At 49.5% G+C, this 250,771-nt stretch overlaps 8 protein-coding genes, 2 long non-coding RNA genes, 2 other non-coding genes and 1 pseudogene across 37 annotated transcripts in view; 5 read left to right on the plus strand and 8 right to left on the minus strand.

The window, feature by feature from the left end:
- Positions 1-2,590: 2,590 nt before the first annotated feature.
- Positions 2,591-4,108, plus strand: LOC148002284 (uncharacterized). Its single transcript, XR_015634741.1, has 3 exons — positions 2,591-2,724; positions 2,911-3,497; positions 3,843-4,108. It is a non-coding gene; the product is annotated as an uncharacterized LOC148002284 (long non-coding RNA).
- Positions 4,109-7,755: 3,647 nt separating this feature from the next.
- On the minus strand, positions 7,756-13,795 carry Upk3bl1 (uroplakin 3B like 1). 2 transcript variants are annotated; one of them, XM_087579066.1, is made up of 6 exons: positions 13,599-13,795; positions 11,365-11,517; positions 10,961-11,192; positions 10,226-10,302; positions 9,860-9,980; positions 7,756-8,004 (listed from the first exon to the last, which is right to left on the minus strand). In XM_087579066.1, the coding sequence occupies exons 1-6, from the start codon at positions 13,678-13,680 to the stop codon at positions 7,905-7,907; spliced, it is 765 nt and encodes a 254-aa protein (XP_087435192.1). In that variant the 5' UTR covers positions 13,681-13,795; the 3' UTR covers positions 7,756-7,904.
- Positions 13,796-27,160: 13,365 nt separating this feature from the next.
- LOC120095913 (uncharacterized) lies at positions 27,161-31,057 on the plus strand. Its single transcript, XR_015634742.1, has 2 exons — positions 27,161-27,342; positions 30,026-31,057. It is a non-coding gene; the product is annotated as an uncharacterized LOC120095913 (long non-coding RNA).
- Positions 27,812-35,337, minus strand: Upk3b (uroplakin 3B). The gene is given in 6 exon segments (NM_001398810.1): positions 27,812-29,387; positions 30,306-30,435; positions 32,073-32,152; positions 33,665-33,890; positions 34,860-35,009; positions 35,165-35,337. Coding segments are annotated over 6 exon segments (828 nt in total). The 5' UTR covers positions 35,247-35,337; the 3' UTR covers positions 27,812-29,227.
- A 5,708-nt stretch (positions 35,338-41,045) lies between these two features.
- Dtx2 (deltex E3 ubiquitin ligase 2) lies at positions 41,046-80,457 on the minus strand. 4 transcript variants are annotated; one of them, NM_001107157.2, is given in 11 exon segments: positions 41,046-41,631; positions 42,733-42,822; positions 43,401-43,562; positions 45,130-45,288; positions 45,791-45,864; positions 47,694-47,831; positions 53,092-53,195; positions 61,966-62,602; positions 64,072-64,413; positions 78,793-78,948; positions 80,314-80,457. In NM_001107157.2, coding segments are annotated over 9 exon segments (1,860 nt in total). In that variant the 5' UTR covers positions 64,340-64,413; positions 78,793-78,948; positions 80,314-80,457; the 3' UTR covers positions 41,046-41,403.
- Positions 42,118-42,223, minus strand: LOC120096097 (U6 spliceosomal RNA). The gene has a single exon (XR_015634991.1). It is a non-coding gene; the product is annotated as a U6 spliceosomal RNA (small nuclear RNA).
- Positions 80,458-88,093: 7,636 nt separating the features above from the next.
- On the minus strand, positions 88,094-95,069 carry Zp3 (zona pellucida glycoprotein 3). The gene is given in 8 exon segments (NM_053762.1): positions 88,094-88,321; positions 89,018-89,154; positions 89,283-89,374; positions 90,451-90,568; positions 92,340-92,523; positions 92,605-92,708; positions 94,220-94,338; positions 94,732-95,069. Coding segments are annotated over 8 exon segments (1,275 nt in total). The 5' UTR covers positions 95,041-95,069; the 3' UTR covers positions 88,094-88,109.
- A 5,902-nt stretch (positions 95,070-100,971) lies between these two features.
- Ssc4d (scavenger receptor cysteine rich family member with 4 domains) lies at positions 100,972-123,473 on the plus strand. 19 transcript variants are annotated; one of them, NM_001431722.1, is given in 11 exon segments: positions 100,972-101,255; positions 105,951-106,230; positions 108,056-108,091; positions 108,246-108,551; positions 110,101-110,178; positions 110,711-111,025; positions 113,015-113,092; positions 113,999-114,073; positions 114,188-114,499; positions 115,525-115,602; positions 116,375-117,370. In NM_001431722.1, coding segments are annotated over 10 exon segments (1,761 nt in total). In that variant the 5' UTR covers positions 100,972-101,255; positions 105,951-106,064; the 3' UTR covers positions 116,692-117,370.
- On the plus strand, positions 121,099-121,204 carry LOC120096095 (U6 spliceosomal RNA). The gene has a single exon (XR_015634989.1). It is a non-coding gene; the product is annotated as a U6 spliceosomal RNA (small nuclear RNA).
- Positions 123,474-143,704: 20,231 nt separating the features above from the next.
- On the plus strand, positions 143,705-171,993 carry Ywhag (tyrosine 3-monooxygenase/tryptophan 5-monooxygenase activation protein, gamma). Of its 2 annotated transcripts, NM_019376.3 has the most exon segments (3): positions 143,705-143,981; positions 168,733-169,397; positions 171,260-171,993. In NM_019376.3, coding segments are annotated over 2 exon segments (744 nt in total). In that variant the 5' UTR covers positions 143,705-143,894; the 3' UTR covers positions 169,390-169,397; positions 171,260-171,993.
- A 14,429-nt stretch (positions 171,994-186,422) lies between these two features.
- Positions 186,423-187,377, minus strand: LOC148002285 (small ribosomal subunit protein uS17 pseudogene; annotated as a pseudogene).
- Positions 187,378-192,525: 5,148 nt separating this feature from the next.
- Positions 192,526-194,186, minus strand: Hspb1 (heat shock protein family B (small) member 1). The gene is given in 3 exon segments (NM_031970.4): positions 192,526-192,841; positions 192,953-193,016; positions 193,677-194,186. Coding segments are annotated over 3 exon segments (621 nt in total). The 5' UTR covers positions 194,053-194,186; the 3' UTR covers positions 192,526-192,660.
- A 13,379-nt stretch (positions 194,187-207,565) lies between these two features.
- Srrm3 (serine/arginine repetitive matrix 3) overlaps positions 207,566-250,771 on the minus strand; it is a 69,972-nt gene continuing 26,766 nt past the window's right edge. The window contains exons 2-16 of one of the 3 annotated variants that reach the window (XR_015634136.1): positions 246,713-246,969; positions 242,342-242,443; positions 230,398-230,526; positions 230,238-230,318; positions 229,803-229,832; positions 227,917-227,979; positions 227,767-227,802; positions 226,569-226,619; positions 225,806-225,910; positions 225,094-225,271; positions 214,893-214,912; positions 213,560-213,906; positions 213,036-213,260; positions 212,794-212,931; positions 207,566-209,243 (exon numbers count right to left, since the gene is read on the minus strand). Coding sequence is in view for 2 of the 3 variants with exons in the window: in NM_001277394.2 (NP_001264323.2) it covers positions 209,015-209,243; positions 212,794-212,931; positions 213,036-213,260; positions 213,560-213,906; positions 225,094-225,271; positions 225,806-225,910; positions 226,569-226,619; positions 227,767-227,802; positions 227,917-227,979; positions 229,803-229,832; positions 230,238-230,318; positions 230,398-230,526; positions 242,342-242,443; positions 246,713-246,945 (1,947 nt within the window). In the remaining variant the exon portion in view is untranslated. 3 annotated transcript variants of the gene reach the window in all.

A 250,771-nucleotide genomic window follows, 5' to 3' on the forward strand; every position in this document is an offset into this window, starting at 1 on the left:
AAAAAAAAAAAAAAAGGAAAATGGCAGACTCTCTGCACATCCGAGTGGCCCACTTTCGGAGCGGGATGGCCAGTGAATGACACATTTAATAAGATCATTATTTTACAGGTTAAAGATTGGGTCGTCCACGGACATCCTGACCAGGTTTCTTATATTATCACTTGAGAGAGTCTCGCCTTAACCCCCCCCCCCCGGGCGGAACCCTTCGTGGACCCGAATTGGCCTCCCCTCAACCCCCAGCCTGTCCCCTCGGCCCCGCCCGGTCCGCCGGCCACGTCTTCCTCTCTCTACCTTTGTGAAATCAGAGCCTTCTAAGAAACCTGTCCTCCCGGCAGACCCAAACTCCCCTCTCATAGATCTTCTCTCTGACAGGCCCGGCTGAAACGGAGGAGGCAGAGCCGCCGGCCAGATCAGTTGCCGGGCCACAGTCTGATAAGGGTTTCTCCCCTGTCGCAGGGAGATTGCGCAATAAGCGCGAGGTGATGCCAGATTCAACCTCCCAGGCTTTCCCACTTAGACAGGGAACCGGTGGCCAGACCCAATACTGGCCGTTTTCAGCAGCTGACATTTACAATTGGAAACAACACAACCCTTCTTTCTCCAAAGATCCGGTGGCATTCACCATCCTAATAGAATCTGTTTTACTTACCCACCAGCCTACTTGGGATGACTGCCAACAGCTCTTATAGGCCCTCTTAACCTCAGAAGAAAAACAAAGAGTGTTCCTAGAGGCCAGAAAGCATGTTCTGGGAGATGATGGGCGTCCCACCCAGCTGCCTGAGGACCAAACTGGGATTTTAATACAGCTGAAGGTAAGGGACACCTACGCCTTTATCGCCAGTTGCTTCTAGCGGGTCTCCGAGGGGCTATACGACGCCCTACTAATTTGGCTCAGGTAAAACAGGTATTACAGGAAGCAGGGGAAACTCCCTCCGCCTTTCTAGAGAGACTTAAGGAGGCCTACCGTATGTACACTCCCTATGACCCAGATGACCCAGGACAAATGACGAGTGTCTCTATGTCCTTCATCTGGCAGGCTGCTCCAGATATCAGGACTAAGTTACAGAGGTTAGAAAATTTGCAGGGCTATACATTACAGGATTTACTTAAAGAAGCTGAAAAGATTTTTAATAAGAGAGAGAATTGAGTCGAATCTTGGCCGCCGTAGTTCAGGGCCAAGAAAGGAAGGGAGATAGGGGGGAGCTCGAAAGGGGCTGAAGCTGGATAAAGATCAATGTGCCTATTACAAAGAGAAAGGGCACTGGGCCAGAGAGTGCCCCAAGAAGCCTGGCGGACCCCGAAAGCCTCGACCACGAACCTCCCTCTTGGCTCTAGATAAAGATTAGGGAGGTCAGGGCCAGGAGCCCCCCCCCCCCCCGCGAGCCCAGGGTAACGCTTAAAGTTGGGGGGCAGCCGGTTACTTTCCTGGTAGACACAGGAGCCCAGCATTCAGTCCTCACTCAAGCTTCAGGACAACTCAGCGACCAGACGGCCTGGGTACAAGGAGCTACTGGTGAGAAACAATACCGATGGACTACGGACCGCCGGGTTCAGCTGGCTACTGGTAAGGTGACCCATTCCTTCTTACATGTTCCGGACTGCCCGTACCCTCTGCTGGGCCGTGACCTGCTCACCAAACTAAAAGCACAAATTCATTTTGAGGAAAGAGGGGCCCGAATAACTGGCCCCCACGGAACTCCCCTTCAAGTTCTATGAATATAGACTATATGAACTGGGACAGGACAAGCCACAATCCCTAGAAATAGACACTTGGGTCACGAATTTTCCACTGGCTTGGGCAGAGACTGGTGGGTTGGGGTTGGCGCTCCAACAGCCCCCCTTAATTATACAGTTAAAGACCACTACAACTCCAGTCTCCATAAAACAATACCCCCTGTCACATAAAGCTTATCAAGGTATAAGGCTTCACATTACGAGGCTTCTAGATCAAGGCATCCTAGTCCCCTGCCGGTCGCCTTGGAATACGCCTCTTCTGCCTGTTAAGAAACCCGACACTGGAGATTATAGGCCAATACAAGACTTGAGAAAGGTCAACAAGAGGATAGAAGATATTCATCCGACTGTTCCAAACCCTTACAATTTGCTCAGTAACTGTTCATCGATGAGAAACAGGGGTATGCTAAAGGGGTCCTAACACAAAGGTTGGGACCCTGGAAACGCCCTGTGGCCTACCTGTCTAAGAAATTGGACCCTGTGGCCTCCGGCTGGCCACCGTGCCTAAGGATGGTGGCTGCTATTGTTGTCCTGATCAAGGATGCTGGAAAATTGACTTTGGGACAGCCACTCACCATCCTAGCACCCCATGCAGTGGAGGCCTTGGTAAAGCAGCCCCCAGACCGCTGGCTCTCTAATTCTCGCACCAAGCCTTGTTACTGGATGCAGAACGGGTTCAGTTTGGGCCCGTAGTCGCCCTCAATCCTGCCACCTTGCTTCCTCTACCAGAGGAGGCAAAACAGCATGACTGCCTACAAATCCTCGCAGAAGTACATGGAACCAGGCCGGACCTATCGGACCAGCCTCTTCAGAATGCTGACCACACATGGTACACGGATGACAACAGCTTCTTGGCAGAGGGAGAGTGAAAGGCTGGAGCTGCGGTCACTACGGAGGACAAAGTGATTTGGGCGAAAGCCCTGCCTGCTGGTACCTCCGCACAACGGGCTGAACTCATCGCCTTGACTCAGGCGCTCAAGATGACAAAAGGTAAGAGGCTAAATATATATACAGACAGCCGTTATGCCTTTGCCACGGCACACATCCACGGGGAGATCTACCGGAGGCGGGGGCTGCTCACATCTAAAGATAAAGATATTAAAAATAAGGCTAAAATTCTGGCCCTCTTAGAAGCCCTATTCTTGCCCAAAAGACTGAGTATTATACATTGTCCAGGACACCAAAAAGGGCACAACCCAGAGGCACGAAGAAACCGGCTGGCCGATGCCACGGCGCGAGAAGCGGCCATGAGCAAACAAATCTTGCCCTTAAATAGCCCAGACCAACCCACGCCCCCACCAGTGGGACAAACCAGTTGGGTTTACGCCCATGAGGACATAGAGCTCCTAAAAAAAAAAATGGGGGCCATCTACCACCCTCAACTAAAACAGTGGGTCTACAAAGGACTTTTGAATTGATCTCCTTTTTACATAAGAAGATAAAAACCTTACTAGATCGAGAAGAGATAAATCTGTGTTTTTTTTTAATTGGGACAAAGCGATACAAAAGGTGACTGAGAGTTACAAAGCGTGTGCTCAGGTTAACCTGGGAAGGACCATGATTGGACAAGGAGTTCGTCCTAGGGGACACCGTCCCGACATCCATTGGGAAATTGATTTTACTGAAATTAAACCAGGTATATATGGATACAAGTATCTCCTAGTGTTTATAGACACCTTCTCAGGATGGGTCGAAGCCTTCCCCACAAAACACGAGACTACAAAAATGGTCACCAAGAAGCTCCTCGAGGAAATCTTTCCCAGGTATGACATGCCTCAAGCGTTGGGGTCGGACAACGGGCCCGCTTTCGTCTCCCAAGTAAGTCAGTTGGTGGCCAAATTGCTGGGGATTGATTGGAAATTACATTGTGCCTATAGACCCCAGAGTTCAGGTCAGGTAGAACACATGAATAGAACAATTAAGGAGACTTTATCCAAACTTACGCTTGCAACTGGCTCAAAGGATTGGGTGGCCCTCCTTCCCCTAGTTCTATATCGGGCCCGGAATACCCCGGGCCCCCATGGTCTAACTCCTTTTGAAATAATATATGGAACACCACCCCCATTTGTCCATTTCTTTGATTCAAACATTGCTGATTTTGCTGACAGCCCTTCTCTGAGGGCCCATTTACAGGCCCTACAGATTGTGCAGAGAGACGTCTGGAGACCTTTGGCCACTGCTTACCAGGACAAGCTTGAGCATCCGGTGGTGCCACACCCGTTCCAGATTGGAGACACCGTGTGGGTGCACAGACACCAGACCAAGAATCTCGAGCCACGGTGAAAAGGACCCTACACCGTCCTCCTGACTACCCCGACCGCCCTAAAGGTAGACGGAGTCTCGGCTTAGATCCACACACCACACGTCAAGGCAGTCCGGTCTGAGGAATTGACTAATCACAACACTACACCCCAGACATGGAGAGTTCAGCGCATTCCAAACCCCTTAAAGTTAAAACTCCTACGTGGCTCCTCCTAGCCCTTTTGTGGCCTAGAGTCAGTGGGGGAATAAGCCCCCACCAGACAGAAATTTCTTGACCAAGTCGAGTGAAAGATTTCACTCAAAGTTAGCAAAAAAATGGGGGAATGAAAGACCCCAGCTTAGCAGCAGTAACGCCATTTTGCAAGGCTGTACTTAAGATGACTGGTTCAGGGAAAGGTTAGAACACTGAGTACACAGCGGCTGCCAAGCAAGATATGTTTGGTTGAAGGCCTGGCAACAGGACGACTTCGGTTGAGCACCTGACAATGAAAAAAAGCCCCAGGAGAGGTCCCACACCCTGGTGGGGGGCCGAGTCAGTCGTTATGTTCCAAGAAGGTAGCTAAGAAACTTGCCCCCGGGCTGAACCCTTGGGGGGCCGAGTCAGCCGTTATGTTTCAGGAAGGTAGCTAGGAAACTTGCCCCCGGGCTAAACCCTTGCCATATTAGAATCCACCAATTATATCCCTGTAACCATGCATCTGCTTCTGTATGCTTGCTTCTGCTCCCCAAAATCCTATAAAAGCCCATCCTTGGTTCTGTGGGGCGCGCCAGTCCCCCGAGTGACTGAAGCGCCCGCAGGTGCCTGTGCCTGTGTATCCCGACAATAAACCAAATCCTCTTGCTGATTGCATCCTGTGGTGTCTCAGTCTGGTCTTTGGAGTTGGAGGGTCTCCATCCCGAGGGAAAGTTCTCCCTGAGAGCTTTTCACTCTTTGTAGCTGTGGTTTGTCCTAGAACTCACTATGTTGACCAGATTGGCCTTGAACTCGAGATCTACCCGCCTCTGCCTCCCACATGCTGGGTGGGATTAAAAGCACACCTGTCATACTGATGGCTGGGCGTGGCAGCACATCCAGCTCTATCTTGTTAGTTTTAATTGCACATCTGTATGTTCTGGGTATGTGTTCATGAGTACAGATACCTGTAGAGGCCAGAAGAGAGCATCAGGTAACCTGGAGGCACAGATGTTTAGGAGGATGCTGGAAACTAAACCCCTGTCCTCTTCAAGAGCAGCGAGTGCTCTTAACTGCTGAGCCATCTCTTCACTGACACCCACTCATGCAAACCGCCAGAAACAGATGGCGGTATTTCCCTGGAGGTGAGGCAGGGGAAGGGGTACCTTCTTGTCTGCATGTGCTGTTCTTGCAGAGGACCTACACTCAGTTCCCAGAACACACGCTTGGCAGCTCACACTGCTCATAACACCAGCTACAGGGGATCTGATGCCTTCTTCCAGTCTTCAAAGGCACCTGCACACATAGTACACACACACACACACACACACACACACACACACACACACACATATACACATACACACATACACACACACCACACACACATACACACACATACACACACATGCACACACATACACACACATACATACACATACATACACATACACACACACCGCACACACCACATACCCACACCACACACATACACACACATGCACACACATGCACACACACATATACACACATGCACACACATACACACACATACAGACACATACACACACATGGACACACACATACACACACATATACACACATACAGACACATAGGCACACATGCACACATGCACACACACACATGCACACACACATGCACACACATGCACACACACACATACACACATATACACACATACAGACACATAGACACACATGCACACACATACACACACATTCACACACACATACATACACATACACACACACTGCACACACCACACACACATACACACATATACACACATGCACACACATACACACATATACACACATACACACACATACATACACATGCACACACACACACACACACACACACACACACACACACACACTGAAATAAATGCAAAGATAATGAAAGGCTGAAGTGGCTCTCCGGCTCCCATATCAATGTGCACACACTCGCTGGCTAGTGAACCTGGGGGTCTGCCTGCGTTAGCCTTCCAAGCTCTAGGGTTACAATCCTGTCCACCATGCCCAGCCTCCTTTGCAAATTCTGGGGATCAAACTCAGGTCCTCGTGCTTGCATGGCAAGCACTTTATCGACTGAGCCATCTCTCCATCTTCACCCATGCTGTTTTGCTAGGACAGTGGCCAAGAAGGACAGGTATACGCGCCTCTCCTGCATCCATGATCTTCTCTATCTTGCTCCTCATGTTCTGCCTTACTGTGGCTAGGAAGGCCATTGTTTGATACACAGGAATATGGCATGGGTGACTCGGCGGGCTTCAAACCCTGAGTCTTAACATCGTATTTTCTTTTTTTTTTTTCCTTTTCTTTTTTTCGGAGCTGGGGACTGAACCCAGGGCCTTGCGCTTGCTAGGCAAGCGCTCTACCACTGAGCTAAATCCCCAACCCCAACATCGTATTTTCAAAGCATCCCCAGAGGAACTGGGACAAGGGAACAGGAAGACTTTGCAAGGGGACAGGTATTCAGGCATGCATATGCATTGGCAGCACTCAGGACATCGAGACAGGAAGATTATGAGTTCCAGGCCAGCCTAGGCTATACAATAAGATCCTGTCTCAAGAGAAATGCACATGCGGGGCACATGCCTGTCATCCCAGCACCTCAGGAGGCAGGTGCAGAAGAGTGAAATCAAGTTCAAGACCAGCCTAGGCAACAAAGAGACCCTGTCTGGGGTTGGGGATTTGGCTCAGTGGTAGAGCGCTTGCTTAGGAAGCACAAGATCCTGGGTTTGGTCCCCAGCCCCCCGGGGGGGGAGGGGAAGAGACCCTGACTATCAGGACTCGGTTGGGATCTGCAAGCATCAGGACCCGATTTTGATGCCCAGTTCTTGGTTTTAAAAGCCAGGTGTAGCAGCCTGTGTTTGCAAACCCGGGTCTAGAGAGACAGGGATCCTGGGGCTCAGTAGTCTGGGAGCTGAGAGAGACTGGTAAACTCGGGGCTCACTGATAGAGCCTGTCTCAATCAATAAGATGGGGCTGGAGAGATGGCTCAACAGTTAAGAGAACTCGCCATTCTTGGAGAGGACCCAAGCTCAGTTCCCAGCACCCACGTGGTAGCTCACAACCATTCGTAACTCCAGTTCCAGGGAATCTGATTCCCTTTTCTGACTTCCCCAGGCACCGGGCATACTACATGCAAGAAAAAACACTTATACATAGAAAAACTAAATTAAAAGGGAAAACAAGGGTTGGAGAGATGGCTCAGTGCTCTTTACAAGCACCGACTCCTCTTTCAGAGGTCCTGAGTTCAATTCCCGGCATCCACGTGGTGGCTCACAACCATCAGTAATGAGATCCGATGCCCTCTTCTGGTGTCTGAAAACAGCTACAGTGTATTCATATACATAAAATAAATAAAATTATTAGAAAAAACAAGGTGGAGAGAGATACGTTTCTACAGGCACACACACACACGTACATATACACGTGCATGCTCGCGCGCGCGAACACACACACACACACACACACACACACACAGACAAAGAGAGACAGAGACAGAGAGAGAGACAGAGAAGAATGTTAGAGGTGAGGGAGATGAACCCAGGTATATGTGAGATAAAGCGCAAAGGTATTTCGGACATTTATTTCTGATAAAGATTGCCTATTCCAAGATTTGAACTGAAAACCCTTCCCTTGGGTTCCAGGTGGACTCCAGCTCAGGCTCAGCCACTCGGCCCCCGGAGAAAGCCCTCAGAAACTCTCAGGAGCTGCGCTCGGCTGGGAGGCTGCCCACATGATGCGTGTGATATCGTCGCATGCGCACTTGCTCCTCTGGGCTGGACACGGAAGTGCTCGAGCAACTTCAGAAGGTTCGGGAGAGAAAAGGGGAGAGACAGGTCAGTGAAGGAGCCTAACTCTGGGTCTGCTTTTGTGCGGGTTCCAGGGATGTGGGGAATTTAGAGGAATAACTGAGCTCTCTTTCATGAGTCCAATATGGCCAGTTCAGTTCCCATATCCCTTGTGCAATGGTTTGAAGCTCTAGAAAACCACTGCGGAGGTTAGATAAGATCCTTTAAAGTTATTACTGTTGTTGTATGGCTATCACTACTACTGTTGTTGTTGTTGTCGTTGGTTTGGGGACATGTGTGTCAAGGAGCACATGTGGCCCAGTGAAATGGCTCGGTGGATGAAGGTTCTTGCTACCAAGCCTGAAGACTTGAGTTCGATTCCTGGGTCCCACATAGTCAAAGAAAAGAACCAACTCCAAAACGTTGTCCTCTGACTTCCACATGTGTGCTGTGGTGCGTGCATGCTCCCACACAAATCAAGCGTAACACAAAAATAAGTAAACTTTACAAATGAGCTCTTTCTTCTGTCCTTTCGTAAAATTTTCTGTTTTCTTTTTTTTTTCGGAGCTGGGGACCGAACCCAGGGCCTTGCGCTTCCTAGGCAAGCGCTCTACCACTGAGCTAAATCCCCAACCCATAAAATTTTCTGTTTTGTTTTATTTTTTTGTATAGCCTGGGCTAGCCTGCAACTTGTTTTGTAGACCACACTGGCCTTGAACTTCATAAGAAGCCTCCTGACTCTGCCTCTCAAGTGCTGGGATTAAGGGCCTATGACATCATGTCTGGCTTTCCCTGTCCCTTTGTAAGTAACTGTACTGAAAAGAATGAAGGTATTCTCTTTTTTTAAAGACAAGGTCTCATTTAGCCCAGGTGGGCCTTAACTCCTTTTGTGACTGGGGATGACCACCATGCACATCTGGTTTTTTTTTGTTTTGTTTTGTTTTTTTTCTTTTTTCTTTTTTTCGGAGCTGGGGACCGAACCCAGGGCCTTGCGCTTGCTAGGCAAGCGCTCTACCACTGAGCCAAATCCCCAACCCCATGCACATCTGTTTTAAGCAGCACTGGGGTGCCTTCCTGCATACAAGGGCAAGCCCCCTACCAACTGAGTCACCCTAGCCCAGGAATGAAGGGACACTTATGCCCCTCCCTGGGCTTGCAGACTTTAAAACAATGGGTCCTAAGAAATTCCCTGGGAATCTCATGCAAGGGAAGAAAATGGTGGGAGCCTCATGCTAGCCGGAGGGAGACTAGCAGGAGACCGGGACTGGTGATCAGTCATGGCTGAGACCACACCTTAACCAGGATTGCTCAGCAGTGGTTCAATCCTTACCCTCTCCTTAAACCTCAACCTTATGTCACGGCCTCGTCAGATCCTAAAGATAGGCTTAGAGAGCCATTGGGTCTCTCTGTTCCTCTTTCCCATGCGGTCACACTGAAGATATCTTCTTTCCCGGCCTTCGACTGGCTTTTATTTCTTGTATTCTATTATTCTGAACAGATTTAAGTGTAGTTCATGCTCCTAACCACTGAGCCATCTTTCCAGCCTCTCCTTCTCTTCATTACCAGTCTGTTTAATTGGCTCGTCCAGGATGGGTGGTTGAGCCTAGTTTGTTAGGGCTTCCAGCTCCCGGGCTTTGGCCTGAAGAGCTCATGTTGGGAGTGTTTTCGAACTACCTGCTTGCAGTTCTAGTTATGGCCAGCAGGAGGCGAGCGGCAACCGCTGGGAAACCAGGCCTTTGATGGGCACAAGGAAGAAGGGCTTTAGTCAACCCCGCCCAGCCTTCAGGGGAGCCGACATCATTCAAATGGCAGCAAGCGACGAAGACTACTGCTGGGTGTCCGGGGAGCAGCAGCCCAGTCTACTCACCAAGCAGATATGACCAACATGAGGAAGACTGCAAGCAGGATGGCCAGTAGGATTGACGAGAAGGCAATGATGACCACAGTACCCTTGCTCTGGGACCCTGGAGCTCCTCGGAATGTCTGGGCTGCACAGGCAAGCAGGAAAGAAGTTATTTAACCCAAAACGGGGCCTTGGGGCAGTTTTCAGACCAACCGTCCTGTGCTCAAGCTGGGGACATGTTAGAATGATGGAGGGGCAACTAGGGCAGAGAACAGGGTAGGGCTGTGCTTTCTGATAGGGGGAGATCTACTTTCCCCAGCCCCATGATGTCCCCAGGTCCCTTAGTAGCCCCCCACCCCCCCTACTACTTTTTGAGCTCTTGTGTCCTACCTTGCTGCAGGTAGATGTCCTTGGACCACAGCGTCTCAGCCACAGGTCCTTTGGCATTCATCGCCAGGAATTTCACTCTGAGCAAGAGATAACATTGGTGTTGGGGGCTCCCCATGGTCCTGAAACCATGTGCGACTCACTTACAGTAGCCTTCACTTTCATTGAGCGTGTGTGTGTGTGTGTGTGTGTGTGTGTGTGTGTGTGTGTTAGAGCACTCAATGCAAGCATCTAGTGAGGGAAGACAGGGGACTGAGGCTAGTCTCCACCTATGAGTGCCTGGTCTGGAGTAGGGACAATCCTTTTGCATGGTCAGGACCTCCCAGGGCATATGGGCATTGAGCTGAGGGATTGCTACTTTAAAAAGCTGTCAGGAGGCTGGAGAGCTGCTCATCAGTTAACAGGACATATTGCATGCACGCTAGGTAGCTCAACGTACTCTGGTTCCTAGGGACCAGACACGTGTGCTTCTAGGAACCATCATACAAACAAAACCACACACAGACTCACAAACACACACAGAATTAAAGATAAAATAAATCTATTTTATTTGGAGAAAGGAAGAGAACTCAGGAGGGAGGAAGGGAGGGAGGGAAAGAGGGGGAGAGGAAGGGAGGGAGGGAAAAGACTAGGGAACTCAGCCATACCACTTGACCTCAGTGAATCACCCAGTAGCTGCCCTGGTCTCTTGTTTGTGCCAGGCAGGGTGTCTTCTGATCCCTGAACTTTGCTGCTCACCTGTAGGGCCCTGGCCCTGGCAAAGGCGAATTACAGCCCTGGGATCTCACGGAGCAATTGTTGTCATTCCCCACACGGAGGACTGGAAGCCGGCTGTCGTTCTGGCTGCCCTTGTAGTGCACCCGACTGGCCCTCAGTGTGAGGTAGTAGCCATTGTCGTCAAAGTGAGCAGGGGCGTGCCTGTCTTCCACCTTCCGTGGGGCAGTAAAGTTCTGGGCAGCTGGGGGTGGCACTGAGGGTCAGCGAGCACGTGAGCAGCCGCTGTTCCTTCCTGGTAGGCTTGACGGCCTTTCCCAGTCACATCCCCCCCCACAGTGCCTCCCTCCCAGCTGCCCCTGCCTGCCAGACCTCTTAGAGTGCAGCCCTGCTTGTCCACTTCCCGGTGAGAAAGCAAATACACTTACTGTCACTGCGAGCCACCACCAGCCAGATGGGGTCTGCGTCAGAGAGGTTGACATTCTTGAATTGGTTCAGGGGTTGCTCCAGCGTGAAGGTAGATTGTGTGAGTCTCCCCTCCAGGGTGGCACTGGGGAGCTGGGGGACATAGTTAATGCTCTCTGGGGAGGGCGGGAAAAGAGGGCAGAGGGAAGCTGAGTAATACAGTCCAGCTTCAACCCAGGGAGGACGAGTCTGTCTCCAAAGCCCCAGGTCAATGGGGGAATGAAGGAATCATGTTTTCTACCACACTTAATTAATTACTTATTCTGTCTGTCTCTGTCTCTGTGTCTGTGTCTGTCTGCCTGCCTGCCTACACCCCTGCCGGTGTGTGTGTGTGTGTGTGTGTGTGTGTGTGTGCGCGCGCGTGCACGTGCGCGCGTGTGCGTGTGCGTGTGTGCACATACCTATGTATGCCGCAGGTCAAAGGACAATTCTGGACCTTGGGAGATCCACCAACCTCTGCCTCCCAAGCACTGGGATCAAAGGTGTGCGCCACCATGCCCGGCTCCACCATTACCTGACACATGCAGTTAATCATGTCAACTCTTCACTACTACTGTGAGTTCGAGGCCAGCCTGGTCTACATAGTGATTTCCAGAACAGCCAGGGCTATGTATAAAGACCCTGTCTGAAAAACAAAAATTCCTATAGAATTAGTCATCTCCAAAGGTCCAGACTAGATTCTTTCCAAAGCATCTAGCATGGGGCAGGGGTGCCGATTAGATTTCTCCTGCCTCCCGACCCTTTGGAACACCTCTGTCTGCAAAAATATTCATTATGACTCATAATGTAGCAAAATTACAGTTATGAAGTAGCAACAAAAATAATTTTAGGGTTGGGGTAATCAGGATATGAAGAACAGTGTAGAAGGGTTAAAGCATTAGGAAGGCTGAGAACCACTGTCTAACTCTTTGCTGTCTGAGCCAGCAAGATGGGAAAAGGCATTTGCTGCCAAGCCTGGTGACCCGAGTTCAGGGTCCAGGTTCTATCAACTGACTCTCAACAGTTGTCCTCTGACCTCCACGTGAGCATCATAGCATGCATTCACCACACAAACACACACACTGTACACATACACACACCACACACTTTACACATACACACACTACACACACGCTACACACTGTACACATACACATAGTACACCCACTACACACTGTACACATACACACTGTACACACATACTACACACTACACACACACTACACACTATACACTGTACACACACTACATACACACTACACACTGTACACACACATTACACACTGTACACACACATTACACACTACACACACACTACACACCACACACTGTACACACACACTACCCACTGCACACACACACTACACACTGTACACACACATTACACAGTACATACCACACACTGTACACACACACTACACACTACACACACACTACACACCACACACTGTACACACACACTACACACTGCACACACACACTACACACTGTACACACACATTACACACTACACACACACTACACACTGTACACACACTACACACTGTACACACACATTACACACTACACACACTACACACTATACACTGTACACACACTACATACACACTACACACTGTACACACACATTACACACTGTACACACACATTACACACTACACACACACTACATACCACACACTGTACACACACACTACCCACTGCACACACACACTACACACTGTACACACACATTACACAGTACATACCACACACTGTACACACACACTACACACTACACACACACTACACACTGTACACACATACTACACACTGTACACACACACTACACACTGTACACATGTACACACTACACACTATACACACACACACATACGTGTGTGTGTGTCCTACCTCAGAAAACTATAGGTAGCTAATATTTTCCTAATCGAGGGAAGAGGAATGGAGATACAGAGAGGAGAGGTTAGTTAGGAGCCATTGGTAAAATGTAGGTGTGAGAACCCAAAGAGGAGAGGAGCCATGTTCTTGCTCTTCAGTTTGGGGACTGAGGGGCAGACACCCATCTGTCACCACGTAAGTTAGGCCGACTGCCTGAGGCATCCGGGAACCCAGTCTTCAACCAGGGGAGAGGATCAGGAGGCACCCAAGATTCAAAGGAAGTATTCCATCCTGAAGAGGACTGAGTACGTGGGGTACCCCCCACCCCAGCCTCACTCACCCAGACCTGTTCCGGGCTGGACACAAGTCACCAGCACCAACAGGGGCAGCAGCAGCATAGACTGTTTCCTGTGGGGCCCCATGGCTGTGCTGAGCTTCCAGCTATCCTTCCTTCAGGTCTCCTGTGCAGCCGCTCGCCGGGCCGGGCTCCTGAGGCTGCTACCAGAGGCTGCTACTGAGAGGTGCCCCCTCCTCCCTAAAACTGGTTGGACAGGTTCAGGGGCTAAGGCTATAGGCTCTAGGGGACTCAGCATCACTAGGGATGGGTCCGAAAAGAACAGGCCTATGAGGGAAACAAGCCAGGACACCTGCCCCCCACTCTAAGGGCCCGGGCTGGGAGGGGCTGGGTATGGAGCAGGCTGCTCTGGGTGTGGGCTGCCCCATAGAGATCCTGCCTTGCCTGCCCTGGGTCCTGGTCACTAGAGCACCCTATAGTCACCTTGTGAGGGAGGGAGTCCCTTCACCTTCTAGACAAGGCACACAGAAGGTAGGTGTCCCTCCAACCACTCAGGCTGGAGGGCAAAGCCCTGTTCCAGCAACTGCTGTCCCTGGGACCGACATTCTACACACACACACACATACACCACACATACACACACACACCACACATACACACACAGACACTACACACACACAGACACTACACACACACTCAACACACACATACACACACATACACACATATACACACACACACACAGACACCACACACACAATACACACACATACACATACACACACACATACACCACACACACACATACACACACACATACACACACACACCACACAGACACACCCACACACACACCCACACAGACACCACACACATACACACTCACACAGACACCACACACACACATACACACACACATACACATACACACACACAGACACCACACACACACAGACACACACATACACATACACACACACAGACACCACACACACACACACACCACATACACACACATACACACATACACACACACACCACACATACACACACACCACACATACACACACACATACACACCCACACAGACACCACACACACACTTAACATACACATACACACATACACACACATACACACACATGCACCCTCTCCTCTCTCTTCAGATAGAGTCTCTAAGCTGCCCTCAAACTCAGCATATAGTCAAGGATGACCCTGAACTCTTGGTGCTCTTTCCTGATTGCTGGGGTTACAGGAGATCTCTGTCATAGCCAGCAAATCAAATCAAAATGATGAATAGACTGATGGTGGGTTAATGGGCTAATAGATGGATAGACAGAGGATAAGTAGAAGGATAGATGGATAGATGGATAGATGGATGGATGGATGGATGGATAGATAGAAACACAGATCAATCGATCGATAGATAGATACACACACACATACATACATACATACATACATACATACATACATAGACAGACAGATGTAGACAGACAGACATAGACAGACAGACAGATGACATGGGCTTAGATGTAGCTCAATGACAGAATTCTTTCCTGGCATGTATATGGCTCTGAGTTCCTTCCCCAACATCACAAATGTATGTGATATACATATATTCATATACACATTCTCATATCATATATACATACGCAATCTATCTCTTCCTCTTCCTCTCCCCCTCCCTCTCCCTTCCCCCTCCTCTTCCCCTCCCTCCCTCTCCCCCCTCTCCCCCCTCTCCCTCTCTCTCCTCTCCCCTTCCCTTCCCCCTCCCCCTCTCTCCCCCTTTCCTCCTCTCTCTCAGAAGTTGAAGGCAGTCATCAGAACTAGGCGCCAGATATAGTTAGTGCTTCACACATATAATTCCAGCAGGGGGATGAGGAGGAGTTCATAGTGGCTTCCTAGCCAGCCTGGGCTACAGTACACCCTGTCTAACAAACAAAGCTGGGCTGTAGTGCACACCTTTGATCCCAGAACTTAGGAGGCAGAGGCAGGCGGATCTCTGTGAGTTCAAGGCCAGCTTGGTCTACACAGAGAGTTCCAGGACAGCTAGGGCTATGCAGAGAAACCCTGTCTGGGGGCGGAGAGGGGTGGGGCAAAAAACAAAAAGTAATCAAAACAACTACAAACAACATACACACTCTCATATCATATACACACACACAATTTATCTCTTTCTCTTCCTCTCCCTCTCCTAAAACAAGGAGGGGAGTGCACTCCTTGTAAAAGTCTGTTCCTGTTCATTCGTCTCAAGTCCCTAGAACTGGGTGAGGTCAGCCTCTGGCCTAATCGTATCACACAGATGAGAAGACATCTGCAGCAGTAACTCACCCTCACTGTGGGTCAACCGTGGCTCTAGGAAGCAGCCCTGCTCTCCCAACTCTTGCGAACTGCTGCTTGCTTCCCTTCCATGATTGGTTTATTTCCTGCTCCCCTCTCCCACTTCTGCCCACTGCCCAGCATCCACTGTAGCCGGCTCAGCAGATACCTTGAATCAGCTACCTAGGAGCAAAACAAGTGACGCCAGAACTGAAAACGTAAAGCGACACTTTTTTTCCTTATGCCTGTGTCTATTGACTATTTATCTTTGTGTGTGCACATGTGTCATGTGTGGGGGGAGGGTCGTGTGTATGTTAAGGCTCTAGTGTGGAGTCAGAGGACGACTTTACAAGGCCCCGCCTGACTCCCACCCTTTTTTTTTTTTTTTTTTGGTTCTTTTTTTCGGAGCTGGGGACCGAACCCCAGGCCTTGCGCTTCCTAGGCAAGCGCTCTGCCACTGAGATAAGTCCCCAACCCCAGACCATGAACTTCTGATTGATTCTCCAGTTTCCCCCTCCCATTTTAGCCTAGAAGCGCTGGGATTACAGATATGTGCTGCTGTATCTGGCCTTTATTTTTTTATTTTTTTTTAAGATTTATTTTATACATGTGAGTACCCTGTAGCTGTCTTCAGACACACCAGAAGAGGGCATCAGATCTCATAATAGATGGTTGTGAGCCACCATGTGGGTGCTGGGAATTGAACTCAGGACCTCTGGAAGAGCAGTCGGTGCTCTTAACTGCTGAGCCATCTCTCCACTGTATCTGGCCTTTAAAATTGTTTTTACTTATTGCTATTTACTTATTGCTACTTATTACTTATTTACTTATTGTGTGTGTGTGTGTGTGTGTGTGTGTGTGTCTGCGTCTGTATTTGTGCTTGTGTCTGTGTATGTGTCTCTGTGTGTTTGTGGCTGTGTGTCTGTGTGTGCCTATATGTGTGTCTGTGTATGTGTCTCTCTGTGTGTGTCTCTGTGTGTTAGTCTGTGTCTGTGTGTCTGTGTGTGCCTGTGTGTCTGTGTATGTGTCTGTATCTGTGTGTGTGTGTGCGTCTGTGTGTGTGCTTGTGTCTGTGTATGTGTCTCTCTGTGTGTGTCTCTGTGTGTTTGTCTGTGTCTATGTGTCTGTGTGTGCCTGTATGTCTGTGCATGTGCCCGTGTGCGTCTGTGTCTGTGTATGTGTCTGTATCTGTGTGTATGGTGTGCGTGTGTGTGTGTGTGTGTGCAGGCTCGCACACACTGTTCACATGCACACACCCACAGTACGTAGAGAGGCCAGAGGGTGACACTCTAAAGTCTGTTCTCTCCTGCCAGGCATGGTGGAGCACCTCAGCTCCTAGCAGTGGGAAGGCATAGGAAGGTTGTTCACATCATGATGAACCAGGAAGCAGAAAGGGTTCGGGATAGATAACCTTCGATGACCTATTTCTGCAGCTAGACCCCACCTCCACTATAACCCAAAACATTGCCACCAGCTGGGGACCAAGTGCTCCAGGCATGAGTCTGTGGGGGACATTTCAGATTTAGGCTACAACATCATAGCCAACTCTGTCCTTTAAACTGAGGGCAAAGGTCAGAGGGCAAAGGTCAGGCTTCTTTAGCTCCCAGGTTTCTCCCCAGTGCTGACTCTAAGATCTGGCAAATGGATTTGTCCAATAACTGATAATGTGGAAACTTCTCTGCTCCCTGTGTTTGGTTCTGACCTGGCACTGCCCTTTTATTTTACAACATCAGGCGGGTGACCGGACTAACATGGTACCTTCCCTTCTCGCTCCCAGAAATGCCAAGCACTAGTGAGAACCAGCGTGAGGGAGGGGAGTGGGTCCTGGATCTCCAAAGGGGCCACACCAAGCCCTCAGGAAAAGCCCCCTTTTGACCTTTCTTACTGTGTACCTTTGGGGGTGACTCATAAGGTAGGTGTGGTTCCCCACTTGCTGCCTCCTCACACAAGTTAAATAGTTATTCTCCCAAAGACTCGCCCAACTCTGGATCGTCAAACAGAGATGCGTTCCATGACAACCGTCACACCCACGGTCTGAGGAGGTGCACAGCGAAACCGTGTGCCTCCAAGGGTTGACTGGGCTTGCCTCACACCCTCCAAACAGAGAGAGCTAAGGGCTCTGTTTGGGCCCAGAAAGAAAAATAACTGAGTATTTAGGGCCCCTTATTCCAAGCGCTTGTGAAGTGGGAAACGCTCCAGAGTTCCTTGACCTCACTCAGGTCTTGAGTCTTTCTACTACAAGATGGTTCAAAGGCTACCACTTGTACTGAGTGTCTCTTCTGATGAGCAGCTCCCCACCTTCGAAGTCCGGGAGAGCTTCCTGCAAAACTAGAAAACCGAAAGCTAGAAAATACTTTCTCATCAGGCTCGGCAGTGAAACACTTGCCTAGAATCCCCAGGGAGGGGCTGGGGGCGTGTGGCTCAGTGGTAGAGCCCCTGCCTAGAATCCCCCAGTGAGGGGCTGGGGGTGTGACTCAGTGGTAGAGCCCCTGCCTAGAATCCCCCAGTAAGGGGCAGGGGGGTGGCTCAGTGGTAGAGCCCCTGCCTAGAATCCCCCAGTGAGGGGCTGGGGGCGTGGCTCAGTGGTAGAGCCCCTGCCTAGAATCCCCCAGTGAGGGGTATGGGAGTGCCTTTGGGCTCCATCTCCAGCATGCCAAATATAATCAAAAGCTATAAAACAACAACAAAACAAACAAAAAACAAGGCATGATGGTACAGATCTGAAATCTCATCTCTTCCAGGTTGAAACCATCTTGAACTACACAGGAAATTCCACTTTAGCCTGGGATTTTTACCTCCAAAATACAAAGAGGGGCTCAGCAGTTAAGAGCACTTATTGAGCTTATACAGGATCCAGGTTCAATTCCTAGCACCCACGTGATGGTTCACAACTGTCTGTAATTCCAGAGGATCCAATGCTCTCTTATGACTTTGCAGGCACCAGGCATGATGTGACACACAGAAACACCCAGGAAAACATTCATACAAATAAAAAAATAAATCTTTAAAAAATTAAGGTGGTGACAGCACATGCTCTTAATCCCAGCACTCTTGGAGGCAGAGGCAGACAGATCTCTGAATTCGAGGCTAGCCTGGTCTACAGAGCAAGTTGCAGGACAGCCAGAGCTACACAGAGAAACCCTGTCTTGAAAAACCAAAACCAAAACAAAACAACAACACCAAGAAAACTAAAACAGGACCCTGTTTTGTCATCTCATACCTTTACCTAAATCACAAGAGTCTGAGGCAGGAGAACTGACTCTAGTTCGAAATCAGCCTGGGCTATTGAGCTACAGAGGGCTGGAAGTAGGGCCAGGTTAGACCCTTCAAAGCATGCCCCTGGAAGCTGCTTCCTCTGGTGAAGTCCCACCTTCTACACATCCCACAACTTCTCAAATAGAGTCACCCAGACCGAGTGAGAAACATTTCATTTTGAAACCATTAACATGCTCTGTGATTCAAAGTTTCTCTGACGTCCTGGGGCCCGCTGTACTGAAATTTGAGTGGCTCCAAACCTAGGTGTCAGAGAATAGAGGGTGGAGCCTAAATCTGATCGGTCACCCAGGAGCACCCTACGAGCAGTCAGGTGGAGTGTACCCTGGGAAATACTGTTTCCTAAGGAGCAGTGCAACCCACCTTCTTAGCTTATGTCTTCCTAAGAGAGCCAGTATGATTAATGGGACATTCCTCTCTGTCCCTCATTGGAGGGATGCCAGGTAGAAGAATAGGCTATGCTCCAGCTCCTCATTGGGGATTCCAGGCAGGGTCTCTACCAATGAGCCACGCCCCCAGCCCCTCACTGGAGGATTCTAGGCAGGAGCTGTACCACTGAGCCACATCCCCAGCCCCTCATTGGGAGATTCTAGGCAGGTGCTCTACCACTGAGCCACGCCCCCAGCCCGTCACTGGGGGATTCTAGGCAGGGTTTCTCCCACTGAGCCATGCCCGGAGCCTCACTGGGGATTCCAAGCAAGAGTTCTGCTTCTGAGCACATCCTAGCACTTCACTTGCAGATTCTAGCCCAGTGTTCTCCCTTGAGCTATGCCCTCACCCCAAAAGGTGATAGATTAGAACAAACTACATTGTGACATCATTCAGCTTCCACTGTAGCCTAGGCTAGCCTCAACACCCCAAGTGCTGAGATTACAAACACGAGCCTTCAAGCCCAGCTTTCCTTCCTGCTTTTGATTAACCTTTTCTTTTTTTTTTTTTTTTTTTTTTGGTTCTTTTTTTCGGAGCTGGGGACCGAACCCAGGGCCTTGCGCTTCCTAGGTAAGTGCTCTACCACTGAGCTAAATCCCCAGCCCTGATTAACCTTTTCTTATTAATCTTCTTTAACCTAAGCAGTCCCAGGACACATGGAAGATTTCGAATTGCCCAAAAACTTGGGGTAGCTTTAGGCCAGTCCATGCCTTTTCCCAGGCTATCTCTCCTACCTGCTTTACTGGTGATTTTTTTTTCAAGATTTTTGTTTACTTTTTACCGTTTTGCCATTTACCTGGCACTGGACTTTTTAAGCCAGTTCTAGCCATGACTAGTGGAGAGCGGGCGCCTCAGGAAAAGGTGTCAGAGATGACTGGAGGAACAGCCCCCTCCCCGTTACTCCCAAGGGTTCCTCAGCTGCTCTGGTCCCGTGGCTTAGGAATGGAGACAGAGGGTGGGTTCCAGGCACAGGGGCTGAGGGGGCCGACCCAAGCCCAGCGGCTCTGTGAAACACGTTGAGGAACTTGGATTATTTTTATTGAGGAGCAGAGGGAGAGAGGGCTGGAGAGGGAAAGGGAGAGGCCGGCATGATTAATGGGACATTCCTCTCTGTCCCTCATTGGAGGGACGCCAGGCAGAAGAATAGTTGTCAGGGCAACACATTCTTTTCTTTCTCCTGGGCCCTCTGTCCTGTGTCACTCAGGAGGAGTGGCGTTTTGGGAGGCCAAGAGTGCAGTATGAGATGCCAAAGGGTGACAGACAGCCGGACATCTAGGTTGAATGTCACCTCTCAGAGGGGAAACTGAGGCCAGGAGAGATGGGCAGAGTTTCCTGGTGGGGCTTACACAGAAAATGAGGCACAGAGAGGCGGGTGTGGGTTCCTGTCTTGCTTCCAAGACAGGACTCAGGGACCTCTAGGCTGGGACAAGCAAGGAGGGATGGAAGGGAGGTACAGGGTCAGGGATGGGGTTCAGTAACTCTGGCTTTTCTAGCTATCTTTGTCTGACCTCTGACCTCTGACCTCTAAACCCTCCACAGCACATATTCATGTGTCCTTTCCTTTCCTTTCCTTTCTTTTCTTTTCTTTTCTTCCTTTCTTTCTTTCTTCTTTCCTTCCTTTCTTTTTTACTTTTTGTTAAAATAGGCTGACCTAAAATTAGAAATAATCTTTCTCTTTAATCTTGCTGATGTCAGAATGTAGTAAAAATTTAGACATGTCTTAAAAAATATTTTTAAATTATTATCTTATTGTATGAGAATGGGTGTTTTACCTGAATGTATATATGTGCCCCATGTGTGTGCCTGTCGACTAGGGAGGTCAGAAGAAGGCATTGGATCCCCTGGAACTAGAGTTAGAGATGGTTGTGAGCCACCATGTGAGTGCTAGGAGTCAAATCAGGGTCTTTTGGAGTGGACCCTGATCCGCTAAGATATCCACTAAGATATCTCTCTCCAGAACCCAAGACAACTTTTTTTTTTTAAGATTTATTCATTTGGGGTTGGGGATTTAGCTCAGTGGTAGAGCACTTGCCTAGCAAGCACAAGGCCCTGGGTTGGGTCCCCAGCTCTGAAAAAAAGAAAAAAGAAGGGGCTGGGGATTTAGCTCAGTGGTAGAGCGCTTACCTAGGAAGCACAAGGCCCTGGGTTCGGTCCCCAGCTCCGAAAAAAAAGAACCAAAAAAAAAAAAAAAAAAAAAAAAGAAAGAAAAAAGAAAAAAAAAGATGTATTCATTTATTATATATAAGTACACTGCAGCTGTCTTCAGACACACCAGAAGAGGGCATCAGATCTCTTTACAGATGGTTGTGAGCCACCATGTGGTTGCTGGGAATTGAACTCAGGACCTCTGGAAGAGCAGTCAGTGCTCTTAACCACTGAACCATCTCTCCAGCCCGCAAGACAACTTTTATTACACTAATTTATCATGTGTGTGCTGCAGGATCGGGGCTGTGCACATGCCCTAGCGTGTGTGTGAAGGTCAGAGGACAACTTTTAGGTGCTGGTTCTCTCCCTCCCCATGTGGGTTCTGGGGACTGAATATGTGTCCCTGGACTCAGCAGCAGGGACCTTTACCTGCAGAGGAGAGAGGGAGGGAGTTGCCTAAGGTCGGTTCCCACCCTGTGTTCTAACAGCTATGCTCCCCTGACTGATGACTCAGGGTGCAGTCACCGTCCCCCCACCCCCCAATCCTGGATGTTTTTCCTTTTTCATAAAGAACTTGTGTTTGACTGATGAGCCATGAAGTTATGGGCCAATGGGTGTCATGGCATTTCCTTATATAGAGTCCCCAGGGATCGTTTAGTAAAACATTCTTTTTTTTTTTTTTTTTTTTGGTTCTTTTTTTCAGAGCTGGGGACCGAACCCAGGGCCTTGTGCTAGGAGGCAAGCACTCTACCACTGAGCTAAATCCCCAACCTCTTAGTAAAACATTCTTGGTACTAGGAGCATAGCTCAGTAGTAAAGCCCCTGCCTAGAATCCCCCAGGGAGGGGCTGGGGGCGTGGCTCAGTGGTAGAGCCTCTGCCTAGAATCCCCCAATGAGGGGCTAGGGGCGTGGTTCAGTGGTAGAGCCCCTGCCTAGAATCCCCCAGTGAGGGGCTGGGGGCGTGGCTCAGTGGTACAGCCCCTGCCTAGAATCCCCCAGGGAGGGGCTGGAGTGTGACTCAGTGGTTAGAGCCTCTGCCTAGACTCCCCCCAGTAAAGAACTAGGGAGTGGCTCAATGGTAGAGCATTTGCCTAGCATGTAGGGGAGCCTGAACATAGCCCCCAGCAGCACAATGCAGTAATAACAAATACATAAAATTCTTCCTACTGGGTGTGGTGGCTAATACTTGTAATCCTAACACCTGGGAGGCAGGGGCAGGAACATCACAAGTTGGCTGCCAGCCTGGGTTACATCACAGGACCCTGGCTGAAGAAGAGAACCAGAGCAGCTGATCCACACCTTTAATCCCAGCATTCAAGAGGCAAGGGCATTCAGGGATCTCTGAGTTCAAGGCTAGCCTGGTCTACATAGTGAGTTCCTGGCCAGCCAGGGCTACATTGTCCTGCTATGTCCAAACAAAGTCAAAAACCTCTTTACAACCTGCTTGTTGCAAGAGACTCTTCCCAAGGTCGGTCACCATAGTGCTGGAGATTGTCTAGTGCGCCTGTTGTGTGGAACCCTGGGGCAAAATGTCCCATCAGGGTTTGATGGAGCCCAGTACAGCAGCCACTGTTCTGGGCAGGACCACTGGATTCTGTGACACCTCAGCCAGCATAGCCTAGGGCAGGAGGTCACAGGTGGCTTCGGACAATGGCCTCTAGATGACCTGAGGCAGGAATCTGTCTTCATGAAACATTAGGAATTTGCCAACACCCTGTGCCACTGGCTGGCTATGAAAACAACATTCTCACGGCTGACGGAGTGGGTAGTACTGTGGATTTCCATCTTCTCCAGCCTCTCGCACAGACACACACTTTCCTCTGGTATTTCCTTCATTCCTCCCATGTAATCCCACTGTGGTACCAAAGTCCTCACAGGGCTGGGACAGCAGTGAGCCCATGGCAGTGAGCACCTGTGAGCAGCATCTGGGCTGTCTATCGAGGCCAGCTGCTTACATTTGTATTTTATTTTCAATTATTTATTTATTTATTTATTTTTATTTTTATTTATTTTTTTTTGGTTCTTTTTTTCGGAGCTGGGGACCAAACCCAGGGCCTTGCACTTCCTAGGCAAGCGCTCTACCACTGAGCTAAATCCCCAACCCCGCAGTCAGTGCTCTTAATCACTGAGCCATCTCTCCAGCCCCTTAGTCAGGGTCTCTATTCCTGCACAAACATCATGACCAAGAAGCAAGTTGGGGAGGGAAGGGTTTATTCAGCTTACACTTCCATATTGCTGTTCATCACCAAAGGCAATCAGGGCAGGAACTCAAGCAGGTCAGGAACCTGGAGGCAAGAGCTGATGCAGGGGCCGTGGAGGGGTGCTGCTTACTGGCTTGCTCCGCATGGCTTGCTCAGCCTGCTTTCTTATAGATGCAGGACTAGTATAGGAATGGCACCACCCACCATGCACTGGGCCCTCCCACTGATCACTAATTGAGAAAATGCCCAACAGCTGGATCTCATGGAGGCATTTCCTCAACTGAGGATCCTTCCTCTCAGATGACTCTAGCTTGTGTCAAGTTGACACACAAAACCAGCCAATACACAGGGTCTCAATGGTTTGCTTAGGCTGCCCTGAAACTTACTATACAGACCAGGATCTCAAGCTCAGAGATCCTCTGCCCCTGCCCCTGCCCCTGCCTCTGCCTCTGCCTCCTGAGTGCTGGGTTCAGAGGTGTGGGCAATAACACTTGGTTCATTTTTTTATACTTTTACTTGTGTGTGTATGTATGCATGTGTGCATGTGTGCATATACTTGTGTTTGTGGTTACCTGAAGCTACCATAAAAGGCCTGGATCCCCTGGAGCTGGGGTTCCAGGCAGTTGTGAGCTGCTGATGCAGATGCTGGGAAGCAAACTCGGGTCCTCTTGGAAGAGCTGCAAATGCTCTAACTGCTGAGCCATCCCTCCAGCGTCCCCGCCTTTCAAATCCTATTATTCTGCAGGAAAGGGTACCGAGATGGCGTGTGTACATGGGGAGGTGTGCGTACCCGTGGAGGTCGGATGCCAGCTCTCTGAGCGAGCTTGTTCTCTCCTTTCAGCTTTACCTGGGTTCCTACAATCAAACTCGGGGTTGGTAGTGGCAAGCGACTTTACAGCCTGGGACGTCCCATCTACATTTCCCGGCCAGCCATTTTGCAAGTAGCATGCTGTGCTGATATACCATGCTGTGCTGATATACCACGCTGTGCTTTGGGAACTTTGGTTGATTTTAAGGCTCTCCATATGCTTGCCCCTTTTCTCTGAAAGAACTAGGGAGAAGGGAAGAGGCATAGCAAGCTAGCACATGGTTAATTTTCTGCCTGACATCTTGACACTTGAGTCTTGAGACTCTAGGGCAATGGAGGCAGGCGAGGGTTAATTATCTGTGAGGAAAAGCTATTGGTTTACTTTATAGGCTGGCATAGTTTTTTTTTTTTAAGATTTATTTATTCATTTATTATATATAAGTACACTGTAGCTGTCTTCAGACACACCAGAAGAGGGCATCAGGTCTCCTTACAGATGGTTGTGAGCCACCATGTGGTTGCTGGGAATTGAACTCAGGACCTCTGGAAGAGCAGTCGGGTGCTCTTAACCGCTGAGCCATCTCTCCAGCCCAAGCTGGCATAGTTTTAAAGCAAAATTTAAATTTATTTATCTTGTGTGTGCGTTTTTGGACATGTGTGTGTACATGTGTGTGTGCATGCGTGTGCGTGTGGGTGTGTGTGTGCATGTGCGAGTGCAAGCTTGAGTCAGTGAGTGGAGGTCAGAGATTCTCTCCTCCTACCACATAGGTCCTGGTGACCAAACTCAGTGTGACAGGCTTTGGAAACAAGCACCTTTGTCCCGGGAGCCTTCTCGCCAGCCATCCAGTTGGGCTCTTGGTTGATGCTGGAACAGTTCAAGGGTCAAGGGATGTAAATTTCCCCTCAGTTGTTGGTAACACCTTCATGAAACTTGAACAACTGAAAATGAGTCTCTGGACTGGGGAGACAGCTCAGCTCGGTGATCAAAAGCACTGACTGGGGTTGGGGATTTAGCTCAGTGGTAGAGCGCTTGCCTAGGAAGCGCAAGGCCCTGGGTTCGGTCCCCAGCTCTGGGGGAAAAAAAAAAGAACCAAAAAAAAAAAAAAAAAAAAAAAAAAAAAAAAAGCACTGACTGCTCTTGCAGAAGACGCTGGATCAACTCCCAGTATTCACACAGTGGCTCACAACTGTCTGTAAAACCCAGTTTTAAATCCCTCTTCTCACCTCTCTGGGCAACAGGGACAAACTCAGTGAACACACGTACCTGCAGGCAAAACACTCACACACAGAAAACAAACAAATCTTAATCTTTTTTAAAGAAGTCTGTGATTGTGGGCTGGAGACATGGCTCAGCGGTTAAGAGCACTGACTGCTCTTCCAGAGGTCCTGAGTTCAATTCCCAGCAACCACATGGTGGCTCACAACCGTCTGTAATGAGATCTGATGCCTTCTTCTGGTGTGTCTGAAGACATCGACAGTGTACTTATATATAATAAATAAATAAATGGGTTTTTTGTTTTTTGTTTTTTGGTTCTTGTTTTCGGAGCTGGGGACCGAACCCAGGGCCTTGCGCTTCCTAGGCAAGCGCTCTACCACTGAGCTAAATCCCCACCCCATGTTTTTTTTAAAAAAAGAAGGCTGTGTTGTTTTTCTATAGGGTTGGGGAGGAAATGCCCTCAGGAATATGTCCTGAATATGTGTCACTCTACAAGTTAAGGAGGGAGCATGGAGAGTTTAAGACATAGTGGGCTAACATATCAAGATCCCCCCCAATTCACTCACGTACTCGCACATGCGCATGAACACGCACAGGGCACAAACACGCACACACACACACACACACACACACACACACACACACACTCACAGAAGTCTCCCCTTCAGAACTCCTTTTCCTGGAAATCTGCTAGAACTCTCCCTGGCATGGTACACCCATTTTTGGTGCATAAAGATCTCCATTCTCATTTCTGCGTGTATGTGTTTAGCCTCAAATTGTGTTGGTGAGAATGATCTTCACTCCTGATATTCCAGCTTCCCTATCCATCTCCAGAGTGCTGGCCTCAAACTCACAGTAATTCTCCAGTCTTAGGGCCCCAACTGACACCCCCCCACTGCCTCCTCCTCGTCCCCTCCACTCCCACCCTAAACCCCATCCCCTCCACCCCACTCTGTAAGGGCCACCAAGCCTGCCTTTTCCCATTTTCTTTATAGAGTCACTACTTTGCAGAGATCGCAAAGGCACATTCTCGCCCCCGTGTGGCGGCAGCGGGAAGCACCACAGACTGAGAAAGTACCTACAGCAAGCAAGCCACAGAGCACCAAGATCACAAAGCCTGGGGATCCTTTTGCAAGTCTAGCTGATCCCGAGTCCTGAGAGGATTTATTTATATACCTTAAATATTAAAATCTGATGCTTATCTTGTATTTGCAGGTGAGAGAGTTCGGAGGACGCGGGAAGGGAGTGAGGGGGAGCCCAAGTGCCTTATTTTTGTGGAGGTCAGGGTCAGAGGACAACTTGCCAGAGCCGGTTCTCTCCTGCCTCGTGGGAGCAACTCACGTCAGCTGACTTGATGGCATCTCACCGGCCCTTCATTCTTCATCTTTTAACTCGGTAAATACCAGCATCCAGCGTAACAAGGACAGGTGCTGGGACAAGTTGGGGGCGGGGAGGGTGAAGTTATCGCCCTCCCAATCCCAAGGGCGTTTAGCCCTCTCCTGACCCACAGGGCCCTGGGCTTGCATCTAGCCCCATTGCAAAAGTTGTTCCACACACGTTTCTCAGGCCACTGGAGCATTTGGCTGGGTGCAGCTTCTGTCTATACCTCCAGGGGTCACCTGAATTCTGGGGCTTCCGTAGGATGGGGAGTGAGGACTCAGAGGCAAAGGCTGGTTGACTTGATAAAGATCTGCCGCTGAGACCTGTGCCAGGAGGGAGAGTCACTGTGGCTGCTTGATCCTGAAATGTGAGCAGGTTTCTCTGTTATTCCAAAAGCACAGATTGGCGGCAATCAAGGGACCCATAAGAGGCAGCACCAGGGCACCACCACATGTCCCTGTCGTAGAGCCAGCCTAAGCAACACTCCTGCCATAATAACATTTATTAACTTCCTAAGAGCTTGATCAAACAAGCCCCATGGGACATGGGGTAGGGTGGCTAAACAGTGTGGTCAGGAAAGTCAATGATTAGTCACAAGGGTCGCCATTAAAGAGAACATGGTAGCCCCGCGGGCTCGCCCTGGATGAGCTGGAACACATTCTTCCCTGACCCCTGAAAAGACAGGAGTGCAGATGGAGCAGTAAACTGGAGTGAACTGCTCAGGGCCCTGCTGCCACGTAGCTACATCTTGCGGACGCCCCCGTGTGGTGATGGCAGGAAGCACTGGCTTTGTCCTGGAGATCTTTTCCTTTGAAAAAGTCGCGAGGAGCCCGCTGTGGTAATTGGGAGAGTGTGACCCTGAGGACAGTTTGAGGACATGGCATCTCCCCAACAGTAATAGATCCCACATCTGGACAGGTGTCAGTCTGAGATTCAAAGCAAGGTGGAGAGTCCTCCAAAGTCACGAGCAGCTTTGCGACCCCAGGCCGTGTCGTCTGACACTGTATGTGGTACAGAAGGGCAGGTGCGCAATAAATGATGCTGAGTCAGCAGAGAAGTGCTCGAAGCATCTCTCTGTGCACAGGGACTGGGGTAGGTAGCCGAGCTGTCATTAGTAACCATTCACACTCTCTAACCAGCACACTGGTGAGACCCAGCCTCAGAAAGTGAGGAGACCATAGTGGGTTTTTTTTTTTCCGGAGCTGAGGACCGAACCCAGGGCCTTGCGATTGCTAGGCAAGCGCTCTACCACTGAGCTAAATCCCCAACCCCTGCATAGTGGTATTTCTGCAGCAGCACCCCATCCCTGGTTGTTGGGTAGGATGGAGCCTCATACCCTCGTGATGGCCCAGCCCAACCTACTAACTGCCCAACAAGGCTGCCTCCCAGGGTTGTGTGTTTCTGTTTTGTTTTGTTTTGTTCGAGACCTGCTCCTGCTCCATAGCCCAGACTAGCCTGGAGCACATGACCCTCCTACCTCAGCCTCCTAAGGGTGGGGATCACGGCCTCGTGTTACCCATCTCCTCCTGGGTTCTCTGAAGTCTGGCTAAGGTGAGGGTGAACCACATCCTTGAGCCTTACGTGAAGGGGGTTATCAAGGATCAAACTGGGGGTTGGGGATTTAGCTCAGTGGTAGAGCGCTTGCCTAGGAAGCGCAAGGCCCTGGGTTCGGTCCCCAGCTCCGAAAAAAAGAACAAAAAAAAAAAAAAAAAGGATCAAACTGATCCTGATCTTGTAAATGCACTTACATACAGAGGCGAGTGACAGACAGAACCAGACGCAGAAGATAAAACAGCCAGGCAGATAGGAGGGGCTGTGGAGATGCAAGGGCCCCACCCTGCCCCACAGGAGGGGCACCTGCTCTGTGCCCCTCACACCAGCCCAAGATCCAGAGACCAAGCTATGGGCTGAGACTGGGAAGGGGGTCCAGGCCAGGCTCGCAGCCCACCGGCAGTGTGGCAGCCTCGCTGGGGGGGATATGGTGAGTCATGTAACGTTTTCCCATGAAGGAGCCAATCCGCAGCTGCTCAGGGGCTTCCTCAGGCCACCACAGGCTGGAGCTGCACTCGAGAGAAGAAGGAGGAGGGACACGTTACGTCCCTAACCAAAGGACGCCACCGTATAGCTGTGCCCCTTCCCCAGAATACTCACCCCTCAGCCTGTCCCCTCACCTGCCCTCCTTTTTATTCTGTTGATGAAGTATGTAGTTTATAGGTGTATAGGGACACATGTGTGTGTGCACGCATGTAAGTGTGTGCATGTGTACACATGTATGTGCCTGTGTGGAGAACAGGGTTGAGTTGGGTGTCTTCCTCTATCACTATACCTTACCTCTAAGGAAAAAATTATCTGGTGGGGGGTATGCACATGCCACTGTGTGTGTGTGGAGGACATAGGACAACTGGCAGAAGTCAGTTCTTTCCTTCCAGCGATCAAACTCATGTCATAAGGTTTGGTGGCCAGGGGCTCTACCCACTGAGCCATCCTGACAACACCATCTTACCTTTTTGAGACAGAATCTTTAATTGAAACCTTTATTGATTGGCTGGCAACAGATTCTAGGGATCCCCCCGGCCTTCCCCATGAGTGAGGTTACAGACATTCCCAACCACATCTGGATATTATGTGAGTGGTGGGGATTCAAACCCCGGTCCTTGGATGTGCAGGGAGCACTTTACTTACTAAACTGTCTCTCTAGTCTCTCCAGTCTCCCTTCCCTCCGTTTAGGGGCCAGCTGGAGAGGCACCTCGTCCAGGTGTACCCGGATAACCTGCCCTAGTGACAGCTACCAAGGGGCTCATGGAGAAAAGACAAAGCCCAGAGGAAGAACCCGGGCCCTGCCTTCAGACGAGCTACCTGGACTTTCCCTCCATGCTGCCGGGAAGGGCATCAGCCAGCTCAGAACTGCAGTACTCGGGGACAGGGAAGGGTCACCTGACAGGTGGAAGAGGAGCCTGCATGGTGTCGCCGTCACTTACAAACGCGTAGTGGAGGCTGCCAGGAAAGCCAGGAGCAAGAGGCCGGCCAGGACCGGAAGGATAGAAGTTATGACGATCATACAGCCGCTCCGCCGACCAGGCCATGTGTCAATGGCGTTGGGGTTCTTCCCTGCACACATAGGAACCATTCAGAGGCTGCCTATCCACCCCAAGGCTGGCTGCCCCTCCCCATTCAAACTCAACACACTGCAAGGCTTGGCTGCCCCATGGCCCCACAGAGCCTCCATTTCCGTCAGCCTGGATCAACCATTGCTCCAACCTCTTCTACACTGGACTCACCTTCTAGACCATTCCATCCCCTCCAGTTCCCTACCACAGGCCCACATACACCAGGCAGATCTCAGGATTCACCTTGTCACATCTTCTTCCCTACAGCCTGGAATTGAAGGCTTTCAGATGACAGATATCTGTCACCCTACCCTAGCTTTGGTAGCTTGACTCTGAAGCAAGTGCCACCCCCAACATGGCCTCTAGGTGGAGGATAATGCTTGGGCCCTTCTCCCTGCACACAGTAGAGGGGACCTGGGGCTGAATGAGGCTGAGGCTGGCCACCCAAGCACGGGTTCATAGTCGTCAACATGGAAGTGTTTGGGCACACCTGTAACCTGTTCCTCGGGAGGATGAGGAAGGGAATCTCAAGGCCATCCAGGGCTACAGAGGAGATTCAACGTCAGCTTAGTCAACTTAGACCCTATCTCAATATATAAAATAAAAAGAGACCCGTGATTGTACTTCTGTATAGAGCCCCTGCCTAGAATCCCCCAGTGAGGGGCTGGGGGCGTGGCTCAGTGGTAGAGCCCCTGCCTAGAATCCCCCAGTGAGGGGCTGGGGGCGTGGCTCAGTGGTAGAGCCCCTGCCTAGAATCCCCCAGTGAGGGGCTGGGGGCGTGGCTCAGTGGTAGAGCCCCTGCCTAGAATCCCCCAGTGAGGGGCTGGGGGCGTGGCTCAGTGGTAGAGCAGCTGCCTAGAATCCCCCAGTGAGGGGCTGGGGGCGTGGCTCAGTGGTAGAGCCCCTGCCTAGAATCCCCCAGTGAGGGGCTGGGGGCGTGGCTCAGTGGTAGAGCCCCTGCCTAGAATCCCCCAGTGAGGGGCTGGGGGCGTGGCTCAGTGGTAGAGCCCCTGCCTAAAATCCCCCAGTGAGGGGCTGGGGGCGTGGCTCAGTGGTAGAGCCCCTGCCTAGAATCCCCCAGTGAGGGGCTGGGGGTGTGGCTCAGTGGTAGAGCCCCTGCCTAGAATCCCCCAGTGAGGGGCTGGGAGCGTGGCTCAGTGGTAGAGTCCCTGCCTAGAATCCCCAGTGAGGGGCTGGGGGCGTGGCTCAGTGGTAGAGCCCCTGCCTAGAATCCCCCAGTGAGGGGCTGGGGGTGTGGCTCAGTGGTAGAGCCCCTGCCTAGAATCCCCCAGTGAGGGGCTGGGGGTGTGGCTCAGTGGTAGAGCCCCTGCCTAGAATCCCCCAGTGAGGGGCTGGGGGCGTGGCTCAGTGGTAGAGCCCCTGCCTAGAATCCCCAGTGAGGGGCTGGGGGGCGTGGCTCAGTGGTAGAACCCCTGCCTAGAATCCCCCCCCCCCCCCGTGAGGGGTAGGGCCATGGATTAGTGTAGTACAGCACTTCCCTGGTGTGCATAAAATTCAATGTCCAGTACTAGGGGAAAAAAGTTTGGTGCCATTATGATGTAGCTGACCCAGGTCCCACCCTTCAGCAAGTTTCAGGTACGAGTTGAGTTAGCCTTAGATCCCTCACCCCAACTCTACCTTGGTGGAGAAAAATGGGATTAGACCACTTCGTTTCAGCCTTGGGTGGGCCACCAGCATCCATTACAAGGAACTTCACACTGAAGAGACAAGAAAGCAATGGGGACAAGAGTAATACTCGGATGTCTCAAGTAGACATGGCGGCACAGGCCTGATATCCTAGATACTTCATAGGCTAAGGGAAGAGAACCATAAGTTCAATGGCCGCCTGATGACTTTGTGAGACCTCATCTCAAAAGAAAAGGAAAAGAAAAAATGTTGAGGATTCAGCTTGGTGGTAGAGCCCCTCCTAGAATTCCCCAGTGAGGGGCTGGGGGCGTGGCTCAGTGGTAGAGCTCCTGCCTAGAATCCCCCAGTGAGGGGCTGGGGGCGTGGCTCAGTGGTAGAGCCCCTGCCCAGAATGCATAAACTCTTGGGCTCGATACCCGTACAACAAAATAGAAGTTTAGGTCTCTGAAATTTGTGGGGCCAACCATTTTGAGAAGAAGTTAGGCTTCAAATTAAGAGTCCTGTCAAAAACATGTGGGTGGAGTTAAGGGTGTGGTCAGGGTCTGTTGGAAGCCCCTGAGGGCCTGGAGAGAGGGAAGGAAGACTTGGCACTATGCTATTTTTCAGGGGTGGGAGCTCTGGGAAGAGAGCAGACTGGGTCCAATGGATCCATGGAGGGAAGCCAGCACTAGTGGCTGATGGGAAGTGGGCGGGACGGAACGGCTGTGAGGAAGATGCTATTGCCGGCATGAGTAAAGGAGCTGGGAGAGATTTCACTCTGGAGTCTGGGCTCCCATTATGGCATCTCTTTGAGGGGACCTGGGCACTCGTGATGGACACTAAAGAGAACCTTAGTTTCTTCATCTGTACTATGGGTTGGGAATTCTGTCAGATCCACTTGAGACCAGTAACTGTGATCTCATCTGGAAACACACATTCACCTCTTAGATCACATCTGAAAAGGATTCTCTGGGGTTTGTTGTTGTTTGTTTGGTTTGGTTTTTGTGTTTTTTGAGATAACCTATACTCCTGGGTTTCCTGCCGTTTCACCTCTTGAATGCTGGGATTACAGGTCTACACCACTACTCTTGGTTTGTACGGTGCTGGATGGAACCCAGGACTTCATTCCTTTTTTTTTTTTTTTTTTTTTCGGAGCTGGGGACTGAACCCAGGGCCTTGCGCTTGCTAGGCAAGCGCTCTACCACTGAGCTAAATCCCCAACCCCAACCCAGGACTTCATACATGTTAACTAAACACCTACCAACAGAGCTATGGCCCCAGCCAGCTGATCTTTTGTTTTAAGGTCTGAAGCAGTAGCTCGTCTCAAACTCATTATGTACCTGCACCTGGCCTTGAACTCACGATCCTCCTACCTCTGTCTCCAGAGTGCTGAGATCACATAGGTGTGTCATTATGATCAACTTATTGAAGGGTCTTTTTGATGCCTCACTAAGCAAAAAAATCAAACCACAGCTAACAAAGGGGTGGAGCTGTGTCTGGCTGTCATTCAGAAGAAGGGGGCAGGGTCTGAATCTTAGACCAAGAAGTCCCACCTCCCTCCCTGAAGACACCCAATCCCAGGGCAGGGGCTCCTGACAACCCACCTGTAAGGGCCCTGGCTGGGGAGGGGAGCGTTGCAATAGGGTCGCTGGTAACAGCCGAAGTCATTGCCCACCCGAAGCACCTGAACACCTCCACTGCCACCGGTCAGGTCCTCACATGGCAGCTGATCCAGGGACAGGGGTAATGTCATATAGTGGCCGTCAGTCAGCAGCTGTGGGAAGGTCGGGATCTTAGCAGCGGTCTGTGGGTTCTGAAAGTCCCTGGAGGCTGGAGGAAAAAGGGACAGACAGAGGCAAAAGCAGGGGCTGTGGCTGTGGCTGTGTTAAGTATAGAATAAGATGAATGGTGTGATGACTCCGTGGTTAAAGGCGCTTGCGGCCAAATCTGATGACCTGAGTTTGATCCCCAGGACCCACATGGTGGAAGGCGAGAACAGACTCCCTCGAGCTGTCCTTCTGAATTATGACTGGACTGTTACATACAATAAACAAACAAATGCAAAACACTTATTTTAAAGGAGCAGAGAGCAGCGAACTGCTTCTGTCCCAGGATGCGATCTGCAGAGGCCTTGGCCTGATTTCTCCAGGCGACATAATGGGATAGCGTAGGGTATTTGTTTCTCAACCTGTGGGTCGCGACTCCCTTTAGGGATTCCAACAACCCAGGGTCGTATATGAGCTATTTACGTTACGATTCATAGTGGTGGCAAAATTACAGTTATGAAGTAGCCATGAAATAATGTTGTGATTGGGATCACCACACCGTGAGGAACTGTATTAAAGGGTGTCAGCATTAGGAAGTTTGAGAACCACTGTCTTAAAGGGACCAGTGTCTCAAAAGGGCAAGCTGTGATTTAACAGTTTGGTAGAGTACTTGCCTAGCAATATATAAACCCTGGCCTCTATCCCAGTATCACATGAACTGGCATGGTTGTACATATCCACCATCCCAGCAATTGGAAGGTAGAGGCAGCAAGCCAGAAGTTTAATGCTTCCTGGGCTACAGGAGACCCTGCCTCAAAAAAGGGGGAGGAGGAGGAGGAAGAAGAGGAGGGAGAAGGCGATCCGTGTTGATCCCAGAGGACTGACTTTGCCCACCTTGTGGACATCCCTGGCCAATCTACAGCTCTGACCCCCACATCCAGAGACAAAGTCAATACTGCCATCCACCAAGAGCCTTGGGTATCTCCTCTCAGCCTGTGCCCTCACCCCAAGACCCCAAGTTCTCACCACGCACCATTGCTGAAAGCCACCACTAGCCAGATGGTGTCATTACTTGAGGCGTGCTCATCAAAGACGCACTGAGGCTGCTCCAGAGAGAACGTAGTGGCTGTGACCTTCCCTCCCAGGTCCCTGGCAGTTATCTGCGGCGTGTAGGGAATCAGGTCTATGGGGGACAAAGGTGAGACTCGAGATAAGCCTGGCAGTTCTGTGGGCTCCCTCTCCCCTCCTCCACTCTCCCAGTCCAGGAGGTGGAATGGGTTCCCAGAACCCCGGGGCCTCAGGTTTGGAAGGGCGTCCAATTGCAAGAGTTCCACTCACCTAGACTCAGGCTTTGGGGAAGCCACATAAGTACCGGGAGAAGCAGGGGCCAAGGGTGAGGCCGCATCCGGGTGAACTCCATGTCTGCCACAGCACTGACCAGGCTTAGGGGCTGGTCTGTCTCACCCCACCTCCAACACCTCTGGCCTACAGTTGATGGTCACTTGGACTGCCAGGAGAGCAGGAAAGACCTGAAACTATGAGTTCAGCCCTCCCCGCTCCCAGCCCATCACAGGGAGGGGCTAAGTGGACTCCTGTTCAGGGGTTCCACTCCAGAACTAAATGAAGGGAGAGGAGCCATTTATGGTTGGCCCCCAGCCACCTCCACCCCAAAGTTGATGTCAAAATTGTGGTACCACCTTACTCCCTGGCCCTGGGAGGGAGACTCCCCTCCTCTATCTGGGCCCAGAACCACATGCCTAAAATTCCTGAACTCTGGGTGCCAGGAGCCACCCTCTGGCACCATCCTCATCCAGGAAGTGAGGAGAGGGGAGGGCCTATAGGGTAGGCTAGCCCTGACCTGATCCAGCCCTGAAACAGCTCCCAGACACTGCTCTCCGAGTAACCTGTGCCCGGTGGAGACACATCTTCCCCTGCTCTGAATGTCCGTTTCCCTCTCCAGTGGGAGAATTAGCCCTCTGAAAAGACTAAACAGCCTTTAGTAACTGACAAACATTTTGTTTATGCAAACCATTTGAGATTTATTCTAAGTCGTTTTAAGTTTGTTTGTTTTTGAGACAGGTTCTCATGTAGTCCAGGCTGGCCTCAAACTCACTATGTAACAGAAGACGACTTTTGAACTTTTTTTTCTTTTTCTTCTTTTTAGTTTGTCCAGACAAGGTTTCTCTGTGTAGCCCTGGCTGTCCTGAGACTCACTCTGTAGACCAGGCTGACCTTGAATTTAAATATCTGCCTGCCTCTGCTTTCGAAATGTTGGGATTAAAGGTGTGTGCCTCCACCGACTGGCAGTCTTTGAACTCTTTTTTTTTTTTTTTTCCCCGGAGCTGGGGACCGAACCCAGGGCCTTGCCCTTGCTAGGCAAGCACTCTATCACTGAGCTAAATCCCCAACCCCAGTCTTTGAACTCTTGATGCCCCTCCCTTCATCTCCCAAGTACTAGGATCATAGATGGACACTGCCAGCTTCTGCAAGTAACCTGGCGACTGAGTCATACCCAGCCATTTTATATATATATATATTGCTATAAAACACACAGGCCAGTGACTCTGTGTGTGCATTCTTTTCAGACAGGTCTTGCTAGGAATCTCTGACTGGCTTGGAACTCTTGCTATGTAGTCCAGGCTGGCCTTGAACTCATGATCTTCTTGTCTTATTCTCCCAAATTCTGGGATTCGGGTGTGCCCTACTACAGCAGCATGAATGTGTCTTTTTTGTTTGTTTTTGAAGACCTGGGTTGGTACACAGTGCCTTGCAACCATGCTGACGTAGTCACTTTTCTATTGCTATGATGAAGCTTTAACTTGGGTTTACAATTTGGAGGGGTGGAGTCCATGATGGTGGAGCAAAGGCATAGCAGCAGAAATACATGAAATCTCACATACTGACCCTCAAGTAGGATATAGAGAGAAAACGCTGGAAATGACTTTTAAAACCTCAAAACCTACCCCCCTAGCGGTCCCTAGACACACTTCCTCCTAACCCTTCCCAAACAGTTCTACCAAATAGGGAGCAAGTATTCAAACATATGAGCCTATGGGGGCCATTCTTGTTCGAAAAAACCACACACATCCCCAACCCCTCACTGGGGATTCTAGGCAGGGGCTCTACCACTGAGCCACGCCCCCAGCCCCTCACTGGGGGATTCTAGGCAGGGGCTCTACCACTGAGCCATGCCCCCAGCCCCTCACTGGGGGATTCTAGGCAGGGGCTCTACCACTGAGCCACGCCCCCAGCCCCTCACTGGGGGATTCTAGGCAAACACTACTGCTGAGTTACCCCTGAGCTGTTCATTAGGGCATTCTATGCAAGTTCTCTACACCCCTACGTCAGAGGTTTTGAGTATTTTTGTAAGATTCGCATTAGGAATGGCTCAATGAGAGAACAATTGCCTGGCATTCATGTGGCCCTGGGTGTAGTCCCCTAACTACAAAAATAAATAAATTAAATTCAAAAGAAAGAAAGGATATTTATAAAGTTGTATGGCCATCAGTACCAATGCCAAATCCCTTTCACTGTCCCAAATTGGAAGACTGGGGGTTGGGGATTTAGCTCAGTGGTAGAGCGCTTGCCTAGCAAGCGCAAGGCCCTGGGTTCGGTCCCCAGCTCCGGAAAAAAAATTGGAAGACTGCTCTAAACAACTAATCCTTGGTCCTCCCCACTCCTCCACCAAGTCCAAATCTACCTCTGTCTCTCTATACTTTGACTATAGTAGACGTCTTAGAGCAGTGGGTTTTACTGTGTGTTGAAGTACTAAAGACTGAATGCAGGACTTAGAGCACACCAGGCAAACATTCCACACAGATCCAGTCTGGCTGTTTTCTATTTTTTTTTCTTTTTTTTCGGAGCTGGGGACCGAACCCAGGGCCTTGCGCTTGCTAGGCAAGCGCTCTACTACTGAGCTAAATCCCCAACCCTGTCTGTTTTCTATTTTTATTGTTTAGTGTTGGGGACCAATCCACTTTTAAATTTGAAGCAGGGTTTCTTTAAGCTGCCCAGGCTGGGCCATAAACTCACTCTGCTCCCCAAGCAGGACCTCAAACTTGCAACCCTCCTGCCTCAGAGCTGGCGGACCTGCACAACCAGGCCTGGCTCGTGCTTGGATTATTCTCATGTATCGTTCATTCCATGTATTGGTGCGTGGGAGGAAGGTGCTCTACCATTGGGTAGAGCATTGGTGTATGCGTGGGGCTGACAGGTCAGCTTGCAGCCATTGCTTTCTCTCTCTTCACAATGAAGGACGTGGAGATGGAACTAGGGTCGTCAGGTCCACGATACTCAGTATCTTTTTTTTCTTTTGAGACAGTTTCTGTGTGTAACAGTCCTAGCTGTCCTAGAACTTGCTTTGTAGACCAGGCTGGCTTCGAACTCCCAGAGATCTGCCTGTCTCTGCCTCAAGAGTGCTGGGTTAAAGGTCTGTGCCACCACGCCCCAGTTGCTCAGTATCTTAATAAGGGTTTTTATTGCTGTGAGAAAACACCATGACCAAAGGCAGCTCCGGGAGGAAAGGGTTATTTCAGCTTACAACTCTCGCGTCACACTCCTCACTGAGAGGTCAGGGCAGACATTCAAGGCAGGAAGTGAAGCAGAAGCTGTGAAGGAACTTTGTACCTGATGGCTGTAGCCTGATTTCTTATACAGCAGCAGACAGGGACAGCACTGCCCACAATGGGCTAGGTCTTCTCACACCAATCAGGAGTCAAAACAATGCTGCTTGACCACAGATCCATCAGGTGCCGTTTCCTCAATCTGAGGTTCCCTCTTGCCAAATGTATCTAGCTTTTGTCAAATTAACAAAGCAAAACTACCACAACCAAAAAACTAACCAGGACACTCAGGCTGGCCTGGGACTGGGACCCAGGACCCTCCCGCCTTGACCTCTGAATAGACAAACGGCCTGGCTTTTTCATTCAGCATCTTGCAGAGCTGAGACACGAGTGGCTCATTTTTTTAAGAATGAATGTGCTATCACGTGCAGATGCCAGACTTGGTTTTTTTTTTTTTTTTTTTATGGGCTGTTTCTACTTTTTGACGATTAGGTCCATTGCTACACACATTTGCATACAACTTCTGTGCAGGCATGTTCTCGTAAAACAAGCCTCTGTAGGTCCCTGGGAATAAAACTCAGCAGTCATGAGAGTTTTTGAGGAACTGATTCCAGTGTGGCAATGTTTTACATGCCCGGCAGCAATGGGTAAATGCCCAAATTACCCACCCAGTCCCTAAGCAGTTGTTTTTTTGCCACGTTGGGTTTATATTTGGTTTCTTGCTTGCTTTTGTGCTCTCTCGTTCTATCTCCTTGAACTGGCAGAGGCTTTCCTTCCCACCTTGTCCTCCGGATGGCTAAGGACACCTGGCTCCGGTGCCTGGCATGTTTCCCTTAGTTTTGAATTGCATGATACTGTTTCAGGTGCTTGACGGTCATTTGCCTCACTTCAGACATGTTCTTACGTCTACTGCATTTTAGATGGGGAACAGAAACCCTCATGAGAATTTGCTGCTTTTCCACTGAGCCATGCCTCCAGTCCCAGTGCCGGTGTGTGTCTTTGTGTATGTGTTGCCCTTGGAGATCAGAGGCACCGGATGTCCTGGAGCTGGAGTTACAGCAGTTGTGAGTCCTCCAATGTGGGTGCTGGGAACTGGACCCACGTTGTTTGCAAGAACAGTAAGCACACTGAACTACCAAGCCACGTCACCAGACTGTGTCAAAAAAAAAAAAAATTCCAGCTGCGGCACACATCTTTAGTCTTAGCACTAGGGAGGCAGAGGCACATAGATCCCTGTGAGTTTAAGGCCAGCCTGGTCTACAGAGTAAGTTTCAGGACAGCCAGGGCTATACAGAGAAAGCCTGTCTCAAAATACACATTCTTTTTATGGATGTATGTGTTCACATGCCTGAGGAGGGCGCTGGTGTCCTGGGTTGGTTGCAGGCGGTTCTGCCTTGTGTGACAGGAGTGCTGCGGGTCAAGCTTGGGCCCACCCTCTGGAGGGACAGCACGAGCTCTGAGCAGCTGAGCCTCTCTGGCTCCCCTGCCTGTTTCTGATGTCTTCTGCGCTCTAACAGTTCCTGACACCACTTCCTTCCTATCAGGTGTGTGACTCGTGGTGTCCTCTCCCTGAATCTCGCTGTCCTTCCATGGTGAAGCACTAATACTCCGTCAGAGACCAGGGGGTGATGGGATTTGGGGATGCACCCCAACTGCTGTCCTGAGGCAGTGTAAGCTTGGGGTCTGGGGTGCAGCTGAGTTAGGGGCTCTGCCGAGGAAACTGATGACCTTCTTCCCAGAGCTAACTTACCCGAGTCTTGGGCTCACAATATTTTAGGGCCACCTAAAAACATCCTTTTAAATCAGAAGAGGAAGAGGTGGGAAAGATACTGTGAGAGCCAGAGGCTGGAGTGCTACGAAATGCCGTCTTCTGCACATGACACGGTCACTGCACTAAGTCCCAGTGAGGTCTAGTGACAATCCACCATGGATAGGGAGGGGGATAGGGAGGGGAATGGAAACCACACCTCCCCCTGAGGAGCTTCGGAAAGTTAGTGATTGCTGAGGCGAAGGAGCCACGTTCCCCAGTGGTACGCCCAGGGCTGAGCTACCCTTTTCCACGTTTCTCTAATGACACTCCGTAGCTCACAAACATGGGACACCAACATAGGATGGGGCTTGTTAGGGAGAGGGGGTTTAGTAGAAGGGGGCAGGGTGATGGGAGAGGATTAATAGGAAGGGAAAATAACCAAAATAAGGGGAAAAATAAGAACCTGTCATGTGTGGTGATCTATACATTGTAATCCCAGGACTGCAGAGGCTGAGGCAGGAGGATCATATGGATTAAACAGTGAGAACCAGTCTCACAAGCCAGGGCCTTAGAGGAAGGCCTCAGAAGGTCCCTGCCAGTCACCTCCAAGCACCCTGATCACTGGGAAACACCGAGGCAGCACCCTCCCTGTGTGAAGAACACTTTGTAAGAGTAAGGGGTGGCTGCTGTGACAGGGCCACCGTGCTGGGGACCACATGGCAAGAATGTGTGTGTGTCACAGGAGTCTCGCCATGGAGCTCGGCAGCCTTTGTCCTCACTTTCTAGATGTGAGTTGAATAAGCATCAATGAAGATGGCTCCTGCTCCACCATAAGCCACTCAGTGTTATACACACATCACCACAGACAGACAGACACACATACAACACAAACTTCCCCACAGATGCGTGTTGGCTATAGAGTCTTTATTGCAAATAAAATCTGAGGTACGAGAAGCTGACCAGAAGCTGGGAGTGTGGTAGTCCCTGCTGATCCCTTCCAGGTCACCAGGCCGGGCCCACCTGTGCACTGAGGTAGCTCCAGTCCAAGCTCCCACAAGTACAAACTGAGGGCGCCCCTTTTCCAGGCAGACCCCAGCTCAGACAGGATGGTGGCAAAGAGACAAGAAGAAGCCCAAACTTTAGGGAGGTGCAACCCCAGTGGGCTACACAAACCCAACAAACACTCTTGCCTCTCAACAAAGGCGCACCTTCCTGCCCAGCCGCCAGGGGCTTTGGAGTGGTCCACAGAGGCAGGCCTGAAGCTGTCACTGCTGCTCCAGGCAGTCTTCGGTCACTCCCTGGGCAGCAAGCTCAGCCAGCACGTTCTGCAGGTAGTTGGGGTCTGGATAGCCGTGGCCTGTCACGTTTCGGTCCATCTCAGTCTTGTGGTGGATCTCGTTCCACACTACGGTGTCCGTCTCACCTGTGGTGCTGGAAGTCCCCACAGTAAAGATGAGCCGTCTCTTCCAGGCCACCTTCAGGAGCTCCAGGACCTGCCGGAAAGAGGAAAGGACATCGTTTTGACAGCCACTGGGGCTCTGCTCTGCCACACTGCGCTTGGCTCATGAGGTAGGCCCACGCAGGCCCAGGTACTGAGCCCCATGTGGGGACTGGAGCCCTTCCCACCAGCCTTGGGCCAGCCCAGCCCTCTCCGCCATGGTTTCACCCTGAGCTGGCCTTCCCTCCAGATCTGACTGGACAAGTGGCCGCCTCTCCTGCCCTGAGGTCCTCCACATAGAGCTTGAAGCAAAGAGTGGACCTCAGTGGTGGAATACTTATTTAAGAACGGCACTGTGAGCTACACAAACCTGATGAACCCAGCTTGGTGCCCAGAGCCAAGTAATGGTGAGGGAAAGGACTGCAGGGCTGTCTGACAATTTCCGCATGAGAGCCATGCGTAGCCCTTACTGCCCTGTTCCCAAATAAAAGAAACCAACCAAGTCCAGCTCATCGCACCGTAGTCGGAAGAGTTTATTTTTTTAAAATATGGAAGCTTCGCTAATTTGCATGTCCTCCTTGAGCAGGAGCCACACTAATCCTCTCTGTTCTGTTCCAATTTTAGTGTATGTGCTGCCAAGTGAGCGCTGTGCTTTTGTTTTTGAGGGGAATTGGGGTCTTGCTATATAGCTGAGGATGGCTCTGAAATCTTGATGCTTCTGTCTTTAGCCCTGAGCCCTGGGACTGTAGAGGTGTGCCACTGTGCTCGGTTCATGGGCATCTGTGTACACCGGGCAAGCACTGCACACCCAGCAGGCAGGAGAGCTGCCCTTGCTGTGGCCTCAGAATGCCTGGCCTGGGGCAGGCCTGGAGCTCCTCACCCTTGTGGTTTGGGCCCTGCCCTTCCCAGGCCTATACCAGGCTCCTAGTCAGCCCGTCTATGGCCCTGGAAACCTCCCTCTTCTTTGACTCTGAGTCCTCGCTGAGGTCCCAGGCTGGCAGTTGTCCCTGCTGTTTCCTGTGGCCACCCAGCATGGAGCCTGGCTCTCCTCTCTGCAGTTACTGTTCAGGTCAAGTCTCCCCACACGAGGTGGGTCCCTGGTGAGGGGCAACAGGCACGGGGGGGTGGGGCACGGTGGCGAGGCATGGGGACTTACCTTGCGGCCCTGAGGGCTATCTGGCAGGTAGCACTGCCGGGGAAAGCCTCGGGCAGTGAATGGTTTCCCAGGGCTGGGGTGCTCCGGTCCCTGTGAGAGGAATGTGACAACGTGATGGCAGAACTGTGGCCGGCCACAGCCTAGCCTTCCAAGCTGGGTCCACTCCTGTGCCATGCCTCACAGCCAGTCGACATGGCCTCCCAGCCATTCAGCCTACTGCCATGGCACTGGCAACTTCCTCTTCCCTAAAGGCTCTCAACTCTACCAGGGGCAGGGTGGGCACTCCTGCTCTGCTTCGCTTTCTTCATGACCCCCTGGATTGGGTTTTTGACACGGAGCCTTGAACTGAGTCCCTTAGGATTAAGAGTGGGGCCTGCCCCACTCTTCAGTCTTCCTGCCCTATACCCCACCACCTACACAGCACACCTGTGGGCCCCCAATTCTCCAGCCCTAACACAGTGTTCCTCGTGTTTTATGCTTGGTCTCCAGCTCAGACCACATGAGCTCAGCCGACTCCTCCTATGGGAGCTTTTGTTCACTCGGAGAAGGGCTGACACCCAGCATTCCTCCAGGCAAGCCGTCCTGACCCGGTACTGGGTGCAGATGGTGAAAGCGTGCTAGGCGGGGAGAGGACGCTCAGGAAAGGTGCTTCTGGCCAGGCCCCTCACCTGGATGCCATGAGGGATGTTGTAAACAATGAGTATAGTCCCACAGTCTTCGTGGCCTGGCAGGGACATGTGGAACCTGAACACCTCCATCTTCCCCCACGGCTGCGTTCCAGTCTTCTCCCCATAGATGGTTTTGCAGGACGGACACTGCAGACTCCCATCCTAGAGAAGCGGGTGAGACAGAATGAGCCAAGCCCCAGTCCACAGAACAGCCACGTCCAGATGGCAGGAGGGAGAGGTCAGCAGGGGGGACTCCGGCACTGTAGAAGGCCGCACTGTACAAAGTCCTGATCTCCTAAGACGTCAGGAGACCTGCACATGGCAGGAAAATGAGGGTCAAGTCCCCACTTAGTCACTTTCCCAGACCTCCCTGCACATGGCTGTCACGAAGTGGACAAGGAAGTGGGCCTCGATGACTACTGTGTGACTGACTTGGTTCCCTTGAGTCCACATGCCCAGGCTGACTAACAGGCCTGAGGAGGGCTCTCCCGGTAAGGGGCATGCAGCCTGCAGTGAGGAGTGCACTCTAGACAGACGCCGTTTGTTTGTTTGAGCTATTTTTTTTCCCCCCCCGGAGCTGGGGACCGAACCCAGGGCCTTGCGCTTCCTAGGTAAGCGCTCTACCACTGAGCTAAATCCCCAGCCCCAAGCTATTTCTTTATATTAATATGTGTGTGCATGTGCATGTCAGGTCAGCAGACAACTTTATGGCTGTCCCTCCATCTGTACTACATGGACTCGAGGTTAGACTTGTTCTGGAAGCTCCTTTACATGTTTGCCCTGTTCGTTTGTTTGTGGTCTGAGGCAGCAGCCCAGGCTGGCCTTGCACCCGTACCTGAGTGCTGAAAAAAGCAGGTGTGCATGCGTGCAGCCCTGAGCCTTTTCATCTGTGCATGGATTACACCTCGGGACTCTATACAAGATGTGTGCAAACGACATATATGGAGTGGTGTGTGCAGGAGATAGAAAAATAACACTCAGAGGAGCTAGGATCCCTCCCACAGGCGAGCTGGAGAAGTCATGTACTTAGCCCTGTCAGACATTCCTAAAGCTTGGGGTGGGGCTCAGGGACCCAGATGCACCCTCAGAAACATCTTTTTCTTTTCTTTTTTTTTTTTTGGTTCTTTTTTTCGGAGCTGGGGACCGAACCCAGGGCCTTGCGCTTCCTAGGTAAGCGCTCTACCACTGAGCTAAATCCCCAGCCCCGAAACATCTTTTTCTAATCTTGTGTGTGGAACCTAGGGCAGGGGCTCTCTGCTCCTCACTGAGCCACACCCCCAGCCCCTCACTGGGGGATTCTAGGCAGGGGCTCTACCACTGAGCCACGCCCCCAGCCCCTCACTGGGGGATTCTAGGCAGGGGCTCTACCACTGAGCCACGCCCCCAGCCCCTCACTGGGGGATTCTAGGCAGGGGTTCTGAGTCACGACCTTGGCCTAGGTAGGCCCTTATTGGTCTAATTAGGAGTGATTCCAAGTCTTATCACCCCATGGCTTAGCAGCTGCCCTTCAGCCTGCTGCTGTACTAGCACCAAAGATATCTTGGCTACTTCTCTGTTTTGTTTTCTTGAGACAGAGTCTCTCTATATAGCTTGGGCTGACCTAGAACTCAATGCTCCTACTGCCTCAACTTCCAAAACACACAGGTACATGACAGCATATTGAGGCAGTAGGTTTAAAAAGGGCCATGGGGACAGGCCCCTGCCGCCCTACCCAGACCGACTGTGGTACCTTGTTCCCGTTGCAATACATGGCCAGCAGGCACAGCAGGTGGAAGGCATGGCTGCACTTGGTGAGGCGGCCCACGACCATGGGCCCAAGGGCCTTGCTGTCAGTCACGTCACTGTACCCAGAGGCCACAGACAGTTTCTCCATACAGATGATGCAGTCCTGCAGGGAGGGATCACAACACACTCTTGCCACGAGCACCCACTGTATGGGTCACAGTGATCCAGTGTAAGGGATCAGGTCTTAGCCCTGTGAGCAGAGGATGCTAGGCCATCAAGTCAACCCAGAGACTATTCTAGAACATAGGACTACACAGGTATCTCTTACTTATGTTCTTGAAAGGCTGACCAAAAACCATAGGCCACGAGGCCAAAATAACAACCCAATGGTTCTTACTAGAGACAAGAGCCAGAGAGGAGAGAGTGTCCCTTAGACAAGGCCACCTTGTTCTTTCACAAAGCTGGCCTGAGTAGTCAGACAGTCATGCCTACCCGACAGGCCTGAGGGGAAAGCACACTGCTCAGGACACCTCAGCTTGGCCATGAGGTGAGAATGAGCTCTAGACACTGCGTCTGAGTGATGTCTACCGAACCATGAGAGGCTGGACCCAGTGTCAGCCCCTTGAAGGCCTTGAGGGCTGAGTTCCTCCTCCTAGGACACATACCTCTTCGGGGGCCACTTTCAGCTCCTCCGTGTACTTTCTGATCACCTGCTCCGGCTCGGGCTTAGGCGCCCCTTCTGGAAGAGAACGGGATGTGAGTGCTGTCCCAGACATGCAAGAAGTGCAGAGCAATGGTGGGGAGGAAGGAAGGAGGCAGGCAGGCAGAAGTTCCGGCTGCGAGGAGGAAAGGTTAGCAGGGCTGAGACAAGAGAGTTAGCTTGAAAGACAGGGCAGGCACCGGACACCTGACCCTGGCTACCCGCATGTACCCCTGAGCAATGTCCCCCAGGAAGCCACCCCAGAAGTGTCAAAGACACTTTTAATATGAGAGCAAAGCACCCCAGGAGATCATGGAGGTGCTGCCTGTCCAACTGTCAATACTCTTCTCAGAAATTTCAGTGAGAGTGGTAGTTTCCAGTCTGGCGGACATGGAGAGGGGCAACATGAGCATCTGTGTGCACTGAGAATGCTGTCACACCTCACTCCTACCTTGGGACTGGAGGACCCGGGTCACGAGCCCACAGGGTTCAGGAACCCAGTGATCCTGGAAGTGGCTGGGGCTTACGGGAGCCCTGAGCTGGGGACCAGAACTCTCCAAGGAGCAAAAGAGTTGGGACAGAGGAGGCAGCAGGGTCTCAGAGTCTCAGTCAAGCTGGAGGAGCAGAAAAGGGACCAGAGAGAACAGTGTAGGAATGAAGTAGTCACCCCACTAGGGCTCCACTGTCACCGGAGGTCACAGTTCGGCTCCTGTTTGGAGGTCAACTTGACGCCTTCAGCCATGGCTGCAGATTTGTAACCTGAGAGCCGGACCACAGGACCCTTCCAGCACAGAGAAGCAGGTGACAGCCACATACCAAGGTGGTTTAGTGTAGAAGCTGGAATCAGGGGCCGTAGGGCTTGATCTAGTTTAGATCCGACCACCTCAGAGACCCTGTCACTCATAGGAGGCGCGGGCCATTAGTTAGCTCCTGGGGAGTGTAGAAACCATAGGGGGTACTACATATACCTCATGTGTCTTATACTCACCAAAGATACACACACAACACAGACACACATGCACACCCCTACCCCTCACAATCCCTGCAGACACACTCTGGCCACTGGTAAAGAAACCAGACCAAAAGGTCAACGGCACTGTAGTTACCACAGAGGGGATCAGGGAGCCTTTAGATCAGCCCAGTCAGTCAGGCCTGGTGGTGCAACGCCTTGAAGTAGCCTTGGGTAACCAGCAATAGTTTGTCTCAAAAACGGGTCAGTGGCTACAGAAGTCTCGGGAACCCTCTTCAGCACTGGCTCCTGACTCCCTGTTTGGAGCTAAGCGCCCCCTTGCCCACAGCTTTTCAGAGCTGAAAGGAGCTTCTGTTACCAGCATTTCCCAAAGTGGGCAGGCCAGCCACTTCAACCCCATGAGAGGCACCTACACCCAAGGAGGCCAAGTGTCTGTATTCTTCCCAAACTGGCTACACTAAGAAGCTGCCAGCCTGTCCAGCCCACAAATCTGCGTCTACAGAAGCAGAATACTAGTGTGTGCAGACAACTAGGACTTTTAGCTTAGCTGGTAGACTGCGTGCCCAGCATGCATAGAGCCCTCCCCGGGTTCCACACTCAATGCTACATGAACTGGATGTGGTGGGAGATGCTACCAAGATGACCAAAGTTCAAGGTGGGCGAGACCCCCTGAAGAGTCACAATCGGCAACAAACACTGCAAAGTCCCATGTCCTCGGTGACAAGCCCATCATCCAACAATGCCAACTGCGAAATGTCAGCAGCCACCTGTGCTGGCAGACAGGGCAGGGAGAAGAGGTGCAGGAGAAAAGGGCCACGGTGGGCAAAGAACAGAGTCCAGGCAGCAAGATTTGGAGGAAGCTGAGCAGGGCTAGAGAGTGTGTGTGAACCGGAACTACCTTTTACGGACATTTTCCTCAGCCTCTTAACTGAGCTGTGACTTTTAGAGGTCGGACGGGAGGCGGGAGGGCCGGTGGGCCGGGGTGCACGGCTAAGACACACAGGGAGTCCAATGGCTGACAGCACACTCGTCATGCCTGCACGGGTGCGAGATCAGACATGCAGAGGGACAAACGTTAGGAGGCATTTCACACTTGGTGCTCCTGACCCTGGCCATCAAGACCAAAATCTCCCCAGGAGAGGGGATCTGATCGCTGGAAGGGTACCAGTGCCTCCCCAGACCTGCAATGCAGTACTCCAGGGCAGACACCAGAGAACCTGGACTCCAAGCTCCCCAGGAGTCTGCATAAGCAACTGTGCCCACGGTAGTATGTGGGGATGGAGTAGGGGACAAGGATGGTGGCTTTACGAGAGCAAGGGCAAACAGCCCAGGGGACTCCTGAGTGATGTCTCTCATGCCAGGCGCAGGGAAGGAAAAGACAGGAATGTGGGAGGGTGCAGCCAAGCTGTGGCAACAGGGGGCAGTCCCCAGCAGCGCTGGCTCCAAGAGACTGGGGCCTTCTCTTGACTCTTTGCTAGAGCCACTTGGCCTGGTTGCCCTGCAGTGAGACGCTGTCCACCACCTGCCCACAGCCCTTCTGGACAGTGTGTAACCATGGCTAACACTAAATGTCAACCTGACGGGCTCTAGAACAGCAGGAGACATGCCTCGGAGCACATCCATGAGTCTGCAGATCAACTGAGGCAAAGCCCCTCTGACTGTGGGCAACTCTGTCCCTGGGCTGCTGTCTGGACTGACAGGGTGGCGGTGGGGGTGGGGGTGGGGAAAGCCAGGCCACCAGTACTCATCTCTGTCTAGGATGTGACGTGACCAGCTGCCTTCCCCACCACGTCCTCAAACCAAGACAAAATAATCCTGATTCTTCCTTCCTCTCGCCTCCTAGCTCTTTTTGTCTGGTATTCTGTCACAGGAAGAGGTAAAGTAACCATCTATAGCTTCAGGGACACTGCTGAGGTGGCACCGCTCCCCCAATGAAGCCACTCCCAGCTGTGGCCTCTTTCATCTACTGAAAAAAAAAAAAACCACAGTAGGCATTGATGTTGACACTGGACAGGCTCCTGTCTCCACAGGACTATCCCATTGGGACCCATACTTCCCCAGATGGACACTCCCCTGAGGATGTCCCTTCCTGACACTTCCCAGGAAAGAATGTGCTCTTGCAGGAGGTCCTTGTCCCTCCCACACTGTACACCCCCACACCCTCCACACACACACACACACACACACACACACACACACACACACACACACACACACACACACACACACACAAGTTCTCTCAGATTTCCATCTGATCCCAAAGGCCCTCCTTCCAGGAATGGATGCCCTGGCTTCTTAGCCACCTTGAGGGCCTCCAGAGCTGGCACAGCTCTCCCACGCCCCACTCCTTTCGAGGACAGGTTGAACTGGAGAGCACAGCCCGCAGCAGAGGTGCGGTGGAAGAGCTGAGGGGCAGCCAGGGCCACCACCCTCAACTAGGTAATGAGTAGGCTGTGCTGGGGACAGAAGCAGAAGCCAGCCGCCACCTGGGCAGCACAGCAGAGGCAGGCTGGGACTGTGTGGTGGCTTCTCACTAGGAGGCATCAAAATGCATGCAGGAGAAGCTTACTGGGAGGGGCCATCACAGTGGGTCACCCATGGGACCCCACTCTGAGAATGCTCCTAGGGTCAAATGAAGTTACCACAGGAAATGGGGGTTTGTGGCAAAAGGACAAGGAAGTGCAAATGGCAGAAAAATGAAAGGGACAAGCAATGAACTGGCTTTCCTCTGGAGAACCCTGACATTTACTCTTTACCTCCCGACTGTGTACAACACGACCAGATGCCTCACGTATTCACTGCTGTACACCCACCATGAAGAGCTGTACCCCGTGGGACCATAAGTTCAAATCAAAGCGCTCCATTCTTAAGTCTCAGGCCAGGCGTTTAGTCACATGGCAAGGAAACCAATACGCAATGACGCAAGTGTGCTCTCAGCCAGCAGGCATCACTGCACACACTGTGGGTGAGACCCAACGTCACCTCCACCCAGCTTCTTCACTGTGCACCATCTTCTTTCCATCTATCTATCTGACATCCCTCAGGCCTGTTTTAGCTGGTAAATTTCCTCAGCATGGGCCCCACGAGATAAAGACGTCACTGACCTACTATATCTGCCCAGCATTCCGGGCAGTTTATCTACCTGTGCAGGAGGCGTGGTAGGTATCTGCAGAGGAGCACAGGGGTCCCTGCACCACCACCATCAGCCCCCAGGAACCAAGTCTCATGATTCCGGCCCCTCTGACAGTGTCCAGTCCTACCACTCCAGTCACACAAAACCCACACAGGAATAAGGAAAGCGCTTTGGCGAGGGGCTGTGGCTCAGCTGGTGAGAGGTGCTTGCCTAGTGTGCACGACGCTGAGTTCCCTCCTCAGTGCTTCACAAGCTGGACCCGATGGTGCACCCCTCTAATTCCAGACTCAAGAGACAGAGGCAGGAAGACCGGGAGTTCATACTCATCCTTAGCTACAGTGAGGCTGAGTACACTAGCCTGGGCTATGTGAGACTGTTTCAAAAACAAGAAGTTCCCACTTCAAAGTTATGTAATGACGAAACAGGAACACCCAGGACCACACCCCTCATCACAGCCGACGTTGCAGGGTGACCCTTTCCCACCTCACACCACCTCTCCAGATGCCACGTTGAAAGGGTCTTCTTCCCAGATGGCTGAAACTAAACTTCCTCCTGCACTCCGCTGAGACAGACTTTACCTAGGTGTGAGGCGAGGCCAGGCTGCATGTGACTTCCCTGGCCACAGCTTGCCATGTCTAACTACCTACCCAGGGCACCTATAGGAACCTTCCTGTGAACAGGAACTCCGTTGTCTAACCCCCTGGTCAGCTGTAAAGGACCAAGAGCCATTGTGCCGTTCCAGTTCATCTAAAACGATGTTTCCTTGCCAAGCATGGTGGTGTATTCCCCTAACCCTAGCACTCAGGAGGCAGAAGCAGGCAGATCTCTGTGAGTTCAGGGCTAGCCAAGGTTACATAGTGAGACCCTGACTCAAAAATAAATAATTGGGGTTGGGGATTTAGCTCAGCAGAAGAGCGCTTGCCTAGGAAGCGCAAGGCCCTGGGTTCGGTCCCCAGCTCCGAAAAAAAGAACCAAAAAAAAAAATTATTTAAAAATATTTCTTTTTACCTAAGTATCTCTTTGTGTCTGTGTTTGGGTATGTATGTGCACACGAGTGCCACTGCCTACAGAGTGGGTGTGTTCCTGAGCTGCCAGTGTGTATTATATGCATAGGACCAAAAACAAACCAAAAACCAAACCCCCAACTCGTTTAAGCGCATGAGCGTTTTGCCCGCACAGATGTCTATTTCCATGTGTGTGCCTGGTCCCTGCAGGGGTCAGAGAGAACACGTGAACTGCAGTTCCAGGTTGTTAGCCTGTCACGTGGGTGCTGGGAACCGAGGCCCGGACCTCGACAGTAGCATCAAGTGCTCGGAACTGCTGAGTCATCTCTCTAGCCTGTCTTCCTTTCCATACACCCCAAAAGTGGCAAATGACCTCAGTGGTTCCCCAAAAAGAAGGTCTGATAAAATAGCAGCACGGATGGTTACAGAGTTCTTCAGTGTCTCCCACAAAGCCAAGGGCACCCACACTTCCTCTGAAAACAGCTCTCCTCTGGGCTCCACCTGCCTGTGGCCTGGCCATCACCCCGTCAATGTTCTTGACATAACTCAGGATGTCGATGCATCACAAAGTACCTAAGGAGGGCTGGAGAGATGGCTCAGCAGTTAAGAGCACTGACTGCTCTTCCAGAGGTCCTGAGTTCAATTCCCAGCAACCACATGGTAGCTCACAGCCATCTATAAAGGGATCTAAGGCCTTCTTCTAACATGTAAGTGTACGTGTAGACAGAGCACTCCTACATCTAAAAAATTAAATAACTAAATAGTACAAAATACTAAGAATTGCACTGTGTCTTAGTCCACAGTGGGTATTAAAAAAAAGAAAGAAAGAAATGGACTTCAAACCAGACAGAATTCAAGAGGCTGAGGCAAGATGATCAAGCCTTGGGTTATATACTATGCTAACAGTCAGGAGGTTGAGGTATTGGGCTAAAGCGTTTAGTGCCTAATGGAGTCATGGAGTCTCAAACAAGACAGGCACAGTGCTATGATAGTAACTCTGTCACTTGAGAAGTGCAGGTAAGGAGGATCAGGAGTTGAAGGCCTTCTGTTACAAGGCTGGGCACATAGGCCTTTAATCCTAGTGCCTAGAAGGCAGAGGCAGGCAATCTCTTGAGTTCGAGGCCAGCCTGGTCTACAGAGTGAGTTCCAAGATAGCTAGGGCCATGCAGAGAAACCCTGTCTTGAAACAGAGATGCAGAAGACGGAAGGACAAGGCACTTCATCAAAGCCCGATGGCTGGAGTCTGATCCCTGGGACATGACAGGAGAAAACTGCCCCACAGGCTGTTCTCTGACCTCATACATGAAATTCCTGAAAACCGCACAGCCTGCCCACCGCTCCTACATATAAGTAAATGTAATTTTTAAAGCTTTTAAGGCCTGGGAAGATAGCTAGGCCACATGAAAAAAGCGAGGCCCAGTGGTGCTCATCGTCGTCCAGGCGCTGGGGAGGCGGGGACAATCAGATTCCTGGAGCTGGCTGGCTGGGTAGTCAGCCAGCGTAGCAGAAGCTATGAGTCCCCAGCCAATGAGAGACTATTTTAAAACACAAGCTGATTGGCTGCTGAAGCCTAAGGTAGTCCTCAGGACCCACCTGCATGCATACTCACAAACACAAACCCTAAAACGAAATGCCAAGACCTGGGGGCTGGAGAGACAGCTCAACAGTTAGAAACACTGGCTGCTCTGACAGGTCTGGTTCCCAGCACTCAAACCCGGAATCACACAACTGCGTTTCTAGTTCCAGGAAATCTGATGCCCTCTTCTGGCCTTTTCAGGAACCAGCACTCATATGGTACACATACACCATTCTGCTGCATACATATACATAATAAACAAATCATAAAACACACACATAAGACCTAACTGGGGCCAAAAAAAAAAGTCTCATGAGGGTCCTGTAAGGAAATGTTCTAACTGTAGTTGAACTGGATGTAAACACTAGAAAGGTCTCCACCAGGCCTGACATGCCCCAGGGCTAGAGAAGCTCCTAGACTTGCTCCCTGGAGGGTAGGGGAGGTATACCAATCACCCCAAAGAAGCACTGATCCCCAAGAAGTCACTTTGGATTTCCCTGAGGACTCAAAGGGTGACGGGGCCTTCACTCCACCACTCCCTCCCCAGTAAGCCGGGTGGGTCACCATCTGTTAGGACACTTACCTGCAAGCGCCTGCTGGACCCTGCTGGGCTTTGGCATCTGCACGGGCACAGTGGTGGGGGCGCTCCCTGGGCTGCTGGAGGAGGGACCGCTGGGGAAGGAGGCACTTGAGGAGAGAAGAGAGCAAACTCAGTGAATGATGCCACAGAGCACTCAGGCCAATGAGTAGCTCAACCCTTTATTGGTGCACTTCCTGTCACAGAACTAGCCACTCTGAGTTTAATTCCCAGAACCCAGAGTGGAAGCAGAGAACCAATTCCTGAAAACTGCTGATCTGCATGTGGGCTGTGGCACGTGACTCACTACACACTAAATAAATAAATAAATACACACAAAAGAAATTTAAGGAAGGCTCTTGGCTGGGTATCATGGCCCAGCACTCAAGGGGCCAGTCCAGTCTACATCTCAAAAGACACAGAAACAGAAATGAGACAGGAAAGCTCTTGGGTACCTACACAGACAGCGTTCAGCAGGCCACAGTGCCAATAAGGCAGGGTCAGTATCGTACACTGTGCTCCAACACAGTTTCTGTGCAACTCCTAGCAAAATAAAATGATGGACTTGGTAATTTTAGTGAGTGCTTATCTTGTGTGTAAGGCAAACTCTGGGTTCTATCAGCTCTGCAACAAAGAATAAAAACCTGAAAAGATTTTAGTATTAACTCTATGCTGTGTATGTATGTGGGTATGTACATTCATATGCGTGTAAGCGTGTGCGAGTGTATGCATGCGTGCGAGTATGTGCGTGTGTGTGCGTGCATGTTTCGATCTTGCACAGAGGGAACCTGAAGTCACAGGCAGCTCTGTATCCTCAGGGCTTCCAGGCCAGCCAGCCTAGCCAATCAGTGAGCTCCAGGTTCAATGAGAGACCCCATCTCATTGAAAAACAAGCCAAACAAACAAACAAATGACAAAAATGAACCAACCAAGCAAACAAACAAACAAGAGGCAGAGGCAGGTGGGTCTCTGTGAGTAGGAGGCCAGCCTGGTCTCTGAGCAAGTTCCAGGCCTCCAGGCCAGCTAAAGTCACCCAGTTCAACAGCAGCCTGGGCTACACAGGTGTGTGTGTGTGTGTGTGTGTGTGTGTGTGTGGTGTTGGGGTGTGGGGGTGTAGGGCCTGCCTGGGCAGCTTACTGAGACCTTGTTTCAAAGTAAAGAAAACCTGGGGTGCTGGTGAGATGGCTCAGTGGGGAAAAGGCACTTGCTGATGAGTTCAAACTCTGGAACTGATCTGGTAGAAGAGAGAACTCACCCCTGAAGGTTGTCCTCTGACCTCCATGTGCACGTGAATTAGCAGAAACAAGTACATGTGTACATATGCATGCACACGCACACAAAATACATACATGTTAAGAGGAGACACGTTTGTAGCTCAGTGGTAGAGCCTTGCCCAACACGAGTGAGGCCCTGGGTTCAATCCCTAATACTCCAAAATAAATGGATGCGTGAACACATCATAAGAGAACACCATTCGCAAGACACTCTGGTTGGGGCAGAGCTCTACTTCTAGAACAGTTGGCTAAAGGCCTGGATTCCTTCCTACCAGCTCCCCCTTCCCACACAGAGATGCTCCTCAGAGCCGGAACACGGAAGGCACTCAGGCACAGAGGGTAGGCACTATCTGGCTCCTGTACAGCTATGGGCATACCAGCCCCTGCCTCCCAGGTCTGCCCCATAGACAGCCACAGATCACAGGAGTGGAGGGTGGACGCTGCAGGCAGCTGGTGACCTCATCCAGCTGGGAAGCCACACGCCCAATTGGAGCTGCGCTGAGGGAGGGCCTCCTGCGGGGTCTGGAACAGAGCAGTGCTCCAGGGCTGACCTCGGTGATAACACAGGTTTTATTTGCCAGGCAGTGATGGTACAGCCTTTAAACCCTCCTGCACTGAGGAGGCAGAGGCAGGTGAATCTCTGAGTTTGAGGTCTACAAAGTTCCATGACAGCCAAAGTTACACAGTAAAACCCTGTCTGGAAAAAATAACAACAAAAAAGGGGTTTTAAATTTCTTGAATGTTCTCTGCAAATAAGCCTCATGTGGTGGGGCTTCCTGCCCCCTCTATTTTCAGCCCCAGAGGAAGGTGAGGCTGACGGCATTGTGGGTGAACTGATGAAGCCAGAGCTGGGCTGAGGTATTGATGCTACCCCAGCTTGCAAGCTCCACCCCTCCCTAAGTCTGTTTCTACCTCTTCCCTTCTTTTTTCCTTTAGCTATGGCAACATGCAGCTGAGGCTGGCCTAGAACTCACTGAGTAGCTGAAGATACGATGACCCTCAACTCCGGCCTCCAAACTCTGGAGTGTTAGAATTACAGCTGTACACTACCACACCATTTACACAGTTCTAACGATTAAACCAAGGACGCTCTAGGCTCTGCTAATTTAGCTATAGCCCCAGCCTACGGGCCCCTCTTTAGATAGTCACATATATATTCCAGCTGTCCTTGAACTTAGCACGTACCGCAGGCTGTGCCAGCTAAGTGCCAGGATTACAGATGCACGCCAGCACAGCAGCTGCTTCCTGTGCCTCTCCCCCGACCCCTCTCAAGAGGGCCATCTGTGGTGTGAGCCACTCAGATGCTCTGTACCTAAGCGAGGGCACTCAGCCCAGCACGATGGCACACACTGCAAACCCAGCATTCTGGGCAGCACTGCAGAGGCAGGCGGATGGCCCAAGTTTGAGACAAGACATACATAGTAAATTCCAAGCCAGGGAGGGTCAACAAACATAACAACCATGCCCTTCACCCACTTCACCTCTCCAGGGAGCAATGAACTTGAGCCCAGAATCAACACTGCCAGAAAAAACAGAGTTTGGCTCTATGGCTTCCCAGCATGAGAATGCTGTCTAGAGAGAAAGCCCAGGGCCCCACATAAATGGGATCCCTGGCTACTTCCCCATTCCCAAGCCTTCCCTCACCAGAAAGACACATGAATGGGGAGAGAAAGCCGGACTCTACACCAAATGTAGCTGAGAATAAGAGACAAGGACTTTGAGTCTGTGTGTGTGATATGCACATGTGTGCATGTGTGTTTTTGTATGTATGCAGGGGCATGTGGACATCATGTCCAACATCCCACTCAATTGTTCTTCCTCCTTATTCACTGAGGAAGAATTTCTCAATCAAACCCGGAGTTCACCAATATGGCTGTTTGCCAGCCACCTCCGGTGGCTCTGAGGATGGAATTCCAGAAGAGCCACGCCCTTTGTGTCTGTGTTTCCAGGGGCTCTGAACCCCCATCTTTGCACTGAATAGCCAAGAGCTGTAATCACAGAGCCTCCTCCCCATCCTGACTTTCAGTTTTCCACACAGACAGAACCTGACAGTCCCAGGCACTAGGGGCTCAAGTCAAAGGAAATCCAAGGTCGTCCATTCCCCACCCTGGACTTGGGCTACACTCAGCTCCAATCTGGACAGACTAACAACGACAGTCTGAGGTGACACTACAAAATGGCGGGCCAGGTCCCACTCCAGAGCTGCCACTCCTGTACAGGGCGATGACTACAAAGCCCAAAAATCTCCAGACCTCTCATGTCTTCTGGGTGAGGAAATAAGACAAAGCAGGCCCCCAGAGCCCTCACTGTGGGAAGATCCACAGCAGCATTAGAGGAAAAGGAAAATTCTGGGGTCAGCAAGATGCCTTAGCAAGGGAAAGAGCCTTGCCGCAGGCCCGATGACCAGAGTTGGATCCCTGGGAGCCGTAGGAGGAGAGACCTGATTTCCACAAGTTGTCCTCTGACCTCCACACTTGTGCCATGGCACGATGTATACTTGTGAGTGTGTGTGTATGTGGACACACACACAAATGTAATGAAAAGTATTTTAAAACAGCTGAGGCATGGTAGTGCATGCCCTTCACCCTGGTCCTCAAGGAGGCAGAGGCAGGTGAACTCTGTAAATCTGAGGCCAACCTGGATTACATGGTGACAGCCAGAGCTATGCAGTGAAATCCTGTCTCAAAAAAATAAGTTAATGAATTAAATACAATTTAATAAAAAGAAAAATCCTGAACATACAACACCCGACTCTCACACAGGACAGTGGCTGACACTAGGACCCACGGCAAGAATAGAAACAAGGCAGAGAGAGCATCAGTTCTAATCACACAGGCATGGCAGCCAGACTCGCAGCGCAGAGGCAGTGGGGAAGGGGGCCCTTCAGAGCAGAGGCGAGGAGAACACAGCAGATGCTGCTGGGTGTGGTGGCTCCCGCCTGTACTCCCGACAGTCTGGAGACTGAAGAGGACTGTGAGTTCAAGCCAACTCCTGAGTTACAGACAAGGCAGCTGACTACACTGCAAAATTGTGTCTCAAAAAAAAAAAAAAAAAAAAAGTGGGGAGGGGAACTGGGGAAGGTGGGGGCAGGGTGAGAAGGCTCGGTTGATAAAGGGACACTGCCAAGCCTGAGGACCGGGCCTGATCCTTGGTACCCACATGTTGGAAGTGAGGAAGCAACTTCATGAGCAACCCTCTTATCTACACTTGGAGCGTGGTGAGCGAGTGCATACTGGTGCACACACAAAATACATCAGCAAAATTAATATAGAAACTATGGTCAGGGGCTGGGGAGACAGTTAAGAGCATTGGCTGCTCTTCCAGAGGACCCAGATTTAACTTCCAATTCCCACAAGGTGACTCACAACCTTCTATAACCCCAGTCCCAGGGGATCTAACACCTTCTTCTGGCGACACACACACACACACACACACCCCGTATCATATACACATATTTTTAAAAATTTTTACAAACAAGGTGAGTGGTCCTCTGACTTTTATGTGCATATAAACCATGTCCACAGCACACATACACTCTCTCGTCTTACATGAGTTGATAATCATGTGTTAAACCACATTCATGGCTATCCTCAGCTAGAGGAAGCCTCTGGAGCACAGGCTAGACACACCTGGCTAATGTTTCAAAACTGCCAGCCCTCGTCACTGCCCTTCACCAAAATGGTAGGCAAGTTGTCCCGCCCGGCTTTACAGAGGCGGGTGGCGCATGACACATTTTGGAAAGTTTTCCAGCGCCCTCATTAGAGCACGTGTTTTGCTGCTTAAAGGGATAAGACTTTAGCTAGGAGGAAATGTCGCCTTACCCAGAAGCTCAGTTACAAATGACACAGCTTTGTCTGGAGTGCACGTTCCCAGGGGGCACAGCCAGTTTCACCTAGACTGAGCACAGGGGGAAGGGAAACCACAGGAGCTTTACAAAACGAAAACCTAAAGAAAGGGTGTGAGTTTCCACAAAAGCCTGGGGTCACTTTTAATGGGGCTCAGCAGCAGGCGAGTAGGTCCAGGCTCCCGAGAGCTGTGCTCTATTTCAGACTGGCCCTGCCTGACTGCTGCTGCCTCCCCCCAGACAGCTCTACAAACTCTCACCTAGTACAGCCGACCCTCCCCTCCCCTCCCCTCCCCTCCCCTCCCCTCCCGTGGCTGTAAGGCCTGTTACCACAGCCCCTGGGGAGACCGAGGGGCCAAATGTTTGCATTTCTCCCGGTGCCAGCTGGGGGAAGAGACCAGAGGGTTAGCTAAGCCTCATGCCTCTACAACCCATCAGAGCAGAGAGCTTGAGGAAGGCCACAGAATAAATTAGACATGGGAGGCTGGCGACATGCCACCAATCCTGATGGCCTGAGTGCAATTCCCAGGACCTACATGGTGGAAGGGGAGAAACTGACTCCAACAAGCTGTCCTCTGACCTCCACACACACCAACCCACCCACACCTATGAAACACACATGTAATGTTTCAATCTGAAAAGATATGGGTAAACGTTTGCTAGTTCAGACTGGATAGGTTCGAGCAAGTGAAAGGATGCCCCTCCCAGCTCCTGAAAGGCCTGAGGAAACACGGATGCAAGCAAGGCACTTATGCCAGGAGGCAGCCAGCTTGCTCTGAAGCTGTCCAACCAACACAGCAGGCTGGCCCAGTTCCCCTTGTCTCCTGCCACCCAGCAAGTAACAACAGGTAGCAGCTACCCAGCAGCAAGGTGGCCCAGTGACCTCCATCGTCTGCCTGGCCTGCCAGGGAGTCTAAGCAGGGTCTGTAGGCCTGATGTGGGGAGGAGAGGCCCCAACCTACAGAAGCCCAAGCTGAGGAGAAAAGATCCAAGACCAAGGCTGACTCATCCCAAGCCGCCAGGTAGAGGCTCTGTGGACACCTCGCCTCTGTGAAGGGCTCACAATTATAACCCTGGTCCTCATGAGCTGAAGGATTGAAAATGAGAGGTAGCCTGAGCTACAGTAAACTCTAGGCCAGGCTAGAGAGAGAGTGAACTATTACCTGGGAGAGGAAGAGCGAATAAAGGAGCAGGGAGGGGTTGGGGAGGAAAAGAGCAGAAGGGAAAAGGAGACAGGAAAAGAGTGGGACAGAAAAATTGACCTCGACTTACAGCAATTCAACAAAGCTGAAGCTGCTTCAGTGTCCTTGGCTGAGCACAGAACCCCATCCCCTCAAGGACCGACCACACGCTAGGCCTAAGAGCAAGAGAGGGGGACATCCCAGGAGCCCTGCAGGCTCATGTCCATGAAAAGCCTGCCCAGGGCCGGTGATGCCTGTTTGGACTCCCAATTCCCAGTGGAGATAGGCCCACATGTCCCAGAGTACACACACATGCCCCACCTCAGGAGAAAGACAGGGAGGATGGTAATCCAGGCCCCAACTCCCCCTCGTCCAGCAGACACCTCCTCACACTCCGCACACTCAAACCAGCTTCAGTGCCTGTGTCCCACCCAACTACCTGCTTTTCCTTTTAGGGAGCCGGCAGACACCTAGGCACCACGCTAGGCAGACAGTATCCCACTGAGCCACACCCGAGATTCTCACTGGGGGATTCTACCACTGAGCCGCGCCCCAAGCATGGAAGATTCTAGATAAGTCATTCTAGTGCTCTGCCGACCTGCAGGTCCTGATCTGCAGACTCTAGTCAGACATCTCTGATGTCCATCTCTGCCGAGGTATCAAACCCCTGGGCAGCTCGCCCTTGTTCAGGTGGGGTTTAAAAAATACTGTTAGCTTTTCTAAGATGCCTGTGTGTGCCGGGCACTTTTATCTTTTTATTTTATAATTTTTTAAAAAATTGTTTTAGTGGCGATGCTGAGGATGGTAGTGTTAACACTCCAACGGGAGGAGGAAAAAAGAGAATGGAGAAGTCCAGGTCAGCCCGAAATATAGAGAGACTTCTTTCTAAAAACAAAATGAAATTAAAACAAATAAACATAAAATACCAGAGCTGGTGAGATGGTTCAGTGGGTAAAGAAGACTGCAGTCAAGCCTGATGACGAGTTCAATCCCAGACCCATACACAGTAGGAGAGAACGGACCCACTCCGTGCACTGTGGCACTTGCAGCAGTGCGCGCACGCGCGCACACACACACTCTCTCTCTCTCTCTCTGTCTCTCTCTCTCTCTCTCTCTCTCTCTCTCTCTCTGTCTCTCTCTCTCTCTCTGTCTCTCTCTCTCTCTGTCTCTCTCTCTCACGGCGATAAAATTATTTTTAAAAATTACTATCTAAAACCAGGCATGGTGGCACACACCTTTAATCCCAGCACTCAGGAGGCAGAGGTAGGCAGAACTCTTAGTTTGAAGAGAGTTCCAGGACAGCCATAGCTACACAGAGAAACCTTGTCTTTAAAAAATAACAAACGAAAAAATCATGATCTGGTTTGGGGGCTGGAGAGATGGCTCAACAGTGAAGCACTGGCTGCTCTTCCAGAGGATCCAGGTTCAATTCCCAGCATCACATGGTGACTCACAGTCATCTGTAATTCCAGTTCCAGGGGATGCGACATCCTCCCCCCGCACCAGGTATGCATGTGCACAGACACAGTACAGGCAAACCACCACACACTTAAAAACAAAACAAACTATTAAACCAAACCACAACAGCAAATTCCACCTGGCTGTGCACGAGGGCATAACCTGTAACCTCAATACCTGTTAGACCGAAGCTAAAAGACTGAAGGCCAGACCAGCCTCAGCCGCTCAGCAAGCAGAGCTGGGGCCCAGTGCAATGCAGTCCCGGGGGCCAAGTGCAGGCTCCTCCATCTCTAGCACCATGAGCCAACAGAACTAAAAGCAAACTGCTTGGTTTGGATGGGCCTCAGACACCATCACCTTTCTCGGGCGCTAGATCCCAGGCCATCCACCTTCCCCACTCACCCCAAAACAAACTGTGGGCTCAGGGTTCAGGGTTAGAGCTGCTGTTTCCACCCCCATATCTGCACTGCCGGGCACAAGGCAGAAGTCAGTGAGTTATTCCCAGTATCCTCAGGGCACAGAGCCCCTCAGATAGTATGGAAGCCTGGGAGAAGTTGGCTGCACCCTAGGACCCTGAGAATGGACTGCTGGGACGTGGGCAATGGCCTATACTCCCAGCACTGAGGCTGAGGCGGGAAGCTTGACGAAGGTTCAAGGGCAACATACTGAGTTCTGGGTCAGCCTGGACTACAGAATATGTCTGTTTTTAAAAAACAAAAACAGAGTTGGGGCTGTGCTTGGTTGGTAAAATGCTTTCCTGGCAGGCCCGAAGCCCTGGGCTTGATCCTCTAGTACTTGAGAGTTAGAGACAAGAGGATCAGAAGTTCAAGATCGTCCTCAGCTATTCAGGAAATCTGAGGCCACCTTGAGCTACATGAGACCCTATCATCAAAAATACATAAAAATTAAAAAGATTTAAACACTGCCGATCACAGGACGACCAGGACTCAACAATCAAAGTGCCACGGCCTGGTAGCTCCATGGGACGTCAAAGTGGGAAACCAAGGAGGCTCGGCACATAGGTGGCACTTGCAAAAGAGAACACACAAGGGGCACGCAGACGTGGAGGTGCAAGGCTGAGGGAGAGGCTTTCCACAAAAACAAAGTTCCCACCGGGAGGTACCTGGTTCCACTGGAGGTGGACGGTCCTGAGGGCAGGAGCTGTGGCCCCAGGTGGGAGAGGCTGGAGTGCAACAGGGACTGGTTGCCTGGAACAGGAGGTGTGGCACCCCAGGGGCTGGTGGTGTTCAACCTTGGCGCAGATCTGGCCCCAGACAGTGAAGATTTATTGTATGGGGCAAAGGCCTGGTGGGCCCCAGAGACAGTGGCGGTCCGGTGGGGTGCTTGGGGGGCAGGATAGGCAGGCAGGTTGGTCATGGAGTGGCGGTAGCGACCTGACACAGGGCCAGTTCCGCTACCATGGAGGCACTGTTGGCAAAAGCAGATGAGTCCCATTTGACGTGGGACAGCGATGTCTGAAGTCACTGGGTAAACTGGCCCCACTTGCCGTCGCACACTCCGGCAGAAGCTGGAAGTCTTGTTGGTTTGGGTTAGGGTGGCATAGTTGACAGTGTAGTTGTACCCCAGTGGGGCCAAGTCCACAACCTGGATGCCCCGGGCCACTTGCTGTTCCAGATAGTCACAGATTCTAGCTTCGTAGGCTATCCAAGATCCGTCATCACCCAGCCACTCCCAGACGATGCCCTGGCCTGGGGCAGAATTCTGTGAGAACAGGTGTCTGCGCACGGACCTCATGGTGCCTGTAGAGAAGGATCAGGACCCATAAATGAGAATCCTCCTGCTGCTCCACACGCTGACGCATGCTGACATGGCCACACCCACTTTTCTGTTGAGTATGTGCCCGTGTGACACCATGGCATGTCCATGGTGTCACTGTCTGTGTGCTTCTGTGTTTTGTATGGATGTCTGTACTTGTAGGTGTGTTTGCCTGTATGTCTAAGTATCTATGTCTGCATGTGTGTCTGCCCACACCATGTCTGTGCACCTGTGTTTGTGTATGTACATCTGTGTATGAATGTCTATATGCGTGTGTGCCTGTGTCTATGTGTTATCCATCTGTGATGTGTTTGTCAGTGGTGTGTCCATGGTATGTATATGTCATGCTTGAGTATGTATACTTGTGTCTGTGTATGTGTCTGTACAGGCTTGTACTTGTACATACATGTGTGTATGTGTCTGTGGTATGTGTGGCATGTCTGGGGTGTACTTGTGTCTATGTGTGCGTCTGTGTCTGCTTATGTCTGTGTTGCTGAAGTTGGACCCCGGGGACCTCACATGTTCTAGGTATGGGTTCTACTACTGAGCTACATCCCCTGTCTCAGGTCTTTCCCTGCAATAATTCAGCACCATCACTGTTGGGAGACGAAGACGATCAAATGGCTATTTGACTCAGGACTAGCAGATCCTATTTCATCCAGATTCCACTGTAGGGTATAGAGGCTCACAAGGCAAAGGGTGCCAAAAGGTCCAAATCACAAAGCAAGAGCCCACCCTCTATAGCAAAAGACGTTAGCAGCTTTCTTGTCAAACATGGCTGACACTTGATAAGGCTTTCTTTTTCCCTGCTTTTGAGACAATTTATTTTCAAAGTCTTACAAATACTCCATCCTTGGCCCAAATACTGGAATTATAAGCAAGCAGAAGACTCTTGAAACTACCACGGTATACTAACGCATACCAGCCAGTCTGCTGGAGGATGGAGCCAAGAGAGCCTCCACATGTACTCCCAACACATCTGTCACCACTACAAGGTCCATTCCTCCCAGGTAATGACTGGTTTCTTTTAAGACAAGATTTCGTGCATCCCAGCCATACCTAGAACTCACTATGCAGTCGTCAAGGAGAGCCTTGAACTCCTGACCCTTCAGTCCCCACCTCCACAATGCTACAATTACAGGTACGTAGTCAACGAGGGTTATGCAGTACTGGGGCTAGAACCCACGGCTTCCTGCACAAGAGGTAAGCACTCTCAACTGAGCTACATGCCCAGCACTGGTTGCTATTATTAATTAACGCACCCAATCAGATGTGATCATGTAAAGAATAGGGATGGAAGGTGTGTCAGTCACATCCATAACCTAAAACCTAGCTTAATACCAGCCCAAAGCCAGGCACTGTAAGGTATAGAGACTGTAAGGTAAGGCAAAGGGCACCAAAGGACCAAGTCGGAAAGCAAGGGCTCACGCTCTATGAGGCAGAAGGGTCTTACCAGTGTCCTGGCGGAACTGAGTCCAGCTGGGGAGGTCGATGATGTAAGGGGCCAGTGAAGGATCAGCTTGGCCTAAGGGGATGCTGTGGGCCAGGCTCCCCAGTCCAAAATGCTGGCCCCTCTGCCGGATAAACTGCTGCTCAATAAAGGAGCAGACAGTGGCACTGTAGGGGTGCCAAATGCCAAGACCATCCTGCCATTCCCACACAGCCACCACCACATGGCTAGGGTACACCTGCGGCAGAGACGAGCTTGGGGCCATGGCCATCTTCCGCTTTCTCTGAAGACTTCACACCACTCTGGGCTGCAGGTTCAGGTTCATTGCCCAGCACCTCTGGGGACCTAGAAAAAGACACAGCATTTACTCATAGACATTAGGGACCTGTCAAACAGGTAAAGAAAACCAACTTTTATGTTTTCCTTTTGAGACGGGGTTTCTCTATGTAGTCTTGGCTGTCCTGAAATCCTTCTGTAGACCAGGCTGGTTTCCAACTCAGAGATCCACCTGCCTCTGCCTCCCAAGTGCTGAGGTTAAAGGAGTGTACCACCATTGCCTGGCTGCCTGAAAACCAGCTTTCCTCTACCACCTTCAGGGTACCTTGGATCAACTCTTGATCTCCATGTCTTGCTCTAGCAGACAGGATAATTAAAAGTCATTCTTGGAGTGGGTGAGCCAGCCCTGAGGGCGTGAGAGCTGACCCCGCCCCTCACCAGCTACGGCATGTGGGAGAGCAGCCTCGCCTGGGCCCTGGGCGGCACAGTAGAGCTGGTCCTGGTGACTTGGGTGAGAGTGAGCTGGCCCAAGGCCAGGAAAGTGGGAGAGCTGGCCCTGCTCCTTGCTGGCTTCGCCATTGGGTGAGCTAGCCAGGGCAGTGCTGGAGAGTTCACCCTGGTAGTGTGGGTGTGGGAGAGTTGGCAGCCTGACCAACTCAGCTACTACCCAGGCCCAGCTCCAGGGCTCTGAGTTGGCCCACTCCAACCTCCACCGCTTCTGTGAACTGCGGGAGCACGTGAGGAGGGTGGTCCCGCAGATCCAAGCTGCAGAGTATCTGTGGAGTTCCAGTGAAGACCCAGTATTGGTACTGTAGCAGAAGCCAGAAGACTCTAACCAAGGACTCACTGCAATGAACATTTTTAAGTAAAGATATCTGAACAAAAGGGTATACTGTGGGACACACCGTGACACACTACAGCTTCCACAATGGGATAATTTTTGTTTATTTTTTTATTCTTATTTTCTATGTTATGTTGGTGGGGAGGTTGCAAGGGCCCAAGGTTAGGTACAAAAGAACGGGGAGATAAGTGAGATGGGGTGCACTATGTGAAATTCACAAAGAATCAGTGAATTCTGATGTGTGCACAAAAGACCCACACAGGCCGCGTAACCCAGCTCCTCTCTGCCGAGCCCTGTCCCTGCACTCAGTGTATTTTTTAGTCACTCCAAGTCTTTGTGGACCAGGCCATGATGTTACATCTGTGTTGTAAGAGTACAGTGTACCAGGCCTTATTTGTCATATAGTAACCCTGCTGTACCACCATCCTCGAAGATGCTCTGTAGCTCAGAACAAGGGCTCCAGGACACCCTGAGGCAGTAGCTTAGGTAGGACTAACACAGGTTCCTAGGCTGGGGAGATGGACAGTTTGCTATAGGAATTAAGGACCCAAGTCCAGACCCACAGACAGAGCCCACAGAAAAGCTGGGCTTGTGTGATGCCTGCATCTGGGACCCCAGTGCTATAAAGCAAACAGGAGAATCTCAAAAGCTCGTTGGCCACCCAGCCTAGCCAAGATGGCAGGCTTCAGGTTCAGTAGAGCCCCTGCCTCATAGCAGTAAGGTAGACAGTGATAAAGGACATCGAGACTTCTGCATGCACAAGCAAGCACACACACACGCACCTGTGCACACACACACCACACAAAAACAGAACAGCTAAGGACTATCACTGACCACAAGAAACCCTAGATAAAAAACTGGAGAGAGAGCTCAGTGGTTAAGAGTAACTGCTCTTTCAGAGGTTCTGAGTTCAAATCCCAGCACCCAACATAGTGGCTCACAACCATCTGTAATGAGATCTGATGCCTTTTTCTGGTGTCTGAAGACAGCTACAGTGTATTCACATATAATAAATAAATAAATAAATCTTCGAAAAAAAACAAAAAAAACAAAAACCTAATGTGCTGCTAGGTGGTGGTAGCAGTGGAACACGCCTTTAATCCAGCACTCAGAGGCAGATCTCTGTAAGTTCAAGGCCAGCCTGGTCTCTTATCATAGCCAGGACTGTTACACAGAGAACCCTGTCTTGAAAAAACAAAAAACAAATAAACAAAACTCTGAAGTATCCCTCAGCTGTCTCCACAGCCCTCCCTGTGCCAGGAGCTCAGAAGCTGTCTCCCCTTTCACTCCATCTTCTTTTGAGAACTTACATTCTTCCTGTTCAACTTGTGTGACTCAGGGGGCGTGGATGAGTGGTGCACCGCCCGCCGAGAATCCCCCAGTGTCACATGAGCTCATGATCCTGCACACCCTCCCTGTGCCAAGCAGAAGTCTACTGAGCAGGAACACACACAGACACAATACTGTCCCAAGTCTTCCTACCCCACCACAGACCCCAGCCCAATACTCCATTCACAGTGGCAGGCCAGGCACCAGCGGGCATTCCACACACGCTAGCTAGCCTAGAACACAGCTGGAGACACTGACGTCATAGCGTGCCAACAGCTGTGCCATGAGAGACTGCTAGGGCACAGGCCTGTACCAGCTCTTAGACCCTGAGCTGACGAGTCTCCTGATTCCCACAGCCAGCTCCCAGAGCTCCCATCAAATTCCGTCCTCATTTCCCAGGTTCTCAGTCATATGGCAGCACACTCTGGAGCGTCCCAGACCCTGCTATCCCTCAAAGCTGAAAAAGGGCCAAGGAATGGTCCTAGAACGGACAAAACCAAGAAGCACAGGCTCCACTGTCCCTAGAAGCCCTTACTCTCTCGGCTTGCCTGGTTTCATTGAGAAAATGGAGATGTCAACTATGTGAGATTTTCTTCATGAGAACTAAGCCAGACAGTATAGATCACCCACCCAGCTGGGTGTGGCAACACATGCCTATAAACACCAGCACTACAGAGAAGGAGGCACAAAGAGTTTGAGTTTGAGGCTGGTCTGGACCACACGGGGACTGTCACAAACAAACAAACAACTGTTAAGGGCTGCTGAGGTGGCTCAATGAGAGAAGTGTTTGCAACACAAGCAGGGGGACCTGAATTCAGACCCCCAGAGCTTATGCTAAAATGTTATGTCTATGACCCCCAGCCTGGAAGGGTGCACACAGGTAGGCTTAGCTCTGCTACCCAGCTTGTCTGGCGGAAATGAAACACAGGTGAGCTCCTCAGTCAGCGAGAGACACTGTCCCAAAAGATAAATTTGGGAAAAGGGCTAAGGAAGACATCTTGACATCAAGTTCTGGTCTCCATATGCACCCTTCCAGGAGAGAGTAACACACACACACACACACACACACACACACACACACACACACACACACACACACACACTTACTTTAAAGTTGGGTATAGTAAACACACCTGTGATCTTAGGACCTCAAAGGCAGGGACAGAAGGATCAAAAGTTCAAAGCCAGCCTGAGTTACAGGAGAGAATGCCTCTAAAACCCAAACTACAACAAATTAGCCTACAGAGTATGCACCCAGCACTGGCCCGAGGCAGATTTCAACCCCAGGCTTTGGCCTTCCTGCTGTCTACTTCTGTCCAGGTGCAGAGGGAAGGGAGGCCACAGTATGCAAACACAGTAGTGGATCTGGCCCGTGAGGACTCTGAGCAACTCTGGGTGCCAGGCTGGCCACCAAGCCTTCAAGGCCTCCAACAAAGGCCCAGACACTGCCTGAGGATAAGACCTGGGGTGCCCTGGGCAAGGCTGGTTCCCCTCAGAATCTACAATTTAAAGTGCCTATAACCTAGGCATAGACCAGATGTTGACATCAGAGCCTGTGACTCCAAAATGTCACTAATGGCTTAGGTAGCCAGGTCCTACAGTTTACAGGTATGTTCCAACATGTGTGTCCATCCTCAGATAAACCAACTTCCAGAGCTCTGCACAACACCAGGGGTATGGTCAGAGATGCTGGTTCCAGTCTTCAGTGAAAGTGAGGCCACAGCAGACCCTGGGTCCACCACCACTACCCTCTGCAGTTGGCCAGTGCCCTCTCATAACAATCTCTCCACCTCTGGGACCTCATGCCCAGCCATAGCTAACTCTACAAGTTCCAGAACATTCTAAGTCTTTGATTCTATTGGTGCCTCACTAAGCACGCATGCAGATCCTTCCAGAATGCCACTAAGTCTTCCTCCTGAACCTTCTGGCCCACATCATCACAAGGGAGGTGACAACACTCCCCTGTCCCCTTTAACACAGAGGCCACAATCATCCCAGCAAGCCTGCATGTCCTCAAGTCAGTCTCCTTGAGGGAACAGCTACTACCAACCCCCATATGGGGCTATAGAACTTCAAATGTCCCACAACACAGAGGGTCTGAAACCCTAGGACAAATGAGATGGCTGAATGGGTAGATACCTGCCACTAAGCCTGGCTACTTGAGTTAGATCCCCCAGGACCCACACAACAGAAGAGAACTGACTCCCGCAAGCTGTCTTCTGACCTCCACCCACAAGCTATAACACACACATGCACATGCAAAGAATGCAATAAAAATATAGGGGGAGAGCCACAAATGCCAGGGGCCTGGGCTTTTTGAGTTGGTGCCTAGACAGGCCCACCAGCTTGCCGCTGGAACCCTACAATCATGCATGGTAGCCCCGAGTCCATGCCCACTCTCTTACCACAGCCCCGGCCGCACTTCAAAAACGTAATTTGTTTCAGCACCTAATGGTGGGGCTATTTAGGGTATTCTTAATTATGGAAATTACACTAATTAGATGTGGGGGAAAGCCTCAATCTGGAGGCAATATAAACATACTATACAATATGGGAAGTTCTTTTAGTACTGGGGATGGCACCCAAGACTGCTACTGAACTAAATACCACCACCCCTAATAATGGGATTTTCTGAGATGGGGGTCTGGCTCCAAATTGACCTTGAAGTCCAGGCAATTCTCTTGCTTCAGCCTCTAAGTGATGTTGGTAGGTAGGTAGGTAGGTAGGTATGTACATACGCACGTAGGTAGTAGGCATGAGCCACTACACTCAGCTCTTTTAAATTTTTTATTATTTATGCTTTTAATTATGTGCATCGGTGAGTCCAGGTTCCTGCAGAGCCATCAGATGCCCCTGGAGCTGGAATTACAGGCAACTGTAGGCTGGGCTAGGAACCGGATTCTCTGGAAAAGCAGCAGGCACTCTTTAACATCTAAGCCACGTCTTCAGCCCCTGGTTTTATAAGACGGAGTCTCACTTGTAGTCCAGGTTGGCCTGGAATTCTAGAAAACCCTCCTGCTTCCGACTCCTACAGAGCTGGGATTATAGGCCTGGCCACCACTGGTCCTACACACTTGACTCTCTAAGCTGTTTTCTTTTTTTTTTTTTTTCCCGGAGCTGGGGACCGAACCCAGGGCATTGTGCTTGCTAGGCAAGTGCTCTACCACTGAGCTAAATCCCCAACCCCTCTAAGCTGTTTTCTAAGTCGTCTGAGTTAGGTGCTTTCCAAGGAACATGGGTCTGAAACTCCACCCCCAAGCAGCTGACAGTTACCAGACCTGTAAGCAGAGGCCCGAAGAGACTTTTCAGAGGCCAAGAAAGCCTACAGTTAGATCCCAAGTACAAATCTAAGAAGTTGTTTTACTTTATTAGAAAATCCAATTTAAGGGGTTGGGGATTTAGCTCAGTGGTAGAGCGCTTGCTTAGGAAGCACAAGGCCCTGGGTTCGGTCCCCAGCTCCGAAAAAAAGAACCAAAAAAAAAAAAAAAAAAAAAAAAAAAAAAAAAAAAAAAAAAAAAAAGAAAGAAAGAAAAGAAAATCCAATTTAAAACAAACAAATGAAAAAAAAAAATAGGGGCTGTTGAGGTGACCGGAGTTCAGTCCCTGGGACCTGCATGATAGAAAGAACAGACGCTGTCGGTGTCCTCTGACCTCCACATCTATGCACGCCACACCATGGAGCACATGGAGAGTACAAACACCATATGTAAGAATGGGATTCTTTTTTAAATTAGGGATGTGAAATCACAGTGTACAGCACTGCCTCACATGCACACCGCCTGGTTTTCAAACCTCAGCACCAGACCAAACAAAACAAAAACCACGAAATTAAAAATTGGTGCTGGGGTTGGGGATTTAGCTCAGTGGTAGAGCGCTTGCCTAGGAAGCACAAGGCCCTGGGTTCGGTCCCCAGCTCCGAAAAAAAGAACCAAAAAAAAAAAAAAAAAAAAAAAAAATTGGTGCTGAGGGGGCTGGAGAGAGGTTAAGAGCACTGGCTGCTACCTCAGAGGACCCAAGTTCAATTCTGAGGACCCACATGGCTACTCGCAACATCTCTAACTGCAGTTCCAGGGGATCCAGTGCCCTTCTCTGGCCTCTCTGGGCATTGAGCATGCACACAGTGCACATACACGCTTGTAGGCAAAATACCCACAGACTGAACGATTGTTTTAAACTGATCCTGAGGGTGGAACCCAGACACTCACGCTAAGCATACAATCTGCCAGCAAACCACACCTAACCTCAGCTCCTAGTTTCTCACGTTTTCTTAAGTAAGAAAGTACTTTCTTCCTTTAAAATAAATATAAGGGGCTGGAGAAGATGGCTCGGTGCTTAAGAGCACCACTGGCTGTTTTCCTGATTAGATGTCCAGCATCTACATGGAAGCTCACAACTGTCTGTGGCTCTAGTTCCAGGGGACTGACACCTTCACACAGACAAACATGCAGGCAAAGCACATACAAGTAAAGTTATTCATAAATTAAAATATAAGTAAATATAAAATAAAATAATCTGAGGCTGAAGAATTTCCTAGCTGGGGGAGACCATTTGCTCTCAAGCCTGAGGACTTATGTCTGACTCTCCGGTACACATGTAATATAACAGCGTGTGTGTGTGTGTGTGTGTGTGTGTGTGTGTGTGTGTGTGTGTGTGTGTGTGTAACCCCAGCACTGGGGGCAGTCAGGCAGTAGAGCAGAGCGGTCCTGGGAGCCAGAAGGCGGACCTGCCGAGCTGAAGACGTGAGTTCTAGCTGAGTCAATGACCCTGCCCCAAGGCAATAAATAAGGGAGAAAGCAATAGAGGAAGACAGCCAATGTCCTGGTCTAGCTTCCACACACACACACACAGGCACACACACACAGGCACACGTACCTCGATCACATGCATGCGACACCACACAGATTAAATAATCTTTCGCCAGACGGTGGTGGCGCACACCTTTGATCCCAGGACTCAGGAGACGGGCAGGTGGATCTCTGAATTCGAGACCATCCTGGTCTAGAAAGAGTTCCAGGACAGCTGGGGCTACACAGAAAAATCCTGTCTTAGAAAACAAAAATGTTTTTTGGTTTTTTTTTTTTTAAATCTCTTTAACATGCAAAACCCTGCTAGAGGTGACAGCACTTACCTAAAATGTCAAACACATTTAAAAGGTCAAACTCACCACCAACCACGCCAGTGCCCGGCTGTTGCTCAGCAGCGTTGCTGTACACAGCTGCTCCGATCCCTGTGGGGTTTCACTAAGGGGTGGGGGTTGGGGGAGCTTGATCAACTCATCAGAGCAACTCCCTGCTAACACCCCCTTCCCATCCCTCAACTCCAAGAAAAACAAACCACCCAGGTGCCGCCTGGGGATTACAACAGTCCTGTGACAGCAGACGTGTAATCTTCCCTCTGCTTTACTGTTCTGCAGGGATGGGGGGTCAGGCACGGTGACCTGACATCTACAACTTACTGTGACTTTGAAGTTCTAATCTTCCTGCCTCTGCCCCAAGGGACTGGGATGCCAGGCATGCTCAAGAGCTGAAAGTGTACCTTAGTGGTAGAGCATTTGCCTACCATACACAAGGCCCTGGGTTCTATAATTAGCATAGAACAAAAGAGAGCAAAGAAAAGAAAAAAACCAGCAGCAAGCTGCTCAAAACTACATGGGCCCCAACTAAGCAAGCAGGATCTGTGAGTTAGAGGCCAGCCTGAGGTGCTAAGGCCCTGGAAATGCCCTAAGGTAACATGGCTCTCGGGACTGCCCAGGATAAGGAGAAGAAAACAGCAAACCTGTCAACACCAAAAGCAAATATTTTAGAGTGTTCTAGTTACAAATCTGCTGCTGTGAGGCAAAAATAATATGTAAACTATCAGGAGTGACTGTATTCCAGTCAGACTGTAAGAACAGCTGGAATGGCTACCTAGAATCCCCCAGAGAAGGGCTGGGAGTCGTGGCTCAATGAATGGTACAACACTTACCTAGAATCATCCAATTAGAGCTTAGGGGCATGACCCAGGAGTAGAGCACCTCCCTAGAATCCCCCAGTGAGGGGTTGGGCTCATGGCTCAGAGGTATAGCCCCTGCCTAGAAACACACTATGAGGGGGCTGGGAGCTTAGCTCAGCTGTAAGCAATTGCCTAGAATTCCCAAGGAAGCGGCTGGGAATGAGATTCAGTGGTAGAACATTTTATTTGCCTAGGATCATCCAATTAGAAGTTGAGGGTATGCCCAATATTGTACTTGCCTCCTCACCCCTCAAGGGGTGTGGCAGAATACCGCCTTGGAATCTTCTAGTAAGAGGCACAGTGGGGGGCTAGAGAGATGGCTCAGTGGTTAAGAGCACTGACTGCTCTTCCAGAGTTCCTGAGTTCAAATCCCAGCAACCACATGGTGGCTCACAACCATCTGTAATGAGATCTGATGCCCTTTTCTGGTATATCTGAAGACAGTGTACTTATATATAATAAATAAATCTTAAAAAAAATAAGTCTTTAAAAGAGGCACAGTGGTAGAAGACTTGCCAAGCACATAAGAGGTGCTGGGTTCAATCCCCAATGCCTATAAAAACAACAAACTTTTCTATGGGGGAAAAAATCCACAGGTGTGGAACTAGGCATTGGTGGTTCAGGGCTATAAGTTACTCCAGCCCCTGGAAGGCGCAGGTAAAACACAGCAACTTAAAGGATAGCCTGAGCTACAGAGAAAGACTGCCTTAAACTCCCTCAAAAAGGTAGAAATAAGGGGCTGGAAAAATGGCTCAGTGGTTAAGAGCACCAACTGCTCTTCCAAAGGTCCTGAGTTCAAATCCCAGCAACCACATGGTGGCTCGAAACCATCTGTAATGGGACAAGATGCCCTCTTCTGGTGTTTCTGAAGACAGCTGCAGTGTACTTACATATAATAAATAAAGGGGTTGGAGATTTAGCTCAGTGGTAGAGCGCTTGCCTAGCAACCGCAAGGCCCTGGGTTCGGTCCCCAGCTCCGAAAAAAAAAAAAATAAATCTTTTTTTAAAAAGTAGAAATATGAATTACAAACGTAGAGAAAGACTAAAATCAACAATGTATTCCAGTTTTTCTAGCACTTGGAGGTAGGAACATGAGGATCAAGAGACCAAGATTGGGCAGGGCACAGCTGGAGACAAGAGACAATCGCGGGCTGGAGATGGCTCAGTGGTTAAGAGGACTGATTCCTCATTCAGAGGTCCTGAGTTCAAATCCCAGCAACCACATGGTGGCTCACAACCATCTGTAATGAGCTCTGATGCCCTCTTCTGGTGTGTCTGAAGACAGCTGCAGTGTACTCATATAATAAATAAATACATCTTTTAAAAAAAAATAAGAGAGGGGCTGGGGATTTAGCTGGGGCTGGGGATTTAGCTCAGTGGTAGAGCGCTTACCTAGGAAGTGCAAGGCCCTGGGTTCGGTCCCCAGCTCCGGAAAAAAAAAAAAAAAAAAAAAACCAAAAAAAAAAAAAAATAATAAGAGAGAGAGACAATCGCTTTTCCGTTTGTTTTCTTCAGACAAGGTCTCTATGTAGCCCTGGCGGTCCTGGAACTCGCTCTGTAGACCAGGCTGGCCTCAAACTTGTAGAGATCCACCTGTGTCTGCCTCTGAAGTGCTGGGATTAAAGGCATGCGCCACTAAAGTTGGGACACCAAGGTGACTCCGTGGGCAGAAGTGCCTTCGTGCAAACCTAACAGCCTGAGTTCGAGCCTCAGGACCCACATAAAGAGAGTAGAGAACCGGCTCTGTGAAGCCCAACAAAAAAAAAAAAAAAAAAACAACCATAATGGGTGACAAACGACTCGGCAGATAAAGGTGCTTGTCACCTGAGCTCAATCTCTAGGATCCATAGGCTGAAGGAGAGTCAACTCTTACAAGCTGCCCTCTGACCTCCACTGGTGTGCACCCACAAACAAACAAACACACACACACCACACATACACACAAAGTAAATAAGTAAAATATAAATTAAAATTAAAAATTTTAGGGGTTGGGGATTTAGCTCAGTGGTAGAGCGCTTGCCTAGCAAGCGCAAGGCCCTGGATTCGGTCCCCAGCTTCAAAAAAAAAAAAAAAAAAATTTTAACTAAATAATTAAGAACACACAAATACCACACACACACACACACACACACACACACACACACACACACACACACACACACACACAGACAGAGTCTGAAAGCATGCTGGCTTCCCTTCCAGTTCTCCTTTGCTCCAGGGATTTCCCAGGCTCCACTCTGCTTCAGGCCACCTTGAGAAAACCAAAGATCATGCTCCCTCTGAACCTCTGAACCTTCTGCCCACCCCACCCCCGCCACCCCCACAGCTGCCTCGAGCCTACACAATCAACAGCAGCCACATCCAGCACATCTGTTTGGCTCATCCATCTCCCATATTCATAAGCACATGCTCCCAGCTGGCCTCACCAACTCCTCTCTCCTAGATTTACCTCAAATCCAGGTGCACCATGAAGCCTTTCAAATGTCTGCTCTGATCTGAGTTTGTCCCTCCCTCCCCTCCCCACAATCTGCAGAATGAACCTCACATTCTATAAGGGCAACGCTCACAGCCATCATGATACTGTGGCACACACGTCAAATTCCAGCACTCTGGAGGCAGGGGCAGGAGTGTCAAAGTTTGATACTCTATGTAGCCTTATAACTACGTAGAGAATCCCAGGCCACTCTAGGCAGGACAGGGTCATAAACCACCGAAAAGGATTTGACTGAAGATCTGTGTTCCCTCTCCCTCCACCCCAAAGACTCTCCTCACCCACCCTGAACTGTGTGGATGGATGTAGATGCAGGAGTAGGTGTGGGGTATGTGCGGAAGCCAAGGGTTCACACTAGGCGTCTTCCACAAGTACTCTCCACCTTGTTATCACAGTACAGACGGACTTTGCGTCTGCGGGCCACAAGACGGGCCCTGGGAGTTACCGGATTTTGTGAGCCGGCTGATGTGGGTGCTGATAACTGAACTTCGGTCCTTAAAGAGAGCAGCAAGTGCTTTTCTTTCACCACTGAGCCAACTCTCCAGTCCTGGCCTCCTTACTTCTCGAGATAGGATCTCAACATCACCAGGACAACTGGCTGGCAAGCCCCTGGGGTTGACCTTCGCAGCACTGGGATTCCAAGCATGAACCGGCACACTGACAGGGGTTCTGCTGACCCAAACTCACGTGCTCAGCTCCTGTGCAAGTACTTTACCCACGGAGCCAACTCCTCAGCCTCCACCTATATTTTCAACTACGATTTATTTATTTTGGGGCTGAGAGATGGCTCAGTGGTTAAGAACACTGACTGCTCTTCCAGAGGTCCTGAGCTCAATTCCCAGCAACCACATGGTGGCTCGCAACCATCTGTGATGAGATCTGATACCCTCTTCTGGTGTGTCAGAAGATAGTGACAGTGTGCTTATATATATACAAAATAGATATATAAATTTTTTTAAAAAAAGATTACTTCTGGTGCTAAGAATAGAACCCAGATCCTTGACTGTGCTAAGCAAGGCTCTCTAACTGACCCATGCCCACACCCCTCCCTGGCAGACCATAGGCAATGTTCTACCACTAAGTTACAACTGAGCCCCAAGGCCCAATTTAAACACCACACTCTGATGTGCCCGATGGAGAGAAAAGACGTCCTTCGTTCCTACAGCTTTCTATCTATCCTTCACAGAATTCTGCTAAAATCCTCCTAGTGCCCAGAGCTTTGGTGTAGATCTGTGGTGTTGAGGAACTTATAAGCTAAGTGGTGGTGCAGGCCTTTAATCCCAGCACTCAGGATGCAGGGGCAGGCAGATCTCTGAACTTGAGGCCAGCCTGGTCTACAGAGTGCCAGGACAGCCAGGGCTACACAGAAACCCTCTGTCAAAAATAGAAATACAAATAATACAAATACTATTACTATTACTACTAATAATAATAGTAGTAGTAGTAATAATAGTAATAGTAATAATTTTTAAATCTGAAAGACACTCATTTTGCTTTGGTTTGTTTTTTAACGTTATTTACCTTTGAGACAAGGTCTCATGTACTCCATCCAAGCTGGCCTAAGTACCTAAGGATGACTTTGCATGCTAGGGCCACAGAAGTGAAACAATGCACCTATGCAGAGCTGGGGGATGGAACCTAGGGTTTGAGCAAGGTAGACAAGCACTCTACCAACTAAGCTACATTCCCAGCCCTAAAACAACTGAGTTAGCACTCATTTAAGGAGACAATTCACAGCACAAGGTCAGCGTTAGTCTGCTCACGAGTGAAGCCCCCAAAGCTGATGACCTCTTTAAAACACATACAGACATATATACAAACACACATGTATAAACAGATCGATTTGCTATTGTATATTTTAGGCCATACTCAGAAGGGTGACAACACAGACAGGAAGAGGGCACTGAATTCCCTGGAGCTGTAGTTACAGATGGCTGTGGGCAGCCTCACATGGGTTCTTGGAACGGAATTAGGGTCAGCTGCAAGACCAGGAAGTGTCCTTAACCACTGTACCATCTCTCTACCCCTAGGGTAGTGTGCATAGAACCACAAGCACATTGGAGACCAGGTTCCAGTGTATGCACATCTTTGGGTGACAATTCAAGGCCTTCAGAACCGGCTACATCTGCCTAGTGCCCACAATCCCAGCCTCTCCACTCCTCAGTCACTCTAGTTCTGGCTGGTACAGCTCCACTAACAGCAGCCTGGCCCAGCCCTGGCCAGCAGCTTCCTGACTATGCAAATGCTGACACTCCTTCCCGCTTTCTCCCTCTGACACTACAATTACAGTTCCATGCATGGCCTTACTTTACAGTGAGCCTTGGCCATAGTCACTTTCACAAGTCATCCTGACCCTGCCTACCTCCTCCTGGAGGAGAGGGGCTCACCTCATAATTCACCTCAGCTCTCTCTACACGTATCGAAACTCCATGTCACTAACTGGTGCATCTGTCTTTCCACTTGAGGAGCTGCCAGAGAGACAGCGATCTCATCTGGCACCCAGCAGAGGTTTGTGCAAACAGAGAAATGAACATTTCTGGTTCATATGCAGTGATAGTGACCTGTTTCTCTGGCCCCTAAAGCATGGGTCTGTTGGTCGTTTTTTTTTTTTTTTTGGTTTTGAGATATCTCCCTGAGTAGCCCAGGCTGGGTTAGAATTCACTACGTATCCAAGGATGGCCCCACACTCATGATCCTCTTGCCTCAGTTTATTGAATGCTGGGATTGCAACTTATACCACCATGCAAGGGTGAACTGGCTACATACCCCAGGCTTACCTCAAACCTTCAGTTCTACCTAAGCCTCCCGAGTGTGGGATGACAAGCATCCATCACCTTGCTAGGCATTATTTTCTTTTTAATTTATTATTTTTGTGTGAATGTGGGCTTGTGTTTGAAATGGAGGAGTGTAGAAGGGATGGTTTTCGGGAATCCAGTCTCTCTTTCCACCGTGGAAGCCAAGGATAGAAGCCAGGTGGTCAGATTTGTGCAGTAGGGATAGCGTTATTTCTTTAAAAAAAAAAAAAAAAAAAAAAAAAAAAAAAAAGGCAGGACCAGTCAGATGGCTTGGCGGGTAAAAGTACTTACTGCCAATTATGATTACTTGACTTAGATCTCCAGAACTTACCTGCTAGGGAGACGTGACTCCTGCAAACTGCCCTGTCACCTCCACACGTGCACCAGGGCCCGCACAATAATAAAAAATAAACGTTTTGAAGTGCTGGGGCTTGAACCCAGGTCTTGTATGCTGGCTAAGCACTTTACCGAAGCTGTTTCCAGCCCATAAGGCATGTCTAAGGAAGGATGTATCCTCTAAGACTGGTTAGACAGAAGCAGCGCTGGCAAGGAGCCAAATGAATTTATTTGCAACAGCTGGCAATCAACAATCAACTCCCAGGCCTCGCTTCACTCCTGGAACCCCAGAATCCCACCGTCCATGCGGCCTGCTTCGTTATGTATGTGTCTGTAGAAAAGCAATGTGCGTGTGTGCACAGATGCACTAGGGGTTCCTGGAGGCTAGGGGATAGCCTGGGCTACAGTTCTGCAGGTGCCATCAACCTAGGCTGGTTGACTGCCTAGCACACCGCAGGGATTCACCTGTCTCCTCCCTAGCAGAAAAGCGCAAGCACAAACCACCATGCCAGGCTTTCTACGTTGGTTCTGGAAAGCGAATCTGGACCCTCCTGCTTGCCAGACAAGCACTGTATGGACTGAGCCATCTCCCTTCCATGCCCACACCCACCTCCTTTGAAACCAGCTTTCAAAAGCAGCAAGGTTGATTTCCCCATGGCTCTCACCTCCTCTTCACTGAAGGGCTGGCACCAAACTGTCCCTTCTTGATGGAGATCGTCAGAAGCAATAACTTGTCTGGGCTCCCATCTTGATATGAACAGCAAACAAGAACCGGGAAAATCCGAGGGCTTGCTGACTCAGCCACACCAATTCCGAGGTACCTTTGCCAAAAAGATGATTAAGTCCTCAATGAAGAAACGGCAAGAGAAAACGAGCGCACAGATGTTGGGTCCCGTGTGCTGTGGCAGGCGACTGGAAACCACCAGGCTTATTGTACAACAGCCTGGGCAGGGAGCACAAAGTAGGGACAGTTTTTCTCAGTCCCCTCAACTAAGCCCTTTCCCAGAAAAGCCCATATGAGGACCTCAGAAGGAAGTCCCACGGGCGGTCCATGAAGTAAATCAACCCAGAGAGGGTAAAAATTTGACCAAAGTCACACTGTAAATAAGCAAAGAGACTAGATACCCAAGCAGCTGACGTCAACCCTCACTTTCTTGGCTACTGGGAGGGAAGTCTACATCACAGAACTCTTACTTTTTCTTTTTTTGGTGGGTTGTTTTTTTTTTTTTTCTTTTTCTTTTTTTCGGAGCTGGGGACCGAACCCAGGGCCTTGTGCTAAGTGTTTTGTTTTTTGGTTTTTTTTTTTTTTTTTTTTTGAGCAGGGTCCACAGTATATAGCTTAGGGCTAGATTGGAACTCCTGAGTCTCATGCTTCTGCCTCACAAGTACTGAAATTACAGGCATAAATCACCATACCTGGCTAACACTTTTTGGGAGTGTGGGTGTGTGTGTGTAATATAGTATCTTGTTATGCAGCACAGGCAAGCTTTAAACTACCCTCAAGCCCTGGTCTCCCAAATGCTGGGATTACAAGCATGCAACACATCGCTCGGCTCTCTAGAACTTTAAAGGGGCCAAGATGGTATGGAGTTCCTTAAATGTCTTGCCTGTGTACACATTCGTATTTACGCCACTGTGGAGGCAAAGCTAATATGGACAACCCTGCGGCTGTCTGAGGGAAAGGATGAAAAGCGGAGCTTCAAAACAGAGACACCCCAAAGTGCCCCGGGGACCCAGTTTGACAGAGACCGAGAATGGAAAGGCAAACGCCCCCAAAGTCCAACTCTCAGCCAGTGGTGGATCACTATCGCCTGGATGACTAAAACTGTCCCCTCAGGGAACCAGGGTAGCAATAGCCTCACGGCTCTTCCAGGTCCTGTAGGACTCAAACTGCCAGAGATGCGACCCCCGTCTCTGCAAATATAAGGCTCTCACCACACCCAGCCGGTCCCCAACGCTCAGAGCGTCCCAACTGCGACTTCCCGCCTCCAGGACCCTGGTACCCGGTGCCCAGGGCTCCCAACGCCCCCAGGACTCACCCAACCCGCCGGCACGGCCCTCCCTCCCTCGCACGACCGCCCCCTTCCGGTCTCAGCTTGGCTCAATAGCCCCCTCTCCTCAACCCACCCACCCACCTTCAGGACCCTAGCCTGGGCGCCAGCAGGTGGCTCGCCCGTCCCGCTCACCGAGTCTGAGGGAAGCAGAAGGAACAGGTTGAGAGGAGCGCCGACCTCCGGGCTCAGCTCCGGCTCGGCCTGGGAAGAACCCCCGAGTATATCTCCGACTCCGAGCAGGAGGCAGCCGGAGTGAAACTCGGCGTCGCAGCCTCCAAGCGCCGCGTTGCGCATGTCCCCCTCGCGCGGTGCCTTCTGGGAAATGTAGTTCTGGTGAAGCTGAGTGGGCTGAACCAAAGCGCACCAGCTGTTGTAAAGGTACCCAGCCTTCCTTCTCTTTCTCCTACTGATTTACTCCTTCATTAATTACTGATGCATTTGATTTTTAATAATTTTTATATCTCTTTTTATTATTATGTGTGTATATTCTGGAGGTGGGTGTACTTATAGAGGTCAAGGAACAACTTTAGGAGCCCCTTCTCCGCGTCCACCTTCACGTGGGTTCCACGGATCGAACTCAAGGTGTCAGGCTTGTCAGCAAATGCCTTTACTCTCTAAGCCATATTGCCAACCCCTGATTTTTCTTTTTGTGGTGTTGAGGATCAAAGTTAATGCAAGCACTTTAGACGACCAAAGTTATTGCAAGCACTTCAGACAAGTGTTCTAGTACTAATGAATCCCCAGCTGTAAGATTCACCTTTTGGGGGTGGAGGGGGTTCAGGATCTCATATACCCCCTCTGAATTTGCTATGTAGCCAAGGCTAGCCTTAAACTCCTGAATCTCCTGCCTCTGTTTCCTAACTGCTGAGCTTACAAGCACAGTCTTTTTTTTTTTTTTTTTTTTTTTCCGGAGCTGGGGACCGAACCCAGGGCCTTGCGCTTGCTAGGCAAGCGCTCTACCACTGAGCTAAATCCCCAACCCCTACAAGCACAGTCTTAAGAAACGTACATTTAAATTTAAAAATAAGAAAGTAATCTATTAAAAATGTTAAGCCTTGTCTTATGGTGGCATGGCTCAGTGGTAGAGCACTTAATCTGGCAAGTAGGTAGGAGACCCTGGATTTGCAAAAGAAGTCCTTAAAATTCACGTGACAGAGCCTGTTCCATTCCCCAGAATCTGCTCCCAGCTCACCCAGCAAAAAGGAGAGCACAGCCAGAGAAGTCAAGGAGACCTGGCCTCAGCGCCGGCACTGTGGAGCGCGCAGGCGGAGGGCGGGGGAGGGGGCTGGGGGAGTTGCTACTGTTTTGCTTGGAAAGGCAGAATTGTGTTGCTTCCTGCCTCTGCTAATTGGTCTCCATCTGACGCTCCAGAGGGACAGTCTGATAAGACAGAGCTGCTTTGCTCATTACTTCTGATGAATGGATGGCACCTGGCATTTCCTGGTGCAGACGGCAGCCACCCAGGACCCACATATAACCTATACAGCCAGAAAGAGCTTAATGACAGCCCCAAGGAAAACATGTCTGTCCCCAAAAGCTCTGCATAAGAAGTCCCTCCTAGTGGGGCTAGGGGGGTCGTTTGTTTGGGAGACAGGGTGTCAAATAGCCTCAGCCTGGCTTCAGAGATGACCTGCTACTACTAATCCTCCAGTCTCTACCTTCTGAGCAGTGGGATTGCAGGTGTGGACCGTTGGACCCAGCTTCATGGGTGCACAGGGGTGGGGACCCAGGGCTTCCTGCCTACAGGCAAGCTCTGTACTAACTCAATCATATCCCCAGCCCTCTAAGGAACTCCTGTCTGCTCATTTCCATCTCACAGATAAGGACTCCTGTTTTTTGTTGTTGTTGTTGTTGTTCGTTTGTTTGTTTTTTTCTTTTTTTTCGGAGCTCGGGACCGAACCCAGGGCCTTGCGCTCGCTAGGCAAGCGCTCTACCGCTGAGCTAAATCCCCAACCCCAGGACTCCTGTTTTTTATTCTTATTTTGTGTGCAGGGATAGGTCACGCCACAGCATGCATATAGACGACTGAGAACGTGCCCTTCAGTTCTCTCCTCCCCCACTAGTCCAGGGGTCGAACTGGAGGCATGAGACTCGGTGATACGAGCCATTTTGATGATCTTGTGTTCATACTTAATTCATCTCCAGAGTTTAAGTGTAACCAATCTTTCTTTCGTTCTTTTTTTTTTTTTTTTTTTTTTTTTGAGACAACTGTTCCCTATGTAGCCAGGCTGGCCTTGACCTCATGACGAGATGTAACCCAGTTTGTTTCGCCCCCCTCTAGCCTCATATTTTGAATTGTGTGCATTAGCACATAATTAAAACTGTGTTTTTGCTAAATCTGCCTTAAGTCAACTGAATTCACTTCCCAGCCAAATATCCTAGAAAAATGGAGAAAACACCCCCATCCCGTCTTTAAATTCTTTTCGGTAAGAATGCAATTGCTTTCTGCCCTATGGATTGACTTCTTTTTTTGGTTCTTTTTTTTTTTTTTTCTCGGAGCTGGGGACCGAACCCAGGGCCTTGCGCTTCCTAGGCAAGCGCTCTACCACTGAGCTAAATCCCCAACCCCAAGTATGGACTTCTTACAGACAATCACAATTATGTTTCTTTTTTTTTTTTTTTTTTTTTTTTTTGGTTCTTTTTTTTCGGAGCTGGGGACTGAACCCAGGGCCTTGCGCTTCCTAGCAAGTGCTCTACCACTGAGCTAAATCCCCAACCCCCACAATTATGTTTCTTTATGATGGGTCTATATGGCATTATTGGTTGGCTTACAAGTTAACATCTCTAAAGGTTGTAGAGAAAACACCACATGTCTCACATTGCCCAAAGAGTGTGACTTGTAACAACCTTAAAAGCTAATAAACTTTCCAGTACAGGCAGAGGCAGGTGGATCTCTGACTTCGAGGCCAGCCTAGTCTACAGAGTGAGTTCCTGGACAGCCAGGGTTACACAATGAGACTCTGTCTGGGGCTGAGGGATAGTTAAAGAATTCTAGAGGCTGAAGAGAGACAGCTCAGTGGTTAACAGTGCTTGCTACTGTGTAGAGGACTTGAGTTCAGTTTCCAGTACCCACATGACAGCGCACAACCATCTGTATGTACCTCCAGTTCCAAGGCCACCTTTCTGTGGCCTCCTCAGGCTCTGGGAGAACATGGTGCACAAATGCACATGCGGGCAAGACGCTTGCACACATAAAATAAGCCCTTTTAAAGGTGTTAAATTGTCTCAGTAAACAATACGGTGAGGTATATCTTTCTGAGGAGTATAAGTTACAAGAGGGATGGAGTAGAAACATGAAATTATATGTCAATTAAAAAAATAAAGTTATGGACGCTTCAATGCCCCAGCATAGGGGAATGCTAGCCTGTAGGTGGGTGGGGGAGCTCCCTCATAGAAGCAGGGGGAGGGGGGATGGGATGGGGGTTTGCAGAGGGGAAATGGAGAAGGGGATGACATTTGAAAGGTAATTAAATAACCAATATATAGAAAGAAAGAAAGAAAGAAAGAAAGAAAGAAAGAAAGAAAGGAAGAAAGACAGACAGACAGACAGGAAGGAAGGAGGCAAGCAAGCAGTGTAGCGGTGGTGTTGCCTTTAGTCCCAGCATTTAAGAAGCAGAGACAGGTGGATCTCCAAGTTCCAAGCCAGCCTGGTCTACAGAGTGAGTTCCAGGACGATCAGGGCTAAAACAAGACAAAACCAGAAAACCAGGCCTGCCCCCCCCCGTGTGTGTGTGTGTGTGTGTGTGTGTGTGTGTGTGTGTGTACGCGCGCGTGCGCGTGCGTGTGCGCGTGCGTGTGCGTAGGTGAGAGGACACCTTGCCCAAATCCACCTTTTGGGAACCAGGGATTGAACTCGGTCCCTCAAGCACTGAGCCATCACACTAACCCAGGGTACACATCATTTCACCTCTGAGTAATGACAGGCTAATCCCCACCTTGCCACCTTTGATGTGTGTCTTAGGAACACATCGTTCCGCTCCTAAGTGAGCATAATCTACCTTCCTCATCAGTTAAGGGAAATTGTACAGCCAGAACAGAGACTCTGCCCTCTCCCGTATATCCACACTGCTCCGTTTTGGTTTTGGTTTTCCAGGACAAGGTTTCTCTGTGTAGCCCTGGCCGTCCAGAACTCACTCTGTAGACCAGGCTGGCCTTGAACTCAGAGATCCACCTGCTTTTGCTACTCGAGTGCCAGGATTAAAAGCGTGCACCACCACTGCCTGGCCACTGCTCTTTTTTTTTTTTTAAAGTCTTTATTTTATTTTTATGTATGTGAGCACACTGTTGCTCTCTTCAGACACACCAGAAGAGGGCATCAGATCCCATTACAGATGGTTGGGAGCCACCATGTGGTTGCTGGGATTTGAACTCAGGACCTCTGGAAGAGCAGTCAGTGCTCTTAACCACTGAGACACCTCTCCAGTCACACTGCTCTTTTCAATTGCCTAACTATCACTGGTGGAGGCTGCCTCTCCCGGGGATGGGAGAGCTTTTCAGCTGAAGCTCAGCAGACCCACCTGCACTCAAATCCTTGTCGAACTTCCTCTGTACCCCAGACACAGCTACTTCCTCTCTGTTATGAGGAAATGAAAGAGTTGAATGAAAGACACGTTCTCAGACGGTTACAACACTCAGAAACTTGAAGACAAGGAACAAATGAAGTTTCATTAAAGAAATGGTCCCCAGCATGTCCCCGGGAATCACATAGAACAGTGCCTACTGGGGCCTGGAGAGAGGGCTCAGCTGTTAAGAGCACATCCTGTTCTTCTGGAAGACCCAAGTTTGGTTCACAGCATTTGCATGGGGCAGCTCAGGTCCATCCGGGACTCCAGCTTCAGGAAATGCAATGCCCAGTTCTGGCCTTAGGCTGCTCTTTCAGAGGACCTGGGTGTGCTTTACAGCATCCGTATGGTGGTTCACGACCCGCCCTCTTCTGGCACTGCAAACACACATGATGGCCCACAGGCATACAAAGCAGGCAACATACACATACAATCTTTTTTTTTTTAAGGCTTTTTTTTTTTTTATTTTTTTTATTCATTTATTATATATAAGTACACTGTAGCTGTCTTCAGATACACCAGAAGAGGGCATCAGATCTCTTTACAGATGGTTGTGAGCCACCATGTGGTTGCTGGGAATTGAACTCATGACCTCTGGAAGAGCAGTCGGGTGCTCTTAACCGCTGAGCCATCTCTCCAGCCCAATCTTTTTTTTTTTTAAGATTTATTTATTTTATGTATGTGAGTACACTGTCGCTGTCTTCAGACACAGCCAAAGAGGGCATCAGATCCCATTACAGATGGTTGTGAGCCACCATGCAGTTGCTGGGAATTGAACTCAGGACCTCTGGAAGAGCAGTCAGTGCTCTTAACCGCTGGGCCATCTCTCCAGCCCTACATATAAAATCTTAAAATATTTTGAAAAATCTTTTTCTGTGTATTTTTATATGGAGGTCACATATAGAGGTCAGACATAGACTAACTGACTTGGGGCAGGCAATTTCCCTCTACCATTTGGGTCCTTGGGACCTAACTCAAGTTTTCATCCTTCACAGCAAACACCTCCAAAATTTACTGCCTCCAAAAAATACGTTTGTTTCTTCAAGACAGGGTTTCTCTGGGTAATCCTGGCTGCCCTGGAACTCACTCTGTAGACCAGGCTGGCCTCAGACTCAGAGATCTGCCGGCAAGTATCTTTTCCAGCTGAGCCATCTCCCTAGCCTGATCTAATCTTTGACACCCCCACAGCCTTTGCTACAAGTCACATTTCTGGACAACACTGGAGTACCAAGGCCTTCCCCTCCACAGTAGACCAAGAATCAATCTTGCTCTATATATAGTCACCTGGAGTCATGTGGTGACACAGGTTTATAATACTAGCACTTAGGAGATGGAGGTGGGGAGTTGGGGAACTCAGGAGTTTAAGGCTAGGCTTGGTTTAGTGAGACCTGCATCTCAAAAAGTTGGAGAAATCCGTTTTGTGCATGCTTTTCTTTTTTTTTTTTCCCCCCTCCGGAGCTGGGGACCGAACCCAGGGCCTTGCGCTTGCTAGGCAAGCGCTCTACCACTGAGCTAAATCCCCAACCCCCGTTTTGTGCATGCTAAGCAAGCATTCTGCTCCTAACTTCAGCTCCAGCCCAAGCCCAGTCATGCACCTGCCTTGAGTGTGACCCTGCCCCCAGCTGCTATATACCAGCATCTTCTGGTTCCCATAGGTCTACACCTAACGACTGTGCCTAGCAGGCAAATGTTCATTTGTCCCCTTAAAGCCCCAAGTGTCACATCCAGTTGTTAGAAAGGCTGAGCCTAGTATGGTGCATGCTGGGAGCTCTAGCTCTTGGGAGAAAGAAGCAAATGCACCAGGAAACAAGGTTGTCCTCAGTGATGAGTCTAGCTGGGATACAGGAGATGCTGTCTCAAAGGAAAGGATTGGGAGTGTAGCTCAGTGGTGGGACACTTGCTTAGCATGTGCCGAGGCCCTGGATTCTACCCAGTCTTACAAAAAGAAAGGCTGTGTGTGCCTGGCGGCGGCAGCACCAATCTTAAATCCCAGCCATCATAAGGCAGAGGCACGCGTATCCGAGTTTGAGTCCCGGCTGCTGGTCTACAACAGAGGGAGTGCTGGAATGGCAAAAGTTACGCAGAGAAACCCTGACTTAAATAGCTACGCCAAGTGGTAGTTGGCCCACTAAGTGGAGTTTCAAACCCCACGGGAGGGAAGTAATTCTTCCACTGGTCTTAGGAATAAAAACAAGAGATGCTGAGGTAGCTTTTAATGAAACCAAAGGAAATCCCAGCCACCCTTCCTGAGGCCTCCAACTACCAGCGACTCCTCAGGACCCACAACCATAAACCTCCAGAAATTCTACCCCATACACCTTGGTGACCACCCAGAACTACAATAGACAGCCTAATTAGAATATTTTTTCAGCTTTGAGCTTGTTATGTAGAGTTTTTAAGTATTTATGTGTACGTATCTGTACACATAGGTGTTCACGGAGCCAGAGGACGGCATCAAGTCACCTGGAGCTGGAGGTACACATGGATCCCAGCATACATTGTGACCCAATGGATGTGAGTGCTAGGATCTGAAATCGGGTCCTAACCTCTGAGCCTCTCTCCAGCACCTATACACTTATGCCTATCAGTGCTTTGCTTCCACAGAAAGCAAAATGCCCATGGAGGTCAGGAGAACCAATCAGATCCGCTGGAATGGAAGTTATAGATGGCTGAGAGGTATGCTATGTGGGTGCTGGGACCTGAGCCCGTAGTCTTCTACAAGAATAGTGTCTTATTCACTGAGCCATCTATGTAGCCTCAGATTTGTTGTATCTGTCTGTCTATCCATCGATCTAAAACAGGGTCATGCATAGCCTAGAAAAGCCTCCAACTGCTCAAAGTCCAAAAATGACCCTGAACTCCTGGATCCTCCAGTCTCTACCTCCCCAAGGGTTAAGATCAAAGGCATGAGTCACTGCTCCTGGCTTTAGATAGGTAACTTTCCATCTGCTGACCTGAAGGAAGGGAACAAGAGGTCCCCTTTCCTTCCCTACCCCACTAGAGTCAGATTCGTGGGCAGTGTAACAGGATTCCTTGATACCCTAAGGAGTCAGTCTGAGAGCCTACCTGGCTCTTTCAACAACTCCCATCTCCGTATTGATCTCTTGGAGTCACATCACACAGCTACTCCTGGACAGCTATGTTGCCCAAAGCAGGAACTACAAGTCTACATAAGTACACAAACCAGCTTAGCCTCTCACCATCTAGATGGCGGCTCGCCAGAGGTCCAGCTGTGTTTACTGCATTACGCGGTTAGCACACGTGTGCAATGTGACGTCTAGTCACCCTGCCCCCGATACAACCAACAATCCCAAGGCGCCCCACCTCAGACATAGGCGTTAAACCACACTCAGAACTGAGCTTCTTTTATTGAGGAAGGGATACAAGGTAGGAAGAGGTGTGACACTTCCTGGTGACACCAAGGACAATAGCAGCCAGGGTCAGGAATGCCACTGTGGCCAAGCCTAAGCCGAGAGCCACAGAGGTTTGAGCAGAAGAGGTCCAGCCCTCCACAGCCTGGTCATTTGCTTTTCCAAGGAATATCAGGGGCCCTACAGTGACATCAGCTTCATCCGTCACTGTGAAAAACCAGAATATGGGGAAGGTTTTTGTTTTGTGCTTAGTGCTGGAGAATCAAACCAAGGTCCTCAGGAATGCTAGACAAGAGCTCTACTTGATGAACCATACTTCCAAGCCCCTCACTAGGGGATTCTAGGCAGGTGCTCTACCACTGAGCCACGCCCCAGCCCCTCACTGGGGAATTCTAGGCAGGTGCTCTACCACTGAGCCACGCCCCCAGCCCCTCACTGGGGGATTCTAGGCAGGGGGCTCTAACACAAAGCCTTTCTCCCAGCCTTTCATGTTTGGTTTCATGGGTTTCCCTATGTAGCCCAGGCTATCCTTGAACTGTCTTTCTCTTGTCTTAACCTCCCCAGGACTGGGGTGACAGATGTAAGCCATCTCTCTCAACTTGTGTCAAATTCCCAAGGGTTCAAAGTTGGCAGAGCACTGCCTCCGTGGATTTGGATAAGGGATCACCAATCATCCACACGTGCTCTCCTACCCCATAATGTCTTGAGAGACTCTAAAAGTTGACAGAACTACCCCACAAGCCACTGGGAAGAAACACTCAGCACCCTCCCTCCCACTTGAGATTCACTATTTATCAGACCCAGAAGACATTCCCTAAGTCAACCATCTCAATGGAGGAAAAGGAAGTGACAGCAGATGTCTTAAAGAGGAAGAGGAATAAATGTCCCATGCCTGCGACATACCGTGCCTGCGGTTTCGAGAAACTAGCGTGGACCACTGGGCTGGTTCATGGGTCTCGAACTCTGAAGAGCTTGAATTACTACAGTTGCCATTGCTGCAGCAATCACAGATGTCAGCATCGCCCTCTACTGGCGACCAACTGAGTAACAAGACAAAAGGCTTAATTAAGCTCAGATAGGGGCAATGTTTGCCATTGTGTTATTGAAGAGAGGTCGATGTGAATAGCCTTCTGGGTGCCTACACACACTGAGAGCCTGGTCTCCTCACCTCTGGGAAGTCTTGTTGAAGGAACAGGCTTTGTTGAGCTTATCGGGGATCTGGTTAGCTGGAGCGACTTTGAGATGGCAGGTGATGTAAACCTGAAAGAGTTGTGAGTTTGAAGAGGGGTCAATGACTTTTTGAATATCGCAGGACGCCAGATGTAATGGCACAGGCATTCAAGGAGGCAGGGCAGGCAGATCCGAGTTTAAGGCCAGCCTGGACTACAGTGCAAGGCCAGACATAGTCGTGAAGTGAGATCTTGTCCAAAAAAAAAAAAAAAAAAAAAGAGCCAGGCAGTCCCAGCAAAGGTAAGAGGTAGGCGGATCTGAGTTCAAGGCCAGCCAGGACAGTCTACACAAGCGCTACTATAGAGCTCTAGGCACAGCTTAGCGTTCACCCTTTTGAGACATCACTCACAGCCAAAGCACAGCAGCGGGTCCTGGGACCAAATTCGTCTTCCATAGGAGTTCTTAGCTGTTGAGCCATCCTCTCAAGCTTGGGACTGAACTTGTTGTTTTAGGGGTTCTAGGTGGAGGGAGACAGGGTCTCACTACATTGCCTTGGCTGGCCTTGAACTCGAGATCCACCAGCCTCTACCTCTGGAGTGCTGACATTAACAGTTTGTGTTACCCTGCATGTGTGCCAGCTATTAAGCTTTTTATTATTACTAATGATAATATTACCGTGTGTTTTGCCTGCATGTATGTCCGTGAGCTACAATGCATGCCTGGTGCTTAAGGAAGCCAAAGAGCATCGGATCCCTTAGAACTGGAATTACAGATGGTCGAACCACCATGGGGGCTCCCGTCCTCTGAAAGAGCAGCTGATACTCCTAACCACTAAGCAATCTCTCCAGCCCCTATTTTAACCAGTTCTCAAGTTTAAGCAGCACAAACCCTTACCTGCCAGGGCCTCTCTGAACCCATAACTTCATCTACCTTTGTTACTTTATTTCCACCACGGTCAGCTGTTAGCTTAAAGGAAGCAAGTGGGGGTTGGGGATTTAGCTCAGTGGTAGAGTGCTTGCCTAGCAAGCGCCAAGGCCCTGGGTTCGGTCCCCAGCTCCGAAAAAAAAGAAAAAAGAAAAAAAAAAAAAGGAAGCAAGTGTGGAGCAGCAGAACATTAAGGCAGACTAAGGGAGGTTCAGGCTTAGGCTTGGCTGTGGGAAAATTACCGTATTTCTGGAGCTGTTGGCGAAATGGAATACGTCCACTGTGAACTGCAGAGTCTCTGGCCGGGGTCTAGGGACTTGAAATGCTGAAAAGCTCTCAGATAGACCGTCCACAAGGCATCTTGGAAGGGAAGAAGAGAAGGATAGAATAAAACAGCTAAGGTGATCTCATTACCAAAGGGGACGGGAAGCCAGGTGTCTTAGTTTGCTCTCTGTTGCTGTGATTTAAAAATTGACCAGTAGGGCTGGAGAGATGCCTTTCGGGGGGGGATTGGGGGGGCTAAGAGCACTGGCTGTTCTTCCAGAGGTCCTGAGTTCGACTCCCAGCAAACCACATGGTGGCTCACAACCATCTGTAGTGAAGTCTTGGGCCCTCTGTCTTGCAGGTGTACATGCAGAAACTCATACATTAAATACAAAAATTGGGGCTGGAGAGATGGCTCAGTGGTTAAGAATACCCGACTGTTCTTCCAGAGGTCATGAGTTCAAATCCCAGCAACCACATGGTGGCTCACAACCATCTGTAAAGAGATCTGATGCCCTCTTCTGGTGTATCTGAAGACAGCTACAGTGTACTTATATATAATAAAATAAATCTTTAAATACAAAAATTGGGGGTTGGGGATTTAGCTCAGTGGTAGAGCGCTTGCCTAGGAAACGTAAGGCCCTGAGTTCGGTCCCCAGCTCCAAAAAAAAAGAACTAAAAAAAAAAAAAATTGACCAATATGCAGCTGGCTGGTGATGGTGTGAGTCTTTAATCCCAGCACTTTGGAGTCAGAGGCAGGCAGATCTCTAAGCTCGAGGCCAGCCTGATCTATAGAAAGTCCCAGACGGCCAAGGCAACACAGAAATCCTATCTTGAAAAAAACCATAACTGACCAATAGCAACTTGCGGGGAAGCATTTGTTTGGCTTACAGGTTTATCACTGGTGGAAACCAAGGTAGGAACTCAAGGTACCTAGAGAGCAGGAACTGAAGTGCAGACCAGAAGGAAAGTAACTTAAGGCTTGCTCAAGTCAACATTTTTGGGGAATTGAACTCCGGACCTTTGCAAGAACAGTCAGTGCTCTTAACCACTGGGCCATCTCTACAGCCCTCAAGTTAACATTTTTTTAAATTATTTTATTCTTTGTGCATTGATGTTTTGCCTGCATATGTGTTGGATTCCCTGGAACTGGAGTTACAGACAGTTGTGAGCTGTCTGGGGTTTGAGTGAGTGCAGGGGATTGAACCTGGGTCCTCCAGAAGAGCAGCCAGTGCTCTTTAACTGCTGCGCCAGCCTCTCAGTTACATTCCCCACCCCACCCCCCCACCCCCGAGCTGGGGACCGAACCCAGGGCCTTGCGCTTCCTAGGTAAGCACTCTACCACTGAGCCAAATCCCCAACCCCTACATTTTTCTTTTTTTTTTTTTTTCCGGGGCTGGGGATCGAACCCAGGACCTTGCGCTTCCTAGGCAAGCGCTCTACCACTGAGCCAAATCCCCAACCCCCCTACATTTCTTATATAGCCCAGGCCCACCTGCTCCAGTAGGCTGGATCCTCCTACCTCAATTAGTAACCTAGAAAATGCCCACAGTTACTTCAGTTGAGGCTCCCACTTTCCAAGTGTGCCAAGTTTTTAACAGCTTAACAGTCACACCAGACAGAGTAGCTCACACTTTGTGATCCTAACACTCAAAGGGCTGAGTGAGACAAGGACTTTTGACATCAAAGTTGAAGGAATTTTGTGAAAAGAAATCTACTTGAGAGCAAAAGATGAAGAGTGAATCTGACCAAAATGCTCACATATGAAAATGTTATAACACCAAATTCATCTGTTAACATATGCTAATAAGATACTTAAAGCCAAAGGACAATAAAATGACTCCCCAGAAAGCAGTCCGGGCCTCACCCATGGGAGTCCACGATGAAGTGATGGGGGGAGGAGTTCTGGCCTGGCAACGGTGAAGGCGTGGCCACGCAGTGGTCCACAAACAACTGCAGAGGCAGGTGGCTTCCGGTCTGGACTTCCGCCTGGAGGTGGGCTACCTCTCCCAGGTGGAAGGTGGGAGATGATTTCTCAGTATTCCAGTCCTCTGAAGGGGCACAGAGAGGGGCTAGAGACAGCCCAGAGGCATCTGCATTCCCCTACCAACTCCTCCAGCCCTCTGACTCACCCTCCATCAGACGAAGAGAGAAAGCCAGTTTCTCCTCCGAGGACACAGTAGCGCTGAAGGGAACCCAGGTGGGTTGGATAGGGTGGCTGCTCACATTGCCCTGCCTGTGAAAAAAAGACAGCAGGTGCTTCCATAGAACCCCATCCTGGAGCACATGGATGTGGGCTTTGGGACATTATAATATCCCTACCCAATTACAGAGACCTCAGAGATGGATAAACTCAGTAGCCCGGCCAAGGTCCCCAAAGGCTGGGCCGGTTCCTTTACCCCCTGAATGCCTACATCTGACAGCAACCAAACATTTCAACCGTGGGGACAGACACTGAAGCATGGAAAGACAGGGCTGAAGGTAGAAACTCCATTAAGTAAGCTGAAATCCAATCTCTTATCTACTTAGGCCCTGGTAAAAGGCAAACGGAAGACAGAAGTTGCAGGGCTGTTAACACCCATCACTCTGGAGGCCGGGGCAAGACTGGGAGTGCCCCATTCTGACTCCCATTTCAAAAAGGACATGCTGGAGACATAGTTGATAAAGTGCTTGCCTAGCATACACTCCACCCCCAGCACATCATAGACCATGTGTAGGTAATACACGCCTGTAGTCCCAGCACTCAGAAGGTCCAAGCAGGAGAATCACAAGTTCAAAGCTACCCTGGTCTACAAAGCAAATGCCACGCTAACCAAGTATAAAGTATAGTGAAACCCTGTCCCCTAACCCCCAACAAAACCAAAAGCCCTCCCCCTGCATAATTGTGGAACAGGTCTTTCATCCCAGCACTCCAGAAAGGCGGAGGCAGGGGCATCACTGTGACTATGATAACAGCTCTGTCTACATAGTTAAGACACCCTCAAAAACAAACATTCATGGGGTTGGGGATTTAGCTCAGTGGTAGAGCACTTGCCTAGCAAGCGCAAGGCCCTGGGTTCGGTCCCCAACTCCAAAAAAAAAGAAAAAAAAAAAAAAAACCCCAAACATTCAAAGGACAACCAGACACAATGAAGTATCCAGTCCAGATCCCCAAGAGGATGTCTAAGATGGGTATGACAACTGACCCATACCTGTAATCCCAGAGCTGGAGAGGCTGAGACATAAGATTAGGGCAGAGTCATGGCCAGACTGTCCCAGCCAGGCATATTCAACACTGTGACAAGAGATTGTCATCTATAGAATTCACCTAGAAAGCTGTTTTAGCCAGGCAGGGGTGGTGAAGTCCTTTAATCCCAGCACTGAGAGGTTAAGGTATATCATCAAGTTCAAGGTCAGCTAGGCTACACAATTCCAGGTCATCCTGTGACAACACAGAACAGAGCCAAATCTGCTAGCCTATACAGGCTCTAACCCAGCATTTAGGAGGTGGAGGCAGAAGGATCCAAGTTCGAGCCTGGGCTTCATAGAATCCTGTGCCAACTTCATTTCTCTCCTCCTCCAAAAGGCAATCAGTCCCTTGATACAGACCTGGCCTCAGATTTTCCTCCAGCAGCTGTCTAACCATTCACACATGGGACAATAATCAGCACAGCTGCAGAAAAGCACCCTTGTCAGAGCAAACTTCCTCCTTGCAGGCAGCCATATTCCAAATCCAGGAACCCAGCAGCTCATCCATTCCACACTGACCTGGGGTATCGGCACTCAATGGGGACCTCCACCCGGTTAGTCCTTAGGATAGACAGGCCATTCACAGGGCGAGGGTCGTGGAGCAGAAAGGTGCTGTACACCAGGGCGTCTTCTGTCACCTGAAACGAAGGTATAGTGTTAACCAGGTCCAAACCACATGCCCTGTGGATGCTTGCCTAGCCCATGGGAGGGTACAGGGAATCCAGCCTAGGAAGGCAGGCAAGACCCAGGTCAACCTGCCCTCTGCTGGCCAGTAAAATCAGAGCACTGGGTTAGAGAGAGCATATCAAGTGATTAGGGGCACTTGAGTTCAATTCCAGCCCCCATATAGTGGCTCACAACTGTCCCTAACCCCAGTTCCAGGGGATACAACCACCCCCAGCGCCATCTTCCTTCAATAACCACTCTCTAGTCACAGTGAAAGGAGACAATCCCATCCCTTAACAGCTCCATCACCAGATCACCCCCCAGCATCCATTGCCCTAAGCAAGCCCAAGGATGCCACGCCTCACCTGCACCCCGCTGCTGCATTCATGCAACTGGGCGTTGAGCCTGACTACGTCAGTATCCACTGCTACGAGCGGCTGACAGCCTTCTGAGCCAAGGGTGAGGTCCCCGGGCTGCACGAGCTTCCCTGTGCCAAAAAGGTCTCTACGGACAGTCACCACTAGCTCAGCTTCCTTACACTCCACCTCCACAGGTGATGAGGACCCCGCTGGGGTGGGGGTTCCACCCGGTAAAAGCCATTGAGTCTGGGGATAGCACAGTTCTGGGCCTCCGCACAGCAGGAGACACAGGAAGAGTAGACAGCTGGGCCCCATGGTGCTCCCTGGGATGCAGCCGGGCGCAGAGTAAGGGGCTGACTCTACCCGGTGTTGGTGTTCTTATATTACTGAATAGATCGCCCTCCCACCTGAAATCCCTCTACTTCTCTCAATCTTGGGTGGAGCCCATCAGCGGCACATTAGACCTGTGGCCTCAAACCTCATCTGGATCAACGATCAGAATCTGGGTTTTAGTTGTAAAGATACCCCACGTGATTCCTATTCTAGGTTTTTATTTGTTCGGTTGGTTAGGGGTTTTGCTGTTGTTTAGGGATTTTTGGTTTTGTTTTGGGTTTTTGTCTTCGGTTTTTGTTTCGTTTGTTGTTTTTGTTTTTCAAGGCAGCGTTTCTCTGTGTAGCCATGGCTGTCCTGGAACTTGCTCCATCCTTAGACCAAGCTGCTCTCAAATTCAGAGATCTGCCTACCTCTGCCTCCAGAGATTAAAGATCTATGCTGATTAAAGGTCTATGTCACCACACCGGGCTCCTATTTAAGTTTTATTTCTTTTCCCTGCGGAAAACTTGGGGCTTCCTGAAAACTAGCCAAGTGCTCTACCACTGAGCCACGCCCCCAGCCCCTCGGGGATTCTAGGCAGCCACGCCCCCAGCCCCTCATTGGGAGATTCTAGGCAAGCGCTCTAAGCTTTAACCCCAGCCTTCTTTCCTTTTCTTTTCTTTTTCTATTTTAAGATAGTTTTATTAAATTGCTCTTCCTGGCCTCAAACTCACTCTGTGACTTGGCAAACCAGGACTTCACAGTCTTCTGGCCTCAGTCAGTGACAAAAGGCCTGGGCCACCGAGGCTGGACTTTGCACATTAAAACCTGGTCGGCCATAGTTTCTCTCTTTCTCCCCATTCTCACTGTGTGTTCAGAGCTGTGCTGCTGGAAGAAGGAAGCTCACAGCTCCATCCGCTAAGAGTCATCACCAGCCTGAGGGGACCCTGGAGAGATACTTTGGAAGACACAGGGACTTTCTTAGAAACAGCTGGGGGATTCTTGCCAAGTGAAGACTTAAAGAGGCATTAATTAGGTGTCAAGAGAAAATATATGCCTGGAACTTCTTCAACAGCTTGTCCCTAGGGGTAAACTCTTCAGTTATGATCAACCCCTGCCTGTCAAAAGCAAGTCAAGTTCATTTATTTGTCTATTTTATTTATTCATATTTTTTGTACTTTGTATTTCAAGACAGGGTTTCTCTGTGTATTTCTCGAACTCACTGTGTGGACCAGGCTGGCCTTGAACTCATAGAGATCTACCTGCCCCTGCCTCAGGGTGCTGGGATTAAAGGTGTTTGTGGCTGCAGCCCCCCTTCCTCACTTATTTATCATAATTTTATCTTACTTTATTCTTAATGGGGGAATAACACAAAGCCCCACAACCACCAATCCTGCAGTCCTGTTTCTCAAATCTGGGGAACCTGCAGGGGTTGGCATATTTGCAGTGCAATGGAGGAGACACTTTCCTGAAAAAAAGAAAGGAAGAAAGAAAGGAAGGGGGGGAACCCACACACATTCCTGATCATGGTATTTCTTCTACCAGGGAAATATCGATTTTTGCTTTTTCAGACAGGAGCTTGCTACATAGCCTAGGCTAACCTACAACTATTTTTTTTAAGATTTATTCATTTATTATATATAAGTACACTGTAGCTGTCTTCAGATACACCAGAAGAGGGCATCGGATCTCTCTCTTTTTTTTTTTTTTTTTTTTTTTGGTTCTTTTTTTTTTTTTTTTCCCGGAGCTGGGGGCGTCGGATCTCTTTACAGATGGTTGTGAACCACCAACCTACAACTATTGTAGGCTGACCTTAAATAAATAACAATTTCCCTAGCTTAGCTTTCCTAGTACCAGGATTGCAAGGTGTAAGTCACCACACCCCCATTTTATGTTAACTGATTAAAAAAAAAAAACATTTGTGTGTATTGAGGGAGTACACACATGCCACAACATGCATGTGGCGGTTGGAGGACAACTTTTGGAAGTCAGCTGTCTCTCCATCCTGTGGGTCCCAGGGATCTAACTCATCTATTTGGGTATAAGGCACATGCGTGCATTTATGTGCTGAGCCATTTTTCCAGCTTCAATGTTTCTTTTTTTTTTTTTACTTTGGATAGATTAACCATGCTCCCGGACTATGGTTTTTCGTTTTGTTTATTTTACTTTTTAGAGCAGTCGTCTTATGATGTTGCTCGGTCTAGCCTTGAACTCTGGGCTAGAGTAAATTTTCTGTCTCAGCCTCCATATTTTTTGTCACCTCTTATCTTAGGCAACAACATTTTCCCCCAGTGGCTATATTCATGTAACTTTTTTAGGGGGACAACAGGGTCTTACTATGTATCCTTGGCTGGCCTAACGAATCAGAATCCTCCCACTGCTGGCTGTGAAGGTACACACAGTAGGGAGGCAGGTGGATTTCTGTGAGTTCCAGGCTGTCCAGCGTTACATGGTGAGCCTCTATCTCAAACAAACAAACAAACAAACAAACAAATGAGGGGCTGGAGAGATGGCTCAGTGGTTAGAGCACCGACTGCTCTTCCAGAGGTCCTGAGTTCAATTCCCAGCAACCACTCGGTGGCTCACAACCATCTATAATGGATTTGATGGCCTCTTCTGGTGTGTCTGACGGCCTGCCGTAAACAAACAACATAAAACTCCCAACAACTCAGGAGGCAGAGGCAGGTGGATCTCTCTGAGTTTGAGGCCGATTCCAGGCCAGCCAGAGTTACTTAGCGAGATCCTGGCTCAAACAAACTGCAGAATCCTCCTGCCTCTGCCGCTGAGTGCTAGGACTATAGGCGGGCCACCCTCCTCCCCACCCAGCTTTGATTTCTTATTTTATTTTTGAGACACTGAAAATAAAACTCAGGACCTTGTGCGGGCTTTGGTTTTAGTTCGTCTTGGCACAAATACCAAAGGACAAACTATTCACCCGAGTACCTCCGAGGGGCGATGCTCCCTACGTTCGTTTTATGGGAAGTGGACACGGAGCTCTGCTTAGGCAGAGGCAACTGTGTGAGCCAAGATGGAGGACACTCAGGTGAGCCTGCAGAAATGCTAAGTGCCTGGAGCCCGGGTCCTGGGAGAGGAGCCTACGAGGCTGGTGAGGTGGGCCAGGCAGGACCCTGAGGATGCCAGGCTAAGATTAGCCTTGGCCTGTGAGAGCATTGACATGCTCAAACAAGTACATGATGGGGTCAGCACTGGTTGGGAGGAGGGAATCCACGGCTATTAGATGTAGGTGTCTGCAGCACCTCTCCTGGCAGGAATTACAGACGGGCTAACGGTTCCTAGGAGTCGGGGCCTGGTCTTGGGACCCCGGCCTTGGGACCCCGGCCTTGGCAGGCTTGTTATCTGCCATTCTGTTTGCTAGTTGTGCTGGGAACAGAATGAGGAGGGCTGGAGATGGACTACCAGGGTTAACCTGTGCTTCGAACTCACATCCCCATTTCTCCCTAAACTGGGGTAACCTAACAGGACTGCAGGGGAAGCCAGAGATTTGTAAGGCAGGAAGGGGCGCGGGTGTGTGTGTGTGACACACTCCTAAAGTCACAGTACTTGGGAGACTGACGCAGGAGGATCACGTTTGAAGCCAGCCTGGGTTATATAGTAAGAGGGAGCCGTTGAGATGACTCAGCAGACAAAAGCGCCTACCTCACAGTCTGAGGAGCTTCCTTCAATCCCTGGAATCCACACGAAGAGGGAGACAGACTGGAGAGGTGGCTCAGTGATTAAGAGCACGTCTTGCATTTCCAGAGGACCTGAATTGAGTTCCCGGCACCCATTTGGGGTAGCTTACAAACCACCTGTAAGTCCAGCTACAGGGGATTTGACCTCTCAGGGCCTCCTCAAACATTTATTTGCACATGGCATACACTAATACACACACACACACACACACACACACACACACACACACACACACAAATACACAAATGACCCTTTAAAAATAGCCGTGTAGTGGTGGCAGCAGTGGGTAGCATGCATCTCTAATCCCAGCACTTGGAGGTAGAGGCAGGTGGATCTCTGAGTTTGAGGCCAGCCTGGTTTACAGAGTGAGTTCCAGGACAGCCAGGACTGCACAGAGAAAGGGACAGGAGAGATGGTCAACATTTAGAAGGTTTGATGATCCTAGATGGCCTCGGTCTGGTTCCCAGCACCCACATGGCAGCTCACAACCATCTCTAACTCCAGTCCCAGCAGGTACAAGATGCACATAAACTTATGCAGGCACACATACATATGCATAAATAAAATATATAGGGAGGGTTAGAGAGATGGCTCAGTGGTTAGAGAGATTGTTACTATTGCAGAGGACCCAGGTTCTAGTCCCAGGGCCTACAGGGCCGCTCACAACTGACTGCAGCCCCAGTCTCTAGAGATCCAACCCTTCTCTTGTCCCCAAAGACACTAGGCATGAATGTGATCAGAGACCTATATGCAAGCAAAACGCTCACAAAGGGGAAAGTTTTAATTCTTCTTTTTATGAGGTATGATCCATGCTGTGATCCTTCTTTTTTTTTTAAAGATTTATTCATTTATTATATATAAGTACACTGTAGCTGTCTTCAGATACACCAGAAGAGGGCATCAGATCTCTTTACAGATGGTTGTGAGCCACCATGTGGTTGCTGGGAATTGAACTCAGGACCTCTGGAAGAGCAGTCAGTGCTCTTTTTTTTTTTTTTTTTTTTTTTTTTTTTTTGGTTCTTTTTTTTCAGAGCTGGGGACCGAACCCAGGGCCTTGTGCTTCCTAGGTAAGCGCTCTACCACTGAGCTAAATCCCCAGCCCCCACTGAGCTAAATCCCCAGCCCCGCAGTCAGTGCTCTTTTTTTTTTTTTTTTTTTTTTTTTTTTTTGCAGAGCTGGGAACCGAAACCAGGGCCTTGCGCTTCCTAGGCAAGCGCTCTACCACTGAGCTAAATCCCCAACCCCTGCAGTCAGTGCTCCTAACCGCTGAGCCATCTCTCCAGCCCGGAAAGTTTTAATTCTTCTAACCAGATTATTTTGTTCTTCTTCTTTTTTTTTTTTTTTTTGGAGCTGGGGACCGAACCCAGGGCCTTGCGCTTCCTAGGTAAGTGCTCTACCACTGAGCTAAATCCCCAGCCCCCACTGAGCTAAATCCCCAGCCCCGCAGTCAGTGCTCTTTTTTTTTTTTTTTTTTTTTTTTTTTTTTTGCAGAGCTGGGAACCGAAACCAGGGCCTTGCGCTTCCTAGGCAAGCGCTATACCACTGAGCTAAATCCCCAACCCCTGCAGTCAGTGCTCTTAACCGCTGAGCCATCTCTCCAGCCCGGAAAGTTTTAATTCTTCTAACCAGATTATTTTGTTCTTCTTTTTTTTTTTTTTTTTTTTGGAGCTGGGGACCGAACCCAGGGCCTTGCGCTTCCTAGGTAAGTGCTCTACCACTGAGCTAAATCCCCAGCCCCTATTTTGTTCTTCTTGGTGTTGGTGTTTTGGATTTGTTTGTTTGGGGGGCTTTTTGGTTTTTGTTTTTTGAGACAGAGTATCTGCATAGCAGAGACTGGCTGTCCTGGAATTTGCTAACTCACAAAGATCCACCTGCTTTTCAAGTCCTGGGATTAAAGGAGTGTGCCCCGCGGCCTGGTTTCTCTGTCTCATGTGGAGTCTGAGGATTGAACTAAATGGGCCAGGCATATGAAGCCAAGTCTTCACCCTCTGAGCCATCCCGCTTGCTCTGAATCCCTTTTCCCCACCCCACCTTCATTTCTTTATGGCGCGAGAGGGTCTCACTAGGTAGCTGAGGATAAACTTGATCTCACAACGTAACCTAGGCTGACTCTCCGTCACCCATGTCTGATGTTCGGCTGTCCCACAGAGGGGTAGGGAGCCATTCAGGCTTTTCTGCAACCTGAGCCCGGAGGGGAGCTGGCAGAGGAAGGCGGGGCCACCAGGCCTCTTAGCTCCTCCCCTTCCTCGGTGCCCTTCCTCCGGGCTGCTCACAGCACTACAGATCACCTCCACTCTCCCTTAGCCTCTCTCTGCGCCAAAGGTCAGGTGCGGACAGGCTGGGGCCACCAGCAGCTCCATGGCCAAGGCTATTGCCTCTTCTCTCCTTCCAGCTACGGAAAGAAAAGACGAAAAGTCTGTGTTGATCTGCATTTGGGGGGCCCTTCCCCCTCCGAAAGTTCCAGTGGTTGAAACTTGGATTATCTGGAGACGAAGGGACAGAAAGACCCCAGAACATCCCCACAGGTATGAATCCTTCAATATTGTGTGTGTGTGTGTGTGTGTGTGTGTGTGTGTTCTCTGTGTGTAATAACAGTTTCCTTTGAAGACCTCCAGAGTCCTTTCTTTAAAAACAAACAAACATTTATTTATGTGTGTGCAGGCATGCACATGTGACAGTCACAGGGCAACTTGCAAGAGTGTTCTCTCCTCGCAACATGTGGGTCCCGGGAATTGAACTTGGGTCATCAGACTTGGCAGCAATCACCTTTACCTGCTGAGCCAACTCACTGTCTACTTCCTGAGACCCTTCTGTTTCATTCTATGGCTTCATAGCCACAAATTCATTCAGCCAATCAACAAACATTTCCTGAACGCTCTATGCCATGTTCCGCTATTGAATGAGATCCGACTCTTGAAGGGCAGATGGGGCATTCATAGCAATAGCTAGCACATTGGAGTGGGCCAGACACCGGGGCAACAAGTAGAAGGGGAAGAATGAGACCACTTTGCAAATAAGAACAGAGGGGTTTCACGCTGGTCATCGCCTGCCCCACCAGGGCTAGAAGGAATTCTGGGAACACTCAAGGGCCCTGGATCAGTAGTTAAGATCGAACACCTGCTCTTGCAGAGGACCAGGGTCCGGTTCCTAGCGCTCACATGGCCATTCAGGTCTATAACTGTAGTCCTAAGGGATCCAATGAGCTCTTATGGCCTTCCTAGACACCGGGTATGTTTGTGGTGCCTATACAAAACACCCATAGCATAAGAAAATATTTAAAACCACCCTGCAAGGCAGATGTGGCAGGGGCAAGTGCCTAAACTCCTAGCATTCAGAGGTGTAAACAGGAGGTTTGAACTGAGTTCAAGGTCATCTTTGGCTACATAGGAGTTTGAAAAAGTCTCTCAAAAACAAAAAGACCATGGCCGTTTAGGACAGGGATGAAGCAACCTCTGATGCTGATCCCTGAGAACAGGACAGCACCGAGGTATCAGGTATCGGAGTCAGTTTGAAGCTGAAGGCTGTGGGACTGAGGCCTTATTCCCTGAGCAGGCCATGAAGAGTCAGTCAGGCTGTCACAGTGTCAGACGTCCCTGCAGGAGTGGCTTTCTCTCTGGCTTCTAGGCTGCAGAAGCAGGGAATACCTGGAGAGGTGCGGCTGAGGACTTCTGGCAGGGGCCTTGGAATATAGCCACCCCTCCGGAAGGGAACTGGCTGGGGGAGGGGCTCCCTTAGAAGTGGGTGGCCTGGGAGCTATGGGAAGGCCCAGGAAACTATGTATCCCCACCAGAAAGATTGCCTGGTAGCTGCCATCCTTCTTACAATTCTCGGTTCCCGTGTCCCAGCTGTCCCCAGTCAGGGCAGGAGGAACACAAAAGGTGATTATTCTGCTGCGGGCTATCCTGGGCTTCCATGAATGGCGCGTTGAAAACCCCATGTCCTCATCCAGATCTGTTTTCACCTCTCTGTCCGAATGCACTGTCTGTATGCCAGAGTGAGTCAAAAGCCAGGGAGAGATTCTCCAGGGAGGGGCACGATGGCCCTGGGCACCTCAGACTCCAAGGATCCCACACAGGACCATTTTTCCTCTACCGATTCCTTCCATGCCAGCCCCCTGAGGTGACTGGGAGGCAGGTGTGTGTGGAAGCCGGGTCCTGCTCACTTAGCCCCCCAGTTTTCTTCCGCACCTGTGCTGATGCTTCCGTCCCAACTCTCATTATCTGGAGTCCCGAGAGCCCAATCGGCTTCCGAAACTGCCTCCATCTGTCCCTCCCAAAAGCTCAACAGCCAGCTTCACACTCCTGCTGAAGGCTGCAAGGAGAGGGCCACACTGTGGGACCGTCTGGGGCGCTGAGAGCACAAACTATGTGAACTTTCACTGAGATTCGCAGGTAGAAATATTTTTTTCATTTATTTATTTAGTTATTTAGTTATTTAGTTAGTTGTTTAGTTAGCTAGTTAGTTATTCATTTATGTTCAGACAGGCCCTGGCTGGTCCAGAACTCTGTGTTAGTCTGGTTCACCAACTCACGTAAGTCTGCCTGGCTCTGGGATTTGTTTATTTACTCATTTAATCGGGTGGAGAGCTAAACCTGGGTCTCAGTCTTTCTTTGTAGCCCAAGCTGGCCTGGTACTCAGTAGGTAGCTAAGTTTTGCCTCAAACTTGTGACAGTCCTCCTACTACAGAAGTAAATCACCATAACCAGATTTCTCCCTCTCCCTCTCCCTCTCCCTCTCCCTCTCTTTCTCCCTCTCCCTCTCCCCCTCCTTCCCCTCCCCCTCTCCTCTTCCTCCTCCTCCTCTCTCTCTCTCTCTCTCCTGTCTGTCTCAGTCTCTGTCTCTCTCTCTCTCTTTTTTTTTAAAGATTTATTTATTTATTATGAGTACACTGTAGCTGTCTTCAGACACACCAGAAGAGGGCATCAGATCTCATTACAGATGGTTGTGAGCCACCACGTGGTTGCTGGGATTTGAACTCAGGACCTCTGGAAGAGCAGTCAGTGCTCTTAACCGCTGAGCCATCTCTCCAGCCCTCTCTCTCTCTTTTTGTCTGACTTTTGAGACAGGGTCTCATGTAGCCCAATCTTGCAATGTAGCTGAGGATGGCCTTGAACTCTTTTTAAAAACATTTGTTTATTTAATCTTTGGCAGTGTTTTGGCTACCTGTGTGTATTTGTACAGTGTGCGTGCCTGGTACCTGTGGTGGTCAGAAGAACAAATCAGCTCCTCTGGAATCAGAATCAGGGGTGGTTGTGAGCCACCACGTGGGTGCTAGGAACGAACCTGCGTCCTCCGGAAGTGCAGGAAGTGGTCTTAACTGTTGAGCCATCCCTGGCTCCAGCCTGTGCGTGTGTGTGCGCGTGCGTGCGTGAGTGCACACATATAAAGTACATGGAAGGCCAGAGGTTGATGTCAGATGTCTTCCATAATCATTCTCTGTGCCTTATTTTTTGAGACAGGCAGGCAGATCTCTGTGAGTTCGAGCACAGCCTGGTTGACATCGCCAGTTCCAGGACAAGGCAGAGCTGTATAGTAAAACTGTATTTAAAACAAAATAAACAGGGCTGGAGGGATGGCTCAATGGTAAGAGCACTGACTGCTCCTCCAGAGGTCCTGAGTTCAAATCCCAGCAACCACATGGTGGCTCACAACCATCTGTAATGGGATCTGATGTTCTCTTCTGGTGTGTCTGAAGACAGCTACAGTGTACTCATATACATTAAATAAATATACATTAAATAAATAAATCTTTAAAAAAAATAAAAACAAAAACCTCCAAAAAAGTTGAGAGGTAGCTGGAGAGATGGCTCAGTGGTTAAGAGCACTGACTGCTCTTCCAGAGGTCCTGAGTTCAAATCCCAGCAACCACATGATAGCTCAAAACCATCTGAAATGAGGAACTGATGCCCTCTACTGGTGTGTCTGAAGACAGCGACAGTGTGCTCACACACATAAAATAAATAAATCTAAAAAAAAAAGTAGAGAGGTAAGTAATTAACTAAGTTATTAGGGTACTTGCCCATCTTGCAGGAGGCCCTGGGTAAAATGGGGCATAGAGCTATGTAATCTGGGCACTCAGAGGGTGGAGGCAAACGGATCACAAGATCACACTTGGCTTCATAACAAACTGGAGGCTAACCTGGGCTACACGAACCAATCTAAACAACAAAAAGAAGCAACCATGATGCTGGGTAGAGCATTTGCTTAGCATGTGTGAATCCCTTGGTCTAAGCTCCTCCACCATACCCAGGCCCACACAGACATCCTGACACCCCCATGCCCACAGACGCCCAGACATACATACAGACCCAACCCACACATACAGACAGTAGCAATGAAAATAAAATCCACTGGGCAGTGGTGGCACATGCCTTTGATCCCAGCACTCAGAGGCAGAGGCAGGCAGATCTCTGAGTTCAAGATTAGCCTGGTTTTCATGATGAATCTCAGGACAGCCAGGGCTGCACAGAGAAACGCTGTCTTGAAAAACCAAATGACAACAAGATAATAATAAAATTAATAAGTAAATAAAGAAAATCTAAATGTATACCCCTTAAAAAATTAACTGGGTTTTGGGGTTGGGGATTTAGCTCAGTGGTAGAGCGCTTGCCTAGCAAGCACAAGGCCCTGGGTTCGGTCCCCAGCTCCGAAAAAAAAAAAAAGAAAAAGAAAAAAAATTAACTGGGTTTTTTAAGTACCATCCCTGGTGCCAACTATACCTGTGGGCATTAGTAATAAGTAAATAAATAAAATTAATATGTAACTTAATAAATAAGTAAATTAATAAAATCTAAATATATACCTACAACCCCTTAAAATTAACTGGGTTTTTTAAGGACCACCCCTGGTACCAACTATACCTGTGGGCATGAAGGCCTGGAGGATGAACTCTGAGCCCCTGGCCCTGCTGTGGTTGGAACCCGCACCCTGCCAAGCCCATCTGGCATCCTTTGTCTTCTTTGCACGCCTGCAGCCAAATGCGGCCCCTTAGGAAGTTCTCTCTCTTCTCCCTTCCCCTTTTGTGGTATTGGGAATGGACCCAGAGCCCATGTGAGTTCAGCACGGACTCTACCACTGAGCAATAACCCCGGCTCTCCCGCAGGGGATTCTGGGTAGGTTCTCTACGGCGGAGCCAATCCTCCAGATTCTCAGTAGCCGATTCTAGGCGAGCGTTCTCCCGAGCCACGTCCCAGCCCAGATCCATCTTTCTCATCTCCTAGCTCTCGCACCTGTGGCTATGTCCTTCCCCCTGCAGCTGGCCCGTGCGTCTGGAAGTAAGCACGGAGGATCCTGAGCTGCAGATGTTCCAGCTGTGACTTCTCCTCCGATACCTGATGGGACCGCCTGAAAGGCCATCCCTTGGCTGGACACCCAAGGAAGCAGACATGCAAAGTGGCCCCCAGCCCGATGAATGGAGCAGTGGATGGAAGCCTGGGGATGGGGGTGCTGCCCCCTTGCCCCTCTCCCCAGCACTGTCCTTCCTTCTTCTGTTCCCACTGGGTAAGTGTCCCCAGACCTTCCCTGACACTTCTTTCTAGCTCTTGTTTCTTTCTAGCTCTTGTTTCCCACACTGTCCAACTTCGATGGGAGTCCAGGCATATTTGTAATCCCAGGACTTGGAAAGTGGAAGTAGAAGGGTCATCCTCAGCTACGTATCGGGTCCCAGGCTAGCCTGGGCTACATGAGACCCTGTCTCAAAACAACAAAAATGAGCCAGGCAGTGGTGGTGTAAGCCTTTAATCCCAGCACTCAGGAAACAGCGAGATTTCTTTGAGTTTGAGGCCAGCCTGGTTTACAGTCAGGGATACACAGAGAATCCCTGTTTCGAAACAAACAAAAAAGCCAACAATAAACAAAACCAGGATTGGCAGGATGGCTCGGCAGTAAGGGTGCTGCTTGTCACCCAGCCTGAGGACCTGAATTAGATCCCTGGAATCCATACGGTAGGAAGAAAGAGCAGCTCCTGAACATTGTCCATGGCCTCGACATGTGCCATAGGCCATGCACACGCCAACATTCATGTCCATCATTCATACACATGACACATGAATGTACACACACACATACACACACACACACACACACACACACACACACACACACACACACACACGGTAGGAGCAGTGGGATAAAAGTTCAAGGTCATTCTCATCTACACAGTAAGTTCCAGGTTAGCCTGGGCTATGAGACTCTATCTTAAGAAATCATTAAAAAGGGACTGGAGAATACGGCTCACTGGCTAAGAGCACTGGGCTGGCCCTCTTCCAGAGGACCCCAAGTCAATTCCCAGCACCCTCACAAGTGGCTCATTCGTTAATTTCAGTTCCAGGGGATCTGGTTCCCTCTTCTGGCCTCTGCCAGTACTGCATGTGGGGTACAGACCCGTGGGCAAAACACCCACACATTAAAATAAAAACACTTTAAAAACAATAGTACAAAAATGGCCAGTGAGGTAGCTAAAACCACCTATGTTCCATTAATGACAGTGATCCTTTGGCCTCCACATATAAATGCAATTTAAAAGTTTTAATTCGGGGGTTGGGGATTTAGCTCAGTGGTAGAGCGCTTGCCTAGGAAGCGCAAGGCCCTGGGTTCGGTCCCCAGCTCCGAAAAATAGAACCAAAAAAAAAAAAAAAAAAAAAAGTTTTAATTCGTTGGCTGGAGAGATGGCTCAGTGATTAAGAGCACTGACTGCTCTTCCAGATATCCTGAGTTCAATTCCCAGCAACCACATGGTGGGATCCGATGGCCTCTTGTGGTGTGTCTGAAGACAGCTACAGTATATACACACACACACACACACACACACACACACACACACATATATATATTAAATCTTTTAAAAAATTTAATTTTTCAGTGGTGGCACATGCCTTGTAATCTCAGCACTCACTAAACTGAGGTAGGTGGAGTTCTTGAGTTTGAAACTAACCTGGTCTACAGAACAAGTTCTAGGACAGCCAGGGCTAAACAGGTAAACCCTGTCTGGAAAGAAAAAAAAAAAAAAGAAAGAAAAAGAAAAAAAGAGAAGGGGAAAGAAAAGGAAAAGAAATTAATGAATTCTTAAAAAGAAAAAAGATATCAAAACTCTGCCTTGTAGAGAGAAGAGCCTCAGGGGATTTTGCTATCCAGTAAACAAATGGGTCCAGGCAGATTTGTAGAGAACCATGGAGCACTGGGATAGGGAGGTTGATGGAGCGGTCCCAGAAAAAGGAGGTGTGGGAGTTCCGGTGGTGAAACCCCTGGGGAAGGGGAAGCTTGTGAAAAGACCAGTCCTCCAGGGCTGAGCAGAGACTCACCTCCTTCCCTGTCTGGTCTGTTTCAGCGAGTGCCCTCCAGCCCACTCCTCTGCCCTTTCCAGGTAGGTTCTGCCACTTCCCCCTCATCTGTTCATAGATATTCCCAAGCTGGCATAGTCCAGCCATACCAGTTTGGGAGAAGGCTCCCGTGGCATCCTTTGGCATCCCGTGGGTTCCCGATTCCTCACTGCACCCGTTTGTCTCCGTTTTTTACAGAGCTGAGGCTGGTAGGGGGTCCAAGCCGCTGCCGAGGGCGCCTGGAGGTCATGCACAGCGGTTCCTGGGGCAGCGTTTGCGACGATGACTGGGACGTTGTGGATGCCAACGTGGTGTGTCGTCAGCTGGGCTGTGGCCTGGCATTGCCGGTGCCGCGGCCCCTCACCTTTGGCCAGGGCAGAGGGCCCATTTTCCTGGATAATGTGGAATGCCGCGGGCAGGAAGCGTCTCTGAGCGAGTGTGGCAGCAGGGGCTGGGGTGTCCACAACTGCTTTCACTATGAAGATGTGGCGGTCCTGTGTGATGGTGAGGGAAAGAAAGGGGGCAAGAAACAAGCAGGGTTCCATGTGGGGCTTGATTGAACCACAGATGCCTAGGGATTGAACCTGTGGCCTTATGTATGCTAGCCAATCATTTTACCACTGAGCCACATGCCCAACCTGCTACTGGCTGATTCTAGGCAAGTGATCTATCTGTGTTCTCCTCCTTTCATCCATCCATCTATCCATCTATCTATCTATCTATCTATCTATCTATCTATCTATCTATCTATCTATCTATCCATCCATCCATCCATCCATGCGAGATGAAGTCGATTCTCCTCCCTCCACCTGCTAAATGCTCAGTCATGTACATCACACTAGGCTTAGCCGCCCCCCCCCTTTCCGAACCAGACCACTGGGGTCACCCTGATCATAAGCTTAGAGCTGCATAGAAACTCAGTCACCTTGAGAACCATTTTCTAGCCGACAAGGCTTATAAAAACCCAAGCTGTAGGGGTTGGGGATTTAGCTCAGCGGTAGAGCGCTTGCCTAGCGAGCGCAAGGCCCTGGGTTCGGTCCCCAGCTCCGGAAAAAAAAGAAAAAACAAAACAAAAAACCCAAGCTGTAACGGGATCCTAGACTTTCCGTTTCTGCAGTCTGAGGTAGGGCCTAGGAATTTAATGATTTTAGGAAGTTCCCCGGGGTTGTCAACTGCATTTGGACTTGGGCTTAAGGGACTGGAGCCGGGGCTGGGGATTTAGCTCAGTGGTAGAGCGCTTACCTAGGAAGCGCAAGGCCCTGGGTTCGGTCCCCAGCTCCGGAAAAAAAAAAAAAAAAAAAAACCAAAAAAAAAAAAAAAAAAAAAAAAAAGGGACTGGAGCCATGGCTCAGTAGTTAAGAGCACTTGCTGCTTTTGCGATCTAGCACCCTCTTCTGGACGTCATAGGCACTACAGGTACGTGGGGCCCAGACATACAAAAAGGCAAAACCACCATATCCATAAAATAAAAATAAAGGGGCTGCCGAGGTGACTCAGTGGTTAAGAGTAGTGGTAGTACTTGAAGAGGGCCTGGGTTCAAATCCCAGCATCCACATGGTAGCTCACAGCCATCCAGAACGCTTCTGATCTCTGCAGACACTAGGCATGTACACGGTGTACAAACATACACACCAAGCAGTCCGATTCATAAAATAAATCTAAAAAAATATTAAATTGAGAAGCAGTGAAGAACACCTAGCATGGGCCTCTGTCTCCATGCGCACACGCACAGGTCCTTGGACCTACACATACGCATGCGCACATCCACATACCACACATGCACCACACTCAAGTACTTTTGAGCATGCACATGCTCAAAAAATAGAGAATGTGGGCCTTAGGCATGGCGACACACCCCTGAAATAACAGCATTCCAACGATAAGACGACAGGTTCAAATTTATTCTTACCTTCGTAACAAGTTGGGGGCCAAATCCATACATATGCAGAATTCGGGGCTTTGGTCTTGAAAGCAGGTATCGTAGGGATTCTGCGTACGAGGACAGAGAACAGAAAGATCCCTGTATCTTGCTTCTACCCTGCTTTCTCTGCAGAATTCTTGCATACACAGCCCCCAGCAAGGAAGGTGTTGACCAGTATAGCGCCCCCTACAGCCCTCCAAAATGGGAGAGGTAAGTGATATGGCAGTCGGGCCCTTGGTGTAGGCTAGAGGAGCTGAGGGAAGTGGGGGTTGAGGGCTTCAAGGTCATACCCGCAATGTACAACAAGGACCCTCTTTTGAGGGACATGGAGAGGGAGGAAGCTTAGAGGAGGCAGGTCCCATGTGTCAGGAGTGGGGGAGGGCTTCATGGAAGAAGAGGCGTGGCAGCTACATCTTACGAAGTGAGGTTTTCTCTGGGCAGCTGTACATGACAAACAGGCACATTTTACAAAGCAAGGACAAGAAAGGGAAGGCTAGTTTTTAGGTCAGGATGACATAATCTACTCTGGTTATCCTGAGACCCACAATCCAACTTTCTGGACTGTCAGAAGGCTCGGCCAAGGGGGTGGGCTGGCTAGCTTATCCCTGCTGTGGGGTTTTGGTCATGCAGCTGAGGTTGCTGTCCCAGGGAAGGCCCGGTACATTAATGAAGTAGATGAAAACGCCTCCTCATGGCCCTGTAAAATGCTACTTGCCCTACCCTCTCCATCCACCATCACCAGGTGAGGGCAGCGTGCGCCTGGCGGGCGGTGCCAGCCCGTGTCAAGGCCGAGTGGAGATTCTGCACGGTGGCCTCTGGGGCACTGTATGCGACGATGACTGGGGGCTGCCGGATGCTGCTGTTGTGTGCCGCCAGCTGGGCTGTGGGGCCGCCTTGGCTGCCACCACTAACGCCTTTTTCGGCTACGGTACCGGGCATATCCTGCTGGACAACGTTCACTGCGAAGGCGGGGAGCCCCGCCTGGCAGCCTGCCAGAGCCTAGGCTGGGGCGTGCACAACTGCGGACACCACGAGGATGCTGGGGTGCTCTGTGCAGGTGCCAGGGGTAGCGGAGGCGGGGCCAGGCTAGAGAGGCGGGGCCTTTTGAAGGAGTTAAAGTGGGGAGGAGAACTGGAAGAAACAAAGGGCTGCGTGGGGACTGGGGTTTGGCTAACTATACTTTCCAAATTACCTGTACTCTCAGGCCTGCTCTGGGGAAGCAATTCAGATAACTCGTTCTCACATTCTCTGTAACTCTGTAGAATTATCACAGCATTCCTCTGTTACTAGGAATGGCTCCAGAATTGTCTAGAAATTTCCAGATATTCCTCACGACCGATTTCAGAATAAAGCAATATTTTAGAACTGTTCCCTCAAAGATTAACCCTGGCCAGCTGTCTGTAATCCTGATGATCTAATAATAGACTGCCCCACCCCCATCTGGACCCTCTCCAACTTGGGAGGTGTTTTCAGCAAATTAGGGGTAAACATTGGAGCAGAGCATGTAGCTTACCTGATAGGGCATTTACCTAGCATGCATGAGGCCCTGGGTCTAATGTCCAGCCTCACACAGTCTAGGCATACTGGTACATACTTATAGCTCTAGTACTCCCTGGGCTACATAAAACCCTGTGGTATCTGTGTCTCTATCTCCGCTCTTAGGGGACAATGGCAAGCTCGTCTCTGTGAGTTCAAGGCCAGACAGGACTACTTAGTAAAACAGAATAGAGGTGATTTTTGTCTTGTTGAGGCAGGGTCTTGCTGTAGCCCAGGCTAGCCTCCCTAGTTGCAGGTATCACCAGTACTAGCCATCATACCCAGCCCAACAGATGGGTTATTGTTGCTCTTATATCTTGGGGAATTGAACCCAGAACTTTGTACATGTAAACTCTACCACTGTGCTAAATACACTCTTAGCCCAGCGAATAGGACTCATTGGGACCATTACACCATTTCTCAGGTAGACTCTGCTCTTTAGATGGAAAGTGTTTGTAGGAAACCAAAAGCCATCATTCCCAGCTTACAGATTGGAAAGTCGAGGTCCTGAGAGGTTCCAGGAGCCCTAGCAGAATCACAAGTGATCTTGTTCAATGAAGTTCATGCCCCCAGCCCTTTTTTTTTTTTTTTTTTTTTTTTTTCCGGAGCTGGGGACTGAACCCAGGGCCTTGCGCTTGCTAGGCAAGCGCTCTACCGCTGAGCTAAATCCCCAACCCCTCCCAGCCCTTTTCTAACCTCATTTTATTGATGTAGTGGGATAAAGATTCTTCAGTCTTTTATTTTAGTCTAGCCTTGAACTCGGTACTTAAAGGACGACCCTACATTTCTTTTTTTTTTTTTAAGATTTATTCATTTATTGTATTTAAGTACACTGTAGCTGTCTTCAGACACACCAGAAGAGGGCACCGGATTTCTTTACAGATGGTTGTGAGCCACCATGTGGTTGCTGGGAATTGAACTCATGACCTCTGGAAGAGCAGTCGGGTGCTCTTAACCGCTGAGCCATCTCTCCAGCCCACAACCCTACATTTCTGAGCCTCCTGCCTTCATCTCTCCGGTGCTGGGATTGCAGACATGTACAGCCACACCCATTTTATGCACCCAGGGCTTCGTGCATACTAGGCAGCCCATGCTACCAGCTGAGCTACATCCCAGGCCACAAAGTTGGTGGAGTCTTTCTGCTTTAAATCCCTCAGAAATGAGCATGGGGTCCTTCATAGGCAAAGCTCTGCTTCTTTCTCTCTCTCTCTTTTTTTTTTTTTCCGGAGCTAGGGACCGAACCCAGGACCTTACGCTTGCTAGGCAAGCGCTCTACCACTGAGCTAAATCCCCAACCCCGCTCTGTCTCTTTCTATTTTGTACACACTAGACTTCTAAGAACGTTGGACACAAATGAAAACATGCATGTGTATCTGTGTACCTCACATAAATGACTACGGTCAAGCTGGGCAGGGCTCACTGTATTCTAGCCCTTGGTGTACAATTTGTTCTCTCTTGGGAGACACTCTTAGCCCTGTGACTGACCCTTCTGTTCTCTCTCCTGCTCTAGTTCTGAGCCCTCCAACTTCCACAGCACTGCCTCCCTCTGTCACCAAAGAAGACTGGGCATGGCACACTGAGCCAGCAGGTAAAGAGCCCACTCTCCCAGCTCGAAGGGCTGGGACAAGTCAGGTAAAGTAGGAACGAGGGAAGCTCTTCTGGAGACACAGGAAAGGGACTTTTAAGCGAAGGCTTTGGTGCAGATGGGAGAGATGGGGTGAGATGAGCAGATGGGAGCACGGATGACACCCAGAGCTCTGAAGAATTAAGGGTGGATAAGAGTTTTCTTTTTCTGTAGCCCTGGCACTCCCTTAGTAGACCAGGCTGGGCTCCAAGTCACAGAGATCCACCAGCTTTGCCTCTTGAGTGCTGGGATTAAAGGTGTGTGTCACCACTGCCCAGCAAGAGACGTCTTTAAAATGCTTGAGTCAAATTGGGGGTTGCTGCACAGGTCGGGGATTGAGAGCCCATGTGCAGGAATTCAAATCAGGAATCAGGGTTAGAGGGAAGTTTGGAATTAGGACTACAGGTATCACTGCGTGATTAACATTACGGTAATTTAAGACCCAGGAGTTGAGGGGTGTAATTCACAGGGTTGACTGCTTGCTTATCAAGAACAAGCCCAAGGATTCCGTCTGAAGCACTACATAAACCAGGCATGACGGGTCACACCAAGATGAGGCAGGAGACTGGAGTTCAAAGCCAATTGAAGCTACACAGCCAGACCTTGCCCCAAAAACCCAAAAGATTTAAATCCCAGCACTTGGGAGGCAGATCTCTTATGTGAGATCAGCCACCTATATAGTCAGTTCTAACCCAGCCAAGGCTACATACTGAGAGCCTGTCTTGAAAAGAAAAAAGAAAATGGGGAGGAAAATCCTAAAAGATCTTTAATACTGGACAGACAGCACGGTGACTCTGGGACTGAGGCTAAGTGAGGTGTGGGTGGGGTTAAGTGGCCTTGCCCGCTTCAAAGGCTCCCTTGTCTCCACAGCTACAGGAGTTGGTGCCCTGCCTTCCAGGGATACCATACGGTTCACCACGGCAGCCTGGGCCTCAGGGAAGAAAAGTAAGTGGACCTGCCTGGGTCCCGTGCGGGGTGGGAGCGGGTGGGATGCGGGCTGCAATAAGGAGCCCGCTGCCCCAGGGCATCCACCCTAGCACTGGCCTGTGCGCCCCGCAGGCGGTAGGCTGAGGCTAGTAGGCGGCCCCAGCCCTTGTCGCGGTCGCGTGGAGGTGCTGTACGCCGGAGGTTGGGGCACCGTGTGCGACGATGACTGGGACTTCGCGGACGCGCGCGTGGCCTGTCGCGAGGCGGGTTGTGGGCCTGCGCTAGGCGCCACGGGCCTTGGTCATTTTGGCTATGGCCGAGGCCCTGTGCTGCTGGACAACGTAGGCTGCACCGGTACCGAAGCCCGCCTCAGCGACTGCTTCCATCTGGGCTGGGGCCAGCACAATTGCGGCCACCACGAAGACGCTGGAGCTTTGTGCGCAGGTGAAGCTGTGGAGTCGGATAAGGAGTGGGCGGGGCCCGACGAATAGGAAATATGGGCGGGGCACTCTGAAAGAAAAGCAGAGCAGCGCAAGCAGAGCAAGCAGGGCTGAGGGCCCATAAGAGAGGCAGTGCACATGCGCGCACCAACAATATGGGTGAGACTGAATCATGAGATGGGAGGGGGTATCCTGTGGGGGCGGAACAAGAAGTGGTTGAGCCGGGCAGTGCGTGGGCCTTCACGGCACCATGGGCGGGGCCTCTTGCAGCAGTAAGTGGGGGTGGGCCCGAGTCTGAAAAGGCATGGGTGGGGTCGTGAGCAGGAGCTCCCTGCTGTGTGAGCGGAAGCTGGCCCAAGCCTGGGAAGAGGAAAGTGAAGCTGTGCGCAGGTTTTGTGGGCGGGATGGTCTGAGGTTTTTTTGTGGGTGGAGCCTCTTAGCGGGCGCTGCGGTAAGGGCTAGACAGGGTCTGATCTGGAATAGAGGAATAGGCGTGGCACTCTCTGCTGCACTGCAGCGGAAGTATTGCGCATAGCGGGGGTAGCCGGATGCTGGGGCACTCTCAGCGGCTGAGCCGTAGGGGCGTAACCGGAAGGGCGAGTTCTCTGCAGGGTGAGAATAGGGCGCGGCCAAGGGAGGACTCGGGCGGTGCTTTCTAGTTTATAACGGCTGTGTCGTTTATTCTCTCCCTGCTGAGTCAAGGTTCCTACTAACTACTAGTGATTGGTAGGAAGCAGGAGGGGCGGACTGTTCTCCCAGAGCTAGCCTTTTCAGAGATAGCAATGAAAAGAGGCATTTACAGAGTCTGGCAGGACATTGTCAATCCCTTCTGTTCTCGCTTGCTGTAGAAGGTGGAATCTCCACCTTTACTTGATGCCCAGGTGGCCCTTCAGTCTCTTACCTTAGGGGACAGTTCTTTGAGGTTCTTTTCTTTCTGTAAAACCTGGGAAAGTTAGGAGAGATGATCTGGCTCTAGATAGCATGTTCCCCACCGTGACAGCCATCTTTTTTCTGCCCCTACTGAGCCAGGCCCAGAGGAGCTGGGACTCCAGGTCCAGCAGGATGGTTCTGAGACCACCCGAATGCCCAGTCCTCGGCCCAGAGATGGTAGGTGTCTACTGCCATTGAAAGTGAGGTTGGGGTTGGGGATTTAGCTCAGTGGTAGAGCGCTTGCCTAGCAAGCACAAGGCCCTGGGTTCGGTCCCCAGCTCCGAAAAAAAAAAAAAAGAAAAAAGAAAGTGAGGTTGGAAATTTAGGGATAAAAACACTACAGCAATCTAGAGTTTTCTCCACTTGGGACCAAACTGAAGAGATGAGACTCCTATCTTGAAGCAGACAGTGTGAGAGAATGCACAAAGGCATGTTAGTCCATGGCTTTCACCCCAGCATTCTGGAGACTTGAGTCAGAAGAACAGTAACTTCAAGGTCAGCCTGAACCACATACATAACGACTCTACCCCAGGGAAAACACAAACAACAAATTAGCCTAAGGGAATGCAGGCATGGAGGTGGGGACAGTAAACTTTGGGGGACAGGATGAGACATGGTGTGGCTAAGGGCCTGAGGCTATCTGTTGGGGGTCTCACTGAATAGCTCTGGCTGACCATTGCTTATGAGAACAGGCTGACCTGGAACTCAGAGAGAGTCACTTGCCTCAGCCTCCCTCGTGTTGGGATCAAAGGTGTGTGTCACCTTGTCCAGCATTATTTGTGTCTGTGTACTGGTGTATATACACGACTGTATTCATACATATGTGAACACAAAACAGTATGAACAAACATGAAGGTCAGAGGACAACCCCAAGAATTTGTCTTGGTGACAAAACTGGATCCCATGAGCATATGGGCTCTTCTGACCCAGGGCCTTATCTCCAACACAGGGCACCTCCGTCTGGCTAGTGGAACCCACCGATGTGAAGGGCGTGTAGAACTCTTCCTGGGACAGCAGTGGGGCACTGTTTGTGATGACGCCTGGGACCTACGGGCAGCCATTGTCCTGTGCCGTCAGCTGGGATGTGGCCAGGCTCTGGCAGCCCTAGGCGAGGCCCACTTTGGCCCAGGCCGAGGCCCAATCCTCTTGGACAATGTCAAATGCCGAGGAGACGAGAGCACCTTGCTACTTTGCTCTCACATCCGCTGGGATGTCCACAACTGTGACCACAGCGAGGATGCCAGTGTCCTCTGCCAGCCATTGTGACCCAGACAGCTCTGCACTCCGTATCATGTCAAAGGAGCCTATGGGAAACTGCCTCTGCTTTTCCAGGATGCTTTCCTATGATAGCTCCAGGTCCTGGTGCCCTTTCTCCCCATGCATGGGGGAGAAATGAAGTACCTGCCTGCATCCTCTTTACTATGTGGCCTGAGACTGTTGTCAGCTGCTGAAGGCCCAGTACAGTGAACACAGCAATGTTTTGCCTCAGTCAGAACAGAAAATGTGGGAGAATGACTCACTTCTCTTTGGGGGAACTCTTATTATATAGTACCCCTGATCTTTCCTCTCTCCACCCATAGCCATGAGGCTCTCTGTAAAGGCCTTCAAACCTTCCAGTGACCTATCTTGGTCTCCCCCTAAAAGTGGGGAGACAGGAGGGGTTGGGGGTGCTCTTTTTTATAGACTGGCAGGGGACTGCAGAAGATCCCAGGTCATCACCTTCCCTGCTGGGTGAGGACCTGGACTCAGATGGTGCTCAGCTGAACAAGGGGGCTGCAGGGGCCAAAGCAGGGACAAAAGGAGCCCTTCCTGCAGCAACTCTGATTACCACTCCCCCCCCACCACCACCACAGAGCCTCCACTTTGCAGTAGCAAAGAAGCCTGGAGGCCCATAGCCACTGTTCATAGGTGCCAAGTCAATAAAGCACTATCCCCCATCTTTTAACTGAGGTCATTGTTTGAGAACCTGTCCCGAGGCAGCTGGAAAGACTCCAGGAAGGACTTTCTGGAGAAAACTGGTGTAGAGATGAAAGGCTGTGGTCCAAGAGCATCATCCAGTTCTCCACGGGCCCATCACAGCCTGCAAATGCTGACTCACCAGGGCAAGCCTCAGCTCCTTCTGGTCATCTTCTCCATTCTGTCACACACACAAATCTAGACCCAGGGAAAGACAGGAAGTAGGGCAGGCTGGTGCACGTCTGTGATGCCTGCGTTAGGGGTGCTGAGGAAGGGTGTGCTGAGGGAGTTCCAGGCCAGCCAGAGCTGCAGAGTGAGAGCAGCTGACTGAACAGGCCCAGAAAATAAAATGACAAAACAAAACAAAATCTCCTCTGGTAAAAATACGCCTGTGATATTACCTCTTTAAAGGAGTCACAGGAAGGAGGATCGGGAGTTCAAGGGCATCCTCAACTACATAACCACTCAAGGCAAGCTTGGACAACAAGATACCTGGGGGCAGGGCTGGAGGAGACCCTGCCTGAATTGGTGGTGGCAAAACTCTGTAATTCCAGCACTTGCATGCCTAAGCAGGTGGATTGGGAGTTTAAGGCAGCCTGAGCTACTAGAAAGGCCATGCCACCTTCTCCCCTTCCCCTGCCTATGAATTTCTACATTCGTTTTGTTTTCTAGTTTTTCAAGACAGGTTTTTGCCGTGTAGCCCTGGCTTTCCTGGAACTTGGTTTATAGACCATGCTAACCTCGAATTCAGAGACCTGCCTGCCTCTGTTTCCTGAGGGCTGGGGTTAAAGGTGTGTGCCACTACGCCTGGCATAAGTTTTCATGTGTGAGTCATTATGTCCTTATTCATCCCTGCCCTCTTTGTGCCTCGGCTATTCTCCGATGCTTCCTTTAGACGCCATTCCTGCTTGCTTGGGTGAGTTTGCTTGCTGTTTTGCTTTTGCAGGATTGGGGATTAAGCCTAGGACCTAATTCATCGAAGGCAGATAAGAGTACTCTCTCATTGAGCCATAAGCCACAACTCCACCAGTTCTGGTTTCTTGTTTTGTTCCACAAACATTTATTAGTGAGTGTGTGTGTGTGTGTGTGTGTGTGTGTGTGTGTGCGCGCACGCGTGCGCGAGCGCGCTTCTTGAAAAGCAAATGAGGAAGAGGAAGATGATACGGGATGTCCAGCTCCATGGCTCTCAGATTCCCTCGGAGCTGGGTCTCTCCTCAAACCCTAAAGGCCAGCAAACTCCAGAAGTCATTCCGTCTCTGCCCTCTGTAGTACCAGAGTCGCAGGCATTCCTGGTCACTCTGGTTTTACACCTCGGTGCTGGAATCCCCAATCAGATCCTCAACTTTGCACAAAATAAGAGGCTGCAGAAGATGGTTCAGTGGCATCACTGCAGCCTCTTATTTTATTGGTAGACTTTTACTTTTTTGTATAAATTTTCATACATGGCTGTATGTTGCCCACATGCATACCCTGTATTCACCAAGATCACAAAGGGTTGGTTGTGAACCACACCATGTGGGTGCTGGGAATTGAGCTCAGGTGCCCTGCAAGAGCAAGTGCTCTTAATTGCTGAGCCATCTCTCCAGGCCCCTCTTATTAAAAAAAATAATAATAATACATGCATATTTGAGTATGTGTGTGGTACATGTCATAGGAGTTCTTCCACCGCGCGGGTACCAGAGATTCTTTTTTTTTTTTTTTTTTTTTTTTTTGCCAAGCTGTGACTTTATTAACTGACCAGATTATAAAAATACCACGTGCAATACCTTAGTTCATCCGTCTATTAAGCCTGTTTATCGTACCAGAGATTCTTGATAGAAAGTGTTTTTACCTGCTGAGCCATCACGCCAGCCTTGGGGCCCTCATCTTCATCTATACCATCGTGGAGACACAGTGTCCTTGTCTCTATGTTCCTGAGTATGACTTAAAGTTCTGATGAGGTTTTCAAAGTGCAGCAAGCTAGCCTTATGTATTTGTTGTTGCACCTGCCTGACAACCCGAGCGGGAGCCAAACATTGAGGATTGAGGGATTAGAAAAAAAAAAAAAAAAAAGACGAAAAAAAATGAAGCAGCCGGGATTGACTTCCTGTAAGGTCACACTCCAAACTTCCAGGGTCTTCCCATTCAGGCACTACCCCGGGAAGTGTTCTTATCTACTGTGCAAACGGAGGAAACAAAAGATCAGTGGAAGGTCCAGGGTTTTGTTGGGCCATCAAAAAACAGCAGGGGCCAGGTGTTGGGATTCCCACTAGACCCCATAAGCCTCGTTGGCTAGGACAAGGACAGGACTGGGTAGGACGTGACGTAGGTGTACCTTTCCGGGGGGGATGGGGGTGTCCATCAAGTCGCGCCTTCCTGCTGAGTCACTGCAGGAGCTCAAAAGAGAGTCCGCTCTGGGTGTTACCCGAAGCCACGCCTCTATCTTATTGAAGGATTTTGATTGGGTAGGTTGGAAACTGGTTCGGCCAGTCGCAGCAAACTGCAGGTTGCTGGTTGGGTGGGGCAGGAGGGTGGGGCCGCCCTCTTCGAGACGCTTCCTTTCCTCCCGGGAGGGTCAGTTTATGAAGAGTTCTAGGTTTGGTCTGACACAGGAATCCAGTTCCCGGTGTAGCCCATATAAGGGAATGAAGGTCAAGCGTTCCCAAGAGATTGGAGTTTAGGCGACATTTTCAGTCCCTGAAGACATTTGCTGATTACAAAGAGCATTTACCCAACAACAACCTCTGGGCCAACAAGGCTTCTTTTCTCTTCCCCACCCGACCCCCACTCCCCTTCTATAAATGCTTTAGTCAAGGTCTCATGTAGTCCAGCGTGGCTTCTAATTTGCCACATTGCCAAAGATGACCTTGATCTTTTGATCTTTATTTCTTCCTCTGCCCACCTCCCCAATACTGGGGTTACAAGTGCTCGTTTATGCAATTCTGAGGAACCCAGAGCTTCACTTAAGCTAAACAAACACTCCTCCAATGGAGCTATATCCTAAACCCCTCTACTGATATTTTCACGAAAGACAAGTAGGTTGGTTGGTTTTCGTTTATCGAGACAGTTTTTCTGTATGGCCCTGGCTGCCTTGGAGCTCAGTCTGTAGACCCGCAGTCCTCAAACTAAAGTTCTGCTTGTGGAGATTAAAGGTACACGATGCAGACGCTGCCACCCCCCACACCCCCAGCTTTCACAGGACATTTAGCCCACAAAGGACTGTTAAAATTATAAGACTGGTTCACAATAAAACCAGAATAGGAATAGGGCGAGGTGGCACGGTCGTGTAAAAAAACAACTAAAATAAATAAAACCTAGATCAAAGGGGCTGGGGTGTACTCAGTTGGTAAAGTGCTTGCCAAACATTCAGAAAGTCCTAGGTTCAGTCCCCAACTCAGAGAAAGGGTTCCACAGGCATAGGATATCAAGTTGTAATGACCTGAGTCCAAGCCTCAGAGAACTAATCTTCATAAACTGTCTTTATGAACATGCGAAATGTGTGTGTATTCACGCGTACATGTATGTATGTGTATTCACACACACACACTAAATTAAAATGCCATAAAAAATTTAAAAACCAGCAACAACAAAAAAAATATATTTTAAAAAAATGAAACAAAAATCTCTTGAGTGTGGTGACTGTCACGTGCCTGAAATCCCAGGAGTGGAGACAGATGGTCACCCTCAATTATACAGCTAATCCAAGGCCAGCCTATGCTACATAAGACACAGCCTCAAGTGCTCGCTTCGGCAGCCCATGTACTAAAATTGGAACGATATTGAGGAGATTAGATGGCCCCTGCACAAGGTTGACACACAAATTCGTGAAGCGTTCCATGTTTTTAGGACTGAAGGAGCTGAAGGGGTTTACAACCCCATAAGAACAACAATACCGGGGTTGGGGATTTAGCTCAGTGGTAGAGCTCCGGAAAAAAAAAAAAAAGAACAATACCAACCAACCAGAGCTCCCATAGACTAAACCACCATCCAAAGACTATACATGGACTGACCCATGGCTCCATCTGTAACAGAGGGTGGCCTTGTTGGGCACTAATGGGAGGAGAAGCCCTTGGTCCTGCCAAGGCTGAACCTCCCCCCACCCCCAGTATAGGGGAATGTCAGGGTGGGGAAGCGGGAAGGGGTGGGTGGGGGAACACTCATAGAAGGGTGGGGGATGGGATAGGAGGTTATGAAGGGGAACCGGGGAAAGGGGATAACATTCGAAATGTAAATAAGGGGCTGGGGATTTAGCTCAGTGGTAGAGCGCTTACCTAGGAATCGCAAGGCCCTGGGTTCGGTCCCCAGCTCCGAAAAAAAAAACCAAAAAAAAAAAAAAAAAAAGTAAACGAAATGTAAATAAATGTCCAATAAAACAAAAACAAATAAACAAGAAAAGACAGTCTCAAAAACAAACCAAAATTAAAGAATTGGAAAAGGTTCCACCCACCCCTGGCAAGCATGAGCAGTAAACAGAGGGGTTTTGTGGTCGTGGTTTTGTTTTGAGATAAGACGATGTAGTCTGTGCTACCCTGAAATTTGTTGTGTAGTCAGAAACCAACGCAAGCTTCTAGACTCTCTTGCCTCCGAGACAGGATCTCACACTGCAGTCCAGGCTGACCTGGACCACAAGCAGTTTTCCTGCGTTAGCCTCCCAGTGGCTGGTCTTACAGATGTGAGCGACCTCGGGTTGGTTGGACTGAGGATTTTAACACAGCCTGCCATATCGCAGCAAATTATATGTGTAGCGTCACCCTGAGGAGGGTCTGTCGTCTTAAGATTGGCCCCGCCAGCCCACTGCAAGTTGGTCGTAATTCAATCTTGGCAGATGGAGAAACATGCTCAGAGCTAGGACTGACCTGCCCCACTGTGAGCTACAGAGCGGCAGGGATTTGAGTCTTGCGCTGTCTGTAATTGGCTTCTTTCTGGTTTGCTGTGTAGGGGAGGCTTCAGACTTGATGAGAAGCTGCAGACACCGAGGCACCTGCTCCCTGCCACATAGTCAATTTTCCGTCTTGGGATCTCTGCATGAGTTGGAAAAGTCCGTTTCTCTGCCAAGCAGGCGGCTCAGGGGAACCCTTTCTATTTGATAAATATCTTCTTCCATCCACGTGGCCACCTTGGAAAGTGAACGTTGCCTCTACCTTTAAAAAAAAAAAATAACTGATTTAATTTCATGTGCATTGGTGTGAAGGGGTCAGATCCTTGGGAACTAGAGTGTTACAGTTATCGGCTGCCACATGGGTACTGGGAATTGAACCCAGGTTCTCTGAAAGAACAGATGGTGCTCTCAACCGCCAAACCATCTCCCCAGCCCCATCTCTACTCGTTAGGTGAGGAAACTGAACATCAAAAGTAGAGCTTTGACTGGGTGGTGGGGGTGCATACCTTTAATCCCAACACAGGGGAGGCAAAACCCGCTGGATCTTGAATTCGAGGCCAGCCTTGTCAGAGTGAGTTCTGGGACAGCCAGTGCTACACAGAGACACCATGTCTCAAAAAAAAAAAAAAAAATAGTGTTTTAGGCCAGTGATGAAGCTCACATGTAAAGGTAATTGCTTGAAACAGCCTGACAATCTGACAACGTGTGGTGTGTGTGTGTGTGTGTGTGTGTGTGTGTGTGTGTGTGTGTGTGTGTAATGTATACCTATGGATACAAGCATGCCTGGGCCAGCATACACAGGTGGAGTCGGCAGAGAGGACAGTTTGTGGGAGTCAGTACTCCCTAGCATGTGAATCCTAGGGAATCGAACTGAGATCCTTCAGGCTTGGCCTCAGGCACCTTTCCTTGTTGAGCCACCTTGCCGGCCCAGTGGTTAGGGATTTTAGAAGTTAAGCATCCGTGAGAGCTGCCTGCACAAACTGCTTGGCTCTTCCCCTCTTCATTCATTCTCATCCATAATGCTGCACATGTAATGCAAGCTGACCACAATGTCCTGATCCCCCTCTGCCATCTCCTGAGGAGACATCTACAGGCATGCCCCACTGCTCCTGGCAAAATCTTTACTATTCCAGCACTTGGGAAGCAGAGGCCAGAGAAGCTCTGTGAGCTCCAGGATCGCTAGAGCTGCACAGTGAGACCCTGTCTTGAAATAAAACCCAAAGCAAAGCCAAAATTCTTTGTCTATCTTTTTTAAAAAATATATTTATTTTATTTTATTTATATGTGTGCATGCGTGTGTGTGTGTGTGTGTGTGTGTGTGTGTGTGTGTGTATCATGTGTATGCAGGAACCCTTGCAGGTCAGAAGATGTGTCATATCTCCTGGAACTGGAGTTACAGATGCTTGTGAACTACCTACCAGAGGTGCTGGGACTCCAAACCATGTCCTCTGCAAGAGCAGTCATCACTCTTAAAATCATCTCTGTAGCCCTGCCCACCCATACTTTTTTTAAAGAATTTGTCTTAATTTACTTATTTTTATTTTATGTGCATTGGTGTTTTGCCTGCATGTCTGTGTGAGCGTCAGTTCTGGAGTTAAAGAGATCTTGAACCCCCAGGTATGTGCTAGGAATTGAACCCAGGGCCTCTGGAAGAGCAGTCAGTGCTCTTAACCACTGAGCCATCTCTCCAGCCTTTGGCCTTTAGAGGAGTCTCATGTGTCCTTGAATTTTCTATGTAGATGAGGATGACCTTGAACTGATAATTCTCCTGCTTCTGCTGCCTGGTACTTCAGTTGCAGGTTTGAGGTTTGTACCACCACGCCCTGCTCCAGGCTAGACTTTTCTTGCAGATCATACAGAGAGAAGAGACAGTCCAATTGCCTAGTCTGGTAACTTCTGTGTTCTCCCAGCAGCCATCCATCTTGCCCTGATTGGGTCCAGCCCAGCAGCTTCCAGGATGACACTGGCATCTGACCAGCTTGCTCAGCACCTTCTCTCCCTCTCCCTGTCTCTGTCTCCAGCAATCTGTCTTCCTGCTTGCTCTTCTGTCAGTGTTCTCTCTCTCCCTCTCCCTATCCCTCTCCCTCTCCCTTCCCAAACCTGGCTCCCTGCACCCCCTCCAAAGTGTCATATATCACAGGCTGGCCTTAAACTCATGATGAGACCAAGGTTGACTTTGAACTCCTGATCCTCCTACTCAAAAAGAAAAAAAAAAAATCACACAACTACAGTCAGGGCCAAACTGATCAAGTCCCCTACTTCTTTTTTTTTTTTTTAAAGATTTATTTATCTATTTATTTATTATAAGTACACTGTAGTTGTCTTCAGACACACCAGAAGAGAAAGCATCAGGGTTGGGGATTTAGCTCAGTGGTAGAGCGCTTGCCTAGCAAGCGCAAGGCCCTGGGTTCAGTCCTCAGCTCAAAAAAAAAAAAAAAAAAAAAAAAAAAAAAAGAAGTAGAACTAGAAAGAGAAATTATGTGGGTCTCAAGGCCACTCCACTGTGCGGCTTCTTCCAAAGCAGTCAGAGAAAGCCTCTTCCTTGAGGTTCACTTGGAGTTCAAGTCTTGTACCTCTTCTCTGTCCCTTTGCTCAGAAAACTTAGTTGTAGACGTCATCCCTCTCCGACCCGAGTTGGTTTATTTCCTTTCCTGTGTTCTTTTCTTTCTTTCTTTTTTCTTTTATCTATTATATATAAGGACACTGTCTTCAGACACACCAGAAGAGGACATCAGATCTCATCACAGATGGTTGTGAGCCACCATGTGGTTGCTGGGAATTGAACTCAGGACCTCTGGAAGAGCAGTCAGTGCTCTTAACCTCTGAGCCATCTCTCCAGCCCCTGTGTTACTTTCTTTTTGCTTTGTTGGGCATGGAACTTAGTCCTTGCTCTTGATAGGCTCAACCACTGAGCCAGCTCTTAGCTGATGGATTCTAAGCAGACACTTTATTGCTGGGCCCTCCACTCTGTTGACTAAGGGATTCTAGACAGGTGTTCTATTGCTGAAATACACCCCCAACTATCCTTGCCATCTAGGGGAATCCCCTCTTATTCTGTCTTTGGTCTTCAGTGTCCCCAAGGGTTCCAGTCCCCTGCTGCCTCTTTTCTTTCCTGCCCAGAGACTATACCAGTTTCCTCACTTACTCCTTCTAAACCCGGCTCCCTTTTCCCATCTCATGGCCATGCCCTATCTACTCTGGGATTCATATTTCCATCTTCTCAGCCCCTGGTCTATGCAGTTTAGGGCTGTTAGAGAAAAAAACTCAGGGTTGGACAGACGACTGCCTCCTTAGAACATGGCCTCCGTGCCCAGATGGCTGTAAAATGGTCAGTCTCTGCAAGCCCTTACCCTTGTCCACTCCAGGAGTTCCCGGAAACCAGACGCCTGGTGTCCAGCCTCCTCCCCTCCTCCTGCCATGACTCAGCAGCTGACGCCAGCTTCTACTTTTCCAGAGAAACAGGTTCCCAGGAGCCTTCCTGCTATCCACTCAGAAGTCTTTCCCACTCACCTGTCCTCTCTCAGGATTCTCCACCCTTTGACCCCCTCAGATGACCCACCTGTCCCCTCTAAGCTACCCCAACCCTCCAACCCTCCAGCCCGATGGGCTCCAGACTCTTCAATTTATTTTCACATCTTTCTTTGTTTGTATTGAGACAGGGTCTCATCGTGTAGCTCTGGCTGTCTTTTTTTTTTTTTTTTCCCCGGAGCTGGGGACCGAACCCAGGGCCTTGCATTTGCTAGGCAAGCGCTCTACCACTGAACTAAATCCCCAACTCCAGCTCTGGCTGTCTTGGAACTAACTATCCAGGCCAGGCTGGCTTCAAGTAAAGGCCTGTGACACGACCACCTAACCTCAATTTTTTATTATTATTTCACGTAAGACCAGGTTTCACTCACTATGTAGCCCAGGCTGGCCTTGAACTCTTGATCCTCTTGACTCAGCAACCCTGAATGGTGGGATTACAAGCCTGGACCATATTAGGTTATCTCTAAATCTTTACCCTTATTTAAAATGTTTTTATTTATTGGTTTTTGTTGTGTTTTCTTGCATTTGTTCCGTGTGTGTGTGTGTATGTGTGTGTGTGTGTGTGTGTGTGTGTGTGTGTGTATATGTGTGTGTGTGTATCTGGCTGAGCTGTGTTACACAGCATAGGTGGAGGTCAGAGGACACTTGAAGAAATTGGTTTTTCTACCGTATGGGTCCCAAGGATTAAATTCACACTGTCATACTTTGCACCCAGAACATTCACCAGCCGAGCCATCTTGCCAGCACCGTGGAGGTTGAGGCAAGAGGATCACAAGATCGAGGCCAGCCTGAGTGACAGAACTAGCCCAAGACCAGCCTGGGCTGCATGTAGAGACCCTAGAACAGAACCAAATCCAAATAAACAAACTACACAAAAAGTGGCTGCTGGTTCATGCAGACTCAAGACTCAAATCTCAAGACTCGGGAGGCTGAGGCAGGAGGATCAGCAGTTTAAGGTTATTCTTGCCTCCAAAGTAAGTTCAAAGCTAACCTGGGATGCATGAACCCCTGTTTTAAAGGAAGTGCAGGGAACGGTTGTAGAGACAGCTCAGCGGTTAAGAGCACTGACTGCTCTTCCAGAGGTCCTGAGTTCAATTCCCAACACCCACATGGCAACTCACGGTCTGTAGCTCCAAGTCCTGACACCCTCACATAGAGGTACAGGCAGCCAAAAAAAAAAATCAATACACATAAAACGAAAGAAAGGGCTGGAGAGATGGCTCAGTGGTTAAGAGCACCAACTGAGTTCAATTCCCAGCAACCACATGGTGACTCACAACCATCTGTAATGGGATCTGATGCCCTCTTCTGGTGTGTCTGAGGACAGAGACTGTGTACTCATATAAAATAAGTAAATCTTTAAAAAAATAAAATAAAACGAAAGAAGGAGAAAGAAGGGGAAGAAGGAGAAGGAGAAGATGCAGAGAGGTGACACATGCCTTTAATCCTACCACTTGGGAGGCAGATCTTATAGTTCCAGGCCAGCCTGGTGGACAGTCAAGGCTACACAAAGAAACCCTGTATCTAAACAATGCAATATAATACAATAAAATACAACACAGTACAATACAATACAACACAATACAATACAACACAATACAACACAACACAATACAATACAACACAATACAATACAACACAATACAACACAACACAACACAACACAACACAATACAACACAAAATTTAGTGCAGGGGCAGGTGAGGTTGCTCAGTAGGTAAAATCCTTACCATGCAAATCTGGTAAATCCTGGGAACCCATCTAAAGATGGCAAGAAAATTGACTCCATAATCTTTTACCCATCCATGAACACAAACACACGCTAACACACCACAATATACATATCACAATGCACACATCATACTATACACATATATTAATACACATATAACAATATACCTGCATATCATAATTCATATACACACATATCACAATATACACATTTCACAACACACACATATCCCAACACACACACACACACACACACACACACACACACACACTATAATAAAGTTTAGGGCCAGCAACATAGGTCAGCTCCTGCCTGGAGCCCCGACAATCTAAGCTTGGTCCCCTTACATGGTGGAAGGAGAGAACCAAGTCCCACAACTCATTCTCTGATTTTCATGCATGTGCACACTCGAAAACCCAAAATAAGTAAAGTAAAAATAAACAAGCGAGATGGAAGCCTGCCCCCACGCTGCCCTTGCTCATTTTTCCTGGCTGAGGAACCCGAAGGCTCAGCCAGTGCCCACCGCAGGCGCACATCTCATGCCTTCCCCTCGTCTAAATAATACATAGTGTTTTAAAGCCGGTGTCATGGCTCCCTTAGTAATGGCACCTGCCTTGAAGCCTGCGACCCTTAACGCCCTTCTGGGATGGGACCTTTTCCTTTTAATCCCGCTCCCCCCCCCCACCCGACCCCTAGATCCCAGGAAATCTCCCGGGAGGCAAGAAAGAGCCAGAAAATCCCCAGGATTCTACGTCGTTCTTCTGATCTGGATGGGACAACTGGCGTTCAAAGGATCGGGGAGAAGGCAAGAAAACAGGGGACGTTGTTTTAGCATTAACCCAAATGGCGCGTTCTGAGCCACTCCGCCTCTGGTGTGTCATTTTCAAACACAAGGGCTGAGATCAGAGACTCAAGCACTTCCGTTTGAGGCTAATCAGGCCTTTTCTGGCGATAATCAAGTGTAGAAGCCTAGCCCTCTAATCCATATGCGATAACATTGGTGGTGGGGCCTTTAAGGAGAGGATTAGGAGTGGATGATGTTATGATGCCGGCTTTAGGAGGAGAAGCCAGAATGGTGGCTCACACCTGGAATCCCAGCACTCGGGGGACAGTCGGAACCAGCCTAGGCTATGTGGAACCAGACCCTGTCTCAAAACAAAAACCACAATAAAGGGAACAGGGGCAGAGGAGGATGGGGAAGAGGAGAAAGAGGAGATGGAGATCCAAGAGAGCTTATGTATCTAGTCTGAGCAATTGAGACTCCATTAAAATGCAGGGAGGTGGCCCTCATCAGATCCCAAGCTGCCACGCTCTTAGGCTTCCCAGCCTCAGTAATCATAAGGCAAATAAACTTGTTTTCTTCTTCCAGTGCTGAGGACTGAACCCAGTGCACAGGCTTGGCGAGCATGCTACCACTAAACTGTATCCCAGCTCCTAAAAAAGAAATTATTTTTGAGTCAAAGCCTTATTATAAATCTCTGACAGGGGGTTGGGGATTTAGCTCAGTGGTAGAGCGCTTGCCTAGCGATCGCAAGGCCCTGGGTTCGGTCCCCAGCTCCGAAAAAAAAAAAAAAAAAAAAAAAAGAAAGAAATCTCTGACATCTCTGACAGGCCTGGGACTCACAGAGATCTGCCTGCCTCTGCCTTCCCAAATGCTGGGATGAAAGGTCTATGCCACCATACCTGGCTTTAAATTTTTTTCTCTTTAAAATTTTTATTGTTAATTTTTAATTATGTGCACATGTTGTGTGGGTCTGTGCATCTGTGCTCAGGTGCCGTGGAGGCCAGAGGAGTTGGCTCTCCTGGAGCAGGAGTTCTAGGTGCTCCTGAGCCACCTGACGTGAGTGCCAGACAGTTTCTTGGAACTCCTCCTCTGGAAGAGTAGTGTGTGCTCTTAACCACTGAGCCATCTCTCCAGCCCCAGGAAAATAGCATGTGTGCTGTGTGCAGGTGCTATGGGGTATGTATGGGGGTTAGATGACAACTTGTGGGAGTTGGTTTTCTTCTTCTGAGTTCCAGGGATGGAGCCCAGGCCATCAGGCTTGTGGACAAAGGTCTTTACCTGCGGCATCTCATCCTTTTAGACTTTCTTCATTTGCTTTGTGAGATGGGGTCTCTCTCTGTAGCCCAGGCTAGCACTTCTCTTGCTTCAGTCTCCACAGTGCTAGAACTACACACACACACACACACACACACACACACACACACACACACATATACACACACACATACACACACATACACACACATTCACACACACATATATTCACACACACATTCACATTCACATACACACACATTCACACACACATACACACACAAACACACATTCACACACAAACACACATTCACACACACACATTCACACACACACAAACACACATTCACCTACACACACACATACACACACACACACACCATAACTATACCTGGCTGTATATATAGAGGAGTGTATGGGAGTCACCAGCTTAGTTCCCAGGACCTGGCTGTTTCTCCATTCCCATTTTTCAGCGCTTACTGTGGACAGAGTGGCCTGGCCAGCTGTGGTGCATATACTTGGCTGAGGCAGGAGAAATTCAAGGTTACTCAACTACATAGAAAGTTTGAGGTTAGCCTATGCCACATCAGATCCCTTTTAAGGTAAGGGGGCCAGGGCAAGAATTTTTGCTTCCCTCTTGTCCAGTTCTTTAGTGTGGACACAAAAAGGCTTCACATAGGGCTGAGAGCCAGCTCATTAGTAGACCGCCTGCCTAGAATCCCCCAGTGAGGGGCTGGGGGCGTGGCTCAGTGGCAGAGCCCCTGCCTAGAATCCCCCAGTGAGGGGCTGGGGGTGTGGCTCAGTGGTAGAGCCCCTGCCTAGAATCCCCCAGTGAGGGGCTGGGGGCATGGCTCAGTGGTAGAGCCCCTGCCTAGAATCCCCCAGTGAGGGGCTGGGGGCGTGGCTCAGTGGTAGAGCCCCTGCCTAGAATCCCCCAGTGAGGGGCTGGGGGTGTGGCTCAGTGGTAGAGCCCTTGCCTAGAATCCCCCAGTGAGGGGCTGGGGGCGTGGCTCAGTGGTAGAGCACCTGACTAGAATCCCCCAGTTAGAGGCTGGGGGCATAGTTCATTAGTAGAGCACCTGCCTAGAATTCCTCAGTGAGGACTGGAGCGTGTGACTCAGTATCCACACACTTTCCCAGCATGATGACTGAGGCCATGGGCTCTATTCTAAGCTCTACCAAAAAATAAAAAATAAAAATAAAAAAATCCCAGTATTTGGGATACAGAGGCTCGTGGATCTCTGAATTTGAGCCAGACTGTTCTGTAGTGTCAGTTCCAGGACAGCCAAGACTATAAAGAAAAACCCTGGCTCAAGGGAAAAAATAGGAGGAAGAGAAGGCTGAGGGGGGTGGGAGGGAGGAGGAAGAGGAAGAGGAAGAGGAAGGATTCACACATTCCTGGTTTCCTTGTGAAGAAGGGTTGTCCTTTGTCTTGTAACACCAGATCACCATGAATACCCACTACACACAATGGTATGGCTGTTTGAAGGCTCTTTCCACCAAGCAAGACCCCCCCAAATGGCAAATCGCCCGTAGCTGAAAGTCTACCAGCTGGGACTGCTACACTGCATAAGGGATTTCCATTCTGGATGAACAAGTCCCTCTTGCTGTTCCGTTCAGCCCACAAGCGCCCCACTCCCAACATGACAGAGAAGATACCTGCCTGGGTCAGAGAATTTTAGCCAAGGAAACAGACTCTGAGCTCCTGAGTCATGTTGACTCACAGAAGGCTCAGGCTTGAATAGGTGCCTTTTGTCCTTGCCCATCCCCATGTTTAGAGCAAGGAGTTGGTGCTGATGTCCAAGCCTCCCTCCTGCTTCTGGCACAGCCCGGGCGGGCTCCCGTCTGCATGCTGCGTCAGCACCAGTGTTCCTATTACATGACCAAGTGGGATTTGTACTCTCCAAGCATTAGCGTTGGGCTGACTCTGCAGAACAATGGCCAATGCCAGCTCTCTCACCCTTTCCAGGAGATTCTATGACCACTTGGATTCCTTTCCAGGTAACTCAGCCTGGCCGCCTTCCTTTCAGGGACAGCCCCTGCTATGATTTAAATCAGAAACATTCCCCCACGGGCTCGGGCTCATATTTTTTTTTTTTAAGATTTTCTTTTCTTGGGGCTGGGGATTTAGCTCAGTGGTAGAGCGCTTACCTAGGAAGTGCAAGGCCCTGGGTTCGGTCCCCAGCTCCGAAAAAAAGAACCAAAAAAAAAAAAAAAAGATTTTCTTTTCTTTTCTTTTTATGTATATGAGTACACTATTGCTCTCTTTAGACACACAAGAAGAGGGCATCAGATCCCATTACAGAAGACTGTGAACCACCATGTAGTTGCTGGGAATTGAACTCAGGACCTCTGGAAGAGCAGCCAGTGCTCTTAACCACTGAGCCATCCCTCCAGCCCCGGGCTCATATTTTGAACACTTGTTTTCCCCATGTAACAGTGTTATTTTGGGAGGCCGTGGTACTTTTTGATGGGACCTAGCTGAGAGAGTCGTGTCTTTGTCAGAAGGTGGATCATTGAAAGTTATAGCTTGTTTCCTGTTTCTCCTCTCTCCCTCCCTCCCTTCCTCCTTCCCTTTCTTATCTTTGGTGTTGTTTTTTAAAATTGTGCTACCTATGAAGCTCAGGGTATTCTCTAGCTCATAGCCACCCTCAGCAGTCCAAGTACTGGGATTCCAAGTGCATGCCCCCACACCCAGCTCCCCATTGCAGTATTTGTTATGTTTCAGTGTCATGGTTTGTATATGCTTGGCCCTGGGAGAGACACTATTGGAAGTATGCCCCCTGTTGGAGTGGGTGTGGCCTTGTTGGAGTGGGTGTGGCCTTGTTGGAGTAGGTGTGTCCTTGTTGGAGTAGGTGTGTCACATGGGTGTGGGCTTTACGACCCTCATCCTAGCTGCCTGGAAGTCCAGTCTTCTACTAGCAGCTTTTAACTGAAGATGTAGAACTCTCAGCTCTTCCTGCACCGTGCCTGCCTGGATGCTGCCATGTTCCCACCTTGATGATAATGGGCTGAACCTCTGAACCTGTAAGCCAGCCCCAATTAAATGTCTTCCTTTTTAAGACTTCCCTTGGTCGGGTTGGGGATTTAGCTCAGTGGTAGAGCGCTTGCCTAGCAAGGGCAAGGCCCTGGGTTCAGTCCCCAGCTCCGAAAAAAAGGGGAAAAAAAAAAAAAAGACTTGCCTTGGTCATGGTGTCTGTTTACAGCAGTAACCCTAACTAAGATCCTCAGTCGTCTGGACCAGTCTTGAACTATGTAGTGAAGGATGACTTTCACCTTCTCAGCCTTTTTTTTCCTTCTCTGAGTGTTGGGACTGTGGGCATGCATCTCCACATCCAGTCTATGTGAGCCCAGGCTTCTTCCTGCATGATAGGCAAACACTCTACCCTAGCCACATGCCTAATTTATCAATTAAATGTTTGACTTTGGGCTGGAGGGATGGCTCAGTGGTTAAGAGCACCGACTGCTCTTCCAGAGGTCCTGAGTTCAAATCCCAGCAACCACATGGTGGCTCACAACCATCTGTAATGGAATCCGATGCCCTCTTCTGGTGTGTCAGAAGACAGCTACAGTGTACTCATATACAAAATAAATAAATAAATCTTTTTAAAAAATGTTTGACTTTGCTCTGTATATATAGGAATGAACATTGCTTGAATTGGACTAAGATTGACCAATCCTCAGCAGTTAGGAGTCCTCTAAAGACACCAAGCACCCATCTGTCTGCTTGTGTTCAGCAGGCTGCCCTGTTGCTAACACTGTAATTCTCTCTACCATTAGTCTGTGGGAGTTCTAAGTATCAAACCAAATACTCATTTCAGATGCTTTTTGCCACGTTCCATACTGCCGTCTAGGGACTGGACTGACGAGACAGCGAAGTGGGTAAAGAGTTTGCGGCACAAGCATGTAGACATCAGTCCAGATCCCCCGAATCCATAGAACTGTAACCCCAGCCCTTGGGAAGGTGGAAAGAGGAGGACCACTGAAGCTTGACAGTCAGCCTGCCTAGCCAATCAGTGGACTCCTGGTTTAGAAGAGAACTTGCCTCAAAAACTGAAGTGGAACATGCTAAAGGGAGGTACTCAACATCAAACTGGCTTGCTTGCATCTTGAGAGGTAGAGATAGAACATTTAAAGGGGTTTAGGGCCACTGGAGGCTGGCTCCTAACTACATAACAGTACAATGTCTCAAAATCACACACACACACACACACACACACACACACACACACACACACACACAGGGGGAGAGGGGGAGGGGGGAGGTTTTAGTACAGAGTCTTGAAGGAAACCAAAGATCTAGATTGGTGAAGCCCTTGGCCCACACTCAAATAGATCAGGTTGCTAAGAAGTTTCTAGCTCAGGCTACATTGTTCCTCTGCCTCCTGGAAAGAATTGATTTGTTTCTTTGAGACAGTGTATTTTTTTTTTTTTTTTTTGGTTCTTTTTTTCGGAGCTGGGGACCGAACCCAGGGTCCTGAGCTTCCTAGGTAAGCGCTCTACCACTGAGCTAAATCCCCAGCCCCAAGACAGTGTATTTTTTTTTCTCTCTTTTTCCATTTTCTTTGATGCCTACACAGGGTGTTACTTTGTAGCCCTAGTTGACCTGGAACTTGCTATTTAGATGCCGAGGCTGCAGAGCTTGTGAGGTAGATCAGTTGGTAAAAGAGCTTGCTACTAAGCCTGAGGACCTGAGTTCAATTCTCCAGACCCTGGGAAAGAAGGCGAGGACTCGTTTCACAAGTTCTCTCTCTCTCTCTCTCTCTCTCTCTCTCTCTCTCTCTCTCTCTCTCTCACACACACACACACACACACACACACACACACACACACACCAGGGCATAGAGCAGCTGCTTATATTCACTCAGAAGGAAGAGGCAAGACTAGTCTGAGACCAGTTTAGTATTTCTTTTTATTGTTAGTTCGATGGCATACATGCACCACAGGGTGTGGTGTGTGTGTGTGTGTGTGTGTGTGTGTGTGTGTGTGTGTATGTCAGAACAGAGAGAGAGAGAGAGAGAGAGAGAGAGAGAGAGAGAGAGAGATCTTGAGACAAGGTATTGCTATGTAGCCTAGTTGCCTAGCGTGACCTTAAAACCCTTTCAATTCCACTGTCTCTGCCTCTGGAGCTCAGGGACTACAGGCATGAGTCAGCACACCCATTTTGTAATTGGTCTTTTTTTTTTTTTTTAGACAGTGCCTCACATAGCTGGGTGTTGATTCACGATGTAGCCCCACCCTTCCACCTCCACCTCCCCAGTGCTGGGATTACAGGTGTGTGTCTCCATGACGGGTACCTAATTGTTCCCCTAGATGACAGAGCAGACTGCTTGGCCCCCTACACAATGGGCATGGCAGCATGCATAATACAGCCAAGGCACCAGATGGAGAAGCTAGAACGTACATTCTCGAAGACCTTTCTGAAATTCTATTCGGGCAGATGGAAAGATACTCAGGGCTTAGCTGCAAGCCTTGCTGATGGCAAAAGTCCTCTCCTCTTCCATTATTGGTTTAGCTATGTGGCCAACTGCTCTGGACCTTGTGAGCTCCCAGGGAACTCCTGGGATCCTTCTGCTCAAACTTCCATAGCATCTAAGACCACAAATATGAACCATAGCATAGACTGGAAGATTTCCGTGTCTTGAGATTGAAAAGATTATTCTTAGTTTTTGAGACAGGGTCTCACTATATAGCCCTGGCTGACCTAGATTTTGATATATAAGCCAGACTGACCTTGTATTTATAGTGATCTGCCTACCTCTGCCTCCTGAGTGCTGGGATTAAAGGTGTGTCACTCCATTTTCCACCTTTTTTTTAAAATTTAAATTGTTTTTATAATTATTTTTATATTGTGGTGTGTGTGTGTGTGTGTGTGTGTGTGTGTGTGTGTGCGCACGCGTGCGCATGTGTACATCAGCCACAATATGTGACACCCACTGTGGCTTCTGGGGTCATACTTTAGCCCCAAAATTAAATACCTTTTTAATTTTTAGATAGTCTCACCATGTTGCCTTCGTTAACCAGACCACTGTCTGCCTCTACCTTCCCAGTGCTGGAGTTAAAGATGTGCTCTACTGCGCTTGCCTAGAAAGCGCAAGGCCCTGGGTTCGGTCCCCAGCTCCGAAAAAAAAAAGATGTGCTCTACCATACCTGACTAGAATGGACTATCTCTATATTTTATTTTTATTAGTCTGTATGGGGTGTTTTGTCTACACGTGTCTGTCTGAGTACCACAAGTGCACAGTGCCCTCAGGGGCACGAAGAGGGCATCTAATCCCCCAGAACTGGAGTTACAGACCACCATGAGCAGCCACAGAACTTAACCCTGGCACTGCCGAAGAGCAGCCAGTGCTTTTAGCACTGAATCATCTCTCCGGACCCTAGAATGTTCATCTTGTTTTGTTTTTAAAGATAGAGTCTCTTTGTTTCATCCAGGCTGGCTTGGAAGTCACCGTGCAGACCAGATCGGTTTCCTGAGCGCCGAGACCTGCATTATCACACCCCACTATGAGGGATTATCTGAAGAAGCATTCATCTAGGTTGGGAACATGGATCTTTTGGCTTGACTTGTAGGCCCGAATCTACTATTTTAATTCCCAGCACCTATGTAAAGATTACTAGGGGTGGTGATGGTGGTGGTGGTGATGGTAGTGGCAGCTGGGGCAGTGGCAGCAGGGGTGGTGGTGGTGGTGGCAGTGGTGGTGTGTCCTTGTTATTCCAGTGCCTGGGGTTTGATGCCCAGCCAGTTTAGGCTTATCTGTGGGGTCCAGGCCAATGCTGTCTTAAAATGACTTTCCTGAGGGTGATGCTCAAGGTTGTCCTCTGGTCTATACATGTACACCTATACACATAAAACCATAGATATACAGACATGTGCATAAAAATGATTATATATCCAATTCCTTCCTTTTATAGTTTTAAAATCAGAAACCCTGAGAGATAATGTACTTGCCCGAGGTCATCTGGCAAGTTCAATAACAAAGTCAAGATCTTTAACATTTGAGTCCTGCCTCTTCTGCTGATCTAGGACCTATTGTAGAGGCTGCCCATCCTTTGCGTCGGAACCGTGGTGTTTTTCGCCCCTACTGCAAGCTGCCCATGTTAGGGAAGAGATGGTGAAGGCAACCTCAGAAACAGAATGGGTACATTGTTGGTAGATCGTCAAAGACGCTGCTGCCACTGCCACTGTCCCCTTATGCACTGATCTGGGGATGTCTCTAGCCCCCCGCGGGGGCGGGGGAAGGGACCAGCAGTCAGGGGACAGAGCAGTGATGGTTTGTGACTGCAGGCCACTGATTCCCATGGCTGGCCTGTTTGTCTGCCAACTCAGCCGGAGAAGATGCAGTTAGAAGGTCATGTCCTCCAGTGTGGGAGAAGGGTAGATGACGCCCTTGTGTCAGAACAGTCTACATAGCCAAGGCTCCTCCCTCTTTTTCTGAGCACATGCCAAGATAGATCAGGCCTCACCATTGGAGCAGGAGTAGGTGACTCTGCCTGCCACAAGATGCCCAGAAGGACTGCCTGCTTTTATATTTCAAACTCAGCTAGTCAATGCCTGTGTGAAATTCAGTTGCTCTCATAGCCTCACTCTATCTCTGCTTTCTGGTCTGAAAACACAGGGAGAGGGCTTGGGGCAGACCTCAGTGGTGGAGCGCTTACCTAGCATGCATAGGGCTCTGGGTTTAAGCCCCAGCCAGCACTGGGTAAACCAGACCTGGTGGCTCACATCCGCAATCCTTGCACTTGGGAGGTGGAGGGAGGAGGGTCAGGAGTCCAAGGTCCTACGGAGCTACACGACTTTCGTTATTTTACATAGGTTCTCACATTCTGGCCTTTCCTGGTCTGAAACTCAGAGAGATCTTGTTCTGTACACATGCTGACAGTTAAAACGGGAGGTATCACTCACAGTGTTCCTTTTTTTTTTTTTCGGAGCTGGGGACCGAACCCAGGGCCTTGCGCTTGCTAGGCAAGCATTCTACCACTGAGCTAGATCCCCAACCCCTCCTTTTTTTTTTTTTTTTTTAAGTTTTATTTATTTACTAGTGTATGAGTATGTGTGAGTGTGCATTCTTGTGTGTGCTATGTGCATGTGTGCCTGAATGTGTGTCTATGTGTCTATACGTATGTCTGTGTACATGTGTCTGTGTATGCCTGTGTGTTTGTCTGTGTGTGTGTGCATGTGTCTGTGTGTGTGCCTGTGTGCACATATGTGCATGCATATGTGTGTGTGTGTGTGTGTGTGTGTGTGTGTGTGTGTGGCATGTGGAAGTCAGAAGACACTCTTGTGGAGTGAGTTCTTTCCCTCCACCTTTAAATGAATTCTGGGACGGCTCTCAGATTGCCAAGCTTTCTCATGTACCCTATCCACTGAGCTATCTGACCCTCCCTCCTCCATTCCCCCTGGGTTTTTTCTTTTGTCTTTTTTTAAAGCCTGTCTTGGTGGTAAAGACTTTAATTCAGTGTGTGGGAGATAGACCGATGAGAAGGATCAGGAGTTTAAGACCCTTTTGGGGCTACGCAGAGAGTTGGAAGACAGACCATCTCAAAAAGGAAACTAAAAAACCAAACAAATAAAAAACCTTTTACAGCTGGGGATTTGGCTCAGTGGTAGAGCGCTTGCCTAGGAAGCGCAAGGTCCTGGGTTCGATCCCCAGCCCCCAAAAAACAAAAAAAAAAAAACAGTGATTTATAATAATTTGGGGCTGGAGAGATGGCTCAGTGGTTAAGAGCACCCGACTACTCTTCCAGAGGTACTGAGTTCAATTTCCAGCAACCACATGGTGGCTCACAACCGTCTGATCGATGCCCTCTTCTGGTGTGTCTGAAGACAGCTACAGTGTACTTGTATATAATAAATGAATAAATCTTTTTAAAAAAAAAAAAAAACCTTTTACTTTGAAATAAGGATCAGGTCAGTCTACATGTCTTTAAATTAATCGACGAATTAATTAATTAATTGTTTCTTTTCTGACATAAGGTCTCATCGTGTAGCTCAGGTTGGCCTTGAACTCTTGATCTTCCTGCCTCCACCTCCCAACTCCTGGTATTAGAAATGTGCTATACACCACCGTGCTTCGTTTATTGGCCTGTTTAATGACACTCAGGCAGCTCTGGTGATGAACTGGCACAGACTGGATCAGGGTCTACAGGGAGGAGGGGTGACTCTGAGGAGGCTCCCTCAGAGCCAGAGGAAGTGGGAAGGTTTTGGGATTTTTTTGTTTGTTTTTAACATTAGGGTCTGTGTTACTCTAGAAGAAGAGACAAGACTGGATCCTGTGCAGGAGAAGATGGGGAGCAGAACTATTTCTAGAATTTCTCTCCATTTGGTCTGTCCCTTACATGCTTGGCAGAATAGCACCCCAGAACTGCATTCATTCACTTATTGATCTCTTCCATTTATTCGCTCATTTATTTCTTTCCTCTTTTGATTTTTCTTTCTGTACTTTTATTATTTTGTGTGTGTATGACGGGGCACATGCACTGGTGTGTGTGTGTGTGTGTGTGTGTGTGTGTGTGTGTGTGTGTGTGTGTGTGAACAACTTAATGGGAGTCGGTTTTCTCCTTCCACCTGGATTGAACTTTGAACTCTGCTTGTCAGGTTTGGTGGTAAGCACCCTCACCCAGAGTCCTCTTGATAGCCCTCTTTTGGATTACCTTTTATGTGTACAGATGTTATGTCTACATGTATAACTGTGCACTGTGTGCCTGTCTTGTGCCTACAGAGGTCGGAAGTGGGTGTTAGATCCCTTGGAACTGGAGCTACAGATGGCTGTGAGCCACTATGTGGGAGCTACAAATTGAACCCAGGTTCTGTGGAAGTGCAGCCGGTGCTCTTAAACACTGAGCCATCTCTCCAGCCCATCTGTTTCAGATTTTTGAGACAGGCAGTTATTCCATAGCTGAGTCTGCTCTTGAATTTATGGATAATCCTCCTGCCTCAGTCTTCCAAATGCTCGGATAAGAGGGGTTTGCTGCTATGCCTACGTCATTCACTGGTATAAAATGTTCAACTTATTTATCATTTTATGTGTATGAGTGCTTGGTCTGCATGTGTGCAGCACATGTGGACCTGGTGCCTGTGGAGGTCAGAAGAGGATATCAGATTTCCCAGGAACCGGAGTTACAGATGGTTGTAACCTGCCATGTGGGTGCTGGGAATTGAACCTGGGTCCCCTGGAAGAGAAGTAAATGCTTTTAACTTTTGAGGCATCTCCCCAGGCCCTTCATTCATTGTTACCTGTTCTGTGTGTTTCCGGTCTACCAGATCCTGTGATGATTTCTGATCCTTCAATAATGATGAAGACAATATGCAGATCTGACTATTTTCTTCCATTGTTAAAATCTCTCGTGAAGGGTGTGGTGGCTCACACCTGCCACCCCTGTGTTCTGAGACCTAAGGCACACAGATGGCTACGAGTCATCCTAGTTTATAGGAGATAGCCAAGGTTATCCTTGGCTACACAGGGCGAGGTTCCCCTGAACTATATGAGGCCAGATCTCAGAATAGAAAAACCATCAGCATTTTATAAAATAAAAGGGAAAATTGGAAAAACAAACCACGACCATCTAATCAACCCACCAACTAGACAAAGTCATGATGATGATGATGATGATGATGATGATGATGGTGGTGATGGTGATACGGAGGCTTTGTTTATTATTTAAAAATGACTTGGTTCCTAGGCAGGGGAGGGGCTATGTGAATAAGAAAAAAAATATTTTGGGGAAGTGGAGATATGATTCAGTTGGGGAGCATCCATGTGAGAGCCTGGGTGGCAGGCTCCACAAAGTAAAACTACCAATGAAAGCATCAAACTTCAACCCTGCCTCCCAACTCCTGAATTACTTAGCCTGTCAGTGTCCCTTATATCCTGAGTCCTGACCCCACTAGAACATGAAAGACCAGACGGCCAAACAATCTATCAATACATCTGTCCCAATGTCCCAGGTAGGTGACTTTGATTCCAGTACTAGGGAGGCTGAGGCAGGATGATCTATGTGAGTTTGAGGCCAGCCTGGTCTACAGGTGTCCATAGGCTCTCTCACTTGGCCTGGTTTGCTGGCCAGGGAGCCCCAGTGAGTCTGCCTTTCTCTACTGGACTGGGATTACGCATCTGGCATCTGTGTTACCACACCCAGGTTTTTTGTTTGTTTTTTAAATGTAGGTGCTGGGCTCAAGCTGAAGCCTTGTTTGCAAGGCAAGCACTCTCACCGTCTGTCTCCTCAGTTTCCTTCAGTCTATGAGGGCTCAGTTGGAAATGTTACTGACCTCCTTGTAGACTCTTTCTTAAAACCTCTCTCCAGTTGTAAGTTGTTTTGTTTTTATTGTTTGTTTTTGCTTTTTTCCAAGACAGGGTTTCTCTGTGTACTCCCGACTGTCCTGGTACTCACCTACAGAACAATCTGGTCTCAAACTCACAGAGATCCACCTGCCTCCGCCTCCCAAGTGCCTTGATCAAAGGTGTGCACCACCACTCAGCTGAAAATACTTTTTTGTGTGGTGTTGGAAGTTGAAATTTTAAAACCTTTTGTTTGTTTTGTTTTGTCTTCTCAAGACAGGGTTTCTCTGTGTATCCCTGATCTTCCTAGAATTTGCTCTATAGACCAGGCTGGCTTTGAACTCATAGATCTGCCTGCCTGTGTCTTCTGAGTGCTGGGATCACTCTACCCAGCTTTTTCTCTTTTCAAGATTTTTTTTTTTTTTGAGACAGGGTTTTTTTTTTTTTGTGTAGCCCTGGCTGTCCTGGAATTTGCTTTGTAGACCAGGCTGGCCTTAAACTCACAGAGATCTGCCTGCTTCTGCCTTCTGAGTGCTGGGATAAAAGGCTTGCTTCACATACCTGGCTTCAAGATTCATTTGTTTATTAAAAAAAAATACCTGGCTTCAAGATTCATTTATTTAAAAGATTTTAATTTATTTTATGTGTGTGAGGTCACTGTGGCTGTCTTCAGACACAGCAGAAGAGGGCAGAACTCAGGACCTCTGGAAGAGCAGCCAGTGCTCTTAACCACTGAGCCATCTCTCCAGCCTCAACATTTATTTTTATTTATGTATTTGTTACATTTGTGTGTCCAAGGAGGCCAGAAAAGGATATTGGATTCCCTGGAGCTAGAATTCCAGGCATGTATTATACAGGCATGTATAAGCAAATACTGGGTGCTGGGAACAGAACTTGGGGCTCTCTGGAAGATCAGCAAGCAAGATTAACTGCCAAGCCAGCTCTGCAGCCCCTCGTCTCCTTTTTTTTTTTTTTTCTTTTCCTGTGTCTTACGAATACCATAATGACTTTGAATTTGCTACGTAATCAAGGACAACATGACATTCTGATTTTCTGTCCATTTCCAGAGTACTAGAATTATATGTGTGTACCACCCCATTTGGTTTATATGGTAGAGGGATCGTCTATTCTTCCTTTTCTTTCTCATTCTCGTTCATTCATTCATCTTTGAGATGCCCTGTCTGGGCTGGAATTCACAGCAATCTGCCTGCTTCTGCCTTCCTGATGCTGGGATTAAAACCAATCCTGGCTGTTATGTGTAAAACAAATAAATAAAAAAGAAAGGAGAGGATAGGAGTGCTCCTAGGCATGGTCAAGGAGAAAGTTTATAAGGGAAATATAAGGGAGACATGGCTAGAGGCAGACATCTGGAAGAGTCCAGAGTGGGTATGACCCTGAACCATGTGCAGAGTGAAAGAGGGGAAGGAAGAGAGGGGAACCAGCCAGGAAGCCAAAGGTACAAAAGGAACTAAACAAGAGGTGTGTAAACAAAATGTCTGGATTATATAGGGAAGAGCCCTTGGGGGCAAGGGCAGTCCAGCTCCCTCCCCAACCCCCAGCTGTATAGATCAGTGTAGAGGGCAAGGGGTGTGGGTTGGGACTGAGGGAGACCTGAAGAACCTGGAAGCCAGGTTCACTTTGATATGTTAAATAGTTACCTCAGCTGTTTGCCCTGGGTTTCAAACAGTAGTCTTCTATTTTCTTGAGCCGAGTGCTTTGTCTGCCTTGTGTATTGTTGTGCTCTAAGGTACAAAGTCATTGGAACAGGGTTGGTGCTCAACGCGTTGAATAGATGAAACAAATAAAATATGCAGTCAAGGCCATTGTGTTGTACGTGCGTATAATTCAAGAACTTCGTCTGGAGCCACCTTGAGAGCTGTAAGACCCCCGCTTCAAACCAAACAACCCATAAAAACATAACGAAAATAAATTAAGCAGTCAAAACTATAGGGTGTGTGTGTTTAGGCAAGCGTTGGTCCAGTTCACTGGAGAGGAAGAAGGGAGTCCCCAGGGTCAGTCTGCAGACAGCTACACCATTTAGGGAAAATAAGCAATATATCGGGCGGATATGTGTCATTCCATGATTTAATCCACTTAAGTCCGATGTCAAAGTGCATCATTGGAGACTGCAACTTTGGTGTGTGTTAGTTGTTCAAGGGTTGCATCATTCACGCAGCCATCCCTAGGGCAGGCTCACCCTTTTAGATGGTGGTGGTTGGGCAGTTTGGATTTACAGGGTTTGTACTTCGTTTGCCTACTTTACACTCCTGTTCTTCCCCGACCCCTCACCCCCGACCATGACCAGTTACTTCAGTTTCAGAGAGTCCAGATCTGAGGCCCTGGCCTTTCCTCTTCTCCCAACTGCCCAGAGGCCACGGGGCGAGGCCGTGAATCAGCACTGCGACTAGTGCAGGCTGCATCCCCGCCAGGGGTCCCCAGCGGCTGCGGATTTAGACCCTTCCCCCCACCCGGTCAGCCTCTGCGCGCTATGCCCGCAGGGAGATGTAGTCTCCACCGCCCCTTTGTCCTTGGTCTGCTCTGCAATTCAGTTTGCTGCGGGTCAAACTACAATTCCCAGGAGTCCACGCGCCAGAGGCTATGCAAAAAAAAGGGAGGGTTTAGGGGGCAAGGTGAGATGAGTTTGACGAAGCTGAGGATTTACGGTGAAGCGAAGAAAGGTGCACATTAGGGAGCAGTGGAGAACTGGGCATACGCTGAGAAAACCGCGAGGAGCAACCGCGAATGTTCCAATAGGGGAAAAGCCCAGTAAATGCAGGGTCGGGCGGGACCGGGCGGGGCGCGCGCATGCGCGAATGGGAGGTGACTTTTACGTCACTCGTGTGGGCGGGACCGCAGGGGGTTGTCCGCCCGCGGCACGCATTGGAGCCGCAGCCTCCTTGCGCCGGGTCCCGCGGTCGCAGCTCGTGCCGCCTCCTTCTCGTCCTCGCCTTAGCAGCTTGCTTCGTGGGTCGGTCCTTCCGACACACGAGCTCCAAGCCGCTCCTCTCTTTTCCTAAAGCCCTTCAAGGCAGTCTTCGGTTTCCTTCTTTCCAGCCGACCCTCTTCAGCCCCGCGAAGATGGTGGACCGCGAGCAACTAGTGCAGAAAGCCCGGCTGGCCGAGCAGGCGGAGCGCTACGACGATATGGCCGCGGCCATGAAGAACGTGAGTGTCTCCTCCCCTCCCCCCTGCCTCGCCCCAGTCGCTCCAGACACCGCGTTCCACCGCGTGGAAGGCATGCTCAGGGGCATGTCTTGTCACGACTGTAGGGTCACCTCCATCTCACTCCTTGGAGGGATTGGGGACGGGTCCTAGTAAGTGGCTCCTGTACCCGAGTGGTGACGCGGCCTCTTTCCCAGCCTCTCCGAGTTCGGGGCTGGGGCGGGGTCTTGCGCGGCTGGTCTCTGCTGTGGGGTGGGGGTCTCTCTGTGACCCTGAATGTCCAGAGACTTGAGTCGGGAGCCCTGCGCATCCTTTGTGCCCCACTTCCCCTCCTCCCAGCTTAGGCGTGGGGGCGGGGGGACCGCATGGATGCGGTTCCTCTTTCTCTCCCTGGTGTCTGGGCGGCGCCTTTCCCATTCACTCAGCAGGTCTCCCTGTTTGCCGCCTCCCCACTCCATCAGCCCCCCCACACCATCTTCCCCACTGACACATCCTTTAAAGACATTTCGGGAAGAAAAAAAATGAGACCCCCTCCTCCAGAAAAAAAAAAGGAAGAACCAAACCCGGGGTCAGTGATGTAAAATCGAAACCACCCTGCTCACGTTTTTCTTAACAAAAGGCTTCCTTTTTACCCATTACCCAAAGCAAGTCTGTTAGGAAGGGAGGGATACGTGTGTCGCTGGCATTCCCATTCATGGCCCTCTGTATGGCCTCTTCATTTTTCATTTTAATTTTCCTTTTCGAAGGGTTAAATAAAATGCCTTTGAATGTTAACTGACTGAGACATGCAGTTTCTCTTTTAATTGCAGGCACGAGTCTGTAGAAATTCGTATAAGTGTAAAAAAATAATTCTGTCTGATCTGATACTGCAAACAAAGCGGTGGTGGGAGGCAGTATCAAGTCATTCCAGAAGATTCTGCATTTGTCATATTGCAGAGAGCCTAGACTGGGTGGAGGCTGGGAGGAGTTATTTTAAAGGGGAAAAAGTCTTTTAAAAAAAATTTTTTTTTTTTTGTTAAATGTATAGGAGGCTTTTTTTCCCCTGACCTAAGGCATCCTCATTCTGATGAGAAGAGAATACTGTCGCATTTTTGCCTGAGATGCAAAATCCTAACTAATTTGCACCATTTTGTCAGTGACACTCAATTATTAGTGAATTGGGAACCAGTTTGCCAGCAGAGAGGGGGTGAGTCCTGAATATTGCAAAATGCACTAGAAAAATTAATATTCGGGTTTCCAGAAATTAGTAAATTGGGTTTTCCACTCCCTTAATATCTAACTTCCTACCTTATGTAACAAAGGTTGTTAAATGCATCTCTGGTGTAAAGTGGGTGCTGGCTTCCTCCTTCCATGTTAAACCTTACAAATGAGACAGGAGAGAGAGAGAGAGAGAGAGAGAGAGAGAGAGAGAGAGAGAGAGAGAGAGAGAGAGAGAGAGAGAGAGACAGACACACTATTTAATTTTAAATGATTTTTTTTTTTCCTGGTTTTCCAAAAGGCCAGGTGCTTATTACCTTTTCCTAACTAAATGAGCTACAGATTTTTTTCATTTTGCAAAAAATAATTTTAAAGTCAGAAACAGTGTTGTATTAATGTGTTGCTACAGTTGGATTTTTTTTTTTTTAACAACAGTTTAATGATTAAAGGATACGAGTCAGGCTTCCAGTAGGTCACTAATGTCGGAAATGTCTTCAGTTTGTGATAATCTAGGCTCTAATTTTCCCCTATTTCTAGTTCACAGGAGAGCGAGTGACCTCGCACCTATATCCATAGCAACCCAGTGATGTCACACACAATGACACAGAGGCTGCAATGCACCTAAGGGCTGGTAGGGAGTTTTCAGATGGCATTTGTCCAAGGTAATGCAGAAATGAGCTGAGAAGCCAGGTGGCATTGGACACTTCATGTTCTCCGAGATGGGCCTTAGTCCCTGAAATAAAAAAAATTATTTACTTTCAGAAATGGGCAGTGACATCTAGCCAAGCCCATTCACCTTAAACTCCCATTAACAAACGTTGACAGGATACTTTCGTGTTTTTAAGCATTCATCTTCCCTTATTTTAAAAAAAGAAAAAAGAAAAAAAAACAATGAGGAAAGGAATGGATTTCTAAGTAAGAAATGTCTCTGGTCATAGTGAAGAGGTGGGGTGTGCATTTAGGGTTATCTCAATGAAACAGGTTTTCATAAAAACCTTAAAAAATGGTGGCTTCCTGCTGGCCATCAGCAATGGCTGTTAGGGAGGGGATAAGAACCCAATACAAAATATTTTCCCTCTGAATGTGGGAAGCTTGTGTCTTACTGATAGTGATGGCTCTTTGGAAGGAAGAACCATTTGTAAAATAAAGACCTTTTTAAAAATATATATATAAAGTTTTCTCAAACCTGTTTTCTGTGGTTTTGAGGAAATTACCTCTCACTGAATTTTCACACAACTGAAACAGGGTTGGTTCCTCAGTGGGGCAGCTCATCCAACTTCCTGTGTGTGAGCCCCTGAGTTCAGAAAAACTGGAACAGCCCTCATTGGAGAACTTAGCATGAAGAAAGAAACCTTGCTTTACCACCCCAGTTGAGCTCTCCAGTTAGCTGAACCTCGGGTGAGGAAGGGAAGTAGGTTTAGTTGTATCTAGGGAAATCCTTCTGGGAATGCTGTGGTTGCTTTCCGAGCACAACCATTTACGTGGGTGAACGGGATAGAGATCGTGATTGGGCACTATTCTGAAACGGGGAGTTGGGTCATTTAAGATAAGTGTAATCTTTAGCATTTAAGCAGGGTTCCTAGATAGGTCCAAAACTGGCAGATGATCTCAGAGCTCCCTTCATCCGCATTTTCAGGTTCTGTCATCTCTCTTTGGCCAATCACAGTCCAAAATGATGAAAATATAATAAAAGCCCTCAACCTCTCTTCCAGTCTGTTGTTATAATTGTTTTGTTTTCTTATCAGCTCTTTCTCTTTCTATGCCTGTCTTAGTAAATTTATCACAGGTATGTATGCAATACAGTGTCTGGGATTAGCTGGAATTTTAGGGCTCTGCTGTGCACTTTGGGCTAGGGGAAGACCACAGGCCTAGTCTGTCTTTGGCTTTCAGTGGCCTCTTGAGAACTTACTATCCTGAGTGGGCCACTAGTGCTTGCCTCCTGGGGGAGAACAGGTTCTAGACTAGTCACTTTGCTGGAGTTATGGGGGGAGGGGGACATTATGGTGGCAAAAGTCTGCCATAGTTGGGTAAACAGGTTTTCCTTGTGGGATCAGTGGGGTTTTTTTTGTTTTTGTTTTGTTTTTTGTTTTTTTTTTTCTTTCCTTTTTTTTTTCCGGAGCTGAGGACCGAACCCAGGGCCGTGTGCTTGCTAGGCAAGCGCTCTACCACTGAGCTAAATCCCCAACCCGGATCAGTGGGTTTTAAAACCCTTAATGTCTGCAAGTTCTTCAGGAGCCCAATTGATAGCCATTGTCCCTAATGGAGTAACGATAGAGTAATGAGCCCTTTGCTTGCCTCTCTGAGGTGGAGCTCTGCCATGTGGTTTAGGCATCTTGGAGTGGAGATAGCATGTAACTTTGTTTCTCAGGTTATCCTTCACAATGCTGAAACGAAGATTAAATTATCTTTTCCTTTCTCTCTTTAAGAATTACCAGCCATGTGTCTGTGTAAGCCAGAGGACAACTTGCAGGAATCATTTCTCTTTCTACCATGTAGGTCTTGGGACTTGAACGCAGGTCGTGAGGTTTGCCGACAAGCGTCTTTTACCTGCTGAGCCACCTCCAGCCCCTAAGAACTTTTTGTTCCATCCCCCAAATTACGGGGGGTGGGGGGGATGCTTATGTGCTTGCTGAATTCTTTGGGAGAAAGACGTGGTGAAATGTTACCATAATATTCTTATTGCAGGCAGACCTCAGCAGCTGGACTTCATGTATAACACTTCAGGGGCTGTCGTTTATGAAGATTAATTCTATATTGTTGAAAAGAAGGAAGAAAACTATGTTGGGTTTTGTTTGAAATTTTTTCTTTTTTGAGACTGGTTCTCACTGTGTAGACCAAGCTGGCCTTGAACTCAGAGCCACCCGTATCAGCCCCTTTGTCTGCCCAGTGCTGGAATTATAGGACTGATACATCACACCCAGCTGATACATACCAGGTTTTTATGATTTGTTTTTAGGTAAAAGTCACACAGCATATTAACTTATTAGCCCAATAATACAGCTTAATGGCACTTGGTACTTCCTATGTCCTTAAGCAGCCATTGGCCCCAGTTCAAAAGTGGAAGCTGGGTATGGCTTGGAACGTTAAAGGCAGGAAAATACAGGAATACGTGAACCTGCCGGAAGGGACAAGGCCTTTGTTTAGAAAGAGGTGCTGGTCTGGACTGCATTTCGCTGAGCTTCAGAACTGGATGGATGACCTCCTCTGGAGTGTGCCCACCACCACTCCCAGTCACTGGTGATGGGCTGTCCTTTGGTCTTTATTTTTGAAGTCTGACTCTTTCATAAAGCAGAGGAAGGGACCTCACTAGATTTGTATTTCCATTTAAAGAGTCACAGCACTTGAAAGCCTATGATGTTTACCTAAACAAGTAATTCATCTGAAATCTGAGCAAACTGTTAAGCCTTGGGAGGTTGTGCAAACAAGGCTGATGCTCTTGCTCTCCCAAGGCCTGCTCTTGAATGGCTTGCCTGCTGTGCGGGAGTAGGTCCCTCTGAGCACTCTCCAGGCACTAACTGAGCCTGCTGAGCTGTCGAAGCTTGGCATTCTAAGCTGGGACATAGGGAATGTGTCTTGGTTACCAACCCGTTTGGCTCAGGAGAGGGCTTCTTCCTCTTCTCACTCGGTTGCAGTTCTACCAACTGCAACCCTTTTTCTGACTGGGCGTCTGATTCTGTATTGGGAAGTCAGGGGCTTTTTTTCCGTGTGGGAGTTTTGCCTGTACATCCTTTGCCCCAGGTGCATGCAGTGCTTACGAAGGTCAGGAGAGGGCGTCAGATGCCTGGATAGTTGTGAGCTAGCATGTAGGTGCTGGGAACTAACCCAGGTCCAGGGACAGCAGCAGTTGCTCTTAATCGCCAAGCGTCTTTCTGGCCCCTCTCTTTAATTAGTTCAGAGAGACAGGGTCTCATGTAGTTCAGGCTGGCTTCAAAGTCGTCACATAGCCGAGGATGATCTTGCATCTTTCAAGAGCTGGGGATGAGAACCAGGGCACTGTGCGTGCTAGACAAGCACTAGCTACATCCTCGGCCCTCTTGTTTAATAGTCTCTGTTGTTGGTTTTGAGACAAGATCTCGCTGTAGCCAAAGCTGCCCTCAAACCGTTGATACTATTAGAGGAGGCCGCCACTGTCCCCAGCACTTCTGTTCATATAAACCCCTGCATTTTGTGTTCCTCCCTGACCAAATACTCCTGTGTCACTGTGGAGGTGCTGCCGTTCCCACCATTTTGGACTATGTAAGCTATGTACAGCTACCTTATGGCCCTTCCCTTTTTTTTTTTTTTTTTTTGTTAAATTCCATTTTAGGTATCAGTTATCACTTTGGTTATGAAACTATCATCTGGTTGACTTTTTTAAAAGAGGTTTTTATTTTACTTATATGTATGTGGGTGTGGGTATGAGCTCAGGTGCCCACAGAGGTCAGACCCAATGGATTCTGAGTCTGGAGTTTCCAGTCCTGTGTTATGTGTGTGTGTGTGACTGTAGTGGAGACTGTCCTTGGACTCAGCATCCTGGGGTGCTGGGATGTCTGTCCTGTCTCCTTGCACTCTGTGTATCTGGTCATTTTGTAACATAAACAAATGTAGACTTTAAACATCACTTGCATGTAGATTCCAGATACCTTTTTCTTATTTGCCATGCTGGGGATTGAACCCAGGTCCTGTGTGCCACGCATGTGCTACAACTGAGGTACATGCTCAGTCCTCTTGCTGCTTTTGAGGCAAGTTCTCAACAATATATTATTGGCAGGCCTTGCTTGAGCTTTCACTTGAACTAAGATTATGATCTGTGCCGCCAGGCTCACCCCCTTTTTTTTTTAAATTTTTTTTTTTTTATTAAAAAGGTTAGGCCCATGCAGTCCTGGCTGCCCTGGAGCATGCTCTGTAGACCATGCTGGCCTTGAACTCAGAGCTCTACCTCCCGAGTTCTAGTTAAAGGCATGCACTGCTGCTGGGTGTCACCATGCCTGGCCCTTTTTTTTTTTTTCCTGTTTGATTAGTTTGCAAGGAAGTAATAGTCTAGGCAGTAGCTGTCTGGATTGATCGATTGGTTGATTGAGGCAGGTACTTGCTGAGCTGCTGGCATGATTCAGTAGCCCAGATGGACTGGGCGATGGGATTACAGACATTGCCACTTCCAGCTCTTTGTAAGGAGCTGGTGGAAGGTAAGCAGATGGCTGCCAGCATCTGACCTGAATAGAGTGATTCCAGTGTACATGGGGCATGAGCTTTGCTTGTTAACTGGTAAGAAGGAAAAAGCAGTATCTATGTCTTTTTCCTGTATGTAGACATGGTCTCGTGGGCGCTAGACTAGTAATACTTACCACGTAACCCTAGGATGGTCTTGAACATCTGACCCTCCTGGGTTACAGGTACCACTTGAGCAGACCAGGGTGTTAGATACATAGATTTATTCCTGGAGTTCAGGTGGTGATGAGTCATGGCTACTGGGCTTATGCAAGAGCAGCAGCCCTGTTCCTGGCACTTTTTTTGAGGTGTCTCATGAAGCCAGACTGACTCATAATCCTAAACTCGATTCTCCTGCCTCTGCTACCCAGGCTCTGGGATTACGCGGTTGTACGACCAGGCCTGGTTTTCTACAGTGCTAGGAATCAGGACCTTCTGCATGCCCAATGGGCCCTCTGAACTCGGCCACTTCCTCAGCCCACACTACAGAACATATCTTTAGGGTATGACCACCATCATTTTGGTGTCTTGGACTTTCTGAAAGTCGACATGAGACACAGGCGACCATATTTAAGCATCGTTTGTCTAGGAGCTGAGTCTGTGGTGCTTGTATTTTAAAGACATGGAAGCCCAAACTTTTTTCTTTTTTTGGTGTTGCTAGAAGGTGAGCTCAGTTGTACATGTTTACTTATCTGTTCTACTGATGAGCTCCACTCACTCTGCTCACCGTAAAGACTGGTTCTCCCTGTGCTGCTGAGGCTGACCCCAAACTGGACAGGTATCCTCTCTCCTCCAGAGCACACAGGCACCCTGTGTGTGAGTGCTGTGCGCGTGAATGCAGTGCCTGTAGAAAGTGTGCCTCTTCTGTAGCTAGAGGTGCAGGCAGTTGTGAGGCTACCGACAGGCTTGGTAAGAACCAAAGTCAGGTCTTTTGAACAGCAGGCTGGCCTTGAACTCAGGTCCATCTGTCTCTGCTTACTGAATGCTGGGACTAAAGGCGTGTGCCACCACTGCCTGCTTATGGCCTTTCCCCTTGCAATGCCAGAGCTTGAATGTATAGAGCCTCATACATGCCAGGCAAGAGCTCACCCCTCGCACTTCAGCCTTTGCCCCCCCCCCCTTTTTTTTTTTTTTTTTTTTTTTGGTTCTTTTTTTCGGAGCTGGGGACCGAACCCAGGGCCTCGCGCTTCCTAGGTAAGCGCTCTACCACTGAGCTAAATCCCCAGCCCCACCTTTGCCCCCTTTTAGTTTAAAGTCTAGTCCAATGCCTTAATTTGATGTGTGAAATCACTATGAATACATTTCTTTTTCTAAATAACTTTGTTATATCATGATTAATTTATATCGAGAGACTGTTTAGCTCAGAGAAAAATGTGGGTGTTGGTGTCTCCTTACATCCTGTAGCTCTCACAGGTCAAGTTCTTGTAGCAGGCACCTTTACCTTCTGTGCTATCTCACTGGCCCTGAATACCTTTTTCCCTTAGTGAGAAGATATGACTATGTAGCCCAGGTTGTCCTAAACCCTTTTTGCCTCAGCCTTTTTTAAGTTCTGGGATGATAGACTGCAAGCATGGACAGATTGCTCAGTGGTTAGAGCACTCAGGGCCCTTCAGGGGCATCATCTATCTGTATTTAGGCACATCACAGTAACTCCAGCTCCAGGATTCTATACCGTACCTGCTTCAGGCCTCCATGGGCAACTGCAGACAGACATACATATTTAAACAAATAGGTTTAAAAAAAAAAGGACAAATATGACTTATTCACATACAGAGCCCCAAGTGTAAGTCTTGGGGAAATAATTGTTTTACATATGTGTATAAGCACACACACAAAATACACAGTACCTGTTTTATCCAGATCTGAGCCTGCCTTGCTTCTTGGATCACTGTATTCAGTTCAGTCATAGACCAATCTTTAGTAATACTTCTCTTATTTTAGTTGAGACAGAGTCCTATGTAGCTTTGGAACGCTGAAGACAACTCATCTACTGGGATTAAAGAGCTGCACCACCAGAACCAGCAATGTTTAAGATTCAGTGTTTTAAGTTCACGTAGCTCAGGCTGGCCAGGACACTGGAGCCAATGGTGAGCTAGAACCCCTCATCCTCTGCTTCTGTCTTCCATCTGGGATTGGTGGTGGTCAGTGCCACTACCAAGCCTATTTGGGGGTTTGCTTTGATTTGTTTTTGAGGGCTGGACGGATGGCTCGGTAAGGCTGCTTGGTTACACACCTGACAGTTTGTGTCCAATCCCTAGAACCCACATAGAGGAAGGAGAGGACCACTGCTCATAAATTGCCCTTTGACCTCCATATGTGTGGTGCCTATGTGCCCACCCACAGTAAATTAATTTTTCCAAGTTTTAGAGGCCAGGCATAGTGGCCCCTGCCTATACTCCAGCAGTAAGGCAGCAGTAGGAGGATCTCGAGTCAATCTAGAGAAGTCAGTCCTTGTCTCGGACTAAAAAGGGGTGGATGTGTAGCTCAGTTATGGAGCCTTGCCTAGCAAGGCCCTGCATTCAACCTTGAGTATCACAGAAAGAAGTTGAGAATGCTCTGATGCTCTCTTGTGTTTTGTAATAAAAATCAGGTGGCTCTCGAGGGGAGCATGTATGACATTGTGTGTGGGAAATTGCAGCCTCTCCCCCTCATCCTTTACTGTGTCCCCTCTCCTTTTGTAGGGTAGAGACAGGATCTCTTGTAGCACACGCTGGCCTTGAACTTACCTTCTGCTTCCCAGGTCCCAGGTTTTGAGACTACCTGTGTGTAAGTGTGCACCCCCTTTTGCTACTTTGACTTTGCTACACTGACTTTATTTACTTTTTTAAGGATTTATTTATTCCTTGTATGTGTGTACACTGTCACTGTCTTCAGACGCACCAGACGAGGGCATCAGATCCCTCTCCCGGGGGCTCACAGATGGTTGTGAGCCACCATGTGGTAGCTGGGATTTGAACTCAGGACCTCTGGAAGAGCAGTCAGTGCTCTTAACTGCTGAGCCATCTCTCCAGCCCAGACTTTATTTTCTTTAGTGGAAACTTTAAAGTAAGGTTTGATAGTATAAACTGCAACCCCCTCCATGTGTGTATGTGTATACACACACACACACACACACACACACACACACACACACAAAAGCACCTAGGTATGCACATAGACACCAGCTCTCCACTTAACAGCATACTGGCAATTTGAGTCTAAATACTTTGCTGCTTTCCTGGCCCCCTTTGGGATTATTTACCATTTTGGAAGATGGCTTTTTGACTACTTAAAATTACCCTTTATTTGCCACAGATGCTCAAATTACCAGCAGTATCTTTACATTCAAATACAGCAACTTCAAAGTGTAGAGGGATTTTTCCCCTTAGGGCATTAAATCCAGATGGTAGATAATGTATCCCCACCCCCACCCCCACCCCCTTGGTGTTAAAAAGATGCTTAACCATCAGCTCCTACTGCCACAAGGGACCTGGAATCCTGGGTGGGTTGGGAGTGGGTGGAGGTGCTGAGAGCTGAGCCCGTGGGTGCGTAAGTTCTGCCCTGCGTGGAGGGCTCCTCTGCCTCTGCCGTTCATGCTTTTTCCTTCTTAGACAGGGTCTTCCTATGAGCTTTGACTATCCTGAACTCACCATGTACTCCAGGATAGCCTTGAACTCAGATCTCTGAGGGCTGGTATTAAAAGCACGGATCACCGTGCCTGGCTTGCTGCTTTTTTAGTTTAAGGAGTAATTCTGTTCATTAAACTCTGATAGAACAGCTCCCACCCAGATCTTAGAGACCGTGTGCATCAACTCCATTCTGCTTTTTCCTTAGGCACTGTTGCCTTCCTAGCTTTGTGTGGGTGGGGGTGGTGGGGAAGGAGGTCAGAGGACACGTGCGGAAATGTGCTCTCTACTTCCACCAAGTGGGTCCCTGGGGATTGAACTCAGGTCCTCGGGCTTTGTGGCAAGTGCCTTTACCCAGGCCACCCTCTGTTAACCCTTTTTACCCACAGGGCAGCCTGTTTTAGTTTTATTCTGGGGGTGGGGGGTGTGTGTGGTCCAGAACATGGTTGAGGACAGCTTCTGAAAACAGTTGGTTGTCTCTTCTGCTGGGTAGGTTCCCAGTGTCCGAATGCAGCCTTGGCTTGGCGGTAGGCTCCATTACCTACTAAGCCATCTTCCTGACACCCACCTGTCTTTGTTGTTGTTCTTGATTGAGGCAGGGTCTCCTACTGAACCTGATAGGCTAGATTGACCAGACAGAAAGCCCTAGAACTTTGCCAATCTCTTCCCTGCTGTTGGCATTTCATGGTATGTGCTGCCACATGTGTCAAGGTGAGATGGCATGAGCTGCTAATCCCAGTCTTCTGGGGCTTGAAAAGGTCTTCGCTACATAAATTGTTTCTCTCCCACAATGGGAACTGGCCATTTAATTATTTTCCACAAATGACCCACATCATACTATTGTTATTATGTAGTATTCTCTTCGACAGTTTACAGTGAGGGGTATTTATCAGTGAAGGAAAAACATGCAATTAACTTACTAGGATTCAGATTTTATCCAGGTGGTGGTGGCTGTGCACACCTTTAATCCCAGCACTTGGAGGTAGGGGGCAGGGACAGAGGCAGATGGATCTCTGAGTTCAAACCCAGCCTGGTCTACAGAGCCAGGGCTACACAGAGAAACCCTGTTTCATAAAAACGAGCAACAGAAAAAAGGTTCAGTTTGCATTGATATTCCTCATCTAGGTCTGTGGTATGTGTTTCCATGAGCAGCCATGTTGCTGACCAGTTTTTTCCTGCATAGCTCTGGGTGGAAGTCCTTGTAGACCACACGTTGACCTTGAATGTCTGTCTGTCCTTCCTCTGTCTCTTGTGTGATGGTGTTTCAGGATAGAGGCACCACACGGGGTTTCTTGTATTTTTCTTCCTAGGTTAGCTCAGGCTGGCCATAAAATTTCATCTTTCTTTTTATCCCACACTACCAAATGTTGGGGATTATAGCATTGTGCTGTCTTACCTGACAGTGTTTGTTAAGGTTGGTATATAGTCCATTGCACATGCTCTTTCACATTTAATTTTTTTTTTTTTATTAACTGTCATTGACCCTGTGATTCAGTGTTTTAAATGTCACTTAACTGAAGAGACATTTCGAGTTTTAGCATGAGAAGCTAAGTGTGGTTGTTTTGGTATCAGGCCTGGCAATATTGCCAAGAGGGGAGAGATGGACGCCCGGTGCGAAAGTGGAAGTGCCTCACTGGAAAGAAGTGGGTCTGAGAGGAAGGTGGAACCTTTCTGTTCACCAGAAATGTCACCATTTTAGCCAGGTGCAGTGGTATGAGCCACAGTCCAGCTTCTCAGAGGGTCAGTGTAAAAGAATTGCTTGAGTTCATGTCGAGGTCAGGGAATGGTCATCTTTTGTTTCTGTTTTATTTCAAGAGTTTCTCTGTGTAGCCCTGGCTGTCCTGGAACCTGCCCTGTAGACCAGGCTAGCCTAAAAACTCAGAGATCCACCTGCCTCTGCCTCCCAAGTGCTGGGATCAAAGGATCACCACTTGGTTTTAAAAAAGAACGGAGATGGTTCAGTAGGGGAAGGCGTGCATTCAGAATCAGACACACCAAAGCCCATTTGTAACCCCGGTGCTCTCAAGGCGAGGTGGAAAGCAGGATCCCCAGAACTTCACAAGCCAGCTTAGCTCAGTGTGTGCAGTGGGAAAATGAAGGGACCACGCTAAAAATCTAGTCAAACAGGCCCTGACTCAGGGAGGAAGGAAAGGAAGGGTGCTTGTGCCCAAGATTGTCCTGGTAAGCATGCTGCAGTGTGCGTGCGAGGGTACTGTTTATATGGACAATAAAAAAAACATTCTGGGGATTTATAGTTTATATAAGGGGAAGACATAGACAGCGTTTCTATTTCTTCTCAGCAGGAAGTTTTAAACAATTCAGTTATCTTTATAGATAAGTATTCAGGGAATCCTTCAGGCCCTGAGCAGCTGAGAGAAGAAAGTCTGAAGTTGTTAATATCAGCTTACAAGGGAGGCTCTTGTTTAGCTACTAAGTTGTAGATAGAAGAGGACTCTGGTGCAAGCTTATATAATCTCAGCATTCAGTAGGCTGAGGCAGGAGAGTGGAGTCCCAGATTAGCCCTGACTGCATAGCAAGACCACATCAGTAAACAGATGCAAACTATGGCCTGCATTTTCGATTTACACCCATCCAAGAGAGGCCGGGCACTGGTGGTACGTGCCTTTAATTCCAGCACTCAAGAGGCAGAGGCAGGCCTGAGTTCAAGGCTGGCCTGGTTTACAGAGTGGAGTGCCTATGAAAGAAAGACGATAACTGGGGGAAGGGGAAAAGGATCCAGTCACCATATGCTCATCTGAAGAACACTTGAAAGTTGACCTCTTAGGTCATGAAAGGCTCCCAGAACAGTGCAGACTCCACTAAGGCGATAAACACCAGGGTTGGAAGAGTAGCCCAGCCTGCTGGTTGAATGTGGGTTAACACATCCCAGGTCCTGTATTGTTTGTCTCGTGTAGCTCAAACTGGCTTTGAACTCACTGTGTAACCAGGGGTGCCTCCCAACTCTGGGAACTGAGGTTAGAACCATGCACCACCACGCCTTTTGTGCATCCTGTAGAAGTCGTCTGCCATCTGGACTGCATTCATCTCTAGCCCACATGTCTAGTTCTGGCTTTGAGCACAAAGACCCACTCTGATTGGTAGGATTCACTGGTCTCCAGGCTGGTCTAAGACCTGAGCTCAGTGTCTATGTATGACAGCTGAACATATTGAGGTTGAGTGCTGCACAGTGGCTGGAACAAGCCAGACCAGATGCTGACGAAGACCGGGAAACCACACTAGCCAGGGGAAAGCAAAGAGGGATGGCTACTGAAGCTTCACTGTCCTGGGATTTATCCCAAGGGGCTGGGCGTGCTAAGCTACCATGAACCTTACTTGGGCTACAGTGAACTAAAATATAGCATGAAAGGGCTAGAGAGACGGCTCAGTGGTTAAGAACCCTGGCTGCTCTTCAGAGGTCGTGGCTCACAACCATCTGGAGTGTGTGTGTCTCAGTGTCCTCTTCTGGCCTTAGGTGCACAGGAAGGATGTAATGCTGGAACGGTAGACTGGCTCCCAGCTGTTTTGTTTTCTTTAGTCTTAGTTACTTATTTGAAGTAGGGTGGCACTGTGTATCCCTGGCCAGCCCCATGCTCAGAGATCTACCACCCACTTTCCTAGTACTGGAATTAAAAGTGTGTGCTATTGTACCCAGCTAAGGTTTTCTTTTGTTTGTTTTTAGAGACAGAGCCTTACTGTGTAGCCTTGGCTGGGATAAGAAGGGTCCATTACTATACTGGGCTTCCAGCTAAGATTTAGTTGTGTGTTTATTTGCTGAGAGGTGTGCAGGGTGTGGATGCAGGTGTGTGTGTGTGGGTGTGTGTGTGTGAGAGAGAGAGAGAGCCATGTAGCATGAGTGGGTTTCCCCCTGAGTCCTGGAGTCAGTCATCAGGTTATCCACTGAATTTGGAGTATTTTAATCAGGAGAAGAGGGAGATGTGTGTGTAGGCCAGAGGTCAGTTGGGTTGTGTATGCTGTACTATGGAGGCCAGAAAGAATGACAGGAGCTCTTAGAGGGAGAATCTTCTCAGGTACAGGGTGTGTGGGGTACGGGGTGGGGGTCACATTCCTCTGAAAGGCTGGTAAGGAAGGCCAGCAGGCTGTCTGTAGTTACTTCAAACTCTAGCTTCATTCTCACCCTCTCTTTTTTCTAAACCTTGGGTGGAAGCTTGGCGTGGCAGCCCCTACCCATAACTTGAGTTGTGAGAGGTGGAAGCTACAGGATCAAGACTTCATTGTTATCCCCACTATAGCTGAGACCCTAAGACATAAGCTGCTGCAGAGCCGATGGCTCTGTATAGTTAAGAGCGTTTCCACTCTTTCAGAGGACACAGTTCAGCTCTTAGCACCCAGAACACCCTGCCTCTAACTCCAGCTCCAGGGCTGCCCTCTCTGGCTTCCAACATACTCATAGACAGACTCAAATACTACACACACACACATTCTCTCTCTCTCTTCCCCTCTCTATCTAATCATCTTGGCTGGCCTGGAACTAACATAACATTTTTTTTTAATTATTTTATAGTTGTGAATATACTGTCATTGTCTTCAGACACCAGAAGACATTGGATTCCATTACAGATGGTTGTGAACCACCATGTGGTTGCTGGGAATTGAACTCAGGACCTCTGGAAGAGCAGTCAGTGTTCTTAACCACTGAGCCTTCTCTCCAGCCCTCATAACTTTTTTTTTATTACATTTATTTTCATATTTTTGTTTGAGAGCAACTTCTCTAACAAGAATAAGCTTCCCAAAAGCAGTAGTTCAAAGGAGCTAGAAGCTTAAGGAAAGAGAGAGGACATTGACTTCAGGAGACACTGAAGGAGCAAAGAGCGAAGGCCAGAGAGGAGAGGACGGGGCGGGGGTTACTGTGACTCAGTGCAGCTGTGTTTAAGGACATTTTTTTTTAAAGATTTTATTTATTCATTTTATATATGATGAGTACACTGTAGCTGTCTTCAGACACACCAGAAGAGGGCATCAGATCTCTTTACAGATGGTTGTGAGCCACCATGTGGTGCTGGGATTTGAACTCAGGACCTCTGGAAGAGCAGTCGGTGCTCTTAACCACTGAGCCATCTCTCCAGCCCGTTTAAGGACATTTTAACTGACCTAGGTTTACCTAATTTTTGGAAGAACATTATTTTGACAGCTAGACTAACAAGACTCCTGCACGTGGCATGTCTGGACTTTATTCACTGCTGAGAATAGCTGGTGTGGGCTGCCTCAGCTGACTGGGTTCTCTTTCTCTCCAGGTTAGGGGGAAGCTTCTCCCTATGGTGGCAGGTAGCTACTTCCTTAGGAGCTGCAGGCGGTTCAGGTAAACTGAGGGTTCAGGTAATAGGTTGAGTTCACAGGGTAGGAGAAACTGGATTTCCCCCTACCTCCTTAAATAAGTGTTATTTTATGTGTGGGTGTTATTTTGCCTGCTTGTGGACCCACATGTGTGCAGTTCCTGTAGAGACCAGAAGAGGGCGTCAGGTTTGCTGATGGCTGTGACTGCCCTCTGGGTTATGGAAGTGGAACCTGGGTTCTGTGGGAGAGCTCCCTGCTGCTCCTAACTGCTGAGCCGACTCTCTAGTCTCAGATTCCATGTCTTGAGGGGTGGTCCTGGCCACCTAGAAGGAAAGGGGTGGGCTCACAGCCATCTTCATAAACACTGGGCTGGATTTATCCAGCGTAGATTCAGTCACTCTGCAAATATTGACAGTGCCTAAAGGATACCATGGTGATGGGCTAGTGAGTCACTGGAGCAAACTGGTCAGAGTGGAGCACTAATCTGAAAGGCAGGGTTGTCCAGAGTCACACAGCTGCAGAGCAGAGTGCTTTCTGATGGTGGGGGAGCCAGGTTGTCATATCTTGGGTGCTGGTAGCATAAAGTAGTTTTCCTCCTCTACAACACGGATATTTGGGTGTGATCTTTAATGTGTGTCCCTTGCACTAGTGGGTAGGAGGTAGCACCATGGCCTCCTCCCAGTAGAAGCAAGTGTAGGGCTGGAGGGAGTTCGTAGTACTCATATAAACAGACAGGCAGGCTTGGTGGCACCTGTCTGTAATCCTAGCCCTAGGGAGGCAGTGACAGGTGGCTCTCAGGAACTTCCTGGCCGGCTAGCTTTGCCCACTCAGTGAGGTTTAGATTCAGTGAGATAATGTCTCAGACAAACGAAGAGGACAGAGAAAGGCCTCCAGAGTTGTCTTGACCCCAGCTTCCATTATACATGTCAACATGAGCACAATGCAGGTTCCCCATAACCCAGAGAACAGTCACAGCCATCAGCAAACCTGACGCCCTCTTCTGGCCTCTACAGGAACTGCACACATGTGTGTCCACAAACATGAAGGCAAAACACCCACACATAAAATAACACTTAAGAGAGAGGTAGGAAGACCAGGTTCTTCCACCTTGCGAACTGAACCTCTTCTTACCTGAATCGTCTGCAGCTGCTAAGGAAGTAGCTACCTGCTACCATAGGGAGTTCAGTTCCCAGCACCACATGGTGGCTCTCAAGTCACCTGCCATAGCCCCTGTTTTTGAGATGGGACTTCTTTATGTGTAGCCCTGACTGCCCTGGAACTCACTCTAGATCAGGCTGGCCTTCAATTCAAAGATCTACCCGGCTCTGTTGTTTTAAGACAGGGTCTCATAGCCCAGGCTAACCTTGAGTGCCTGTATCTTCTCCTCTGATCTCTCACAGGCTGGTGTTTTAGCCTGTGCCACTACCCCTAGCTTTTACCTTTTCTCATTTAGTAGTAGTGTCATAAACAATTATCTGCAGGCTCAGAAGAATTAAAATTGGGTGAGCAACCCATTTCTGACTATAAAGATAGGAGACTATGTAACCAAGGCGCTTAGCTATGATCTCTGCAGGAGCCCAAATGTGGGATAACTGTACATGTTCTCTTTAAAGAATGCTTGCATGTGCTTATGAGTTTAACATGAGCCATGTAGATCCAGGAGCCCAGACGAGGGCATTAGGTCCTGCAAAGCTGGAGTTACAGATGATTCTGAGCCGCCTGACGTCGGCTGGGAACCAACTTGAGTTCTCTGCGAGAACAGTGACTACTACTTTAAATTCTCAAGTCATCTCTGTCCACTTAGAAGAAAATCTTTGAGACAGGAGCTTGTATGTGGTTCTGGGGTGGTTTGGAACTGGTTCCCTGCCTCCTGGATACTGGGATTACAGCAATATGTCACCACACATGCTTTGATCTTTGGAAATCTGAGTCTTTGGGGGGTTGTGGCTTTGATCCTTCTGCTGCTGTGTGGTTGCTGGGACTGGGGAAAGACAACTGTGACTCTGAGTGAGAAAGTATCACTTGGAGTCACACCTGTAAAGTGAGTTTATTTAATTGCCCACTTTACAGGGTAGCTGTAGAAAGAAGTTGGTGACTGTTACAAAGCCTTGTGTTCTTAGCCCAGTTTTGTCCCCTCTGAGACCATGACCTTGGCCCTGAACATGGCATGGATGTCTCCTGACACTCTAGGATTCTTTTCCTGGGATGGTTCCCTTTTGCCCTGTTTTACCCTGAAGGACCGCTGTTAGCGAAACCCAGGCCTGGTTGTTACAGTTCCTCTGAAACCTCCGAGCTTCCCAGGAGACAAGCCTAGTGGCCCACCCATTTTGGAGGTGGAGGTTGGGGTGGGGGGCAGCCTGGGCTACATGACATCCTGTCTTAGACGATAGAAATGACCAAAAAGAAAAGCCACACTCTTCTTCAAGAGACTGAGCCCAGAATCCATCACACAGAATATCCATGTCCTCAGTGTAGCACAGTGGCTGAGTCCAGATGTTCTAGGAGGCTTGATGCAATCATTGTTCAGTGTTTGTTGTCCCTTGAAGAGCACGTTCCTTCATTAGACTGTTTGAGACAGGGTTGTAGTATCCAGCCCTTGACCTTCCTACCTTAGGCTACTGAGTGCTGGCTCATCGGGTCTTAAAGGGTGAGTTGCCTCAAGATTTCTAGGATAAGCTTGTGTGGGGTTCCCAAGGTTACCCTTGGATTCATTGGCTTGTCAAGGCCAGTCTGCTCATGGCTGAGACTGACTGTGGTGAAAGTTGGCAAGGCCCAGTCTGCAGAGGAAAGGACAGGCGTGGGCTGCCAAGGACATGACATGGGGTGATGTCCGGTGCAGCCAGACGAGTGAAAGACCAGGGCACCAGGGGAAGTTTTCTGAAGAACTTAGATATTGGGGCGTGGGGGCTGTCCCAGTACCCAGGATGCACGGACTGCCTAAACCATGTAGTTTGTGCAAAGACTGAATGGTTCTTATCCGGGCAAGGTGGGTGGTTAAAAACCTTCCAAGATCCAAGTACCCAAATACCAGCCAAGGGTCAGGTCAGCCTTAAAGACAGGCCTTCTAAAGATAGCCGTGGGGAAGCTTTTCTGTTAACCCTTTCTGCATCGGTGCCATTTGGTTCTTCAGGTATGTAATAGATCACATTTCTTTCTCAAGTTTTAGTTAACTGTTTATTGAGTGTGGGTTGCCTGTAGGAAATACACAATAACTGCAACCCACTAGAACTGTGTCTGGTTAACTTCTCAGTGCTTTACTACATTGCCCAAGCAGCATGCACATTCTGGAATATTCCATAGGTGCATGCACATGCCTTGCAGCTACCATCTTGTTTTGTTCCCTCTGCTCCTACTGTAGGATATTCACTGTATCCACGTCTTCATGGCGTCTTAGCCACTTTATGCAATGGTATTTCAGCCCAGATGCAAGGTTTAAAGCAAAACTGAGCAGGGTCTCTCTCCCTGCCAAGGTCCTCCCTAGAGTAATGTTTGCTGTGGTTCAGGAACCTGCATTGTTACATCTGAGGTTTTGGAGGACAGGATCTTGTTTGGTAGTCCAGGCTAGCCTTGGACACCCTACTCTTAGCCTCCAGAGGGCTAGCTCTCGGGTTGCAGGTGTGTGCCACATTACTCTGCCATGGCTCAACCTCACAGTCTCTGTACTGTAACAGCACCACACAGGAGCCAACCCTGAAACGGCTGCTGCTGCTGCTCCCTATGTGACTTAATTGCCTCAGTTCTTTGTTTGTAGGGATTGTCTGTGTTTCCTGAGTGTCATGCTTTTGTTTAGACTTACCACTGTAGTTGTTACTTTGTAACCTTTACCTAAAAGAATAGGAATACCTTTCCCTCCACGCACCCTTCTCCGACAGAAACTCTCGGTACCCAGGGATGACTAGGGACTTCAGATGCTCACAGAGGCACACTCAGCGTGTGTGGTATTAGGGCATCAACCCCGGGCCTTAACTGTATAATAGCTCCAGGGATGTGACTCTCACATAGACACACATAAAACACCAATGCACATAAAATATAAATAAGTCATGAATTTAAAAAATGAATTGTACTCAGCAGGGATTTGGGGGGAGTATAGGCCAGAAGATCAGGGGTTAGTTTTTTTTTTTTCTTTCTCCCATGGAAACTCATGATTTTTTGTTGTTGTTTTGTTTGTTTGTTTGTTTGTTGTTTTTTATTTAAAGGAAGACTAATTTCGTGGAATTATAGACAGTTGTGATCTGCCATGTGGATGCTGGGAATTGAACTCAGGTCAACAGTCAGTGCTCTTCTGAGCCACTGAGCCGCCGCCTCAGCCTTCATGTTCTGTTTTTGAGAGAGTAGAGCAGGCTGGCCTCGTTCTCAGATCCTCTTGTGCTGCCTCTTGTGCTGGGATTAAAGACAAAGCCACTGTGGCTGCCGTTACTCCTGACTGTGAAACTGTCACACTACTGGGCTTGGAGCTGGGTTGGTGGCCCAGACTGCCCAGTATTCTGCTTGGGTGTTGGCGTTGCAGGTATGCTCCAAATGACCCCTTCAGGGCTTACGGTCAGAGTCACCCAGGTATTTCCCAAGGGTCTCTCATAGTTGCTAATCTCTGTAGTGAGATGGGGCGAGCAGGGGGCGCTGCTGGTACTATTCTGACATCTTTCAGTCACTGATAGAGACTTTGGCTTGCAGTGGAGTTCAGAAAGATTATTCCCCCACCACAGACTGCAGGTTAGACCCAACAGCCTTCCCATGATCCTAGGCCAGCTCTCTGCAGTCTCTCTCCACCATCTAGTCCTGAAGCAGAGCAGAGTTCTGAAGGACAGGGTCACACCTGCTAATGTCCTAGGCACTGAGGACAGATAGCCTGCCGTCAGGGTCACAGGATTCGCAAAGGGGGCTTGGTGGTAGGCACCGAAGCCTAGCACCCAGGAGGCAGAGCCAGACAGACTGAGTTACAGTCGGTGTAAGGCTGCACAGTGAGGAGTTGAGCTCTGTCCCCCTAAGCCCAGAAAGGAGAGATAATAACAATTCGGTGTTGATGTTACTTCTTTCTCCCTGAGTAGATTTTCAGATGACTCGCCATTTTGAACAATACTAGGTTTTTCCTGCATTTAAAAAAAAAAAATACAAGGAAGGACTGGAGAGATGGCTCAGCAGTTAAGAGCACTGACTGCTCTTCCAGAGGTCCTGAGTTCAATTCCCAGCAACCACATGGTGGCTCACAACCATTAGTAATGGGATCTGACGCCCTCTTCTGGTGTGTCTGAGACAGCGACAGTGTACGCATATAAATAATACAAATAGATCTTTTAAAAAAACAGAACAAGGGGCTGGGGATTTAGCTCAGTGGTAGAGCGCTTACCTAGGAAGCGCAAGGCCCCGGGTTCGGTCCCCAGCTCCGGAAAAAAAGAACCAAAAAAAAAAAAAAAAAAAGAACAAAACACAAAAGCCTTTTGGGCCAGATAGCAGGCTCAGCTAGTAAGGATAGCCACCTCCAAGCCTAAGAATCTGAGCTCAGGGCCTAAATTATGAAAGCACCACATACATACATGCATAAGTGAATAAACAATTTTTAAAATAGAAAATTACTTTAGAGGGGGATAGGTACTGGACATCCCTTACAGGGAACCCAGGTTCAGGTCTCAGCACCTACACAATAGCTCACAACATCTGTAACTCCAGTTCCAGAATTGTACTTTGGTACCTTCAGGCACTGCACACACACAGTGCACACGTGCAGCAAAATGGCCTGGATAGAGGAGTGGTTGGACTGCGTGCTGCTCTGCAGAAGACCTGGGTTTGGTTCCCAGCACTCAACATGGGGTGGCTCACAGTTGTCTGTCATTCCAGGTCCAGAGGGCCTGATGCCTGTGAAGGCATCTACACTCAGGTGTGGACAATTGAAAATCAAATCCAGGGTGTGTGAGAGAGAGAGAGAGAGAGAGAGAGAGAGAGAGAGAGAGAGAGAGAGAGAGAGAGAGAGAGAGAGAGAGTGTGTGTGTGTGTGTGTGCGCGCGTGTGTGCGCGTGCGCGTGTGTGTGTGCGCGCCTGCCCGCCCACACATGCACATGTCCATGGCTGGGGATGGTGCGGCGTAGTTTGAAGCTGTAGAAGGAAGGCAGTGAACTGTCGTATGGGTTCTGGGAACCAAACCTGAGGCTAGTGGGAAGGAAAGGGCTCCTCATTGCTGAGCTGTCTCCAGTGCTGACTTCAGTTGTTCTGAAATTACAGCAGGGTCTCTCTGTGTAACTCCGGTTGTCCTGAAACTTGATTTATAAACCTAGCTGTCCTTGAACTCAGAGATTCTCCCGCAGCTTCCAGTCAACACCACGTCCAGCTAACACATTTTTTGGCTTTGGGGGAGGGGTTTGTTCTGTTTTGTTTTATTTTATTTATTTATGTTTTTGAGATGGCTGTCCTGGAACTCAGAACTCCCCCTGCTTCTGCCTTTCCAGTGCTGGGATTAAAGGTGTGTGCCACCATGCCCAGCTAGCTGACTTAAGGGGAAAGAAATTGGTTTTGATCCTGGGATGCTAGGCAAGTCCTTCCCACTGATCCATGTCCCCAGGACTCTGTCTTTTTTATTTTGGTACAGGATCCCTCCAAGTTTTCCGGGCTGGTCTCTATTTAACCTGCTCAGGCAGACCTTGGACTTCTGTCCTTCCTTTGCCTCCTCGTGGCTCAGATGGTGGGTTTGTCCACCTGACTCCTTCCTTTCTTTGAGCAGACTTAGAGCTTAAGGTTTTCCCTCTAACTTAGTTTTTATTGGCAGAGAACATGGAGAATGTTCCAGATGTGGCTGAGTTACTCTAACTAAAGGTTGCCGTTAGCCTTACACAACCTCCATGTTGCAGTTGGCCACAAGGAGACAAACTCTACAAGCACCCGCTGCTCTTCTGGGCTCTGCAGCCAGAGCAGAGCCCTCAGTGTGCTGTGCTGGTGAGGTCACTGGAGCTTTAAATAGCGCCCAGCTCTTGAAAGAAGGACAGCATGATTTAGGCCAAAGGCCAGAACTAGATCTGCATGGCCGTGGGCACTTGAGCTCTTCTGGCGGAGACAGGCGTTGGGTTGCACCACAGCAGGACTTCAGTGTCTGCAGAGACCTGTGAGCCGGCCAGTGCCTGACCTTCGGGGTGTTAGCTCCCCTCAGGCTGCTCCCCTCAGGCTGCGGGCGAGGTTCATGGAGGGAATGCAAAGAGTCGGTCCCTCAGGAAGACATCGTGGAGGTGGTTGTTGATCAGGAATGCAGAGGCTTTGTGGGGAGTGCTGGTGCTGAAGACTGTTCGGCTTCCTCAGAGACATCTTTCCATACTTGAAGCAGATACCTCATCGTGCATTAAGCATTACACAGTGGCTCAAGCCTTTAATCCCACCATGTCAGAGCCAGAGGCAGACAGATGTGCTCTAGGTCAGCCAGGGCCACATTGTAGTGAGACAGTGTCTTGTCTCAGGGGAAAAAGCATTGGTCTCAAACACCTAAAGATACCCATGAACGTGCAGAAATGTGGTTTCTTACAGGTATGGTAGTCAGTTGGAATACAGCTCAATGGGTAGAGGGCCAGGCTAGATGCCAGAGGCCCTGGGTTTGATCCCTAACGTCACCTAAAAAGTAGTGGTGGAGCCACACAGATACAGCAGTCAAAGCCCAGAGGAATGCAGTGGCTTGCTCCTATGGTCACCCAACAGTCTATTGTCTTCTGAGATTTTTGTGCTGACCGAAAGGCCTCAGGACTCTGCAAGAAGAGTAAGGCAGATTGGTCCTCACTTAACAGTCCACCAGCAGGGAGGCTAAAGCAGGAGTGGGACTAAGGCCAGGTTTTGCTTTTTGGTTTGTTTGTGTGTGATTTGTTTTGTTTTTTATTTTCTTTTCTCCTTGTCAACTTGCTTGACACAGGCTGTGGGCAAAGCTGTGTAGAGATGTTTTTTCTTGATTAGTAATGTGTGGGAAGAGGTGAGGCCCAGCCCACTGTGGGTGGTACCAACTCCAGACTGGTGGTCTTGGGTGGTATAAAAATGTAGGCTGAGGAAGTCATGGGGAGCAAACCAGTGTGACCTGAGAGTCAAAGATGAAGTACTGCCTTTGATCATGTGTACGGCAGCAGGGACATCAGCCTATGTCCAGTCAGGTGGTGTGGGCACAGGGTGGTGACAGCATTACAGCTGCAGGCTTCCTCGTCTTTCTGCTGCTTGTAGTCCCAATGGAGCTCGAGTCTCATTCTTAACTCTTGCTGTTCACTGGGAATAAGACGGCCAGGGGTTAATTTCAGGTACTGGGCTCAGGGCAAGGTATATGGTGCATATGAGGCCCTGGGTTCTGTCTCCAGCACTAAGGGGCGGCCATACTTGTCCCTTGTTTTTCTCAGTGCAGCAAGTTGGAAATCGCCTTCTACCGTTTATCTGCAGCCCCAGCCCTGAGAACTGTCAGCCGTCAGATGGTGTTAAATTTGTGTCCCTAGTCTGCTAAGATTCCACAGTGGTCCAAATCTTAAGTTGTTGGTCTTACTTTTCCTTTTCTTCTTTCTTCTTTTTCGGTCTTTTGAGATAGCATCTCTGTGTAGCTCTGACTGTCCTTGAGTTCCCTATGTAAAGTAGACAGACTGGCTTCAAACTCAGATATCGTGTCTATGGGTGTTTTACCTACATGTGTCTGTGCACCACATGTGCCTGGTACCTGCAGAGGCCAGAAGAGGGCATCAGATCCCCTGGACTTGTACAGTTAACAGAGGGCTGTGAACCACCATGCGGGTGCTAGGAAGTGTGAACCCCATGTCCTCTGGAAGAGCAGCCAGTGACCTCACACACACAGATCACCTGCCTTTGCTTCTGAGGTATGGGCTTTAAAGGTGTACGCCACCAACCTCCTGGCTTCTCCAGTTCATTTTAAATTCTTCATCCCGTTTATCTACACGTGTTGGGGTATATGGTACAGGGAGGTTGGGCAACTTGAGAATCAGCGCTCTGGCCACTATAGATCCCAGGGTCAGACCTGCGTTGAGGCTTTCCAATAGGCAACTTGACCCTCTGAGCCGTCCTGCCTGGCCCAATCGCCCAGTGTCCTTTCTGTGGTGTGTCATCTGTTTGTCGTTAGCATAGGAGTAGAAAAACTTCCTTTCTGCTCAAAAGTCAACTTAAGGGTGACTCATTCTTTCCCAAAGGAACCATGACTCAAATAAGGGCACCGGTCAGGTTGAGAAAGCTTGTTCCCTTCCTGAGAACGTAACCATCTTGTGCTAAGATTGCCTGGTGTCCATGTTACATGCCAGGCTGGCTGTCCTTCCATGGAGAACATTGGTGCTTACTACTATGGAAGCCCCCTGTGCTCCTCCTTCTGTCACTCCCCTTCCTCCGAGGCAGTGCAAGTGCGGTCTCGGTCTGTCTTTCTGCCTGCTAAGGCCTCGATGGCTGACGGCCCTGTTGTGGGTTGGTGTAAGGATGCTTTGCTCATTATCAGCATCTGTTGTAACGTTGCTCCGTCCTTCCTCCTCCAGGTGACAGAGCTGAATGAACCACTGTCCAACGAGGAACGGAACCTCCTGTCGGTGGCCTACAAGAACGTGGTTGGGGCTCGCCGCTCCTCCTGGAGGGTCATCAGCAGCATCGAGCAGAAGACGTCTGCGGATGGCAACGAGAAGAAGATAGAGATGGTCCGAGCCTACCGGGAAAAGATTGAGAAGGAGCTGGAGGCCGTGTGCCAGGACGTGCTGAGCCTGCTGGACAACTACCTGATCAAGAACTGCAGCGAGACCCAGTACGAGAGCAAGGTGTTCTACCTGAAGATGAAAGGGGACTATTACCGCTACCTGGCTGAAGTGGCCACTGGGGAGAAAAGGGCGACCGTGGTGGAGTCGTCCGAGAAGGCCTACAGCGAAGCCCACGAGATCAGCAAGGAGCACATGCAGCCCACCCACCCCATCCGGCTGGGCCTGGCGCTCAACTACTCCGTTTTCTACTACGAGATCCAGAACGCCCCAGAGCAAGCCTGCCACCTGGCCAAGACCGCCTTCGATGACGCCATCGCCGAGCTCGACACTCTGAACGAGGACTCCTACAAGGACTCCACTCTGATCATGCAGCTGCTCCGAGACAACCTAACGCTCTGGACGAGCGACCAGCAAGACGACGACGGCGGCGAAGGCAACAACTAAGGCCCCAGGTGGACTGGCAGCGCACGCTGATGCTACTACTGCAGTCTTTATTTTTTCCCATGAGTTGGGGGTCGGGTGGGGGAGGGAAAGGGAGGGCTGACCTTCCCAGGGAGAAACCCACGACTGTCCTGTCTTTGATTGCCTCTTTGACATTTTTGCCAAAATACCACTAGTGGAAAGTCAGGCTAGCTATGCTGGTATCGGAGTAGCAGCCTCACAGGCGCCGGGACTGTTGTGCAGGTCGTGCAAGTGGAGCTGTCTGCCTTTAGTTTAACTTATTGCTAGACGGTAGGGTTCTAAGCAGAAAGACCGGATGGATGGCCCTCTCGTTCAGTGCGTTCTGTGGTTCCAGTAAGGATTCTTCTGTCCACACGCCCTCGTCTTCAGTTCCGTGGCTGTTTTCTCTCTGTGGCTCTGCTGTTTTCTTTTTCTCTTTTCTCCTTTCTTTCCCCGGGGTGTATACCAGAGAAGTTAGAGTCTAAATTACCCAAGTGGACAGGCTTAGAGTGGAAGGCACAACCTTTATTGACGAGTCAGACGTGGCCCTGTACTTAGAAGTCTCTGATGGGTTGACAGTATTAACACTAAATTGTAGTTTACAGTATTTCTACACGACAGCCATACATGACACCAAGCCATTGGTTCTGAGTTTTCCTTTGTCAGTCGGCTTTACGTCTGTGTCCAGGTCGGTCTGGCTGTCCATCAGCTCTCGTCATGGGGAGAGTCAGCTTCCCGGAGGTTTTGGTTGATGGGCGCTTGGCAGGTGGCTGTTGGGGAATACTTTTTTTTTTTTTTCTTCTCGGTTCTTCTTTACTCTCTAAGGCAAGCCCATCACAAAAATAGAAACCGTTAAGTACCACACACACACAGAGAAAACAGAGAAAATTCAGGTCTGTATGTCATTATCAGAGACTCCTGCTCTCAGCAGCCAGGGCTCCATCCTCAGTGTCACTGCCGCTTGAATGTTTCTCTGCACTTGAGTCTGCCCGTACCCCGTGCTAGCAGCACGCAGGTATCTAGGTGTCGGGCAAGATTGCAGAGGTGGGAGGTTAACGAGACTTGGAACATCCGGTGCCAGCAGCTGAGCCAACAGGAAACCACTGGGAAGAGGCAGTTCTGGTCCTAAACCAGTTGTCCCTGCCACCCCTCCAACCCCCAGCACTCCTTCCCCAAGTGCTCAGTGGAGGGTACCGAGGTTCAGCAGGAGGCGCTGCTCACCCCTGTCTGACCTAAGCTTTCCTGGTTTTCCTTTCTGAATGAAATCGTAGTTGATGGAGATTGGCTTCTCACGAGATCACTGCACACGTGACATTGAAGGAAGCTGTGCTGCTATGCCCTACATGGTCCGTCTCAGCCCTTGGTCCCTCATTCTCACTGTGGATAAATCTTCCCATAAACGTGCCCTGTTGCATGCAGAGTGTGCAGTTTGTCTCCTGGAGAACCCATGCTCTCATGGCTTCCCAAGATGGCAGCACCCTAGACTTGCTTTACTTGTCTTCAGAGGCCCAGCAGCCACTTTATCTTATACTGAAACCAAGCTCCCACTTAAGTTGAGTACGCTTAACAGGATGCTGGTGACGTGGCTGTAGAAGAATGACGCCCCTCTGCACAGTCCTAGCATGCCCTCCCTCAGAGGCCCCTCCTCATGCTGGTGTGCAAACACCCACTAACCGAGGCCCACGGAAGACCGCAGCGGAGGAAGCTTGGCCACCAGAGCCATGGACAGAGGGGTTGGGCTTCACCCGGTTGGTTTGTCTCCATGTCGGCAGTGAGCATGTCTGTCCCGCTTGTACTGTTTGGAAATGACCTACTGGAATTGCAAAACCTAGTTTCTCTTTAAATTTCAGCCTTGACCTTTGCTGTGTTCTAGAAAAGTCATGTGAGGGTAGAACTGAAGAGGGAGAGCGGGAGACCTGACGTGAGCGTGGATGGTTCCTTCTCCTTCCCTTACTGTTGAGAAGCGCACCTGCCTCTGATGCTGTCTCCGTTGCCGCGGTTGCCCCACCTATTGATACAGTATTGTGCATGCTGGTGTTGTATTTCTATACGGTAGCTGACATTTATTACCTTACACTGTAGGCGTTATGTATTCCTATGACAACAAAACTTAAGACTTCAAAATCTTTTTAAACTTTTTTTTTTTAATTTAATTTTTTCCTTTCAGGGGTAAAGTTTGCTTTACCAAAAATAGTGGTTGTAACAAATTGATCTGTTTTGGATGTTGCTATAGTGACATGCAGTTCTCTATTTTGTTTTCGGGGGGAGGGGACAAAAGAAACACCAGTGTTAGCTTACTCTTAATGTCTGGTGTTTGTCATGGTGAAATTATAACTATTACAGTGTTGGAGAACGCCGCGGACGTTCTCTGAACGCACCTCTGTGCTTTCTTGTCATGTTATGCAGTGAAACTATTTTTAAGGTCTAATCAAGTGATTTTTTCCCCCCCAACTCCGTGTTTCGCTAAGGAATTATTTCGCACACGGACCATTCTTAGCAGTTTCCTCAGTGATGGAATATTCATGAATGTGAGTCATTATGTAGCCGTCGTACATTGAGCAAAATAAACTTACAGATCTGATGTCGGTGCTGCCTAGCTTCATTTAATAGAGTTTAACTGCTTTGTTTTTGAAATTTTGATTGGAGGTGGGTGTCCTCCACCTCCACTCGGGAATGAGGCTGGGCGGTGGTGTGGGGGCTCGGCAGTGCATACAATCACAGGCGGGGGTGTAGCTCAGGAACACGGCTTGTCTAGCAGGTGGGAGAACTAGGTTTGACGTCCCAGCAGTGTGTGTGTGTGTGGGCGGTGGATAGAGCGAGTTGCGTGTGGTGGTTTTACACTTGTATTTGAGGCAGGAGGATCACAAATTCAAGGCCAGCTTACATTATTCTACGGTGAGATGATTGACTCAAGACTCGAGGGTCATCTGCACTCAGGTCCTTCACACATCATCACCCCTTGTGCTGGTTCTGTTGACGTTTCCCTTAGGAGGTATGGGTGGGCCGAAGAGTGGAGGCCGGGCGGCAGGGGCTAGCTAGGCTCAGTGGCCCGTGTAGGGTGGAGTAAGCAGAAAGATAAGGCTGCTACCTGAGCTTCCTGAATTACAGCCTGCCAGGGTTACACAGAGAGACCCTGTCTGGTGGGGGTCCAGAAAGAGTGTACTAATAACAAAGAGGCACATAGTAGCCCCCTGGATGCTAAAGTAAGGCCTCGAGTTCAAAGCCAGGCTGGGCAACCAACATAGGGAGAGCCTGTCTTCAAGAACCCTTCAAGAACCGGAAAGTAAAGGCAATACAGAGAAGGTGGTGGGCAGGAGTTGGGTGTGGTGCTAGCAGAGTGACCCGCCCATGTACTTGGGACCCCTCCCTATCCGAGAATATCTCCATCCAAGAACTTTGGGGGTGGGCTCCTGTAGGCTCTCCCTGCGAGGACATACACTCCTGCTATTGCTGTTTCCCTACTCTATTTATGCGTGATTACCACATGCATTGGCCTTGACACCGGTCAGCTGAGCCTGCATGTTGACTCACAGGGTGATCGGGTGGCCAAGAATGGCAGTCTGGGCCTCCGAGCAAGCCTGGGGAAACGGTCTCCGAAAACCAACCTGGTAACAGCGGTCTCTATTTCTGGGAGTTGACATTCAGTAACCAGATTAGTCGGAACTCGGAGGTACGACAGACAGCTTGCCTAGTGGGCCTGCCTCTGTCATTTTTCCAGCCCTGCTGTGGCAGCCTGCAGTTAAATCTGAAGAGCCACAAATGTGGTCTTGTGATAAACGGGGATATCTGTTGGCAGGACAGGGAAGCTGGTACACATCACACAAGCAAAAGACAGTGGGACTTAGGGGAAAGCCAACTAGGGCTAGGACTGTGGTTCTAAATGTCCCTTATGCTGCGACCCTTTAATTTCCTCATGTTGTGACCACCAGACATAAAATTATTTTCATTGGCACTAAATAACTGATTTTGCTACAGTTATGCAACCCCAAGGGGTCCTGATCACAGATTGAGAACTACTGGGCTAGAGAGGCCCTGACTCACCAACAAAACCAAACAGCTGGAGGTGGGGGTGCCCTGACTTAAATCTCAAGCAATGACAGGCAGGTCTCTGGGTGCACAGTCAGCCAGGGCTACATGGTAAGATCCTGCTTCAAAGAAACCCATCCAGTCCCCACCTGCCAGCACACAAAAGAAGCCAGACTGCTTTGTGAGACAGAGATGAGGCTTATGTAGCCCAGGCTGGCCTCAAACTGTTCCTGCTTCCACCTCCCGATTCCCGAGATTACAGGTGGTTACCACACCTAGCCCAATAGCTGAAGATTTTGCTCGCTCTGGTTTTGTCCAGGTCTTAAGCAGTGGAGCCCCTTACCTACACTGTCAAGACCCAAACTACAGCTCTGGAAATTGCCAGCACCCAGCAAACGCACCAGGTTTCTTCCCTCAGACTCAGATTGGATGGCTCCATTTCTGCTCTGCTTTTCCCACCTGTGCTTGCTTCACAACGGGCGAGGTGTCCTGCCCCCAAAGACAAGGCTGGAGACAGTGTAGCACTCAATGTTCACAAGGGTCCTCTGAGCAGGAAAGGGAAGACACTCTCATCTGTAGTCTGCATCAGGGGAAGCTGACCACTTCTGTTCTCTCCCACTGTGATGGCTGTGACTGGATCCCCCCACTTAGACATTTCAAGACCCCACTTCAGTCTCACGGATAGCTGGGTTTTCGCAAGGGGATCTTAATGGTGGTTGAGTTTTCTTACGTTTGGGTTCTCAGGATGGGACCCAATGAACCTCTCTTAAGAACCACTCTTCCGTTGAGTTTCTTGCCTCCGCCCCAGCCGATCACCAGGGAATGTTTGACAAGTGCTGTCTGGCTGAGTATCCCCCACAGCCAGGGGATCACCCTAGCCTTGGTTGGTAGTACTTTAGTTAGTGGGGGAACTTTGGGTTCCACAGGAGCAATAGTGCTTTCTGAAGGTACTTTCCCCATATTGGTTAAAGGGGGTTTTGCCAGCCAGGGAGTGGTGGCAAAGATTGCCTTTAATCTTAGCACTCTTCAGTTTGAGGCTAGCCTGGTCTACAGGGTGGGTCCAGAACTGCCAGGGCCACACACACAGAGAAACCCTGCCTCAAAAGGGGGTCTGTGTGTGGAAGGGGTGTTCCTGGGAGTTGAAGATTCTCTTCCTGCAAAACCTGACTGCTGGAAACATTGCTGTTCCTCCAGTCTCGGTCTGGGTGTTGTAAGGTGGGGGGAAGGTAATGGAAGAGTGAAACGAGTCAATCGGGAGACTAGAGGCAAGACAGATTGAGCAGCTAACAGCTGGGTAAGCCCATCTGAGGATCCAGCCTGTTCTGATTATGAGCACTGTAAGTCAGTCTTTGAATAGTAATATTCTAAGTGTCCAGATCCCCACCATGACATACCCCATTGTGGGGCAGAAGCTAGAGAAGCCATACTATTGATGTATGTGGTGTATTAATTTAAAAAGAACTTGTAGACCATGCTGGCCTGGAACTCACAATGTCTGCCTCCCAAGTAAAGGCACTGGACAAAGACTGATAGACCAGTGGTAACGGAGGAAATGAAGCTGGGTGAGAGTAAAGTAACAGAACATGGGAGGTGGCTCCATTGGTAAAGTGCTTGCTTAACATACACGAAATAGGGCCAGGTGTGGCGCACACCTGTAGTTCCAGCCCTTGGGAGGCAGAAGCAGGTGGATCTTTGAGGTCAAGGCCAGCCTGGTCCACAGAGCCAGTTCCAGGACAGCCAGGGCTACACCGAGAAAGCCTGTCTTGAAAAAAAACCCAAACATAACCTATGCATGTGACTTTCATCAAGACCACCAGGTGTGCACGTGGTGGAGCACATCTGGACAGCACACACCAGGTGCAGTGGTGCACACCTGGACAGCACACACCAGGTGCAGAGGGGCACACCTGAACAGCACACACCAGGTGTAGTGGTGCACACCTGAACAGCACACACCGGGTGTAGAGGGGCACACCTGGACAGCACACACCAGGTGTAGAGGGGCACACTTGGACAGCACATACCAGGTGTAGAGGGGCACACTTGATATCCTAGCACTCATGGAGACTGGAGGTTCAGTTCAAGGTTGAAGGCTGGAGCTGAGAGAAAGCTGTGCTTTCACAGACCCAGCGCCCACTTGGCAAGCCAGGCGACCTGTGCTCCAAAGGGCCATCAACTGGTGCTTGCTGGCTTCCAGTGTATCTGAGGAAATCCACATCTCAGGTTCAGGAAAAAACCCTGGCTCAGGAATAGGTGGAAAGCGGTTGAAGATATCCTAACACCCTTTTTGGGCCCCTGCTTATGCCTGTGTACACAACACCTACACAAAATCTTTTTTAAAGTTGCAAGGTAATGTTCAAGACTTGCTTGAATTGCATGAAACCAGTCTCAAAAAGAGGAAAGAAAAGTTAAAAGTGGGGGAGGATGCTGAGAGACGAGATATAAAAATAACAGCATTTCTGGGGTTCAAGGCCAGCTTCTATAAATTTGAGACTAGCCTGGGCTGCATGAGACTGGGTCTCAAAAAAAAAACCCAACAAAACAAAAACGTTTTGCCAGACTCCGGAGTATAGAACTCCAAAGAGGCAGCAGTGTTGTGAGTTCGAAGTCAGGGTTATCCAGTTAGACCTTGTCTTAAAAAAAAAAAAAAAAAAAAAGGCGAAGGAAGCTACAGCGTTAACTGGCCTGACCCTGAACTATTACCTGATTGCAAAATGGAATGAGGCTGAGTACAAGAATGGGGAATGGGGTTGCTGGGATTCAGGAGTCTTCCTGGCCCAAGTCTGGGATCTATTCCCCATAACCCCCAGGGACTCCAGCACCGACGTCCTCTGCCTCCCCCTGGTGGGCACTGCAGGTTCTGCAGCTGACCCAGTTAGTGCGGGTACCCAGAGCCCAGACCCTGATGGCAGTAGCGACCTCAAGGCCGGCCCATCTGAGATCTCCAATCCCCGGTTTCTGCGTGTTCCCCTCCCCCAAACTCCTGGACTTAAGAAAAAGAATTGTGCTGCCTGTGTGTGCCCACAGGAGAGTCAGACATCCGAGTGACCACTCCCCTACCCTGGCCATTGCGGACTACCCAGGTACCCGGCTGTGAACTAGGCGGGGCCGCGGCTCAGCCCCGCCTTGCCGGGCAAGAAGATTGCCTTCTACCCGGCGCGTGGCAAGAGCCAATCACAAGCCAGCATCTTGCCTCTGGGCCAATGGCCGGCCTGTTGCTGGGTCTCGCATCCCTGCATTGGAATCCTCCTGCTGAGCTCGCCGCTAATGCGGAGCTTATCCTAGCTTCTGAGCTCTGTTCTCTCCGCTTTGTCTCTGCCTTTGTAGTCCTTACGGAATAATCTGCTTTGGGTTTTTTTGAGGGCGCAATAACCTCCACGGGGATTGTCCTTGGAAGGAGGTGACCTTAGAGGATGGTGCATCAGGCTCCAGGTGGTCCTTGCCGTCAGGGTTGCCATAGAGTCAGTGACCCACTCTCTGTCCTCTTAAGCTTGCTGCAGTTCCTCATGTCCAGATTACCTTCCGGAAACGATCCCAAGATATCTACATTGTTCCTGTGTCCTTAATTGGGAAATCGTGGCTCAGCCTCTTTGAGCTCAAGTCCACATACTCTGGGAGAGCCCAGAGGTGGATTTCTAATGCCAAGTTTCATCCCCTCGCACTCGGGCCCCTTGATAGTGCTCTTTGATAGACATGGGCTACACAGTTGGAATTCTAAGGACTTAGAAGCCAGTCCTTTCTCTCTCTAGCATTCAAGGCCCCCAGCCGACCTGGCCAGCTCTGGCCAGATATTTACAGTTTCAAATGAATGGCGGCCAGTTACGAATCAGCTTGCAACAAGGTCAGAAGGAGAAAACAGTGTCGCCCCTCCCTTGTCATTTTCTAACCTAGAATTAGCGAGACGAGGCTAGGTGTGGGGGTGCACAGCATTTATCCTAGCATTCAAAAGGCAGTGGCAGGCCAATGTCAGTGAGTTCAAGGCCTGACTGGTCTACGTAGCGAATTCCAGGACAGCTACATAGACAGTTACATAGAAGAAGCTGTGTGTTTACACGTGTGTGAGGGAGTTCTCGCCTTCCATCATGTGGGTCTCAGATATCAAACTCAGGTCTCTCCTAAGACTTGGAACGGGTTCCTTTGCTCACGAAGCCACCTCATTGGCTCAAAGATCAGTTTTGTTCTGTCATTCAGCTATGTCCCATCTTCTGTCAGGGAAATAAAATCAGGATTTGAATTCACATTTCACTGTGTCCTAAGTACTCGGGGCATAACATTTAGCCTATCTACTTCATAAAGACAGCAGGGTGTTGGTGGTACAGGCCTTAAATTGCAGCACTCAGGAGAGAGGCAGGCAGATCTCCGAGTTTGAGGCCAGCCTGCTTACAGAATGAATTCCAGGACAGCCAGTGTTACACAGAGAAACCCTGTCTCAAAAAATCAAACAAACAACTAAATACACACACACACACACACACATACACACACACACACACACACACACACACACACACACACACCTAGCAAGCTACACCTCATGGCTCAGGTTTCTAATCCCAAATTTAGGGGTGAGATTGGTATATGGGTTTGCTGAGCCAGGAGGATGGCAAATTTAAGTCGATGAGAGCCTGTCTCAAAATAAATTGGATAGGAAAAGGGATTAGATGACCTCAGTAGTAAGTAGACCTCTTGCCTAGAATCCCCCAGTGAGGAGCAGATTGTGTGACTGGGGTGGTACAGCACTTGTCTAGAGTCCCCCAGAGAGAAGCAGAGGGCGTGGCTCAGTGGTAGAGCCCCTGCCTAGAATCCCCCAGTGAGGGGCTAGGGGCGTGGCTCTGTGGTAGAGCCCCTGTCTAGAATCTCCCAATGAGGGGCTGGGGGCATGGCTCAGTGGTAGAGCCCTGCCTAGAATCCCCCAGTGAGGGGCTGGGTGCATGGCTCAGTGGTGGAGCCCCTGCCTAGAATCCCCCAGTGAGGGGCTGGGGGCGTGGCTCAGTGGTAGAGCCCCTGCCTAGAATCCCCCAGTGAGGGGCTGGGGGCATGGCTCAGTGGTAGAGCACCTGCCTAGAATCCCCTAGTGAGGGGCTGGGGGGCGTGGCTCGGTGGTAGAGCCCCTGCCTAGAATCCCCCAATGAGGGGCTGGGGGCGTGGCTCAGTGGTAGAGCCCCTGCCTAGAATCCCCCAGTGAGGGGCTGGGGGCGTGGCTCAGTGGTAGAGCACCTGCCTAGAATCCCCTAGTGAGGGGCTGGGGGCGTGGCTCAGTGGTAGAGCCCCTGCCTAGAATCCCCCAGTGACGGGCTGGGGGCGTGGCTCAGTGGTAGAGCACCTGCCTAGAATCCCCTAGTGAGGGGCTGGGGGCGTGGCTCAGTGGTAGAGCCCCTGCCTGGAATCCCCCAGTGAGGGGCTGGGGGCGTGGCTCAGTGGTAGAGCACCTGCCTAGAATCCCCTAGTGAGGGGCTGGGGGTGTGGCTCAGTGGTAGAGCCCCTGCCTAGAATCCTCCAGGGAGGGGCTGGGGGCGTGGCTCAGTGGTAGAGCCCCTGCCTAGAATCCCCCAGGGAGGGACTGGGGGCAGTTTAGTGATTAGCATACGCACCTAGCATGACTAAGTGTTCCATCTCCAATGCTGTAGAACCAAACAAATGCCTGATACTCACTGGCTCCCTGCTGTTGCACAGAGAATTGGCACAGTTGCAGCGCACACACGCTGATGTGCTCAAAGCCCTGGGTTCAATCTCCAGCACCACAAAAATGATACAGGAAGCTGAGTGTGGCAGCATCTGTTCATTTACATTTCTAATCCCAGCATTTGGGAGGCCGGGGCAGGAGGCAAGGAGTTCAAGGCACCTAGTGCTTGCGTAGTAATCAGAAAGCCTTTGGTTCCATCCATATCACCACAGACGTCTACTGTGACACATGTCTGTAATAATGGAGGTAGGAAAATACAAGATCTCAGGTACACTGCTAGCTCAAGACTGTGCTGCAGGAGACCCTGGTTTTAAAGGGGGGGAGGGGCAGCTGGGTGTGGTGATGAACGCCTTTAATCCCAGCACAGGGAAGGCAGAAGAGGTGGATCTCTGAGTTCGAGGCCAGCCTGATTTACAGAGTGAGTTCCAGGACAGTCAAGATTATATTGAGAAACCCTGTCACAAACAAACAAACAAACAAACAAACAAACAAACAAACAAACAAACAAACAAACAGGGAGGGTCTGGTGGAAGCTGAATGGTTCAGTAGTTAAAAGCTTGAGTGGCTATAGTAAAGTTTAGTTCCCAGTGCCTACCGTTTGAGCTCATGATTACCTGTAACTCCAGCGCCCCCTTCTGGCCCCTGAAGGCCTCTGCATGCATGTATCTGTACAAACGCACACAGATGCTATTTTAAATGTTTTTTTGTTGTTGTTGTTGTTGTTTTTTAAGGGAGCTGGGCAGTGGTGGTGCGGGCCTTTAATTCTAGAATGTGGGAATCAGAGGCTCTACAGAGAAACCCTATCTCGATACCACACCCCCAAAGAACCTGAGCGACAACAAAAAGCAAGGAAAGGGCTCACCCTGGTTACACTTCAGTACTGCTAGTCATCATCGAGGGACGTCAGGGGTCATCACCGAGGGACGTCAGGGCAGGAACCTGGAGGCAGGAGCTGATGTAGAGGCCTTGGAGGGTGCTGCTTACTGGCTTGCTCCTCTTAGCTTTCTCAGCCTGCTTTCTTATAGAACCCAAGAACGCCAGCCCAGGGATGGCGCCACCCACAGTGAGCTGACCTTCCCCCATCAATCACTAATTAAGGAAATGCCTTACAGTCGGATCTTATGGAGGGAGTTGAGGCTAGCCATAAGACTAGCCAGGGTAGAAGGAGAAAAATAACGCCCGAAACTCGTCCTCCGACCCCCATACTCACAGCATAAGCATAGCCCCCACCCCACAAAATACATAAGTAAGTAAGGACATTATTTTCTAAAAGGCCCTAAAAAGGGCTGGAGAGACGGCTCAGTGGTTAAGAGCACTGACTGCGGGGTTGGGGATTTAGCTCAGTGGTAGAGCGCTTGCCTAGCAAGAGCAAGGCCCTGGGTTCGGTCCCCAGCTCCGAAAAAAAGAAAAAAGAAAAAAAAGAATACGTACTGCATGGTAGTGTGGCACATGCCTTTAATCCCAGCACCCTGGAGGCAGAGGCAAGGGGAATCTCTGAGTTCGAGGCCAGTCTGGTCTACAGAATGAGTTCCAGGACAGCCAAGAGAAACCCTTTCTAAAAATAAAATTAAGTAAATAAATAAATGAATGAATAAATATTTAAAATTTACACAAAAAATGGCCCAGTCTTGGAGATCTGAGCCCAGATGCTATGAATGGTCCTCTGCTGCCTCTTAGTGGCCCAGGCTTGCTACTGGATGATTGACAGCTAGCAGGTGTGGTCTCTAAAGAGAACTGAACACAGTCACGAACAATTCCTATCTGAAAGGTGCACCGGGAACAAAGGCCTGATCCAGATGTGGCTGCTAGACCTGCGATAGCAGAATGGACTAGCAGTCAAGAGGCCCGAGCATTGGTCAGTTCCACAGTAGGGACATTTCAGTAGCTTGGAGACAGGCTAAGAGCAGAGAAGACGAGCCCAGAGCACCCTCAAAGATCTCTCTCTTTCTCCTTCTCTTCCCTTTCTCCCTCCCTCCCTCTCTTTTTCTCTTCCCTCATCCCCAACCCACTCCTGTTTTGCTCCCACGTGGGTGCAGACCTGTATGTGGAGGCCAGAAGGCAGTGTCAGCATCCAGAAACCGCACAGTCTGCCTATACAACTGGGCCTCTTACCCTATGTCTTTTCTAGTCTGGTAGAGCTTAGAAGTTGGTCAGAGAGCCCTTGGGTATGGTAGGGTGTCTGGGAGAGTGCCCAGGGGACGTCTCATAGCAGGGTGCTAGGGATATGGGTGAGGTCTCAAAGTTTGGGAAAGGTGGGCTTCCTGCCTGGTTCAGCCCTGAAGCATTCTGAGGATCAAAGACTTGACATCCAGAGCCCACTTGTTTCTCCCCTGATGCCATTGGCCTGGGGCTTCAGGACCCCTGCTGAAAATTCAACCTGCATGAATACTATGGGATGCAAGGACTAGGAAGTGTGACTCTTCCATTAACACAGGCCTGTAGTATCTGTCAGCTATCAAGATCCATGGGAGCCTACAGGATCTCCCAGTCCCTACCCAACAAAACTAGTTATCCACTTCAAAGCTCCCTGCCCCCAGCTCACAAGCTCCCTTCCTCCCACTCTCTTGTAGCCATGAAGATTTCCCCCTCTCCTTGGGACTTGGAGAAATCTTCCCCCCTTTTACCCACAGAGTGGGAATTCTGGTTTCTTCACTGTGCCCCTCGAATCCAGATACCAGCAAGGTTCAAGATTACCGTGGTCTTCAAGGAGATGAAAAGGGTGCTTGCTTCTGAAAAGGTAGTGTTGTGCTCAAGTCTCGGGGACCCCAAAGTCCACCGAGGAGCCGATTCTGGTGTAAACACAGAAGGGTCTTTATCACAAGTTCGAGAGCAAGGACTCTCGCCATCACCGTCGTAGTGGGTCAGAAGTGAGAGCTCCGGGTGTGGGGTATTTATTGTGGACACAGCAAACGGGGAATTTCTATAAGGGTCAGCAAGTTAATATTTAAAAAAAAACAAAACAAAACTGTCTTTCTAGTGTAATCTGCAAGAACCAAACACAGGGGCAAGACCGCCTGACAAGCAGGATGGGTAGGTTATCTTTTTCTGCCTTTTTATGTCTTAGGTTATCTGTGTGTACCTTGACCCGGTTGTTGTAGCCTGACTGGCTGCCGGGGCGGGGCGGGGCCGGGGCGGGGCCGGGGCGGGGCCGGGGCGGGGCGGGTTGCCATAGGATGTTTGCTGAGTGGACTTTGTGGTTTTCCTCCTGGAATTGGAGTTTAGCCCCGCCCCCTCCCACCCCCCCCCCCCCCCCCCGGAGCTTCAAAACCGGAGTCGATTGGGCTTTATAGTGGCACAGACCTGTAATCCCTGCAGATGAGCAGACACACAGAGAGGAAGCTTCCATCTTTAGCGCAGCAGAATCAGGGACGGTGACGAAACTTGTAACTCCCGAACTCAGCAGGTGGAAGCAGGAGGATCAGTAGTTTGAGGTCATACTCCCGCTATATAACAAATTGGAGGCCAGCCTGGGCTACACGAGATTTTATCTATCATTTATCTAACCTGTCTGTCTGTCTGTCTGTCTGCCTGCCTGCCTGCCTGCCTATCCGTTAAGTCAAGTCTATTCGTTTTTAAAAGTCTAATAAACAAGCAAAAAACAACAACAACAACAACAACAACAAAAAGAGGGATTTTGATATCCGGAGCTGGGACAGTGTGGGCTAGAGTTAAATAAGTGGATAGAATTCAGAAACGGACTGAGCGAGATAAACAACAGTTCAGAAGAGGTCCAGGGAACCAAGTGGGGCCAAGGAGGAGGGAGGGAGGGACTTAGAGGGGAGGTCCATATAGGCTCCAACTGGCTCGATTTCTTTCCCCCGCCCCCCCCCCCCCCGAAGCTGGGGACCGAACCCAGGGCCTTGCGCTTACTAGGCAAGCGCTCTACCACTGAGCTAAATCCCCAAGCCCGATTTCTGTCTTTTGCAAGGACAATCAGAGGTCAGAAAACTGAACTCAGGGTAGGCCTGGTTGGGCATTGGGGTGGGGGTGGAGTGTGGGAAGTCATCTGCTCTAGCGAACTTCCCCCTCCTAAAAGTTGCCAAAATAGCGCCACCTGCTGGAGACCAAGTGCTTAAACACATTTATCTATCGGGGACCTTTCCTATTTAAACCGTGACAGGATAGATACAGAGTGGCTTCAGGAATCCTACTCTGCCCTGAACACTGCTGGCTGGGTAACCTCGAGAAAGTCTGGCGACTTATCTGGACTTCAAGTTCAGCTCGGTTTGTTGAATCCAGCAGAAATATATATATGTGTGTGTGTATGTATATGTATATGTGTATGTATATGTATATGTATATGCATATGCATATGTATATGCATATGTATATGATGTATTTGGGGGGAATGCCAAAGGACTTGTTGAAATGGGGTCCCATGTAGCCCAGGCTGGCTCCAAACTCTGTAGCTGAAGGATGACCTTTTAACCTTTGATCCTCCTGCCTCCACCTCGTGAGTGCTGGGACACTCGGTCTATGCAGTGTTGGGGCTCACAAGGCATGGATCCTAGGGCTTTGCGCTTGCAAGATAAATGCTCTCTCAACTGAGCCTCAGTTTTCCACGATGCCTCTTTTGAGCTGTTTCCTTCATCTGCCCTGCCAAGAGCACAGACTTGGACAGTGGTAGGATGCTGGGCCCAGAGGAGAAGAAATGAATAGGAAAACACAGGGCTGTCAGGTGTGGGGATGGCGCATGCCTTTAATCCCAGCATTGGGGATGCAGAGGAAGGCGGATCTCTGTGGGTTCGACCATCAGGGGACTATTAGGGAGCAGGGGAAAGGACTGGGATCTCTCTCTATGAAGACTGAGCAGGGCTCTCTTTCCTCTTGAGGGGCCCAGGGAGGAGAGGTGGGTGGCATCAAGGAACCAGGTCCCATCATGTCCAGTCACCTGCCTCTGAAGCTTAAGTTGGGGAGAAAGGTGGAGCCCAAAGAACATCTTTCCAGCCTGGAGGTTTTGAGGGATGTTCGTTAAATTTTACTGTGAGTGATGCTGCGTGATGGTGGCACACACCTTTAACCTCAGCACTTTGGAGGTAGAGGCAGGAGGATCTCAGTGAGTTTGAGGCCAACCTGGTCTACAGAGAGAGTTCCAGGACAGCCAGGGCGACCTAGAGAAACCCCAGTCTTGAAAAACAAAACAAAACAAAACAAAACAAAAAAACCCACAAGGGAACAAAAAACACAGGCAGGAGGGGCAGAGAAATGGCACTTCAGGTAAAGAAGGGCACTTTGTGCTGAACCCAGGAACCCAAGCTAGATGGCTGGAATCCACATGGTAGAAGGAGAGAACTGACTTCCACAAATTGTCGTGTGACCTCTATACGCGCGCGCGCGCGCGCGCACACACACACACACACACACACACACACACACAACATACACACACACACACATACACACAAACATACCACCACCACCCAACTGTACGCTGTGTGCCTGGAGTCCTACTCCTAGCAGGACAGTAACCAAGCATAGCATTACAACCCTATAATCCCAGCAATGGAGAAGTGAAGGCAGGAGGCTCAGAAGTTCAAGATTATCCTCAGTAGTGATGTTCAAGGCCGCCTGGGCACAAAGGGATGATAACTGGAGGTCTCCTAGAATAATTTATGGAAACTTAGTATACAGTCTTCAAATAGAATGTGGTCCTGGGGGCTAGGGGTGGTGTGGACAGCGTATGAGGGGTGCAGGAGCCCTGAAGTAGCTAGGATTGAGGTCCCCAAGTGGAGGAGCTCAGGCTGACTGAAGAAAAATTTAAACATTGTGGTTTGGGGTCAGCTTGTGGATTTGGGTCAGCGACAGTGACCAAAATGTCCTAAGAAGGGAGCCCACAATGCCTACACAATCTCTGGTCCTGCCTGAGTGGGGAGCAGCACCAGAGTCCAGCCTCCCAGGGTCTCATGAAGAGGTGGACCCGGGGGAGGAGCTACAGAGCTCTCTGCTCTGTCCCTTGCCTGTCTGAATAAAGGAGCCCCTTGAGAGTGTGGCTGATGTTAGGGTGTCCCCAAGCAGGATTCTTTTGCTTTTTGGAGAAGCTGAGCTCTCTGTCCCTTTTTGCCACCCCTAGGACTCTAAACCTTGATGTGACTGACATCACTGTGTGGAGCTAAGTAAGGTCTTCTGAGGCCACAGAGACATCCCAGCAGTCCCAACTCCAGGCACAGGAAAGAGAAACAGCAGATGACCTCATGCCACACTCTGGGGAGGCCAGAGGAGTCTCCCTGACACAAACTCTCCTTCTCTGATATGACGGAGTCCCTGAGGGATCTCTGCAGGATCTCATTGACATCTGGGGCTTCAGCCCCCTCTCCCTGTTCGGATGTCCAGCCAGGATTTGGGGACAAAGACTAACAGAAGTGACTGAATTAGAGATTACTTGTTCTGGCTTGGGAGGAATGAAATCCTTGGACTATGCACTTACTAAGAAGTTATGAAGTGGGGTTGGGGATTTAGCTCAGTGGTAGAGTGCTTGCCTAGCAAGTACAAGGCCCTGGGTTCGGTCCCCAGCTCCGAAAAAAAGAAAAAAAAAAAGAAGTTATGAAGTTAGGGAAAAATCAAGGTGTGATCTTGTCCCTGTCACTTGTTGACCCTAGTCACAGGCAGTTGACTACTTGATAGCTGTATGACCTTTGGCTGTGTCACTGGCAGTCTCTGGGACACAAGAGGAGTGAGCTCCCCTCCCCTCCCCCAGCACCTTTATAATTGTCATTCACTCAGTATCTGTTCTGTGAAACTTAAAAAAAAATTAAAATGGGGGCTGGAGAGAGGGCTCAGCAGTTAAGAGCAGTGACTGCTCTTCCAGAGGTCCTGAGTTCAAATCCCAGCAACCACGTGGTGGCTCACAACCATCCCCAATGGGATTCTGGTGTGTCTGAAGACAGCTACAGTGTACTCACATACATAAAATAAATAACTAAATCTTTAAATGAAAGTGGGCCTAAGGGTTGGGGATTTAGCTCAGTGGTAGCTTGCGCTAGGCAAGCGCAAGGCCCTGGGTTCAGTCCCCACCTCTGAAAAAAAAAAAAAGTGGGCCTAAATACCCAGAAGCACCCCCCTTCTGTTAGATTTGTAGCAAAAAGTAATGCAACTTTTTGTCGAAATAGTCTTTCTTTCTTTCTTTCTTTCTTTCTTTCTTTTTCTTTCTTTTTAAAGATTTATTTATTTATTTATTATATAAGTACACTGTCTTCAGACACACCAGAAGAGGGCATCAGATCTCATTACAGATGGTTGTGAGCCACCATGTGGTTGCTGGGAATTGAACTCAGGACCTCTGGAAGAGCAGTCGGGTGCTCTTAACCGCTGAGCCATCTCTCCAGCCCCTTCTTTTTTTTTTAAGTTGGAAAATAACTTTATTTGTTCCAGGAAGTCACCAGAGTCCCCTCAAAACTGGAACTGCTTCTCAGTGCCAGCGGCCTTGGTGACCTTGAACACACTAAAGTTCACTGTCTTGGTCAGCAGCCTGCACTCTCCCACGGTGACAATGTCGCCCATCTGTACACCCCTGACACAGGGGACAGACGCCTGTGTCCCATCCCCCACCATTGTCCTTCCGTCGTAGTAGAGATAGTTTGAGTGATGACAATGTTCCTCTCTCCATCTGTCCGGTCACTACACCAGACTGGATCTGACCTCCGATGGCGACATTATCATAGAAGGGGCGTTTCTTGTCTATGTAGATGCCCTCAATGGCCTCCTTGGGCATCTTGAGGCCTAGACCGATGTTCTTATAGTTCCGAGGGAGTTTCTCCTTGCGGACTTCTCCCAGCAGAACCGCATCTTGGTTTTGAAAGATTGTGGGGTTTGGGGATTTAGCTCAGTGGTAGAGCGCTTGCCTAGCGAGCGCAAGACCCTGGGTTCAGTCTTCAGCTCCGGGAAAAAGCAAACAAAAAAACAAAAACAAAAAAACAAAAAAAAACCCAAACAAACAAACAAACAAAAAGATTGTGAGCTGTTTTGGAGCAGCACATCCCGTCTGAATGCTCATCATCTTTCTGGCAGCCTGAGGAAAAAGAGAGATAGTGTCCCTAACACAGCGCTGGACCCAAGAGCTACGGCAGAGCCGGCTAAGTGGCAACGCGTCAGAATTCTCACAGCATCAACGTCGTCCTGCAAGCATCTCAAAGCCCCATCTCCAGCCGTGGGAGGGACAGAGATGCACCACTTAATCACTGCACCCCAATCCTGGCTTAGTCTTCATCTCTGCCGTAGCACACTCTGGATAAAGTCTGGTAGGAGCGGAAGGTACCAGAATGGAGGCTGCCGCCCAGAGACAGCATATTGTGGAGTGCTGTATATGAGACTAATTCTTCTTCTTTTTTAAAAAAGATTTATTTATTTATTATATATAAGTACACTGTAGCTGTCTTCAGACACACCAGAAGAGGGCATCGGATCTCCTTACAGTTGGTTGTGAGCCACCATGTGGTTGCTGGGATTTGAACTCAGGATCTCTGGAAGAGCAGTCAGTTCTCTTAACCGCTGAGCCATCTCTCCAGCCCAAGACTAATTCTTCTTGTCCATTTGAAAAACATCGGGGCTGGGGATTTAGCTCAGTGGTAGAGCGCTTACCTAGGAAGCACAAGGCCCTGGGTTCGGTCCCCAGCTCTGAAAAAAAGAACCAAAAAAAAAAGAAAAAAAAAAAAAGAAAAAAAAAGAAAAACATCAGTTGTTCTAAGTAAAAAGTATTTTAAAGAGGGCCTGGAGAGATGGCTCAGTGGAGAGATGCTCTTCTGGAGGTCACATGGTGGCTCACAACCATCTGTAATAGGATCTGATTCTCTCTTCCGGTGTGCATATAAGTAAAATAAATAAATACTTAAAAATATTTTAAGGGTTATATCTAAGCTGGCAGTGGTGGCGCACGCTTAGCACTTGAGAGGCAGAGGCAGGTGGATCTCTGTGAGTTCGAGGCCAGCCTGGTCTACAGAGTGAGTTCCAGATAGCCAAGGCCACATGGCAAAACCCTGTCTCAAAAATGAAAGAAAAAAGAAAAAAAAGTATTTGTCATTTTTCCAGAGGATCTGGGTTCCAGCACCTACATGATGGTTTCTCCAGTTCCAGGGAACCCAATGCTCTCTCCTGGCTTCCAAGACACCAGGCATGCATGTGGTGCACAAACATACGTGCAGGCTTGGTCAAATATCTGTAAAACCTATATCTATAAAATACGCATGCATACTAATTATTTATCTATATCTATATATATATCAGCATTTCCAACTGTGGAGTCTGTTCCTCTTGAGCCGTCCTGCCTTTAAAGCCCAGCCAGTCTGTCTTTCTGTCTCTGGCCACACCCTCCGGCGAGCCTATTGCTTCTTGGAGATTTGCTGTACCCAGTTGTTTCCCTCTGTGTACCCAGTTGTTAGGTAGGAGTGATTGTACCTCTTTGCAGAGTTAATCTGAGGAGACAGTCCGAGGGCACGTCAGGGCAGCTTTGCTATAGCCACCTCTGATGCAGTCACTCCCTTGCAAGCCAACCCCAAGACAACTGGTCCACAGATTCAGGCTGCGACCCAGCCAGCTTGATTCTCCAGGCTCTGGATTGGGCACACAAAGTCAGCAACTGGCGGAGAGCAATCTTATACAAAGTGAGGCTGTTTAGGATCTCAAGACGGACCTGAACTGAACAGCCCTGGCCAGTGGAAAGGTGGGGCAGAGCCCTGACTGACAGGCTCCGACTGGTACTGCCAGCTGGACCAGAATGATTCTTTCTGCCAGAACCTGCCCTGGTTTTGTGCCTGCTCCAGGTGTTCCGATCCAGGGGCTGCTCAGGAAAGGAACTGACATTATCAAAGAGCTGAGAGAGTTGGGGAATCAGTGGTAGCAGGGGACAGGGTGTGCCAGCCATATGGCTCTCTGTGGCAAGCTACTCCTCCCAAGGACCCTGGGAAAGCAGAGTTGTGGGTTTAGGAAAGAATGTGGGTGTGTATGTCTTGCTTACAAGCCTGGGGTTATGGGACCTTGTAGGTAAAACTGTTGGCTTCCTTGGATTTGTATTATGTCTTATTTCCCTTCCATTTTCCTGTGTGTGTGTGTGTGTGTGTGTGTGTGTTGTGTGAGTGTGTGTGATGTATGTGTGAGTGTGTGTAAGTGTGTAAGCATGAGTGTGTGATGTGTGAGTGTGTAAGTATGAGTGTGTGAGTGTGTGATGTATGTGTGAGTGTGTAAGTATGAGTGTGTGAGTGTGTGTAAGTATGTGTGAGTGTGTGTGAGTGTGTGTGATGTATATGTGTGTGGTGAGTGTGTGTGATGTATGTATGAGTATGTGTGAGTGAGTGTGTGTGAGTGAGTGTGTGTGTGGTGTGTGTGAGTGTGTGATATATGTGTGAGTGTGTAAGTATGAGTATGTGTAAGTATGAGTGTGTGTGAGTGTGTGTAAGTATTGTGAGTGTGTGTGAGTGTGATGTATGTGTGAGTGTGATGAGTGTGTGTGATGTATGTGTGTGTGGTGAGTGTGTGATGTATGTATGAGTGTGTGATGTGTGTTTGAGTGTGTGAGTGCGTGAGAGTGTGTGAGAGTGTGAGTGTGTAAATGTGAGTGTGTGAGTGTGTAAGTGTGTGAGTATATATGAGTGTGTGTGAGTGTGTGAGTGTGTGTGTGAGTGTGTGAGTGTGTGATGTAGTTGTGTGCATATGTGGAGGCCCGAGACAGAGAGAGGCTGAGAATTATTCTCAACTGCTCTTCTATCTTATTCACTGAGACATTGCTTAATCAAACCCAGAGCACTGGATATGGCTGGCTCCCGATCTCCACCTTCCAAGGCTGGGATTACAGATGAGCTCAGGCATTCGTGTGGATTCTAGAGGTCTGAACTTTGGTCCTCATGCTTGCAAGGCAAGTGTTTAACCACTGAGCCATCTCCCCCTTCTCTTCATATTTTCCTAAGAGCCTCACTATGCTTTCCAGGCTATTCTTGAACTCAAGGTCTTTGCCTTCCAGCACTGGGAATGCAGGCATGCACTATTACTCACAGCTCCTGTCTTTTCTTTTTCGAGACAGGGCCTTATACAGCTCAAAATGGCCTCAAACTCACTTTCTAGTTGAGGCTGGCATTGAGCTCCCTAACCTCCTACCTGGGATGGCATCCGCCGTTACACCCAGTTGATGTGGTGCTGAGGGTGGAACCCAGGTGGAATCCAAGCAATGGCAAGCCACTCAACCAACTGACCTACATAGCAAACCTAGGCGGCTTCTTTTCTTCTTATTTTTTGCTCACTTAATGTGTATGTGTGTGTGTGTGTGGACACTGGGATGTGTCTATGTGGACACCATGATGGGCATGTGAAGGTCAGAGGACAGCTTTTGGGGGTATGGGAGGATGAGGAGATTGGATTCAGGTCATCAGGCTTGGCAGTAAGAGCCTCTCTGTGCTAAACCATCTTTTTATTTTTTTTTCTTTTCTTTTTTTTCGGAGCTGGGGACCGAACCCAGGGCCTTGCGCTTGCTAGGCAAGCGCTCTACCACTGAGCTAAATCCCCAACCCCGTGCTAAACCATCTTAACAGACTTGGTTGGGCTTTTCTGAGATGGGTCTTACCATGTAGCTCAGGCTAGCCCAGAGTATTGTATCCTCCTGCCTCTAATTTCTGAGTACCAGGATTACATAGCTGTATTACCATACCTGGCTGCATTCCTGTAATTTTTTTTTAAAAAGACTTTAAAAAAATCTTTATATATATGTGTGTGTGCACTTGTGTGCTTGCCTTCAGAGGCCAGAGGCCTAAATTCTCCTGGAACTGGAGTTACAGGAAGTTGTGAAGTCACCTGATGTGGGAGCTGAGATCTGAACTCAGATCCTCTCAAAAGAGCAGTCCATGTTCCTAACCACTGAGCATCCCGTCCAGTGTCAATCCCTTAGACTCTGGGGCAAAGGCCCCTGCGGTCCCTCAGCTTCCTCCCTGGGCCTCCTGGAGGATGATGGATGGGCAAAGCCAAGCACACAAGGGTGGAGTTAAAGCTTGTGTAATCACTTTGACAGAGGCCAACGCTAGTCAAGGCAAGCTATTCAGTGCAATCTCTCAGTCTTGACCAAGATGTCGCCCCCAATCCTCATTCTCTGCCCATTGCTGAGAGCCCACATTCCATTCTGCAGGTGTCTGCAGGTGGGGTTGACTGGGCCAACACCTCAGGGAGCTGCCAGGAATGGCTCACCCTTCCTGTACCTTCTCTCCAGTCCTCCTCCTCTGCACCTGGCCTCTGGAGAGTGTTGCTTTTAATAGTATTTTAAACTTGTATTTGTTTATTTTGTGGTATTGATAGAGTTTCAAAACAGTTTGGTTTGGACTGTGCTGTATGGCCAAGGCTGACCTTGAATTCCTGATCTTCCAGTCTCAGAGGTGCTGAGGGTAGAGGTGTGAACGTTATAAACTGAGGGTTTCAGCATAAGATGTATACAGTCAGGCATGACCCGTGCAAGGTATGGCTGAGGGGAAGGTTTTTATTGTAGATGCAAGGGGAAGAGAACAGCCAGAGGCATCTGGAAGAGTGCAGAGCAGGGAGAGAAAGTAGTAGATTGGCCATGGCCAGTGGACTGGACTTGACCATGAGGTAGGAGTGAGGGAGAGCGGGAGAGGGAGACGAAACGTGTGGGCAAGAGAGATCAAGGAGGAAAGTAAAATGGGACGGGAGATTGCATAGCTGAAATGGGAAGGTCATAGGAGAATGAGAGGCTGTGGGAGGGAAGCCTGGGAGCTGGAGTGTAGGGTAGGGGTGGGGAGAGAAGAGCTGGGGGACCCATAGGTACCTAATGCGGAGGAAGCCTGGAAGTTAGCGCTTTGCTGTACTAGCGGGGACAAGGAAATTGTTGTTAATAGAGAACAGAGCCAGCAGCTGGGGAAGGAGTTTCCTTTGGATCTGATGAGTAGTAGGTCTGGCTGACTCTCTTTTTTTTTTTTTTTTTTTTTAACCTTTAAGGTGTTTTCATGTATCCCAGGCTGGCCTCACTTTGGCCACGTAGCCCAGGATAACCTCGAACTCCTTTCTGATCCTCCACTTCTGGAATGTGCCACTGTACCCGGTTTATTTGATGTAGAGGATCAAATGGTGCTTCATGCACACCATAGGACACTCTATTGAGCCACACCCCAAGCTCCTATTATGTTTGTTTGTCTGGTTGGTTTTGAAGACAGCATGTATGTGACCCAGTCACTCTAAGAATTCTGTAGCCCAGGCTGGCTTCCAATTCACAATGCTTCTGCATTAACTTCTGGGTATTGGAATTACAGGCATATACCACCATTCCTAGTCTGGTAAATTTAATCTCCAGGTTACTCCCCCCACCCCACCCCACCCTCTGCCTCTTCCTAGGGGAATATTAGGCTGGACAGAGGAAGGGGCTGAGCCTAGAGCAAACACTTAGCAAAGACCCCAAAGGGTGCTCCAATTAGAAACACTCATCCCTAGCCCACCATAACAACTCTGGATTCTGAGAGGGTGGTGAGCAGTAGTTTCCAACTTTTATTTGAGAAAAACAGAAAGTACATGTATCAAAAGAGCATTCAGATTGACAGAGAGGGAGGGCTGGTGAAGGCTACTGGGGATGGGTAGCAAGCTGAAGGCTTCTACTTGGCTCCAGACTGTTCCGACTCTGGGCCTCCAATTTGGGCACGGGCCTCGAAAGTGACCGGAATGGTGATCTCCGCTGATTGTGTGACTGCTTTGGGCAGCGGAGCCTCCACCGTGAGTGTGCCCTCAGGGGACAGGGAAGAGGACACCAAGGTGGGGTCCACACCTGGAGGGAGCCTAGAGGAGCAGAAACAAAGGACAAGGGTTACACATCCCTCCTGACCCCGCCCTCCGCCCAGGGTCCGCTCCCCCACCCCCCAGCTCTCCATGCAAGGAACCAGAACTCACGTGTATTTCCGGGTGAAGCACCGAGAGATGTAGCCATGTTCATCCTGCCTTTCTTCGTGCTTGCCTGTGGGTGGGGACAGAAGGAGGTCAGAGGCAGCCCTCTGCAGTCCTAGCTAAGGAATGGCTGGGGCCCCAAGGAGGCAAACAAATTAAGAGTGTGGTGGGATGCCTGACTGTCTGGGATCTTAAAACTTTCCAGAAAGTTCGCTTCTGAGATTTGGGATGCAAAGGTCCCGGACCTGGGCTTGGCTCTGACCCAGGCTTGGATGCCAGCGTAGGCATACTCGAAGCTGTGCGCACGCCCCCACCGCGGCTGGGTCTAGGGACCCTGACTGGAGTCCTGCCACTTGCTTATTTGGGGATGAGGTCTTCCAGAAGGTGCCTTGGGTCTTCCTTCATTTTGTTTCTGTGCTGCGGGTGGTCAAGGCCTCAAGGCCTCCGGGCTTGCCAGGCAAGACTCTGCCCTGAGCTACACCCCCAGCTGTTGGTCCTTATCATCGAAGATGACAGAGCTTTTAGGAGCAAACCTGCACCCCGCGTTCCGGGGCAAGAGAAGCAGGCTAGGGAGAATGACGCGGGTCTCCGGGTCCCTGAGCTCATTTCTAACTTTTCAGGGTCCTGTCCCTCAAGGTTTCAGCACCCACCCCCACCCCCACCTCCACTGCCACCACGGTACTCGCTCGCCCCACCAGCTTCGTCCCCTCTTGGGATAAGGGAAACTCACCAGTGATCTCCACCACGCCTTCCTTGGTCTTAACTGTGAGCTCCTCAGGAGCGAAGTGGTTGACGTCCAGGGACACGCGCCAGCGATCGGCCGTCTGTCGGATCTCTGAGACACCGCTGCTGAGTTGCCGGTTGAGCGCCCGGCTGAAGGCGGGCGCGGCCAGGGTCACTGCTGCGGGGCCCTCGGCGGTCGCGGCGGGCAGAGGGCGCACATAGCCGGGCCAACCAGCGGAGCTGAACCACTGAGACCACTCATCGGGAAACCGAGGCACCCCGAAAGCTTGATCGAAGAGGCGGCTGTGGGCAGGGTACCAGTCCCGGAACGGCTCCCAGCTGGGGCTCCGCAGTAGCGAGAAGGGCACGCGGCGCTCGGTCATGGTCTTGGCTGAGCTGGTCAGGGCTGAGGATCTAGAAGCACTGGGCTGAGGATCCGAGAAGTGCCGAGCTGGAGCCCCAACTGTGCTTTTATGGGTGTCCAGCCGGGTATTTTTAGCAGGCGGTGCTTCAGGTCTCTATTAATGGCAATGACCGTCTAAGGGGCCGTCCCTCGCCGCCCCTCCCCTCTGCATTCCTCCCCCTAAGCTTACGAAGGGGGCGGGCAGGCAGGGCCAGGAAGGTTCTGCCCCCATCTGGAAACTTCTCTAGTTGAAGAAAACAAATGACTGTAATACCGGTAGCTGGAGCAGTTCCCACTGTCGCTTAGAACGCTGCAGTCTGAAGGGCGGTGGCCTGGGGCCAGTCCCATCGTTTGTGGAGAATAAACCAGGAGGGGTACGGTCTTTTGTGTCGCAATTAGGAAGCAACTGAACCTGGTCTGAGCCAAAAGGAGGCCTGTGGGGACACACTTGTCAGGGCACACCTGTGGAGGTCTCTGGATGACCAGCCAGACTAGCTGTCTTCTACCATGTGTCTCTTTGGGGACCAAAGGCTTGGTGGCAGGCGCCTTCGTCCACTAAATATCTTACTGACCCTGAGACTTCTTTTTCTCTTCCTTCCCTCCTTCCTTTCTCTCTTTCTTTGAGACAGGGTTTTTCTTTTTTGTTTTAATGCTTTTTTAAACATTATTTTTTGTGTATCAGCGTTTTGCCTGCTTGTACGTCTGTGTGAGAGTGTCAGATCTTGGAGCTACAGAGAGTGTCAGATCTCGGAGTGCCCTGCGGGTGCTAGAATTTGAACCTGGGTACTAGGAAGAGCAGTCAGTCCCCCTAATCGCTGAGCCATCTCTCGGGAGACATCAAGCCTGGTGCCTGCAAACTGGATGGGCAGTGAACCCCCTAGCATCCTCCTGTTTCTGCAACTGCCCCACCCCTCCAGCCTAGCGCTAGGATTAGGATCTTTTTTCAAAACAGGATTTTTCTGTGTAGTCCTGGTTGTCTTAGAACTCATTAGACTAGGCTGGCCTGGATCTCACAGATCGGCCTGCCGTTTCCTCTGGGAGAGTTGGGATTAAAGGCTAGAGGCATCACATGGTAGCCACCTCCAGCTTTTATATGGATTGCTTTGTGGTCCATACAAAAGAAACTAGGGTTAAAGGTCACCTGTGATGTCTATTAGCATACCAATGAGCACTGGCCTCTGGGCTCACTGGGCAACTGAAATACTACTCTTAGCTCTTCTCAGCCCTTCTCACCCTGCCCCTTACTCATAAACGTCTCCAGTTCTTGGGGCTCCCCTCCCCCAGCTTCTCACGACTGTATGTGCTCTCTTGGTCCTCTCTCCCTCATCCCCCTCTCTTGGTCTTTTTTGCCCCATCTCTCTTTGCTGGCATCTGTCCCTCTCCCAATCTCTCTTCTCTCCTGTCCACACACACCCAATCTGCTGGCCATATGCAGTTCAGTTTCTCTGCTCTGGATTCTTCCAGACGCCTCTGACTGTATGCTCTCATATCCACCGTAAAAACTTTCCCCTTAACCACACCTCAGAGCAGCCATGTCCTCAGTTGTAGACCCAAAACTCAGCCCCCAAGTTCGCACAGCCACCTCTTTATCCACTTTGGGATTTTTCAAGTCCCCCATTTGTCTTTTTGTTTTTTTTTGTTTTGTTTTTTTTTTTTTTCTTTTCTTTTTTTCGGACCTGGGGACCAAACCCAGGGCCTTGTGCTTGCTAGGCAAGCGCTCTACCACTGAGCTAAATCCCCAACCCTTTGTTTGGGTTTTTTGTTTGTTGAGAATATGGTCTCATGTAGCCCTGAGTAGTCTGGAATTCTCTATGTAGCCAAGAACGACCTTAATTCCTGATCCTCCTGTTTGTACCTCTGAAGCGCTGGGATCATAGTGTCTGCCACCACATACAGCAGGAATGTCACATTAAACAGCCTGGTGGCCTCACTGGGAGGGTCAGGTCAGCTCCCAGACCACCAGACGGCTTGAGTTTCCACTGGTTCTGTGGAGGGGCGGGGGAGTCTGTAAAAGCTACATTCTCCGTTCTTTACTCTCTCTTGCAAGATGGGGATGACAAGGACGCGAATGCTGATGTCATCGGGCAGACATGAGAGTCAGTGACATCATATAAGTGAAGATATAGCCCAGGGCCTCTGAGTCATAGTTAATTATTGGTTATTTGTTATCCACCATGGCTCAACCATCAGTAGGGTTCAGTCATCCCTATCCCTCAGGGGGTGGACCTGACAAACCAGGCTGCTTTCAAAGTTGTAGCAACCCTGCTGCCTATGTTTCTCAGGACTGGGAAATAGGCCACGCCCCAGCCCCTCATTAGGGGATTCAAGGCAGGGCCTCTACCACTGAACCACGCCCCCAGCCCCTCACTGGGGGATTCTAGGCAGGGGCTCTACCACTGAGCCACGCCCCCAGCCCCTCACTGGGGGATTCTAGGTAGGTGCTCTACACTGAGCCACGCCCCCAGCCCCTCCCTGGGGGATTCTAGGCAGGGGCTCTACCACTGAGCCACACCCCCAGCCCCTCACTGGGGATTCTAGGCAGGGGCTCTATCACTGAGCCACGCCCCCAGCCCCTCACTGGGGGATTCTAGGTAGGTGCTCTACACTGAGCCACGCCCCCAGCCCCTCACTGGGGGATTCTAGGCAGGGGCTCTACCACTGAGTCACGCCCCCATCCCCTCACCATGGGATTCTAGACCAGCATTATACTGCTGAGCTCTATCATCATTGGTTATTTTACTTTTTTAAAAAAGAGATTTATTTATTTTATGTATATGAGTACACTGTAGCTGTCTTCAGACACACCAGAAGAGAGCATCGGATCCCATTACAGATGGTTGTGAGCCACTATGTGGTTACTGGGATTTGAACTCAGGACCTTTGGAAGAGCAGCCAGTGCTCTTAGCCACTGAGCTACCTCTCCAGCCCTGGTCATTTAACTTTTTAAAGAAGTTCTTTAATTTTATTATTATTATTAATTGTTATTGTTTATGAGTGTGGGGGATGGGCTTGGGGGAGGTATGGGCGCCATCGCACATATGTGGAAGCCAAGGTGATCATTTTGTGGATCTGGTTCTCTCTCCTTCCTTCTTTATGGCTCTGGGAAATGGAATGTAGGTTGTCAGGCATTATGTGTGTGAATGTTTTGCCTGCGTGTATGTATGTGTGCGTGTAAGTGTATTGAGGAGGCCAGAAGAAGGCTTCAGGTCCCCCGGAACTGGGTTTCAGATGGTTAGGTTGGTGGAAACCAAACCTTGGACCTCTTAACTGTCAGCCATCTCTCCAGCCCCTGCAGCAAGTGATTTGTTTCCACTGAGTCATCTCACCAGCTTCCGTTGTAGTTTTGGAGACGGGGGTCTCAGTAAATCGTTCAGGCCAGCGTTAAATTCACTCTGCAGTACACGCCAGCCTTGAACTCATGGTCTCTCTCACTCAGCCTCCATGAAGTGTGGATTAGAGGTCAGTTCCAACAGTTCTGAGTTGTTTCCTTTTCTCTTTCTTCCTTTCTTAAAAAATTTATTTGTTTAAGACAAGTACACTGTCATGTCTTCAGACACAGCAGAAGAGGGCATCAGATCCCATTACAGATGGTTGTGAGCCGCCATGTGGTTGTCAGGACCTCTTAACTACTGAGCCATCTCTCCAGCCCCCAGTTTCCTTTTTTGTTGTTTTAGTTTTATTACGTGTGTGTGTGTGTGTGTGTGTGTGTGTGCGCACGCGCGTGCTTTGTGGCTACATGCACTTGCACAAGCATTGTGGGGATCAGAGACTAGCTGGTGGGAGTCCCTTTTCTCCGTGGAAACCACTCTGGTGAACCCAGAGGATTAAACAGATGGGCCCTCACCTGCTGAGCCAGCCCTCCAGTTTCCTTTTGAAAGAGGCCCGAGTTCCCTATATATCTCTTGGGGAAAGCCTTTCGAGTTACCAGAGATCTCTTAAGAATCAAGAGAAGCACTCAGGGCCTCTGCTCTCTCCCTTGCTGGGTCACTTTAGAACTGGGAACTCCTTTCTAACCCATCTCCCCAAGACGTGTGTTTTAGGAAGCCCAGGCCTTTGTTCCCAGCCCCACCCATGCCCAGCTCCATAAATCTGTGATGAGGTCAGAAGCCTGGGAGGATGCTCACCAGCCTCTGCCTGCCCACCTTAGCCCAGACTGGAGTCCAAGGTGCCCCACCCCAGCCGGTGCTGGCAAATATGATCATGGACGCTTTTAAATGTGACCCTGCTGGGCCCAGCCTCGCTTGGGAGGTGGGGGCTGCCAGCTCTTTGTAGACACAAGCTTCCTTCATCTTGCTTGAAACCAGGGCAAGAAGTTATTATGATTGATGTCATAGCCACGAGGGGTTGTGCAATGTGGGGCCAGCATCCCAGATACTCTGCTCGCTCACTCGGAATCTGAAACCCACCCGGCCCCTCTGTTCTTTGTAAAATTTGAGTCCGGGTCTCATTCAGCCCAGGCTGGCTCATACCGAGTATCAGAGACTATTCTTAATCTTCCTACTGTCCCTTCCCATGTGCTGGGATTACAGGCATGAGACGCCACAGCCAGGTTTCTGTTTTTCAGGAGAGAAGTGGTTCCCACCAGTTGTCCCCTGACCTTCACACAGGCGCCATGACACACACAAACACACACAAGAAAACGCCAAAGCAAAAGCCAACTTCTAACTATTTATTGGGTGCGTGTGATTGGTTTATGACAGCTTGGTGCGGAGATCATGAATCCGGCCTCTCCATCCACATTTTGTTTTGTTTTGTATGTGTATGTAGGTGTGGGGAGGGCTTGTAGAGTTTGGAATTTTGTTTATTGCTTGTTTTGGAGACAGTATCTCCCTATGTAGCCATGTATGGCCAGGAATTTGTTATGTAGAACAGGCTGGTCTTGAACTCACAGAGACTGGTTGGTCTCTGCCTCCAGAGTGCTGGGACTAAAGGAATGTGCTCCCCATGCTGGGCTTTCCCACCTTGATTTTGAGGCAGGGTTTCATCTTCCTTGACTCCTTTGTCTGCCTATGCTTTAGTACAACATACATCTGGCTTTAAAAAAAATTATTTTATATGGATTTGATGTTTTGTCTCCATAAGTGTCTGTCTGAGGGCATTGGAGCCCCTGGAACTGGAGTTACAGACATTTGTGAGCCACCATGTGGTTGCTGGGAATTGAACCCGGATCCTCTGGAAGAGCAGCCAGTGCTCTTAACCGCTGAGCTGTCTCTCCAGCCCCTAATTTAAAAAATAAAAAATTAAATGTATTCCTGTGTGAGTTTATATGCACCATGCATGTAAGTACATGTGCCCTTGGATGCTGGAGGGTGTTGGATACTGGGAATTGAACCCAGGTCCTTTGGAAGAGCAGCCAATGCTCTTAACAGCTGACGATCTCCCCGCTCTTCTGTTTTCTTTTTTGAGACAGCATCTCCTTACATAGCCAGTTAGCCTGGACTTCACTGGTGTCTAGAGTGGTAACCTCTCTGCCTCAGCCTCCCCAGTGGTGTTCATCCAAAGTGCCTGACCTCCAGCTCATCTTCAGGAGACTAGCTTTATGACCGACCTGCCCCATCACAAAGGCGGGGCCCTGGTAGCTTCTCTGAAGTCTGAGATGAGAAGCAGGTGGGGGAGAAACTAGGTTTTAGGGTCAGACAGGTGGGACTGGGCTTGAAACCTGGTACTGGTCTGATAGCCTCTTAAACCTACATTTCATGATCTGAAAACCAGGGCTAATTCATCTGCCTATTAAAAAATCCTCTTAAGCACATTTATTTGTGTCTGTGGTGAGGGGCACACAAGCCATGGCCCGTGTTTGGATGCCAGGGCACAACTTGCCAGAGTCAGTCTCTCCCTCATCATGTGCATCCCTGGGATTGAACTCGGGTCATCTGGCTTGGCAGCTCCAGACTTTACCCATTAGTTCTTATTTGCATAGCTGTGCTGGGTCCTGAAAGCCATGGAGTTGACATCTCTCTTGGTGGCCTTCGGGTTTTTATTTTCATTTTGTTCCATTTGGTGTTTTTTTTTTTTTGTTTGTTTGTTTGTTTGTTTTTGTTTTTTTGTTTTTTTGGTTTTTTTTTTGAGATAGGGTCTCACTTCTAGCTAACCTGGAATTCACTATGTAGACTAGATTGGTCTCGAACTCGTGACGTTTCCCTGCCTGGGTATGCCTGGTATGCTACCATACCCAGTCTGTATTCTTTCATTTTGGACATCGAGGCTGGGGCAGAAGGGCGGAAAGCAAAGGTCTGCCTGGGCTACAGAAGGAGATCATATCCCAAAATAATAGAGCAAGGAAAGGGGGCTGAGGAGGCAGCTCAGTGGTTATCTCTGCAGCTATGAGCACTTGCTGCTCTTCCAGAGGACCTGGGTTCGAATCCCAGCCCCTGACTCTCTAGCTCTAAGAGATTCAAGTCCTCTTCTGGATTTACGTGCATGTGTGCACAGACATGCGTGCAGGCAAAACACCTATACACATAAAATAAAAACGAGAAAAAGAGTCAAAAGACGGCAGCCGGTATGGCTCAGTGGTAGAACACCTCTCTGCTATCATGGAGTCCTGGGTTCAATCCCCAGCACTGGAAAAACAAAAATAAAAGGATGGAAGATACAGAGGGAAGAAAGGGAGGGTAGAAGAGAGAGAAAAAGGATGGGGAGTGTGGTCCAAGCCTGGGAGCCAGAAACAGGCAGATCTCTCTGAGTCAGAGTCTGCTCTAAGTGAGTTCAAGGCCAACCACAGATAAATGGAGGGAGAGGGTGGGCATGAGGGGAGGGGGAGGGGTAGGGGAAGGGGGAGGGGGAGGGGAAGGGGGAGGGGGAGGGGAGGGGGAGGGGAAGGGGGAGGGAGGGGAAGGGGGAGGGGAGGGGAAGGAGAAGGAGAAGGGGAAGGGGGAAGAAAAAGGAGCAACGTTAACCTCTAGAGATTTCCCTGAACGCCGTGGCTAACAGGCCATAGCCCCATGCCTTTCATTGCCCTCTGCAGAGTCTGGGGTTCCCTGCATGGAAGGGCCCCCTCCTCTTGTCTGTAACCTCAGTGTCTGGAGTGCTCTGAGAAGTGAATACCTCCTCCCTTTTTGAAAGTGCCTGAGTCTTTGGCCATGCCAGCCACACCCTTGACAGGCCTCTGCCAGCTGCACCCCAGCCAGCCCCTCCCTTTCTGGCTCAGCCTCAGAGAATACTCTGGAGTCTTCCGGGAGCTGCCAGGCGGAGAGGCCCGACAGCTGACAGATCTCACCAGTCACAGGCTTTACTGGGTACCAGAAATAAGCACAGTCATCCGTAGAGCACCCTTGATTTGGGGGGTGTCTGGGGTCCTTCCCAGAACATCTCAATGTGTCTCCCTGGGAGTCCGATTTCCCGCTGGCCTGAAGGTCGTGTACCCCCATCACTACTGAAAAGGAATCAACAAGGGGCCAGGTAACAGGACTGGGGAGCCATTCTCCATCCCCAACTGTTCTTGGCTATGGACCAGAGAGAAGCTGTCTAGCTAAGGAGTCTGGGGACCTGAATGCGTTTGACCTTGGCCAGAGGCCAGCAAATGTGACTCATTTTCTTCATCCGCACAATGAGACCATTGGACTGGATGTTCTGGAAGTCTCCAGGGCTGTGAATCAAGTTTCTCCCCGCCCCCTGTGCTGTCAGCTTCTTCCCTGCTCTGTAAAGGCTAAAGGGCTGGGGTATGTATGCAGGCAGCGCTGAAGAGACCGCTTGACCAAACTTAGACTTTTCCGTGGCCTTTCTTTACTCTCCCTTGTCAAATTCAAATTCAGTTTTAGCAAAGCCATGCTATGTGAGTTTTGTGGGGGCTGTTAAGATGTTAGTAGGTAAAGGCGTTTGCCGCTAAGCCTGAAGATCTGGGTTCGAGTCCTGGGGCCTCACATAGTGAAAGGAGAGAACAGAGAAGTTGTTCTGTGACTTTTGTACGTGTGTCATAGTATGTGTGGTATACCCACGCACTAGCACATGTGCACACAAATAAATATATATCTAATAAAAAGAATCTAGGGGGTTGGGGATTTAGCTCAGTGGTAGAGTGCTTGCCTAGCAAGCGCAAGGCCCTGGGTTTGGTCCCCAGCTCCGGGAAAAAAAAAAAAAAAAAAAAAAAAGAATCTAGAATCCTTCTAGGTTGGCTTAGCTCAAATCCCCTTCACCATCCTGGTGTTTCTTTCTGTTCCTCTCTTCATTCCAGCCCAGCCTTGAGCTTCTTATGTAGCTAAGGATGAGTTTGAATTTCTGGATCTCCTGCCTCTACCTCCTGAGTGCCAGATCAATTACAGGCTCAACCTATCTCCTCCTTCTCCTCTTCCTCCTCTTCTTCCTCTTCCTCCTCCTCTTCCTCTTCCTCTTCCTCTTCCTCCTCCTTCTCTTCCTCCTCCTCTTCCTCTTCCTCTTCCTCTTCCTCCTCCTCCTCCTCCTCCAGGCTCCTCCTATCTCATCCCTTCTCCTCCTCTTCCTCCTCCCCTACCTCCTCTTTTGTTTTTTCAAGATGTAGTTTCTCTATATAACCCTGGCTGTTCTGGGACTTGCTCTGTAGACCAGGCTGGCCTCGAACTCACAGAGATCTGCCTGCTTCTGCCTCCCAAGTGCTGGGATTAAAGTTGTGCGCCACCACCCCTGGAACACTTCTTTTGTTAATGTTGTGTTTTATGTGTATGAGTGCTTCGCCTGGGCATATGTAAGTGCACTGTGTTCATTTCATGCGGGAGGAGGGGATTGGTGCTTCTAAAATTGGAACTACAGACAGTGTGTGCCACCATATGGGTACTGGGAACTGAATCCTGGTTCTCTGCAAGAGCAAGTACTCTTAATCTTTGAGTGACCTCTTTACTCCCCACCCCACCTCCTTTGAAACAGAGTCTCTTGTAGTCCAGGCTAGCCTAGCCTGGAACGTGACTACACTATACCTGGTGACCTTGAATTTTCAGTCCTGACTCCACCTGCGATTATAGGTGAGTCCCACACCCAGTTTTACGGGGTGCTGGCGATCAAACCCAGGGCATCATGCTTGCTAGGCAAGTCCTGCACCACTCAGCTACAGCTCCTGCCCTTTTGCCCTCAGGTTTCTTCTGAAACCTTTCCCGACATTTAGTCCTAACCCTGCTCCTTGGCCCAATTGCCTGAACAGTTGAGTTTATCCCCGCCCTGCCCCCGCCATGATCCTATGTGTGTCCACATGACAGCATGTTATCCACACACAGCATGATCTGAGGCTGCTTCTGACCTCCTCTGGCAAAGCACACGTACATAAAATAAAATAAAAGCATCTTTTCAAATAATAAAACAAGGGAGCTAGAGAGATGGTTCATCACTTAAGGGCACTGACTGCTCTTCTAAAGGACCAGGGTTCAAATCCCAGCACCCACATGGCAGCTCATAACTGTAACTCCAAGATTTCACTTTCACATAGACATACATGCAGGCAAAACATATGAGATAAAGATAAAGTAATTTAAAAAAGCCCAAGTCTATCCTGGTATTGGTGGTGGTGGTGGCGCACGTCTTTAATCCCAGCACTCAGGAGGCAGAGGCAGATCTCTGTGAGTTCTAGGCTAGCCTGGTCTATATTGCCAGTTCCAGGCCAGCCAGGGCTATCTAGTGAGACAGTGTTTAAAAACCAAACCAATGGGTTGGGGATTTAGCTCAGTGGTAGAGCGCTTACCTAGGAAGCGCAAGGCCCTGGGTTCGGTCCCCAGCTCCGAAAAAAAAAAGAACCAAAAAAAAAAAAAAAAAAAAAAAAAAAAAGACTCTGGGACCTAGGGAGATAGCTTCACTGTAAAATGCTAGTCCTGCAAATATGAAGACCCGAGTTCGATACCTAGTTCCCATTGGAAAAGAAGCCAGGCATGACTTGCAATGCTGGTGATTAGAAGATGAAGGCAGAAGGATTCCTGGGCTTTGTAGGCCAGCCACCCTAGGCTCTGGGCCAGTGAGAGACTGTCTCTCAGAAAACAAAGAGGATGCCACCCGAGGAACCACACCCACGGTTGTCCTGTAGTCTCCACAAGCACACAGATGTGCACTTCCACATACACATAATTTACAACCCCTCCAACACACACACACACACACACACACACACACACACACACACACACACACACACGGGGTGGGGGAGGGTCTGGTCTCTTGCGATTGTGTGTTGGCATAGAAACCATGTGGTGCTTCGTGTGAGTCCCATCTGATAAAGGTTGACCGATATAGGAGTGAGTAGCTACAGCCCCAATCCGGAAGAGCTAGTTCCAGGCTCCAGAGCCTGGAGTGCCAAACGCCCGACATCCTGGGGAAGGACGGCCCCGCCCATTCTCCAGGCAACCGGGGCAGGGATCCAGATTTCCTGTTTTCGCTCGATGATTCGGGTCGTGTTTTCTCGGTCCCGCAAAGAATAGAGCATAGGGCAGGCTGATCCTGAGTCACCGAGGCACTGGGCGCGAGATTCCTTATCTTGCAAATAGCCAAGGAAGGCTCAGAGGGCTGGGAGCCTCCCGCGGGGAGGTATCCCCCTAAACCACCTTTCCACCACTCTCTGTCTCCCTCTAGTGTCTGCTCGATGCCAACAACCGTATCTTTAATTCATGGTTTCTCGAATTGCTGGGGGTGGGGGTGTTGTTTGTTTTGCCTTTAATTCGTTTACGCATTCGTAACTATGGCGGTGGGTGGCGCACGCCTTTTAACCCCAGCACTCCGGAGGCAGAGGCAGGGGGATCTCTGTGAGTTCGAAGCCAGCTTTGTCTATAGAATGACTCTATAGAGTGAGGGCTACACAAAGAAACCCTATGGGGGTGGGGTGGGTGAATTTATGGAATCAACAAACTAATGAGTAACCGAGGGTGCGTTTTGGAAATAACAGTGTACCGTCCTGGGGAGGCATTTCCTTTTTCCTGTGGCTGTCTGGCCTGGGAATCTGACAGGAGGAAGGTCTCCGTGCTTTCATAAAAATAGTGGCAGGCTGATGTATCTCAGTAGGTAAAGGCATTTGTCAACATAAGTTTGATGCTGGAAACCGGCGTAGGAGAGGAGAGAGAGAATTAACTCCACAGAGTTTGCCCTCTGGCCTCCACGTGTACATTGTGGTATGTCCCACACCATCTACATACAAGTAAACTTTTTTTTTTAATTTATTTATTTTTATATAAATACACTACAGCTGTCTTCGGACACACCAGAAGAGGGCATCAGATCTCATTACAGATGGTTGTGAGCCACTATGTGGTTGCTGGAATTTGAACTCAGGACCTCTGGAAGAGTAGTCGGGTGCTCTTAACCTCTGAGCCATCTCTCCAGCCCACAAGTAAACTTTAAAAACAGAAAATAGGGGTTGGAGAGATGGCTCAGTGGTCAGCTTTTATAGAGGACTGGGATTCAATTCCCAGTACCCATATGTTGACTCACAACCACCATAACTCCAGTTTCAGGAGATCTGACCTCCGTGGGCAGATGGCATATGGTCCATATACATAAATGCAGTCCAAGCACCCACACACAGGGCATACAATAAAAAGAAAATGAATGAATGAATGAATGAATGAATGAGTGAAAAGGAAATGAGAGAAAAGGAAAATAGAGAGAAGCTCTCTCTCTCTCTCTCTCTGTGTGTGTGTGTGTGTGTGTGTGTGTGTGCGCGTGCGCGCGCGCGCGCTCGCGATTCTTTTTGTTTTGAGACAGAGCCTCTCTGTGTAGCCCTGGCTGCTTGCAACTCCCTGGCTGGTCTCGAACTCACAAAGATCTGTTTGCTTCTTCCACTTAAGTGCTGGGATTAAAGGCATGTGCCACCACCACCCAGCTGTAATTCATGTTAAAAGATAGCCTTGCTATGTAAACCTCAAATCGGCTTCCAACGCCTCTTGTTTTGGCCTTCAGAGAGCTGGCGATTTGGTTTGCACCATCTGGATCAACGCTTATGATTAAGGGGCCTTGAAGCCCTTCAGAGTGTGTGCACGGGGCCTGCTCTGCTGAGAGGCCGGCTCTTTACTTCCACCACAGTTCTGGGAAATGCTTGACTCAACCCCTGGTTACAGTCTGGGGGAGTCAGCTCTGTTGGTTAAGAGCCTGCTGAGAAAGCATGAGGACCTGAGTTCAGATCGCCAGCACCCACGTAAAAGCCACATATAGTGGCAGACATAACCATAGTGGTGTGTGTGTGTGTGTGTGTGTGTGTGTGTGTGTGTAGAGGCAGGAGGAGCCTAAGAACTCCATGGCAGTCAGTCCATCAGTCCAGTCAATTGATGAGCTCGAGTCAGTGGGAGAGACCCTGATTCAGATTAGGGTGAAAAAGCTTAAATGGAGGAATTTAATATTGGTCTTTGTCCTACACACACACACACACACACACACACACACACACACATACACACACACACTATACACCATACCCCATACTACACACACACTACATGCACCACACACACACATACACACACACACACACACACTACACCCCCCACTACACACACACACACTACATTACACACTACACCAAGCACACAGACTATACACCATACCCTACACTACACACACACTACACCCCCCACCACACACACACACACACACACACACAGAGGTTAAACCCCACCACTTTGAAACAAAAGGGGGGTGGACAGGAGGAAGAGAAACAGAAGGACAAATCTCAGCGAGGGCATGGTGACCTGTGACTGAAATCCCAGTAATCAGGAGACTGAGGCAGGAGGATTACCAAGAGTTCTAGTCTAGCCTGGTCTATCAGGCTCGTTAGGGTTACAAGTGAGACCCTGCCTGAAATAAACAAAACAAACATGGGCTACTGAGATGATCAGCTGGGAACGGTTCTTACCTCACAAGCCTGGTGCTCAGGGTTGGATCTCATATAAACGTGGCAGGAGTGAGCTCACGCCACACAGTTGTCCTCTGACTTCCACACACATGCGGTGGCATAGGCACCCTCACACACCTTGCACACGTACACACAATAATTTGTGTGTGGGAGTGGTGAGACAGGGTTCCTCTGTGTAGCCCCGTCTGTTCTGGAATTTGTTCTGTGGACCAGGCTGGCTTTGAACTCACAGAGATCTGTTTGCATCTGCTGCCAGAGTGCTGGGGCGAAAGGCGTGTGTTGTGTCACCACCGCCCAGCATCACACACAATCCAATTTAACAAATAACCCACAAACCCTCCAAACTGGAAGGACATTTTCTTTTCTTTTTTTTTTTTTTGTTCTTTTTTTTTTTTTTCCGGAGCTGGGGACTGAACCCAGGGCCTTGCGCTTCCTAGGTAAGCGCTCTACCACTGAGCTAAATCCCCAACCCCGGAAGGACATTTTCTTGACTCCATCTTCCTACTTGAACTTCAGAAGGCTATGCAGTCTCTTGCTCAGAGATAGGTGACCCGACATGATGGGACCTGGTTCCTTGATGACGCCCACCTCTCCTCACTAGGCCCCTCAGGAGGAATGAGAGCCCTATTCAGTCCTTATAGGGAGAGTCCCCAGTCCTCCTCCCTGATGGTCGCAGTCACAGAGACCCAGTCGCAGCCTGTCACCCGGGCACCTAGTGTATTTATTACAGTCCAAATGTTTTCCCGCACTGCGGAGAAAGAGGGAAGGGGAAACTGAGAGAAGGTGGGACCCCGGATCAGACCCCAGACTCCTCCCCCCACCAGAGCCCAGGGCATCTGTCCTGTTGGGCCAAGGAAGACTTCGAGATCCCTGAGGGCCCCAGCAGGGGGGTGGGCGGGGCTGGGTGCCGCAGAAGAGGGCTGGAGGGGGGACCACCTCATTCACATCATGTTCCAGGCTGAGGGCTGTGGCTGGAATCTACCACCCCAGTTCTGAAAGCCTCCACCAAACCTGCCCCGTCAAAGCCTGGGAAGGAGGCATCCCTTGGGCAGGCTCCGAAGTGCACCGCGTGTTAGTTAGCTTGTGACCGTGAGCTATCGTTTGGCCCATAACCCAGACAGCAGCCTGGACCTGTCTCCCAGTAGCCCTTGACCTGTTCGGTCATCTGACTGCATTGTTTGGGCCCATGCTTAAAAAAAAAAAAAAATCCGCTGCTGCTTTCTACCCGTGTTCTTTCTTATCTTCTGACCTGAATTCCCAGTCTCTCACTTTTGAGACAGGTTCTCCTGTACCCCAGGTTGGATTCGAACTCACTACGTGGCCTAAGATGACCTTGAACTTCCGGTCCTCCTGCCTCTACCTCCAGAGTGCTGGAATTACAGGCATGCACTAGCATGCTCGGTTTTATGCTTTGTTTGGGATGGAACCCAGGACTTCATGCATGCTAGGCAAGCACTCTATCAACTGAGCTACGTCCTCAGCCCCTGAACTCTCCTACCTTTGACTTCAGGGTTAGATACAGATTTACGCCACCTCTTGTGCTAATGAAGGCCCAGAGAGTGTGGCCTTGATATGAAGGCAAGGGAGAGAGACCGGGCCAAGTGTGAGCTTCTCATTCTGCCTGGCAACACACCAGGACCTAGGCGGTCCTTCCTTCTCTCTTAGATCTGGCTGCTTTGCTCTGTTCCGATCCACCCCGTGGGAGATAGAGGAAGAGGAGGGGAAGGTCCCAGGCTTGGCACCTTCCAAGCTGTGCAGGGGTCCACTGAGCTCAGGTGAGGTGACAGCCAACAGTGGACTCTTGTGCCATACTCAGGCAATGGGCCCCAGGCTGGTAAGCTGGCCTCAAGCAGAAGAGGGGTATGGTGAACTGATCCCTGTGTTCGCAAAGGCTCTTTGTCCCTGGGCATGTGGGTGGGCAGGGAATGGGGATGGGCACACTTTAGGGACAGGACAATGTGATTCCTCCTCGTGGGTGGGTCACCCACTCTAGAAGAAGCTCTTCTCTAGTCCCACTTGCCCACTTGCTGCCCCACCCCCACCCCGGGACCTCCGTAGCAGTATGGGGGTACAGACCCCTCTTTCCCAGGTCTCAGGGCCCCAGCCTCTCTTTGTTCCAGGGCCTTCCAGCCCTAGATGGGTCCGTCTGGGCTTAGAAGCCCCCACTCTCAGAGCTGCTCCGGCTGTGGTAGCTGGGACTGCGGCTCCTGGAGGCGCTGCAGGAACGGCTGCGAGTCCCGTGACTGCGGCTGCTGTAGCTTCCATGGCTGTGCCCAGGGCTTGGGCTCCTGCTGCGGCTCCGGCTGGAGTAGTCGCTGCTCAAGCAGCTGGAGGAAGAGGAGGGGCTGGGCCGGTAGTAGGGGATGGGACGCTTTCGGGCACTGTAGGAGAGAAAAAGTAGATCCTAGCCCACCCAGAGCCCCAAACTCTGCCCATCCGTGGTGGTCACTCGGGCCTCAGTCCCCATCCAGCAGTGGCAAGGGCTTCCTGCCTAAGATTCCCCTGAGTCTTGGCCTCAGGGACAACCCCAATTCCAAACTTCTGTGTCCTTTGCCAGATTCATATTGTTTTGGTTTTCCTTGTCTGCATGCAGGGCAAAAAGCCCAAATTCTTTTTTTTTTCCCCAGAGCTGGGGACCGAACCCAGGGCCTTGCGCTTCCTAGGCAAGCGCTCTACCACTGAGCTAAATCCCCAGCCCCCAAATTCTTTATTAATCCGAGTATGTGCTTAGAAGTATTTTCTGAATAAATGAAAGTTTACTGTGTATGTGTGTTTCTTTTGGGGATAGAGGAACGTTCCTCACAAATGGGAGGAATGTTCTAGAACAGTTGAGGTACACCCTGAACTTCATGAATGAAACTTTCTCTTTATTTTTTTTTTAATTTTTAATTATGTGTCTGTGGGGGTGGGGGATGTGTACATGTGCAGGCACCACGGAGGCTGAAGGTTGTTGGGTGCCCTGGAGATAATCGCCATGTGTGTGTCCTGGGACTTGAACTCGGGTCCTCTGGAAGGGCAGTAAATACTCTTAAGCTTGGAGTCATCTCTCTAACCCAAAATTTCATTTTATTTTTATTGTCTAAGGAGGGGTTTTATATAGCTCGGGCTGGCTTCAAACTCACTGTGTAGTTTGGGTTTTATATAGCTTGGGCTGGTCCTGAACTCCTGATTCTCAATCTCCCGAGTACTATAATCACAGGCATGTGACACCAGACTTCTTTTCCTCCTCCTTTCTTCTCTCCTTCGTTCCTTCCTCCTTTTATTTTAGACAGCATCACTATGAAGCTCAGACTAGCTTGTAATTTTTCAGTCTTCTTGCCTCAGCTTCTGTGACCCCAGAAGTATGCCATTAAGACCAGCATGAAGTGAAACTAATTTCTTTTTTTTTTCCTGAGACAGAATTTCATGTAGCCCAGGCTAGCCTCGAACCTACTCTGTAGCAGAGGATGCCCTTGAACTTCTGATCCTTCTGCCTTTAACTTCCTAAGTGTTGGGACTGCAGGTCTCTGTCATCTGTTTGTGCACGAGGACTCTAGGGCAGCATGCTTGTGGAATACTGGGTTCTATGCATGTTTCGAGCATTCTCGTAACTGAGACATCCGTAGACCTTTGAACGAGCTTTTAAATAGGGATGACTCTTCAATAAACTCAATAATGGCTCCTTGGCTTGCAAGTATTACTGCATATGGCCAAGTCCTTTTTCTTTGCCTCCCCCATCCCTTCTCTGAATAGAATATTTATTTATTTTGTTTGTCTGTTTCTTTGTTTTTCTTTTTTTTTTTTTTTCGGAGCTGAGGACCGAACCCAGGGCCTTGCACTTGCTAGGCAAGCGCTCTACCACTGAGCTAAATCCCCAACCCCCGTTTGTCTGTTTTTTAAAAGAGAGAGAGTTTCTCTGTGTAGCCTTGGCTATCCTGGAACTTATTTTGTAGACCAGGCTGGCCTTGAACTTTGGACATCCACCTGCCTCTGTCTCCCAAGTGCTAGGCTTAAAGGCTTGTGTCGCCAACGCCTGGCTAGATATTCTTTTTCCCAGACAAGGTTTCTCTGTGTCTGTCTTGGAATTCTGCAATTCAGACTGGGAAAATTTAGACTTTTACGGTCACTCACAGGGAACAAGGATGAGAGCCCTGGCCACTGCTGTCTCTGTTCCCCACCTCCCACCTCCATCCCAACCCTTCGCTCAGCTACCTCCCGCTGGCCCAGAGTTAGTTTGAAGGCAGGAGGCTATGATCTAGAGAAAAGTAAAGAAAAGTGGTTAAGGGGGCTCTAATGCCCCGCCACAAGGGTTAATTCTGAGGAAGAAAAACAGCTGTGCATTAGTAGGGGGAGGCAGCCTGGGACAGAGAGGCTGAGGTGGGCGCCCAGCTGGAGGATGTGAAATTCTGGCCATCTTAAGAGCCTCAGTGTAGAACTGAATGTATCTGGGATGCTATCTTTAGTGTGGTGGTCTAGCCTTTACTTCTGAGTAAAGGAGGCAGCCATATTGCTTTCTTGGCGACTCAGCCGATCAAGAGCTAATGGTTCTCTGCCTGTGTGGGTTGTGACCCCTTCGGGACCTCATATCAGATATTTACATTATGATCCATGACATCATTTTCATGGTGAGGGAGAGGTCACCGCAACACGAGGAACTATATTAAAGCCATGCAGCATTAGGAGAGTTGAGAACCACCAGACTAAGGAGAATTAATTTGAGAAGACTGTGTAGGAGCTGAAAAGATTCTTACGGATTTCAGCTAATTAGACCCATCTGGCCACTGAGTGCTAGAGAGGTACATTCAGTCTCCCTCAGGTGCTTTAGCAGGGCAAAGCTGGGCTCAGAACTCTGCTAATGACAATCAATTTATACTGGGGTAATCCTGGGTAAATTTTGATTTGTTGGCACTAGGGATTGAATACTAGGCAGATGCTAGGTTCCCCGTTACTGACCATGTGATTCTAGGCAGGTGCCTTTTCCTTGAGCACCCCTCAGCCCCTCACTGGGGGATTCTAGGCAGGGCCTCTACTACTGAGCCACGCCCCCAGCCCCTCAGTGTGGGATTCTAGGCAGGGGCTCTACCACTGAGCCACGCCCCCAGCCCCTCCCCGGGGGTTTCTAGGCAAACATTCTACTCAATCTTTTTATTTTGAGGTAAGGTCTTGCTAAGTTTCTCACTCTCTCCTTGAATCCTCCCCCACCCCCATCCTACCTAGTAGGTGGGATGAGAGGCCTGAGCCACCAGTCCCAGCTTTTGGGTGATTTCATCTGCAGACTCAGACCCTTCGAGTCCTCCATCACCTCAGTCACAAGCCTCATTCTGCATGGGGTTCCTCAGACAGCTGCCCCAGAGAGTACGCTCTGCCCCCTCCACCTATCCCCCAGGGTGTTGGGAGGTTAGTGAGAAAAGGAGACCCAGACAGAAAGCCGACCACCACCAGACTAGCTCACATGAGTATCACTTGGGCTGCCTGTGGAGCCCGGTCCACACGGCCCCCAGGCTGGCCACAGGCCACGCAGCAGGAGCTTCCTTGAGATGAAGAAGAAAAGTACATATCATTGAGGGTGTGATAGACACCGGGAGGGAAGGAGGGGCTCCAGATGGATGAATGGAATCTTCCAGAGCTGAACTCCACGCCTGTGGCTGGCCGCCCCGCCCCATGTACAGACCAGCTCGGATTCATGGCACCTCTTCCCTCCCAAGGTTGTCACTTTTGTCTGTGATGCTCTGGCACCCAACTCTTTCGATCCACTAGTTTCTCGGCACCCAACCCATCTCTACTTTAGCTCTTCCTCCCTCCCGCCTTGACAAAACCCTCCTCTTTCCTCAGTACTAGAATCAGTCCATTCTAGAAGGCCCCCAGGCCTGTAAACTTTGACTCCCGACATTCCTGGCTACCAATTTAGCGACAGTAGCCCTAGTTTCTTCTTGCCCCAGGTCTCCTCTGTACCTGGTGATGCGTCTCGGCTCCATGAAACTGGGCGAGTCCCGACGCCGCTTTCGGATCGGCGAGTAGCTGCGGGAGCGACGCCGGGTGCGGGCGGCCTCAGCCTCGGCATGCCTGGCACGGCCTTCGCTGTCTTTGTCCCTGTGGGATCCAGCATGGTGAGGGATCCCCGCCATCTGAACTCTAAGTCCGGGATCTTCGCCATCCGCCCCCTCCCACCACACTATTCCCGTTGGGACACTTACCGGCCAAGAGGTTTCTTGGGAGACGGTGAGAGGCTGGGGCTGCGGGTCCTTTTGTCTGGGGAGCGCGAGCGGGATTTGGAGGGCGAGCGGCTGGAGCTCCACGACCCGGGATGGGGGCCCGGGCTGCGCGACGAACTGTTCCCCTCTGGGCCGCCCCGTCGGCCATGCGCGCCTGGTGATGGCGAGGTGCTTGCGGGCCGTGCTCGCGGGGGTCGCTCCTTTGCCCTAGAGGAGGGAGAGCGGGGCGGGAGAGACATAGGTTGTGGCGGTAGAGATCCATGAGGCCACCCCAGAGGAAATGGGGCGCCAAAGAGACAAATTGGGGATTCCATGTGGGGTTATTAACAAGAGAGGGAGACTCCATTGGAAGTGGAGTGACGGGGCTGCATGTGGAATGTTGAGGGGGGGGCACCAGCAGCGGCGATCAGCGAGGGGCTATATGTGGGGTGACCAATGAGGTCACTGTTTTGGGGGTGATTAGTGAAGGGACGCTCCTGTGCAGTGCAGGCAGGAGGTCGGCTCACCGTTTTCCGTGTCCGCCGTGACCTCGCTCGGAGCCCGGCTCGGGCCCGGGTCCCGGGGCGCCGCCACCGGAGTCGCTGCTGGAGTGTGCCCCACTGAGCGAGCGCGACGAGCCCCGAGGCGGCGCGGGCTTTGCACGCCGGCGCCCCCTGCGGCGGGGCGCGTTGGCCGAGGACCGCGATCGCCTCCTCCTCCTCCGCCGGCGCCGACGCCTGGCCGTCCCTCCCGCCGCGCGGCCCCCGCGGCCCTGAGACGACGGCGCGGAGCGGGGACTCTGGCTGTCCTTCCCACGCGCGGGCGGCGTGGGCGCGGCGGCTGCCTTGTCGCAGGCCCGGGGCGAGCTGGGCTTCTGACGGGGAGAGAGGCAGAGAAGGGCACGGAGGGGCGGAGAGGGAGCGAGAGAGGCGGGGAGGGATGCAGAGGGGACCGGAGCAGAGAAGGTGGCGGATGCACGGGACGGACGCCGGAGGGCGGGGGAAGAAGCAGAAAAGGGGGTGGAGAGGGTGCAAGCGGGATGGAGAGGTTGGAGAGAAAAAGAGGAGGGATGGAAGAGGGGGGAGTGTGAGAGGGCAGTGGGGTGGGGGGAGAAAAGGAGAGAGGGCTTTCACCGGGCCTAGGCCGCGGGCTGCAGCCCCGGAGCATCGCACACACGGTTCCCGCGCCTGCCCTGCCTCTACCTCTCCTGAGTGTTCACCTTCTGGCCTCAACATAGCAGACCATGCAAGGTTCTCAGCATGCATAACACAAGAGGGACGGAGCGGTGGGAATGGAGGCTGCAGGGGAGGGGGGAGCTCCAGGATGGGGCACCAGAGGGGTTGGCATTGTCCCCGCATGGGGGACAGACGATTTCCCCCCAGTAGAGAGAAGAGAGAGGTACCACACTGGTAGGTCAAGCCAGGGCCAGCCCACCAGGGCCAGGCTCCCCCCACCAGGGTAAAGGGCATGGGGGGGGGTTGTCACACGGCACACAGATGGGGGAGGGGGCAAGATAACTGAACTAAAATTCAACCGAAGAAAAGGAGTCAAAACAGAAATAAAAAAGAAAACCAAAATAATATAATAACGGAAACAAAAATACCACAAATATCATTATATACCCAAATCAAAATGATCTGCTGGGGAACCTGACTTTATTATTATTATTTCTCTCTGTTAATATTTGGCTTTGTTTTGGCGACCCTGCCGAGAGCTCAGGGATGTCCAGTAGCTGACCGACTGTCTTTCTGTTTCTCTCTTTTCTTTTTCTTTTTTTTTTTCATTTCATTTCTTTCATTTCTTTTTTTTTTTAACGTTCTGATTTTTTTTTTAAGTCCCTCTTGGTTAACGTCCACTTACCAATAAAGTGGCACTTCCTCCTTTAGTAGGTAAGTTGTGTAAGAAAAGGGAAAAGTGTGGTAGCATAAGTTCATCATTAGAGTCACAAAAATGCAAGAGAGATAGAGAGAGAGAGAGAAAAACGCAACCACCCCCTCTAGGCCCGAGAGGAGGCCGATTCACCTCTAGCGGACCAGCAAATGTCCAGCTTCTTGGGCGTCAGCCTGTGCCCTTGGCTGACATCTGAATAGGGCTGTTAATTTATTTCTTTTCCAAGAGTGAGTTAGGACCAGAAAGGGAACCTGACGCCATCCGACGTCCTGGCTGGGAACTAGAAATGGAGACTGCTACTACCTCAGCGCCATGGAGCTCTGGCCAAGTGAATAGCTCCACTCTAGGCTTCTGTTTCCCCGACGACCACGCCAAGAGGGTTTGGCTTTTGCTTCCCAATGTCTCTTCCAGGGTAAATGGTTCAGGATTCTCTGGCTGGGTCCTCCCGGCCTCCCCACTCCCCCTTCGCAGAAGGACCCTCCTGACTTTGGGCCCCAACCGTGCAAGAGCAGATGCTTCTCACTATTCTCACCACTATTCGGGTTACAGGTACTGTCCCTGATGCTTGCACACTCGTCACCCAGCCAGATCTGCCATCTGTAAGCTCAGGTTTGCTTGTTTGAGGCAGAGTTTTGCTAGGTAGCTATGGCTGGGTTTGAGGTCCTTTTGTTTCTGCTTCCCAGGGCTGGGATTAAAGGCATGCACAATCATGCCAGCACCCTCCTTTTATTCTTTCTTTTCTTTTTCCTCTTTCTTTCTTTTCTTTTTTCTCTTTCTTTCTTTTCTTTTTCCTCTTTCTTTTCTTTTTCCTCTTTCTTTCTTTCTTTCTCTCTCTTTCTTTCTTTCTTTCTTTCTTTCTTTCTTTCTTTCTTTCTTTCTTTCTTTCTTTCTTTCTTTCTTTCTTTCTTTCTTCCTGATACAGGGTTTCTCTGTGTAGCCTTGGCTGTCCAGGAATTTAATCTGTAGACCAGGCTGCCCTCAAACTCAAGAGATCCACCTGCCTCTGCTTCCTGACTGCTGAGACGTGCGCCGCCACCACCCAGCTCTTTCCCTTTTTCTTTTCTTTTCTTTCTTTCTTTCTTTTTTCTTTCTTTCTTTCTTTTTTTTTTTTTTTTTTTTAGATAGGATCTCACGAACTACAGGCTGGCCTGGAATCTAGAATTCAATACATAACCAAGATGACCTTGGACTCAGGAGCCTACAGAAATCACCTCTTAAAGGCTGCGCTTACAAAAGCACATCACTGTGCCCAGCTTGTTTTGGTTTTAGACTCGGTCTTACTATATAGCCTTGAACCTGAAATCCTCTTGCCTCACTCAGTCTAGTCTCTTTTTTTTTTTTTTTTTTGGTTCTTTTTTTTTTCGGAGCTGGGGACCGAACCCAGGGCCTTGCGCTTCCTAGGTAAGCGCTCTACCACTGAGCTAAATCCCCAGCCCCAGTCTAGTCTCTTGAATGCTGGGATTATAGGTGTGTGCCACCACTGTTGGGCATAACCCCAAATTTTAGCATAAAACAGGACACTACATCCTTGATGCTGAGGAAGGAAGACTTGGCTTCATTAAGGGCCAATCAGGGGGTCTGAGCGGAGTCTGTTCAGGGTATCTTGCTATCACTGATAAGGAAGCATGATTTCCTTGGCCTGGCCTTTGATGTTCCTCATAGAGGGGCCTAGGGTCCCAGACCTCTCTTCAGGGCTCCATAGAGCCCCACATAGAGCTACAGCCAGGAAGTGGGGCTCACTGATGGAAGGCTGACTTGGGATTGGTTGTAGTTGACTGAGGCCAACAATGAACACTAGCCATTGCTGGAAATGAATATGCTGTGGGAGTTAAGGAGCCATGAAGACTTCTCCCAGGAGAGCTGGTCTTCCTCCCAAAGCAGTGGCAGGCGTAGGTAGCCAGAGTGGGTATGCTCTGCTAGTCAACCTGACCCACTCACTAAGCAATCGTCACTTCCTGGTCAGCTTAGGCTAGGTGAACAAGAGGCTGATTTTTGTTTTATTTTAGACAAGGTCTCTTGTAGCTGAGGCTGGCCTGGAACTCCGAACTCTTGATCTAGTTGAACTTCTGATTCTTCTGCCTCCACTATCCGAGTGCTGGGATTGCAGGCATTTTTATGCGGTGCTGTGGATCAAACCCAGGGCTTCATGCATGCATGCTAGGCAAGCAGTCTAGTGACTAAGCTACATCCCTGACCCCATTTAAAAATATTCAGACAGGGTCTCCCATAGCCCAGGCCGGCTCCAAATTCTCTGTGCAACCAAAGATGACCTTGGACTCCTGAAAACTTCTACCTCTGCATTATGTGCCCAGATTACAGCACACCCAGCTTGGAGGCTGGTTGTTGTAAAGATACTTTCATTCTCAAAAGGTATCTCTAGAAGAACCTTCAGCTTCCTCCCCAACCCCAACAGGCAAATAACATCTCACAGTCCCTGGTCTGTACCAGGGTTCTCTCATTGAATTTCCTTCTAGGAGGCAAATGAAAATGGTGTCTCTAGGATCTTCAAATGCATCCTGTGTCCAGGGTGGTCAGCTTGTCAACTAAACAGAGATACCAGGTAAGGGAGCCTTAGGAACAAAGGCATGGCAACTCAGAACCCAGAGTCACCATGGTCCCCTGTTTTAAGGCTACTCTGGTCAGGGGAGGCAGCCAGGCCAGTGGTGAAGGACTGCTTACTGGGATTGGGACCAGATTGGAATCAGAGCTAGAGACCTGACTCGAGGCAAGGAACAGGGTCAAGGAGGAAGATGAACTCCACGATGTCCTTTGCTATAGACAAGCAGGAACCCCCTCTCACCTTTTCCCGTCAGTACTACAGACTGAACTCAGGGCCTCATGGATGCTAGGCAAGTTGTCCTACCAGCGATCTACAGTCCCAGCTCCCTCCTTGACACTTGTCACAGGGTTCCATATTAGGACTCAATATATAGCCAAAGTTGACCTTGAATGTTTAATTTTTTTTTAACTAAAAGGGTGGTTGCTTACCCCCATAACAGTCATACCACCATTGCATCAATGGGCACATCTTGCCAGATTTTGGACTTCTATTCTTCCTGTCTCACCCCCATGAGCACCAGGGTTACAGACATGAACCATCAGGCCAGATGGATGAATTGTTTGGCTTATAACCAATGCTTCATGCACGCTAGGCAAACGCTGGCAACAGAGCCAGTCCCACGCAGGTCCGTCTTGACTTGGAGGTGGGGTAGAGTATTAGGAGTAGAAAGGATCTGGATTGGATGGCTGAACACCAATATGCTTCTGTCCCCAGCCATTGAGGTCCAAGTCAAGAAAGGTGACTTCCTCCCTCCGTCTTCCTCCCTCCTCATCGCTTTCCTGATTCCTTTTGAGCTTACTGACCTCCCCTTATGAGAACTTATGCTAAGTTTCACACTAGGTGGGCCCTGCTTCCCCACTGATAAGATGGGGATCTATAGAATCTTGGTTGGCTTGGTCCACGGAGGGATTGGCCTGTATGCTCGCCCCCCCAGTCTAAAAGAATCAGGGCAGGGGATGAAGGCCTGGGGTCAGATGGGAAGAGTCCCCTGCAGCCCAGGATGGTAGAAAATACAAAGAAGGTGCTGTCAGACACTCCTCTCTCCAGAGGCCGCTAAGAAAAAGTCACCATGATGCTGTCTGAGGCTGCACCTCATCCTCGGCTTGACTGGGCCTCCTTCTTCCTAGGGGTTGAGTGAAATCCAGGGTTTATGGAATTTATTTTTTCCTTCCTTCCTTCCTTCCCTCCCTCCCTCCTTCCCTCCTTCCTTCCTTCCTTCCTTCCTTCCTTCCTTCCTGCCTGCCTGCCTGCCTGCCTTCCTGCCTTCCTGCCTTCCTTCTCTCTCTCTCTTTTGTGTTCCCATGTGTGTGCAGATGTATTTGTATATGTGTGCATGTGGAGGCCAGTTTTCAATCTCCGGTGTCATTCTCCAGGAGCCGGTCATTCTTTTTAAATTGTATTTTTTTAGTAGCTATATATCTTAAATTACAGTTATTTATTTATTCGTGTGTGTGTGTGTGTGTGTGTGTGTGTGTGTGTGTGTGTGTGTGTAGGGGACATCTTGAGGAGACTGCTTTTGCTTTTCTCTTTTGACTTTGTGAGTCCCAGGGATTGGACAGAGGCCCCCGGTCCTGGTGGCAAGCACCTTTATTCTCTGAGCTATTTTGAGGACCCGGGGTTAGTCAATTAAGCGAGGTTGGCTAAGCAGCAGGCCCCAGGCATCTTTCTCCTTTGTCTTCCCAGAAACTAGGATTAGAAGCACAAGCCGCCATCTTTGGCTTTCTAATGTGGGTTCTGAGGTTTGAACTCAGGTCCTCCTGCTTGAAAAGCAAACACCGACTACACTAAATTATTTTCAGCTCTGCTAGCGACATGTTTTTCCCCTTGTATAAGAAGAATTTGAGGGTCAAGGGCAATAAACCAGGATGGAGGAAGGAGACGGTGGAAGCAAAGGGGACAGGGGACAGAGGCAAGGAAACACCTGGAGTGATTTGTCCTTGTGCTCTCTGCACCCCAGGATTGCTGCCTGCCTGCCTCTATCCTACTTGTTCCCCTTGTTGAGAATCAGGAAGTCTTAAAGGGTGGAGCCTCCAAGTCCTCCTCAGGCTGAGGCACCTCCGCCTTTCAGACTCCAGGCCCTTCTCCCCCTTGTGAAGAACAACATTGCCATGTCCCTCTCAGCAACCACCATTCAAGACAGAGTTCCAAGAAGCGAGCTGGCCTGACCCTTCCTGGAATAAACACAAGAGAAGTATCTAAACCTTCCTGTTCCAAAGTCGAAAATGGAGAGTTACCAAGACCTCACAATGGCTACCAGGAGCTCAAACTTCTGTGGTTATTTTCAGGCGGGACTGGAAGCCGATGGGAGAAGGAGGAGAGGGTGGCACCTTAAGGGCCCGCTTCTGACCGCCATTTTCCACACAGCTAGTTGAGCACTGGAGTGGCCATCACAAGTGTCATGTGATATAATAATACTCATCCTGCCTTGAGTCACTTTGGCTATTATCAATAGTATCTTCTGGATGATTCTGCAACAAGGGATACCATTGAATCCTTAAATTTAGAAATTCAGCAGAAGAAAGGACGCCGGGGACTTGGAGGAGTCCCTGTTCTGGGAGTAGATAAACTAAGATTTTATACCATTCTGAAAATCACCCCGTAATCTTGGCCAAGTAGGTTCTTAAGGTCTAGAGCCTGCCCCAGGCCGGCTCCAAACCCTCTGAAGGGACTATTATTACATCTAAGTTACAGAGCTATGGATCTCCGTGATACTAATGCCTTTCAGTATTCCAGAACGCTAAAGCTTGCACCTCCGAGCTTCACTGTGCCACCATAAAAGGATTTGGTCTAAGTCTAGAGTTCATTCAATCTGGTATAGTAAACTCCAAAGGGTGCAATGGGACTTAACTTTGAACTTGACCCTCAAGGTTCTCACATCCCATTCTTCTATTGCTTACTGCCTAGGTGAGCCCTGGAGGACTGGAGCATGTGTGGTCAAGGCTCCTAGCTAGAAGCTGGCAAAGATGAAGGCTGGGGGTTCTGCAACCACTCCGGATAGTAGCAATCAAATCGGCCCCAATGCAAGCTCACAGTACAGGAAGAGACATGAAGATGGGATGTTAGACCACACGCAAGTGCATCCAGCCAACGATGAGAATGAGGGAGCGTGAAGCGGGGACTGGGAAGAGGAACAAGAGGTGGAGAGGAAGAAGCAGAGACAATGGAGATGAGGAAAAAAGACAGGACTGCAAGGTCATGGGGGTTAGGGATGGAGAGTGAAGGGGGCCAAACCACAGTCCAGGGGACAGTTCAGGTGGCTCAGTTTGGAGAAAGGGTAAGTGAAAGATTAGTTAAAGAAAGAGAGAAGGGTTGGGGATTTAGCTCAGTGGTAGAGCGCTTGCCTAGGAAGCGCAAGGCCCTGGGTTCGGTCCCCAGCTCCGGAAAAAAAAAACAAAACAAAGAAAGAGAGAAAGAGAAAAAGATCAACTTAGAACAAAGTAGAGGGAGGAAGGGACGGAGGGAGAAAGACAGAGACAGACAGACAGAGAGAGGGAAAGAGAGAGAGAGAGAGAGAGAGAGAGAGAGAGAGAGAGAGAGAGAGCCTGAGATTCAAGCTAAGCAGAGTGGCCACACTTCTCTGAGCTGAGAGCCAGAGAGCAAGTGTACAGCTATGCCAGGGTACCTACCTTCTCAGTGGTCAGGGACGGGGGTGCAACAATTAAAAAAAAAAAAAAAAGGTCTGTACATAGGGAATGCAGAACACCTATGACTCTAAATGGCCCCTGCTCTGAACCAGCAGTCTGCCCAGTGGCTTCTGGGTGTCACCTCTGGGATGGAAAGGGCCACTTGTCGGCCACCTCTGTTAGATTCATTATTTATTTACTTATTTAAAAACCTTTACCCACAGGCTCCAATAGCCAAGCTTTCCTTAATTCTTTACATAACAAACTCCCCAGAGGGCATGCATGCAGGAGACCACAGGGTGGGTAGAGACCACAGGGTGGGTAGAGAAGGGGCAAGCAGCTTGGGAGAGAGGCCCCAATCTGGAGGAGAGAGATGGAAAGAGGAAATAGGCACAGAGAGATGGGGCACAGAGAGAGAGAAAGGAAACAGAAAGGCCAGACAAGGAGAGGGAGGCTGGTTAAAGGAGGTCAGTGGCAAGAATGCAGAGGGCAGGATGAGGACTGCATATTTAAAAGGAAAAACAACCACAGGTTCCATTTGGAAGACGGATCTCACCTCTCAGATCAGCCCCATGGTTTCCCTAATATTTTATTTTATTTATATGCTTTTTTTTTTAAACAGAGCCTCACATAGCACAGGCTAGCCTTGAACTTGCTACATAGCTGTGGCTGGCCTTGAACTTGCTACATAGCTGTAGCTGGCCTTGAATACCTGATTCTCCTGCATCTACCTCTCAAGTGCAGGGATTCCAAGTGTGCACCACTAGATCAGATTTCATGTGGTGCAAGGGTTCCAGTCTTAGTACGCATGTGCGTACCAGACAAACAATGCCAACTAAGCCCCATTCACAACTCTCTTCCTTCTCCTCTTGCACACAGTAGGCCCGTGTTCTGCTGCTGGGCTACATTCTAAGCTATCTTTTCACTTTTGATTTTCTTTCTCAGACTAAGTTTCTGTGAGTGGCCTTGGTTGGTCTTGAACTTGGGATCCTCTTTCTTTGGATTATAGGTGGACACCACCAGGCCTGGCTATGCTTTTCAGAGATACCAATGGCGTGTCCCCAGACTAGAGCAGTGTTTCTCTCAAGCCTAGAATGCCTAGCTTGGAAAACTTTACCTGAGTTAAATTTCCAGAGTCTTCAGCCCCCTCCCCCCATCTGTCTCTCCATCTCTCTCTCTCTCTCTCTCTCTCTCTCTCTCTCTCTCTGTCTCTGTCTCTGTCTGTCTCTCTCTCTGTCTTTCAAGACAGGATTTCTCTGTGTAACCTGACTGTCCTGGAACTTTCTCTGTAGACCAGGCTGGTCTTCAACTCAGAGATTAGACTGCTTCTACCAAGTCCTAGGATTAAAGGCCTGCCAACAACACCCAATAAATAACACAGGTAAAGTCAGTCCCTTCCTCTCTGTGTGGTCCCTAGTTTCTTACAAGGTCCTCTGTGAACTCAGAAACACCAGTTTTGTTAATTTAAAACATAAAATAATTCCAGCACCCTGGGATTAACAAGAGGGCTAATTGCCCCTCCTCACTTAGCAAGGAATATTGGCATGGCTGCTATTTCTTCTCTGGAGTTGTGTTCCCTTTTAAATTCCAATCACAAGAGAGGAAAGATATGGGCATGGCTAATGTAGACTTGAAGTTCAAACACCATCTCTGCATGAGAAGAAAGGCTTCCACAGTAACACACACACACACAAGCAAAGTTCTAGAACACAGAAGAGAGAGAAAAGGAAAAACAAAACCCCAAACAAATCCAGAAAGATAGCTCGTATTTCCGTACATTACAAAATTGTTTTTTCTTAAATAAAGAAAAAGTAAATAGAAACCGAAAAACCAAAATAACAGAAAAAAAAGACATAAATTCCCCCACCCTCAACTAAACAAGATATGGAATTATAGTATTACCACGTTTCAAATGGGAGGCTAAAAAACAAACAAAGACATAGGTGGGGTTAAAAATGTCAAGCTTCTCCTTTTTCCATATCTTTCTTCCTCTCTCTTTTTCTTAAAGATAGTATCTTAATACCCCAGTATTTATGCCCAAAGACATTTAATTTTTTTTTTAAACAGTGAAGGCACCATTGACCTCCCACCCTCCCTTACCTCACCTTTCTGAGTACAGAAGAACCAGTTTTTTTTACCCCTCCACCCTCCAGTATTTTTTTTTCTTCTGAAAATAGAGGATCCAAACATAGGCTGGAGACCCAGGATGGTTTTAGACTGTGCAGGAGGCAAGAGTGAAGGAGAAGAGTCTGAACTATGATTTATGATAAGAGTAAACAATTTTCTTGGGAAACTCCTGTGGTCATGTGAAAATGGGGTCCTGTTTTGGGCAGGAGATACAAAGTACTGCCTAGACCAAATGCTGACCTAAGCCATTTGGCACAAGCCATCTAGGTACTGTTGCCATTTTGTCCACGCTGCAGGCATCTGGTTACAGTAGCCATTTTGTTTACATATGTACAAGCTCAAGGGACCTTGGACATGGAAATTGCTCAGGTTTCCAAGACCGAACAAAAGGAATCAGAAATGGGATGGGACCTGGTTTGAAAACAAGCAAACAAAACAGTGTTTTGGAGTATCTCAGGAGGCCACAGATGGGAGATGTGCTCGTAGGTCTTTTGTGCTTTGGAAGTTGGGGAATGGCCATGCTACTTTTCAGGTTAGCCCATCAGTTTCAGCCCCTGCTGGGCTGCTTTAAGATACCCCCTTGTTCCCTCTTTCATACCCAAGACAGATCCAAGGGATGTAACTGTCTTCACAACTGGTGACCTAACCACAGCTTTAGGAGCTAGGCCAAGAACCTGGCATTCTTTCCAGGTAGGACAGCCTTAGAGGCAGATTCCTTCATAGAGATCCCGAGAATGGAAGTTTTGTGCCTGTTTCCCTTCACGTTCCTCTCTGACACCGCAGGAGGAAGAGTATTTCAGAAAGAGGGGGAGGGGTGAAAGAAAACAACCAAAACAAAAAAATCAAAATGAAACTGACATGTACAGGTTCATGTTGGCTACAGAGACCTGAATGTGAGGGAGGGCCAGCTCGCCACGTGGATGAGGCATGTCCGGTAATGCATGGCTGCTGTGGAACGGACCCTGCTATCCTACCCCAAGTTCCAGAGCACACCCAGAGGCCCTGCCAGCATTGCAGCACCCTCTCCCTGAGAGTCCTCAGCCTCATGCTCTGATTGACAGACAGATGGGGGTCTATAGACCCTTGAGTGGCTTATGTTGGGAAAAAAAAGGTCTAGTGTTTTGTTTGGGCTCTTATGATCACCTCCCCTGCTCGCAGATCTAGAGGTGACTGTGTCCCTCCCAAGGATGGGTGGGCGCAGTTTCTGGTGGGGGTAGTAATGGTGGGGGTGCTGTAGTTGTCTCAGTACTGATACGCTTGGGAAAAGAAGCTGACAAGTTGGAGACACCGGTCCAAAGTGGGTAGTGCTGGGGCCAAGTACAAAAGACCCTCACTGCAGGTTCCCGAGAGAAGTGGAAAGGGTTAATGGAAGGGGTTAAAGGGAGGGAAAGACTCAGTGAAGGGGTAAGAGCTTTGGTGTCACATGACACTCGCTGGAGTTTGAGTCACTTTTCTCTAGTTCCTGACAGAAATGTTTACAGTCCGTGCCTGCTCCCTGAAGCCAAGAAACCTTGGTGGTTCATTCCCCAGCCGCATATCCAACCATCTCTATGCTCAGGCCTTCTCTGACCTTCACTCTGCCAAGCCGAAAGCAGCCCAGGCCTGCAGGTGCCCACGCACCCCCAATTCCTCACCAGACCACCAGGCCCGGGTGGGAACAACATCCAACCGACATCCAACTGAGCAAAACACCGGACACCCCTTGCGGAGTACAAGTCGGAGGGATGGGAACAGGGAGAGCGTCTGTCGGGTCACCTGAAGACCCATCAGGGTCTGCTCCTTCCGCTACCCTGCCCCACCCTGCACGGCGCAGTCGGGGCAAGAGATGTGGCGAACCCTCCGCAAAGCCAAGCGTACGTACATCGGGCGGGCTGTGGGCCGAGCCGGGGCGGCCCCCGTGCGCTCCACTTCGCTGCCTGCTGCCTCCGTTCTGCTGGGGCGACCCCCATCCGCTGCCGCCCGATGGGGACAGCGACCGGCTCCCGCTGGATCGCTGGCTGCCTGTCTTCCGTCCGTCATCTCGATGCTTGGGGCTCAGCCTGGGGGAGCGGAGGGATGGGGGGAGCCGGCGTGGGACGCCCCCTCTGCTAGTGACCTGGTTCCCAACTCGCGCTTTCACAGTGAGAGCGCCCCGAGCGAGCCAGCCCTGCACACTACCTTGATTTCCCATTTAAGTTCTTCCTCCATGTGGACACCAATTTGCTTCTGGTGGATGAACTTTAGTTTTGGGCACTGCCCAAGTACCCCAACCCTTAGGGATACAACAATCCCCTCCATCCCGAGTGTGCGTGCATGCGTGCGTGCATGGTGTGTGTGCATGTGCGTGTGTGTGTGTGTTAAAGTCAACCTCATCTAGCCTAGGCTGGCCTTCAACTCCACATCTAGTCTAGGATGATCTTGAACTTCTGATTCTTTTACATCTCTGAATCACTGCGGGTTGCAGGCATGCACTGCCACAGTTGGATTTATTCAGGTCTTGGGGTCAAACCCAGAGCTTCGTGCACACCAGGCAAGCACTGTACCAGTTTGCCCAGAAGCATCCCCTTTGACCCCGCCGTGAAGGTTCAGCCTACCTGTTGGGTGATCCGGAATCGCTGTAGTGTGAGGACACTGAGGGGCTGTGGGAGCTGACGCTGCTATGGTGGTGGGACCTTCGGCCTGGAGACTCAGTATGAGGCCTGGGGTGGGCAAGAAGAGTCAGTCTAATGGAAGTGCTGCTTGCCTTGACCATGTTGTAGCCTGGCCTGGCCTCAGGGACTTGGGCTAGGTCCCAGAAAGGTCACTGTGGGATCAGTCCCACCCCCGGCATTGTTTCTTTCTTTCTTTTTTCTTTTTTTTCTTTTTTTCGGAGCTGGGGACCGAACCCAGGGCCTTGCGCTTGCTAGGCAAGTGCTCTTCCACTGAGCCAAATCCCCAACCCCATGGTTTCTTATATAATTCACCTGAATGGGTCTGGGTCTGGGTCTGGGTCTAGGGTCTCCAAATCATCTTTGAGAGTTAGGGAGAAGCACTTTTCCTGAAGACAGTTCCAACTTCCAAAGACCATCTCATCTCTCACCTAGTCTTGGAATGGAGGTGTGTGGCTGAAAGGGTCTAGGGACAGAAAGAACGCATGGGTGGCAAGGGACCTAATCTTCATCAGTCCTAAGTGGCCTCTGGCTCCCAGGGCTAACTCAGCAAATCTTAACTTCTCCGTTTGGCGCAATTAGAGAGCCATCCTTTTGAGTTCAAGTTGCCCTGAGAGGTATGATCCGAGGTGTGTTTAAGAGGTTGGTTTGGGGTGCTAAAAGGTCAAGTTTTCTGAGGGTGGGGTGGGGGAGCAGAGGATGTGTTTACCTCTTTCGCTCTTTGATTTTTTCTTTTCGTTTGCTCTTGAGGCTTCTCGATCTGCAGGGAGCAGAGACCAAGTCAGGTACGGAAGCTTGGAAGCTTGAAGCAAGATTTGCTGAACTTCCCTAGCTGAGAGGGCTCTGCCCATCTCACCCCATAGGGAGAGTCGGGCTTCACGAAGAGGGGTGTGCATGCATGTGGTGCTGGCGGGTACACTTCAGTGGGACTCTCCTGTCTCTGTCACATTCTGCTTTCCATATAATATTTAATGATCTCACTCCCATACCCTCTCTAATGCCACCAAATCCTTTCAAATCCCAAACAAATAGAAAAAAAAAACAGAAATGTACCTCCTAAAAGAAAGGAATAAGAAAGGACTTGGGAAAGGGAAGTCGCCTGCTTGCTTTGGGCCTCAGTTTCACCTAGAAGCTGACCTAGTAGTACTACTAGCTCTCTTATGGGTCCAGTCCTGGTCGGAGGGGCTGTACATAGCATATGGCCACTAGAGGGCAGCAGAGGCCCATGCTACCCATTCATTCCGGAAGGGAGTGGGTAGGGCAGAAACGGGGGAGTGGGGCTGGGGAGGGATTGGGAAAATAAAAAGGGTAGGGTGGGGGGAGCTGTATAGGCTTGTCCACCACCAAGTACAAATGGCCCTTTGTAAAGCCCACCAACCGAAGGGCCTGGGGACTCTACTCAGGCTCAGGACTGTGGGAAGAGAGTCTGGCTTCCGGAGGAAGGGTACAATTGGCCTATACCTTTTGATCCCGGATACCGAGTTTTCTACTAGCTTATGCCTGGGTCCCTCTTTTCCCCTATTCATCCCTGAAGCCAGCACCATGGCCCAGCAGTCAGGAGACCATAGAGAGCCAAGACACCACCTGTAGCCATAGCCTAGGCAACTCATCTTCTCCCCACTGAGCCAACCCAGTTCACAGAGATGCTCTGGCCTGGCAGGCCCCATTCTATGCAATCTGGGGTCCTGATGCTTCCACTTTCAAAGAGGGCACCTCCTGACACACCCTCTGGACACGGAGCTGCAATTCTGGAAATTCTTGGGCCCACCTGTCTTTCAGCCCCAATTGCATCAGTGAGAGAGCCCCTGGAGGGGGAGCCAGAGTGGATTCTGAGACCCCTGCCCCCCACTTCTGTGGCTTTGGAGACCGGCAACCTGTGTATTCCCGTTTAGGAAAGCACAGCTCACCTGTATCGTCTCTTTCTCCGCGACCCAGAATCAGACCTGTAGGGGGATAGATCCTCCTGAGCCTCTAGTCTGGGAATGGCCAGCCCAGGTCCTGAGCCCAGGGTGTGAGACAGACCGCTGGCAGCAGGGGAGGCGGAGAGGGCAAAGTACCTATCTCGACGGTGTTTCTTCACACTTCTCTTCTTCTTGCGCAGGGGGGAAGCACTCCCACAGCTGTGGAAACAGGGGGAAGGGCACCAGTGAGCTTGGGGTGGATGGGGGGGGGATGTATGTGGCTGATGGGGCTCAAGGGCTGGAAGCTGGGAAGGGGCCCTGAAGTAATGAAGCCCAGAGCTCCTTGTATAGAATGAGACTGGTAACCCCTAAAGTCGATGCTACTGCCTGCCTCTTTAGTTGCCCTCTTGCCTTCGCCTGTGTGCACAAATGTGTGCATTCGTGCATGTAGAGCCCAGGGGTCAGCCTCGGACATCATTCATGAGGTCCCCACATATATTTATGTTATCATCTGTGGTTTTTGTGCACCTGGTCATACATAGAGCAGAGAGAAGACAAAAGAGACTTTGCAAAGTCCTCTTCTGCCACTGTGGAGGTCCTGGGGACTCAGGACTGAGGACTGAAGATTGCCCAGCCTTCTCACCAGCCCTGGGTTTTCTGAGTCAGGGTCCTTCACAGGTTTCTGGGACTCGCTGACTTGGATTGGCTAGGCTAGCTGGCCCGTGAGCCTTGGGGATCCATCTGCTTCTGCCTCCTCAGAGCTGGGATTAGAAACCTGTGCATGCCTGTGGGAGGGCATGCAGGCATGTGTATGTGTGTGTGTGTGTGTGTGTGTGTGTGTGTGTGTTTGGATGTGTGTATGTGTGTGTGTGTGGTGTGATGTGTGTGTGATGTGTGTGGTGTATGGTGCGTGTGTGTATCGTGTGTGTGATGTGTGGTGCATGTGTGTGATGTGTGTGGTATGTGGCTTGTGTGTATGTGTGTGTGTGATGTGTGTGGTGTGTGGTGCATGAATGTGTGTGTGTGGTGTATGTGTCTGTGTGATGTGTGGGTATGTGTGGTGTGTGGTGTGTGTGTGTGATGTGTGTGCGCGTGTGTATGTGTGGTATGATGTGTGTGTGTGATGTGTGTGTGTGGTGTGATGTGTGTGGTGTGTGGTGCATGTGTGTGTGGTACATGTGTGTGTGTGATGTGTGTGGTGTGTGTGATGTGTGTGTGCTTGTGTGTATGTGTGTGTGATGTGTGTGTGTGGTGTGTGTGATGTGTGTGATGTGTGTGTGTGTGATGTGTGTGGTGTGTGTGATGTGTGTGTGGTGTGTGTGATGTGTGTGATGTGTGTGTGATGTGTGTGGTGTGTGGTGCATGTGTGTGTGGTACATGTGTGTGTGTGTGTGATGTGTGTGTGCTTTTGTGTGCTTGTGTGTATGTGTGTGTGATGTGTGCGTGCTTTTGTGTGCTTGTGTGTATGTGTGTGTGATGTGTGTGTGCTTTTGTGTGCTTGTGTGTATGTGTGTGTGTGTGTGTGTGAGATGTGTGTGGTGTATGGTGTGTGTGTGTGACTCAGATGTTTATGATTCACGGCAAACGCTCTGTCTGAGCTGTCTCCTCAGAACCTTTATGTTGTTGTTTGCTTAGTTATTCTTGTTTGTTTTGGAGATGGGTCTTGCTGTGTAGCCCAGGCTAGCCTTGCACTCATGATCTTCCCACCTTGCCCTCCTGAGTGGTGGGATCTCAAGAGTGTGCTCCATATCATGAGGGAAGGGGAAACATTTTTTTGGGGGGGAGGGTCTGGTTTTCTTACAATGCTGAAATTAAAACCCAGGGCCTTGCACTAGACAAACTCACAGGCTCTGAGTGGTCCCCATCCCTGGGATCTCTGGGCTGGGTATGTAAACACTGGCACCAGAGAGCCCAGTGTCCAACCCCTGAGGTGTCAGACCCCCGTCTCTGGAAGGTGGCCTTAGGTTTTTCCCACCCACAGGTGCCCCCTCGGGGGGGGGTCGAACCCCTCTCCCCTCATTCCTGTCCCCTTCACCACTGACCTGCATTCTGACTCTAGTCTCCTCTTTTTGCTGATGGTGGATGCCAGAGAGAAAGGACAGACAGATGTTTCCGGTTAGCTAGTGGCCCCAGTTTGTACCTCAGGACGCGGTGGGGGTCGGGTGGGGGAGGACACAGAGATGGAGGAGTTGTAGTTGGGGGTCCAGTAATGACTCCATCCCAGGGACAAACACACTTGGGTGTTTGAGCTCTTGGAAGATGGTACTACCCAGTCGGGGCGGGACTTAAAGTGGGGCGGAGCTTAGAGAATGGGCGGGACTAAGGTGGAGGTGTTAAGTTGCTGTGCAGGAATTCAAGAAAGGAGAGGGGCAGGTTTAAGTTTGCAGATTCCAAGTGTAGCATCCGTCCCGTGTGTGTCCAAGATGGGAACCCCAAGGCCCTCCCCATCTTGCCCTAGGGCCATGCGTCACTCTCACCGACTCCTCCGATGACTGCCTTTCTTTTTCTTCTTCTTCTTAGGAGGGGGCGATGCGGAGCTGCTGGACCAGTGCTTGGTCCTGAGCGAGAAGGGGCGGCAGCGGGAGGTGAGGGAGGAGACCCCGTATTGCCCTCCCCACCACCGTGGCGGCCGCTCACCTGTAACCCCGGTGCCCGCGGTAGCAGGCGACGGGGCAGTCGCAATCAACCGGGCCATCGTCCTCATCGAAGGGTGGGTACTCCAGGCCGGGCTCCAAGCCCTCCATTCGTCGCGGAGTCTCTGCCACGCTACGGAAAGACAGAGACGCTGCCCATCTGCCTCTGAGAATGGCCTTCAGGCTGCTGCAGTCTGGCCTGCCCCGCTCTGGTTGGTTAGTTGTGGCTGGGGAGTGGGGTCTGTGCTTGTAGACCAGAGGGCTTGCCATCCCCAGCCCTGGAGGGTCTGATGAAGATCTGAGCAACCCAAACTCCGGAGCAGTGGTTTGCAAAAGAGAGAGAAATGCCAAGCCAGGCAGAGCAGGCCTGTTATACGAACTATTAGGGATGCTGAAGCAGGAGGTTTTCAAGTTCAAGGCCTGCCTGATCAACCTGAATAAGGATGGATGGATGGATGAATGGATGGATAAAGGTTTGGGGATGCAACTTTGAGGTAGAGCACTTGTGTAGAATTATCCAGGGAAGAGCTTGGGGTCCTGATCTCAGTTGTATAGTACTGGCCTATAGGGAAACCCTGGGTTCCAGTCACAGTAACACACACACATACACACACACACATACACACACCACCACCACCACCACCACTGCTGCCACCACCACCAAAAACCAGAATGTGGAGTTTCCAAAGTACCTGCCTGGCCCATCTGCAAGACCTAAGCTGGGTGTGGCAGGGCACACCTCAGGAGTTCAAGGCCATCCTTTCATACTTAGAGGCTTTGAGGCCAGTTGGGTTACACGAGAGCCTGCCTCAAACAATGATAAAACAATTAGGTCCATCCTATTTATTGAACTCCTCCTTACCCCTCCACAAGTCTTCTCCCAGTGACTGTTAGTTAGCTTGTCGTCATCTCCTGGTGTCCCTACTGGCCTCCCTTTCCCTATTCTTTCAAAGAGCCCCTCCCCCATTGCTGACATCTGCCTTTCCAGGTCCCTGAGCGCCCCCCCCCCATTTCCTTGTACCTCCCTCCCCTCCCTCCTCTTTTCCTTCAGCCTTGGCCTCAGCCTCTGAAATATTCATAGCCTCTCCTCACCCTCCCTCCCCTCAGAAGCCTCCAGAGGCTTTCTGCACTTCGAAGCTCCAGCTGCCGGCTGTCTTCATCAATCACCACTAACGCCGGAGGGTGTGTGTGTGGGGGGCTCAGCTCTCAGCCATCTCCAGCTCTGTATCCACTCCCCATCCGTCTTGGAATCTCAGAACTCCACTTCACCCAGCAGGAGCCAGCGGGCTCCCAGTCCCTAACTCCCAGCTCCTCTGCCTGCCTCCCCACCCCGAGGCATCCTCTGCTGCAGATGCCTGGTTTGTGCTATCTGGGTATTACACTCCCCCTCCACCCCCGGGGACTCACAGGAATCTTTATTATGATGGCTCTGTTCCTGAGCCACCGTGTGACCCGGGACCTGATTAGGTCCCTGGCTGAGCCTCTTCAACATAAGAATACTTTAAAAAGATAACCGGATTGTTAAAACATTCTTTTTAAAAAAAAAATATTTATTTACTTACATGTGTGTGGGAGTGGGGCTCACATATATCACCGTGAATGTGGAGGTCAGAACACAGCCTGCCACCATCGCCTCTCTCCTTCCACCATGTGGACTCTAGGGATCAAACTCTGATTGTTTGCCTTAGCGGCAAGCTCCTTTACTCTCTGCCATCTTGGTAGCTTGAATTTCTTTCTTTTTCTTTCAATGGAACAAGCCCACAAATGATCTTCCACAGTAATGGGCTCCAGGGCGGCAGCCCCTTCCTCATCATCTCTACCTTATCACCTTCCATTCCCTGGCTTCAGAAGACCCCCCCACACACACTCACACACACTCACACACATTCACACACACTCACATGCTTGGGGGCTGCCCATACACAGTTCGTCCTTTTCTGTACAGAGGAGGAGGCCAGCACAGGGATACCAGCTTTGGATTCTCAAGATGGATTTGAATCCAGAAATGAATGTGCTGGCTGACCCTCGGGGACCTTATCTATACAAGAAAAGAGAACCCCCTGGCTTTGAGCAGAGGATTAAGTAAGATTCTCCCTCTGAAGCTCCCGACATAGAAGCCGGTCCGTGACTGGAACATAACCCAGTACTGATTACTTGGCGGGGGGCATCTGCTGGCGTACACATCACAGATGCTCTTCCTGAAATCGATGTGGGAACAGCACATAAAAGAAGGAAGGGAGACTGGCTGTGGTGATCCGGCTAAGGGAAAGCATTTTAGCAGGCATGGTGGCACTCAGGGAGAGGAGGCAGGAGGATCGCAGGTTTGAGGTCAGCTGTGCTACATAGTGAGTTCAGGGTGAACCTTTTTATAGAAACCCTGTCTCAGCAACTAAATAAATAAACAAGGAAAGGCTGACGAAATGGTTCAGTGGGTAAAGGCATTTGCTTCTTAGTCTAACGACCTGAGTTCAATTCCCAGAACCCACAGGTTGGAAGGAGGGAATTAACTCCTGGAAGTTGTCCTCTGACCTCCACACATGCACTGAGATGTACGCATTCTCTAGCCGCCTCTCTTTCTCCATCTCTCTCAAAATAAATAAAAAGAAATAAAAGGGCTGGGGTTCCACAGATGGCTTGGCAGATAACTTACTGCATAACCATAGGACTGGAGTTCAGATCTCCAGCACCCACACGAAAAGCCAGGTATGGTAGCATTCACCTGTGATCCAAGAAGTAGGAGGTGGAGTTAGGAAGAGCCCTGGGCCTCCATCAATCCAAAGTGGTGAGTACCAGGTACAGAGAAACTCTGTTCAAAAAACATCAGGTAAGCCCAATGGTGGTGCCGTATGTCTTTAATCCCTAGCGCTTGGGAGGCAGAGGCAGGTGGATCTTTGTGACTTTGAGGCCAGCCTGATCTACAGAGAGTTCCAGGACAACCACCAGGGTTACACAGAGAAACCTTGACTCAAAAAATCAATGGGGGTGGGGGGTGGGGGAGAACGTACCATTGTCTTTTTTTTTTTTTTTTCCGGAGCTGGGGACCGAACCCAGGGCCTTGTGCTTGCTAGACAAGTGCTCTACCACTGAGTTAAATCCCCAACCCCATTGTCTTCTGACTTACACATGTACACACACGTATCTACACATGAGTGAGTGCATATACTTGCATACATGAATGCACACACACAAACCATGCACATATATACACAAGACAAAAATCAAAACCCCAGGGCTGGAGAGCTGGCTCAGTGATTAACAGTGTTTTCTGCTCTTCCAGAGGACCAGAGTTTAGTTCAGTACCCAGCACCATCTCAAGAGACTCTAAACTACCTCTAACTCCAACTCCAGGGCAATCTGTTGTCCTCTTCTGACCTTGGCAGGTACTTGCACACACCCACATCTCCACATTCGTATCCACATAAATAAACTACAATCAGCTGTGGGGTCGTTAATTTCACATAATTATTTTTTTGTTTTGTTTGTTTGTTTGTATTTTTTGTTGTTGTTGTTTTTAATTTTTTTAGATTTATTTTTTATTTATCTGAGTATACTGCAGTTATCTTCAGACACACCAGAAGAGGTCAATCAGATCTCATTACAGATGGTTGTGAGCCACCATGTGGTTGCTGGGAATTGAACTCAGGACCTCTGGAAGAGCGGTTAGTGCTCTTAACCGCTGAGCCATCTCTCCAGCCCATTTCACATAATTTTAACAAAATTCTGTGTTTAAAAGACAAAAGACAGGCTGGAGAGATGGCTCAGTGGTTAAGGGCACCGAAGGCTCTCCTAAAGGTTCTGAATTCAATTCCCAGCAACCACATGGTGGCTCACAACCATCTGTAATGGGATCTGGTGCCCTCGTCTGGTGTGTCTGAAGACAGTGACAGTGTACTCATATAAAATAAATAAATCATATATATAAATATATATTTTAATATATTATATATTATATATAAATAAATATATAATATTTATACATATATATAAATAAGTCAAAAGCCCAAGGACCAGGTCTGCAGGTCAGTGTCAGAGACTTTCCCAGCACACGTGAGGCCCAGGCCTTTATCTGCCACACAGGCAGATTTTAAGCCAACAGATCTCCAGCAAGATACCTACTCATTTGTAATTGGAAGACTGATTTTATATTTTCAAAAGAAAGAAGTTATGTGTGATGGGACATGGCTCAGTGATAAAACCCTTCTTTAGTGCGAGGCTTTGAAATTAATCCCTAGAACATTAAGAAACAATACTTATGATCCAACTTACAAAACCCTGACAGCCTTGGGGCCGACACCGTGGATACCGGGGAAGCTTTTTGGGGGGTGTTAGAGAGACTAATGTGACCCTATTGCTTGCACAGAACCCAGAATCCCCTCCTCCTTTAATTCAGATCTCTCTGCTCTTCCTCAACCTGAAGCTGCTGGCTTCCTCCCATCTGTCCTTGTCTCCTCCGGTCCCCCTGGAGTTTCAGGTTCCTCACACTCCACACAGCTCCTCAGCCACACAAAATGCCTGACGTGTAAAACACAGTCTTTAGTGACACTGTAAGATGTAGGGACATCGCATGTGACTTGTGGGTGAGCTGGTGGGAGGAGGGAGCCTCAGTTGATACAGAGTTGAACGTGATGAAGCTTAGATATAAAATCAAGTCGCTCCCTTTGGGCAATGCCCAATAGAGGACCTTTCAAGACTTTGTAACTGCCGAGTCAGGTTGGCCACTGATATCCTTCATGCATGCCTTGCCCCCCGATTCTTCCCCGTCCCATGCAAATTCCTTCTCCGATGGCTCCATCTCCAGGATACCTTCCTCTATACTTTATCTGAAGAAATCGATTTTATACGCATGATTGCTTGAATGTGCACCATGTGCATGCAGTGCCCGTAGAGAGACTGTAGAGGGCGCTGGATCCACTGGAACTGGAGTTACAGATGCTTGTGAGCCACCATGTGAGTGCTGGAGTCCATTCTGGTTCTGTGCAAGAGTAACTAGTGCCCAGAGACATCTTGCCAGCCCCCCCCCCATTCCACCTTAGGTTGTGAAGACAGGGTCTCTCGCTGAACCTGGAGCTCACTGTTGGAACCAGACTAGCTAGCCAGCAAGGCCCCAGCATCCACAGGGTTCTGCCTCTCCAGTGCTCAGCTTGCAATGCACGCTAGCGCACGCGGCTTTTACGTAAGTGCTGAGAATCCAAATGCAGCCTCCTGCCTTCCAAGCAAGCATTTTCACACTGAGCCATCGCCCCGCCCCTACTGATCGTCAGCACGTTTTAACTTTTACATTTTGTGTGGCTATGGCCTCATCTGCTTAACACCAGACTCCCTTAACAGACCTAACATATTTTTTGCTCTTAAATCCAAGTTTGTTACCTAGTTAATGGTTCATCATATCTACAGTATGCCCATGGGTATGGAAGGGTCGAGGGTCGTCCCACCGTAGAGGTGACCAGCTCAGGCATAGAAAGCTGGCTATGAAATAAAAAGGTGTCTCCAGGTCAGATGCAGTGGCGCTCACCTGTGATCCCAGCATTTGGGAGGTGGAGGCAGGAGGATCAGGAGGTGAAGGTTAGCAAGTTGGAGGCCAATCTAGGCTCCATGAAACTAACAGTGCAGGGGGATGGAGAGAGGGCTCATTTGGTAAAGTGCTTCCTGTGTAAGCAGGAGGATCTGGATTCCATCCCAGCACCCAGAGAGACAGGGTTTCTGGAATGTGCTGGCTGGCCAGTTCAGCTTAACAGTGAGCTCCCAGCCAGCGAGAGTCTGTCTCAGAAAATAAGGTAGACGGAAATCGAAGAAGATATTCAAAGTTGATCTCTAGCCCCCACATATATATACACACACACATACACACAAATACACACACACAAATACACAAACACATACACACACGCACACACGCACACACACGCACAAATACACACAGAAATATACACACACGCACACACAAACACACATACACATGAATACACACACATGCACACACACACACACATGCATGCACGCACAAAAGATTACCTCTCACTGGTTGTTTTTTATATATTTTTTTAATCAAAAAGAGACTTTTGGGGGATAATTTTAAAATTACATCTATTTATCTATTGACTCTATGCGTGTGTGTGTGTGTATGAATGCGTGTGAGTGTGTGCATGCCTGTGAGTGTGTGCACGCATGTAAGTGTGTGTGGTGTGTGAGCATGTGTGCTACAATGTGCCTGTAGAGGTCAGAGGATGACTTGCTAGTCCCAGGAATCAAACTCAGGTCATCACTGACTAAGTCACCTCATTGGCTAGAATGCCAGCACTCTGGTTACTTTTTAAAAAAAATTAATTTATGTATATGAATACACTGTCAGACACACAGAAGAGGGCATCAGATCTCATTACAGATGGGTGTGAGTCACCATACGGTTGCTGGGATTTGAACTCAGGACCTCTGGAAGAGCAGTCAGTGCTCTTAACCACTGAACCATCTCTCCAGCCCCAGCATTCTGGTTACCTAACTGGTTTTGCTTTCCTTTAACCAGGAGCCTATTGGTCCAATCAACAGATGAGAGAGCTGGGCAAAGGGTGGGATTCTGGGCAAAGGGTCTTCTCTTTCTGTCCATCCACTCAACCATCATGCACCTGGCCTCACACAGGCTTTGATTGGCGGTAGGAACAGGAAAGAACTGGATCTGCATTCTTTTATCCCATGCCTTGCAGTGCAGGGCAAACATTGATCCTATGTCTATTATGATAATTGCCAGTGCGGGTGCCAGACAGTGTTTCGAGCGCTTTCCATGTATTTATCTCATTTAATCACTGAATATTCAGAACAAGCCTTTGACATGGGAACTGTCATTAACCTTCTTATCTTACAGATAAAATGACAAGGTTCAGAGAGGCCACACCACGTCTAAAATTAGACGTGTTGAGAAAATGACTAGACTTTGCTCACACTGTGTTAGGAAGTAGCTTGTAAATATTGCCTCTGTAAGCCTGCCTTCCCAAACACTTTGGTATATTACATAAGCATGAAACTCTCTTTTTCTTCTTTTTTTAAAGACAGAGCGGCTGGCTGGTGAGATGGCTCAGAAGGTAAAGGCACTTGTTGCCAAGCCCCTGATGAGCTGAGTTCGCATGGTGCCCATGTGGTGAAGAGAGAGCTCATTCCTGCAAGCTGTCCTCCACATGCATGGCATGGAACACGCACATTTACACACACACACACACACACACACACACACAGGAGAGAGAGAGAGAGAGAGAGAGAGAGAGAGAGAGAGAGAGGGAGAGAGGGTGTAAATAAACAAAAAGCAAAATATGAATAGGTAGGCTGCTATTGGGAGGTGATGGAATTTGGGGAGGTAGGGCCAGTTGGAGGAAGTGGGTCATTGGGGGATGTCTTTGATGGACACATCATGTACTTCTCCCTTCCTGTCTCTGACAGTTTTCTGGCCACAGTGATGTATGCCATTTATCCCAACATGCTTGCTCTGCCACGGTGAATTAAACCTCTGATACCATTAACAAAACAGCCCCACTTATCTGTGTCAAGTACTTTGACCACAGGTCTGCAAAGGTAACAAACACACCGTTTTCCCACCCCAGGGATCCATCATCCCAAGGGAAACATCACCAGACAACACCCTGCTTTCTGTCAAAAGCCTTTTCCTGGCTTCTGGCTTCTGTTGGGTCATTTCTAGTCATGGCAGCAGTATAATACTCTGGAGTGCGGATTGTCCCAGGAAATGACCACTTTTGTCAGTCAGTTAGCACCGTGGCGAAGAGGGACTGCTTCCTGGGGTGATCCCACGTCTGTTGTGAAGCCAACATGAACTCATAATGACCCCCAAAGACCCACAGGGTGGGGCCCCTTCAGTCTGGGTCTGTCTTCATTGATTACAAAATTTTCCAAATTAGGTTTTTTATTTTATGTGTGTGTCCTGTCTGTCTGTTTACATGTGCACCATGCATGTATGTGCTTGGTGCCTACAGAGGTCAGAAGAGGACATCAGATCTCCTGGAACTAGAATTGGGGATGGCTGTAATCCCCATGTGGGGGGCCAGGAATTGAACTTGGGTCCTCTGGAAGATGACAAATGCTCCCAATCACTCAGCCAACTCTCCTGCAGTTAACTCATGCTAACTGTAGGAGCGTCCAAACTTGGGGGTAAGAGTAGACTTATGTGGTGGAGAACGTTCCTAAAATGCTCCTAAACAGTGGTTTATAATTTGTGGAATGTCCAGATTGGAGGCCAAGGCACTGCAGGGACTCAGGGCTCTATAGAGTCTGGAGGAAACCCTAGACTTGGCAGGCAGCATGGAGACAGCCAGGCAGAACGGAACAGACCTGTGGTCAAAGTACATGACCCAGACCACTTGGGCTGTTTTGTTAGTGGTATCAGGGGTTCAATTCATTGTGGAAGAGAAATCATGTCAGAAGTGAATGGGAATTGAGCAGTTGGCGACTGAAGTCAACGGAAGTCAAAGACAGTTGAGCACATGAGCCACGTAGGTGATGGCGGTGGCCACCCGGCAGTGACGTGCGTTTGCTGTGTGCCGGGGATTAATCCTCACACATTTATTTATGCTTTTCTCATGATGGGGATAGAAACCAGAGTTCCTGCATGCTATGCAAGGGACTTACAGCTGAGCCACATCCCCAGAGTCTTAACTGGGGTGGGGAGGTGGATTCTTGGCAAACACTCCACAGCTGATTCGTACCCTAGTGCTTCCTGAAGGATTCTAGGCAAGTGCTCTACCATTGGGCCAGCCTCCAGACCTACTGAGCCTATGAAGGGGTGTCTTACCTTCGTTTTAAATATACATTTATGAAGAGCTAGGGAACTCAAGGGTCTGGGGCTGTGGCACAGCAGGGAGCCAGAGGCCAGGATGCTCACCTTGGACTTAGAGATTTTGACACGTGGATGGAGCATCTGCCTCTCTCCCCTATACATAAAGACGTGAAAACTGGCTCAGATGCCAGGTCCATAGGAAAGTGTGCGGCCAGGCAGTGGCAAGCCCTTCCTCACTCTTACGTATGCCTCAGGCTCAAGAACAAGCTTGGTTTCAGCACCACGGAGAGCTGCCAGCCTTTGGGCTGCTGAGCTCTCCTTGGTGTAGCTGTTGCAGTGTGAGTGTGTGCTGTATATGCATATGGGGTATGTGTACGTGTGTAGGAGGGTGCTGGTGCCAGAGTGCGTGAGCACAGAGGTAGGAGGAGGACAACAACATCTACCTCTACCACTGCGTTATTTTCTTGAGTCAGAGTCTCTCATTGAACCTGGAACTGAGCTGCCAGCCAGCAAGCCCCAGAGAACCTCTCTGCCATCCAGTGTGCTGAACTCCTACTTCTTGCCTCCCCAGTGCTGGTCCTACGAGCATGTGCCAGCACACCCAGTCTTTATTGCCATTATATACACCTAGCTAGAATGCTTTTGGTTCAACCCCTCCCTACATGAATGGAACTGGAGCTCTGTGCAAGAATTGGAAGCACTACACTGTATTAGGGATCACAAATAAAACCAATAATGATCCCATCTTCAGGCTGGGAATGATGTCAAGTGGACTAAATACAGGTTTGCCTAGCATGTACGAGGCCCTCCATTCCATTCCCAGCCTGAAGTAAACTGAGCGTGGTTGTGCAATCCCAACAGTCTGAAGGCGGAGGCAGGAGGATCACAAATTCAAAGTCAGGCTGGAAAGATGGCTCCATGGTTAAGGGCACTTGCTGTTCCTACAGAGGACCTAGTCTGGTTCCTAGCACTCATGGCAAATGTCTTACCATCACCTGCAATTCCAGTTTCAGGGGATCTGATGCCCCCTTCTGGTTTCTGTGGGTATCTTCACATGTTCATGCTGTCTGTCTGTCTTTTTGCTTTGTTTTGAGGCAGGGTCTCACTATGTAGCTTCGGTCATCCTGGAACTCCCTATGTAGACCACACTGGTCTTGCCTCATTCACCTCCTGAGTGCTGGGATTAAAGGCCTGTGCTACTGTGCCCAACTGTTAAAAAAAAACAAAACCAAAACCAAATAAAAGAAGCTCAAGGTTATTCTCAACTATATAGCAAATTCCAGGCCATATTGGGATACATGTCACACACACACACACACACACACCACACTCTCTGTTATCTTTTTCTTTTTCTTTTCTTTCATTTTTCTTTTTTTTTTGCAGGGTTCCTCTGTGTAACAACCTTGGCTGTTCTGAAACTTGCTCTGCAGACACAAACTCACAAAGATTAACAACCTTGGTTGTCCTGAACTCACTCTGTAGACCAGGCTGGCCTCAAACTCACAAAGATCCACCTGCTTCTGCCTCCCGTGCTGGGATTAAAGGTGTGCACTGCTGTCACCACTGCTCTGCATCAGAAATAAAAAATATCTGTTATTTATATTTACGTGTGTGCGGGTCTGTGAATGTGTGCCACATGTGTGCAGGTGCCTGAGACCAGAAAAGGACTTTGGATCTCATAGAGTTGAAGCTCCAGACAGTTGTGGGCAGCGCCTCAAAGAAACTGGCAACTGAACTCTGATCTGCAAGAGCAGCCATGGCTCTTAACCGAGGAGCCATCTCTCCAGCCTTCGATGCCTTTTTTTTTTTTTTTTTTTTTGGACCCAATGTGTTGCATTAAGGTTGCACTTAGGACCATGAGTGAAGAGTTATTTGCAGAATAACTTAATGGTGGCTACGCCGCTAAAGAAAATGCCCGCCCACCTGCTCCGCTCCATGGGCCAGCAAGATGAATCAGTGGGTAAAGGCACTTACTGCCAAGTCTGATGACTTGAGTTCAATCTGTAACATCCACTCCATAGAAGGAGAAAATTAAGGCATGCATGTACACTAACTCATGGTCATACACATGCACACACAACAAGTAAACAAATGTTAAAACCAAAATGTTTCTTTCCTAGCAATTGTTCATAGAGCCTTGGAAACTGGGAGACAAGATTCTTTATAAATCCCAGGCTGACCTTGAACTTTCTGTGTAGCATGACAATCGTCCTGTCTCAGAACCTAGAATCTTTGATTAGGTCTTAGTGGAACAAAAGTAGACAGAAGTCTGGGGACTCAGGAAGGCATCTGCTGCTGAGCTGGGCCCACTGCTGAGAGAAAGACCAGGAACCTTTCTCCAGCTTTCTGCACATTCTCAGTGCTAGGTATGGAAAAGACCATTAGCAAGGGGACACCCTCTGAATGTGTTCTGTACTCTGTGTCAGACACAGCACTGGGCTACCCTTTGCCATTTCTCCAATTCAGCCCGCTCTATTTTCTACAGTTTTTTCTTCCTTGCTGGGGCTTGCATTTAGGACCTCCAAGCATGCTAGGCAGGGGCTCTACCACTGAGCCATGCCCCCAGCCCCTCACTGGGGGATTCTAGGCAGGGGCTCTACCACTGAGCCATGCCCCCAGCCCCTCCCTGGGGGATTCTAGGCAGGGGCTCTACCACTGAGCCACGCCCCCAGCCCCTCACTGGGGGATTCTAGGCAGGGCTCTACCACTGAGCCATGCCCCCAGACCCTCACTGGGGGATTCTAAGCAGGACTCTACCACTGAGCCACGCACGCCTCCAGCCCCTTGACATTGGACTTTCTATAATCTAGGGTACATCACGAGCTTATTCTGGAGTTCATTTTACAGGTAGGAATCACAGACCCACTGACTAACTCGTAGTTTGCCTGTGGTCACACTGTCGGATTGGGATCTGAACATTTCTGAAGTTCCCTGTCTTGTAGCCCATAGACAGTACCCAGGTGGGCAGCAAATGGCCCTCAGGGATCGTCTGTTGTCTGTACCTGGTACTCTGGGCCAGGCCAGAGCTTCCAGTGGGCAGGGTCTATGATCTCTCCTTCACTCACCCCATCCCCTAATGGCGCATCTGGAGAAGCGCCCCTCCCCCACCCCCCATACATATCCAGTCGCAGCGTGAGATGGACCCGCCCTTGCTGTCACTCAGGCAAATACTCACATGTGGGCCCCAGGCCGGTCCTCCTTTGTCAGTACTCCCTCCTTCTCCATCAGCATCTGCCGGAAGGTCCCGACCTTCTGCCGGATCTCCTCCTCTGAGTACCTGTGGGGAACAGAGAACATGGGGGCTTTGCTTCTAATGCTAGGTCACTCCTTCGTCGCACTCCCACCTGCTCTCCGGCTCTTGCTCACTGCGCACACTCCAGTGGCGTCTACTTTTCTGTACTTTTGTTATTTTACCTAAATGTACATTCTCCCTCCCCATCTCCTCCCCTCCCCACACCTCCCTACCTACGTTCCGCTTTCTTTCAGTCCCTTCCTCTCCCTTCCACCCTTTCCCTTCTTTTCTCCTTCCTTCCCCATTCCTCCTTCACACCTGTTCTTCCTTCCCCTCTCTCCCTACCCCATTTCCATCTCTCTCTCTGTATTTTATATTTCTTTCCTCCCTCTCCCTCCCCTCTCTTTCCCTCCCTCCTTCTTTTCTTTCTTTCTTTTATTTATGAGTACATTGTCACTGTCTTCAGACACACCAGAAGAGGGCACCAAATCCCATTGCAGATGGTTGTGAGCCACCACGTGGTTGCTGGGAATTGAACTCAGGACCTTTGGAAAAACATTTAGTGCTCTTAGCCACTGAGCCATCTCTCCAGTCCCCAACTCCTTTTTTAAACAGAGTCTTGCTATGTAGCCAAGGCTAGCCTGTAACTTATAATGCAAGTTAGTCTCTCTACCTTTTTTTTTTCTTTTTTCCGGAGCTGGGGACCAAACCCAGGACCTTGTGCTTGCTAGGCAAGCGCTCTACTACTGAGCTAAATCCCCAACCCCGCCTCTCTACCTTTTAATACCCCTGCCTCTGTGTCTCAGTGCTGGAGTCACAGGCTGCCGCTCAGGCTGTGCACACACACTTCATGCCTGATGTAGTACTAACAGTTGTCTGCTGTTAGTGAATGAGTCTTGGGTCATGACCTCCAGGGGCCTCATTCTTTAGAGTGGAAGACAAGGTGACAGGATAGAAAGAGGGGAGGGTGAGAAGAGGGTCTTCTCTTGCTTTGCCCTTTGCTCAGGATTCACTACAGCAGACATAGCCCTCAGGCACCTGTCCATGGAAATGGCGTGCCTTGCCTCTCTTGTTTCTTGTTTGTCTTTTCCTCAACGAACATTTTATAGAAGATTAATTTAGTTTTTAAACGTTTTTGTTTGCTTGCTTTTTTTCAAGACAGGGTTTCTCTTTGTAGCCCTGGGTGTCTTGGAATGCGCTCTGTAGGGCAGGCTGGCCTCGAACTCAGAGAGCCACCCACCTCTGCCTCCCATGTGCTGGAATCAAAGATGCATGCCACCTCCATACAGCATTCAAAAGTGTTTTGTTTTTAAAGCAAAAATCCAAACAAACATGTCCGTTCTTTATGCAGGTTTTTTTTTTTTAAGGTTGCTGGGGTAGAATACAGGGCCTCATACATGTTAGGGAAACATGAATTACCACTGAGCCAAGACCCAGCCTCTCACTGGGTAGTTCTCACAGGCTGTGTACGGCCAAGCCTCTCAGTGCATCTTCTGACCCATAAGCTTCCAGGATCACCCTGTAGTGATCCAGGGGTGCAACACAAAGACTGGACACATTGTGTATTGACAGAAGGGAGGTCACCCTACCAGGGAGTGTGTCACCAACTGTGTTTTCATAATAACCTGTACCTCCTGGATCTTGGCAGTGGTCCTTGATCTAGTAATTCTGTTAGCTTGTCTGTGCTCTGCACCACCTCAGAATTACTTAGAGCTGAAGTCTTCTCTCTCTCTCTCTGACCTTAGTCCCCAGAACTAACTAATTAAAAAATTAATTGGCATCCCCCCCCAAATTTTCTTTAAAAATGTTTTGAGGACTGGAGAAACAGCTCAGCATTTAAGAGCACCGGCGGGCTGGAGAGATGGCTCAGCGGTTAAGAGCACTGACTGCTCTTCAGAGGTCATGAGTTCAAATCCCAGCAACCACATGGTGGCTCACAGCCATCTGTAATGAGATCTGATGCCCTCTTCTGGTGTGTCTGAAGACAGGGAGAGTGTACTTACATATAAATAAATAAATCTTTAAAAAAAAAATTAAGAGCACCGGCTGTTCTTCCAGAGGTCCTGAGTTCAAGTCCCGGCAACCACATGGTGGCTCACAGCCTTCTGTAATGGGTCTGAGATCAAAGGCGTACACTCTCATTCCCTGGGTCTTTGTTTTTGAGACAGGTTCTCACTTAGTCCAGGCTGACCTCAAACTGGCCATGTAGTCAGGAATGGCCTCACATTCCCGGTCCCGTGCTTCTCCCTCTGTGGTGCTGGGATGGCAGACATTGCACCACAACCACATCACACAGTCTTATGCAGTACTGGGGATGGACTCCAGGGCTAACACGTCTAACATGTCTAACATGCTAGGTAATCCTAAACCTCATTCCAGCCCAGGGTCTGGGTCTTATTGAAGTGGGCCAAGGGCTTTCTCTGGAGCGTGTAGATCCTAGGCAGGTTCCCACATTCAGACCTGTGTCCACTGGGAGTGGGAACGTCTCACTAAACCAACTTGGCACTAAACAATTTTTTTTAAGATTTATTTATTTATTTTGTATATGAGTACACTGTAGCTGTCTCCTGACACACCAGAAGAGGGCATCGGATTCCATTACAGATGGTTGTGAGCCACCATGTGGTTGCTGGGATTTGAACTCAGGACCTCTGGAAGAGCAGCCGGTGCTCTTAACCACTGAGCCATCTCTCCAGCCCGGCACTAAACAATTTTAAAAGTATTTTTTTATTTAATTTATTCATTTATTTCTGGTCAGGCATGGTTGCCTTTAATCCCAGCACTCAAAAGGAAGAGACAGGAGGATCTCATAGTTTGAGGCTAGTCTTATCTACATAGCAAAGTTCCAGGTTAGCCAGGGCTGCATAGTCTGTAAATTATTATTTATTTAATGTGTGTGTGTGCCTGTTTGTGCATGCACATGTCTATGAGTAAGGGGGAAACATGGTTTAAAGGTCATAACGACTTTGCAGAACCTGCAGGAAGCCTGGTTACTTAGAAAAACCCCTGTGTTTTCTTGCCTGACTAGCTTGGCATCTCTACCCATTTTATAGATTGTAGAAACTGAGGCCTTGAGTTGTCATTTATGTTTATCTATGTCTTTATGCTTTCAGCGCTGGGTGTATCCAGGGCAGGGGGAATGCACCCTGTGGCTTCTGTGGGTTGAAGCCTGGTCCCCCGGTGTCTTTTAGATTCAGCACCGGGCTCCAACACAGGCACCCAGCTCTCCCTGAACACTTCAACCCTATTGCAGCCCTGCCCTTAATCTGCCCAACCTTTTGACCCCGCCAAGGCCAGCATTTCAGACTAGGACCAAAGTTCAATCAGCCTCATCAGACATGGGACCTGCCAAAGGGCCCGGCCACATCCCAATTTTGCTTCTAGATCTGCTCACCATGCCAGACCAAGCCCTCTGCTTAGTTCTGGTCTTGACCACGCCCCACCCTGTTGCACCAATATCCTGGGCACAGCTCCACCACATCCAGGTCAGGTCCCCTCAGTTAGAACAACCGCGTCCCGCAGCCCCCCACCGCCATTAGTGGACCAAACTCCAGAGTGCAAACTCATGCCCATCTTAGTCCTGGTTCCACCCCACCCCGTCCTCACCCTACGTTGTTCTGCCACATTAAGTCCTTGGGCACAACTCTACCACTGCCAAGTCCACAATCAAACCTCTGCCCTGGACCCACGTCACACTCCAGCCACAGTCCTCGGACAAATAGCCTCGCACTCCAGGAATAAAGCTAGACTATTCCCTGTCTAGGCGCCCGTCTGGAGAATTTAGCTACACCCCTACTCTGCCATTCCTCCCCATGCCTCTATACTTACGTCCACACTCTTGCTCTGGCTTTAACCTACCTTACTCCTGCCAGACACTATACCTAGCCCCGCCCTTCCCTCTGCACCCAGGGTCTGTGCATGCCGGACCGCAGCATAGGCTGGCTGTGCCCACATACGACCATTCTCCTTGTTGGGCCCCGCCCTTGCCCACTCCTTCTCTAAGCACAAAGCACATCCCAGCCACGCCCCTTCTCTGACTTCTCCTCACCAGGTACTCAGCCTCCCGTCCGCCCAGTCCCATTCTGCTCTGATTCCACCACTATATCCCACCACGCCCCCTGTCTGTCTTTGCCCAGCCTTGCTGCATCAAGCTCCCCATCAAAGCATAACCAAGGCCCTGCCACTCCCTGCCCTAGCCACGCCCACCACGCCCCAGCCCCGCCTCTGACAGCTCCTGCGCCAAGTCCTGAACAGTCTGATCTTTCCCCACCCACATCTCCTCTGGTCCCGCCCCTCCCGCCACGCCCTACTCACCCCTGCTCCTCCATCATCTCCTGCAACTCCATGCACTTGAGCTCTACGCGCCGCTTGCGCTCGTGGTCCAGGATCTCCCGGTGCGCGCGCTTCACCAAGCCTGGCTCGGCGGCGCGCAGCTCCTCCTCCGCGCGCGGCCAGGACCCGGACGAGCCTCCGGGCTGCGGGAAGCCGTTGGCAGCGTCGGGAGGAGCTGGCATGCTGGTAGCCCCGTTGTTCACGGTGGAGGACATGACACAGGTCCTCGGCGGCCGGCCCTGAGGGACAGATAAATCACAAGGTGGGGTGGTCACTCACCTCTCCTCCATTGGCTAAACTCTCTATGACTTAATCCTGGAGGTTTAGGGCCCACTGGCCGCTCTAATCCGCTTGTTCTCACGCTGTAGAGGGAGGGGCCGGTACTGTCACTTCAGGACAAGAATGTATTCCACGCTAGTTTTTCCCCATCTGTGGGTGGGTGCAGGCCAGATCTTTGTATTTCGTTTTTCCTTCACTTTTTTTCCCCCCTTAGACAAGATTTCCTATAGCCCAGCCTGGACTCCAACTCGCTATGTAGTCAAGTGTGACCTTAAACTTCTGATCCTCCTGCCTCAGTCTCCAAAGTGTTGGGGCTTACAGGTATGCAACATCACTCCCGGTTTATGCAGTGCTGTGGATAGAACCCCAGGCTTTGTGCATGCTAGGCAAACACTCTACCCGCTAATGCTCCAGCCTCTCCAGTCCTAACTGACTTGGCTAGTGACATGGCTCAGAGGGTAAAGACACTTGCCACCAAGCCTGATGGCTAGATAGAGTTCAAAGCTCAGAACACACGCACACACACACACACACACACACACACACACACGTGACAGGAGAGAACCAACTATTGTAACTTGTCCTCTGACCTTTACATACCCGAACTGTGGCATATGCACATACAACCCAGTAAATAAATGAGCATAAAAGGTTTTTTGTTTGTTTGTTTTTTTCTTCTTTTGATTACTTGGTTTGTTTCCAGTCAGGATTTCTCTGTGTAGCCCTGGCTGTCCTGCAGCTCTCTCTGTGTAGACCAGGCTGGCCTCCAACTCAGAGATCTGCCTGCCTCTCCCTCCTGAGTGCTGGGATTAAAGGCGTGCACCACCATGCCTATCCTATAAAGCCTATGAATAGGGGTTAGGGATTTAGCTCAGTGATAGAGCGCTTGTCTAGCAAGCGCAAGGACCTGGGTTCGGTCCCCAGCTCCGAAAAAAAGAAAAAAGAAAAAAAAAAAGCCTATGAATATAAAATTTCAAAAATCGTTTTTTCTGGTGCTGGGATGGAACCCAGAACTTCACAAATGACAGGCAGTCTACCACTGTGTTACAGCTGGGTAGGGTGACACATGACTTTGGTCCCAGCACTTGAGAGGCAGAGGCAGGCAGATCTCTGAGTTGGAGGCCAGCTTAGCTCACAGAGAGAGTTCCAGGATAGCCCAGGGCTACAAAAAGAAACTCTGTGTCAGAAAAACAAAAACAACTAAAATAAAAAGATATTAAGAACTTATTTTCTTTTGTGTGTGAAAGTTTTGCCTGCAAGTTTGTGTGCATCACATGTGGGCTTGGTGCCTGAGTTGGTCAGAAGAGGGTATCAGATCCCCTGGAACTAGGTTTATGGGTAGCTGTGAACCACCATCTGGGACTCGAACCTGGGTCCTCTGCAAGAGCAACAGACAAGTTCTCTTGAACACTGAACCGTCTCTGCAGTCCAGTCTCAGCTGTTTTGTTTGCTTGCAATGCTGGCATTCAAACCCAGGACCTGGCATCTGCCAGGGAAGTGCTTAAAATCTTTTTATTATTATTTTAATTTATTATATACACTGCAGCTGTCTTCAGACACCCCAGAAGAGGGCATCAGATTTCACTACAGATGGTTGTGAGCCACCAAGTGGTTGACTGGGATTTGAACTCAGGACCTCTGGAAGAGCAGTCAGTGCTCTTAACCACTGAGCCATCTCTTCAGCCCAGTGCTTAAAATCTTGACGGCAACTCCAGCCGTCACGAGGCTCAGTTGAAACCAGCCACAGCCCAGGGCACTGTTGGGGCTTTGCTCAGTGTACTTCTAACTTCCAGTCTTCATCCACAGCTACCCTGCAGGAATGGGGGTTTCTCTGGTCTCCTTCTCTTCCTACTCCTGGTATAGTTTCAGTCTTTACTGAAATCTGGCTAACTCTTCAAAAGCTAACACTGCAGGGGGGAGTCTCAATAGGATCCTCTCTCCTTTGTTCTGGAAATACTGCTCCCAAGGACTGCTCAAGGTGACATGGAAAATTAGCTTTCCAGAAACCCTGTCCTCTTGTGTGCTAGGGGTAGAGCAGAAGCATGGTTTGGAGGTAAAAAGCCTTGACATTGTGGGAGGCCAAAAGTATCATGCACGTGTATACACACACACACACACACACACACACACACACACACACACACACACACGACCTCTATCTTAACAGAGGGAACCGCCTCATAAGCTATTTCCGGGTCCTTTCTCCAAGGCTCTGCTAGTTGCTAAGCAACTGAAGGTCTCATTCTCAGGGTGTGGGATGCAAAAGGATAGAGGGAAGGGTTGGGCGTGTATAGATTGGTGCCATCTCAGCCACACTCTTCCCTCTCATCCTTTTGGGGATGGAATCCAGGGCTTTGCACGTGCCAGGCAAGTATAGTACCAACGGAGCTATAAACTCAACCCCAATGGGCTTTTTTCAAAATGGCCTGGACAGATAATCCTCACCAACAGGGTTCTAGACCAGGCTCTCTACTCTTTGCTGTGTGATCCTGAGGATATTACTGCCCATCTCTGAGCCTCTGATTTCTAACTGTGGCTAGGAACACCATCCACATTCCATATGATAGGTGAGTTCCTGGGGACTTACAGAAGGAAGTTGCTTGTAATGGTTAGTTTTAATTGTCAATTTGACATAATCTAGAGTTACCTGGAAAGGAATCTCGGTAGAGGACAGCCTGGTTTGATTTGAGTCGGCCCATAGGCACGTGTGTTGGGAATTATCTTTTTTTTTTTTTTTTTTTTTTTGGTTCTTTTTTTCGGAGCTGGGGACCGAACCCAGGGCCTTGCGCTTCCTAGGTAAGCGCTCTACCACTGAGCTAAATCCCCAGCCCCGGGAATTATCTTAATTACATTAATTGAAGTGGGAAAGGCCTGTCCACTGTGGGTGGCATCATTTCCTACGAAGGGAATCCCAAACCATTTAAGGGTGGGCAGTGTGAGCTGAGCGCTGGCATGTGTGCTTTCATTGCTCTCTGCTCTTGGTGGTGAATACGATATGACCAGTTGCTTCAAGTCCCTAACACCACAATTTCCCTGCAATGACGGATTTTGTAACATTGACTTTTGTGAGGCAAAGGAACCTTGGACCCCTTAAGTTGCTTTCATTAGAGTAATAGCTTTTTTTTTTTTTTTTTTTTTTTTTTTTTGGATAGGGTCTCACTATAAAGCTCTGAGCTAAACCTGACTATGTAGACCAGGCTGGCTTCAAATGGACAGAGATCTGCCCGCCTGTGGCTCCTGAGCGCTGGGATTAAAGGCCACAACTTCTGGCCCTTGTCAGAGTATCTTAATACAGCAACAAAAGTTAAGACACTATCCTAACTCATCCCTTTTCATCTCCAACCTAGAAAATCTCCCACCTCTGCCCATGGGACAGCCCTGAACCTCAAACTCAGTTCTCCTCAGGTACACACACACACACACACACACACACACACACACACGTACACATGCCATAGTACACCCACAAACACATATACATATACATATAATGAAAACACCCAAACACACACACACACCACATATACCACATACACACATACACCCACACCACACATTACACACACCACACACGCACACACACATACACACACCACACACACATATACATATACACACACCACACATACACATACCACACACACATATACATACACACACCACACATATACACATGTACACACCCACACACACACATACACACACACCCCCCACACCCCTACATCTACACACATACCCCCACACCACAAGAATACACACATA

Source organism: Rattus norvegicus, chromosome 12 (assembly GCF_021556685.1).
Source record: "Rattus norvegicus strain SHRSP/BbbUtx chromosome 12, alternate assembly SHRSP_T2T, whole genome shotgun sequence".
Classification (NCBI taxonomy): Eukaryota; Metazoa; Chordata; class Mammalia; order Rodentia; family Muridae; genus Rattus; species Rattus norvegicus.

What these genes read in the sequence shown, in the direction of transcription:
- Upk3bl1 (XM_087579066.1), bottom strand. Translation starts at nt 13,680, where the DNA reads ATGGGGCCCCACAGGAAACAGTCTATGCTGCTGCTGCCCCTGTTGGTG. An exon ending in GGACATCTACCTGCAGCAAG is followed by an intron (nt 9,981 to 10,225) that starts GTAGGACACAAG and finishes TTGCCTGTGCAG; the next exon opens with CCCAGACATTCCGAGGAGCT. An exon ending in ATGTTGGTCATATCTGCTTG is followed by an intron (nt 8,005 to 9,859) that starts GTGAGTAGACTG and finishes AACCTTCTGAAG; the next exon opens with TTGCTCGAGCACTTCCGTGT.
- Dtx2 (XM_087578622.1), bottom strand. Translation starts at nt 64,339, where the DNA reads ATGGCCATGGCCCCAAGCTCGTCTCTGCCGCAGGTGTACCCTAGCCAT. An exon ending in TCAGTTCCGCCAGGACACTG is followed by an intron (nt 62,603 to 64,071) that starts GTAAGACCCTTC and finishes CCTTCTCTACAG; the next exon opens with GCACCATGAGGTCCGTGCGC. An exon ending in TGAAAGTGGCCCCCGAAGAG is followed by an intron (nt 45,289 to 45,790) that starts GTATGTGTCCTA and finishes CCCTCCCTGCAG; the next exon opens with GACTGCATCATCTGTATGGA.
- Ssc4d (XM_087578343.1), top strand. Translation starts at nt 106,065, where the DNA reads ATGGGACCGCCTGAAAGGCCATCCCTTGGCTGGACACCCAAGGAAGCA. An exon ending in CCTTCTTCTGTTCCCACTGG is followed by an intron (nt 106,231 to 108,245) that starts GTAAGTGTCCCC and finishes CGTTTTTTACAG; the next exon opens with AGCTGAGGCTGGTAGGGGGT. An exon ending in ATGGCACACTGAGCCAGCAG is followed by an intron (nt 113,093 to 113,998) that starts GTAAAGAGCCCA and finishes TTGTCTCCACAG; the next exon opens with CTACAGGAGTTGGTGCCCTG.